The sequence below is a fragment of the Narcine bancroftii genome, chromosome 6 (genome assembly GCF_036971445.1).
Source record: "Narcine bancroftii isolate sNarBan1 chromosome 6, sNarBan1.hap1, whole genome shotgun sequence".
NCBI classification, from domain to species: domain Eukaryota; kingdom Metazoa; phylum Chordata; class Chondrichthyes; order Torpediniformes; family Narcinidae; genus Narcine; species Narcine bancroftii.
The window spans coordinates 254,400,834-254,621,664 of record NC_091474.1 but is presented as its reverse complement, the minus strand read 5'-3'; the positions used below and the strand labels follow the sequence as shown (position 1 = coordinate 254,621,664).

At 48.8% G+C, this 220,831-nt stretch overlaps 3 protein-coding genes across 4 annotated transcripts in view; all 3 read right to left on the bottom strand.

Moving 5' to 3' along the window:
- Positions 1–84,030: 84,030 nt before the first annotated feature.
- On the bottom strand, positions 84,031–185,808 carry btbd9 (BTB (POZ) domain containing 9). 2 transcript variants are annotated; one of them, XM_069888025.1, is made up of 11 exons: positions 185,682–185,808; positions 177,862–178,073; positions 165,087–165,450; positions 161,398–161,662; positions 159,735–159,954; positions 151,700–151,819; positions 116,249–116,358; positions 111,547–111,736; positions 109,193–109,300; positions 106,116–106,194; positions 84,031–85,792 (listed from the first exon to the last, which is right to left on the bottom strand). In XM_069888025.1, exons 2-11 carry the CDS (start codon positions 178,044–178,046, stop codon positions 85,634–85,636), a joined length of 1,800 nt encoding a protein of 599 aa, XP_069744126.1. In that variant the 5' UTR covers positions 178,047–178,073; positions 185,682–185,808; the 3' UTR covers positions 84,031–85,633. The 2 variants fall into 2 exon arrangements, with proteins under 2 accessions (XP_069744126.1, XP_069744127.1); XM_069888026.1 differs by lacking the exon at positions 185,682–185,808 and adding an exon at positions 183,756–183,879.
- Positions 185,809–210,708: 24,900 nt separating this feature from the next.
- LOC138737272 (cap-specific mRNA (nucleoside-2'-O-)-methyltransferase 1-like) lies at positions 210,709–217,134 on the bottom strand. Its single transcript, XM_069888023.1, has 5 exons — positions 217,067–217,134; positions 215,362–215,409; positions 213,513–213,625; positions 213,015–213,123; positions 210,709–211,992 (listed from the first exon to the last, which is right to left on the bottom strand). Exons 1-5 carry the CDS (start codon positions 217,126–217,128, stop codon positions 211,857–211,859), a joined length of 468 nt encoding a protein of 155 aa, XP_069744124.1. The 5' UTR covers positions 217,129–217,134; the 3' UTR covers positions 210,709–211,856.
- A 22-nt stretch (positions 217,135–217,156) lies between these two features.
- The window catches only part of LOC138737397 (cap-specific mRNA (nucleoside-2'-O-)-methyltransferase 1-like), a 71,371-nt gene continuing 67,696 nt past the window's right edge, over positions 217,157–220,831 (bottom strand). Inside the window, exon 19 of the mRNA XM_069888145.1 lies at positions 217,157–217,222. Within this exon, the coding sequence (XP_069744246.1) occupies positions 217,157–217,222 (66 nt within the window). The remainder of the gene's footprint in view (positions 217,223–220,831) is intronic.

The window sequence follows — 220,831 nt, the reverse complement described above, 5'->3', positions numbered from 1 at the left end:
TAGACACCCTCTTGCCACAGGCCAGTTTCTGGAATCTCCTCCACCCACAGCCCAGCCCCTCGAGCCCCCTCCTCCCACAGTCCAGTCCCTAGACTTCCCTCCACACGCAGCCCGACCCCAGACCCCCCCTCCTCCCACAACTAAGACAATCCCCCTCCCCGGACCCCCCTCTTCCCATGGCCCAGCCTCTGGCTCCCCAGTTCTCCCACAGCCCAGCCCCAGGATCCCCTTCCTCTCATGGACCAGCCCTCATTTCCACCTCTCTCTTTCCCCATTTCCCTATTCCCTTATTTATCTGTCCCCCACCATTTCTCTACCCTTCTCTCTCCCCTCCCTATAACTCTCTCCCCCTCCCCAACTCTCTCTCCCTCTGTGTAAAAAAACATCCCCCTGACATCTCCCCTAAACCTTCCTTTGTACACACATCCTCTGGCGTTTGCTGATCCTATCCTGGGAAACAGGCGCTGGCCGTCCACCCTATCTATGCCTCTCAGAATCCTGTCGACCTTGATCAAATCTCCTCTCATCCTTCTACACTCCAGAGAGAAAAGTCCCAGCTCTGCTCTCCTGGCCTCCTAAAACTTGTTTCCCAATCCAGGCAACATCCTGGGAAATCCCCTCTGTCCCCTCTCCACAGCTTCCACATCCTTCCTGTAATGAGGTGACCAGAACTGAACACAATCCTCAAAGTGGGATCTCACCAGAGATTTGAGGAGTCGTAACATGACCTCTCAATCCCTGAACTCAACCCCCGACTAATGAAGGGGAACACACCACACACCTTCTTCCCCACCTCATCAACCTTGGGGACTCTGCACTGGGACCCCCAGATCCCTCTGTTCCTCCACACTGGAAAGAATCCTACCATTAACCACATTCTCTCCTTTCAAGACCAACCTTCCAATGCATCCCTTCATAGAAGAGGAATTCCATGCATCACGATTTTCTGAACATGGGGGACCTTGTCAAACACCTCACTAAAACCGACCCTCACCAAATCCACCCGCACCAATTTCCTGTTACCTCGTCAAAAAACCCATTCAGGCTTGTGAGGCTCAACCTTCCCTTCACAAAGCCCTGCTGACTATCCCTGAGTAGACTGGACTTCTCCAAATGCTCATAGACCCTGTCCTTAAGAATCCTCCCCATTAGTTTCCACCCCGCTGACGTCAGACTCACCCGTCTAGAATTCCCAGGATTCTCCCTATTACCTTTTATAAACAAGGCGACTACATTTGCCGTTTTCCAATCCTCCGGCATCTTCCCTGTGGCCAAGGAGGATTCATAGATCATAGGTACTGCCCAGCTATCTCTTCCCTCCCTACCCACAGCAGCCTGGGGTACATCACATCCGGCCCCAGGGACTTATCAATCTTGATGTGTTTAAGTAGATCCTACACTTCCTCTTCCTTAATCTCCACATTGTCCAGGACACAGGCCCGTTCAATTCCAACCTCACCCTGATCAAGGTCCTTTTCCCTTGTGAATACAGACGTAAAGTTTTCATTTAGACCCTCCCCAACCTCCTCTGCCTCCAGGCACATGTTCCCTCCTTATCCTTTAGTGTCCCCACCTCCATTCTCATCATCCTTCTGTTCTTCACATACACATAGAACACCCTGGGGTTCTCCTTAATCCTACACGTCAAGGCCTTCTCCTTCCCCCTTCCAACTCTCCCAAGTCCTTCCTTAAGCTCCTTCCTGGCTACCATGTACTTCTCGTGAGCCCTTCCCGTTTCCTGCTTCCTTTATCTAATGTTTGTTTCCTTCGTCCTCTTGACCAGTTGCCTGACCTGTTTCATCAGCCACGGTTCCCTTTTCCCACCATCTTTTCCCTGTCCCAGTGGACAAACCTATCTTGAACCCAGCACAAGTGGTCCCAAAACGTCCTCCACGTTTCATCTGGGCTTTTACCCTTAAACATCTGTTTCCAATTTATTCTCACTAGTTCCTGCCTCATCCCTTCATAATTAGCTCTTCCCCAGTTAAACACTTCCCCAGTTTGGCTGTTTTTAATCCTTTTCCATGGCTCTGTTGAAGCTCAGGGAGTTGGGATCACTCTCACCAAAATGCTCCCCCACCAAGGGGTCCACCCCGACCAGGTTCATTCCCCAGAACCAGTTCCAGACACAAGCTCCCTCCACACCGTCCCATCACACACTCCCGGGGTCAGACACAGAGTGAAGCTCCCTCCGCACGTCCCATCACACACTCCCGGGGTCAGACACAGAGTGAAGCTCCCTCCGCACCATCCCATCACACACTCCCGGGTCAAACACAGAGTGAAGCTCCCTTTGCACGTCCCATCACACACTCCCGGGTCAGACATAGAGTGAAGCTCCCTCCGCATGTCCCATCACGCACTCCTGGGGTCAGACAGAGTGAAGCTCCCTCCATACCGTCCCATCACACACTCCTGGGGTCAAGCACAGGAATGGTATCTTGGACTCTCTCTGCCTTTCACACATACAGCAATGATTTCAGTGTGAAGTTGATCAGTACTTTGCAAGGTGACACAATATTGTTGACTGTGAGGAGAATAGTTTCAGTTACAGAAGATATTGATTAGTTGGTGCGATGGGTCATGGCTGGGAAACACAATCCTGCTCAGTGGAGGTGAGGAGGACATCTCCAGTAAATGGTGGCACCCCTGGGATCACTGCAGGAGGTTGGGTGGAGGAGAATGCATGTGGGACTCTCAATGATGAAGAAAAGTGGTCACATATCCAAATCTTCCTCCCCACACCAGGGAAAGTTGGTACTGATCACCCCTGCAGCCCCCCCCCCTTCCCTCACTATCTCCTTCCCTCCAGCCCCCATCCTACTGCCACACTGTCCACTCCCGCTTCCCTCCCTCTCTCTCACTCTCCTCCCACTCCCTCCCTCTCTCCCTCCCTCCCCCTTCCTCCTCCCTCTCTCTCTCCCTCTCCCTCCCTCCTCTCTCTCTCTCCTCCCACTCCCTCTCCCCCTCCCTCCATCCCTCTCTCTTTCCCTCTCCCTCCCTCTCTATCTTTCTCCCTAATCCCTCCCTCCCTCCCTCCCTCTATCTCTCTTCCCGCTCCTCTCTCCCTCCCTCTCTCTCACTCTCTCCCCCTCACTCCCTCCCTCCCTTTTCAGTCACCCTCTCTCTCTCTCCCACCTCTCTCTCCCTTTCTCTCTCCCTCCTTCTCTCTCTCTCTTTCTCTCTCTCTCTTTCTCTCTCTCTCTCTCTCTCTCTCTCTCTGTCTCGCTCTCTCTCTCTATCTCTCTCCCTCCCCTCCCTCTCTCTACCTCTCCCATCCGCAGCTCAGCATGTGAACAGGATAGGACTTTGTTCATGTTCTTGCCCACCTCTAACCCAGTCTGCCCACTGTCTAACCTGGTCTCACCTGGTCCAACCTAGGTCTAACCCAGTCTGCCAACTGTCTAACCTGGTCTCACCTGGTCCAACCCTGGTCTAACCCACTCTGCCCACTGTCTAACCTGGTCTCACCTGGTCCAACCCAGGTGTAACCCACTCTGCCCACTGTCTAACCTGCTCTCACCTGGTCCAACTTGGTCCAACCCAGTCTGCCCAGGGGCATGAGGGGTGGGAAGGGCAGAAGGGATGGGAGAGGTAGGGGGCAGGAGGCATGGGAGAGGTATGAGTGGTGATCAGGCCCCAGGTCCCTAACAGAGACCATGTCTTCATGCTGATCAGGGTGCCCATTGTCGGGGTCGGTGTGGAGTAGATGGACCCTTTCAACCAGTGGGTTGGTCTTGTGACCCCTCACATGGTTCTGGGATGTCCACCGGGCTGGCAGCATTGGCCCTGTTGCTGAATTCCCGGGGAAGGAAAATGTGGGTCCACGTGGTGAGCCATGGAAGTGCTCTGATGGTGTGCGGCACTTCCAGAAGGACTCGTTGCCAGTGGGAGACAGGAAGACCTCGAGACCACAGGGCGAGGAGGGTGGGCTTCCCAACCGTAGCATCCTCTGTTCCCAACTGCCCATTCCATCGGGGGTTGTTGCTGGAGGTCCTGTTCATGGTGAAGCCCCTGGCCAGCAGGTACTGGAGCAGCTTGTCATTCATAAAGGTGGGAGGATCCCTCGTCACAGTGGACAGACCTGGGGAAGACAGAGTGAAGATTGGACAGGGCCTTGATGACGGTGGCTGCTGCTGTGTCTGTGCAGGGGATGATGAATGGAAAAAGGGAGGACTCACCAATGACGTTGAGGGCCGAGGAGGGGAGGGGTCCTTTGAATCAATGCTCAGGTGATCAAAGCGGCAGGTGGCCTCGGTGTAGGTGGAAGAGCAGTTTACACTCCGCGCAAACCTGGCACATTTTGGTTATCAACGTGATCTCCTCGATGGAGAACAGCAGGTTGTGGGCTTGGACAAGGTGGAAGAACCTAATGATTCACCTTGTGTCTGACCACAGGAGTGTGTGATGGGACAGTGCGGAGGGAACTTCACTCTTTTTCTTATGCCAAGAGTGTGGAGGGAGCTTCACTCTGTGTCTGACCCTGGGGGGGTGTGATGGGATGTTGTGGAGGGAGCTTCACTCTGTGCCTGACCTCAGGAGTGTGTGATGGGAAGGTTTGAATCGAGCTGCGTGCGTGAAGGGGCAAAAATGAAAAAATCAGAAAGTTTAATATATGGCTGGAGTGGATTGATGCAGGGTGCAAGGTTTTGGGTTCATGGATCATTGAGATCTCTTCTGGGGTAGACATGACCTCTACAGGAAGGATGGGTTGCACCTAAATCCAAAGGGGGCAAATAAACTTGCAACAAGGTTTAATAATGCTGTTGGATATGTTGTAAACAGAAATGACAGGGAGAGGGGAACCAGACTGATCGGGAAATGGATAGGAAGGAGAAAATAGGGGTAGTTCCAATAGTTGGTGAAATCTCAATACGGAGGGAGCAAAGAGGGATAGGAGAGATTCAGAGAGGGTGTCAGGTAGCAAATTGGAGAGAGCAGGGTGGTCGAGTTTCAAGATATTTAATATGAATGCATGTTGAATATAGCAGGGTGGTATAGTTTCAAGGTATTTTATATAAATATAAGTTGGAGAGAGCAGTGTGGTACAGTTTCAAGTTATTGTATATGATTGCACGTTGGACAGAGCAGGGGGTAGAGTTTCAAGGTATTTTATATAAATATAAGTTGGAGAGAGCAGTGTGGTACAGTTTCAAGTTATTGTATATGATTGCACGTTGGACAGAGCAGGGGGGTAGAGTTTCAAGGACTTTTATATCAATGCAGGTTGGAGAGAGCAGGATGATACAGTTTCAAGTTATTGTATATCAATGCAATTGGAGAGAGCAGGGTTGTACAAGTTCAAGATTTTGTATACGAATGCATGTTGGAGAGAGCAGGGTGGTAGAGTTTCAATGTATTGTATATTAATGCACATTTTAGAGAGCAGGGTGCTGAATCTAACCCGGCCTTGTTGGTTTGAGTGCATTTGGATAACCATGTTGAGGAACTTGGGGGGGCATCCGAGGCGCTCTAGTATTTGCCAAAGCCCTTTCCTGCTCACGGTGTCAAAGGCTTTGGTGAGGTCAACAAAGGTGATGTAGAGTCCTTTGTTTTGTTCTCTGCACTTTTCTTGGAGCTGTCTGAGGGCAAAGACCATGTCAATAGTTCCTCTGTTTGCGCGAAAGCCGCACTGTGATTCTGGGAGAACATTCTCGGCGACACGAGGTATTAGTCTATTAAGGAGAATCCTAGTGAAGATTTTGCCTGCAATGGAGAGCAGCGTGATTCCCCTGTAGTTTGAGCAGTCTGATTTCTCGCCTTTGTTTTTGTACAGGGTGATGATGATGGCATCACGAAGGTCCTGAGGCAGCTTTCCTTGGTCCCAGAAGAGCATGAAAAACTCATGCAGTTTGGTATGCAGAGCTTTGCCGCCAGCCTTCCAGACCTCTGGGGGGAATCAATCCATACTGCAATGAGCTCTCTGAACCCTTCTCCATTGACAACAGCATGAAGCAAGGCTGCGTCCTCGCACCAACTATCTTCTTCAGCATGATACTGAAACAAGCCAATAAAGATCTCAACAATGAAGACGCTGTTTACATCCGGTACCGCACGGATGGCAGTCTCTTCAATCTGAGGGGCCTGCAAGCTCACACCAAGACACAAGAGCAACTTGTCTGTGAACTACTCTTTGCAGACGATGCCGCTTTAGTTGCCCATTCAGAGCCAGCTCTCAAGCGCATGACGTCCTGTTTTGCGGAAACTGCCAAAATGTTTGGCCTGGAAGTCAGCCTGAAGAAAACTGAGGTCCTCCATCAGCCAGCTCCCCACCATGACTACCAGCCCCCCCACATCTCCATCGGGTACACAGAACTCAAAACGGTCAACCAGTTTACCTATCTCGGCTGCACCATTTCATCAGATGCAAGGATCGACAATGAGATAGACAACAGACTCGCCAAGGCAAATAGCGCCTTTGGAAGACTATACAAAAGAGTCTGGAAAAACAACCAACTGAAAAACTTCACAAAGATAAGCGTATACAGAGCCGTTGTCATACCCACACTCCTGTTCGGCTCCGAATCATGGGTCCTCTACTGGCATCACCTACGGCTCCTAGAACGCTTCCATCAGCGCTGTCTCCTCAACATTCATTGGAATGACTTCATCACCAACATCGAAGTACTCGAGCTGGCAGAGTCTACAAGTATCAAGTCCATGCTGCTGAAGACCCAACTGCGCTGGGTGGGTCACGTCTCCAGAATGGAGGACCATCGCCTTCCCAAGATCGTGTTCTATGGTGAGCTCTCCACTGGCAACCGAGGCAGAGGTGGACCAAAGAAGAGGTACAAGGACTGCCTAAAGAAATCTCTTGGTGCCTGCCACATTGACCACCGCCAGTGGGCTGATCTCGCCTCAAACCGTGCATCTTGGCGCCTCACAGTTCGGCGGGCAGCAACCTCCTTTGAAGAAGACCGCAGAGCCCACCTCACTGACAAAAGGCAAAGGAGGAAAAACCCAACACCCAACCCCAACCAACCAATATTCCCTTGCAACCACTGCAACCGTGTCTGCCTGCATCGGACTTGTCAGTCACCAACGAGCCTGCAGCAGACGTGGACATTACCCCTCCATAAATCTTCGTCTGCAAAGCCAAGCCAAAGAAAGAGAGCAGGGTGGTACAGGTTCAAGGTAATGTATATGAATGCACGTTGGAAAGTGCAGGGTGGTAGAGTTTCAAGGCATTGAATATGAATGCATGTTGGAGAGAGCAGGATGGTAGAGTTTAAAGGTATTGTATATGAATGCACATTGGAGAGAGATGGGTGGTACATGTTCAAGGTTTTGTATATGAATGCATGTTGGAGAGAGCAGTGTTGTACGTGTCCAAGGTATTGAATATGAATGCACGTTGGAGATAGCAGGATGGTAGAGTTTCAAGGTATTGAATATGTATGCACGTTGGAGAGAGCAGCGTGGTACAGGTTCAAGGTATTGTATATGAATGCACATTGGAGAGAGCAGGTTGGTACAGGTTCAAGGTATTGTATATGAATCCACCTTGGAGAGAGCAGGGGAGTAACATAACAAACATAACAATTTACAGCACGGAAACAGGCCATTAGGCCCTTCTAGTCCGCACCAAACCAAACACCCCTCTCTAGTCCCACCTCCCTGCACAATGCCCATAACCCTCCATCTTCTTCTCATCCATATACCTGTCCAACCTTTTCTTAAATAATACAATTGACTCCGCCGCCACTATTTCTCCCAGAAGCTCATTCCACACGGCTACCACTCTCTGAGTAAAGAAGTTCCCCCTCATGTTACCTCTAAACCTCTGCCCCTTAATTCTTAACTCATGTCCTCTTGTTTTAATCTTTCCTCCTCTTAACGGAAATAGTCTATCCACATCCACTCTGTCTATCCCTTTCATAATCTTAAATACTTCTATCAAATCCCCTCTCAACCTTCTACGCTCCAAAGAATAAAGACCTAATCTGTCCAATCTCTCCCTATACTCTAGATGCTTAAACCCAGATAACATTCTGGTAAACCTTCTCTGCACTCTCTACACTCTGTTTATATCCTTCCTATAATTAGGCGACCAGAACTGCACACAGAACTCCAAATTAGGCCGCACCAACGTCTTATACAATCTCAACATCACCTCCCAACTCTTATATTCCATGCAATGATTGATAAAGGCCAGCATACTAAAAGCCTTCTTCACCACCCTATTCACGTGAGTTTCTACCTTCAGGGAACGATGTACCGTTACTCCTAAATCTTTCTGCTCTTCTGTATTTCTCAATGCTCTCCCATTTACCACATATGTCCTGTTCTGATTCTTCTTACCAAAATGAAGCACCTCACACTTATCAGCATTAAATTCCATCTGCCATTTTTCAGCCCACTTTTCTAAGCAGCCCAAATCCCTCTGCAATCCTTGAAAACCTTCTTCATTATCCACTATTCCACCTATCTTAGTATCGTCTGCATATTCACTAATCCAATTCCCCACCCCATCTTCTAGATCATTAATGTATATAACGAACAACAATGGGCCCAATACAGATCCTTGAGGCACACCACTGGTCACCGGCCTCCAACCTGACAGCTTCATTGTATTGTATATAAATGCACGTTGGATAGAGCAGGGTGGTACAGGTTCAAGGTATTGTACATGAATGCACGTTGGAGAGAGCAGGGTGGTAGAGTTTCAAACTTTTCTATATGAATGCTCATTGGAGAGAGCAGGTTGGTAGATTTTGAATGTACTGTATATGAATGAACGTTGGATAGAGCAGGGTCGTAGAGTTTCAAGGTATTGTACATGAATGCACGTTGGAGAGAGCAGGGTGGTGCAGTTTCAAGCTTTTCTATATGAATGCTCATTGGAGAGAGCAGGGTGGTGGATTTTCAATGTTTTTTAGATGAATGCACGGAGAATATGTAATAAAATAGATGAACCTGAAGCGCAAATTGACATCGGTGGTTATGATGTTATTGGAGTAACTGTTCCAGGATATAGTCCTACCAAAAATACAGTAATTTAGGTAGAGGAGGTGGAGTGGCTCTGTTGGTGAAGAATGAAATTCAAACGATGGAAAGGAAAGACATTGAATCAGGTGATGTCATGTCTGTTTAGATAGAGTTGAGAAATTGCAAAGCCATAAGAACCATAATGGGGGTAAAATCCAGACCCTCGAACAGTGGCTCAGATGTTGGAATCTTTATAAATAAAGAATTAAAAATGGCATGTCAGAGTGGTAGTGATTCATCCTTATGGGTGACTTCAACTTGCAAGTGGACTGGGAAAATCAATTAGGGCAGGCAAAACTAGAGAATGAGTTTATAGAATGTCTCCGAGATCCATTCCTGGAGCAGCTTCTGATGGAACCTACCAGGAGGGAAGTTGTTTCTGGACAAGATCCTGTGCAACGACGTGGAGTTAATAAGGGACTTTGAGGTAGGAGAACCATTGGGTAATAGTGACCATAATATGCTTACTTTTAATCTGCAAATGGAAAGGGAGAAGAGAAGGAAGTCAGAAACATTAGTTCTACAGCTAAATAAAGATGACTATACAGCTATGAGGGAGGAGCTATCCAAAATTAAATGGAAGGACATTCTCGCTGGGAGGACAACTGGGCAAAAATGGCTGGTATTTCTAGACATTTTTCACAGGATTCAGAATAGATTCATTCCAAAGAGGAGGAAAGTCTCTTCAAAGAGCAAATGGTTGACAAAGGAGATCAAGTACAGTATCAGGTCTAAAAGAAAGAAATATAAGATGGCAATGCAGAGTGGGAGGTTAGAGGATTGGGAGGCCTTTAAAACCCAACAGAGAGAAACTAAGAAAGTCATTCAGGAGGGGAAAATGAAGTACGAGGGCAAATTGGCAAGTAATATAAAATGGGATAGCAAAAGCTTCTTCAGATATGTTAAAAGGAAGAAATTGGTTCGGGCTCTTGAAAACGGAGAAAGGTGAAATGATCAATGGGGACATGGAGATGGCTGAGGAATTTAACAATTACTTTGCATCTGTTTTCACTAAGGAGGATTTAGGTTATGATCAGATAAGGGGTAGGGGTCAAGCAGTATCTAGGGACTTGGTGAAATTACCAAGGAAACAGAGAATTTGATGGATATTCAGATCCAGAAGGAACATAGGAACATAGGAAATAGGAACAGGAGTAGGCCAAAAATGGCCCATCGAGTCTGCTCCGCCATTCAATACGATCATGGCTGATCTAATTTATGACCTAACTCCACCTACCTGCCTTCTCCCCATATCCCCTAATTCCTCTATCATGTAAAAATTTATCTAACCAAATTTTAAATATGTTTAATGAGGCAGCCTCAACCACTTCCCTGGTTAGAGAATTCCAAACATTCACTACTCTCTGGGAAAAACGATTTTTCCTCATCTCTGTCCTAAATCTACTCCCCCAAATCTTGAGACTGTGTCCTCTCATTTTAGTTTCCCCGGCCAGCTCAAAAAACCTTCCTACATCTATCCTATCCATACCCTTCATAATCCTATATGTTTCTATAAGATCTCCTCTCATTCTTCTGAACTCAAGCGAATACAATCCTAGAGGATTTAATCTTTCATCATAAGTCAACCCCTTCATCTCAGGGATCAACCTAGTAAACCTAGAAGCAGGTGGTTGTGGGTAAATTGCTAGAACTGAGGCCTGATAAGTCCCCTGGGCCTGATGGGCTGCATCCCAGGGAGCTTAGAGAGGTTCCTCTGGAAATTGTGGAGGCACTTGATCAACATTTTCCAAATTTCGTTAGATTCCGGGGAAGAGCCTGCAGACTGGAGAGTGGCTGATGTTAAGAAGGGAGGGAGAGAGAATACGGGAAATTCTAGACCGGCCAGCCTGTCGTCGGAGGTGGGGAAGATATTGGAATCCATTATTAGAGGAGAAATAGCAGAACATTTAGGAAGGGAATAGTCTCGGTGCTGGTCAGGATGGGCTCCTGAAAGGGAAATCTAGCTTGACTAATCTCCTGGAATATTTCAAGGACGTAACAAGGAGGGTGGACTCGGGAGAGCCAGTGGATGTGGTGTACTTGGACTTCCAGAAAGCCTGCGATAAAGTCCCACACAGGAGGCTAGTTTGCAAAATCAAGGAGCATGGTATCGGGGGGTAGGGGTCTGTCATGGATAGATAATTGGTTGAGAAAAAGGAAAAAAGGGTTGGGATAAACGGGTCATTTTCTGGATGGCAGGATGTGACGAGTGGGGTCCCACAGGAGTTGGTGTTGGGCCCTCAGTTGTTTATCAGTTGTTTATCATTTATGTAAATGATTTGGATGAGGGGATAAATAGCTACATATGCCAATTTGCAGATGACACTAAACTGGGTGGTAGTGTAAAGAGCAAGGAGGATGTCAGGAAATTGCATGGGGACTTGAATAGTTTAGGGGAGTGGGCAGAAAGATGGCAGATGAAGTTTAATGTGAGTAAATGCGAGGTTGTCCGTTTTGGAGGCAGAAACAACAGAGCAGAGTATTATTTAAATGGAGTTAAGCTCGGGAATGGGGTAATGTAAATGGATCTGGGCGTACTTGTTCACCAGTCATTGAAAACTAGCGTCCAGGTTCAGCATGTGGTGAAGAAGGCGAATGGTATGTTGGCTTTCATAAAGAGAGAATTGGAGTATAGGAGTGGATAAGCCCTCCTGCAGGTGTATAGGGCCCTGGTAAGACCTCACCTGGAGTATTACATCCATTTCTGGTCCACATATTTAAGAAAGGATATACTTGCTATAGAGGGAGTGCAGCGCAGGTTTACAAGGTTAGTTCCTGGGATGACAGGATCGTCATTTGCGGATAGGTTAGAAAGACTTGGATTATGTGCGATGGAGTTTAGAAGAATGAGGCGAGACATGATTGAGGTATTTAGGATTATCAAAGGGCTTGACAGGGTAAAATCAGAGCACATGTTCCCAATGGTGGGAGAGACTAGGACTAGAAGGCATAGTTTAAGAATACAGGGAAGGGCATTTAACATAGAAATGAGGAGAAATTATTTTACCCAGAGAGTTGTGGGTCTGTGGAATATATTGCCACAGAGGGTAGTGAGGACAGATTCATTGGATGGATTTAAGAGAGAGTTGGATAAGGCTCTTGTGGGCAGGGGAGTTAAGGGTTATGGGGATAAGGCTGGGATTGGTTATTGAAAGGGAAAGATCAGCCATGATCCGATAAATGGTGGTGCTGGCTCGATGGGCCAATTGGCCTACTCCAGCACCTATTGTCTATCATCTATTGAGCTTCACTCTGTGTCTGATCTCTGGAGTGTGTGATGGGACAGTGTGGAGGGAGCTTCACTCTGTGTCTGACCCCGGGAGTATGTGATGGGATGGGGCAGAGGAGCTTCACTCTGTGTCTGACCCCGGGAGTGTGTGATGGGACCGTGTGGAGGAGCTTCACTCTGTGTCTGACCCCGGAAGTGTGTGATGGGATGGTGCGGAGGAGCTTCACTCTGTGTCTGACCCCAGGACTGTGTGATGGGACGGTGCGGTGGGAGCCTGTTATGGGAGAGTGGGGAATGTGCTGCTCTCTGACCCCAATGTCCGTAAATCCCCTCCCCAGTACATTTTTGACACGTTTCCTGCGTTTCCCTCCTGATTTGAAACTCAGTTCCCTGTAAATTCTGAGATAACCCTTTTCCCTTCTTGAAGAAACGGAGATCGATCCCCCTCCAATTGTCTGGGACTCTGCCACTGGTCAGCCTCTGACGTGTGTACCCATACACCAAGTGGCTGAGTTCTGGAACATTCCACAGGGCCCTACCATGCTGTCCTGTCCTCACCCCACAGGTGTGACATCTCGTCCTCGTCCAAGTCAGATTCCAGCTGACATTTGTTGTGCCAGTTTCCCTGTTGGGTTCGACCTTGTCAGATCACCTTCCGATCTGCACTACTGGTCCCAGGCTTCAGTCTTCAAGCCAGCCCTCAGTCCAGCCCCACGCCTACACTCCAGGCCATACTCTGGCCTACTCCAGGAGCCAGGTGTCAGATGGCCCCTTACCTGAGTCTCTGTCCCAGGCCTCCAAAACCCCAGGCCTAGTTGTGAGGCTTCTATCCCCTTGTGGTGCACTGTTAGACAGAACCAGACACCCACACGGAAAAGACTGAACAACAGGCTTTAATCTACAAAGACTTCCACAGAGCCAGGCTGACTGCAGCAACTCTGAGTGAGGCCTCAGGAAGCCAGCGCAGGCTTATAATCCCAGAGGGTGATGGTGTACCACCACACCTCTTGAAGCAGGCTTTGAGTGACCAGGCAGACCGTGAGGGCAGGGTGACCTTGCTGGGCAGGCAGTGGAGTTGGGGAAGCATCTGTCCTGCACCCTGACATTGCAGCCCATCGACCTGATGCATTATTGATGGGGTGGGATGGAGCCGCTGCAATTGCCAGTGATCAGGTTGCAGCAAGATCAGGATGGGTTGGAACTGCAGCTCCAGGAGAGCCTCATCCCCAGGCTTGGATGTGAGCTGGAACCTCAGAACCATCGATTCACGTTGCACACAGTTATCGACACAATTCTCACGGGGACAGGGCAGCTGCAAGTGTAATGGAGAGGGCAGTCAGAGAAAATTCTGCTGCAATCGGATCGCTCAAATTGTGTGGATAAATTCTCCCCAAGAACACAGTGAAATTGCAAACTCAGCTCGGGCACCCAGTCCTGTCTCAGAACCCAGAGCCCAGCGTTGGGGAGGGGGAGAAGGGGCAGGAGGGGAGGGAGTGGGAGGGGAGAGGGAGGGAGTGGGAGAGCGGGCAGGTAGGGAGGGGAGATGGAGAGAGAGTGGGGGAGTGGGAAGGGAGAGTGAAAGGAAGGGGAGAGTGGGGGAGTGGGAGAGCGGAGGGGAGAGGGAGGGAGAGTGGGGGAGTGAGAAGGGAGGGGGAAAGGGAGGGGAGAGTGGGAGAGCGGACAGGTAGGGAGGGGAGATGGAGGGAGAGTGGGGGAGTGGGAAGGGAGAGGGAAAGGGAGGGGAGAGTGGGGGAGTGGGAAGTGGGAGAGCAGACAGGTAGGGAGGGGAGAGGGGAGTGGGAACGGAGAGGGAAAGGGAGGGGAGAGTGGGGGAATGGGAGAGCGGAGGGGAGAGGGAGGGAGAGTGGGGGAATGGGATGGGAGAGAGAAAGGGAGGGGAGAGTGGGGGAGAGGGAGGGAGAGTGGGGGAGTGGGATGGGAGAGGGAAAGGGAGGGGAGAGTGGGGGAGTGGGAGAGCGGAGGGGAAGAATAGATTGGGGGAATGGAGAGGGGAGGAGAGCATTGGGGAAACGAAATGGAACGTGGAGGTGTGGAGTGGAGCAGAGGAAAGAGGAAAGGAGGTGGGGACAGAGGGAGTCAGGGAGGAGAGATCGGGCAGTGGAGGATGTATTGGATGGAGGGGGTGGAGACCAGACATGGGGTCTGGTGGTGGAGCAAACGGAGGCATGGTCCACGCAAACACAGATCAGGACACGGGGGAAAACAGTCCATCCAAACACTGAGGACTCGGGGGAACACGGTCCACACAATCACAGAACAGGACTCAGGGAACATGGTCCATGCAAACTTGGAACAGGACACGTGGAACACAGTCAATGCAAATATGGAGCAGGACATGGGGAACACGGTCCATTCAAACATGGATCAGGACATGGGGGAACTTGATCCATGCAAACATGGAGCAGGGCACGGGGAAAACAGTCCATGCAAACACGGAGCAGGACACAGGACCCATGGTCTGTGCGAACACAGACCAGGACACTGGAGAACACGGACCGTGCAAACACAAAGCAGGACAAGGGCACCATGGTCCATTCATATTTGTAGCAGTAAACTGGCAGCATGGTCCATTCAAACAAGGAGCAGGACATGGGGAATATGGACGGTGCAAACACGGAGAATGACATGGGGAACACGGTCAATGCAAACACGGAGCAAGACAGGGTACATGGTCCATACAATCAAGGAACAGGACACAGGCGAACACAGTCCATGCAATCACAGAGAAGGATATGGGGGGCACGATCTGTGCAAACTTGGGGGAAGCCGGTCCACACAAATATGGAGCAGGACACAGGGAACACGGTCCATGGAAACTCGGAGCAGGACATGGGAGAACACAGGAGAACATGGTTCATGTAATCATGGAGAAGAAAATGGAGGAACATGCTCCATGCAAACATGTAGCAGGACCTGGAGGAACATGGTCCATGCAAACACAGAGCAGGACACGGGGGACCACAGTCCATGCAAACACGGATCAGGACACAGGGACCACAGTCTGTGCAAACACAGAGCAGGACATGAGGGAACACGGTTCATGCAAACAGAGATCAGGACACAAGGCACACAGTCCATGCAAACACAGAGCAGGACATGAGGGAACATGGTCCACACAAACACAGATCAGGACATGGGGGAACTTGATCCATGCTAACATGGAGCAGGACATGGGAACCACGGTCTGTGTAAACACAGAGCAGGACATGGGGGAGCATGGTCCATACAAACACAGATCAGGACATGGGGGAACTTGATCCATGCTAACATGGAGCAGGACATGGGAACCACGGTCTGTGTAAACACAGAGCAGGACATGGGGGAGCATGGTCCATACAAACACAGATCAGGACATGGGGGAACTTGATCCATGCTAACATGGAGCAGGACATGGGAACCACGGTCTGTGCAAACACAGAGCAGGACATGGGGGAGCATGGACTGTGCAAACACGGAGCAGGACACGGGCATCATAGTCCATAGGAACACGGAGCAGTACACTGGCACCATGGTCCATTCAAACATGGAGCAGGACATGGGCACCACGGTCCATGCAATCACAGAGTAGGACATGGGGATCATGGACTGTGCAAACACGGAGCAGCACACAGGGGAACACAGTCCATGCAAACATAGAGCAGGACACAGGGAACATGGTCCATGAAAACACGAAGCAAGACATGGAGGAACGCAGTCCATGCAAACACGGAGCAGTAAAATGTGAAATATAAAGTGTTCACAATCACTACTCTGGAGACAAAGTCTTGGAGAACAGGTTCAGCTTTATTTCGAGTCGGGTGTCCCTGGTCTGGAGACACACCGGAGGTTCAGAATCATCACTCTTTTGTACAGTCCCATGCTCAACATCACCCCACCTTCATTTACCTTCTTCCCATCAGAATCCCAATACATTACAACATTCTCCTCCCTTCCATCAATCCAGGTATCACCCAGTTCCTCCCTCTTCATACATCGCATGTTATATTAATTAGTTCATTCCCTCCTCAGGGGCGTCTAAGTTAATATTCATGTCTCTTTTAACTATAGACTATCTAAGGTCACCGTACCAGCCTGAACCAGATCCTTGCATCCTTGGGGCTCCTGATAAGAAGAGGCCTACTAGCTAGTATTGTCTGTTTTCAAGCTCTCATCTACATTCTTTGCATTCCATCCCTTTTAGATGGTGCAAGTTTAGTGCGACTTTAATCATCTTTCACCTAAAAGGTGATTTAGGAAAGCTGGAGGTATGGGCTGAGAAATGGCTGATGGAATTTAATACAGATAAGTGTGAGGTGTTACATTTTGGAAAGGCAAATCTAAATAGGTCATATACATTGAATGGTAGACAATTTAGGAGTGCAGAACAACAAAGGGATTTAGGAGTTATGGTAAATAGTAGCCTCAAGGCTGATACTCAGGTAGATGGTGTGGTGAAGAAGGCATTTGGAATGTTGGCCTTCATAAATCGGAGTATTGAATTCAAGAGTTGGGAGGTTATGATGAAATTGTACAGGCATTGGTGAGGCCAAATTTGGAGTGCTGTGTACAGTTTTGGTCACCAAATTATAGGAAAGATATAAACAAAATAGAGAGAGTGCAGAGAAGGTTCACGAGAATGTTGACAGGATTTCGAGGTTTGAGTTCCAGGGAAAGGTTGAGCAGACTGGGGCTTTTTTCTCTGGAGCGTAGAAGATTGAGAGGGGACTTGATCGAGGTGTTTAAGATTTTAAAAGGGACAGACAGAGTAAACGAGGATAGGCTTTTTCAATTAAGAAAGGGGGAGATTCAAACTTCTTTGGCTTGGCTTCGCGGACGAAGATTTAAGGAGGGGGTAAAAATCCACGTCAGCTGCAGGCTCGTTTGTGGCTGACAAGTCCGATGCGGGACAGGCAGACACGGTTGCAGCGGCTGCAGGGGAAAATTGGTTGGTTGGGGTTGGGTGTTGGGTTTTTCCTCCTTTGCCTTTAGTCAGTGAGGTGGGCTCTGCGGTCTTCTTCAAAGGAGGTTGCTGCCCGCCAAACTGTGAGGCGCCAAGATGCACGGTTTGAGGCGATATCAGCCCACTGGCGGTGGTCAATGTGGCAGGCACCAAGAGATTTCTTTAGGCAGTCCTTGTACCTTTTCTTTGGTGCACCTCTGTCACGGTGGCCAGTGGAGAGCTCGCCATATAACACGATCTTGGGAAGGCGATGGTCCTCCATTCTGGAGACGTGACCCATCCAGCGCAGCTGGATCTTCAGCAGCGTGGACTCGATGCTGGACTCGATTCAAACTAGAGGACATGGTTTAAGATTGAAGGGGGAAAATTATAAGGGGAACATGAGGGGAAATTTCTTTACGCAGAGGGTGGTGGGGATGTGGAATGAGCTTCCGGCAGACGTGGTCGAGGCGGGATCATTGGTTACATTTAAGGAAAGATTGGATAGTTACATGGATAGGAGGGGACTAGAGGGGTACGGACCGGGTGCTGGTCAGTGGGACTAGGAGGGTGGGGATTTGCTACGGCATAGACTAGTAGGGCCGAACTGGCCTGTTCTGTGCTATAAGTGGTTATATATGGTTATATATTTCACAATTCCTCCCTTTTCTCTTTTCCATGTATTTTTGATTAAACTGCATTATTGTTTCCTCAAATTGTTGTAACATGAGTTGAATTTGTTGTTGTTCATCTGCCATGGGATTTTTTAATACCATCTGCTTCGCTCCAGTAGCTGAGTAGATTAATCTGGTAATAACACATCGTAGGATGGCCAATCCAATAAATAAACCCACTATAATCATTAAACCATAAATAGCAAGGTGCATTAACCATGGCCCCCAACCTCCAAAATTTCAAACTCCCCATACCCAATAATCTGTTTGATTTTGTTTCTTAGCATAATTAGTACATAGAGAGATAAAAGAATTCTTAGGTTCAACTCGCAAAACTATGATATGTAGAAGTACAAATTGAGATAGAAAGCGTAAAAATTTCATTATTGTAGTTTTCTTTTCTGTCCCTTCTTTCCCTCTGTGGTTGGTGGTGGTCCCTTTATTCTTGAAGTGTGTGTCCACCCCTTTTCCTTTGTTCGGACCACTGTTTCTGTGGTCAAAGTACCAGATATGGTCCGTTCCACCGGGGCTGAAGCTTGTCTTCTTTCCACAATTTGATCAGGACCCAGTCACCAACATTCACAGAGTGGACAGAGAAATCCAGAGGAGGGCTCTGTGCCAGCAGACCCTTAGCTTTTAAATCTGCAAGAGAACGAGAGACTGCCAGTAAATAGTTCCTTAAAAACACATCATAACTTTCAACTGTAGGCATTCCTCTACCCGCCCCAAATATGGGAGTCCAAATAACATCTCGTAAGGGGATATTGTCGTGGGGCTGTCCGAATTCTGAGAAGAGCTATCGGTGAGTTCCCCTTCTGATGTCCTGGTACATGTACTATGGCAATTCTTTCTGGTTTGATTAATGCTTCTAAAGTCTTTTCAATTAGTTGCTCATGAGCTAATTCTTTTCCTCTTGCTGTTATCATCCCCTGTTCTTTCCAAATTTTCCCAAATGTGTGTACCACTCCAAACGCATATTTCGAATCTGTATATATGGTACCTTCCTGCCCTTCCAACAGTTCCAGGGCTCTCATTAGGGCATTCAACTCGCAGGCCTGAGCGGACCAGCTGCCGGACAGACGCCCAGTTTCCACTTCGGTTCCAGTAACTCCATCAACGGTAGCATATCCACTGTATCTCTTTCCATCTATACAGCTTGACGATCCATCTATGAACCACATTGTCCGTCTGAGAGGGGCTCCTCTTCTAAGTCATCTCGACTTTTCGTTTGCAGCTTGACCACCTCGCTACAGCCATGCCCTGAGTCCTCTGGTTCTTTATCTTCTCCTGACGTGTACAGCAACTGTGAAGGGTTCAGACTTTTATCTGTACAAATAGTTAAGTTATCTTTTTCCATTAAGATTGCCTCAAACTTTAAAATTCTCGAGTCTGTCAACCATCTGTGAGACTTCTGAGTTAAAATGATTCTGACAGTGTGGGGAGCGAATACAACCAGACTCCCTCCAAAGGTAAATTTTCGGCTTTCTTCCACTAATACTGCCGTGGCTGCTACTGCTTCAATGCCTTCTGGCCACCTCATGATACCGGGTCCAACATTTTTGAGAGGAATGCCACAGGTTGCCTCTGGCCTCCTCTTTTCTGAGCTAGCCCTCCCAATATCAGGCAAAGCCAGGACCGGATCATTAATCAAGTCTTTCTTCAAGTGATTAAATTCCTGCTGATCCTTTAGGTTTCACTCCACGTTTTCTTTTTCACTTCCCAGTTTTTCATCTAAGAATCAGACTTTCTGTGTATATTTATCGATCCACAGTCGGCAATACCTGATTAATCCAAGGAACTTCCTTATCTCCTTCTGATTTTCAGGTATAGGCAGACCGGTGATACCAGCAATTCGTTCAGGTCCGATTCTCTTTTTCCCTTGACTAATCAAGTGCCCCAAATACCTTACTTCCTGTTCAACAAATTGCAGTTTGTTCTTAGAAACTCTTAACCGTTTTTCTCCCAAGAAGTTTAGCAACTCAGTGGTGGATTTACGAACTTCATTTTCCTTTGTTCCAGAAATCAACAGGTCGTCTACATACTGTATTAACTGTGTTCCTGTCGTGCTTGGGGTCTCTTCTAATACTTGCTCTAAAACTTGTCCAAATAGATTGGGGATTCTGTAAACCCTTGGGGGAGGACTGTCCATCGATGCTGCTGTTTTCTTCCCGAGTGAGGGTCCTCCCACTCGATTGCAAACAAGTCCCGACTATTCTCATCCAAGGGACAACTCCAAAAAGCATCTTTCAAATCTACAACACTAAACCACTCATATAACCATATAACCCTTTACGGAGCAGAAACAGGCCATGTCGGTGTTCCGTGGAAATTTGATTCAATATGTTTATAGGGGTTTGGGACGACTGGATGTCGTGTCTGAAAAATCTTATTTAATTCTCGTAGATCCTGGACCAAGCGGAAAGTCCCATCCATTTTCTGTACAGGGAGGACAGGGGTGTTATAGGGGACATGCGACTTTCTAGCCATCAAACTTTCTCACAGCAAATTTTCAATAACCGGCTGAAGGCCTCTTCATCCTTCTACCGAAATAGGATACTGTTTCACCCGTACTGGCTGGAACCCCTCCTTTAGGGTTATTTTGAGTGGGGTTATTTGCAGTCCTCCCCTGTTTTCCTCTCCGGCCCAGACACAGTCCTCAGTGTCCTGGATATCCTCTTCCCTCAACAGGTACAATTTCACCATTATACATCCTTCCACTGGAGCGGTACCGACTCGTAGTCTAATTTGCAGATCTCGTCCCACCAGATTCATCCCAGCTTGAGGAACCAGAATCAGGTCTTCAATTGCCTCCCTGTCTTGATACTTCACACAGACCCCCTTGATCAGAGGGGTCTTCATGACTCTCCCCCCTACTCCCGATATTTGAATATTTTCTTTCCCCACTGTCATGTCTCGTGGGGGCTGTATCACACTGGATCTCTCTGCTCCTACCATAAATATTACTTCTTCTTGGGGTCCTAATTTTAAATTTACCAGGGGTTCCTGTTGGTATCTATTTGACCCCAGAGAGGGGAACCCCCCTCATACCCATATTCTTCATTTTCCATCAGAGGATAGGATCGAGTCTTTCTCCTCCATTTTGGGCAGTCTCTTCTCAAGTGCCCTTCTTCATCACAACAGTGTAACATGTCACGGGTCCCATCCTCCAGACTCCCCGTTTTTCTTGTCCTCTACTACCTCCTCTTGTCGCACCTCCCCCCCTTCTTGGGGCTGTCTGTCTCTCACGTTCCCACTTTCTTTCCACAACTTGTTCCATTGCTTGGATCCATCATTCTCGCCTTTCCTTTCTATTTCTCATCGTCCCTTCGGACAGACACTTTCTGAGCTTCCTTCAATAATTGATCCAAAGATTTCTCATTCCAATCCTCCATTTTCTCTAGCTTCTTTTTCATATCTGGCCAGGATTTTGTAACAAAGTTTGCTCGAAGGAGTTGCTGCCCTGCCTCCGAGTCTGGATTCACACCAGAATACTGCTGCATGTTTTTCCGTAACCTCTGCAGGAAGAACTGCGGCTGCTTCCTCCTTTAATTGACGGTTTTCAAAGGCTCGTTCGAAATGTTGGCTTTTTGGCCCCGATTCTCGAATTCCTTTAATTATTAGATCTCTTAAATCCTGCATGTTCCTCCTTCCCTCCTCCTGCTGCTTGTCTCAGCCTGGCTGAACAATTGGAAATTTAGCTTCTGCGGCAGCCCCCTGGTGGTCTCCAGGGTGATGCTCTCTCTCCCAAATCCTCATTCCTGCCTGCCGGACCATTTGTCTTTCTTCTGCAGTGAATAAAGTTCCTAATATTGATTGCATTTCACCCCAGGTATAAATGTTAGGTCCCAGGAATTGATCGAACTGTTCATCCAAGCCTAGAGGGTCTTACAAGAGACTTTTCATCTCCTTTTTAAAATTTCTCACTTCCGTACTGTTAAGAGGAATGTTGACGAATCCCAACACCCCTTCTCCTATCGGAACCTCCCTCAAGGGGAACATTTGCCAATCAGCTCGAGCTTTCTGTTCCTTTCTCTCCAACGGAAAGGATTTTATATCATCCTGTAATATCTCTACCTCACCCATTTTCTTTTTCTCGGGTTTTCCCGGCCTGTCCATGCCCCTCTGTTTTGCCTCCTCCGGCTCCGGGGCATTGGCTTCTACCCTTCCAATGGGCTCCCTCACCAGTTGGTGATCCCTGGGAGGAATATCACCAGGATCCTGGTGATCCTCCCTTCCCCTCTGAGTGTCATACGGCGGGAGCAGATGCTTCAAAGGATCCCAGGGAGGTACGTCTTCCTCCTCATTTCTCACAGTGACCTTAAACAATTTGGTCACTCGGATCCAACACACTGCATAATCTGACTCCTTCAGGTCTGGAAGGCTTCCTTCATTTACGAATAAATTTAATTTCTGACATATTCAATCTTCTTCTGACCCCAGTCGGGGTCACCAAACCAAAGACCCCAGAATCGGAGTCTGAGGCCATTTGTAATAACAAAACTTTATTATAGTTTCCTTAATCTTTCCCTGGGTCCTTCCCCGACCCCAGTTTCCTAATATCCGTCCCAATGGACTATTGGGTGGAATGTCAATCCCAGGACCCCCTCTCTGGAGTCCCTTCTTCTCTCGGGTTCTCTTATAACCCATATCCCTGTCAGATCACTCACTCCTGACAGAATCCCGGTCGCCCGAGTAGTACTTAATAGTCAATTTTTCTTACCTGGGTCTCGTGCACGAGAGTTGTCCCGACCGAACCACTCCTCCTACTGGAGTCCCTTCTTCTGTTCCACTCCCTCTACTGGAGCTTCCCTAGGTCCTGTTCTCTAGAGTCTCTTGTCCGGATATCACTTGTTCAAACCGCTGACGGCAAGCAAAGTAATCGGAGACCACTAAATCAATGGGGTGCACCTTCTCATCCTTCGATAGCCACTTGCCAAGCAGTGGGAGTTGAGGATCCCGGACGAGCGCCCAAGCTTGTGAAATATAAAGTGTTCACAATCACTATTCTGGAGACAAAGTCTTGGAGAACAGGTTCAGCTTTATTTCGAGTCGGGTGTCCCTGGTCTGGAGACACACCGGAGGTTCAGAATCATCACTCTTTTGTACAGTCCTGCGCTCAACATCACCCCACCTTCATTTACCTTCTTCCAATCAAAATTCCAATACATTACAACATTCTCCTCCCTTCCATCAGTACAGGTATCACCCAGTTCCTCCCTCTTCATACATCGCATGTTATATTAATTAGTTCATTCCCTCCTTAGGGGCGTCTAAATTAATATTCATGTTTCTTTTAACTATAGACTACCTCAGGTCACCGTATCAGCCTGAACCAGATCCTTGCATCCTTGGCGCTCTTGATAAGAAGAGGCCTACTAGCTAGTATTGTCTGTTTTCAAGCTCTCATCTACATTCTTTGCATTCCATCCCTTTTCACAGAATGGTGCAAGTTTAATCATCTTCAACCATATTTCACATAAAACACAGGGTAACAGGGTCCATTCAACCATGGAGCAGGACACGGAGGAACACGGTCTGTGCAAACATGGAGTAGGGCACGGAGGAACACGGTTCATGCAAACACAGAGCAGGACATGAGGAGCACGGACCGTGCAAACATGGGCACCCTGGTCCATAGGAACATGGAGCAGTACACTGGCACCATGGTCCATTCAAACATAGAGCAGGACACGGGCACCACGGTCCATGCAATCACGGAGCAGGACATAGGGGAACACGGTCCATTCAACCATGGAGCAGGACATGGAGAAACACGGTGCATGTAAACATGGAGCAGGACATGGGGAACATGGTCCATGGAAACGGAAAAGGACATGGGGGAAACACGGTCCGTGCAAACACAGAACAGGACACAGGGGAACACAGTCCATGCAAACACGGAGCAGGACATGGGGAGCACAGACCATGCAAACACAGAGCAGGACACGGGCACTATGGTCCATGCATTCAAGGAGCAGGACATGGGGAACATGGACTGTGCAAACACAGAGCATGACATGGGGAACACGGTCCGTGCAAACACGGAGCAGCACATGGGGACCACAGTCCATGTAAATACAGAGCAGGACACAGGCAACATGGTCCATGCAAACACAGGTCAGGACATGGGGACCTCAGTCCATTAAAACACGGAGCAGGACACGGGTAACATGGTCCATGCAAACATGGAGCAGGACATGGGGGAACACAGTCTATTCAAACATGGAGCAGGACATGGGGACTAGGGTCCATGGAAACACAGAGCAAGACATGGGGGAACACGGTCCGTGTAATTACGGAGGACATGGGGAACATGGTCCATTGAAACATGGAACAGGACAAGGGGAACACGATCTGTGTAATCACAGAGAAGGACACGGGGGACACAGTCCTGCAAACACAGAGCAGGACATGAAGAACACAGACCATGAAATCACGGAGCAGGATATGGGGAACACGCACTGTGAAAACACGGAGCAGGACCGGGGAAACATGGTCCATAGGAACACAGAGCAGTACACTGGCAACATGGCCAATTCAAACATGGAGCAGGACACAGGCACCACGGTCCATGCAATCACAGAGCAGGACATGTGGAACACGGTCTGTGCAAACACGGAGCAGGACATGGAGGAACATGGTCCATGAAAAAACAGAGCAGGACATGGAGACCATGGTCCATGAAATCACGGAGCAGGATATGGGGAACAAGCACTGGGAAAGCATGGAGCAGGACACAGAGAACATGGTCCATGGAAACACAGAACAGGACATGGGGAGCATGGTCCAGGCAAACATGGAACAGGATACAGGGACCATAGTCAATGCAAATATGGAGAAGCACATGGGGAACATGGTCCATGCAAACACAAATCAGGACATGAGGAAACTTGATCAATGCTGACATGGAGCAGGACATGCGGAACACGGTCCACGCAAACATGCAACAGGACATGGGGAGAACACAGCCCATGCAATCATGGAGCAGGACACAGGGACCACGGTCCATGCAAACATGGTGCAGGACACGAGGGACACAGTCGATGCAAACACGGGTCAAGACACCGGGAGCATGGTCCATGTAAACATGGAACAGGACACGGTGAACAAAATCCATGGAAACACAGAACAGGACATGGAGGAAACACCGTCCATGCAATAAAGCAAGAAACAGGAGAACATGGTCCATTCAAACATGGATCAGGACATGGGGACCACGATCCATGTAAACATGGAGCAGGACACAGGGAACATGGTTCATGCAAACATGGAGCAAGACACAGAGGAACACAGTCTATTCAAACATGGAGCAGGACACAGGGACCACGGTCCATGGAAACACAGAGCAAGACACGGGGAATGTGATCCGTGTAATTACAGAGAAGGACATGGGGGACATGGTCCATGCAAACACAGAGCAGGACATGAAGAACATGATCCATGAAATCACGGAACAGGATATGGGGAACACACACTGGAAAAACACGGAACAGGACACGGAGAACACGGTCTATGAAAGCACAGAACAGGACATGGGCAACACAGGCCATACAAAAATGGAGTAGGACATGGGGAGCATGGTCCAGGCAAACACGGTGCAGGACACAGAGAGTACAGTCAATGCAAACATGGAGAAGGACATGAGGAACATGGTCCATGCAAACACGGAGCAGGACACGAGAACCACAGTCTGGGCGAACACAGAACAAGACCCAGGGAGCATGGACTGTGCAAACACAGAGCAGGACACAGGCACAACGGTCCATAGGAACATGGAGCAGTACACTGGCACCACAGTCCAATCAATCATGGAGCAGGACATGGGGAACATGGACTGTGCAAAGACGGAGCATGACATGAGGACCAAGGTCCATGTAAACATGGATCAGGACACGAGGGAACTTGATCCATTCTAACATGGAGCAGGACATGGGGAATACGGTCCATGCAAACATGAAGCAGGACACGGGAACCACAGTCTGGGTGAACACAGAACAGGACCCAGGGAGCATGAACTGTGCAAACACGAAGCAGGACACAGGCACAACAGTCCATACAATCATGGAGCAGGACATGGGGAACATGGACTATGCAAAGACGGAGCACAACATGAGCAATTAGGTCCATGCAAACACAGAGCAGCATACCAGGAGCATGGTCCAGGCAAACATGGAGAAGGACACGGGGGGAGTCACGTGATGGAGTAGTGGCCGGACAGTGAACTCCAGCCCTCTCCAGAAAAGTCGGGAAAAACAAAGGAAAACACAAAGGCACAGAAATAAAAGTGAAAAAAAAGTGAGTATAAAGGTGGAAAGAAGATGGCGACAAAAAAAAGAAAAATCGAAATCAACGGTAAGAAGAGAGGAAGAGAAGACAACGGAGGAAGAAGGTGAAGGCCTTACCTGTTCGAAGAGGCCCGCGGTGGAGAGAGAAACCCGCTCCCTCAGGTCGGTAGATAATGGACTACAAAAATGGCTCGCTGAGCCGAGAAAAAGTGCGCAACCGCGCATGAAAAAAAACACACCGACAGGAGGGGGGACCAGCTGGGGAGTCGATCTCCACAGCCGGCAATGACAGCTGCAGAACACCTGCAGCAAGAGGAGAACACAGAAGACAATGAAAACAAGAAAGAAGAGAAGAAAAGGGCAACAAAGAAACAACAGATGGCCAACCCAGAGGAAGAAGAAGAGGAAGAGGAAGAATACAGCGAAATGGAAGAAGAAGGGAAAGGCAAGACAATGGATATACTTTCTCTTATTAAAGAATACATGGAGTCATTTAAAGAATGGCAAGCGCAAGAATTTAGTGATTTAAGAAGAAGAATAAACAACACAGAAGAGAAAATGAATAAAATAGATATGACCTTAACAGAAATGGGAAAGAAAATGGACAAGATGGAAGAGCGGGCAGTAGCAGCAGAAATGGAGGTAGAAGACTTAAAAAAGAAATTGGAGGAATCTAATAAAAAAACTAAAGAGACACAAGAACTACTAGCTCAAAAAATAGATATAATGGAAAATTATAACAGAAGAAATAACATAAAGATAGTGGGCCTTAAGGAAGATGAAGAAGGCAAGAATATGAGGGAGTTTATAAAAGATTGGATCCCTAAGACCCTAGGATGTCCAGAACTACAGCAAGAAATGGAAATAGAAAGGGCACATAGAGTATTGGCCTCTAAACCACAACCACAACAAAAACCAAGATCTATTGTAGTAAAATTCCTAAGATATACTACAAGAGAAAAGGTACTGGAGAAGACAATGGAAAAAGTAAGAGAGGGCAACAAGCCACTGGAGTATAAAGGGCAAGAAATCTTCATTTATCCAGATATAAGTTTTGAACTCCTGAAGAAGAGAAAAGAGTTCAATACAGCAAAGGCGATTTTATGGAAGAAAGGGTGTAAATTTATACTAAAGCATCCAGCGGTATTGAAAATATTTATTCCAGGACAACAAAACAGACTATTCTCGGACCCAGAAGAAGCACGAAAATTTGCAGAACAATTACAAAAATAGACTGAGGGAGGAAGACGGGTAATGAGAGTTAAAATGATCACGATTGATATGTATGTGGGTAAAGAGGTATAAGAGTGAATAGATAAAATGTACATATGTGAAGGTGTCTGTACTTAGAGGAAAATATAGATAGTATAGACAAGAATGAATAAGGGAAGGAAATGGAATAGAGAGAATAAGGAGGGAGTTAAAAGAGTGACCTTTGTTACATACGAAAAGTGAAATCTTTTCTGGGGGGGCTGGCTGGGGAGAAATAGCGGTCACTGCAAAATCAGTTGACGCTTGCGAGTGAATTCGCAAACCCAAATGGAGAGGGGAGATGTGGTTGTCCGACAAGGGATAAAGGACAACTCAGGAGGGGAAGGGGAGATTGGGGATAAAGAAGATATAAATAGAAGAATAAGGAAAATGTTGGATGTTGTAGGAATGTTGTCTAATAAAGAGTTGAAAATAAGAAAACAGAAATGGAAAAGGAGGAAAGGTAATGATGGAAAAACGGAAGGAGAAGATAAACAAAGTATAAAATGGCTACGCTGAACTATATGACTTTAAATATTAATGGAATACATAACCAAATTAAAAGGAAGAAACTACTAAATTTACTGAAAAAGGAAAAAATTGATATAGCATTTGTCCAAGAAACACACTTAACTGAATTGGAGCACAAGAAATTAAAGAGAGATTGGGTAGGACACGTAACAGCAGCGTCGTATAATTCAAAAGCAAGAGGAGTGGCTATATTAATTAGTAAAAATGTGCCATTTAAAATAGAAGAGGAAATAATAGATCCAGCAGGGAGATATGTAATGATAAAATGTCAGATATATTCGGAGTTTTGGAATCTACTTAATGTATATTCACCTAACGAAGAAGATCAAAAGTTTATGCAAGATATCTTTTTGAAGGTAGCTAATACGCAAGGGAACATACTAATAGGAGGGGATTTCAACCTGAATTTGGATCCAAATATGGATAAAACGGGGAAAAAAATTAACAGGAAGAACAAAGTAACCAAATTTATAATTAAATCAATGCAAGAAATGAAACTTTTGGATATATGGAGGAAACAAAACCCAAAAGAAAAGGAATACTCATACTACTCGGCTAGACATAAAACATACTCAAGAATAGACCTATTTTTGTTATCAGCTAGTATGCAGGATAGAGTAAGAAAAACAGAATATAAAGCGAGAATGCTATCGGACCATTCACCCTTAATATTGACAGTAAAGCTAGAGGACATCCCTCCAAGAATGTATAGATGGAGATTAAACCCCATGCTACTTAAAAGACAGGATTTTAGAGAATTTATTGAAAAACAATTAAAAATGTATTTTGAAGTAAATACGGAATCAGTGGAAGATAAGTTTATACTATGGGATGCAATGAAAGCATTCATTAGAGGGCAAATAATAAGCTATGTAACCAAGATGAAGAAGGACTATAATCAGGAAACAGAGCAGTTGGAAAGGGAAATAGTAAACATAGAAAAAAAATTAGCAATGAAGGAAGATACAACTAAAAGAAGAGAATTGGCGGATAAAAAAATAAAATATGAAACATTACAAACATATAAGGTAGAGAAGAATATAATGAAGACACAACAGAAATATTATGAACTAGGGGAAAAAATGCACAAAATCCTAGCATGGCAGCTTAAGACAGAGCAAACTAAGAAAATGGTATTGGCAACAAGGAAAAAAGACAAACAAATTACATATAATCCAAAAGAAATTAAGGAAAACTTTAGAGAATTCTATGAACAATTATACCGAACTGAAAACGAAGGGAAAGAAGGGAAAATAGATGAATTTTTGACTAAAATTGAACTACCAAAACTACAAATAGAGGAACAAAATAAATTAACAGAACCATTTGGAATAGTAGAAATACAAGAGATAATAAAAAAATTACCAAATAATAAGACACTAGGAGAGGATGGATTTCCAATAGAATTCTACAAAACATTTAAAGACTTATTAATACCGCCCCTCCTGGATGTAATCAACCAGATTGATGAAACACAAAGCTTACCAGATTCATGTTTCTTTTTTTTTTTGGCTTGGCTTCGCGGACGAAGATTTATGGAGGGGGTAAAAAGTCCACGTCAGCTGCAGGCTCGTTTGTGGCTGACCAGTCCGATGCGGGACAGGCAGACACGATTGCAGCGGTTGCAAGGGAAAATTGGTTGGTTGGGGTTGGGTGTTGGGTTTTTCCTCCTTTGCCTTTTGTCAGTGAGGTGGGCTCTGCGGTCTTCTTCAAAGGAGGCTGCTGCCCGCCAAACCGTGAGGCGCCAAGATGCACGGTTTGAGGTGTTATCAGCCCACTGGCGGTGGTCAATGTGGCAGGCACCAAGAGATTTCTTTAGGCAGTCCTTGTACCTTTTCTTTGGTGCACCTCTGTCACGGTGGCCAGTGGAGAGCTCGCCATATAATACGATCTTGGGAAGGCGATGGTCCTCCATTCTGGAGACGTGACCCATCCAGCGCAGCTGGATCTTCAGCAGCGTGGACTCGATGCTGTCGACCTCTGCCATCTCGAGTACCTCGACGTTAGGGGTGTGAGCGCTCCAATGGATGTTGAGGATGGAGCGGAGACAACGCTGGTGGAAGCGTTCTAGGAGCCGTAGGTGGTGCCGGTAGAGGACCCATGATTCGGAGCCGAACAGGAGTGTGGGTATGACAACGGCTCTGTATACGCTTATCTTTGTGAGGTTTTTCAGTTGGTTGTTTTTCCAGACTCTTTTGTGTAGTCTTCCAAAGGCGCTATTTGCCTTGGCGAGTCTGTTGTCTATCTCATTGTCGATCCTTGCATCTGATGAAATGGTGCAGCCGAGATAGGTAAACTGGTTGACCGTTTTGAGTTTTGTGTGCCCGATGGAGATGTGGGGGGGCTGGTAGTCATGGTGGGGAGCTGGCTGATGGAGGACCTCAGTTTTCTTCAGGCTGACTTCCAGGCCAAACATTTTGGCAGTTTCCGCAAAGCAGGACGTCAAGCGCTGAAGAGCTGGCTCTGAATGGGCAACTAAAGCGGCATCATCTGCAAAGAGTAGTTCACGGACAAGTTTCTCTTGTGTCTTGGTGTGAGCTTGCAGGCGCCTCAGATTGAAGAGACTGCCATCCGTGCGGTACCGGATGTAAACAGCGTCTTCATTGTTGGGGTCTTTCATGGCTTGGTTCAGCATCATGCTGTAGAAGATTGAAAAGAGGGTTGGTGCGAGAACACAGCCTTGCTTCACGCCATTGTTAATGGAGAAGGGTTCAGAGAGCTCATTGCTGTATCTGACCCGACCTTGTTGGTTTTCGTGCAGTTGGATAATCATGTTGAGGAACTTTGGGGTTAGGGTTAGCTTTGTTGGGACCAAGGTAAACTGCCTCAGGATCTTCGTGATGCCACCATCATCACCCTGTACAAAAACAAAGGCGAGAAATCAGACTGCTCAAACTACAGGGGAATCACGTTGCTCTCCATTGCAGGCAAAATCTTCGCTAGGATTCTACTAAATAGAATAATACCTAGTGTCGCTGAGAATATTCTCCCAGAATCACAGTGCGGCTTTCGCGCTAACAGAGGAACCACTGACATGGTCTTTGCCCTCAGACAGCTCCAAGAAAAGTGTAGAGAACAAAACAAAGGACTCTACATCACCTTTGTTGACCTCACCAAAGCCTTCGACACCGTGAGCAGGAAAGGGCTTTGGCAAATACTAGAGCGATTCATGTAAAACAGCAATAATTACAGTAATACTAAAACAAGGGAAAGATCCACTCACACCAGCGTCATATAGACCAATATCTTTGCTAAACACAGACTATAAGATAATAGCTAAACTATTAGCAAACAGATTAACAGAACAGGTACCGAAAATGGTAAATTTAGACCAAACTGGATTTATCAAAAAAAGACGCACAACAGACAATATTTGTAAATTTATTAACTTAATTCATGCAGTAGAAGGAAATAAAGCACCTACAGTAGCAGTTGCTTTAGATGCAGAGAAGGCCTTCGACAGAGTAGAATGGAATTATTTGTTCAAAGTATTGCAAAAATTCAGTTTACCGGAGAAGTATATTAATTGGATTAAAGCATTATATAAGGGACCGTTAGCGAAAGTGACAGTAAATGGACATGTATCAAAGCAATTTAACTTAAGCAGGTCAACGCGGCAGGGATGCCCACTATCACCTTTATTGTTTGCGCTAGCTATAGAACCACTAGCAGAATTGATAAGAATAGATAATAATATAAAAGGAATAAAAATAAAAGACAGGGAATATAAAATCAGTCTATTTGCGGATGATGTTATAGTGTACTTAACAGAACCAGATCTATCAATAAAAGAATTACATAAGAAATTGAAGGAATATGGAGAAGTGTCGGGATACAAGATAAACGTAAATAAAAGTGAAGCAATGCCTATGAAAAATGCGGATTTCTCAAAATTTAAGAAGGAATCTCCATTCAGATGGCAAAGTTAGGCAATAAGATACCTAGGTGTACAAATAAACAAAAATCTAGGCCAATTATATAAACTCAATTATAATCCACTAATGAAAATATTACAGGACGATTTAGAGCATTGGAAAGATCTACCACTAACACTGATAGGAAGGATAAACTGTATTAAAATGAACATTTTTCCAAGGATATTATACTTATTTCAGGCATTGCCAATACAACTGACAGAAAAATTCTTCAAAGAGTTAAAGAAAATAATAAGGAAATTTTTATGGAGAGGGGGGAAACCGAGGATAGCACTAGATAAATTAACAGAATGGTATAAACAAGGAGGCTTACAATTGCCAAACCTTAAAAATTATTATAGAGCCGCACAATTAAGATATCTATCAGATTTTTATCAAACAAGGGAAAAACCAGACTGGACGAGATTAGAATTAGATAAAATAGGGGAAAAGATACCTGAACACATATTATATAAATGGGACGAAAAATTGGTACAACATAGAACTTCTCCAGTATTACATCATCTCCTCAATATTTGGAAGAAGATCCATGTAGAAAGAAATAAAACAAATTATCAATTACCAAAACTAATATTGACGCAAAATAAGCTACTCCCTTTTACAATAAACAACCTTTCCTTTAGAGAATGGGAAAAAAAAGGGATTAAAAGAATAGAAAATTGTTTTTCAGGAAGTAGATTCTTATCCTTTGAACAAATGAGAGATAAGTACAATATAACTGGAGATACAGCGCTGGCATATTACCAACTGAGATCCTACTTGAAGGATAAATTAGGAAGCAATTTGAGTTTACCAGAGGGAAGTAACCTTGAATATGTGATTACAGATACAATGTTAATCAAAAGATTTATAACAAATATGTATATTAAACTGCAAGAAAAGGAGAAGGAGGAAACAAATGGTAAAACTAAACAAAAATGGGAACAAGATTTAAATATAAAGATAAAAAAGGAAACATGGGAGAAATTATGTTCTGGAACGATGAGAAATACAATAAATACGAGGCTACGTATGATACAATATAATTGGTTACACAGACTATACATTACTCCGCAAAAGTTAAATAAATGGGACCCAACAGTATCTGATAGATATTTTCGATGTAAAAAAGAAATGGGAACAACAATTCATGCAATCTGGACATGTGAGAGAGTAGAAAAATTTTGGGATGATCTCAATCAGATATTAAATAAAATAACAGAAAACAATATACCAAAGAATCCAGAGATCTTTCTCCTAAGTAACATAAAAAACAAAGAATTTGGAATTGATTTGGATGATGCACAAAAAAGATTTGTTAAGATAGCCCTAGCCGTAGCAAAAAAATGTATTATGTCAACCTGGAAATTGGAAGATAATTTGAAAATACAACAATGGTATATAGAAATGAATAAATGTATTCCATTAGAAAAAATAACATATAGTTTAAGAAATAATATTGAAATATTCGAACAAGTATGGGAGCCTTACATTAAATACAATAGCGAAAACCTACCGGGGACAAACATTACCTAAGTTGATGGAAGGAGAAGGAAAGAAAAGAATGGACTCTGTAGAATTTCTGGTGTATTTTTGTTGAATGACAACATTGTCTGACTGAATTAATGCAACCTAGATTGTATACCTAAAATGGATGAGAGGGGTGGGGTGGGGGGGTGGCTTGGGAGGAGGGGGGGGTGAAAAAGTCACTGTAAATGTGTGAAAAAGAAAAAGTGTATACCATGGCCAATGTGATTTATGGTGTGAAAAAAAAATTTAAAAAAAAAGAGAGAGAGAAGGACACGGGGGAACATAGTCCATGCAAATATGGAATAGAACACGGAGAGCAAGGTCTGTGTGAACACAGAGTAGGACACAGGACCACAGTCCATGCAATCACAGAGCAGGACATGGGGAACATGGACTGTGCAAACACGGAGCAGCACATGGGGGAACACAGTCCATGCAAACATGGAACAACACAGGAGGGGGCATGGTCCAGGCAAACATGGAGCAGGTCACGGGGAACACTGTCCATGAAAACACAGAGCAGGGCATGGGGGAACACAGTCTATTCAAACATGGAGCAGGACACGGTGACCAGGGTCTATGGAAACATGAAGCAAGACACGGGGAAACACAATCCATGTAATCACAGAGAAGGACATGGGTGAACATGGTCCATGTAATCAGGGAGAAGGACAAGGGGGAAACATGGTCCATGCAAACACAGAACAGGACACGGGGGAACACGCTCCATGCAAACATGGATCAGGACACCAGGAGCATGGTCCAGGCAAACATAGAGCAGGACATGGGCACCACAGTCCATGCAATCACAGAGCAGGACATGGGGAACACAGTCCATTCAACCATGGAGCAAGACACGGAGGAACACGGTCCATGCAAACACAGATCAGGACACAGGGACCACAGTCCATGTAATTACAGAAAAGGACATGGGGGAAACACGGTCCATGCAAACATGGAACATGACATGGTGGAACATGCTCCATGAAATCACGGAACAGATCATGGGAACACGGTCCATTAAAACATGGAACAGGCACAGAGGGACTCAGTCCATGCAAACATGCAGCAGGACATGGCAGAACACGGTCCACGCAAACATGTAACAGGACATGGAGGAACACAGTCCATGCAATCACAGAGCAGGACATGGGAACACAGTCCATTCAACCATGGAGCAGGACATGGAGGAAGATGGTCTGTGCAAACACAGAGCAGGACACGAGGGAACACTGTCCATGCAAACCCGGGTCAGGTCACAGGGAACACGGACTGCACAAACATGGAGCAGGACATGGAAGAACACGGTCCATGCAAACATGGAGCAGGATACAGGGGAACACAGTCCATGCAATCACAGAACTGGACATGGGGAACACAGTCCATGCAAACACGAAGCACGAAAGGGAGAACATGGTCCATCCAAGCATAAGACACGGAGAACATGGTCCATGCAAACACGCAGCAGGAAATGGCGGAACACAGTCCACGCAAACATGGAGCAGGATTCAGGGGAACACGGTCCATGAAATCATGGAACTGGACACAGAAAACACAGTCCATGAAAACCCAGGTCAGGACAAGGGGAACACGGACTGTGCAAACACGGAAGAACATGGTCCATGCAAACATGGAGCAGGACACAAGGGAACATGGTCCATGCAATCATGGAACTGGACATGGAGAACACGGTCCATGCAAACATGTAGCAGGACACGGCAGAACATGGTCCACGCAAACATGGAGGAGGACACAGAGAGAACACAGTCCATGCAATCATGGAGCAGGAAACAGGGACCCCAGTCCATGCAAACACAGTGCAGGACATGAGGGACATAGTCCATGCAAACATGGAGCAGGAATGGGGAACCATGGACCATGCAAACACGGAGTAAAATACGTGGGAACATGATCCTTTCAACCATGGAGCAGGACATGAGGGAATACAGTCCATGCAAACACAGAGCAGGACACGAGGGAACACAGTCCATGCAAACCTGGGTCAGGACACGGGGAACACAGACTGTGCAAACATGGAGCAGGACATGGAAGAACACAGTCCATGCAAACACGGAGCAGGACACAGGGGACCACAGTCCATGCAATCATGGAGCAGGTCACGAGGACCACATTTCATGCAAATATGGATCAGGACATGGGGACCACGATCCATGCAAACACAGAGTAGGACATGGGGAACATGGTCCATGCAAATATGGAGCAGGACATGGGGAACATGGTCCATGCAAACATGGAGAAAAAGATGGGAGACATGGTCCGTGCAAACACGGAGCAGGACACGGGGGAACACAGTCCATGCAAACACAGAGAAGGACACGGGAACAGTCATATACTGATTAGGGACAGTCAACGTGGCTTTGACAATGTCCCACATGCGAGGTTAGTCAGGAAGGTTCAGACGCTGGGAATTCATGGTGAAGTAGTGAACGGGATTTGACAATGGCTGGACAGGAGAAGCCAGAGAGTAGTGGTGGATGATGCTTCTCAGACTGGAGGCCTGTGACTAGTGGTCCCTCAGGGATCGGTGCTGGGACCATTGTTGTTTGTTGTCTATATCAATGATCTGGATGATAATGTGGTAAATTGGATCAGCAAGTTTGCAGACGACACTAAGATTGGAGGCGTTGTGGACAGTGAGGAAGGTTTTCAAAGCTTCAGAGGGATCTGGACCAGCTTGGAAAATGGGCTGAAAAATGGCAGATGGAGTTTAATGCAGACAAGTGTGAGGTGTTGTAGTTTGGAAGGACAAACCAAGAAAGAACATACACGGTAAATGGTCGGGCCCTGAGGAGTGGGGTAGAACAGAGGGATCTGGGAATACAGATACAGAATTCCCAGAAAGTGGCGTCACAGGTGGACAGGATTGTAAAGAGAACTTTTAGCACATTGGCCTTCATAAATCAAAGTACCGATTACTGGAGCTGGGATGTTATATTAAGCTGTATAAGACATTGGTGAGGCCAAATTTGGAGAATTGTGTGTAATTTTGGTCACCAAATTACATGAAAGATCTCAATAAGATAGAAAGATTGACTAGGATGTTGCCCGGACTTAAGGGACTGAGTTACAGGGAAAGGTTCAACAGGTAAGGACTTTATTCCCTGGAACGTAGAAGAATGAGGGGAGATTTGATCGAGGAATTTTAAATGATGAGGGGGACGGACAGAGTAAATGTAGGTCGGCTTTTTCCACTGAGGGTAGGTGAGATACAAACCAGAAGACATGGGTTAAGGGTGAAAGGGAAAAAATTTAAGGTGAACATGAGGAGAAACTTCTTCACACAGAGAGGAGTGGGGATGTCGAACGAGCTTCCAGCTGAAGTGGTGAATGTGGGCTCAATTTTAACATTTAAGATGAATTTGGACAGGTCGATGGATGGGAGGGGTATGGACTGGGGGCAAGGCAGTGGGACAAGAGAGAAAAATGGTTCAGCACAGAATAGAAGAGTCAAAGGGGCCTGGTTTTGTGCTGTAATGTGTTTTAACAAAATGCTCCCCCACCGAGGGTTCCACCCCCGACCAGGTTCATTCCCCAAACCCAGATCAAGTCTGGTGTCTTCTCTCGTCAGCCAGTCGACACACGGTGTCAGGAATCCTTCTTGGACACTCCTGTCAAATTCAGCCCCATCCATCCCTCTTGCAGTCAGGAGGCGCCAGTCAATATGAGGGAAGCTGAAATCACCCGTAACTACAACCCTGTATTTCCCGCCATTCACAATCTGCCTGAATATCTGCTCCTCGGGGTTCCGAGGGCTACTTGGTGGCCTATAGATGACTCCCAGCACAGTGAGAGCACCCTTCCTATTTCTGATGTCCACCCACCCTGACTCAGTGGAACCTCCCTCTGCAGCCCCCTCCCTTTCTACAGCCATGATACTGTCCCTGACCAATGATGCGACTCGCTAACCACCCCCCGACCCTCCACCTCCCATCCTATTCCTTTTAAAACCACTAAACCCCAGTACCTGCATCAGCCGATCCTGCCCTTCCTCCAGCCAAGTTTCAGTAATGGCCACAATGTCGTGTTTCTACATACTGATCCAAACTTGAAGTTCATCCCCTTTATTTCTAATTCCCCCCCCCCCCAGTGTTGAAATGGACATATTCCAGCCCCTCTAAATGGCTCCCTTTATGTTCTGTCCCCTGCCCATCTTTCCTCACTAACTCAGAGCACACAGCATCGTGCTTCTGTCCTTCTACCCTAATCTCCCCTTCACATTCTGATTCCCACCCCTCACCAAACTAGTTTAAACACCCCCACAACCCTCGCCGAGTTGAAGCCATCAAGCAAAAAAGTGGAGGTCTGTGTGAGTGTGTTCAGGGTGTGTGTCTGCGAATGTTTGGTGTGTGTGTGAGTGTGTGTTCATGGTGCGTGTGTGTTCATGGTGCATGTGTGTTTGGTGTGTGTTTTCAGGGTGTGTCTATGTGTTGAGGGAGTGGTGGGGATGTGGAATGAGCTTCCGGAAGACGTGGTCGAGGCGGGATCATTGGTTACATTTAAGGAAAGACTGGATCGTTACATGGATAGGAGGGGACTGGAGGGGTATGGACCGGGTGCTGGTCAGTGGGACTAGGAGGGTGGGGATTTGTTACGGCATGGACTAGTAGGGCCGAACTGGCCCGTTCTGTGCTGTAAGTGGTTATATGGTTATATGCGTGTGTGTTCAGGGTGTGTGTGTGTGCTTGGTGTGTCTGTGTGTGTTTGGTGTGTATGTTCAGGCTGTGTGTGTGTTGAAGGAGTGAATGTATGTGTTTGGTGTGTGTTCAAGGTGTGTGTGTGTGTGTGTGTGTGTGTGTGTGCTTGGTGTGTGTGTGTTTAGGTTGTGTGCGTATGTTCAAGATGAGTGTGTATGGTCAGGGTTTTGTGTGCGCAGGGTGTGTGTGTGTTTGGTGTGTGTATGTATGTGTGTTTGGAGTGTGTGTTCAGGGAGTGTGTGTGTGTGAGTGCGTGTTCAGTGTGATTGTGTGTTCAGGGTGTGTGTGTGTGTTCAGGGTGTGTGTTTGTTTGGTGTGTGTTTTCAGGGTGTGTGTGTGCTTGGTGTGTGCGTGTGTGTTTGGTGTATGTGTTCAGGGCGTGTGTGTGTTCAGGGCGTGTGTGTGTATTTGATGTGTGTTTTCAGGGTGTGTGTGTGTTCAGGGTGTGTGTGTATGTTTGGTGTGTGTTTTCAGGGTGTGTGTGTTTGGTGTATGTGTTCAGGGCGTGTGTGTGTTCAGGGTGTGTGTGTGTGTTTGGTGAGTGTTTTCAGGGTGTGTATGTGCTTGGTGTGTGTGTGTGTGTTTGGTGTATGTGTTCAGGGCATGTGTGTGTTCAGGGTGTGTGTGTGTTCAGGGTGTGTGTGTGTGTTCAGGGTGTGTATGTGTTTACGGTGTGTGTTCAGGGTATGTGTGTGTGAGTATTTGGGGTGTGTGTATGTTCAGGGTTTTTTGTGCGCAGGATGTGTGTGTGTTTGGTGTGTGTATGTATGTGTGTTTGGAGTGTGTGTTCAGGGTGTGTGTGTGTGTGTGTGTGTGTTCAGGGTGTGTATGTGTTTACGGTGTGTGTTCAGGGTATGTGTGTGTGAGTATTTGGGGTGTGTGTATGTTCAGGGTTTTTTGTGCGCAGGATGTGTGTGTGTTTGGTGTGTGTATGTATGTGTGTTTGGAGTGTGTGTTCAGGGTGTGTGTGTGTTTGGTATGTCTGTTCAGGGACTGTGTGTATTCAAGGTGTACGTGCGTGCGTGTGTGTGTGTGTTTAGTGTGTGTGTTCAGTGTGTGTATTCAGTGTGTGTGTGTATTTGGGGTGTGTGTGTGTTCAGGGTGTATGTGTGTGTTCAAGGTGTTTGTGTTCAGGATATGTGTGTGTATTTGGGGTGTGTGTGTGTGCTCAGGGTTTTGTGTGTGCAAGGTGTGTGTGTGTTTATGTCTGTGTGAGTGTGTGTGTTCAAGGTGTGTGTTTTCAGGTTGTGTGTATCTGTGCTTGGTGTGTCTGTGTGTGTTTGGTGTGTGTGTGTTTGGTGTGTGTATGTGTGATTGCTGTGTGTGTTCAGGATGTGTGTGTGTGTATGTGTGTGTGTTTAGTTTGTGCATCAGGGTGTGTGTGTGTTTAATGTGTTTATGTGTTTAGTTTGTACATTCAGGGTGTGTGTGTGTGTGTGTGTGTGTGTGTGTGTGTGTGTGTGTGTGTGTGTGTGTGTGTGTGTGTGTGTGTACATACACCTTGGATTCCATGTGCCTACTGGGGGGTCTGTCTGTGTAACATTCAGTCTGTGTGGACTAACGTAGATGTTTGCAAGTCCGTGATGGATGGGACTAATCTGCTGGTGCCATGGTAACGTGCGATTGTATGAAGACGGTCTGGATGAGGAGCAGAGAGTAGTCAGAGACCAGCTGATATACTCACTCTGCTCAATTAGGGTGTTGTTTATCTCTGAATTCATTCTCCACCCCCCCCCCCCCACCTCTCTTCCTCCTCTGGGAAAGGAATCATGTGGGGGAGAGGTGAGGACTGGTAAAGGTGAAAATCACAGCTGAGAGTTGTGTCCAGGCTACCCAGCGATGACATGACAGAGACACAGGTAATAAACCATGTGAGGATGGAACAACCATTATCATGGGGACTTTAATCTGCACATGGACTGAGTGGATCAGGTTGGTTGAGACAACTCAAGGAGGTCTTCTCCAAATGTGGACTTGCTGGCCCTCTGGAACAGCCCATTACTGAGCCAGCCAGGAGACGTGCTGTCTTGGGGCTTGGTCCTGGGCAATGAGACCGGTAAAACACGTCATCTCGAATCCTCCTAGAAACAGCAATTACAGTTCTGTCTAAAACCAGCACATTCTGCCTCAACAACGAAACTCCGGGGGGATGAGGGAGGGGTTGGCCAGGCTCAACTGGGAGCCCAGGATATGTATTTCAAGAAAAAGCAAGGGACAGGTAGGATGGGGACAGCCAGTCTCGGAGAAGGAATGGAGGGTGAATGAGGAGAAAGCATTAGCACTAAATATAAAACTGGACAGGAGAAGGTTTTATAATTCGAGAAAGTGGGAAAGGGTGGTCCCTTGGAAAATGAGAAGGGGGACTGATGTTGGGGAATGAGTACACATGGAACATACCAAGGACAGATGTTATGGATGTGATGGGAGGGGAGGACCTGGACGTCACTACAGATGCCAGACTGAGCAAATTGTTGGCCTAAAGATAGATACGTCCCCTGCTCCAGATGGAAGGTACCGATAGAAATGGCCAAAGTGACAAAAATTTACTAAAATTCTCTGGACTCTGGGCAGGTCCCGTGGACTGGAAGACGGTGAATGTATCACCTCTATTCAAAACAGGATGTGGGGAGGGGCAGGGAATTGTCGTCCAGTTAGTTCAGCATCTGGAGTTGGGGAAATATTTGACACTATGACTAAAGAAGAAATATCGAGGTGTCTGGAGAGAATTAGATACATCAAGCAGACGCCGCAAGGATTCAGCGAAGACAGGTCCTGTTTGACAAATTTACTGCAGATAAAGAGCGCAGTCGATACGGGAGTTGGGGGGACAGATGGACATTGTTACCTGGGTCTTCAGAAAGTGTTCGACAAGGAGCAGCAGGGAAGACTCAAGCAGAACATAAGGATGCCTAGAGTTGGTGGGGCGGGGGGGGTTTGATGAGTATTGTCCCTGGAGTGTTACCTCTGAACCATTGTCCCTGAAGTTTTGCCACTGGACATGTGTCCATGGAGTGTTGCCCAGGCTTTTTCCCTTGGAGTGTTGACCCTGGAGTGTATCCCCTGGAGTTTTGCCCCAGAAGTGTTTCCCCTGTAGTGTTGACCCTGTAGTGTTACCCATGGAGTGTTTTCCCTTGTGTGCTGATCTGGAGTGTTGTCCCTGGAGTTTTATCCCTGGAGGGCTTCCCCTGGAGTGTTTTATATGGAGTTTTATCCCTGGAGTGTTGCCCACGGAATGTTGCCCCTGTAGTGTTGTCCCTGGAGTTTTGCCTTTGGAGTGTTTCCCCTGTAGTTTTGAACCTGGTGTTTCCACTGTAGTTTTGAACCTGGTGTTTCCATTGGAGTGTTACCCTGGAAGGTTGCCCCTGGAGGTTTTTCCCCTGGAGTGTTTCCCCTGGAGATGTGTCCATGCAGTATTGCCCCGGAGCTTTTTCCCTGGAGTGTTGCCCCTAAAGAGTTTCCCCTGTAGTGTTGTACCTGTAGTGTTAGCTCTGGAGTATGTAACCTGGAGTGTTGCCCCTAGAGTGTTGCCCACTGGAGTGTTACCCCTGGAGTGTTGTCCCTGGAGTATTTCCCCTCAGATGTTGCCCCTTGAGTATTCTTCATGGAGTATTGCCCCGGAGTGTTTTCCATCTAGTTTTTTCCCTGGAGTGTTGTCCATGTAGTGATGTCCCTGGAGTATTGTCCCTGGAGGTTTGCCCCTGGAGTGTTGCCCCTGGAGTGTTGCCTACAGAGTGTTGTCCTGGAGTGTTGCCCCTGGAGTGTTGCCCCTGGAGTGTTGCCTACAGAATGTTGTCCTGGAGTGTTGCCCCTGGAGTGTTGCCTACAGAGTGTTTTCCCTGCAGTTTTGCCTCTGGAGTGTTGTCCATTGATTGTTGCCTCTGGAGTGTTTCTCCCAGTGTGTTGACCTTTGATTTTTGTCCCTTGAGTGTTTCCCCCGGAGTGTTGTCCCTTGTGTGTTGTTGCTGGATTGTTGCCCCTGGAGTGTTTCCCCTGGAGTGTTGTCCCTCGAGTGTTGTCCCTCGAGTGTTGTCCCTCGAGTGTTGTCACTCGAGTGTTGTCCCTCGAGTGTTGTCCCTGAAGCATTGTCCATGGAGTGTTTCTCCTGGAGAGTTGTTCCTGGAGTGTTGTCCATCAATTGTTGCCCCTGGCGTGTTTCCCTGGAGTTTTGTCCATGGAGTGCCGTTTCTTTGTGTCCACATGTTGTCCAGCCGTGTGTTTCTTGCACAAAACCCGGGTTTTTTTTGCTCTGACGCTCGGTGTTGTTCCGTGACAGGAAAACCCAAGCGTTTGACCTGACGTTTCATGACTAAATTCTACAGCAGGTTGGATTCTGATCTGCCCCAAAAGTTAGAGGCGGGACAGTCAGGAGCTGGAAGGGAAAAGATATAGCCAATATCCCAGCAGTACACGAATCTCGGAGGGTGGGTGAACTGAGGAGGTTCCATGGAAAGATGAGAGAAAGGTGACAACACCAGGTGATCAGACAACTTCTGCTGGGGTGGGAACAGGTATTCCCGCTGCTGGAATGGGGGCTGGAGTGGGGTCTGGAATGGTGGCTGGGGTGGGGGCTGGGGAGGGGTATGGAGTGAAGGCTGGGGTGGGATTGGGGGCTGGGGTGGGATTGGGGGCTGGAGTGGTGCTGGGGTGTGGGTTTGGGTAGGGGTTGGGGGCTGGAGTGGTGCTGGGGTGGGGGTTGGGGTGGGAACTGGAATGGTGGCTGGGGTGGGGGCTGGGGAGGGTCTGGAGTGAGGACTGGAGAGGTGGCTAGAGAGGGGACTGGAGTGGGGGTGGGATGGTGGCTGGAGGCTGTGTCGGTGGGGGCTGGAGTGGGGACTGGGGAGGAGTCTGGGGAGGGGGCTGGAGTGGGGAGGGGGCTGGAGTGGGGATGGGGGATGGAGAATGGACTGGGGTGGGGGCTGGAGTGGAGACTGGGGTGGGGGCTGGAGTGGAGACTGGGGTGTGGGCTCAAGTGGGGACTAGGGAGGGGTGGGCGGAAGGGGCTGGAGTGGCGGCTGGCTGCTGGATCGAGCAGCTCCAGACCTGGCCCTGACGTCTGATTCTCCGTCCACCAACAGGCTGATCTTGGTGAGTGAGCTCACCTCATTACCCTGGACTTTGGCAATTGGAAAGGTCAGCAGTCAGTTGGGAGGAAATACCGACGTCTCTGATGTGGTGTTTCAGCATCTCCCAGGACAGTGAATTAAAGTTTGCTGTCAATTACCGGCTGGTGAGATGTGTCCACCGTCTGGATAATGGGATGTGTGAGCGTTACCCAGGGTTGGAGTGACATCCCCAGATTTTCACACAGGCTGATCCCTGGATGGCAGTTGATTACAAATTCATGAGGCTCCATCTCCGGCTGGCCTGAAGGCACAAACAATTCAAGGACCCAATTTGGAGTGATCCTTGGGTATCAGTGAAGGCAGCGAGTCAGGATCCAATAACAAACTAATGAGGGCTGCAGCAAGGCTTTGAATAATCCCCCTGGGCCTAATCTTCCTGAAAGCACGGATTCCTCTGCAGAATTAATCACAGCTCAGGAAACACTTTGAGATGAGTCTAAATCAGTGTTTCCCAGGTCAAGGGGATGTAAAGATGTTGTAACCTGGACACAAGGCTTCATCACACGGATCAGCACCGGAACGGACCCTGCCCTTCCTCTAACACACGATCAACACAGGAAGTGACCCTACCCATCCTCACACACACACACACACACACACACACACACACACACACACACACACACACACACACACACGGATCAACATGGGAATGGATTCTGCACCAGGTTATATTCCTGCACAGCCCCAACAGGCACCCTCATCTCAAACCTCATCCCTTGACCTCAAACCTCATCCCCTCACCTCAAATCACATCCCCTCCCCACAAACCTCATCTCCCTCAGCTGAAACCTCTTCCCCCTCCCCTCAAACCTCATCCCCCTCACCTTAAACATCATCTCCCACCTCAAACCTCAGTCCCCTCACCTCAAACCTCATCCCCTCCCCTCAAACATCATCCCCTCCCCTGAAACCACATCCCCACCTCAAACCACATCCCCTTCCCCGCAAACAAGATCCCCCTCACCTCAAATCTCATCCCCCACCTCAAGCCTAATCCCCCTGACCACAAACCTCATCCACCCCACTTCAAACGTCATCCCCTCAACTTAAATCTCATCCCTTACTTCAAACCCCTCCCCTCATACCTCATCCCCACCTCAAACTCATCCCTTCAACTCAAACCTCATTCACACCTCAAACTCATCCCCCTCAACTCAGACCTCATGCCCCTACCCTCAAACCTCCTCCACTCCCCTCAAACAGCATCACCTTCACCTCAAACCACATCCCCTCCCCTCAACCCTCATCCCCACCCCTCAAACCTCATCTCTTCCCCTCAAAGCTCATTACCCACCTCAAACCTCATTCCCCACTCCTCAAACTTCATCCCCTCCACACAAACATCATCCCCCTCACCCTACCCTCAGCCCCTCCCCTCAAACCTCATCCCCACCACTCAAACCTGACCCCTATCTCAAACCTAATTCCCCTCCCCACAAATTTCATCACTTACCTCAAACTCCTCCCGTCATACTTCATTCCCCTCATCTCAAACCACATCCCCTCCCCTCAAACCTCAGCCCTCTCCCATCAAACCTCATCCTCCTCACCACAAATCTCATCCCCACCACTCAAACCTCATCTCCTCCCCTCAAAGCTCATTACCCACCTCAAAGCTCATTCGCCTCAACTCAAACCATCTCCCTCCACTCAAACATCAACCCCCTCACCCTACCCTCAGCCCCCTCCCCTCAAACCTCATCCCCACCACTCAAACCTGACCCCCATCTCAAACCTCACCCCCTCATCTCAAACCTCATCCTCCTTCCATTAAATATCATCCCCCTCCCCTCAAACCTCATCACCCTCACCTCAAACCACATCCCCTCCCCACAATCCTTATCCCCACCCCTCAAACCTCATCTCCTCCCCTCAAAGCTCATTCACCTCAACTCAAACTTCATCCCCCTCCACTCAAACATCACCCCCCTCACCCTACCCTAAGCCTGCTCCCCTCAAATCTCATCCCCACCACTCAAATCTGATCACAATCTCAAACCTCATCCCCCTCTCCTCAAACCTGATCCCCAAACTCAAACCTCATTCCCACGTCATACTCATCCCCCTCAACTCAGACCTCATGCCTCTACCCTCAAACCTCATACCCCTCCCCTCAAACCTCATCCTCCTCCCATTAAATATCATCCCCTCCCCTCAAACCTCACCCTCCTCACAAATCTCAACCCCACCACTCAAACCTGATCCCCCTCAAACCTCATCCCCCTCCCCACAAACCTCATCCTCCTCCCATTAAATATCATCCCCTCCCCTCAAACCTCATCAGCCTCACCTCAAACCACCCCTCCCTTCAACCCTCATCCCCACTCCTCAAACCTCATCTCTTCCCCTCAAAGCTCATTACCCACCTCAAACCTCATTCCCCTCTCCTCAAACGTCATCCCCTGCACTCAAACATCATCCCCCTCACCCTACCCTCAGTCCCTCCCCTCAAACTTCATCCCCCACTACTCAAACCTGACCCCCATCTCAAACCTCATACCCCTCCCCTCAAACCTAAATCCACTCACCACAAATCGCATCACTTACCTCAAACCCCTCCCCTCATACCTCATCGCCCTCCCCTCAAATCTCATCTCCTCCCCTCAAACCATCCCCCCCTCAAACCTCAACACCCTCAACTAAAAAGTCATCACCTCACTTAAAGACACATCCCCTAACCTCAAACCTCATCACCCACTTCACTCATCCCCCTCAACTCAAACCTCAACCCCTCACCTCAATCCTCATCCTACTCCCCTCAAACATCCCCCTCCCCTCAGACCTCATCCCCCCTCCCTTCAAACCTCATCCCCTCACTTCAAACCTCATCCCCCTCTAACCTAATCTCTCTCACCTCAAGCCTCATCCCATTCACAAAACCCTCACCCCCCTCAACTTAAACCACATTCCCCACCACAAACCTCATCCCCTCTCCTCAAACATCATCCCCCACCCTACCCTCATCCCCCTCATCTAAAAATTCATCCCCACCTCAAACAAAATCCCCCTCACCTCAAACCTCATACACAACTCAAACCTCATCGCCACACCTCTAACCTCATCTCCCTCACCTCAAATCTCAACCCCTCCCCTCAATTCTCATCACCCTCCCCTCAAACCTCATCCTCCTCCCCTCAAACCTAACTCCCCTCACCTCAAACCTCATCACCTCCCCTCAAAAGTCATTGCCTCACTTAAAGTCACATCCCCTCCCCTTAAACCTCATCCCCACCCCTCCAATCAAACCTCATCACCCTCACCTCAAACCACATCCCCTCCCCTCAAACCTCAGCCCTCTCCCATCAAACCTCATCCTCCTCACCACAAACCTCATACCCCTCCCCTCAAACCTCATCCCCCTCCCCACAAATCTCATCCTCACCACTCAAACTTGATCCCCCTCAAACCTCATCCACCTCCCCACAAACCTCCTCCTCTTCCCATTAAATATCATCCCCTCCCCTCAAACCTCATCAGCCTCACCTCAAACCACATCCCCTCCCCTCAACCCCACCCCTCAAACCTCATCTCTTCCCCTCAAAGATCATTACCCACCTCAAAGATCATTACCCACCTCAAAGCTCATTCGCCTCAACTCAAACTTCATCCCCTCCACTCAAACATCACCCCTCACCCTACCCTCAGCCCCCTCCCCTCAAACCTCATCCCCACCACTCAAACCTGATCCCAATCTCAAACCTCATCCCTCTCCCCTCAAACCTGATCCCCCTAACCTCAAACCTCATCCCCTTCCCTTCAAACCTGATCCCCCTAACCTCAAACCTCATCCCCACCTTAAACTCATCCCCCTCAAAGACCTCATGCCCCTACCCTCAAACCTCCTCCCCTCTCCTCAAACCTCATCCTCCTCCCATTAAATATCATTTCCCTCCTCTCAAACCTCATCTGCCTCCCTGACAATCTCATCCATCACTTCAACTCCTCCACTAAAACCTCATCACCCTCACCTCAAATCTCACCCCCCACCTCAAACTAATCCCCCGCACCCCAAACTTCACTCCCCAGCTCAAACCTCATCCCCTCCCCTTAAATCTCCTCCCATCCCCTCAAATCTCCTCCTCATCCCATCAAATCTCACCCCTCAGCTCAAACATTCCCCTCATGTCAAACCTCATCCCCCACCCCTCAAATCTTACCCCCAACCTCATCCCACTCCCATCAAACCTCATCCCACTCTCCTCAAACCTCATCCCACTCCCCTCAAAGATAACACCCATTTAAAACCTCATTCCCTCCCATCAAACCTGATCCCCCTTATGACAAACCTCATCCCCACACCTCAAACCACATTCCCCTCAAATCAAACCTATCTCTCTCCCCTCAAACCTCATCACACTCCCCTCAAACATAAACCCCATTTAAAACCTCATCCCCTCCCATCGAACCTGATCCCCCTTATCACAAACCTTATCCCCACACCTCAAACCTCATTCCCCTCAAATCAAACTTCATCCCCCCTCCCCTCAAACCTCATCCCTCACTTCAAACCCTCCCCTCAAACATCCTCCACTCCCCTCAAACCTCCTCTTCCTCCATCAAACCTTATACCCCTCCCCTCAAACCTCATTCCTCACATAAAACCCCTCACCTCAAACCTCATCCCCTCACCTCAAATCCCAACCCCCACCTGAAACATCCCCTTCAACTCAAACCTCAACACCCTCACCTCAAACCTCATTCCCACCCATCAAACCTCATCTTCCCCCACTCCCCCAAAATCTCTTCCTCTTCCCATCAAACCTCACCCCCTCCAATCAAACCTCATCACCCTCATCTCAAACCACATCCCCTCCTCTCAATCCTCACCCCCCACCCCCCAAACCTCATCCCCTCCCCTCAAAGCTCATTACCCACCTCAAATCTTATTCCCCTCACCTCAAACCTCATCCCCCTCCCCTCAGACCTCATCCCCCTCACCTCAAGCCTCGTCTCCTCACAACAAACCTCACCACTCTCAATTTAAACTACATTCCCCACCACAAACCTCATCCCCTCTCCTCAAAGATCAACCCACTCACCTCAAACTTCATCTCCTCCACTCAAACATCATCCCCCTCACCCTACCCTCATCCCCTCACCTAAAAACTCATCCACCTCAAACAAAATCCCCCTCACCTCAAACCTCATTGCCACACCTCTAACCTCATCTCCCTCACCTCAAATCTCAACCCCTCCCCTCAAATCTCATCTCTTCCCCTCAAACCATCTCCCCTCAAACCTCAACACCCTCAACTAAAAAGTCATCACCTCACTTAAAGACACATCCCCTAACCTCAAACCTTATCACCCACTTCACTCATCCCCCTCAACTCAAGCCTCAACCCCTCACCTCAATCCTCATCCTACTCCCCTCAAACATCCCCCTCCCCTCAGACCTCATCCCCTCACTTCAAACCTCATCCCCCTCTAACCTAATCTCTCTCACCTCAAGCCTCATCCCATTCACAAAACCCTCACCCCCCTCAACTTAAACCACATTCCCCACCACAAACCTCATCCCCTCTCCTCAAACATCATCCCCCACCCTACCCTCATCCCCTCATCTAAAAACTCATCCCCACCTCAAACAAAATCCCCCTCACCTCAAACCTCATTCACAACTCAAACCTCATCGCCACACCTCTAACTTCATCTCCCTCACCTCAAATCTCAACCCCTCCCCTCAATTCTCATCACCCTCCCCTCAAACCTCATCCTCCTCCCCTCAAACCTAACTTCCCTCACCTCAAACCTCATCACCTCCCCTCAAAAGTCATCGCCTCACTTAAAGTCACATCCCCTCCCCTTAAACCTCATCCCCACCCCTCAAACCTGATCCTCATCTCAAACCTGATCCCCTAACCTCAAACCTCATCACCCTCTTCAAAACCAACCCCCTCAACTTAAACCACATTCCCCACCACAAACCTCATCCCCTCTCCTCAAAGCTCATTCCCCTCTCCTCAAACTTCATCCCCCTCCACTCAAACATCATCTCCCTCACCCTACCCTCAGCCCCTCCCCTCAAACCTCATCCCCATCACTCAAACATGTTCCCCATCTCAAACTTCATACCCTTCCCCTCAAACCTAATCCCCCTCCCCACAAATCTCATCACTTACCTCAAACCGATCCCCTCATTCCTCATCCCCCTCATCTGAAACTCATCCCCCTCAACTCAGATGTCATGCCCCTACCCTCAAACCTCCTCCCCTCCCCTCAAACGTCATCCTCCTCCCATTAAATATCATCCCCCTCCCCTCAAACCTCATCACCCTCACCTCAGACCACATCCCCTCACCTCAAACCACATCCCCTCCCCTCAAACATCATCCCCACCCCTCAAATGCATCTCCTTCACCTTAAACCACATCCACTCCCCTCACGCCTCATCCCCTTCCCCTCAAATCTCATCCCCTCTCCTCAAACCTCATCCCCCTCACAACAAACATCATCCCCACCTCAAACATCATACCCCTCACCTCATGCCTCATCCCTCCACCTTAAACCACACTCCCCACCACTAAACTCATCCCCCTCTCCTCAAACCTCATCCCCTCAACTCAAAGCTCATCACCCTCACCTCAAACCCCATTACCTCCACTCAAACCTCTGCTGTCAAATCTCACCCCACCACAAACCTCATCTCCCTCACCTCAAATCTCAACCCATCCCCTCAAATCTCATCCCTTTTACCTCAAACCATATACCCCTCCCCTCAAACCTCATCCCCTCTCCTCAAACCTCAATCCCCTCCACTCAAACCTCATCCCCTCACCTCAAACGTCATCCTCCTCCCATTAAATATCATCCCCCTCCCCTCAAACCTCATCACCCTCACCTCAGACCACATCCCCTCACCTCAAACCACATCCCCTCCCCTCAAACATCATCCCCACCCCTCAAATGCATCTCCTTCACCTTAAACCACATCCACTCCCCTCACGCCTCATCCCCTTCCCCTCAAATCTCATCCCCTCTCCTCAAACCTCATCCCCCTCACAACAAACATCATCCCCACCTCAAACATCATACCCCTCACCTCATGCCTCATCCCTCCACCTTAAACCACACTCCCCACCACTAAACTCATCCCCCTCTCCTCAAACCTCATCCCCTCAACTCAAAGCTCATCACCCTCACCTCAAACCCCATTACCTCCACTCAAACCTCTGCTGTCAAATCTCACCCCACCACAAACCTCATCTCCCTCACCTCAAATCTCAACCCATCCCCTCAAATCTCATCCCTTTTACCTCAAACCATATACCCCTCCCCTCAAACCTCATCCCCTCTCCTCAAACCTCAATCCCCTCCACTCAAACCTCATCCCCTCACCTCAAATCCCAACCCCCACTGAAACTCATCCCCTTCACCTCAAACCTCATCCACCTCACCACAAACCTCAACCCCCTAACCTTAAACCTCATCCCCATCTCAAACCTCAGCCCCATCCACCTCCCCTCAAACTACACCCCTCCACTCAAACCTCATCCCCTTCCCCTCAATCCATACCTTCAGCTCAAACCGCATCCCCTCACCTCAAACCTCACCACTCCCCAAACCTAATCCTCCTCCCATCAAACCTCATCCCCATCTCATACCTCACCCTCAGCCTCCTCCCCTCAAACCTCATCCTCCTCCTCCCCTCAAAGCTCATCACCTTTGATGACCTTCATATGTTGGCCTTCATATCAAGAGGGTTTGAGTCTAGGAACAAGGATACCTTACTGCAGCTGTACAGGGCCTTGGTGAGACCCCACCTGGAGTATTGTGTGCAGTTTTGGTCACCTTATCTAAGGAAGGATGTTCTTGCAATGGAGGGAGTGCAGAGGCGATTCACCAGGCTGATACCTGGAATGGCAGGAATGACTTAGGAGGAAAGATTGCGCAAATTGGGATTGTACTCACTGGAGTTTAGAAGATTGAGAGGGGATCTCATAGAGACATATAAAATTCTGGCAGGACTGGACAGAATGGATGCAGATGGGATGTTTCCAAGGTTGGGAAAATCCAGAACCCGGGGCCATGGTTTGAGGATAATAGGCAAACCATTTAGGACCGAGATGAGGAGGAATTTCTTGACCCAGAGGGTGGTGAATCTGTGGAATTCATTGCCACAGAGGGCAGTAGAGGCAGGTTCATTAAATATATTTAAGAGGGAATTAGATCTATTTCTTCAGTATAAGGGTATTAAAGGTTACGGAGAGAAGGCGGGGACGGGGTACTGAACTTTAAGATCAGCCATGATCTCGTTGAATGGCGGAGCAGGCTCGAAGGGTCGAATGACCTACTCCTGCTCTTATCTTCTATGTTTCTAACCTGTCTACACCAACCCAGCGCCTCTACACCAATCCAGCCTTTCTCCACAAACTAGCCTCTCTACACCAACCCATCCTGTCTACTCCAACCCAGCCAATCTACATCAATACAGCTCTGTCCCTGTCTACTCCAACCCGGCCCCTCTACTCTAACCCGGCCCCTCTCCTCCAACCCAGCCAATCTACACCAACCCAGCCTCTCTACACCAACCCAGCGTCTCTACTCCAACCCAGCCCCATCTACTCCAACCCTGCCCATCTACACCAACCCAGCCTGTCTACATGAATTCAGCATCTCAACACCAACCCAATGTCTCTACATCTACCCAGCCTGTCTACCCCAACCCAGCCCTGTCTACTCCAACCCATCCTGTCTACTCCAACCCAGCCCATCTACACCAATCCAGCCACGTCCCCATCTACTCCAACCCAGCCTCTTTATGCCAACCTGGCCTCTCTACGTCAACCCGGCCCCTCTACTCTAACCCGGCCCCTCTACTCTAACCCAGCCCCTTTACTCCAACCCAGCCCCGTGTACACTAACCCAGCCCCTCTATACCAACCCAGCCCCTCTATACCAACTCACCCCCTCTACACCAACCCAGCCTCTCTGTGCCAACCCAGCCCCTCTATGCCAACCCAGCCCGATCAACTCCAACCCAGCCCTGTCTACTCCAACCCAGCCCCATCTACTCCAAGCCTGCCTGTCTACACCAACCCAGCCTGTCTACATGAATCCAGCATCTCTGCACCAACCCAATGTCTCTACACCAACCCAGCCACTCTACACGAACCCAGCCTGTCTACACGAACCCATCCTGTCTACTCCAACCCAGCCCCTCTACTCTATCTACCCGGCCCCTCTACTCTAACCCAGCCCCTCTAATCCAACCCAGCCCCTCTACTCTAACCCAGCCCCTCGACTCCAACCCGGCCTCTCTACACCAACCCAGCCCCTCTACGCCAACTTAGCCCCTCTACTCTAACGAAGCCCCTCTATGCCAACCCAGCCCTGTCTACACCAACCCAGCCCCTCTACTCTATCTACCCACCCCCTCTCCTCCAACCCAGCCCCTCTATGCCAACTCACCCCCTCTACACCAACCCAGCATCTCTGCGCCAACCCAGCCCCTCTATGCCAACCTAGCCCCTCTATTCCAACCCAGCCCTTCTATGCCAACTCAGCCCTGTCTACACCAACCCGGCCCCTCTATTCCATATACCCAGCCCCTCTAATCTAACCCGGCCCCTCTATGCCAACCCAGCCTCTCTGCGCCAACCCAGCCCCTCTATGCCAACCTAACCCTTCTACTCCAACCCAGCCCCGTCTACTCCAACCCAGCCCTGTCTACTCCAACCCAGACCCGTCTACTCCAACCCAGCCCTGTCTACTCCAACCCAGCCCCATCTACTCCAAGCCTGCCCATCTACACCAACCCAGCCTGTCTACATCAATACAGCATCTCTGCACCAACCCAGCCTGTCTACACGGACCCAGCCTGTCTACACGAACCCAGCCTGCCTACTCCAACCCAGCCACTCTACTCTATCTACCCGGCCCCTCTACTCTAACCCAGCCCCTCAACTCCAACCCAGCCTCTCTGCGCAAACCCAGCCCCTCTATGCCAACCTAACCCCTCTACTCCAACCCAGCCCCTCTATGCCAACCTAGCCCCTTTACTCCAACCCAGCCCCGTCTACTCCAACCCAGCCCCGTCTACTCCAACCCAGACCCGTCTACTCCAACCCAGCCCTGTCTACTCCAACCCAGCCCCATCTACTCCAAGCCTGCCCATCTACACCAACCCAGCCTGTCTACATCAATACAGCATCTCTGCACCAACCCAGCCTGTCTACACGAACCCTGCCTGTCTACACGAACCCAGCCTGCCTACTCCAACCCAGCCACTCTACTCTATCTACCCAGCCCCTCTACTCTAACCCAGCCCCTCAACTCCAACCCAGCCTCTCTGCGCCAACCCAGCCCCTCTATGCCAACCTAACCCCTCTACTCCAACCCAGCCCCTCTATGCCAACCTAGCCCCTTTACTCCAACCCAGCCCCGTCTACTCCAACCCAGCCCCGTCTACTCCAACCCAGCCCCGTCTACTCCAACCCAGCCCTGTCTACTCCAACCCAGCCCCATCTACTCCAAGCCTGCCCATCTACACCAACCCAGCCTGTCTACATCAATACAGCATCTCTGCACCAACCCAGCCTGTCTACACGAACCCAGCCTGCCTACTCCAACCCAGCCACTCTACTCTATCTACCCGGCCCCTCTACTCTAACCCAGCCCCTCAACTCCAACCCAGCCTCTCTGCGCCAACCCAGCCCCTCTATGCCAACCTAACCCCTCTACTCCAACCCAGCCCCTCTATGCCAACCTAGCCCCTTTACTCCAACCCAGCCCCGTCTACTCCAACCCAGCCCCGTCTACTCCAACCCAGACCCGTCTACTCCAACCCAGCCCTGTCTACTCCAACCCAGCCCCATCTACTCCAAGCCTGCCCATCTACACCAACCCAGCCTGTCTACATCAATACAGCATCTCTGCACCAACCCAGCCTGTCTACACGAACCCTGCCTGTCTACACGAACCCAGCCTGCCTACTCCAACCCAGCCACTCTACTATCTACCCAGCCCCTCTACTCTAACCCAGCCCCTCAACTCCAACCCAGCCTCTCTACACCAACCCAGCGTCTCTACTCCAACCCAGCCCCATCTACTCCAACCCTGCCCATCTACACCAACCCAGCCTGTCTACATGAATTCAGCATCTCAACACCAACCCAATGTCTCTACATCTACCCAGCCTGTCTACCCCAACCCAGCCCTGTCTACTCCAACCCATCCTGTCTACTCCAACCCAGCCCATCTACACCAATCCAGCCACATCCCCATCTACTCCAACCCAGCCCCTCTATGCCAACCTGGCCTCTCTACATCAACCCGGCCCCTCTACTCTAACCCGGCCCCTCTACTCCAACCCAGCCCCGTGTACACTAACCCAGCCCCTCTATACCAACCCAGCCCCTCTATACCAACTCACCCCCTCTACACCAACCCAGCCTCTCTGCACCAACCCAGCCCCTCTATGCCAACCCAGCTCGATCAACTCCAACCCAGCCCTGTCTACTCCAACCCAGCCCCATCTACTCCAAGCCTGCCTGTCTACACCAACTCAGCCTGTCTACATGAATCCAGCATCTCTGCACCAACCCAACGTCTCTACACCAACCCAGCCAGTCTACACGAATCCAGCCTGTCTACACGAACCCATCCTGTCTACTCCAACCCAGCCCCTCTACTCTATCTACCCGGCCCCTCTACTCTAACCCAGCCCCTCTACTCCAACCCAGCCCCTCTACTCTAACCCAGCCCCTCGACTCCAACCCGGCCTCTCTACACCAACCCAGCCCCTCTACTCTATCTGCCCACCCCCTCTCCTCTAACCCAGCCCCTCTACTCCAACCCAGCCCCTCTATGCCAACTCACCCCCTCTACACCAACCCAGCCTCTCTGCGCCAACCCAGCCCCTCTATGCCAACCTAGCCCCTCTACTCCAACCCAGCCCTTCTATGCCAACCCAGCCCTGTCTACACCAACCCGGCCCCTCTATTCCATCTACCCAGCCCCTCTAATCTAACCCAGCCCCTCTACTCCAACCCAGCCCCATCTAAACCAACCCAGCCCCTCTACCAACCTGGCCCCTCTATGCCAACCCAGCCTCTCTGCGCCAACCCAGCCCCTCTATGCCAACCTAACCCCTTTACTCCAACCCAGCCCCGTCTACTCCAACCCAGCCCCGTCTACTCCAACCCAGCCCCGTCTACTCCAACCCAGCCCTGTCTACTCCAACCCAGCCCATCTACTCCAAGCCTGCTCATCTACACCAACCCAGCCTGTCTACATCAATACAGCATCTCTGCACCAACCCAGCCTGTCTACACGAACCCAGCCTGCCTACTCCAACCCAGCCACTCTACTCTATCTACCCGGCCCCTCTACTCTAACCCAGCCCCTCAACTCCAACCCAGCCTCTCTGCGCCAACCCAGCCCCTCTATGCCAACCTAACCCCTTTACTCCAACCCAGCCCCGTCTACTCCAACCCAGCCCCGTCTACTCCAACCCAGCCCCGTCTACTCCAACCCAGCCCTGTCTACTCCAACCCAGCCCCATCTACCCCAAGCCTGCCCATCTACACCAACCCAGCCTGTCTACATCAATACAGCATCTCTGCACCAACCCAGCCTGTCTACACGAACCCAGCCTGTCTACACCAACCCAGCCTGCCTACTCCAACCCAGCCACTCTACTCTATCTACCCGGCCCCTCTACTCTAACCCAGCCCCTCAACTCCAACCCGGCCTCTCTACGCCAACCCACCAACTCTATGCCAACCTAGCCCCTCTACTCTAACCAAACCCTTCTATGCCAACCCAGCCCTGTCTACACCAACCCAGCCCCTCTACTCTAACCAAGCCCCTCTACTCCAGCCCAACTGTGATGAATCACATATCTACAGTCCTAATTATTGGATGTGCCTCGGTCAGGTCCCCCTCAACCTCTGTGTTCCAGGGAGAAATGTTCCAGTCTTTCCTGACAACTTGCCAGCCAGACCTTGTAACTTCCTGTCAAAGTATGGAGAGTTTAAACCAATAGGCCATTCAGCCCATCAAGTCTACCCTAACATTCAATCATGAGCTGATCCATTTCCCCACTCAGCCCCACGGCCCAGTCGTCTCTCCAGAACCTTTGATGCCCTGGCTAATCGTGAACCTGTCAATCTCTGCCTTAAATACCCCCAGTGACCCGGCCTCCACATCCACCTGTGGCAATAAATCCCACAGATTCACCAGCCTCTGGCTGAAGAAATTCCTCTGTATCTCTGTTCTAAGCAGACAACCATCAATCCTGAAGTTGTGCCCTCCTATCCCAGACTCTCCCACCGTGGGGAACAACCTTCCTCCATCTACTCTGTCCACACCTTCAACATTCAAAATGTTTCCCGCCCATTCCCCTAAACCCCAATGAGTCCAGACCAAGAGCTGTCGAACGTCCCTCATGTGATCACCTTTTCAATCCCGGAATCATCCTCGTGAACCTCCACTGAATCTTCTTTTTTTTTAAATTTTTTATTTTTCACACCATAAATCACGTTAGCCATGATATACACTTTTTCTTTTTCACACATATACAGTGACTTTTTCTCTCCCCCCCCTCCCTCCTCCCAAGCCACCCCCCCCCCTCATCCATTTTAGGTTTACAATCTAGGTTGCATTAAGCCAGTCAGACAATGTTGTCATTCAACAAAAATACACCAGAAATTCTACTGAGTCCATTCTTTTCTTTTCTTCTCCTTCCATCAACTTAGGTAATGTTTGTTCCCAGTAGGTTTTCGCTATTGTATTTAATGTAAGGCTCCCATACTTGTTCGAATATTTCAATATTATTTCTTAAACTATATGTTATTTTTTCTAATGGAATACATTTATTCATTTCTATATACCATTGTTGTATTCTCAAATTATCTTCCAATTTCCAGGTTGACATAATACATTTTTTTGCTACGGCTAGGGCTATCTTAACAAATCTTTTTTGTGCATCTTCCAAGTCAATTCCAAATTCTTTATTTTTTATGTTACTTAGGAGAAAGATCTCTGGATTCTTTGGTGTATTGTTTTCTGTTATTTTATTTAATATCTGATTGAGATCATCCCAAAATTTTTCTACTCTCTCACATGTCCAGATTGCATGAATTGTTGTTCCCCTTTCTTTTTTACATCGAAAACATCTATCAAATACTGTTGGGTCCCATTTATTTAATTTTTGCGGTGTAATGTATAGTCTGTGTAACCAATTATATTGTATCATACGCAGCCTCATATTTATTGTACTTCTCATCGTTCCAGAACATAATTTCTCCCATGCTTCCTTTTTTATCTTTATATTTAAATCTTGTTCCCATTTTTGTTTAGTTTTACCATTTGTTTCCTCATTCTCCTTTTCTTGCAGTTTAATATACATATTTGTTATAAATCTTTTGATTAACATTGTATCTGTAATCACATATTCAAGGTTACTTCCCTCTGGTAAACTCAAATTGCTTCCTAATTTATCTTTCAAGTAGGATCTCAGTTGGTAATATGCCAGCGCTCTATCTCCAGTTATTTTGTACTTATCTCTCATTTGTTCAAAGGATAAGAATCTACTTCCTGAAAAACAATTTTCTATTCTTTTAATCCCTTTTTTTTCCCATTTTCTAAAGGAAAGGTTGTCTATTGTAAAAGGGAGTAGCTTATTTTGCGTGAATATTAGTTTTGGTAATTGATAATTTGTTTTATTTCTTTCTACATGAATCTTCTTCCATATATTGAGGAGATGGTGTAATACTGGAGAAGTTCTATGTTGTACCAATTTTTCGTCCCATTTATATAATATGTGTTCAGGTATCTTTTCCCCTATTTTATCTAATTCTAATCTCGTCCAGTCTGGTTTTTCCCTTGTTTGATAAAAATCTGATAGGTACCTTAATTGTGCGGCTCTATAATAATTTTTGAAGTTTGGCAATTGTAAGCCTCCTTGTTTATACCATTCTGTTAATTTATCTAGTGCTATCCTCAGTTTCCCCCCTCTCCATAAAAATTTCCTTATTATTTTCTTTAACTCTTTGAAGAATTTTTCTGTCAGTTGTATTGGCAATGCCTGAAATAAGTAAAGTATCCTTGGAAAAATGTTCATTTTAATACAGTTTATCCTTCCTATCAGTGTTAGTGGTAGCTCTTTCCAATGCTCTAAATCGTCCTGTAATTTTTTCATTAGTGGTTTGTAATTGAGTTTATATAATTGGCCTAGATTTTTGTTTATTTGCACACCTAGGTATCTTATTGCCTGCATTTGCCATCTGAATGGGGATTCCTTCTTAAATTTTGAGAAATCCGCGTTATTCATAGGCATTGCTTCACTTTTATTTACGTTTATCTTGTATCCCAACACTTCTCCATATTCCTTCAATTTCTTATATAGTTCTTTTATTGATAGTTCTGGTTCTGTTAAGTACACTATCACATCATCCGCAAATAGACTGATTTTATATTCCCTGTCTTTTATTTTTATTCCTTTTATATTATTATCTATTCTTATCGATTCTGCTAGTGGTTCTATAGCTAGTGCAAACAATAATGGTGATAGTGGGCATCCCTGCCGCGTTGACCTGCTTAAGTTAAATTGCTTTGATACATGTCCATTTACTGTCACTTTCGCTAACGGTCCCTTATATAATGCTTTAATCCAATTAATATACTTCTCCGGTAAACTGAATTTTTGCAATACTTTGAACAAATAATTCCATTCTACTCTGTCGAAGGCCTTCTCTGCGTCTAAAGCAACTGCTACTGTAGGTGCTTTATTTCCTTCTACTGCATAAATTAAGTTAATAAATTTACAAATATTGTCTGTTGTGTGTCTTTTTTTGATAAATCCAGTTTGGTCTAAATTTACCATTTTCGGTACCTGTTCTGTTAATCTGTTTGCTAATATTTTAGCTATTATCTTATAATCTGTGTTTAGCAAAGATATTGGTCTATATGACGCTGGTGAGAGTGGATCTTTCCCTTGTTTTAGTATCACTGTAATTATTGCTGTTTTACATGAATCTGGTAAGTTTTGTGTCTCATCAATCTGGTTGATTACATCCAGGAGGGGCGGTATTAATAGGTCTTTAAATGTTTTGTAGAATTCTATTGGGAGTCCATCCTCTCCTGGTGTCTTATTATTTGGTAATTTTTTTATTATCTCTTGTATTTCTACTGTTCCAAATGGTTCTGTTAATTTATTTTGTTCCTCTATTTGTAGTTTTGGTAGTTCAATTTTAGTCAAAAATTCATCTATTTTCCCTTCTTTCCCTTCGTTTTCAGTTCGGTATAATTGTTCATAGAATTCTCTGAAGTTTTCCTTAATTTCTTTTGGATTATATGTAATTTGTTTGTCTTTTTTCCTTGTTGCCAATACCATTTTCTTCGTTTGCTCTGTCTTAAGCTGCCATGCTAAGATTTTGTGTGTTTTTTCACCTAGTTCATAATATTTCTGTTTTGTCTTCATTATATTCTTCTCTGTTAGAGATAGAGAATTTAGGTTAAAATGGCTTAAGTTAAAATGTGATGATTAATCATAAAAAGGGAAGCCAGAACGGACAGGGAGCTTACTAGAAGCCAAGGACAAAAAGTTCAGCTGGATATGTTTTTTTTAAACATATCTTTTCATGGTCATAGTGAGAGACATGCAGGAGACAAAAGATTGATAAGAAGGGTGAGAAACAGAATTTAGTGTATGTAGAGTTCGCAGCGTACGTAACGAACGTGATAATTAAAAATGCAGTTGTACTTAGAATGCTTTTGCAATACAAACCAATTAAAACAGTATTAATAAGAAGGGGAAGGGCAAACAACAAGGGTATAAAAATCAATGCACTGTATGTATCGGGGCTTAACTGGCGAGAAGCCAGTTGAGTCCAACTCTGCAGACTTGTAAATAAAGCTTGTCGTGTCATCAGTTTTAAAGAGACTCATGTGTGAGAAGTTTTATTTCTGACAAATGGGGGCTCGTCCGGGATCTACACTCCAGCCGTGAGGGGAGGCGAGAAGAGGGACATCGGAGGTGGTGCACCCCGCTGAGTTCAGCGGCTCCTAGTCCCTTGCTCGTCGCTTCGGGCGGCTTGAGCGAGTGGTATCCGGACAAGGTGACACGACAAGACGGAGAGGAGAAGGGTGACGGTTCAATCCCCGAGAAGACACCGGTAAGTGACGACTTACGATTGTGGTGTGGGGATTGGGTAACAGGTGTAACGGGATACACCTGTTTGGATAAAAAAAACCTAACGTAATAGATCAGGTATAGAGCTTTTGTCGTGGCGTGAGGACCCTGTCGTGGGACTCTAGGATAGACCCCAGGGAAACCTCGGCGGTAACCGAAGGAGGGACAGCACCTCCGACGAAGTGCCGAGAAGAGAGGGGTCGACCCCAGGGAAACCTCAGCAGTAACCGAAGGAGGGACAGTACCTCCGACGAGGCGTCTGAGAAGAAGGGAGTAGGGTCCAGAACGAGAGGGTCCTCAGCAACGATAAACGGATCTAGGTGGGAAAATGGGAGGATCAAAATCTAAGGGCTCGTCTGAAAATTCAGGACAATTCCTGGGAGTTCCCCTTGACAGCCCTTTGGGGAGAATGTTTGAAAATTGGGATAGTAAAAGATATCGAGACAAAAACAAGAAAAAGATGGTTCAATATTGTCTCCTTTGGTCGAAACAACCTATTAAAGGTTCCTCGGTCTGGTGGCCGAAATTTGGATCTGATGAGGATTGGGTTAGACAAGCATTTAACATATATGTAAATTCGAGACCAAAGGTGAATCAAGAAGAGTCGGCGTATGCATTTTGTTGGGTTCCCTGGCCAGGATCCTTAACAAAATGTTTTAAATTGAGGGTAGCGGGAGAAAAGAAATGGGAACCTCTGGACAACCTTCCCCCTCCTTATATTCCCCCGGTGCCTACTGCGCCCGAGGAAAGCTCATTACCGGAGGGGAAAGGTGATGAATCTGATTGCCCCGAAAGGGGCCGGGAAAAAAAGGATGAATTAAGGGAGTCGGACCCTAAACTTCCACCGGTAAACCGACCCTGGACAAGATCCCAGACTGGTCCAGGACCATCAAAGTTTTCAGTAAGCCTAAATCCCCTGAGGGAAGTTCCTATGGGAGGACCGGGAGGGGGAACGGGATATGTGAATGTTCCCCTAACTAGTACAGAGGTGCGGGGATTTAAGAAAGAAATGAAAAAGTTATTGGAAGATCCTATAGGACTGGCCGAACAGCTCGACCAATTCCTGGGACCAAACACATACGTGAGAAGAGATGCAGGCAATAATGGGAACATTATTCTCACCCCAGGAGAGGCAGATGATTCGACGGGCTGCCCTCCTCATGTGGGAATATGAACAACCTGGGGACCCCAGACCCCATGAACAAAAATATCCCTTAAATGAACCCAGGTGGGACAAACGAACACCCGAGGGATTGGCAAGTATGAGACAATATAGAGAGTGGACAATTAAAGGGATACGGGAGGCTGTGCCAAAGGGTCACAATTTCACCAAGGCATTTGGGAACCACCAGGGTAAAGACGAGTCCCCTACTGATTTCTTGGAGAGGGTGAGAAAGAATGTCCAACAGTATGCGGGCGTGGACCCTAGTACACCAATGGTTGAACAGCTTATTCGAATTGAATTTGTTTCTAAATCATGGCAGGACATTAGAAAGAAACTAGAAAAGGAGGAGGACTGGAGCGAAAAACCCCTAAGCGACCTGTTAAAAAAGGCGCAAAAAGTATAAGTGCAGAGAGAAGAAGAAGATCAAAAGAGGGCGACAAAGGTTATGGTACAGACTATCCGACAGATGAATGCCGAATCCAGAGGGGAAAGAAAACAAAACCTTCCTCTAAACAATCCAAGATATCCAAGAGAGGGAAGACCCCGGAGGTTCGTTAAGTGCTATTACTGCAATGAGGAAGAACACTTTAAGAGGGAATGCCCCCGATACAAGAGGGAATTGCGTGCCCTCGAACTTATGGAAGAAGATTAGGGGGGTCAGGGGTTCCAAATGTTGGGGACCAAGTATAAGAGGGAACCCCTGGTAAAACTAAAAATTGGTCCCAAGGGAGAAGAGGTGGTGTTTATGGTGGACACAGGAGCGGAACGAAGTAGTGTAATAACTGTGCCAATCGGGACTGAACCTGTAAAAAGTAATTTAAAAATTTCTGGGATAGAAGGGGCTCCCAGAATGGTATCAATAATTCCCCAAGTAACAGTGAAACTGGAAGAAAGAGAAGGGGTACAAGACCTCTTGTTGTTACCGTCGGCTGGATTTAACCTCCTAGGAAGGGACTTACAGGCTCTCCTAGGTTTGGGTGCTCTCCCTGTGGACGGAGAAGTGCCAGTCCACCTCTGTGCTCTAAAGGAAGAGGATGAACGGCAGATTGACGAGAGAGTCTGGTATAAGGAGGGAAATCGAGGAGGTCTGGACATCCCACCTTTACATGTCACATTAATACCAGGTCATCAGCCGGTAAGGAAACGTCAGTATCCTATTTCTTTGGAAGGGAGAAAAGGGCTACAGCTGGTAATTGAGACTCTAATATGAGACGGACTATTAGAAGAATGCATGTCACCTTATAACACCCCTATACTCCCAGTGAAAAAGTCAGATGGATCCTATCGCCTAGTTCAGGATCTAAGAAGTTTGAATGCTATTGTTCAGACCCGCCACCCAGTGGTGCCTAATCCCTATACTATTATGAGTCGGATTCCCCCAGACCATGAGTGGTTTAGTGTTATCGACTTGAAGGATGCCTTCTGGACGTGTCCATTAGAAGAGGAAAGTAGAGATATGTTCGCGTTTGAATGGGAAAATCCATGGACAGGTAGACGGAGACAGATTCGGTGGACTGTATTGCCCCAAGGGTTCACTGAATCTTCGAACCTGTTTGGACAAATGCTAGAACAAATCCTGGCGGACTATCCACAATCTGATGATTCCCAACTAATGCAGTATGTAGACGATTTACTATTATCAGGACCCAAGGAACAAGAAATGAGGGGAGATACAATTAGACTCTTGAATTATCTGGGGAAAAAGGGTCTACAGGTGTCCAGGAACAAGTTACAGTTCGTTGAGAGAACTGTGGTATATCTGGGACACCAGATAAGTAAAGGACAGAAACGGATTACCCCTGAACGGATTGCGGGAATCACTAGAATGCCATTACCCCGTAATAAGAAGGAAATAAGACAATTCCTGGGACTCTTAGGTTACTGTAGGTTATGGATAGAGGACTACTCAGCGTTGGTGAAGTTTATGTATGAAAAACTGACAAATGAAAATGAATATCCATTGAAATGGACCCAGGAGGAGGAGGGATGGTTTGAGGACTTGAAGCATCGCCTGACACGAGCCCCGGTACTCACTCTGCCCTCTTTAAAACAGCCCTTCCAGCTATTTGTCACTCATAACCAAGGAACAGCTGTGGGAGTTTTAACACAGGAAAAAGGCGGTTAGCGACACCCAGTGGCTTTCCTTTCCAAAATGATGGACCCAGTGTCTCGCGGATGGCCGACATGTATCCAGGGAGTAGCGGCTGCTGCTCTGTTGGTAGAGGAAGCACGTAAACTTACTTTTGGAGGAAAGATGACTGTGTACACCTCCCATTCTGTGAGTGTTTTATTAACAAACTGCCCATCGATGGCTGACTGATTCTCGCATATTAAAGTATGAAACCATTTTAATGGTCGGAGAAGATCTACAGTTTGCAAAGATTAATAGCTGCAACCCAGCTCAGTTTTTATACGGCAGTGAAACAGAGAGAGAGGTGGAGCACGACTGTGTCGAGTTGACGGATCTTCAGACCAAGACCCGAGAAGATCTTTGCGATACTCCTCTGGGAGAAGGATATGAATTCTACATTGACGGCTCCGCCAGATGTGTTGACGGAATGAGAAGAAATGGGTATGCTATAATAGAAGGAAATACTTGGAAAGTAGTAGAATCCACGAGACTACCCGGAAGCTGGTCAGCACAATCCTGTGAACTATATGCCTTGCAGAGAGCCCTCAGAATACTGGCAGAGAAAACTGGAACGATTTACACTGATTCCAAATACGCATACGGGGTAGTGCATACCTTTGGTAAGATCTGGAAGGAGCGTGGTCTAATTACATCGAGGAATGGAATTGGCACACGAACAGATGATTACTCTGACTTTAGAAGCCCTGACATTACCCCAGGAAATAGCAGTGGTCTACATACCAGGCCATCAGAGGGGAGATACCCCGACAGCAATTGGAAACAGACTGGCTGATGAAGAAGCCAAAAGGGCAGCCATGCAACAAGAAGTCCGTTTGCTGACCTTAATCCCAATAAGACAAGGCATAAAGAAGGCTCCCATTTTCACTGCTAAGGAAGAAAAGGACATGGCTCAGCTGGGCGCAAGCCAGCTGCCTGATGGAACATGGAAGACACCAGATGGAAGAATGGTTCTAAATAAAGAAATAACTCGCAATATTTTAAAACACCTGCATCATCAGAGCCACTGGGGCACCCAAGCCTTATGTGACACAGTGCTTCGAGAATATGTGTGTAAGGGAATCTACACCTTGGCCCAACAGGAGGTGCAGAACTGTCACCTATGCACAAAAATTAATAAGAAGATAATAAGGACAGGGACCATGGGAGGTCAACCACTAGCCATACGCCCTTTTCAAAGTATCCAGATCGACTTCACAGAGTTACCTCAGGTCCAAAGATGGAAGTATCTGTTGGTGGTAATAGATCATTTTACCCGATGGGTGGAAGCCTTCCCAACAGTAAATGCTACAGCCTCTACAGTAGCTCGCCTCCTCCTAGAGCAGATAATCCCCAGATATGGTATAATGGATTCTATAGACTCAGACAGGGGTCCACATTTTTGTTCAAAAATCCAGCAATTGATTTGTAATGCATTACAGGTCTCTTGGAAATTGCATACCCCTTGGCATCCACAAAGCTCAGGGAGGGTTGAACGTATGAATGGAACCCTAAAAATGCAATTGACAAAATTAATGGTGGAAACTAAAATGCCTTGGATAAAGTGTCTGCCCCTGGCTTTATTGAGAATTCGTACTGCCCCACGAAAAGATGTAGGGTTGTCCCCTTATGAAATGATGTTTGGACTTCCCTTCTGGAGTACAGTTGAGGGGTGTCCCACCTTGGGGGAAGGGGATATATTTGTTAGGAACTATTTACAGGCACTGTCACGCTCTCTTACAGATTTACGAAAGAGAGGACTATTGGCACAAACACCGCCTCTAGACTTTTCTTTACACAAAGTGGAACCAGGAGACTGGATTCTCATCAAGACCAGGAAAAACTGAAAAACTCCAGCCCCAGTGGGAAGGTCCATACCAAGTTCTCTTAACTACAGAGGCTGCAGCACGAACAAGAGAGAAGGGGTGGACGCACGCATCCAGATTTAAGGGACCTGTAGAGGCGCCTCAGGACCCTGATACGAACTCAGATTGGACTTGTGTTCCTGGAGAAAAACCTCTTACCTTGCGATTTCGCAGAAAGACTTGATTCACAATGTTATTGTTATGTTCTTTGATTTTTCTTAGTTTGCCTATGTCTTTATCAGGTGTGAAATGTAAGAAATGCAGAGACACAGTGGTCCTGTTTCAGGACCGCATTTGGGGAAGAAAGGAGGGTAATTTTATTTCCCATACCTCAGTTCCTGAGAAATGCTGGGCAGAAAATACCACCCAACATCTATATACCCCTTGTGTGGAAAAAGAAGGAAATAATATGGGTCATTATATACAGATTCCTAATACCACTCCTTTCCCTCTTAACGGTTGGAAGGGTGACTCAGGCCCACCATGCCCTGATGGACTCTGGTTTTGCATACACCAGCGTACTGTTCCAATAAGAAATTCCACTCCACAGTCAAAAGTGCCTGCCCCTTTAAGACAGCCGGACTTAGTTCGAGTCCATCCAAATAACCATGAAAGTTTCGGTCACGCAGTTGGGGGAGATAACCTTTTTGTTGATCTTGCAACTAGAATTGCAGGAACTTTTAATGTAACCAATTGTTGGGTCTGCGGGGGTCCACGGATGTCAGAGCAATGGCCTTGGTGGGGGGAGTCCCTCAATTCATTGACCATGATTTCCCGAATTTGGACAACTAACCGAACAAGATCAAGAGAAACTTGGTCTCTCTCTAACGTCCCCTCTGGTTTTTATTGTCTCTCACGAACCAGCAAATACCCAGTAGGAAAAGGTCCCTGCAAGGCTGTATGGATTCGCATTTCGCCTGGTAATTTCATTTGGTTTCCTAAACCGCTGACTTGGTTCTTATCCACTATTTTTAAAACTAATTGCCTACCCCTGTCTAATAGCAGTATTCAGCTTTGGAATTGTACCAGTTCCACCATCACAGGACCATACCAATCAAACCCCACTCTTAAAAGAGTTTGGGAACGGGGATATGGAGTATCCCCAAATGGATTATTCTGGGTATGTGGTAATACTTGTTTTGCCCTGTATTATTCCCTGTCTACGCAGCCTGGTGATTTCCATGGTCCAACAGGCTATGCAACCAGGGGAACTGGGAGATCCCGTTAGAATTTTACTTCAGCACGAAATTAATTTATCATGAGACGTTTCTCTGCCCTGAGTTAAAATCCCCATTTATATATATATATATAATACACACATTTTAAAGAGAGAAAGGGGTGGATTGTTAGAGATAGAGAATTTAGGTTAAAATGGCTTAAGTTAAAATGTGATGATTAATCATAAAAAGGGAAGCCAGAACGGACAGGGAGCTTACTAGCAGCCAAGGACAAAAAGTTCAGCTGGATATGTTTTTTTTTAAACATATCTTTTCATGGTCATAGTGAGAGACATGCAGGAGACAAAAGATTGATAAGAAGGGTGAGAAACAGAATTTAGTGTATGTAGAGTTCGCAGCGTACGTAACGAACGTGATAATTAAAAATGCAGTTGTACTTAGAATGCTTTTGCAATACTAACCAATTAAAACAGTATTAATAAGAAGGGGAAGGGCAAACAACAAGGGTATAAAAATCAATGCACTGTATGTATCGGGGCTTAACTGGTGAGAAGCCAGTTGAGTCCAACTCTGCAGACTTGTAAATAAAGCTTGTCGTGTCATCAGTTTTAAAGAGACTCGTGTGTGAGAAGTTTTATTTCTGACATTCTCCACCTTATATGTTTGTAATGTTTCATATTTTATTTTTTTATCCGCCAATTCTCTTCTTTTGGTTGTATCTTCCTTTATTGCTAATTTTTTTTCTATGTTTATTATTTCCTTTTCCAACTGCTCTGTTTCCTGATTATAGTCCTTCTTCATCTTGGTTACATAACTTATTATTTGCCCTCTAATGAATGCTTTTAATTGCGTCCCATAGTATAAACTTATCTTCCACTGATTCCGTATTTACTTCAAAATACATTTTTAATTGTTTTTCAATAAATTCTCTAAAATCCTGTCTTTTAAGTAGCATGGGGTTTAATCTCCATCTATACATTCTTGGAGGGATGTCCTCTAGCTTTACTGTCAATATTAAGGGTGAATGGTCCGATAGTATTCTCGCTTTATATTCTGCTTTTCTTACTCTATCCTGCATACTAGCTGATAACAAAAATAAGTCTATTCTTGAGTATGTTTTATGTCTAGCCGAGTAGTATGAGTATTCCTTTTCTTTTGGGTTTTGTTTCCTCCATATATCCAAAAGTTTCATTTCTTGCATTGATTTAATTATAAATTTGGTTACTTTGTTCTTCCTGTTAATTTTTTTCCCCGTTTTATCCATATTTGGATCCAAATTCTGATTGAAATCCCCTCCTATTAGTATGTTCCCTTGTGTATTAGCTACCTTCAAAAAGATATCTTGCATAAACTTTTGATCTTCTTCGTTAGGTGAATATATATTAAGTAGATTCCAAAGCTTCGAATATATCTGACATTTTATCATAACATATCTCCCTGCTGGATCTATTATTTCCTCTTCTATTTTAAATGGCACATTTTTGCTAATTAATATAGCCACTCCTCTTGCTTTTGAATTATACGATGCTGCTGTTACATGTCCTACCCAATCTCTCTTTAATTTCTTGTGCTCCAATTCAGTTAAGTGTGTTTCTTGGACAAATGCTACATCAATTTTTTCCTTTTTCAGTAAATTTAGTAGTTTCTTCCTTTTAATTTGGTTATGTATTCCATTAATATTTATAGTCATATAGTTCAGCGTAGCCATTTTATATTTTGTTTATCTTCTCTTTCCGTTTTTCCATCATTACCTTTCCTCCTTTTCCATTTCTGTTTTCTTATTTTCAACTCTTTACAAGACAACATTCCTACAACATCCAACATTTTCCTTATTCTCCTATTTCTATCTTCTTTATCCCCAATCTCCCCTTCCCCTCCTGAGTTGTCCTTTATCCCTTGTCGGACAACCACATCTCCCCTCTCCATTTGGATTTGCGAATCCACTCGCGTCAACTGATTTTGCAGTGACCGCTCTTTTCCCCCACCCAGCCCCCCCCAGAAAAGATTTCACTTTTCATATGTCACAAAGGTCACACTTTTAATTTCCTCCTTATTCTCTCTATTCCATTACCTTCCCTTATTAATTCTTGTCTATACTATCTATTACAGATACTTTCACGTATGCACATTGTCTCTATTCACTCTTATACCTCTTTACCCGCATACATATCAATCGTGGTCATTTTTACCCTCATTACCCGTCTTCATCCCTCAGTCTATTTTTGTCTTTACCCACATACATATCAATCGTGATCATTTTTACTCTCATTACCCGTCTTCATCCCTCAGTCTATTTTTGTAATTGTTCTGCAAATTTTCGTGCTCTTCTGGATCCGAGAATAGTCTGTTTTGTTGTCCTGGAATAAATATTTTCAATACCGCAGGATGCTTCAGTATAAATTTATACCCTTTCTTCCATAAAATCGCCTTTGCTGTATTGAACTCTTTTCTCTTCTTTAGGAGTTCAAAACTTATATCTGGATAAATGAAGATATCCAGTGGTTTGTTGCCCTCTCTTACTTTTTCCATTGTCTTCTCCAGTACCTTTTCTCTTGTAGTATATCTTAGGAATTTTACTACAATAGATCTTGGTTTTTGTTGTGGTTGTGGTTTAGGGGCCAATGCTCTATGTGCCCTTTCTATTTCCATTTCTTGCTGTAGTTCTGGACATCCTAGGGCCTTAGGGATCCAATCTTTTATAAACTCTCTCATATTCTTGCCTTCTTCATCTTCCTTAAGGCCCACTATCTTTATGTTATTTCTTCTGTTATGGTTTTCCATTGTATCTATTTTTTGAGCTAGTAGTTCTTGTGTCTCTTTAGTTTTTTTATTAGATTCCTCCAATTTCTTTTTTAAGTCTTCTACCTCCATTTCTGCTGCTACTGCCCGCTCTTCCATCTTGTCCATTTTTTCCCCCATTTCTGTTAATGTCATATCTATTTTATTCACTTTCTCTTCTGTGTTGTTTATTCTTCTTCTTAAATCATTGAATTCCTGTGTTTGCCATTCTTTAAATGACTCCATGTATCCTCTAACAAGAGCAAGTATATCCTTTACCTTGCCTTTCTTTTCTTCTTCTATTTCACCATACTCTTCCTCTTCTTCTTCCTCTGGGTTGGCCATCTGTTGTTTCTTTGATGCCCTTTCCTCCTCTTCTTTCTTGTTTCCATTGTCTTCTGTGTTCTCTTCTTGCTGCAGGTGTTCTGCAGCTGTCGTTGCCGGCTGTGGAGATCGACTCCCCAGCTGGTCCCCCCTCCCGTCGGTGTGTTTCTTTTCATGCGCATCGCGCATGCGCGGTTGCGCACTTTTACTCGGCTCTGTGAGCCATTGTTGTAGTTCTTTTTCTACCGACCTGAGGTAGCGGGCTCCTCTCTCCACAGCGGGCCTCTTCGGACAGGTAAGGCCTTCACCTTTTTCCTCCGTTGTCTTCTCTTCCTCTCTTCTTTCCGTTGATTTTGATCTTTCTACTTTTGTCTCCATCTTCTTTCCACCTTTATACTCACTTTTCTTTAACTTTTATTTCTGTGCCTTTGTATTTTCTCGTTTTTCCCGACTTTTCTGGAGAGGGCTGGAGTTCTCCGTCCGGCCACTACTCCATCACGTGACTCCTCTCACTGAATCTTCTTCAACGACAGCACATCCTTTGTTAAATGAGGAGCCCCAAACTGCTCACAATATCCAGATGGGGTCTCCCCAGGGCCTCATAAACCCCCAACATCACATCCCTGCTCTTATACTCGATTCCTCTAGAAGTGAAGGCCAGCATCGCATTTGCCTTCTTCACCACCGACTCCCCTTGCAGGTTTCCCTTCAGGTTGGGTGGTGGCAGCAAGGACGTCTCTGCCTTTTCTGGGTTATTTCTGGAAATTAAATTCAGGGTCAGACAGACTGACCCAATGCAGGGCCGACCTTGAGTCCATGTTCCTCCCCTGAAGGCAGAGGTGCTCCCGAGGGGTCTCGGGAACTGGAGGCTTCCTGAATGAGCCAAGGTTCAGCTCGAGTTGCCAATGGATGAAATAGGAGTCTGTGTGGCTGCGGGAGAACTGGAGGCAAAGCCACGGACACTAAGCAACTCTGAAGGGATGGTCGCTTGTTTCTCTTTCTCTTGCGCTGTTTGGCTGCCCCTTGACAGGCAGGTTAAAGTAGCCCTAGATTTCACGTTCATCATTGGGTGACATGTGAGGGAACATTCAACCTTGTTACTGACCCCACTTCTACAGAACAGGCTCCTCTGACAGCTCATTCCAGACACGGCCCACCCAGTAAGGGAAAGGTCACCCCTCTCACCTTCAATTTCCATCCTCCTCCTTGAATCATCCACCCTGGGGAAAGGTCCGCGAGGAATCAATTGATCCACGCCCCGGATCATGAGATAAAGCTCTTCATAATTGCTCCTCAACCATCTCCACTCCAGGGAATAAAGGACCCGACTAATCTCTCACCCCCTCCAGGCCTGACCACATCCTGGACAATCTACTCTCCACCCCTCCCAATTCACTGATGTCCATCCTGTATTTGGGGGTAGAACTGCACACAGAGCTCCATGTGCACCAGTGGTGTCCACAGGATCTGGTTCCGCCAGTGACCCATGGTGTCCATAGGACCCAATACTACCGGTGACCAGTGATTTCCACAGGGCTCGGTGCTGCTGGTGACCAGTGTAGATCCACAGGGCTCAGTGCTGCTGGTGACCAGACGTGTCCACAGGGCTCGGTGCTGGGACAGACAGTGACCAGTGGGGTGCCCACAGGACGTGGTGCTGCTGTTTACCAGTGGGGTGTTCACAGGGCTTGGTGCTGCTGTTCACCAGTGGGGTGTCCAGAGGGCTTGGTGCTGCTGTTCACCAGTGGGGATCCAGAGGGCTCGGTGCTGCCATTGACCAGTGGGTTTTCCACAGGGCTTGATGCTGCTGTTGACCAGTGGGGTGTCCTTAGAGCTCAGTGCTGCTGTTGACCACAGGGAATCCACAGGGCTTGGTTCTGCTGTTGACCAGTGGGGATCCACAGGACTTGGTTCTGCTGTTGACCAGTGGGGATCCACAGGACTTGGTTCTGCTGTTGACCAGTGGGGATCCACAGGACTTGGTTCTGCTGTTGACCAGTGGGGATCCACAGGACTTGGTTCTGCTGTTGACCAGTGGGGATCCACAGGACTTGGTTCTGCTGTTGACCAGTGGGGATCCACAGGACTTGGTTCTGCTGTTGACCAGTGGGGACCCACAGGGCTTAGTGCTGCTGTTGACCAGTGGGGATGCACAGGACTTGGTTCTGCTGTTGACCAGTGGGGACCCACAGGGCTTGTTTCTGCAGTTGACCAGTGGGGATCCACAGGGCTTGGTTCTGCTGTTGACCAGTGGGGTGTCCACAGGGCTTGGTTCTGCTGTTGACCAGTGGGGTGTCCACAGGGCTTGGTTCTGCTGTTGACCAGTGGGGTGTCCACAGGACTTGGTTCTGCTGTTGACCAGTGGGGATCCACAGGGCTTGTTTCTGCAGTTGACCAGTGGGGATCCACAGGACTTGGTGCTGCTGTTGACCAGTGGGGTGTCCAGAGGGCTTGGTGCTGCTGTTCACCAGTGGGGATCCAGAGGGCTCAGTGCTGCCATTGACCAGTGGGTTTTCCACAGGGCTTGATGCTGCTGTTGACCAGTGGGGTGTCCTTAAAGCTCAGTGCTGCTGTTGACCACAGGGAATCCACAGGGCTTGGTTCTGCTGTTGACCAGTGGGGATCCACAGGACTTGGTTCTGCTGTTGACCAGTGGGGATCCACAGGACTTGGTTCTGCAGTTGACCAGTGGGGATCCACAGGGCTTGGTTCTGCTGTTGACCAGTGGGGTGTCCACAGGGCTTGGTGCTGCTGTTGACCAGTGGGGAGCCACAGGGCTTGGTTCTGCTGTTGACCAGTGGGGATCCACAGGACTTGGTTCTGCTGTTGACCAGTGGGGATCCACAGGACTTGGTTCTGCTGTTGACCAGTGGGGATCCACAGGACTTGGTTCTGCTGTTGACCAGTGGGGATCCACAGGACTTGGTGCTGCTGTTGACCAGTGGGGACCCACAGGGCTTGTTTCTGCAGTTGACCAGTGGGGATCCACAGGGCTTGTTTCTGCCGTTGACCAGTGGGGATCCACAGGGCTTGGTGATGCTGTTGACCAGTGGGGATCCACAGGGCTTGGTGCTGCCGTTGACCACTGGGGATCCACAGGGCTTGCTGCTGCTGTTGACCAGTGGGGTGTCCACAGGGCCTGGTGCTGCTGTTGACCAGTGGGGTGTCCACAGGGCTTGGTGCTGCCATTGACCACTGGGGATCCACAGGGCTTGGTTCTGCTGTTGACCAGTGGGGATCCACAGGGCTTGTTTCTGCCATTGACCAGTGAGGTGTCCACAGGGCTTGTTGTAGCCCTTGATCAGTGGGGTGTCCACAGGGCTTTTTTCTGCAGTTGACCAGTGGGGATCCACAGGGCTTGGTGCTGCCATTGACCAGTGGGGTGTCCACAGGGCTTGTTTCTGCCGTTGACTAGTGGGGTGTCCACAGGGCTTGGTGCTGCCGTTGATCAGTGGGGTGTCCACAGGGCTTGGTGCTGCTGTTGACCAGTGGGGATCCACAGGACTTGGTGCTGCTGTTGACCAGTGGGGATCCACAGGACTTGGTGCTGCTGTTGACCAGTGGGGTGTCCACAGGGCTTGTTTCTGCTGTTGACCAGTGGGGTGTCCACAGGGCTTGGTGCTGCTGTTGACCAGTGGGGATCCACAGGACTTGGTGCTGCTGTTGACCAGTGGGGATCCACAGGACTTGGTGCTGCTGTTGACCAGTGGGGTGTCCACAGGGCTTGTTTCTGCTGTTGACCAGTGGGTTTTCCACAGGGCTTTGTGCTGCTGTTGACCAGTGGGGATCCACAGGGCTTGGTGCTGCTGTTGACCAGTGGGGTGTCCACAGGGCTTGTTTCTGCTGTTGACCAGTGGGGATCCACAGGGCTTGTTTCTGCAGTTGACCAGTGGGGATCCACAGGGCTTGTTTCTGCCATTGACCAGTGGGGTGTCCACAGGGCTTGGTGCTGCCCTTGATCAGTGGGGTGTCCACAGGGCTTGTTTCTGCAGTTGACCAGTGGGGATCCACAGGGCTTGGTGCTGCCATTGACCAGTGGGGTGTCCACAGGGCTTGTTTCTGCCGTTGACCAGTGGGGTGTCCACAGGGCTTGGTGCTGCCGTTGATCAGTGGGGTGTCCACAGGGCTTGTTTCTGCTGTTGACCAGTGGGGATCCACAGGGCTTGTTTCTGCTGTTGACCAGTGGGGATCCACAGGGCTTGGTGCTGCCGTTGACCAGTGAGGTGTCCACAGGGCTTGTTTCTGCTGTTGACCAGTGGGGTGTCCACAGGGCTTGGTGCTGCTGTTGACCAGTGTGGATCCGCAGGGCTTAGTTCTGCTGTTGACCAGTGGAGATCCACAGAGCTTGGTTCTGCTGTTGACCAGTGGGGCGGGGAGTCACGCGATGGAGTAGTGGCCGGTCAGGGAATTCCAGCCCTCTCCGGAAAAGTTGAAAATAAAACACACAAAACACAAAGGTACAAGAATAAAAGTTAAACTAAAGTAAAAGTAAAGGTGAGAAGAAAATGGCAGCGAAGAGAGAAAAGTCGAAAGCAACAGGAAGAAGAGAAGAAGAAAGAACGTTGGAAGAAGGTGAAGGCCTTACCTGTCCGAGGGGGCCCACCATGGAGAGAGAATCCCGCTCCCTAAGGTCGGTGGAAGTCCCGAGCTCGGGACTACAAAAGTGGCTCACGGAGCCGAGTACAAGTGTGCAACCGCGCATGAAAAAAGACACACTGACGGGAGGAGGGAACAGCTGAAGAGTCGATCTCCACAGCTGAGAGTGACAGCTGCAACACAGCAACAGGAAGAGAACACAGAAAACAACGAAAACAAGAAAGAAGAGAGCAAAAAGAAAACAAGGAAACAACAGATGGCCAACCCAGAGGAAGAAGAAGAAGAAGAACATAGAGAAATGGAAGGGAAAGGCAGGACAATGGATATATTTTTTTTTAAAGAATATATGGAATCAGTGAAAGAATGGCAATTACAAGAATTTAATGAAATAAAAAGAAGAATTAAGAGTGCAGAAGAAAAAATGAATAAAATAGAGATGGTCATATCAGAGATAGGAAAAAGAGTGGAAAATATGTAAGAACGAGAAATAATTGTAGAAATGGAAGTAGAGGACTTAAAAGAGAAATTAGAAGAATCTAATAAAAAAGTTAAAGAGACACAAGAGCTGTTAGCTCAGAAGATAGATATAATAGAAAACTATAATAGAAGAAATAATATAAAGATAGTGGGCCTTAAGGAAGATGAAGAAGGCAAGAATATGAGAGAATTTATAAAAGATTGGATCCCAGGGTCCTGGGAAGACCAGAATTACAGGAAAAAATGGAAATAGAAAGGGCACATAGAACACTAGCCCCGAAACCACAACCACAACAAAAACCAAGATCCATTTTAGTAAAATTCTTAAGATATACAACAAGAGAAAATATATTGGAGAAAGCAATGAAGAAAGTAAGAGACGACAAAAAGCCACTAGAATATAAAGGTCAAAAAAAATTTTTCTATCCAGACATAAGTTTTGAACTTCTGAAGAAGAGGAAGGAGTTTAATACAGCAAAAACGATCCTATGAAAAAAAGGATATAAATTTATGTTAAAGTACCCAGCGGTACTTAAAATAGTTATTCTAGGGCAACAAAACAGACTATTCTCGGATCCAGAGGAAGCACGAAAATTTGCAGAACAACTACAAAACAGGCAGAGAGATGAAGACAGGTAACGAGAACAAAAATGACCACAAACTATATGTATGTGTGTATATGGGTATGTGTGTGTGTGTATGTATATATGTGTGTACATGAGTGTATCCGTGTTTAGAGGAAAATATATAGAGTATAGATAAGAATTAATAAGGGAATGAAAGGGAACAGAGGAAATAAGGAGGGAATTAAAAGAGTGACCTTTGTTGTATATGAAAATTGAAAACTTTTCCGGGGGGGGGGGCTGGGTGGGGAGGAGTTACGGTCACTGCAAAATCAGTTGACGCTTGCGAGTGAATTCGCAAATCAAAATGGAGAGGGGAGATGTGGTTGCCCGACAAGGGATAAAGGGCAACTCAGGAGGGGGAGGGGAGAATGGGGTTAAAGAAGTTTTAAATAGGAGAATAAGGAAAATGTTTGATGTTTTAGAAATGTTGTCTTATAAAGTGTTCAAAACAAGAAAGCAGAAATGGATAAGAAGGAAAGGTGATGATGAGGAAACGGAAAGGGAAGATAAACAAAGTATGAAATGGCTACGTTGAACTATATGACTTTAAATATTAACGGAATACATAACCAAATCAAAAGGAAGAAACTGCTAAATTTACTGAAAAAAGAAAAAATTGATATAGCATTCGTGCAAGAAACACATTTAACTGAAATGGAGCATAAGAAATTAAAGAGAGATTGGGTAGGACATGTAACAGCAGCGTCATATAATTCAAAAGCTAGAGGAGTAGCTATATTAATTAGTAAAAATATGCCAATTAAAATAGAAGAGGAAATAATAGATCCAGCAGGGAGATATGTAATGATAAAATGTCAGATATATTCAGAGTTTTGGAATCAAGTCAATGTATATTCACCTAACGAAGATCAAAAGTTTATGCAAGATATTTTTTTGAAGATAACAGACATGCAAGGAAACATATTAATCGGAGGGGATTTCAACCTTAATTTGGATTCAAATATGGATAAAACTGGGAAAAAATTAACAGAAAGAACAAAGTAACCAAATTTATAATTAAATCGATGCAAGAAATGCAACATTTGGATATATGGAGGAAACAACACCCAAAGGAAAAGGAATATTCATATTATTCGGGTAGACATAAAACATACTCAAGGATAGACCTATTCCTGTTATCAGCTCGTATGCAAGATAGAGTAAGAAAAACAGAATATAAAGCTAGAATATTATCGGACCATTCACCCTTGATATTGACAATAGAGTTAGAGGACATCCCTCCAAGAATATATAGATGGAGATTAAACTCCATGCTACTTAAAAGACAGGATTTTAGAGAATTCATTGAAAGACAAATTAAAATGTACTTTGAAATAAATACGGAATCAGTGAAAGATAAGTTTATACTATGGGACGCAATGAAAGCGTTCATTAGAGGGCAAATAATAAGTTATGTAACCAAGATGAAGAAGGACTACAATCAGGAAACAGAGCAGTTGGAAAGGGAAATAGTAAACATAGAAAAAAAATTAGCAATGAAGGAAGATACAACTAAAAGAAGAGAATTGGCAGATAAAAAATAAAACATGAAAAACTACAAACATATAAGGTGGAGAAGAACATAATGAAGACAAAACAGAAATATTATGAACTAGGGGAAAAAATGCACAAAATTCTAGCATGGCAGCTTAAGACAGAACAAGCTAAGAAAATGGTATTGGCATCAAGGAAAAAAGACAAACAAATTACATATAATCCAACGGAGATTAATGAAAACTTTAGAGAATTCTAGGAACAATTATACCAAACTGAAAACGAAGGGAAAGAAGACAAAATAGATGAATTTTTAACTAAAATTGAACTACCAAAATTACAAATAGAGGAACAAAATAAATTAACAGAACCATTTGAAATAGTAGAAATACAAGAGATAATAAAAAAACTACCAAATAATAAAACACCAGGAGAGGATGGATTCCCAATAGAATTCTATAAAACATTTAAAGATTTATTAATTTCTCCCCTCCTGGAAGTAATCAACCAGATTGATAAAACACAAAGCTTACCAGATTCATGCAAAACAGCAATAATTACAGTAATACTAAAGCAAGGGAAAGATCCACTCTCACCAGCGTCATATAGACCAATATCTTTACTTCACACAGATTGTAAGATAATAGGTAAACTATTAGCAAACAGATTTGCAGAGTATGTACCGAAAATGGTAAATCTAGACCAAAGTGGATTTATTAAAAAAAGATGAACAACAGACAATATCTGTAAATTTATTAACTTAATTCATGCAGTAGAAGGGAGTAAAGCGCCAACAGTAGCAGTTGCTTTAGACGCAGAGAAGGCCTTTGACAGATAAGAATGGAATTATTTATTCAAAGTATTGCAAAAATTCAGTTTACCAGAGAAGTATATTAATTGGATTAAAGCATTATATAAGGGGCCATTGGCGAAAGTGACAGTAAATGGATTTCTAACAAAGCAATTTAATTTAAGCAGATCAACAAGGCAGGGATGCCCACTATCGCCCTTATTGTTCGCGTTAGCTATAGAACCACTAGCAGAAATGATAAGAACAGAAAATAAAGTAAAAGGGATAAAAATAAAAGACAAGGAATATAAAATAAGTTTATTTGCAGATGACGTTATAGTATACTTAACAGAACCAGAATTATCAATAAAAGAATTATATAAGAAATTGAAGGAATATGGAGAAGTGTCGGGTTATAAGATTAACGCAAATAAAAGTGAAGCAATGCCAATGAAGAATGCAGATTTCTCAAAATTTAAGAAGGAATCACCATTCAGATGGCAAATGCAAGCAATAAGATACCTAGGTATACAAATAAATAAAAATCTCGGCCATCTATATAAATTCAATAATTATCCACTATTGAAAAAATTACAGGACGATTTAGAGCTTTGGAAAGATTTACAACTAACACTAATAGGAAGGATAAACTGTATTAAAATGAACATTTTCCCAAGGATATTATACCTATTTCAGGCATTGCCAATACACTTGACAGAGAAATTCTTCAAGGAGTTAAAGAAAATAATAAGGAAATTTTTATGGAAAGGGGGGAAACCGAGCATAGCACGAGATAAATTAACAGAATGGTATAAACAAGGAGGCTTACAACTGCCAAACTTTAAAAATTATTATAGAGCCGCACAATTAAGATACCTATCAGATTTTTATCAAACAAGGGAAAAGCCAGATTGGACTAGATTAGAACTAGATAAAATAGGGGAGAAGATACCCGAACATATATTATATAAATGGGATGAAAAATTGGTACAACGTAAGAGTTCTACAGTATTACATCATCTGCTCAATATTTGGAAGAAGATTCATGTAGAAAGGAATAAAACAAATTACCAATTATCAAAACTAATACTGACGCAAAATCAGTTAATCCCTTTTACAATAGATAACCTTTCCTTTAGAGAATGGGAGAAAAAAGGGATCAAAAGAATAGAAAATTGTTTTTCAGGAAATAAATTTGAACAAATGAAGGATAAATATAATATAACTCAAGATACAGTGTTGGCATATTACCAACTGAAATCCTACTTGAAGGACAAATTGGGAAACAGTCTGAGGTTACCAGAGGGAAGTAACTTTGAATATGTGATTACAGATACAATGATAATCAAAAGATTTATAACAAACATGTATATTAAAATGCAAGAAAAGGAGAATGAGGAAACAAATGGTAAAACTAAACAAAAATGGGAACAAGATCTAAACATAAAGATAAAGAAGGAAATATGGGAGAAGTTATGCTCAGGAACTATGAGAAATACAATAAACACAAGGTTACGTATGATACAATATAACTGGGTACACAGGCCATACATTACACCTCAAAAGTTAAATAAATGGGACCCAACAGTGTCTGACAGATGTTTTCGTTGTAAAAAAGAAATGGGAACAACAATTCATGCAATCTGGACGTGTGAGAAAGTAGAAAAATTTTGGGAAGATCTAAACCAGATATTAAATAAAATTACAGAAAACAATATACCAAAAAACCCAGAGATCTTCCTCCTAGGTAACATAAAAAACAAAGAATTTGGACTTGATTTGGATGGTGCACAAAAAAGATTTGTTAGGATAGCTCTAGCCGTAGCAAAAAAATGTATTATGTCAACCTGGAAATTAAGATAATTTGAAAATACAACAATGGTATATAGAAATGAATAAATGTATTCCATTATAAAAAATAACATATAATTTAAGAAATAATATTGAAATATTTGAACAAATATGGGAGCCATACATGAAACACAATAGAGAAAACCTACCGGGGACATCTACCACCTAAAATAACGAAAGGAGAAGGGAATGAAAAGAATTGACTCAGTGGAATTTCTTGTTTATTTTTATTGAATGATAACATTGTTTGATGGGTTTAATGTATCTTAGATTCTGTACTTTAAATGAATAGGGGGGGAGGTACGGAGGGTGGAATGGGAGGAGGGAGGGGGGAGAAAATGACACTGTATATATTTGAAAAGGAAAATGTATGTATCATAGTCAATGTGGTTTATGGTGTGAAAAATAAAAAAATTTAAGAAAAAAGACCAGTGGGGATCCACAGGGCTTGGTTCTGCTGTTAACCAGTGGGTTGTCCAGAGGGCTTGGTGCTGCCATTGACCAGTGGAGGGTCCACAGGGCTTGGTGCTGCTGTTGACCACTGGGAATCCACAGGGCTTGGTCCTGCTATTGACCAGTGGGGATCCACAGGGCTTGGTGCTGCTGTTCACCAGTGGGGTCTCCACGGGGCCTGGTGCTGCTGTTGACCAGTGGGGATCCACAGGGCTTGGTTCTGCCATTGACCAGTTGGGTGTCCACAGGTTTTTGTTGCTGCTGTTGACCAGTGGGGTGTCCACAGAGCTTGGTGCTGCTGGTGACCAGTGGGGATCCTCAGGGCTCTGTGCTGCCATTGACCAGTGGGGATCCACAGGGCTTGGTTCTGCTGTTGACCAGTTGGGGTCCACAGGGCTTGGTGCTGCTGTTTTACCAGTGGGGTGTCCACAAGGCTTGGTGCTGCTGGTGACCTGTGGGGATCCACAGGACTTGGTGCTGCCAGTGATCAGTGGTGTCCACAGGGCCTACTGCTGCTCACCGTTGGACAGTCCCTCTCCCCTCACCTCTATCATTCCCTTTATCCCACTGACACATCTGGTTTTAGATTCTGCAGGGCAAATTCTACCACATTATGATCACTGCCTCCCAAGGGTTCCCCGATCTTCAGCCCCCTCAACTCTCGTTCATTACCCAACACTCCATCCGGAATTGCCATCTCTCTGGTCAGCTCAGCCACAGGTTGTTCTGAGAAGCCATCCTAAAGGCATCTGATCAATTCCTTCCCTTGGGATCCAGCATCAACCTGGTTTTCCCAACCACCCTGCATATTGAAATCCCCCGCGAGGATGTAACCTTGCCCTGACCAGGGAGGGTGTTATCTATCGCCCACCAAATAACAACAGTTTAGTGGCACAGGAAATAAATAGAGATAAGTGAGGCATGTAATAATGATACAGCAGTCGTCATGGGGGATTGGGAAAATCGAGATGGCCGTGCGAGTCTGGAAGAGGACTTCATAGAATGCATCCGCAATAGCTTTCTTGAGCAGCATGTTAAGGAACCCACAAGAGAAAATGCTCTCCTGGATCTAGTGTTGTGCAATGAGATAGGTAGAGTAAACGATGTAATAGTCAAGAGCATCTGGGAAATAGCGATCATCGTAGGATTGAATTTCTCATTCAGATGGAAGGGGAAATAGTTAGATCTAAAACGAATATATTATGCTTCAACAGGGGTGACTCCCATAGGATGAGGGAGGAATTGGGCAGAGTGGACTGGGAGCACAGGCTCATTGATGAAACAGTTGAGGAACAGTGGAAGATTTTCAAAGAAATATTTTGTAATGCTCAACAAAAATAGATTCCGGTCACGAAAAAGGGCAGCAAGGGAGGGAAAAATCAACCGTGGTTAACAAAGGAAATAAAGGAGAGTATAAAATTGAAGGTGCAGGTGTACAAAGCTGCAAAGAGCAGTGGGAAACTGGAAGATTGGGAAAACTTTAAGAGACAACAAGGGGTTACAAAGCGGGTAATAAGAAATGGGAAAAAGGATTATGAAAGTAAATTGGCACAAAATATAAAAACTGAAAGCAAAAAATTTTATAAATATATAAAACGGAAAAGGGTGGCCAGAGTTAACATAGGACCCTTGGAGGATGAGAAAAGAAAACTGGAAGCAAAAAATGAGGAAATGGCCGAGGCATTAAACAAATATTTTGTGTCAGTCTTCACGATGGAAGACACGTCCAGCATGCCCAAATGCGGAGTCAAGGATGTGAATGTTGGGGAGGGCCTTGATAAAATAGTTGTTACAAAGGAAGTAGTGATGGAGAAACTAATGGGACTAAAGCCAGACAAATCACCTGGTCCTGATGATATGCATCCAAGGGTTCTGAAGGAAATGGCTGAAGTTATAGTTGTTGCATTGGTGGTCAGAGACCAAAATTCCTTGGATTCTGGGCAGGTCCCGGCAGACTGGAAGACAGCAAATGTCACGTCACTTTTTAAGAAGGGATGTAGGCTGAAGACTGGAAATTATCAGCCAATTAGCTTGACGTCTGTAGTTGGAAAAATGCTTGAAGCCGTCATTAAAGATGAAATAGTGAAACTTTTGGATCTTAAGGGTTCAATCAGGCAGACGCAGCATGGTTTTAGAAAGGGAAGGACAAACTTGTTAGGATTCTTTGAGGATATAATGGGTGCGGTGGATAGAGGGGAACAGGTTGATGTTGTATATTTGGATTTCCAGGAGCCGCACAAGAGACTTATCAGTAAGTTACAGGAAAGTGGAGTCCAGTGAAGTCTATTGGCCTGGATTGAAAATTGGTTGTCTGACAGGAGGCAGAGAGTCGGGATAAATGGGAGTTTTTCAGGTTGGCAGAGAGTGGTGTGGGGTGCCACAGGGGTCGGTGTTAGGCCCACAACTGTTCATCATTTACATTGATAACTTGGAGGAAGGGACAAAATGTGGTGTAGCCAAGTTTGCGGATGACACCAAATTGAGTGGAAGAGGAAATTGTAATGAGGATGTGGAGAGTCTGCACATAGTTAAGCTGGATGAGTGGGCAAAGGTCTGGCAGATGGAGTACAATGTTAGTAAGTGTGAGGTTATCCACTTTGGCAAGAAAAATAAAAGAGCTGAATATTATTTAAAGGGTGAAAAACTACAGCATGCTGTTGTGCAGAGGGACTTGGGAGGGCTTGTGCATGAATCGCAAAAAGTTAGGTTGCAGGTGCAGCAGGTTATTAAGAAGGCAAATGCAATGTTGGCCTTCATCGCGAGAGGAATTGAATTCAGGAGTAGGGAGGTCATGTTGCAACTGTACAAGGTACTGGTGAGACCGCACCTGGAGTACTGAGTCCAGTTCTGGTCTCCATATTTGAGGAAGGATATACTGGCTTTGGAGACGGTCCAGAGGAGGTTTACTAGGTTGATCCCTGGGATGAAGGGGTTGACTTATGATGAAAGATTAAATCGTCTAGGATTGTATTTGCTCGAGTTCAGAAGAATGAGAGGAGATCTTATAGAAACATATAGGATTATGAAGGGTATGGATAGGATAGATGTAGGAAGGTTTTTTGAGCTGGCCGGGGAAACTAAAAAGAGAGGACACAGTCTCAAGATTCGGGGAATTAGATTTAGGATAGAGATGAGGAAAAATAGTTTTTCCCAGAGAGTAGTGAATGTTTGGAATTCTCTAACCAGGGAAGTGGTTGAGGCTGCCTCATTAAACATATTTAAAATTCGGTTAGATAAATTTTTACATGATAGAGGAATTAGGGGATATGGGGAGAAGGCAGGTAGGTGGAGTTAAGTCATAAATTAGATCAGCCATGATCGTATTAAATGGCGGAGCAGGCTCAATGGGCCATTTTTGGCCTCCTCCTGTTCCTACTTCCTATATTCCTATGTTCCTTTCTGCATTCCTTCTCTATCCCCCTCTGGAGTTTGCACGCCCCATCCTGACCAATGGTTGGAGGCCTGTATATAAATCAAGGGTCTATTTCCCCTTGACGTTTCTTAACTCGACTCACAGGGATTCTACATCTTCTGGTCCAATGTCTCCTCTCTCCCAGGATTGAGTTCCATTTGTAACCAGCAGAACCATCCAGTCCCTCTGCCTCCTGATACACTTGTGTTTCCATGGACATTTAGTTCCCCGCTGCAGTCTTTCAGCCTCGACTCCATGATGGCCACTACGTCATACCTGCCAAATTCCAGACCCACCACAAGGTCACCTCCCTTATTCCCTACACTGCGAGCATTTAAATACAAGGTCTGCAGCTCTGTGTTCACTCCCTTCTCGTGTTTTGTCTCCATAGTAACGTGCCTGCACTTATCTGCTGCTCCATCAATCCCTTCCTACTTTCAACAAGTGAAATACTGGTAGGGGACTCGGAAAGTGAACCACTGGTCGGGGTCAACACGAGTTTTGACGTTAGAAAGCCTGGGAAATACAGGTAGCTGCGAACGCCTGCTTTTAGAAAGACACCACACACACATACTTCACATGGAAAGACTTTCATGGCTTGTTATATAACATAAATAATCAACAGGGCTCTCATGCAAACTCTCCAGAAAATAAGTCCAGGGTAACACAAACTGAAGGATGTAGGTTCTGGCGAAGGAATTTTCACCCTACCACGAAGGAGAAAAAGGAGACATACCCAGCAGACTGGGGCACATGGGGAAGGGAGGTTGGTCATGGGGATCTCCATGGGGTTCGTGGGGAAACGAAGATGGTCATGGGGAAGTCCATGGGGTTCATGGGGGAGGATGGTGTTGGGGACGTCTATAGCAGGTTGGGGAACGTGGGGAAGGGAGGGTGGTCAAGGAGACACCCCCAGCAGGGTGAGGCACATGGAGAAGGGAGGATGGTCAGGGAGACGTCCCCAGCAGGGAAGGGCATGTGGAGAAGGGAGGGTGGTCAGGGAGACGTCCCCAGCAGGGTGGGGCACATGAGGAAGGGAGGGTGGTCAGGGAGACGTCCCCAGCAGGGTGAGGCACATGGGGAAGGGAGGGTGGTCAGGGAGACGTCTCCAGCAGGGTGGGGCACGTGGGGAAGGGAGGGTGGTCAGTGAGACGTACCCAGCAGGTTGGGGCATGTGGGGAAAGGAGGGTGGTTAGGGAGATGTTCCCAGCAGGGTGGGGCATGTGGGGAAAGGAGGGTGGTTAGGGAGACGTTCCCAGCAGGGTGGGCTTGTGGGAAGGGAGGATGGTCAGGGAGACGTCCCCAGCAGGTTGGGGCATGTGGGGAAGGGAGGATGGTCAGGGAGACAACCACAGCAGGGTGGGGCACATGGGGAAGGGAGGGTGCTCAGGGTCCCCAGCAGAGTGGGGCACGTGGGGAAGGGAGGGTGGTCAGGAAGATGTCCCCAGCTGGGAAGGGCATGTGGGGAAGGGAGGATGGTCAGGGAGAGGTCTGCAGCAGGGTGGGGCACGTGGGGAAGGGAGGGTGGTCATGGAGATGTCCCCAGCAGGGTGGGGCATGTGGTGAAGGGAGGGTAGTCAGGGAGATGTCCCCAGCAGGGAAGGGCATGTGGGAAAGGGAGGATGGTCAGGGAGAGGTCCCCAGCAGGGTGGGGCACGTGGTGAAGGGAGGGTGGTCAGGGAGACATCCCCAGCAGGGAAGGGCATGTGGGGAAGGGAGGGTTGTCAGGGAGACATCCTCAGCAGGGTGGGGCTCCTGGGGAAAGAAGGATGGTCAGGGAGATGTCCCCAGCAGGGTGCAGCTCCTGGGGGATAGTTTGTTTCCAGTGGGTGAGACAAGGGGCAGTGTTGGAATGGCTGGAGACAGGTGGGCCTCCAGCCCATCTATTGCAGCAGCTCCCGCCTGCTCCTTGTCAAGGTACCACTGCACTTCCTCCTCACAAGACCGTGCTCAAATCACTCAAGCCCAGAACAGACGGCTGGCTGAGCAGAACCCCAGGCTCAGGCCAGCTCTTGGGGATGCAGTGATGAGGTTCTGCACCAGCTAGCCTGACCACACGGAGAGAGGGAGTGGCACAGAGTTCAGTCTCTCAGGGTTCAGCTGGTTTGATGAAAGGATTCCCCTGGAAGGCTCCCATAACGGCAACGATTGGCATCAGCAGGGATGTTCTGCCAGGTTCATCGTCTGCACTCCGGCCTGGCCACCAAGAGCGTGCCCTGAGACCGCAGCCCCGGTGAGGCCCTGCTGCCTGCTTCAGCCCTGCCTCCGGGCCAAGCCTCACAAGGCTGCTGCACCTGGTTCTGGGCCGGACACTCAAAGTGCACGCAGTGAAATACCTGCAACAGAAGGAGCAGGAGTTAGATTTCAGGTTTCTTCTCAGAGAAGATACACATCACACACAACCCCAGGCCCTTTTACATGGGGCCATGCACTACCTCTACTCATTGGTCACCAATCATTGGGTACAACAACTAGTCATTGGGTACAACCATTACCATTGGTCATTACCAATACACATTGGTCACTATTCATTTGCACAACCACTACTCAGTGACACAACCACTACTCATTGGTCACCACCACTACTCATTGGGTACAACCACTACTCATGGGTCACAAACACTACTCATGGGTCACAACCACTACTCATTGAGCTCAACCACTACTCATTGGTCACAACCACTACTCATTGGGCACAACCACTACTCATGGGTCACAACCACTACTCATTGGGCACAACCACTACTCATTGGTCACAACCACTACTCATTGGTCACAACCACTACTCATTGGGCACAACCACTACTCATTGGGCACAACCACTACTCATTGGTCACAACCACTACTCATTGGTCACAACCACTACTCATTGGGCACAACCACTACTCATTGGGCACAAACACTACTCATTGGTCACAACCACTACTCATTGGGCACAACCACTACTCATTGGGCACAACCACTACTCATTGGGCACAACCACTACTCATTGGGCACAACCACTACTCATTGGTCACAACCACTACTCATTGGTTACAACCACTACTCATTGGTCACAACCACTACTCATTGGGCACAACCACTACTCATTGGTCACAACCACTACTCATTGGTCACAACCACTACTCATTGGGCACAACCACTACTCATTGGGCACAACCACTACTCATTGGGCACAAACACTACTCATTGGTCACAACCACTACTCATTGGGCACAAACACTACTCATTGGTCACAACCACTACTCATTGGGCACAACCACTACTCATTGGTCACAACCACTGCTCATTGGTCACAACCACTACTCATTGGGCACAACCACTACTCATTGGGCACAACCACAACTCATTGGTCACAACCACTACTCATGGGTCACAAACACTACTCATGGGTCACAACCACTACTCATTGGGCACAACCACTACTCATGGGGCACAACCACTACTCATGGGGCACAACCACTACTCATTGGGCACAACCACTACTCATTGGTCACAACCACTACTCATTGGTCACAACCACTACTCATTGGGCACAACCACTACTCATTGGTCACAACCACTACTCATTGGGCACAACCACTACTCATGGGTCACAACCACTACTCATGGGTCACAAACACTACTCATTGGTCACAACCACTACTCATTGGGCACGAACACTACTCATTGGTCACAACCACTACTCATTGGTCACAACCACTACTCATTGGGCCAAACCACTACTCATTGGTCACAACCACTACTCATTGGTCACAACCACTACTCATTGGGCACAACCACTACTCATTGGTCACAACCACTACTCATTGGTCATAACCACTACTCATGGGTAAAAACACTACTCATTGGTCACAACCACTACTCATTGGGCACAACCACTACTCATTGGGCACAACCACAACTCATTGGTCACAACCACTACTCATTGGTCACAACCACTACTCATTGGTCACAACCACTACTCATTGGGCACAACCACTACTCATTGGTCACAACCACTACTCATTGGTCACAACCACTACTCATTGGTCACAACCACTACTCATTGGGCACAACCACTACTCATTGGTCACAACCACTACTCATTGGTCACAACCACTACTCATTGGGCAAAACCACTACTCATTGATCACAACAACTACTCATTTGTCACAACCACTACACATTGGGCACAACCACGACTCATTGGTCACAACCACTACTCATTGGGCACAACCACTACTCATTGGGCACAACCACTACTCATTGGGCACAACCACAACTCATTGGGCACAACCACTACTCATTGGGCACAACCACTACTCATTGGGCACAACCACTACTCATTGGGCACAACCACTACTCATTGGTCACAACCACTACTCATTGGGCACAACCACTACTCATTGGTCACAACCACTACTCATGGGTAACAACCACTACTCATGGGTAACAACACTACTCCTGGGTCACAACCACTACTCATTGGTCACAACCACTACTCATTGGTCACAACCACTACTCATTGGGCACAACCACTACTCATTGGGCAAAACCACTACTCATTGGTCACAACCACTACTCATTGGGCACAACCACTACTCATTGGGAACAACCACTACTCATTGGTCACAACCACTACTCATTGGGAACAACCACTACTCATTGGTCACAAGCACTACTCAATGGGCTCAACCACTACTCATTGGTCACAACCGCTACTCATTGGTCACAACCACTACTCATTGGGCACAACCACTACTCATTGGTCACAACCACTACTCATTGGGCACAACCACTACTCATTGGTCACAACCACTACTCATTGGGCACAACCACTACTCATTGGTGACAACCACTACTCATTGGGCACAACCACTACTCATTGGTCACAACCACTACTCATTGGTCACAACCACTACTCATTGGGCACAACCACTACTCATGGGTCACAACCACTACTCATGGGTCACAACCACTACTCATGTGTCACAACCACTACTCATGGGTCACAACCACTACTCATTGGTCACAACCACTACTCATTGGTCACAACCACTACTCATTGGGCACAACCACTAGTCATTGGTCACAACCACTACTCATTGGTCACAACCACTACTCATTGGGCACAACCACTACTCATTGGTCACAACCACTACTCATTGGGCACAACCACTCTTCATTGGGCACAACCACTACTCATGGGTCACAACCACTACTCATTGGTCACAACCACTACTCATTGGTCACAACCACTACTCAATGGGCACAACCACTACTCATGGGTCACAAACACTACTCATTGGTCACAACCACTACTCATTGAGCACAACCACTACTCATTGGGCACAACCACTACTCATTGGTCACAACCACTACTCATTGGTCACAACCACTACTCATGGGTCACAAACACTACTCATTGGTCACAACCACTACTCATTGAGCACAACCACTACTCATTGGGCACAACCACTACTCATTGGTCACAACCACTACTCATTGGTCACAACCACTACTCATTGGGCACAACCACTACTCATGGGTCACAACCACTACTCATTGGGAACAACCACTACTCATTGGTCACAACCACTACTCATTGGGCACAACCAATACTCATTGGTCACAACCACTACTCATTGGTCACAACCACTACTCATTGGGCACAACCACTACTCATTGGGCACAACCACTACTCATTGGGCACAAACACTACTCATTGGTCACAACCACTACTCATTGGGCACAACCACTACTCAATGGTCACAACCACTACTCATTGGGCACAACCACTACTCATTGGTCACAACCACTACTCATTGGTCACAACCACTACTCATTGGGCACAACCACTACTCATTGGTCACAACCACTACTCATGGGTCACAAACACTACTCATTAGTCACAACCACTACTCATTGGGCACAACCACTACTCATGGGTAACAACCACTACTCATTGGGCACAACCACTACTCATTGGGCACAACCACTACTCATTGTCACAACCACTACTCATTGGTCACAACCACTACTCATTGGTCACAACCACTACTCATTGGGCACAACCACTACTCATTGGTCACAACCACTACTCATTGGGCACAACCACTACTCATGTGTCACAACCACTACTCATGGGTCACAAACACTACTCATTGGTCACAACCACTACTCATTGGTCACAACCACTTCTCATTGGGCACAACCACTACTCATTGGGCACAACCACTACTCATTGATCACAACCACTACTCATTGGTCACAACCACTACTCAGTGGGCACAACCACTACTCATTGGTCACAACCACTACTCATTGGTCACAACCACTACTCATTGGGCACAAACACTACTCATTGGTCACAACCACTACTCATTGGGCACAAACACTACTCATTGGTCACAACCACTACTCATTGGGCACAACCACTACTCATTGGTCACAACCACTGCTCATTGGTCACAACCACTACTCATTGGGCACAACCACTACTCATTGGGCACAACCACAACTCATTGGTCACAACCACTACTCATGGGTCACAAACACTACTCATGGGTCACAACCACTACTCATTGGGCACAACCACTACTCATGGGGCACAACCACTACTCATGGGGCACAACCACTACTCATTGGGCACAACCACTACTCATTGGTCACAACCACTACTCATTGGTCACAACCACTACTCATTGGGCACAACCACTACTCATTGGTCACAACCACTACTCATTGGGCACAACCACTACTCATGGGTCACAATCACTACTCATGGGTCACAAACACTACTCATTGGTCACAACCACTACTCATTGGGCACGAACACTACTCATTGGTCACAACCACTACTCATTGGTCACAACCACTACTCATTGGGCCAAACCACTACTCATTGGTCACAACCACTACTCATTGGTCACAACCACTACTCATTGGGCACAACCACTACTCATTGGTCACAACCACTACTCATTGGTCATAACCACTACTCATGGGTAAAAACACTACTCATTGGTCACAACCACTACTCATTGGGCACAACCACTACTCATTGGGCACAACCACAACTCATTGGTCACAACCACTACTCATTGGTCACAACCACTACTCATTGGTCACAACCACTACTCATTGGGCACAACCACTACTCATTGGTCACAACCACTACTCATTGGTCACAACCACTACTCATTGGTCACAACCACTACTCATTGGGCACAACCACTACTCATTGGTCACAACCACTACTCATTGGTCACAACCACTACTCATTGGGCAAAACCACTACTCATTGATCACAACAACTACTCATTTGTCACAACCACTACACATTGGGCACAACCACGACTCATTGGTCACAACCACTACTCATTGGGCACAACCACTACTCATTGGGCACAACCACTACTCATTGGGCACAACCACAACTCATTGGGCACAACCACTACTCATTGGGCACAACCACTACTCATTGGGCACAACCACTACTCATTGGGCACAACCACTACTCATTGGTCACAACCACTACTCATTGGGCACAACCACTACTCATTGGTCACAACCACTACTCATGGGTAACAACCACTACTCATGGGTAACAACACTACTCCTGGGTCACAACCACTACTCATTGGTCACAACCACTACTCATTGGGCACAACCACTACTCATTGGTCACAACCACTACTCATTGGTCACAACCACTACTCATTGGGCACAACCACTACTCATTGGGCAAAACCACTACTCATTGGTCACAACCACTACTCATTGGGCACAACCACTACTCATTGGGAACAACCACTACTCATTGGTCACAACCACTACTCATTGGGAACAACCACTACTCATTGGTCACAAGCACTACTCATTGGGCTCAACCACTACTCATTGGTCACAACCGCTACTCATTGGTCACAACCACTACTCATTGGGCACAACCACTACTCATTGGTCACAACCACTACTCATTGGGCACAACCACTACTCATTGGTCACAACCACTACTCATTGGGCACAACCACTACTCATTGGTGACAACCACTACTCATTGGGCACAACCACTACTCATTGGTCACAACCACTACTCATTGGTCACAACCACTACTCATTGGGCACAACCACTACTCATGGGTCACAACCACTACTCATGGGTCACAACCACTACTCATGTGTCACAACCACTACTCATGGGTCACAACCACTACTCATTGGTCACAACCACTACTCATTGGTCACAACCACTACTCATTGGGCACAACCACTAGTCATTGGTCACAACCACTACTCATTGGTCACAACCACTACTCATTGGGCACAACCACTACTCATTGGTCACAACCACTACTCATTGGGCACAACCACTCTTCATTGGGCACAACCACTACTCATGGGTCACAACCACTACTCATTGGTCACAACCACTACTCATTGGTCACAACCACTACTCAATGGGCACAACCACTATTCATGGGTCACAAACACTACTCATTGGTCACAACCACTACTCATTGAGCACAACCACTACTCATTGGGCACAACCACTACTCATTGGTCACAACCACTACTCATTGGTCACAACCACTACTCATGGGTCACAAACACTACTCATTGGTCACAACCACTACTCATTGAGCACAACCACTACTCATTGGGCACAACCACTACTCATTGGTCACAACCACTACTCATTGGTCACAACCACTACTCATTGGGCACAACCACTACTCATGGGTCACAACCACTACTCATTGGGAACAACCACTACTCATTGGTCACAACCACTACTCATTGGGCACAACCAATACTCATTGGTCACAACCACTACTCATTGGTCACAACCACTACTCATTGGGCACAACCACTACTCATTGGGCACAACCACTACTCATTGGGCACAACCACTACTCATTGGGCACAAACACTACTCATTGGTCACAACCACTACTCATTGGGCACAACCACTACTCAATGGTCACAACCACTACTCATTGGGCACAACCACTACTCATTGGTCACAACCACTACTCATTGGTCACAACCACTACTCATTGGGCACAACCACTACTCATTGGTCACAACCACTACTCATGGGTCACAAACACTACTCATTAGTCACAACCACTACTCATTGGGCACAACCACTACTCATGGGTAACAACCACTACTCATTGGGCACAACCACTACTCATTGGGCACAACCACTACTCATTGTCACAACCACTACTCATTGGTCACAACCACTACTCATTGGTCACAACCACTACTCATTGGGCACAACCACTACTCATTGGTCACAACCACTACTCATTGGGCACAACCACTACTCATGTGTCACAACCACTACTCATGGGTCACAAACACTACTCATTGGTCACAACCACTACTCATTGGTCACAACCACTACTCATTGGGCACAACCACTACTCATTGGGCACAACCACTACTCATTGATCACAACCACTACTCATTGGTCACAACCACTACTCAGTGGGCACAACCACTACTCATTGGTCACAACCACTACTCATTGGTCACAACCACTACTCATTGGGCACAACCACAACTCATTGGTCACAACCACTTCTCATTGGTCACAACCACTACTCATAGGTCACAACCACTACTCATTGGTCACAACCACTACTCATTGGTCACAACCACTACACATTGGTCACAACCACTACTCATTGGGCACAACCACTACTCATTGGTCACAACCACTACTCATTGGTCACAACCACTACTCATGGGTAACAACAATACTCATGGGTCACAACCACTACTCATTGGGCACAACCACAACTCATTGGTCACAACCACTTCTCATTGGTCACAACCACTACTCATTGGTCACAACCACTACTCATTGGTCACAACCACTACTCATTGGTCACAACCACTACTCATTGGTCACAACCACTACTCATTGGGCAAAACCACTACTCATTGGTCACAACCACTACTCATTTGTCACAACCACTACTCATTGGTCACAACCACTACTCATTGGTCACAACCACTACTCATTGGGCACAACCACTACTCATTGGGCACAATCAATACTCATTGGTCACAACCACTACTCATTGGGCACAACCACTACTCATTGGTCACAACCACTACTCATTGGGCACAACCACTACTCATTGGTCACAACCACTACTCATGGGTAACAACCACTACTCATGGGTAACAATACTACTCATTGGTCACAACCACTACTCATTGGTCACAACCACTACTCATTGGTCACAACCACTACTCATTGGTCACAACCACTACTCATTGGGCACAACCACTACTCATTGGGCACAAACACTACTCATTGGTCACAACCACTACTCATTGGGCACAACCACTACTCATTGGGCACAACCACTACTCATTGGTCACAACCTCTACTCATTGGGCACAACCACTACTCATTGGTCACAACCACTACTCATTGGGCACAACCACTACTCATTGGTCACAACCACTACTCATTGGGCACAACCACTACTCATTGGTCACAACCACTACTCATTGGGCACAACCACTACTCATTGGGCACAAACACTACTCATTGGTCACAACCACTACTCATTGGTCACAACCACTACTCATTGGTCACAACAACGACTCATTGGTCACAACCACGACTCATTGGTCACAACCACGACTCATGGGGCACAACCACTTGTCATTGGTCACAACCACTACTCATTGGTCACAACCACTACTCATTGGTCACAATCACTACTCATTGGGAACAACCACTACTCATTGGTCACAACCACTACTCATTGGTCACAAACACTACATTGGGCACAACCACTACTCATTGGGCACAACCACTACTCATGGGTCACAACCACTACTCATTGGTCACAACCACTACTCATTGGTCACAACCACTACTCATTGGGCACAACCACTACTCATGGGTCACAAACACTACTCATTGGTCACAACCACTACTCATTGAGCACAAACACTACTCATTGGGCACAACCACTACTCATTGGTCACAACCACTACTCATTGGGCACAACCACTACTAATTGGGCACAACCACTACTCATGGGTCACAACCACTACTCATTGGGCACAACCACTACTCATTGGTCACAACCACTACACATTGGGCACAACCACTACTCATTGGTCACAACCACTACTCATTGGTCACAACCACTACTCATTGGGCACAACCACTACTCATTGGGCACAACCACTATTGATTGGGCACAACCACTACTCATTGGGCACAAACACTACTCATTGGTCACAACCACTTCTCATTGGGCACAACCACTACTCATTGGTCACAACCACTACTCATTGGGCACAACCACTACTCATTAGGCACAACCACTACTCATTGGGCACAACCACTACTCATTGGTCACAACAGCTACTCATTGGTCACAACCGCTACTCATTTGTCACAACCACTACTCATTGGTCACAACCGCTACTCATTGGGCACAACCACTACTCATGGGTAACAACCACTACACATTGGGCACAACCACTACTCATTGGGCACAACCACTACTCATGGGTAAAAACCACTACTCATTGGGCACAACCACTACTCATTGGGCACAACCACTACTCATTGGTCACAACCACTACTCATTGGTCACAACCACTACTCATTGGTCACAACCACTACTCATTGGGCACAACCACTACTCATTGGTCACAACCACTACTCATTGGGCACAACCACTACTCATGGGTCACAACCACTACTCATTGGGCAAAACCACTACTCATTTGTCACAACCACTACTCATTTGTCACAACCACTACTCATTGGGCACAACCACTACTCATTGGGCACAACCACTACTCATTGGTCACAACCACTACTCATTGGGCACAACCACTACTCATTGGTCACAACCACTACTCATTGGTCACAACCACTACTCATGGGTCACAAACACTACTCATTAGTCACAACCACTACTCATTGGGCACAACCACTACTCATGGGTAACAACCACTACTCATTGGGCACAACCACTACTCATTGGGCACAACCACTACTCATTGGTCACAACCACTACTCATTGGTCACAACCACTACTCATTGGTCACAACCACTACTCATTGGGCACAACCACTACTCATTGGTCACAACCACTACTCATTGGGCACAACCACTACTCATGTGTCACAACCACTACTCATGGGTCACAAACACTACTCATTGGTCACAACCACTACTCATTGGTCACAACCACTACTCATTGGGCACAACCACTACTCATTGGGCACAAACACTACTCATTGGTCACAACCACTACTCAGTGGGCACAACCACTACTCATTGGTCACAACCACTACTCATTGGTCACAACCACTACTCATTGGGCACAACCACAACTCATTGGTCACAACCACTTCTCATTGGTCACAACCACTACTCATAGGTCACAACCACTACTCATTGGTCACAACCACTACTCATTGGTCACAACCACTACACATTGGTCACAACCACTACTCATTGGGCACAACCACTACTCATTGGTCACAACCACTACTCATTGGTCACAACCACTACTCATGGGTAACAACAATACTCATGGGTCACAACCACTACTCATTGGGCACAACCACAACTCATTGGTCACAACCACTTCTCATTGGTCACAACCACTACTCATTGGTCACAACCACTACTCATTGGTCACAACCACTACTCATTAGTCACAACCACTACTCATTGGGCAAAACCACTACTCATTGGTCACAACCACTACTCATTTGTCACAACCATTACTCATTGGTCACAACCACTACTCATTGGTCACAACCACTACTCATTGGGCACAACCACTACTCATTGGGCACAATCAATACTCATTGGTCACAACCACTACTCATTGGGCACAACCACTACTCATTGGTCACAACCACTACTCATTGGGCACAACCACTACTCATTGGTCACAACCACTACTCATGGGTAACAACCACTACTCATGGGTAACAATACTACTCATTGGTCACAACCACTACTCATTGGTCACAACCACTACTCATTGGTCACAACCACTACTCATTGGTCACAAACACTACTCATTGGGCACAACCACTACTCATTGGGCACAAACACTACTCATTGGTCACAACCACTACTCATTGGGCACAACCACTACTCATTGGGCACAACCACAACTCATTGGTCACAACCACTACTCATTGGGAACAACCACTACTCATTGGTCACAACCACTACTCATTGGGCTCAACCACTACTCATTGGTCACAACCACTACTCATTGGTCACAACCTCTACTCATTGGGCACAACCACTACTCATTGGTCACAACCACTACTCATTGGGCACAACCACTACTCATTGGTCACAACCACTACTCATTGGGCACAACCACTACTCATTGGTCACAACCACTACTCATTGGGCACAACCACTACTCATTGGGCAAAACACTACTCATTGGTCACAACCACTACTCATTGGTCACAACCACTACTCATTGGTCACAACAACGACTCATTGGTCACAACCACGACTCATTGGTCACAACCACGACTCATGGGGCACAACCACTTGTCATTGGTCACAACCACTACTCATTGGTCACAACCACTACTCATTGGTCACAATCACTACTCATTGGGAACAACCACTACTCATTGGTCACAAACACTACATTGGACACAACCACTACTCATTGGGCACAACCACTACTCATGGGTCACAACCACTACTCATTGGTCACAACCACTACTCATTGGTCACAACCACTACTCATTGGGCACAACCACTACTCATGGGTCACAAACACTACTCATTGGTCACAACCACTACTCATTGAGCACAAACACTACTCATTGGGCACAACCACTACTCATTGGTCACAACCACTACTCATTGGGCACAACCACTACTCATTGGGCACAACCACTACTCATGGGTCACAACCACTACTCATGGGTCACAACCACTACTCATTGGGCACAACCACTACTCATTGGTCACAACCACTACTCATTGGGCACAACCACTACTCATTGGGCACAACCACTATTGATTGGGCACAACCACTACTCATTGGGCACAAACACTACTCATTGGTCACAACCACTTCTCATTGGGCACAACCACTACTCATTGGTCACAACCACTACTCATCGGGCACAACCACTACTCATTGGGCACAACCACTACTCATTGGGCACAACCACTACTCATTGGTCACAACAGCTACTCATTGGTCACAACCGCTACTCATTTGTCACAACCACTACTCATTGGTCACAACCGCTACTCATTGGGCACAACCACTACTCATGGGTAACAACCACTACACATTGGGCACAACCACTACTCATGGGTAAAAACCACTACTCATTGGGCACAACCACTACTCATTGGGCACAACCACTACTCATTGGTCACAACCACTACTCATTGGTCACAACCACTACTCATTGGTCACAACCACTACTCATTGGGCACAACCACTACTCATTGGTCACAACCACTACTCATTGGGCACAACCACTACTCATGGGTCACAACCACTACTCATTGGGCAAAACCACTACTCATTTGTCACAACCACTACTCATTTGTCACAACCACTACTCATTGGGCACAACCACTACTCATTGGGCACAACCACTACTCATTGGTCACAACCACTACTCATTGGGCACAACCACTACTCATTGGTCACAACCACTACTCATTGGTCACAACCACTACTCATGGGTCACAAACACTACTCATTGGTCACAACCACTACTCATTGAGCACAACCACTACTCATTGGGCACAACCACTACTCATTGGTCACAACCACTACTCATTGGTCACAACCACTACTCATTGGGCACAACTACTACTCATGGGTCACAACCACTACTCATTGGGAACAACCACTACTCATTGGGAACAACCACTACTCATTGGGCACAACCAAAACTCATTGGTCACAACCACTACTCATTGGTCACAACCACTACTCATTGGGCACAACCACTACTCATTGGGCACAACCACTACTCATTGGGCACAAACACGACTCATTGGTCACAACCACTACTCATTGGGCACAACCACTACTCAATGGTCACAACCACTACTCATTGGGCACAACCACTACTCATTGGGCACAACCACTACTCATTGGTCACAACCACTACTCATTGGGCACAACCACTACTCATTGGTCACAACCACTACTCATGGGTCACAAACACTACTCATTAGTCACAACCACTACTCATTGGGCACAACCACTACTCATGGGTAACAACCACTACTCATTGGGCACAACCACTACTCATTGGGCACAACCACTACTCATTGGGCACAACCACTACTCATTGGTCACAACCACTACTCATTGGTCACAACCACTACTCATTGGGCACAACCACTACTCATTGGGCACAACCACTACTCATTGGGCACAACCACTACTCATGTGTCACAACCACTACTCATGGGTCACAAACACTACTCATTGGTCACAACCACTACTCATTGGTCACAACCACTACTCATTGGGCACAACCACTACTCATTGGGCACAAACACTACTCATTGATCACAACCACTACTCATTGGTCACAACCACTACTCAGTGGGCACAACCACTACTCAGTGGGCACAACCACTACTCATTGGTCACAACCACTACTCATTGGGCACAACCACAACTCATTGGGCACAACCACTTCTCATTGGTCACAACCACTACTCATAGGTCACAACCACTACTCATTGGTCACAACCACTACTCATTGGTCACAACCACTACTCATTGGTCACAACCACTACTCATTGGGCACAACCACTACTCATTGGTCACAACCACTACTCATTGGTCACAATCACTACTCATGGGTAACAACAACACTCATGGGTCACAACCACTACTCATTGGGCAAACCACAACTCATTGGTCACAACCACTTCTCATTGGTCACAACCACTACTCATTGGTCACAACCACTACTCATTGGTCACAACCACTACTCATTGGTCACAACCACTACTCATTGGTCACAACCACTACTCATTGGGCAAAACCACTACTCATTGGTCACAACCACTACTCATTTGTCACAACCACTACTCATTGGTCACAACCACTACTCATTGGTCACAACCACTACTCATTGGGCACAACCACTACTCATTGGGCACAATCACTACTCATTGGTCACAACCACTACTCATTGGGCACAACCACTACTCATTGGTCACAACCACTACTCATTGGGCACAACCACTACTCATTGGTCACAACCACTACTCATGGGTAACAACCACTACTCATGGGTAACAATACTACTCATTGGTCACAACCACTACTCATTGGTCACAACCACTACTCATTGGTCACAACCACTACTCATTGGGCACAACCGCTACTCATTGGGCACAACCACTACTCATTGGTCACAACCACTACTCATTGGGCACAACCACTACTCATTGGGCACAACCACTACTCATTGGGAACAACCACTACTCATTGGGAACAACCACTACTCATTGGTCACAACCACTACTCATTGGGCTCAACCACCACTCATTAGTTACAACCACTACTCATTGGTCTCAACCACTACTCATTGGTCACAACCACTACTCATTGGTCACAACCACTACTCATGTGTAACAAACACTACTCATTGGTCACAACCACTACTCATTGGTCACAACCACTACTCATTGGGCACAACCACTACTCATTGGGCACAAACACTACTCATTGGTCACAACCACTACTCATTGGTCATAACCACTTCTCATTGGGCACAACCACTACTCATTGGTCACAACCACTACACATTGGGCACAACCACTACTCATTGGTCACAACCACTACTCATTGGGCACAACCACTACCCATTGGGCACAACCACTACTCATTGGTCACAACCACTACTCATGGGTCACAAACACTACTCATTGGTCACGACCACTACTCATTGAGCACAACCACTACTCATTGGGCACAACCACTACTCATTGGTCACAACCACTACTCATTGGTCACAACCACTACTCATTGGGCACAACCACTACTCATGGGTCACAACCACTACTCATTGGGCACAACCACTACTCATTGGTCAAAACCACTACTCATTGGGCACAACCACTACTCATTGGGCACAACCACTACTCATTGGTCACAACCACTACTCATTGGTCACAACCACTACTCATTGGGCACAACCACTACTCATTGGGCACAACCACTACTCATTGGGCACAACCACTACTCATTGGTCACAAACACTACTCATTGGTCACAACCACTACTCATTGGGCACAACCGCTACTCATTGGTCACAACCGCTACTCATTGGGCACAACCGCTACTCATTGGTCACAACCGCTACTCATTGGTCACAACCGCTACTCATTGGTCACAACCGCTACTCATTGGTCACAACCGCTACTCATTGGGCACAACCGCTACTCATTGGTCACAACCGCTACTCATTGGTCACAACCACTACTCATTGGTCACAACCACTACTCATTGGTCACAACCACTACTCATTGGTCACAACCACTACTCATTGGTCACAACCACTACTCATTGGTCACAACCACTACTCATTGGGCACAACCACTACTCATTGGTCACAACCACTACTCATTGGTCACAACCACTACTCATTGGGCACAAACACTACTCATTGGTCACAACCACTACTCATTGGGCAAAACCACTACTCATTGATCACAACCACTACTCATTGGGCACAACCACTACTCATTGGGCACAACCGCTACTCATTGGTCACAACCGCTACTCATTGGTCACAACCGCTACTCATTGGTCACAACCACTACTCATTGGTCACAACCACTACTCATGGGCACAACCACTACTCATGGGTAACAACCACTACTCATTGGGCACAACCACTACTCGTTGGGCACAACCACTACTCATGGGTAACAACCACTACTCATTGGGCACAACCACTACTCATTGGGCACAACCACTACTCATTGGTCACAACCACTACTCATTGGTCACAACCACTACTCATTGGGCACAACCACTACTCATGGGTCACAACCACTACTCATGGGTTACAACCACTACTCATGGGTCACAACCACTACTCATTGGTCACAACCGCTACTCATTGGGCACAACCGCTACTCATTGGTCACAACCGCTACTCATTGGTCATAACCACTACTCATTGGTCACAACCACTACTCATTGGTCACAACCACTACTCATTGGTCACAACCACTACTCATTGGTCACAACCACTACTCATTGGTCACAACCACTACTCATTGGGCACAACCACTACTCATTGGTCACAACCACTACTCATTGGGCACAAACACTACTCATTGGTCACAACCACTACTCATTGGGTAAAACCACTACTCATTGATCACAACCACTACTCATTGGGCACAACCACTACTCATTGGGCACAACCGCTACTCATTGGTCACAACCGCTACTCATTGGTCACAACCGCTACTCATTGGTCACAACCACTACTCATTGGTCACAACCACTACTCATGGGCACAACCACTACTCATGGGTAACAACCACTACTCATTGGGCACAACCACTACTCATTGGGCACAACCACTACTCATTGGGCACAACCACTACTCATTGGTCACAACCACTACTCATTGGTCACAACCACTACTCATTGGGCACAACCACTACTCATGGGTCACAACCACTACTCATGGGTCACAACCACTACTCATGGGTCACAACCACTACTCATTGGGCACAACCACTACTCATTGGGCACAAACACTACTCATTGGTCACAACCACTACTCATTGGTCACAACCACTACTCATTGGGCACAACCACTACTCATTGGTCACAACCACTACTCATTGGTCACAACCACTGCTCATTGGGCACAACCACTACTCATTGGTCACAACCACTACTCATTGGGCACAACCACTACTCATTGGTCACAACCACTACTCATTGGTCACAACCACTGCTCATTGGGCACAACCACTACTCATTGGTCACAACCACTACTCATTGGGCATTGGTCGCCCAATTGGTCGCACAAAAATCAGTACTCAATGTCCACAAATGAAGAAATGTGAACAAACCTACTGTTTAATACAGAGAATTTATAAAGTGAACAAGACAGATTCCTTAAATGAGGCACTGATTGAGGTTGTTATTGAGGACTCTGATGGGGGAGGGGGAGCAGCTGTTCCTGAACATGGGGGGTGTGAGTCTTGTGGCACCGATATCTCTTTCCTGATGGCAGCAATAAGAACAGAGCATGTGCTGTGTGGTATGGATCCTTGACAATCGCTGCTACTCTCCCTCGGCAGCGTTCGCCGTAGATGTTGACGATGGCGGGGAGGGTTTTGCCTGTGATATCTTGGGCTATGTCCACTACCTTTTGCAGGACTCTATGCTCATGGGTATTGGTGCCCCCATACCAGACCATGATGCAGCCGGTCAGCACAGGCAAAGGAAACACCCCCCCCCCACCACCTCTCCCACCCAGGGAAAATTAGGCACGTCATCAGTTCCTGAGACAAGGGACTGTGGACTGGTTTGCAGATCCATGAAAGGGGGGACACAGGTCGATAAGGAGAGGAAGAAGGGGCTTTTCATGCTGGGAGATGGGGTAGGTGGGCAGACTCTGCATCTGGTGGGGTCGTGGACATGTTTCACTGACTGGCAAAGAACCCAGAGTGGGAAGATGTAGGACATCGATGGATCTGACTTCCAGAGGAGGTAGGGTGGGGGTGATGGGTCGGGGTGAGAGAGTGGGGGTTATGGATGAGGGAGGGGGTGGGGCTGAGCCTTGGGTGGGGTTGAAGGTGAGGGTGAAGGTATGGGGTGGGAATGGGGGTGATGGGTGAGTGAGGCAGTGAGGGTGAGGGTGGGAGTGGGGGTGATCAATGAGGGTGGAGTTGGGGGAGTGCAGGTGAAGGTGAGGCTGGGGTGGGTTTGATGAGGGTGAAGGTATGGGGTGGGAAAGATGTGGGGGTGAGAGTGGGGGTGATGGGTGAGGCTGTGGGTGAGGCTGTGGGTGAGGGTGAGGATGAGGAAGGGGATCTGTTCTGGGACCCCCTGCTCTTTGTGAGGTTTATAATGACCTGGGTGAAGAGGTGGATGGATGAGTCAGGAAGTTTGGGGATGACATGAAGGTTGGAGGAGTTGTGGATGGAGCTGAAGGTTGTCAAACGTTACAAGAGGATTTCGACAGGATGCAGAGTTGGGCAGAAAAGTGGAAGATGGAGATCAATCCGGATCAGTGTGAGGTGATGCATTTTGGACGGACAAACCAGGAGGATGAGGACAGGGTTAATGGTCAGTTACTGAAGGGTGTGGATGAACAGAGAGACCTTGGGGTCCAAATCCAAACATCCCTCAAGGTCACCGTACAGGTTGATAGGATAGTTAAGATGGTCTATAGGACGCTGGGCTTCATTAATAGGGGGATTGAGTTCAGGAATAGAAAGGACATGGTACAACTCTACAAATCTCTGGTGAGTCCACACTTAGAAAATTGTGTTCACCTCATTACAGGAAGGATGTGGAAGCTGTGGAGAGGGGGAAGAGGGGATTTCCCAGGATGTTGCCTGAAATGGGAAACAGGTATTATGAGGCCAGGTGAGCAGAGCTGGGACTTTTCTCTCTAGAGTGTAGAAGGATGAGAGGAGACTTGATGGAGGTCATCAAGGTTCTGAGAGGCATAGACAGGGTAGACAGCCAGCACCTGTTTCCCAGAGCAGGATCAGCAAACACAGGAGGATGCGTGTACAAAGTGAAGGGAGGGAGGTTTAGGGGAGACGTCAGGGGGATGTTCTTTGCATAGAGAGATGTGGGGGCCTGGAATATGTCACCGGGATGGAGTAGAGGTTGTAACATTGGAGGCATTTAAGAGACTCTTAAGACAGGGACTTGGATGGAAGGAGAATCGAGGGTTCCGGGGCTGGGAGGGGTTAGTATTTTTTTAAGGTATATATAGGTCGGCGCAAGATTGAGGGCCGAAGGTCATGTGCTGTAGGGTTCATGTGAGTGGAAGGGGGTTTCAGGGAGATCTGATGGTGTTCACACAGAGTGGTTGCTTCCTGGAACTCACTGCCATGAAGAAGGATCGAGGAGGAAAACGCTGATGGACACAGACCTTGTGTAGACAAAGGGATTAGTGGGGAATGGGCAAAAGGGCAGGCATGGATGTGGTGGGCCGAAGGGCCCGGTTCTGTGATGCACAACCATGACTCTCTCTTCAACTCCACTTCTTTGATTGCACACCTCGTTCCCCAATACTGCCGTGGACCTTCCATTCACGGTACCTGACCTATCCGCATCAGTCCTGTCAAACTGTGCTGACATGTATGTAACCTGGCAAATAGACCAGTCCAGCCTGCGTGTCCAAACCAAAATGAACTGTTGCTGGCATCTGCCTCATCTCCCCACATCTTCACATGTGTGTATAGAAGCCTCCTGCACACATCATTTCCACCAATACCACCCCTGGTTGCCCGTTCCAGACACCTTCCAACCACCTGCCCCGCACATCTCCCTTAAACGTTTCACCACGCATATATGTCCTCTCGTTTACGACGCTTTCACCGCCTGGAACTCCTTTATCAGGGCTTCCCTTCAGCCTCTGATGCTCCAGAGAAAACAACCCCAGTTTATTCAATGTCTCCCCATAATCAATATAACACAAGGTTGGGGAGTCACGGACAAGAGGGCACAAGTTCAGGATTGAAGGCCTCATTTAGAACAGGGATGCAGAGCGATTTCTTTACCCAGCGATCGGTGAACATCTGGAGTTTTCTGCCACGGGCGGCTGTAGAAGCCAGGTAGTTGGGTGTATTTAAGGCAGAGACTGACAGAGATCTGAACAGTCAGGGTATCAGAGGTTATGGGGAGAAGGCAGGGAGTGGGGCTGGGTGGGGGAATGCACCAGCTCATGATGGAATGGTAGAGGTGAGTGGACAGATTGAATGGCCTACTTCTGCTCCTATATCTTCGAGTCTGTGTGGGTTTGCTCCGACCCTTGAGAAACTATGGGATTCGTCGGGGAATTGGTGCACATGAGGGCCATGGGCTAGTGTCCCTGTGCTATACATGTGAATGGCCACTCCAATCCTGGCCACTCCAATCCAGGCCACTCCAATCCAGGGCACCCAATCCAAATCCAGGCCACCCAATCCAAATCCAGGCCACCCAATCCAAATCCAGGCCTCCCCAATCCAGGTCACTCCAATCCAGGCCACCCAATCCAAATCCAGGCCACCCAATCCAAATCCAGGCCACCCAATCCAAATCCAGGCCACCCAATCCAAATCCAGGCCACCCAATCCAAATCCAGGCCACCCAAATCCAGGCCACACCAATCCAGGCCACATCAATCCAGGCCACCCCAATCCAGGGCATTCCAATCCAGGCCACATGCTGGTGAGTTTCTGCACCTCCTCCAGTCCAATCACATCTATCCAATGGTGTGGCCGCCACAACCATAACCCCCCCCCACCCCCAAAAAGGGGAAGAATCACATCGAGCATCAGCTCGAGCAGACAGTCGGGCACGAGTAACTGCAGGGATGTTGGTGGAAGTCAGGCACGGTGTAAGCAGATCCCACACACCGCTGGCACCAGTAACCCCGCACCTCATTGGCTGTGTTGTGTGTGCCCACAATCCTGATGAAGACTATCGGCTGCTGTGCGATGAGAATCGTCTGCCAGGACCTGTGTGAAGACAGGGTGACACTGTTTCAAGGCAAGGCTCTCACTGTGGCATTTTTCAAGCCTGCAGTTACATAAAAACAAGCCCTTTTGTCCAAGTCTTGATCAACCGAGCCACATTTGCCCGCATTCGCCAGGATCCCTCTTAACCTTCCCCGCTGGTCTAAGGGACTCTCAGATGTTAAAATTGCCCCCGTTCTACCCCTTCCTGCACCAGCTCATTCCACTGTGTGGACAAGGTGCCCCTCAGTTCCACTTCAAATGTTTCCCCTCTCACCTTAAATCGTTAAACGGCAGCCCAGTTGGCGTAGTGGTTCGCATAACACTGTTACAGTGCCAGCGATTGGGACCGGGTCCTGAATCCCATAAAGAGTTGGTACGTTCTCCTCATGTCTGTGTGGGTTTCCCCTGGGGACTCACATTTCCTCCCACCGTTCAAAACGTTCTGGGGCTGTAGGTTAATTGGGCCTGTGGTGCGTCCAAATGTCTAGTATAAATCCATGCTGTCCTTAAACCCATACAACACTACAGCACAGAAACAGGCCCTTCGGCCCTTCTAGTCTGTGCCAAACCATATTTTTGTTGCCTTGCCCCGTAATCTTCATTAACCTACCCGCAGCCCACTGCCCCACCAGTCTCGGTGTCATCCCCAAACTCACGAACCATCCTAACCACAATGTCATACCGAGGACAAGCAGCACTGATCCCTGCAACATACCACTGGTCACAGGCCTCCAATCTGAGGGACAACCCCACAATCCCATCCTCTGTCAACCACCACCAACCCAACACATTCAATGTTCCAGCACTGTTCTGGCCCTTCAGCCCACAATGTTGTGCTAACATTTGTAAACCTACTTCACAACAATCCAATTTTTCCCCACCTCCCTACCTTGTAACCTTCTATATTTTCCTTCCATCCACGTCCATGTCTAAGGGTCTCTTAAATGTCCCCAATGTTCCAGCCTCCACCACCACCCCTGGCGAGGCATTCCAGGCCCCCACATCTCTCTGTGTAAAGAACTTACCCCCAATGTCTCCCCTAAACTTCCCTCCCTTCACTTTGTACACACGTCCTCTGGTGTTTGCTGATCCTACCCTGGGAAACAGGCACTGGCTGACCACCCTATCTCTGCCTCTCAGAACCTTGTTGACCTCCATCAAGTCTCCTCTCATCCTTCTATGCTCCAGAGAGAAAAGTCCCAGCTCTGCTAACCTGGCCTCATAAGACTTGTTTCCCAATCCTGAGAAATCCCCTCTGCCCCCTCTCCACAGCTTCCACATCCTTCCTGTAATGAGGTGACCAAAACTGAACACAATCCTCTAAGTGGGGTCTCACCAGAGATTTCAAGAGTTGTACCATGACCACTCTACTCCTGAACTCAATCCTCCATTAATGAATCCCAACATCCCATAGACCTTCTTAACTACCCTATCATCCTGTGCGGTGACCTTGAGGGAGCTGTATATTTTGACCCCAAGTCTTCTCTGTTCCTCCAAACTGTTAAGAATCCAGCTATTAACCCTGTCCTCAGCCTTCAAATTAGATTTTCCAAATGCATCACCTCACACTGATCCGGATTGAATTCCATCTGCCACTTTTCTGCCCAACTCTGCATCCTGTCGAAATCCTCTTATAACCTTCGACAACCTTCAGCTCCATCCACAACTCCTCCAGCCTTCATGTCATCCCCAAACTTCCTGACTCATCCGTCCACCTCTTCACCCAGGTCATTATAAACATCACAAAGAGCAGGGGGTCCCAGAACAGATCCAGCCTTATCCTACAGAATTAGCCCTTCCCCAAATAAACACTTCCCCATTTTGTCTACTCCATGCTCGTCCACAAGAGAAGTAGGCCATTCAGCCCATCTAGTCTGATCCACCATTCCATCATGAGCTGGTCCATTCTCCCACCCAGCTCCATTCCCTGGCCTTCTCCCCATAACCTCTGACACCCTGACTATTCAGATCCCCGTCAATCTCTGTCTTAAATACACTGAATGTCCCAGCTTCTGCAGCCACCCCTTGGGAACAAACGCCAGACGTTCTCCACTCGCTGGGTAAAGAAATTCCTCCACATCTGTTCTAAATGAGCCCTTCAATCCTGAAGTTGTGCCCTCTTGTCCTGGACTCCCCGTCCATGGAAAACACCTTTCCCACATCTACTCTGCCCAGGTCTTTCAAAACTCAAAATGCTTCTATGGTGCCACCCCCCGCCCCTCCATTCTTCTGAACTCCAAGGATTCCAGTCCAAGACTCATCAGTCTCCATGTCCTAATTTAATCCCTTCATTCCAGAAATCATTCATGTGAATCTTCTCTGAAGCCCCTCCAATGTCAGCTGATCCTTTCTTAAATAAGGAGCTCAAAACTGTCCCCCGTCCTCCAAGTGAGGCTTCACCAGTGCCTTCTAAAGCCTCCACACCCCATCCCTGCCCCTGCCCCTCAAGATAATGATGTCAACATCGCATTCACCTTCTTCACCACTGACCCAACCTGGAGGTTCACCTTTAGGGTTCCCTGCACAAGGATCCCAGTCCCTTTCCTCCTCCGAATTTGGAATGATCTCTCCACCCACAGAATAGCCGGCCCGTTTATTCCTTCATCCCAAGTGCGTGACCGTTCATTTTCCAACACTGTGATTCCTTTCCCACTTCTCTGCCCGTCCTCCGAATCTGTCCGTCTCTCTGCGACCTCTGTTTCCTCTTCACCCCCTGCCCCTCCACCCACCTCCGTACCACCAGCAGTTATGTCTAGGACTGGACAGGAGTGAAAGGCCAAACCTGAATCACCTCATACACGTTTCAGTGCTGTTCTGCCCAGATACAACCGAACCCCATGACAAGTTCCCGCTGTTTTGTTTTGCATTTCATTTCATTCCAGACCAGGTGTGACCCACCCCTCACCGTGGTGTAGAACCATCTGTTTCTGAACTGTTACCAAACCACAGACAAACAAAAATTCATCACAAGTTGCAAAGAATGGCAAGATGCACATACTTGCAAGTGACCTTAGTGTGATCGGCCACCGTCCGCCAGTGCTGCTGGTCGTTGGAGACTTCGACGTAGAAGCTGTAACTGCGGTCATCACAGTCCCAGAGCAGCAACCTGGAGGAGAGAGACCCACGGTACAGGAGCTGGGGCAGGCGGCCGAGTGTCGGGAAGGAGGCATGCAGGCGGCTGAGTGTCGGGAAGGAGGCATGCAGGCGGCCGAGTGTCGGGAAGGAGGCATGCAGGCGGCCGAGTGTCGGGAAGGAGGCATGCAGGCGGCCGAGTGTCGGGAAGGAGGCATGCAGGCGGCCGAGTGTCGGGAAGGAGGCATGCAGGCGGCCGAGTGTCGGGAAGGAGGCATGCAGGCGGCCGAGTGTCGGGAAGGAGGCATGCAGGCGGCCGAGTGTCGGGAAGGAGGCATGCAGGCGGCTGAGTGTCGGGAAGGAGGCATGCAGGCGGCTGAGTGTCGGGAAGGAGGCATGCAGGCGGCCGAGTGTCGGGAAGGAGGCATGCAGGCGGCCGAGTGTCGGGAAGGAGGCATGCAGCAGCACAGCCCAAGGCCAGACAAAAGCATGGAACAGCCCTTTGGCCCACCATGATGTGCTGACTGAGATAAACAAGCTCCACAAAAATCTAACCCTTCCCGCCTCAATCCCTTAACCATCTATTGTTCTTTGAGCCTTCATCACCGCCCCTTGGGCAATGGGTTCGATCCACTGTGTAAAAACCTTCCCACTATCACCGCCACCCAACAATGCGTTCGATCCACCGTGTAAAAACGTCCCCATCATCACCGCCACCTGGCAATGCATTCGATTCGCCATGTAAAAATGTCCTCGTTATCACTGCCCCCCGGCAATGCGTTCAATCCACCGTGTAAAAACAACCCTGTTATCTCCACCCCCTGGCAATGCGTTCTATCCACCGTGTAAAAACATCCCCGTTAACAACACACCCTGGCAATCTCGATCCACTGTGTAAAAAGGTCCCCGTTATCACCACCCCCCCCCAGACAATGCGTTCAGTCCACCATGTAAAAACGTCCCCGTTAACAACACACCCCGGCAATGCGTTCAATCCACCATGTAAAAACATCCCCATCATCAACCCCTAGCAATGCGTTTGATTAACCGTGTAAAAACGTCCCCGTTAACAACACACCCCGGCAATGCATTCGATCCACTATGTAAAAACAACCGTGTTATCTCCACCCCCTGGCAATGCGTTCTATCCACCGCGTAAAAACGTCCCTGTTAACAACACACCCGACAATGCGTTCGATCCACCGTGTAAAAACGACTCCGTTATCTCCACCCCCCGGCAATGCGATTAAGCCACCGTGTAAAAATGTCCCAATCATCACAGCCCCACGGCAATGTGTTCCCATGTAAAAACGTCCCTGTTAACAACACACCCCGGCAATGCGTTCGATACACCGTGTAAAAACGACCCTGTTATCTCCACCCCCCCCGGGCAATGCGTTCGATCCACCGTGTAAAAACGTCCCTGTTAACAACACACCCCAGCAATGCATTCGATCCACCGTGTAAAAATGACCCATCATCACCGCCACCCGGCAATACATTCAATTCGCCATGTAAAAATGTCCTCGTTATCACTGCTCCCTGGGAATGCGTTCAATCCACCGTGTAAAAACATCCCCATATCCACCCCCCGGCAATGCGTTCGATCCACCGTGTAAAAACGTTCCCGTCATCTCCCCTAAACTTTCCCCTCTCCTTAAACACCCCTGGAATTTGTTAACATCACCCTCACTCCTGCATGTACACACATACACACACACGTATGCACACACACATGTATACACATGCACACACACTTATGTACACACATGCGCACACACATGCATGTACACTCATACACACACGTGCACACACACAAGTACACACACTCACACATGTCCACATATACACGCTCATGCACATACACACATATGAACACACACACATGTACACACATGCACATGCACAACCATATATGGATATACACGGACAGACATACATACACATACATGCACACATAGATATCCACACACATACACTTGAACATACATACATGCTTGCACACAGACATGGACATGCAAATATGTGCATGCACACGAGCAACACACACACCCTCATGCACAGATTCACACAAACACAAGCACACACATGAACACGCATGAAAATACACACAGTCACACATGCATGTATTCACACACACAGCACACACACTTACACAGCAGACACACACATATATATGCAAACATGTGCAATCACATGCAGACACACATGTAAGCATATATGTACCTTTTCCGTCATACACACACACACACACACAGGACTGTGGAGCGGCACCATTACCTCATGGAACTGATGACGAAGGGCTGTGCAAGCTGGATCACAATGGCTCCACTTCCCAGCTGATGACAAGTGTATCCAGAATCCCAGTCATAGTTCTTGGTGTCCCCATTCAGGAGAGCATTCCGACTGCGACTGACCCCTTCTATCACCGTGGCACTAGCACCGACTGTCGCCACGTTTTCTGTGGGAACTAACACATCACGCGCGTTACAAGCGGAGTGAGTGTAGATGGCAGACATCAGTGTTGGAGAAGCCCAAGGCTCAGATTATCTGGAACATGCCACATATTGGACATCACAGCTGGGCGGGCCAGGACTTCCCTCCGTTGAGCTGCAGACCGGAAAGTACCTGGGCTCCAGGGCAAAGTGGGAGAAAGGTGACAGTAACTAGACCACAGATCAATACAGCGCAGGGACAGGACTTGTGGCCCGCAAACCAAACCTCTGCTCACTGCATCTGGCAGACAGTCCTTGGTCTCCTCCATATTCAGGGTCTGTCCAAACACTAACTATCTTTCTTTCTTTGGCTTGGCTTCACGGATGAAGATTTATGGAGGGGTAATGTCCACGTCAGCTGCAGGCTCGTTGGTGACTGACAAGTCTGATGCGGGACAGGCAGGCACGGTTGCAGCGGTTGCGAGGGAAAATTGGTGGGTTGGGGTTGGGTGTTGGGTTTTTCCTACTTCCAGTAAAACCCTGTAATTCATGCAACTGGCAAAAAAAATCAAGGAAAACAAATTCTAAAAATTAAAATAAAATGTAATAAAATAATAAGTAAAAATAGGAAGTTTAAAATTGTAAACGTTCTCTGAAGTAACACATCAATGTTTGGTGAAGATGGGAGCAAACATCCAGCGAATGGAGGCCTTGGTCGGGCTTTGCTCCGAGCAGCTGTTTGAATAAAGTTGTGTTGCTCGGGATGAAGAGCTGGTTGATGCCGCTCGCCGTTGGGGTGACTCTCTTAAAGTGTCTCTTGATCCCTGCTTAGTAAAAGTCGCCCCGGTCAGAGGCTTTATCTGTAAATTTGGTTGGGGGGGGGGGGGGGGGGAGGAATTATCTAGAATGTCATTGTTCATCTTTCATTGGCTCCATGGAGGAGGAGGAACCTGCAGATGCAGCAACAGTTAAATGTCTTTAAGGAAAGGGACTGAAAATGCTTTAAGATTTATATATTGAAAGGTGGTGCCCTAAGAGATTAGGGATAGCCAACATGGCCTTGTATGTGGTAGGTCATGTTTTGTGAGGAGTTCACCAGGAAATTTGATGAAGAAAAGGCCATGGATGTTGTCCACATGGGCTTTAGTGAGGCCTTGGACAAGGTCCCCCATGGGAGGTTAGTCAGGAAGGGTCAGACACTGGGGATTCACGGTGAAGTAGTGACTGGATTCGACAATGGCTGGACAGGAGAAGCCAGAGAGTAGTGGTGGATGATGCTTCTCAATCTGGAGGCCTGTGACTAGTGGGGCCTCAGGAATCGGTGCTGGGACCCTTGTTGTTTGTTGTCTATATCAATGATCTGGATGATAATGTGGTAAATTGGATCAGAAGTTCGCAGATGACACTAAGATTGGAGGCGTTGTGGACAGTGAGGAAGATTTTCAAACCTTGCAGAGGATCTGGACCAACTACAAAAATGGACTGAAAAATGGCCGATGGAGTTTAATGCAGACAAGTGTTGCATTTTGGAAGGACAAACCAAGAAAGGATGTACATGGAAAATGGTCGGGCACTGAGGAGTGGGGTCGGACAATGAGGAGTGGGATAGAACAGAGGGATCTAGGAATACAGATACAGAATTCCCTGAAAGTGGCATCACAGGTGGACAGGGTTGTAAAGAGAGTTTTTGGCACATTGGCCTTCATAAATCAAAGTATTGAGTACAGGAGCTGGGATGGTGAGGTTGTATAAAACATTGATGACACCAATTTGGAGAATTGTGATGAGTTCTGGTCACCGAACGACAGGAAAGATCTCAATAGTCTAAGGTTTAGGAAACAAAAATCAGGCAGGGATGAAGAATTAGAAGGAGCCAGGAAGGTCCTTAAGAAGAAATTTAAGGCAGCTAGAAGGGGGCATGGAAAGACGATGCTTTTGTCATGTACATGCAGAACAAGAGCGAGGGCAGGGCCACTTGGGGATAAAGGAGGGATGTTCCTGGAGCCAGAGGAGCGGGGGGAGATCTTTGATGAATATTTTGCTTCAGTATCACTCAGGTGAGAGACCTTGGTGATTGTGAGGTCAGCATAGAACAAGCTAATATTGAGGTTAACAAACAGGCAGAGTTTAGATAGATACGTCCCCGGGACCAGACGGGGTTTACCTCAAGCTCCCCTGGGAAGCGACAGAAGAAATAGCTGGGGCAGTCGTGATGATCCTTGTGACCTCCCTGGCCACAGGAGTGGCACCAGAGGATTGGAGAATGGCCATTGTGTCCCCGTATTCACGAAGGGTAAGAGGTCAAATCTTGGGAATTCTAGATGGGTGAGTCTGACGTCAGTGGGGTGGAAACTAATGGGGAGGATTCTTAAGGACAGGGTCTATGAGCATTTGGAGTCCAGTCTACTCAGGGATAGTCAGCAGGGCTTTGTGAAGGGAAGGTCGAACCTCACAAGCCTGAATGGGTTTTTTGAGGAGGTGACAGGAAATTGATGAGGGTGGATTTGGTGAGGGTCGGTTTGACAAGGTCTCCTTGGTCAGAAAGTCATGAGGCTTGGGATTCATGGAACCTTGGCCATGTGGATTTGGAATTGGCTTGCCTGCAGAAAGCAGAGAGTATTGGTAGAAGGAACATATTCTGCCTGGAGGTCGGTGACTCATGGAGTTCCACAGGGATTCGTTGTAGGGCGCCTGCTCTTTGTAAATGACCTGGATAAAATGGTGGAGAAGCGGGTCAGTAAGTTGACAGATGATGCATGTGGGAGGTGTTGTGGATCGCACAGAAGGTTGTCAGGAGGGCAAACGAAGGTAAGTACATGTTAAAGGCAGGGTTTTTTTTTTTACCATGCAGAGGACAGAGGGATCTTGGAGTGCAGGATTGCTCAAGGTTTCTGCCCTAGTTTATAGAGTGGGGTGGGGGAGATTTACGAGCATGCCGCCGGGACACAGGGGCCTGCACTACAGGGAGAGGTTGAGCTGGGGCTTTGTTCCGTGGAGCGCAGAAGGACGAGGGGCATCAGAAAATCACGAGGGGAACAGGTCGGGTGGACATGGAGAGTCCTTTCCCAGACCAGGGGAATCGGTCACCAGAGGACATGGGTTCAAGGTGAGGGGGGAGGTTGATGGGGGGTAGATTTAGCAGGAATCTGAGGGGAAATTATTTTTTACACAGAGGGTGGTAGGTATGTGGAAGGAGCTGCCAGGGGAGGGGGATGAGGCAGGGATAATTGAAATGTTTGGGGCATTGAAGAGACTTCGAGACACATACATGGATGGAAGAAAAATAGAGGTTTATAGGGTAGGGAGGGTTTAGTATTATTTTTAAGGAATATATGGGTTGGCTCAACATCGATGGCTGAAGGGCCTGGACTGAGGGGTAATGTTCTATGTTTTACGTTTAAGAAAAAATTGGACAAATAAATGGATAGGATACGTTTAGAGGGATGGGGCAGGTGGGATGAGTGTGGGTGGGACATTGGATGGATCTGTGGACAGGATGGGTTTAGAGGGATGGGGCAGGTGGGACCAGTGGACAGGTAGGGGCCAGCCTCAACACACAAGGCAAGCTCACATTTAGATCACATAGGATCTGAAGGGAGGCAGGGATTGACACGGTTGGGGACAGCTTCAACAAACAGGCAAGGTCAAATCCGGCTCTCATCCAGATCACTTTGGATCTGAAGGGGAACAGGGTTGGGCACAGTAGGGCCAGCCTCAAAACATAAGGCAAACTCACATCTGGATCACATCGGCTCTGAAGGTGGGCAGGGTTGGACAGAGTAGGAAAGCTCACAACTGGATCACATCAGATCTGAAGTGCGGGAGGAATGGACGTGGTAGGGGCCAGCCTCAACACACAAGGCAAGCTCACATCTGGATCACATAGGCCACAGCAGTAGCTGTCCTCAACACAGAGGGCGTTCACATCTGGATCACATCAGCTCTGAAGTGGGGCAGGGATGGATATGGTGGGGGCCAGCCTCAACACACAAGGCAAGCTCACATCTGGATCACATCGGCTCTGAAGGGAGGCAGGGATGGATACGGTAGGGGCCAACCTCAACACACAAGGCAAGCTCACATCTGCATCACATCAGATCTGAAGGGGGGCATAGGTGGACATGGTATGGTCCAGCCTCAACACAGAAGGGAATCTCTCATCTGGATCACATCGGATCTGAAGGGAGGCAGTGATTGACACAGCAGGGTCCAGCTTCAACACACAAGGGAATCTCACATCTGGATCACATCGGATCTGAAGGAAGGCATAGGTGGACACGGTATGGTCCAGCCTCAACATACAAGGCAAGCTCACAACTGGATCACATCTGATCTGAAGGGGGGCAATGATGGACACAGCAGGGTCCAGCTTCAACATACAAGGCAAGCTCACAACTGGATCACATCGGATCTGAAGGGGGGCAGTGATGGACACGGTGGGGGACAGCCTCAACACACAAGGGAATCTCACAACTGGATCACATCGGATCTGAAGGGGCTGAACAGTTTGTGGTAACCGACGGAAGTAAAAGTGAGTGCCATCTTACCCAGCATCCCTGACTCCAGCAGGAAAGTCTTGCTGCTGTACATGCACTCGAAAGAGACCAAGTGGAAAACCTTGTTCACGGTGTTGTGTGTCCCAACGATGCGAATGTATCTGCAAAGACATCAGCGGAGGATCAGTTTCTGTCAGGCAGTGGACTAACATCATAAAACAGCTTCGTGTTTTATTCCCTGAAGCAGAGATGATGGGTGATTTGATAGAGGCATACAAAATGGGATAGGTATGGTGGGGTTGTGTTCAGGCACTCCCATCCTAAACGAAAAAATAGTTTCGAAAAAATGGGGTCTTTGTGGGGACTAACACAGGGCTGTCGGGTCAGAGTGAGGCAGTGGGATCAGTGTGGGGACCGACACGAGGCTGTGGGGACTGACACGGGGCTGTCGGGACAGAGTGGGGCAGTGGGATCAGTGTGGGGACCAACATGGGGCTGTCTGGAGACACTGAACATCATAGCCCAGCCAAAATTCAAAGTACGGTCCAGATTCTTGCATCGTAAGTTTGAAAAATCGTAAGTTGGGCACTACCTTTATAGATAAATGCAAACAGGCTCTTCTTCCAACGGTAGGTGAGTTATAAACCAGAGTGAAGGGTGAAAGGGGAAGATGAGGGGGACCTTCTTCACACAGAGAGGGGAGGGGGTTGGGAATGAGCTGCCAGCTGAAGTGGTAACATTTAAGAAGAATTTGGACAGGTCCATGGATGGGAGTGGCAGGGAGGGGTAAGGACTGGTTGTAGATCAATGGGACCAGGCAGTGAAATAATTTGGCACAGACTGGAAGGGCTGAAGGGTTGTTTCTGTGGATCTATAAGATGGGGGAGGATGACCAGGGCTGTATCTGAATTTCATAGAACCCTACAGCACAGGTCAGGCCTTTCAGCCCTCGATGTTGTGCCAACCCATTTATTCCTTTAAAAAAGTACTAAACGCTCCCTGTCCCGTAACCCTCTATTTTCCTTCCATCCATGTGTCTGAGTCTCTTAAATGCCCCCCAATGTTCCAGCCTCCACCACCATCCCTGGTGAGGCACTCCAGACCCCCACAACTCTCTGTGTAAAGGATTTACCCCTGACCTCTCCCTTAAACTTCCCTCCCTTCGCTTTGTACACACATCCCTTGGTGTTTGCTGATCCTGGCCTGGGAAACAGGCGCTGGCCTGTCTATGCCTCTCAAAATCTCGTCGACCTCGATCAAGTCTCCTCTCATCCTTCTACGCTCCAGAGAAAAAAGTCCCAGCTCTGTTAACCTGGCCTCATAAGAATCTTCTCTGCCCCCTCTCCACAGCTTCCACATCCTTCCTGCAATGAGGTGACCAGAACTGAACACAATCCTCGAAGTGGGGTTTCACCAGAGATTTGTAGTTTTTTTGCATCATTACAGGAAAAAATGAATAAAACATTAATCAAAGATCCATAGCCAAAAAAATACTTTTATATTTTTCTTCCCATCCCCTCTCCCACCCAAAAGAAAAGGAAAGAGAAACACCAACCATTTCATATATAATAATATTAGCATCGACAATCATCAATTGTTATTAAAATTACTAATTAAGAGGAATGGATAAGATAGAGGAGGTGGACAGAAAATTATCCAAAAAATCCAGAGATGGATTCCAAATCCTATAAAAAATTTTCAACTCAATTCCTTAAACTATCAGTATTATTTTCCAAAGGTTTACAATTTCTCATCTCATTCTACCATCTACTTAAGAACACTTCTCTCCGTGATATCACTGTACACTTCACAGTTGCTACTGCAAGACTTGAAAAATTTTCTTGGTATTTGTCCAATTTCAATTTTATATCCTTTTCATAAAATCTCAAAATCAAAATATTCTTGGATCCTTTATCTTCATAATTTGCCCTCATAATAAACTCAGTTCATTCCAAAACCTTCCCACTTTTTCACAAGACCACACTGAATGCAAAAAAGTCCCCATTTCTTTCACACATCGAAAACACTGATTGGAATAGTTAGGATTAAGTCCATTTAACTTATGTGGAGTAAAATACAATTGGTGAAAATTATATTGAACCATTTGACATTTACTGTATTCATAACACTTTCACGTCATAATTTGGACCAAATCTCCTCCTGAATTTATATATTTAAATCTTTCTCCCATTGGATATTAATCTTTTTTCTTTACAGTTTCTTGTCATTTTATATACATATTAGTAATACATTTCTTAAGAACAAATGTATCTTATTATATCTTCAAATTGACTTTGTTGAGGGAGTCTCCAACCTGCTCCCAGTCTCTTTTTCAAATACACTTTTAATTGATAATATCCAAAAATTGTATCATTATATATATTGTATTTATCTTTTAATTGATCAGTAGTTAAGAAAAGTTGCTCTTGTGTCTTGGTGTGAGCCTGCAGGCACCTCAGATTGAAGAGACTGCCATCCGTGCGGTACCGGGGCAGACGATGCCGCTTTAGTTGCCCATTCAGAGCCAGTTCTTCAGCGCTTGACGCCCTGTTTTGTGGAAACTACCAAAATGTTTGGCCTGGAAGTCAGCCTGAAGAAAACTGAGGTCCTCCATCAGCCAGCTCCCCACCATGACTACCAGCCCCCCCACATCTCCATCGGGCACACAAAACTCAAAACGGTCAACCAGTTTACCTATCTCGGCTGCACCATTTCATCGGATGCAAGGATCGACAACAAGATAGACAACACACTCGCCAAGGCAAATAGCGCCTTTGGAAGACTACACAAAAGAGTCTGGAAAAACAACCAACTGAAAAACCTCACAAAGATTAGTGTATACAGAGCCGTTGTCATACCCACACTCCTGTTCGGCTCTGAATCATGGATCCTCTACCGGCATCACCAACGGCTCCTAGAACGCTTCCACCAGCGTTGTCGACGCTCCATCCTCAACATTCATTGGAATGACTTCATCTCCAACATCGAAGTCCTCGAGATGGCAGAGGCCAACAGCATCGAATCCACGCTGCTGAAGATCCAACTGCGCTGGGTAGGTCGCGTCTCCAGAATGGAGGACCATCGCCTTCCCAAGATCGTGTTCTATGGCGACCTCTCCACTGGCCACCGTGACAGAGGTGCACCAAAGAAGAGGTACAAGGACTGCCTAAAGAAATCTCTTGGTGCCTGCCCCATTGACCACCGCCAGTGGGCTGATATCACCTCAAACCGTGCATCTTGGCGCCTCACAGTTCAGCGGGCAGCAACCTCCTTTTTTTTTAAATTTTTTATTTTTCATACCATAAATCACATTAGCCATGATATACACGTTTTCTTTTTCACACATATACAGTGACTTTTTCTCCCCCCCCTCCCTCCTCCCAAGCCACCCCCCCACCCCACGCTCTCATCCATTTTAGGTATACAATCTAGGTTGCATTAAGCTAGTCAGACAATGTTGTCATTCAACAAAAATACACCAGAAATTCTACTGAGTCCATTCTTTTCTTTCCTTCTCCTTCCATCAACTTAGGTAATGTTTGTCCCCGGTAGGTTTTCGCTATTGTATTTAATGTAAGGCTCCCATACTTGTTCGAATATTTCAATATTATTTCTTAAACTGTATGTTATTTTTTCTAATGGAATACATTTATTCATTTCTATATACCATTGTTGTATTTTCAGATTATCTTCCAATTTCCAGGTTGACATAATACATTTTTTTGCTACGGCTAGGGCTATCTTAACAAATCTTTTTTGTGCATCCTCCAGATCAATTCCAAATTCTTTGTTTTTTATGTTGCTTAGGAGAAAGATCTCTGGGTTCTTTGGTATATTGTTTTCTGTTATTTTATTTAATATCTGATTGAGATCATCCCAAAATTTTTCTACTCTCTCACATGTCCAGATTGCATGAATTGTTGTTCCCATTTCTTTTTTACATCGAAAACATCTATCAGATACTGTTGGCTCCCATTTATTTAACTTTTGCGGTGTAATGTATAGTCTGTGTAACCAATTATATTGTATCATACGCAGCCTCGTATTTATTGTATTTCTCATCGTTCCAGAACATAATTTCTCCCATGTTTCCTTTTTTATCTTTATATTTAAATCTTGTTCCCATTTTTGTTTAGTTTTACCATTTGTTTCCTCATTCTCCTTTTCTTGCAGTTTAATATACATATTTGTTATAAATCTTTTGATAAACATTGTATCTGTAATCACATATTCAAGGTTGCTTCCCTCTGGAAAACTCAAATTGCTTCCTAATTTATCTTTCAAGTAGGATCTCAGTTGGTAATATGCCAGCGCTGTATCTCCAGTTATATTGTACTTATCTCTCATTTGTTCAAAGGATAAGAATCTACTTCCTGAAAAACAATTTTCTATTCTTTTAATCCCTTTTTTTTCCCATTTTCTAAAGGAAAGGTTGTCTATTGTAAAAGGGAGTAGCTTATTTTGCGTCAATATTAGTTTTGGTAATTGATAATTTGTTTTATTTCTTTCTACATGAATCTTCTTCCAAATATTGAGGAGATGATGTAATACTGGAGAAGTTCTATGTTGTACCAATTTTTCGTCCCATTTATATAATATGTGTTCAGGTATCTTTTCCCCTATTTTATCTAATTCTAATCTCGTCCAGTCTGGTTTTTCCCTTGTTTGATAAAAATCTGATAGGTATCTTAATTGTGCGGCTCTATAATAATTTTTGAAGTTTGGCAATTGTAAGCTTCCTTGTTTATACCATTCTGTTAATTTATCTAGTGCTATCCTCGGTTTCCCCCCTCTCCATAAAAATTTCCTTATTATTTTCTTTAACTCTTTGAAGAATTTTTCTGTCAGTTGTATTGGCAATGCCTGAAATAAGTATAGTATCCTTGGAAAAATGTTCATTTTAATACAGTTTATCCTTCCTATCAGTGTTAGTGGTAGATCTTTCCAATGCTCTAAATCGTCCTGTAATTTTTTCATTAGTGGATTGTAATTGAGTTTATATAATTGGCCTAGATTTTTGTTTATTTGTACACCTAGGTATCTTATTGCCTGCATTTGCCATCTGAATGGAGATTCCTTCTTAAATTTTGAGAAATCCGCATTATTCATAGGCATAGCTTCACTTTTATTTACGTTTATCTTGTAACCCGACACTTCTCCATATTCCTTCAATTTCTTATGTAATTCTTTTATTGATAGATCTGGTTCTGTTAAGTACACTATAACATCATCCGCAAATAGACTGATTTTATATTCCCTGTCTTTTATTTTTATTCCTTTTATATTATTATCTATTCTTATCGATTCTGCTAGTGGTTCTATAGCTAGCGCAAACAATAAAGGTGATAGTGGGCATCCCTGCCGCGTTGACCTGCTTAAGTTAAATTGCTTTGATACATGTCCATTTACTGTCACTTTCGCTAACGGTCCCTTATATAATGCTTTAATCCAATTAATATACTTCTCCGGTAAACTGAATTTTTGCAATACTTTGAACAAATAATTCCATTCTACTCTGTCGAAGGCCTTCTCTGCATCTAAAGCAACTGCTACTGTAGGTGCTTTATTTCCTTCTACTGCATGAATTAAGTTAATAAATTTACAAATATTGTCTGTTGTGCTTCTTTTTTTGATAAATCCAGTTTGGTCTAAATACCATTTTCGGTACCTGTTCTGCTAATCTGTTTGCTAATAGTTTAGCTATTATCTTATAATCTGTGTTTAGCAAAGATATTGGTCTATATGACGCTGGTGAGAGTGGATCTTTCCCTTGTTTTAGTATTACTGTAATTATTGCTGTTTTACATGAATCTGGTAAGTTTTGTGTCTCATCAATCTGGTTGATTACTTCCAGGAGGGGCGGTATTAATAGGTCTTTAAATGTTTTGTAGAATTCTATTGGGAGTCCATCCTCTCCTGGTGTCTTATTATTTGGTAATTTTTTTATTATCTCTTGTATTTCTACTGTTCCAAATGGTTCTGTTAATTTATTTTGTTCCTCTATTTGTAGTTTTGGTAGTTCAATTTTAGTCAAAAATTCATCTATTTTCCCTTCTTTCCCTTCGTTTTCAGTTCGGTATAATTGTTCATAGAATTCTCTAAAGTTTTCCTTAATTTCTTTTGGATTATATGTAATTTGTTTGTCTTTTTTCCTTGTTGCCAATACCATTTTCTTAGTTTGCTCTGTCTTAAGCTGCCATGCTAGGATTTTGTGCGTTTTTTCACCTAGTTCATAATATTTCTGTTTTGTCTTCATTATATTCTTCTCTACCTTATATGTTTGTAATGTTTCATATTTTATTTTTTTATCCGCCAATTCTCTTCTTTTAGTTGTATCTTCCTTCATTGCTAATTTTTTTTCTATGTTTACTATTTCCCTTTCCAACTGCTCTGTTTCCTGATTATAGTCCTTCTTCATCTTGGTTACGTAACTTATTATTTGCCCTCTAATGAATGCTTTCATTGCGTCCCATAGTATAAACTTATCTTCCACTGATTCCGTATTTACTTCAAAATACATTTTTAATTGTTTTTCAATAAATTCTCTAAAATCCTGTCTTTTAAGTAGCATGGGGTTTAATCTCCATCTATACATTCTTGGAGGGATGTCCTCTAGCTTTACAGTCAATATTAAGGGTGAATGGTCCGATAGCATTCTCGCTTTATATTCTGTTTTTCTTACTCTATCCTGCATACTAGCTGATAACAAAAATAGGTCTATTCTTGAGTATGTTTTATGTCTAGCCGAGTAGTATGAGTATTCCTTTTCTTTTGGGTTTTGTTTCCTCCATATATCCAAAAGTTTCATTTCTTGCATTGATTTAATTATAAATTTGGTTACTTTGTTCTTCCTGTTAATTTTTTTCCCCGTTTTATCCATATTTGGATCCAAATTCAGGTTGAAATCCCCTCCTATTAGTATGTTCCCTTGCGTATTAGCTACCTTCAAAAAGATATCTTGCATAAACTTTTGATCTTCTTCGTTAGGTGAATATATATTAAGTAGATTCCAAAACTCCAAATATATCTGACATTTTATCATAACATATCTCCCTGCTGGATCTATTATTTCCTCTTCTATTTTAAATGGCACATTTTTGCTACTTAATATAGCCACTCCTCTTGCTTTTGAATTATACGATGCTGCTGTTACATGTCCTACCCAATCTCTCTTTAATTTCTTGTGCTCCAATTCAGTTAAGTGTGTTTCTTGGACAAATGCTATATCAATTTTTTCCTTTTTCAGTAAATTTATTAGTTTCTTCCTTTTACTTTGGTTATGTATTCCATTAATATTTAAAGTCATATAGTTCAGCGTAGCCATTTTATATTTTGTTTATCTTCTCTTTCCGTTTTTCCATCATTACCTTTCCTCCTTTTCCATTTCTGTTTTCTTATTTTCAACTCTTTACAAGACAACATTCCTACAACATCCAACATTTTCCTTATTCTCCTATTTCTATCTTCTTTATCCCCAATCTCCCCTTCTCCTCCTGAGTTGTCCTTTATCCCTTGTCGGACAACCACATCTCCCCTCTCCATTTGGATTTGCGAATCCACTCGCGTCAACTGATTTTGCAGTGACCGTTCTTTTCCCCCACCCAGCCCCCCCCCAGAAAAGATTTCACTTTTCATATGTCACAAAGGTCACTCTTTTAATTCCCTCCTTATTCTCTCTATTCCATTTCCTTCCCTTATTAATTCTTGTCTATACTATCTATATTTTCCTCTAAGTACAGATACATTCACGTATGCACATTGTCTCTATTCACTCTTATACCTCTTTACCCGCATACATATCAATCGTGATCATTTTTACTCTCATTACCCGTCTTCATCCCTCAGTCTATTTTTGTCTTTACCCACATACATATCAATCGTGATCATTTTTACTCTCATTACCTGTCTTCATCCCTCAGTCTATTTTTGTAATTGTTCTGCAAATTTTCGTGCTTCTTCTGGATCCGAGAATAGTCTGTTTTGTTGTCCTGGAATAAATATTTTCAATACCGCTGGATGCTTTAGTATAAATTTATACCCTTTCTTCCATAAAATCGCCTTTGCTGTATTGAACTCTTTTCTCTTCTTTAGGAGTTCAAAACTTATATCTGGATAAATGAAGATTTTTTGCCCTTTATACTCCAGTGGTTTGTTGCCCTCTCTTACTTTTTCCATTGTCTTCTCCAGTACCTTTTCTCTTGTAGTATATCTTAGGAATTTTACTACAGTAGATCTTGGTTTTTGTTGTGGTTGTGGTTTAGGGGCCAATGCTCTATGTGCCCTTTCTGTTTCCATTTCTTGCTGTAGTTCTGGACATCCTAGGATCCTAGGGATCCAGTCTTTTATAAACTCTCTCATATTCTTGCCTTCTTCATCTTCCTTAAGGCCCACTATCTTTATGTTATTTCTTCTGTTATGGTTTTCCATTGTATCTATTTTTTGAGCTAGTAGTTCTTGTGATTCTTTAGTTTTTTTATTAGATTCCTCCAATTTCTTTTTTAAGTCCTCTACCTCCATTTCTGCTGCTACTGCCCGCTCTTCCATCTTGTCCATTTTCTTTCCCATTTCTGTTAAGGTCATCTCCATTTTATTTATTTTCTCTTCTGTGTTGTTTATTCTTTTTCTTAAATCCTTAAATTCCTGTGTTTGCCATTCTTTAAATGACTCCATGTATCCTTTAATAAGAGAAAGTATATCCTTTACCTTGTCTTTCTCTTCTTCTTCTATTTCACTGTACTCTTCCTCTTCTTCTTCCTCTGGGTTGGCCATCTGTTGTTTCTTTGTTGCCCTTTTCTTCTCTTCTTTCTTGTTTCTATTGTCTTCTGTGGTCTCTTCTTGCTGCAGGTGTTCTGCAGCTGTCGTTGCCGGCTGTGGAGATCGACTCCCCAGCTGGTCCCCCCTCCCGTCGGTGTGTTTTTTTTCATTCGCATCGCACATGCGCGAGGAATCACGCATGCGCGGTTGCGCACTTTTACTCGGCTCAGCGAGCCATTTTTGTAGTCCATTATTTACCGACCTGAGGGAGCGGGTTTCTCTCTCCGCAGCGGGCCTCTTCGAACAGGTAAGGCCTTCACCTTCTTCCTCCGTTGTCTTCTCTTCCTCTCTTCTTACCGTTGCTTTCGATTTTTCTTTTTTTGTCGCCATCTTCTTTCCACCTTTATACTCACTTTTCTTTAACTTTTATTTCTGTGCCTTTGTGTTTTCCTTTGTTTTTCCCGACTTTTCTGGAGAGGGCTGGAGTTCACTGTCCGGCCACTACTCCATCATGTGACTCCTCCCGGCAGCAACCTCCTTTGAAGAAGACCGCAGAGCCCACCTCACTGACAAAAGACACAGGAGGAAAAACCCAACCCCAACCAACCAATTTTCCCCTGCAACCGCAGCAACCGTGTCTGCCTGTCCCGCATCGGACTCGTCAGCCACAAACAAGCCTGCAGCTGATGTGGACATTTACCCCCTCCATAAATCTTCGTCCGCGAAGCCAAGCCAAAGAAAGAAAGAAAGTTAAGAAAATAGATCCTAAGAAACAATCTTTTATTCTCTGTAAATCTTTACTACACTAATTATCAAATTAAGAATTACTTAAAATAAAAGGAAGAAGTGGATTTTGTTTTAACAACATTTTTGATAACTGATCATTTTTATTCCTGTGTAGCAGCTCCTACGGTCGATGCTACTAAATAAAGGCAAACACACACAAAGGTCGGCAACTCAAGACTGGTTTATTGCAGACATACACAGATCTTTTATTCCCTGCCTGTTAATGAGTTCATTAGTGAACAGCTGCTGGTCCACAGGACCACCAGGTTAAAGCTATAAGCCATTAGCGCCCCTGCCCCTTGAGGCAGGGGCTTCACCTGATCCACTCGCTGTACTTTGGCACTCAGCACTGCTAGCCTGCGATGTGTCAGGTAGTCTGTGAACTGACGGTGGTGGTTCGCAATACCGCGGTGTACGCCCACTTCATCTTTCTCAATATGAATTCTATTCCAGATGGTTAAAATATGTTTCAATATGGAAAAATCTTTAGTTCCTTTAAACGACTCACTATACAAAATTTACTCCGAAATAGTTTCACCGATTTTATTCATTTCTATTTGAATGCAAGCTGGTTTTTCATCCCATTGATAACAGGACAAAAACTTCAATTGAGCTGCTTCAAAATAATTCTTAAAATTTGGTCGTCTTAGTCCACCCTGATCAAATTTCCACATTAATTTTTCTAAACCAATTCTTGACATCTTACCTTTCCAAAGAAATTCACGTATTATTTTATTCAAGTTTTGAAAGAAAAAGTCTGGTACTTGAATGGGCAACGATCAAAACAAATATTGCATTCTTGGAAAAGAGATTTGTAAAGCTGCAACATGACCTCTCTACTCCTGAACTCAATCCCCCTATTAATGAACCCCATAGGCCTTCTTAACTATCCCATCACCCTGTGCGGTGGCTTTGAGGGATGTATGGATTTGGACCCCAAGGTTCCTCTGTTCATCCACACCCTTCAGTAACTGACCATTAACCCTGGACTCAGCCTCCTGGTTTGTCCGTCCAAAATGCATCACCTCACACTGATCCGGATTGAACTCCATCTGCCACTTTTCTGCCCAACTCTGCATCCTGTTGATATCCTCTTGTAACCTTCGACAACTTCCAGCTCCATCCACAACTCCTCCAACCTTCGTATCATCCGCAAACTTCCTGACCCATCCGTCCGCCTCTTCATCCAGGTCATTTATAAACATCACAAAGAGCAGGGGGTCCCAGAACAGGTCCCTGTGGCCCCTCCACTAGTCACTGACCTCCAGGCAGAATCCTTTCCTTCCACTACTACTCTCTGCTTTCTACAGACAGGCCAATTTTTTATCCACACAGCCAAGGTTCCCCTGATCCGGTGCCCTCATGCCTTTCTGGATGAGTCTCTCGTGGGGAACCTGGTTAAATGGCTCGTTAAGATCCACGTCGACCACATCTACCACCCGACCCTCATCAATTTCTTTTTTTACCTCTTCAAAAAACTCAATTAGACTCGTGAGGCTCGACCTTCCCTTCACAAACCCCTGGTGACTATCCCTGAGTAGACTGGACTTCTCCAAATGTTCATAGACCCTGTTCCTTTGTCATCTGCTTATCTCCCATTACAGTTTCTCCAGTGTCATTCTCTATCTGTCCTACATCTAGTCTTGCCTCTTGTTTATTCTTAATGGAGTTTTAAAAAGCCTTTCGTGCCCTTTCTGATATTATTTGTTGTGTTCATTTTCATCTTTTCCTTCCTAATGTCTTTCTTCCTTGCCCTTCTGTGAGTGTTTAACAGCTTCCCACCCTCCACCTTCCCACTAATGTCTTTCTTTCTTGTCTATCCTTTCTTTGGTTTTTATTTCAGCTTTGATTTTTTTCCCATTTAAGTATTTCTGTTTTGGAACATACCCGTCTTGCAGGTTCCTCATTTCCCGCAGAAACTCCAGCCACTGCTGATCTTCCCTGCACATGTGCCTTTCTGGTCCCTCACATCTCTGTCGTCCCCTTTATCCCACTCGTATACAGTTACATCTGGTTATACTTTCTGCCTCTCAGACTGCAGAGCAAATTCTACCACATAATCACTGCCTCCCAAGGGTTCCCTGACCTTCAGCTCCCTTTTTTGTTTTGCTTCCAAAGTTCCCCAAGTTAAGGCCTTAATCTTCCACTTGCTGTTTTGCCCCAATCGACTGCCGATCCTTCCCCACGATCTCACGGCAGAGGGTACCTCCTGCACACCATCCGCCCTGTTCACTGCCTGCTCATTCTCGTTGCCTGAGTCTTTTAAATGCCCCCATTGAACCAGCCTGTACCACCTCCCTGGCGAGGCATTCCATGCACCCACCACTCTATGTCAAAAGCCTACCTCTGACATCTCTCCTTAACTTTTCCCCACACACCTTCTACCTCTGATATATTGGCTATGGCCACCCTGGGAAAAGGTGCTGGCTGTTCATTCTACCCATGCCTCACATAATCTCATCCAAAGAGAAACTCCTAGCTCTGTCAACTTTCTCCAATTCAGGCACCTGCAGCCTCTCCAACAGCGGCAAATGGACCTGGAGCCCAAGGCCCCTCTGTTCCTCCACTCTGATGGAATCCTGCCATTCACCACAAACCCCTGCAAGTTCAACCTTCCAAAGTGCATCACTTCACCCTTGACAGTAAGTGCAGATTCGGGGTGTGGGCGGAGGGTGTGGGCGGAGGGTGTGGGCGGAGGGTGTGGGCGGAGGGTGTGGGCGGAGGGTGTGGGCGGAGGGTGTGGGCGAAGGGTGTGGGCGGAGGGTGTGGGCGGAGGGATGTGTGCGGAGGGATGTGTGAGTATCGTGGGTGTTTGCGTGCATGCTGGTACATGCACAGGTGGGTCTTTGTCGTGTATGAGTGTGTGTGTTTGCGTATTTATGCATGTGTGTGTATGCGTCAAGGGTGAGTGTGAAAAAAGAATCTCAGGGTTGTATATGATGTCATGTATGGACCCTGACAAATCTGAAATCTGAGTGTGCATGTGTGTGTACATACAAGTGTGTGTGTGTGTCGATAGATATATCTATCTATGTATATATACATATATATATGTGTGTGTGAGGTGTGTGTGTGGGGAGTATGTGTGTGGGGGGAGTGTGGGGGGAGTGTGGGGGGGTATGTGTGTGTGGGGGGAGTGTGGGGGGAGTGTGGGGGGGTATGTGTGTGTGGGGTATGTGTGGGGGGTGTGTGTGGGTATGTGTGTGGGGATGTGTGTGTGGGGGAGTGTGTGGGGGGATATGTGTGGGGGATGTGTGTGGGGGATGTGTGTGGGGGGTGTGGTTATGGGGGTGTGTGTGTGGGGGATGTGTGTGGGGAGGTGTGGTTATGGGGGTGTGTGTGGGGGATGTGTGTGTGGGGGAGTGTGTGTGGTTATGGAGGTGTGTGTTGGGGATGTGTGTGGGGGGGATGTGTGTGTGTGTGGGGTGTGTGTGTGAGGGTATGTGTGTTGGGGTATGTGTGTGGGGGATGTGTGTAGGGGGTATGTGTGAGTGGAGGGTTTGTGTGTGTGGGGGTATGTGTGTGTGGGGGGTATGTGTGTGTGGGGATATGTGTGTGTGGGGGTTATGTGTGTGTGTGGGTGTGGGTGTGTGGGGGTATGTGTGTGTGTGGGGGTTATGTGTGTGTGGGTGTGTGTGTGTGTGGGTATGTTTGTGTGGGGGATGTGTGTGGGGGGTGTGTGTGGGGAGGTGTGGTTATGGGGGTGTGTGTTGGGGATGTGTGAGGGGAGAGTGTGTGGGGGTGTGTGTGTGGGGGTGTGTGTGGGGGGGTGTGTGTGGGGGGGGTATGTGTGTGTGGGGGATGTGTGTGTGTGGGGGATGTGTGTGTGTGGGGTATGTGTGAGGGTGTGTGTGAAGGGTGTGTGTGTGGGGGATGTGTGTGGGGGATGTGTGAGGGGAGAGTGTGTGGGAGTGTGTGTGTGGGGGTGTGTGTGTGGGGGGTATGTGTGTGTGGGGGATGTGTGTGTGGGGTATGTGTGGGGGTGTGTGTGAAGGTGTGTGTGTGGGGGATGTGTGTGGGGGATGTGTGGGGGGTGTGTGTGGGGTGTGTGTGGGGGATGTATGTGGGGTATGTGTGTGGGGGGTGTGTGTGGGGGAGTGTGTGGGGGGGTGTATGGGGGGGTGTGTGGGGGATGTGTGTGGGGGTATATGTGTGTGGGGGATGTGTGTGGGGGTGTGTGTGGGGTATGTGTGTGGGAGGGTGTGTGTGGGGTGTGCGTGGGGGGTATGTGTGTGTGGGTGGGGGGTGATTTCTCGTACAGGTTGCTTGGGGTGTGGTCTGCAAGGCCCTGTGTAATTAGGTAGATTGTGGTATATTTCAGTGGAATGATATTGTGGCTTGCACTTGGCTTGAGTTTGGATGGTCTAGTTCTTTGAAGTGTGAGGATGATTTAATTCATTGTCATTGCAGTCTGTTACTCCCCAGACTCCATGTTCTTGCTCGATTAAAGAATCAGTGAAGGGAGATGGATGGTTTGTGGTGTGATGAGCTGCCTGCCTGGGAGCTGATGGTTAATGAGAGTGTGCGTGTGCTCACGGTAGATGTGGATGTCTGATTTCCATTTATTGAGGGAATGTATTGGTTTGGGGCAATCGATGAGCTCAGAAAGAGTCTTGAGCTCCTGTAATTAAATGCAGCCAAGTGTGGAAAACAAAAGCTCAGGTTCTGTGAATGTGGGAGTTGGGTGTGAACCTCACACCGCGGGAACCACTTTGCAAGGTGAGCAGGGACCTTGTTCAAAGCACATTAATAGCAAATGTGACAGGAGTAAGTCTCAGGAATGGCGAAGATGACCTTCCATGTTGCCAGACCCGGTTCAGGCAGCAGACCCTTTCACTTCCAAAATTAGCCGCAGAATCATGACTGAAAACCAGGAATTCTGCACATGGCGTCTGGGAAGATGAAGCTTGGCCAGCACAGGGAAAAGGCTTGGCAGGTGAGGCAGTATGCGTGAGGAGGGAAACGGAGTTAACGTCCCTTTCCAGAGACCACACACTGGAGACCTGGCTCAGTTTCTCTCTCCACAGCTGCTACCTGACCTGCTCGGAGCAGTCCAGCTGTCAGCCTTGCCTGAGCACCTCAGTTGCTGATGGGTGGCTCACACCCACCCCCAGTCCCTGGGGCAGTGCCCAGCTCCTGTCCCACTGACAGCCATATTAGCCTTGGATGTCGCAAACCTGTCCCCAGAACTGACCACATGAATGACACCACTTCAACCCTTCCCTCAAATCACTCAAACTGGTGATTAACCCATCCGATCATGCCCCCCTCACTTCCTGTCAACCCCTCCCCTGAACTGACCCTTCCCCCTCCCCTCCCGTCCATCAACCCTCCCCTCCTCTCCCCCCATTAAATAACCGGCACCTCCTGACTGATGGGGCATGGAGGGGCTGAAATCCAAGAAGGATTTCTGACACCGTGTGTGGACCAGCGAACGAGAGGAGAGGCCAGACTGGGTCTGGGTCTGGGGAATGAACTGGACTCTAAGTGAGGGAGAGAGCAGGAAGAATGTTCTGGATGTTGAGGGAGTCCAGAATAAGGGGATACGGGGAAGCCATCGAGGACTGAGAGGAGGAGAAAGTTCTTCACTCAGAGTGCTGTGAACTTGTGCAAAGTCCTGCCACAGAACGTCACTGAGGCCAGTTCACTGGATGCATTCAGAAGGGAGTTGGATGAGGGCCCATTGGCTGAAGGGGTCACGGGGCATGGAGAGAAAACAGGGAGAGGGGACAGAGGTCACCGAGGGGACAGAGGACACTGAGGGGACAGAGGTCACTGAGGGGACAGAGGTCACTGAGGGGACTGAGGCCATAGAACAGGGAGAGGGGACAGAGGTCACTGAGGGGACAGAGACCACAGAACATCACTGAGGCCGGTTCAATGGATGCATTCAGAAGGGAGTTGGATGGGGGCCCATTGGCTGAAGGGGTCACGGGGCATGGGGAGAAAACACGGAGAGGAGATCAGCCAGGCAGGAGAATAGCCAGAGGGGATAGAACCATAGAATATTGCAGCACAGAAACAGGCCCCTTTGGCCCTTCTTGTCTGTGCCAAAAGATTATTCTGCCTGGGCCCACTGACCTGCACCCGGTCCATACCCCTCCCATCTATGTCCCTGTCCAAATTCTTCTTAAATGTTAAAAATGAGCCCACATTCACCACCTCAGCTGGCACCTCGTTGAATCGTATATGGGATACGGAATCTTACAGAAGCGTATAAAATTATGAAAGGAATCGCTAAAAAATTTTCCACTGGCATGTGGGACAAGAACTAGGGGATAGCCTTGAGATTCAGGGTAGAAGGTTTAGGATGGAGATGAGGAGGAACTGCTTTTCCCAGAGGGTGGTGAATCTGTGGGATTTGTTGCCCATTGAAGCAGTGGAGGTGACCTCAGTAAATATATTTAAGACAAGGTTGGCTAGATTTTTACATGGTCGGGAATTAAGGGATATGGGGAAAGGCAGGTCGTTGGAGATGAGCAGTTATCAGATCAGCCAATGAATGGTGCAGCAGGCTCGACGGGCCGAATGGCCAACTGTTTCTAAGTCCCTCTTTGTTCTACAATGCTGTCGTGAACCCTACCATTGCCTGTGTAAATCCTGCCCTGGTCCAACCTCACCCTTGTTGGATTTAAATTCCACCTGCCATTCCTTGACCCACTTTTCCAGTGCAATCTGAAACCTATTATAATCTCAGACAACCTGCAACGATTCGATGGGAAATTAAATGGCACATTCCGTTCGGACCAGTCTCAACATTGTCTAATTAATCTCTCTCTTTCCACATGTTGAAAGGAAATGATTAATCACCAGAGCTCCCCAATAATTTCCCACCACGATTTTCCTACTCAAATTATCCAATCTTTCATTGTTCAACCCCACTGAATTTTTTACAGCGCTCAGGGCGAGAGAAATGATGGCAGGTGTCTCTGGCACGTCCTCTCTTGCTTCTCAGAACAGCTTGGGATACATTGATTCAGGCCAGGTCAGTTTCTTTTTGTCCCTTCAACTCTTCCTCCTCCCTCCACCCCCTCTCTCATTCTGACTCCTTCCTTCTTTTCCACTCCTCTCTCCTGCTCTTTCACATTCTTCCTCCCCCAGCCTGGCCCATTCCCTCCCTCGCTCCCTATCCCTCCCTGCCCTGTCCCTCTCTCCTTCCCCTCCCCTCACCCACCTGTCCCCCTCCCTCCACTCTCACCTGCCCTGCCTACTCTCCCTCACTTACCCTGATTCCCCTCTCCCACTTGCCCCTCCCTTCCTCTCCCCCTCACCTGCCCTGTCCCCACTCTATCCCTCTCCCCTCTTCCTCTCATCTGCCCTCCCCTCTCTCCCTCCATTTCACCCTCCAGTCTCCCTCTACACCCTCTACCCACTCCCCTCCTCCCACAGCCTCCTCCCTCCCATCTCCAATGCTCCCTCCCTCTTTCCCTCTCCTGCCCTGACCCTCTCCCCCTCCGTCCCTGTCCCCTCACTCCTGCCCTACCCCCCTTCCCCCTCATTCTGCCCTGTCCCTCTCCCCCTCCCTCTGTCCGCTTTCCCCTCACTCCTGCCCCATTCCCCTCACTCCTGCCCTATCCCCTCTCTCCCCTCATTCCTACCCTGTCCCTCCCCTCACTCCTGCCCTGTCCCTCTCCCCCTCCCTCCCTGTCCCCTCCCTTTCCCTGTCCCTCTCCCCTCACTCCTGTCCTGTCTCCCTCTGTCCCTCTCCCTTCATTCTTGACGTGTCCCTCTCCCCTTCCCTTCCCTCCCTGTCCCCTCACCCCTCACTCCTGCCATGTCCCTTTCCCCCTCCCTCCCTCTCCCTCCCTCCCTGTCCCCTCTCCCTTCACTCCTGCCCTGTCCCCTCTCCCCTCACTCCTGCCCTGTCCCTCTCCAATCCCTCCCTCCCTTCCTGACCCCTCTCCCCCTCACCCCTCACTCCTACCCCTCCCCTCCCCCTCTGTACTCAGGATTGCCTGGACAATATTCACATTTGTCACACCTACAAAATGTCTAATTTTTTCCTTTGATTTCACTAACAGTTCTCATGTTTTTCTGCCTGTGTTCACCTCACCTCTGCATATCGTTTAATGCTCCAGGTACCTGCATTATTGCCTTGGTAACTGAGCCATTAGCCATTAGTGTTCACCATGGAGAAGGTCACGAACACTGGCAGGAAAGCCAATGTGGAGACCACTCATGTATCAGGGCATCCTAAGATAAAGAAAGAGGTGGTGGGCATACGGGGTGTGAAGGCGGGGGGTGGGGGGATCCACGGTTTGAAGGAGGTGAGTGAAGGGAGGTAAACAAGAAAATCTGCAGGTGCTGAGGTTGAGAGCAACAGAAATGGTGGAGAAACTCAGCAGTTCCTTCCGCACAAGGCACTGATGTATCACACCAGAGTCCTGAGTGTGAAAATCAGGCAGCGGAGACGTGGGGAGAGGGCAGGAAAGATGGGTACAGGTGGGAGGTGATGGGGAGGGGGCCGAGGGCCAAGAAGGAAGGAGTGGGGAGCTGGAGGAATGGAGGAATAAGGAGACCAGGGGGAGGGGGTTAACGGAATTGGGAGGTCGATGTTGAGTAGGAGAGCTGGCAGATGCTGGGACCAAGTGTGGTACAGAAACGAGGAGGATAAATTCAGCAGGTCACACAGCATCCATGGGAAGTCAAGAGTGACCAGTATTTCGGGCCTGAGCCCGTCGTCAAGGCAATGAGCAAATGTTCAGCAGATGCCTGAATTAAATGACAGGGTGGGGGCAGGAGTGAGAAAGGGGCAGAACGAGGAGCATAGGCCGAGAGGTAAGAGGTGGACACAGGTGAGGGGGAGGTGAGAGGTGGACACAGGTGGGGGAGGTGAGAGGTGAACACAGGTGGGAGGAGGTGAGAGGTGGACACAGGTGGGAGGAGATGAGAGGTGGACACAGGTGGGAGGAGGTGAGAGGTGGACACAGGTGGGAGGAGGAGAGAGGTGGACACAGGTGAGGCAGAGGTGAGAGGCGGACACAGGTTGGAGGAGGTGAGAGGTGGACACAGGTGGGAGGAGGTGAGAGGTGGACACAGGTGGGAGGAGGTGAGTGGTGGACACAGGTGGGGGAGGTGAGTGGTGGACACAGGTGGGGGAGGTGAGAGGTGGACACAGGTGGGAGGAGGTGAGAGGTGGACACAGGTGGGAGGAGGTGAGAGGTGGACACAGGTGGGAGGAGGTGAGAGGTGGACACAGGTGGGAGGAGGAGAGAGGTGGACACAGGTGAGGCAGAGGTGAGAGGCGGACACAGGTTGGAGGAGGTGAGAGGTGGACACAGGTGGGAGGAGGTGAGAGGTGGACACAGGTGGGAGGAGGTGAGTGGTGGACACAGGTGGGGGAGGTGAGTGGTGGACACAGGTGGGGGAGGTGAGAGGTGGACACAGGTGGGAGGAGGTGAGAGGTGGACACAGGTGGGAGGAGGTGAGTGGTGGACATAGGTGGGGGAGGTGAGAGGTGGACACATGGGGAGAGGTGAGAGGTGGACACAGGTGGGGGAGGAGAGAAGTGGACACAGGTGGGAGGAGGAGAGGTGGACACAGGTGAGGCGGAGGTGAGAGGTGGACACAGGTTGGAGGAGATGAGAGGTGGACACAGGTGGGAGGAGGTGAGAGGTGGACAGGTGGGAGGAGGAGAGAGGTGGACAGGTGAGGGGGAGGTGAGAGGTGGACAGAGGTCAGAGGAGGTGGACACAGGTGGGAGGAGGTGAGAGGTGGACACGTGGGAGGAGGTGAGTGGTGGACACAGGTGGGGGAGGTGAGAGGTGGACACAGGTGGGGGAGGTGAGAGGTGGACACAGGTGGGGAGAGGTGAGAGGTGGACACAGGTGGGGGGAGGAGAGAGGTGGACACAGGTGTGGGGGAGGTGGACAGGGGGGAGGAGGTGAGAGGTGGACACAGGTGGGAGTGAAGTGGACCCAGGTGGGAGTGAGGTGGACCCAGGTGGGAGTGAGGTGGACCCAGATGGGAGTGAAGTGGACCCAGGTGGGAGTGAGGTGGACCCAGGTGGAAGTGAGGTGGACCCAGGTGGGAGTGAGGTGGACCCAGGTGCGAGTGAGGTGGACCCAGGTGGGAGTGAGGTGGACCCAAGTGGGAGTGAGGTGGACCCAGGTGGGGGCGGTGGGGGTGGTGGACACTGGTGGGGGGAGGTGGGCACAGGTGGGGGGAGGTGGACACAGGTGAGGGAGGTGAGAGGTGGACACAGGTAGGAGGAGGTGAGTGGTGGACACAGGTGGGGGAGGTGAGAGGTGGACACAGGTGTGGAGAGGTGAGAGGTGGACACAGGTGGGGGAGGAGAGAGGTGGACACAGGTGGGGGAGGTGAAAGGTGGACACAGGTGGGGGAGGTGGACACAGGTAGGGGAGGTGAACACAGGTGGGGGGAGGTGGACACAGGTGGGGGGGGTGGTGGACACAGGTGGGGGGGTGGAGACAGGTGGGGGGAGGTGGAGACAGGTAGGGGGAGGTGGAGACAGGTGGGGAGAGGTGGAGACAGGTGGGTGGGAGGTGGAGACAGGTGGGGGAGGTGGAGACAGGTGTGGGGAAGGTGGAGATAGGTGGGGGGGAGGTGGAGACAGGTTGGGGGTGGACACAGTTGGGGGAAGTGAGGTGGACACAGGTGGGGGGAGGTGGACTCAGGTGGGGCGGAGGTGGTCACAGGTGGAGGGGGGGAGGCGAGAGGTGGACGCAAGATGACATGCTGCCAGGAAGTGAATCTGGGGGAGTACGTGGACGTAGTTTGAGAGCAGCAGGGATTACGGAGGGAAGTCGTGGGAGACGGGAACATCTTCAGGGTAGGTACCCCTTGAAAAGACTGGTATTGATGCTGTCTGGTTGTAGAGTGCCCAACGGAATATTATGTGTTGATCCTCAATTTTGCCTTGGTTTGACAGTACACAAGGCCTTGCATAGACATTGGGGTGGGAATAGGGTGTGGAATTCCAATGGGTGGCCACTGGGAGATCCACACCATGCGGCAGAAGGAGCCAAGTTGCTCGACAAAGTGATCTCCCAGTCGGCATCCAGTCTCTCCAACGTGGAGGAGACCACAGTGGGAGCACAGGATGGAGTGGATGACCCCTACAGATTCACAAGTGAAATGTTGCTTCACTTGGATGGACTATGTGGGGCTTCAACTAGCGGTGAGGGAGGAGGGGTGGGCACTTCCTATGATGCAGGATAAGGGGGCGATTGGCGGGGAGGGAGGAGTGGAGGAGGAGTCACAGAGGGAGGGGAAGTTGTGTCTGGTGGTGGGATCGCATTGTAGGTGACAGAAATTGTGGAGTAGAGGTTGGATGTGGAGACCGGTGGAGAGAATGAGAAGCCTTGTTCTTGCATCTGTGGGTGACAGGTAGGAAGGGGCCAAAGCAGATTTCAGAACTAGAGAACATTACAGCATAGAAACAGGCCCTTCGGCCCATCTTGTCTGTGCTGAACGATTATTCTGCCTAGTCCCGCTGACCTGCATCCAGTCCATAGCCCTCCACACCCCTCCCATCCACATACCTGTCCAAATTCTTCTTAAATGTTAAAATTGAGTCTGCATTCACCAGTTTGCTGTATCTGATGCGGGATCTTATTTTTCCAGCTGGTCTACATCGCTCTGCAACCTTTGAAAGCCGTTCTTGTGCCCCCTACACCTCTGTTCTCCCACCAGATGGCATCAACATCGACCTCCTCAAACTGCTCCGCTCCCTGTTTATTCAACCTCTCACCCCCCTCCTCGCTTCCCCAATCTCTCTAGGCCCATCCTTCTGCATCCCCCACCCATCACCCTTTCGTCCATCTCCTCCCCACCCAGCCCCTCCCTTTCGTCCATCACCTCCCCACCCAGCCCACCCTTTCGTCCATCTCCTCCCCACCCAGCCCACCCTTTCGTCCATCTCCTCCCCACCCAGCCCACCCTTTCGTCCATCTCCTCCCCACCCAGCCCACCCTTTCGTCCATCACCTCCCCACCCAGCCCACCCTTTCGTCCATCTCCTCCCCACCCAGCCCACCCTTTCGTCCATCTCCTCCCCACCCAGCCCCCCCTTTCGTCCATCTCCTCCCCACCCAGCCCACCCTTTCGTCCATCTCCTCGCCACCCAGCCCAACCTTTCATTCAGGGGTTCTGCTCCTTTCTCTCTGCGCCTGATGCAGAGTTTCAGCCCAAAGCATTGACTGTCTAGTCCCTTCTACAGATGCTAGCTGACCTGCTGAGTTCTTCCAGCACATTGTAAGTTTCTCCAGTTTACATGACACAGGAGCAGAAATAGGCTATTCAGCCCATCCAGTCAGCCATGCCCTTCTAATCATCCACCCATTCAGCTCCACTCCCAGTAACCCAATACCCTGACTAATCAAATGCCTGCCAACAACCTCACTTTCACAGCCGCCGGTGGCAGTAAGTTCCACAGACTCACAACTCTCTGCATCCCGGTTTTAAATTGACCTGGTTTTATCCTTGAAATGATGCCTTCTTGTCTTTCCCTTTCATGGGAAACATCCTTGCCGCATTTCTTCTGTCCAGACCCTTCAGCATTTGAAATGCCCCCACAAGGTCCCCCTCATCCATCTAGACAGTCCAAGACCCAGCTACTATACCAACCCTTTCACTCCTGCTATCATTCCAGTCAATGTCTGAACCTTCTCTAACCCTCCACTGCATGTGCCAGGGTGCAGCGACGATGGATAAAGTTGTGCACAGGGATGAATTTAGAAAGTATTCCCTTTCGTTGCTCATTCCAGGAGCAGGGGGTGAATGAAATGGGGACCGGGTCACGAGGAGATATGGACTGTGGACGTGATGTGAAACTCATCGGCCTTTTCTACTGTCTCTGAAAGCATTTGGAGACAGAACTGGTATCATGATTCAGGGGGGTGTGGGAGTAACCCCCTGCTCTACTCACGCCATGTACAAATTCACCCATGTTTACCATAATGATCCTTGTATAAAAAGGGGAGATGGTGCAGCAAAACCAAGGAGCTGACTGTTGACGTTAGAAAGGGAAAGCCAGAGGGGTTCGATCCTGTGATCATCGGGGGGATCAGAGGTGGAGAGGGTGAGCAAATTTAAGTTCTAGAGAGTCACTCTCTCGGAGGATCTTTCCTGGACCCAACACACCAATGGCATCGTGAAGAAAGCTCGTCAGCGCCTCCACTTCCTCAGGAGTTTGCGGAGGTTTCGGACGACACCAGAAACCCTGGCAAATTCCTACAGACGTGCGGTGGAAAATGTGCTGACCGGTTGCATCACGGCCTGGTTCGGGGATATCAATACCCCTGAATGTAAAGCCCTGCAAAAGGGAGTGGACACAGCCCAGGACATCACAAGCAAAATCGGAAACATCTACAGGGAACGCTACTGTCGGAGAGCAGCAGCAATCGTCAAGGATCCACCCCACCCAGCACACGCTCTGTTCTCGCTGCTGCCATCAGGAAAGAGGCATCGGTGCCACAAGACTCACACCAGCAGGTTCAGAGGTTTGTGTTGGGGACTTTGGGTCCAGTGATCATAATACTATTAGTTTTAGGTTCATTATGGAGAAGGATCAGGCTGGGCCTAAAGTTGAGATTCTTGATTGAACAAGGCTAATTTTGAGGAGATGTGAAAGGATTTAGAGGGTGTGAATTTGGGAGAATGTATTTTCTGGGAAGGATGTAACAGATAAATGGAAGATATTCAAAGGAGAAGTTCTGAGAGTGCAGTTGGTCTGTCCCTGTGAGGATTAAAGGAAAGGTGAGAAACTGTAGGGAGCCTTGGTTTTCAAGGGATATTGGGAACTTGGTTCGGAGGAAGAGGGACGTGTAGAACAAGTATAAACTGCAAGGAAGGGATGAACTGCTTGAGAAATATAAGGGGAGTAAAAAAAATCGTAAGGAAATTAGAACAACTAAAAGGAGATATGAGGCTGCTTTGGCAGGAAAAGTAAAAATAAATCTACAGGTACATTAAAAGTCAAAGAATAGTGAGGGATAACATTGGACCCCTTGAGGATCAGAGGGGTCGGCTCCGTGAGGATCAGAAGAGAGGGTTCAGCTGAAATATGCCCGGTTTAACTTTGGCCAGCAGCCGAATCTTCAGAAAATGCTCTTGGTTTCAAATAAAACCTGGCAAAACCATTCTTCTTAGAACATGGGAGCCAAAGGAGGTGAAGAAGGGACAAGAGAGCTGGAAGGGGAAAAGAAAAGGCCTTGGCATGTAGGATTAAGGAGAACTTCAGGGGGTTTTGTGTGTATGTGAAGAACAGAAGGATAACGAGAATGAAGTGCCTGAAGGTGGAGGAGGTTAGGGAATACTTTGTAGTGTCTGGTAACAGCAGCGCTTCTTAAACGAGAGATGTCCCCTCAGCAGGAGAGTGAACCAGTAACTGGGATGTATTTTGAATTCTTCACGCTGTGCGGGGAGATGGCCCACGTCCTGTGAGGGTTGCGCGGGCCTTAAGGAGAGATGCCAGTGCATCTTGGCATCACTCCCCGTCCAACAGCACTCAACACAAAAAGTGGCGCAGACCCCAGGTAGTACATGTCGCAAACCGTGGGCTTCTCCTTGGAAGGAAAGGGGGGCCCCATGCCATCTTGTGTTGGATGGCTGGGGAGACGATTCAGCCCATCTAACCACGTGGTCGCTCGGCCCGCTACATCCCCCCCACCCCAGAATCGCTGCCACCCTTTAAGCAAGTTACCGTACTGTCTTTGGGCGGAAAGCCCGTGCCTGACCTGGGGATCTGGGGCAGGCTGGCCTGAGTCAGATGCGGTGTCTTGAGCCGATCAATGGTAAACCTATCCTCCTGCCCGCCAGTGTCCAAGGTGAAAACGACACTGTCATGCTACAACACCCTGAATGGGCCTTCGTAGGGGCATTATAGGGGTGTCCCTTGCTGTCCTCTCTGCACTAAAATGAACTTGGTGGACTGTTGGTTCGCCGGGACATGGCAGGATAGAGAGCCATGTTGGGACGATGGTGGAGGTTTCTGTCTACCCATCTGTTCCCTCAATCTAGAGCACTGGGTTGTGTGCTAGAGGGTTGAAGTGAATATCCCCTGGGATGGTAAGCCGGGAGCCGTACACCATCTCGGCGGACAACGCTGGTAGCTCATCTTTGGGTGCTGTGTGAATTCCTAACAACACTCATGAGAGTTCGTCCAATTCGGGCCTCGTAGTCGAGCTTTCAGGGCTGCTTTCAGGTCGCAGTGGAAATGTTCGACGAGGCCGTTTACCTAGGATGGTAGGCCATGGTGTGGTGTAACTGGCTGCTGTAAAACTTGGCCAGGATGTGAACTGGGTCCCTTGGTCTGAGTTGATGTGGGTCGGGACTCCAAAGCATGTGACCCAGGTGGACAAGAAAGCTCTGCCATAAATCTCTGTGACACACATGGGCAGGGGTATCACTTCTGGCCAATGGGTAAAGTGGTCACTGTGAATAAATACCGCATATCTTGGCTCACGGGAAGCAGGCCGACAATGTCCATGTGCACATGATCAAAACTACGCTGTGCCAGGTTAAAGCTGTGGAACGAGGCCTTGGTGTGTCTGTGCACTTTGGTGCATTGCCAGTCCAAACAAGTCCTAGCCCACAGTGTTACAAGTGGCCGTGCCACATGAACTGGTCAGACACCACCTTATGGAAGGATGTGACAGACTGTGTATTTGGTCGAACACCCACCATCACCAGGTCGTGGGTAGGATGGGTCTAGGAAGCCTGTGGACAAGTCGCGCAGTAAAGTCGGGCTCACTGGTGAAGGACAGAAATCGCTAACCTTCAGGCTGGTGATGGTAGTCTGATCAGCCTGAATGACCGCATCCTTGGCCAGTTGAGCAACATAGAGTCCTCATGAGGTAGCGGCGATGGCCGGTCTGGACAAGGCAACGGCCACCATGTTGGACTTGCCTGCGACGTGGCGAATGTCCGTTGGAGAGGTGTCATTGCTGTTTCACCAACCACGGGTCCAAAACCTTGCTGAGTGCATGGGTGAGTGGTTTATGGTCTGTGTAGGCGACAAAAACCCTTCGTTCTAACGTACTGGAAATGTTGTATTGTCAGGTACAGGGCCAACAGCTTGCTGTCGAAGGCGCTGTATTTAGGTTCTGGTGTCCGGAGATGTTTGCTGAAGAAAGCCAGGGGGCGCCACTGTTAATCAACCCACTACTCCAACACCGCGCTGTCCAAGGTGCCTGTTATAAGGGCTGGGGGGGATGAAGAGTCTGGATGGGCCAAAGATGTGGCCTCCGCTTTGGTTACCTGGAACGCTTCAACGGTGTCGCGTGTCACTGGAGTGCCTTGTCGCCAAGTTTGATGAGGTCGAATAGGGGTTACACGAGGGTGGCTAATCCTGGGAGGAAACAATGATAAAAGTTCACTATCCCTAGGAATTCTTCATGGTGCTCGGCCTGGGGAAACGTTGGATGGCTTCTACCTTATCCAGCAGCGGTGTGGTCCCCTCGTGGGTGATACGGTGTCCCAGGAAATCAACGTTTCCAGGCCAAACCGGCACCTAGCTGGGTTCACTGTGAGTCCAAAATCCTGCAACCTGTCAAAAAGGCAAGTCAGGTATGTCCTGTGTGAGCCAGTTTCGGGGCTGGCAATGAGAATGTCATCCAGGTCGACAAAGATGAAATCAGGGTCCCTGCCAATCACATCCATGAGGCACTGAAACATCTGGGCTGTGTTCTTTAATCCTAAAGGGATCCACAGAAATTTGAAAAGGGCATTTTCAGGACATTGTTAGGATGCACCGAATCTGATGCAAGGTGCAAAAAAGTCTGTCTGCTTTGACAAGGTCCATCTTGGAAAAAATCCAGCAGCCCTGGAGCCTCATGCAAAATACTGGGCCTGTAGGATGGGGTATGTATCTGGGATGATGGTGTCACCAATCGCGCGACTTCTTCTGGACCATGAGCAGCGGGATGCCCAGGGGATGTTTAAATGGTGGACGATATCCAACTCCTCCATGGCAGAAAACTTGGTCTTGGTTTGACGGAGTTTGTCCTGTGGGAGGTGGCGTGCCCGAGTGTACACTGGGGGTCCAGAGGTCTCGATGTGGTGCTCCACACCATGTGCTGGTTTAGCATCGTGGAAGCTGGGCGCCAACAGTGATGGGTACTTGGCCAGTAGGAGGACATATTCGTTACAATCCAGAGTGTGGATTCCTAATGGTAGAGTGAGGAGATACGACTGAGACGTGGTAGCGTTGACCAAACGGCATCTGGTCATGTCCACCAGGACCTTGTGTGCACGGAGGAAATCTGCTCCGTAGGGCTTGTCCCATGGACGCAATAGTACACTTCCAGTGGAAAACCATGTTCGCGGCGTAGATTGTGACCAGATCAGTGCCAAAACTCAGAATGGAGGAGCCATCGGCTGCCTGTAGAGGAGGCCCTTGGGATTGTGTTTTGAGTTTGAAATTCGTTGGCGGGATGAGGCTTATCTCTGCGCCCATGTCGACTAGGAAATCCCTCTTTGTTCACTGGTTCCTCAGCTAGAGTAGGCCTTTATGTGTGCCTACCCCCGAGGCCACTGTTGGTGGGCGGCCATTGCATTTCCCGCTGCCGCACTTTACTTGGGATTAGTGTTCGAGTATGGAGGGGCACACAGCCAGGTGTTATGGCCCCAACTGCAGTGGTAGAAACCACAAACGCTGTTTGTCTGAGTGCTCGTTACGTTGCAATTCGGTTGTGGCTACTACTGGTGGCCTGGCAGGGGCTGAACCGGAACCATCAATGGTGTAGATCGGTTGCACGTGTATGGAACTCTGTTGCGGGGTGTGGAAGAGTCTGTCTGCTTCTTTAGCTACCAGGTGTGGGGCACTGAAATTCATGTTGGATATTGCCGAGGAACATGCACTGGAACAGGGCCTTGAACAAGAAACAGCTAAGGCCACCACCTCACGCATGAGCTCAGAGGGGTCTCTATCGCCCAGGCCTTGCTTATTCAGGATGTGGATGGTGCGCTCATGTTGGCTGAGTTCCAGGGAATCGAGAAGGAAACGCCGGAATTGTTCACACTTGCGCTCCATGGGAGGATTTTTCAATAAGGAGCTTACTTTGGCTACGGTGACAGCGTCCAGGGTGCAGACAACGTGCCAGAACTTGATGTCCTCGGAAACAATGCCTCTGATCTGGAATGGTGACTTGGCCAATTGGAACCAGTTCCTGGGCTGGTTGCCCCAGAAGGGCAGCAAATCCACGCCCACAGCGTTGGTCGCAGCCAATGCGACTGTAGTGGTAGCAGCCTCCTGCATCTTGTCCCATTCGAGGTAGGTTCCAAAAAAAATGTTGGAACCGTCAGGCTCACCACTGTAGCGGCTGCTTACAGCAGCGCTTCCAAAATGAGGGACGAGGTGAACCAGTAACTGGACTTTATTTTCAATTCCTCGCACTGTGCGAGGGGCCACCCACTTCCTGTAAGGGGCGCGTGGGCCTTAGGAAGTGCCGTCAGCAGGGCAGCGTCACTTCCCGTCCAGTGGTGCACAACCAGGAAGCAGCGCCGTCCGCGGGCAACGTGTTGCTAACCAGAGGCAACGTGTTGCTAACCGCAGGCTTCTCCTTGGAAGGGAAGTGGGCCCGCGCTACCTTGTGTTAGACGACTGGGGCGGCGATTCAGCCCGTCTGACTGCACGCACTTGGCCCGCTACACCTTTACTTCAGTATTCGCAAGAGAAAAGGACCTTGATCAGGGTGAGGTTGGAATTGAACGGGCCTGTGTCCTGGACAATGTGGAGATTAAGGAAGAGGAAGTGTTGGATCTACTTAAACACATCAAGATTGATAAGTCCCCGGGGCCGGACGCGATGTACCCCAGGCTGCTGTGGGAAGGGAGGGAAGAGATGGCTGGGGCAGGAGTGATGATCGACAGGCTGTAAATCCCAGGATGGAGGGAGTGTGTATCTGGGATGGAGGGAGCATGTATCTGGGATGGAGGGAGCGTGTATCTGGGATGGAGGGAGTGTGTATCTGGGATGGAGGGAGCGTGTATCTGGGATGGAGGGAGCGTGTATCTGGGATGGAGGGAGCGTGTATCTGGGATGGAGGGAGCGTGTATCTGGGATGGAGGGAGCGTGTATCTGGGATGGAGGGAGCGTGTATCTGGGATGGAGGGAGTGTGTATCTGGGATGGAGGGAGCGTGTATCTGGGATGGAGGGAGTGTGTATCTGGGATGGAGGGAGCGTGTATCTGGGATGGAGGGAGTGTGTATCTGGGATGGAGGGAGCGTGTATCTGGGATGGAGGGAGTGTGTATCTGGGATGGAGGGAGCGTGTATCTGGGATGGAGGGAGCGTGTATCTGGGATGGAGGGAGTGTGTATCTGGGATGGAGGGAGCATGTATCTGGGATGGAGGGAGTGTGTATCTGGGATGGAGGGAGCGTGTATCTGGGATGGAGAGAGTGTGTATCTGGGATGGAGGGAGTGTGTATCTGGGATGGAGGGGTGTCAGGGTGTATATCTGGGATTGTGGTTTATGAACCTGAGATGGTGGGGGGGTGCGTGGGAAGGGTTGGGATGGTGGGCATTTCTATCCCTCGCTGAAGATTTGGGCTCTCACTGCAGTAACAGCTGAGAGAGGTTGGTCCGTGAGCTCTATGTCTAATGAGTTCTCTGGGGTGAGGAAGTGCTGTGGCAAATTGTGTCTGCATTCAGTTCACAAATGCTGCAGCCAGTCACAGACAATTAATTGAACCGCACGGCAGAAAAATCGAATAATAAAGCCTTGGAGCTAATTTAACAACATGCAGTGGGCAAAATCTAAATTTATTCCTGCAATTTCTGTGTCTCCTCACTGCAGCAGACTGGTGAACCGGGGCAGAGTCTCAGGGGAGAAGCAGGCAGCTTTAAATTCCAACTTTCGCCAATGCTTCTTTCAACCAGCGTTAAACAATGCTGAAGATTTCTGCTGCCAGAATTCCAAGGGGAATCATTTGCACACAATCCTTATCTAATGGTTGCTGATGTGAAATGAGTGTGGAAAGGCTGAACCATCTCCTGCTGCTGTACTAAATGTTCAGTGATTCATTCCCACTCAGATAAAGGACCGCACACCTCCCCACCGACCTGTCCTCAGCTGTGTCGGTACAAATCGGAAACAATGTCTCCTCCTCACTGATTATCCACACAGGCACACCCCAAGGATGCGTGTTTCGCCCACTGCTCTACTCATTCTACACCAGCCACAATTCCAATGCATCTATAAATCTGATGACACCACAGTTGTCGGCAGGATCACAAACGGCAATGAGGACGTGTACAGGAGGAGGATCGATCAGCTCGGTGAACGGTGGAACAACAACCTTGTGCCCAATGTCAGCAAAACCAAGGAGATGATTATGGACTTCAGGAGGAAGTCAGGGGAACACGATCCGGTCTTCTTCGAGGGACAAAAACTTCAAATTCCCAGGTGTCAATATCTCCAAGGATCTGTACTGGAACCTCCACTTGGATGCAATTACGAAGAAGGCCAGACATTGAGGAGATTCAGTATGTCACCGAAAACCCCCGTAAACTTCTACAGGTGGACCGTGGAGAGCATTCTGGCTGGTTGCATCACTGTCTGGTACGGAGACACCAACACTCAGGACAAGAATCAACTCCAGAGGGTTGTTCACTCGGTGACATCACTAGCACCAGATCTCACTCCATCGAGGACATCGACGAGGCAGTGTCTTAAAAAAGCAGCCTTTAACCTCAAAGACCCCAACCCCCCCAGGCCACACCCTCTTCACTCTGCTACCATCAGGAAAAGGTCCAGGAGCCTGAAGACGAGCACCCAGCGGCACACGGACAGCTTCCTCCCCTCCGCCCTCAGATTCTGGAATAATCAATGAACCATAGACACAACCTCACTTTGAATTTTCGTGCAATATTTTGATTTATTGTTGTAAGGTTTATACAAATACTTGCCCCTTGATGCTGCAGCAAAACAATGAATTTGGTGTCTCGCTCATGACAATAAATTCTGATGCTGACCCACCTCCCCCTGAAGCCCCCTGCCCACCCCTCCAGCTGCCTCTCACCACCCACCTCCCCCGAAGCACCCAGCCCACTCCTCCAGCTGCATCTCTCACCACCCACCTCACCCTGAAGCCCCCTGTCCACCCCTCCAGCTGCACCTCTCACCACCCACCTCCCCTGAAGCCCCTGCCCACCCCTCCAGCTGCACCTCTCACCACTCACCACCCCCTGAAGCCCCCTGCCCACCCCTCCAGCTGCACCTCTCACCACCCACCTCCCCCTGAAGCCCATGCCCACTCCGCCAGCTGCACCTCTCGTCACCCACCTCCCCCGAAGCCCCCTGCCCACCCCTCCAGCTGCACCTCTCCACTCACCACCCCCTGAAGCCCCCTGCCCACCCATCCAGCTGCACCTCTCACCACTTACCACCCCCTGTAGCCCCCTGCCCACCCCTCCAGCTGCCTCTCACCACCCCATGAAGCCCCCTGCCCACCCCTCCAGTTGCACCTCTCACCACCCACCTCCCCTAAGCCCGCTGCCCACCCCTCCTGCTCCACCTCTCACCACTCACCACCCCTGAAGCCCCCTGCCCACCCCTCCAGCTGCACCTCTCACCACCCACCTCCCCCTGAAGGCCCCTGCCCACTCCTTCAGCTGCACCTCTCACCACCCACCTCCCCCTGAAGCCCCATGCCCACCCCTCCAGCTGCACCTCTCACCGCCCACCTCCCCCTGAAGCCTCCTGCCCACCCCTCCAGCTGCACCTCTCACCATTTACCAACCCCTGAAGCCCCCTGCCCACCCCTCCAGCTGCACCTCTCACCACCCACCTCCCCCTGAAGCCCCCTGCCCACCCCTCCCACTGCACCTCTCACCACCCCCTGAAGCCCCCTGCCCACCCCTCCAGCTGCACCTCTCACCATTTACCTCCCCCTGAAGCCCCCTGCCCACTCCTCCAGCTGCACCTCTCACCCCTCACCTCCCCCTGAAGACCCTGGCCACCCTCCAGCTGCATCTCTCACCACTCACCACCCCCTGAAGCCCCCTGCCCACCCCTCCCACTGCACCTCTCACCACCCCTGAAGCCCCCTGCCCACCCCTCCAGCTGCACCTCTCACCATTTACCTCCCCCTGAAGCCCCCTGCCCACCCCTCCAGCTGCACCTCTCACCACCCCCTGAAGCCCCCTGCCCACTCCTCCAGCTGCACCTCTCACCACTCACCACCCCCTGAAGCCCCCTGCCCACCCCTCCAGCTGCACCTCTCACCACTCACCACCCCTGAAGCCCCCAGCCCACTCCTCCAGCTGCACCTCTCATCACTCACCACCCCCTGAGGCCCCCTGCCCACCCCTCCAGCTGCACCTCTCACCACTCACCACGCCCTGAAGCCCCCTGCCCACCCCTCCAGCTGCACCTCTCACCACTCACCACCCCCTGAAGCCCCCTGCCCACCCCTCCAGCTGCACCTCTCACCACTCACCACCCCCTGAAGCCCCCTGCCCACTCCTCCAGCTGCACCTCTCACCACTCACCACCCCCTGAAGCCCCCTGCCCACCCCTCCAGCTGCACCTCTCACCACTCACCACCCCTGAAGCCCCCTGCCCACTCCTCCAGCTGCACCTCTCACCACTCACCACCCCCTGAAGCCCCCTGCCCACCCCTCCAGCTGCACCTCTCACCACTCACCACCCCCTGAAGCCCCCTGCCCACTCCTCCAGCTGCACCTCTCACCACTCACCACCCCCTGAAGCCCCCTGCCCACCCCTCCAGCTGCACCTCTCACCACTCACCACCCCTGAAGCCCCCAGCCCACTCCTCCAGCTGCACCTCTCACCACTCACCACCCCCTGAGGCCCCCTGCCCACCCCTCCAGCTGCACCTCTCACCACTCACCACGCCCTGAAGCCCCCTGCCCACCCCTCCAGCTGCACCTCTCACCACTCACCACCCCCTGAAGCCCCCTGCCCACCCCTCCAGCTGCACCTCTCACCACTCACCACCCCCTGAAGCCCCCTGCCCACTCCTCCAGCTGCACCTCTCACCACTCACCACCCCCTGAAGCCCCCTGCCCACCCCTCCAGCTGCACCTCTCACCACTCACCACCCCTGAAGCCCCCTGCCCACTCCTCCAGCTGCACCTCTCACCACTCAGCTCAACAATAGATATTCAAAACAAAAACAACTGCACAAGTGTGAGTACAGACAGAGAACTACATCTGAAGCCACAATTAACATGGTTGGAAGTTCACCCTCTCTCTGCCACACACTGTTCATGTTTCCAAATTAAAATCCTGTTATCACTGCAAGACATGCGCACTCCCCTGGGGGGGCCACCATTCCCTGATCTCAGTCACCATCGCGTTGGACACCGCGTTCTCCAACACCGCACGGGCTCAGACGCAACCCTGAAAGAGTGGCTGCTCTCTCGCCACCTCGACCCCAACAGCAACCTGACATGGAGATCCACTGAACGCCCAGACCCCTTCCGAACCGGGTGGCCGTCGATCAGGAGTGTAGGGCTGAAGTGCAGCCAGACCGTGAGTAGCAGCCCCTCCAGATAGACGAAGAGGAGCTGCAACTTTCCAGCCCATGTGGGACACTTTCTTCTCTAGCCACAGAAGAGACAGGTAGCCAGGGTGTCAGTGAACCAATTCGGTGCAGCACCTGACCCCCCCAGGTCACCGACGTAAAGGGGGAGGACTCCTGCATACAAAGAGCTCCACTGGGAACTGCTCTCACTGCCAGGCATTAAAACAGATTCTACGTGTGTCTGGACAGTTGATGAGAGCGTGGAAAAGTGTCCACTTCGGCACGTCCCAGAACGGCACAGTATGAATCACACAAGGCAGCTCATGTTGTGCTGCATTGGCTCCAGCAAAACCCGTCAGGTTCTGGCTCCGACAAGCATCCCGGCTGATCGGGGTTCAGCACAGCCGGGACCACTCCACCCACCGGAACCCCCTGACACCCACTGCTGTAGCATGAGGAGCACTCTCTCTGGCAGACACCACGCCCCAGAGCCACATCAGCTCCCAGTAAAAGTTGGGCAGCTCTGCTATCGCGGCACAACTGGCGTTGGGTGGCCCCGGCATTGCGGCACGACTGACGTTGGGCGGCCCCGCCATTGCGGAACATTGTGTTCCCTTCCTTAGGCAGCACCTCCGATGAAGGAAGTAGGTGCCCAGCAGGTGCCATCGCAGAGGGTGTCTCGGCTGGGCCCTGAAGCGGAGCTTCCAGCTGGGTCCAGACACACACCACAGCCTGACCGCTCATCTCCATCAACAGACTCAGAACCACAGCAGAGACCCAGTACTTTCAGTGACACCAACTTCCTCTGAATTGTGACGATCAAAACCATGGTGGGACCTGGGTGACCAGCATCAGGGCCACAGATCCTTTTGTCCTCGAGCACCAATAGACAAATCAAGAGGTGACAATAGAATTCTGCAAGATTCTGAGAGGCATAGATAGGGTGAGCGGCCAGTGCCTGTTTCCCATGGCAGGATCAGCAAACACCATAGGACGTGTGTTCAAAGTGAAGGGAGGGAAGTTTAGGGGAGACACCTGGGGGAAGATCTTTTTTACACAGAAAGTTGTGGGGGCCTGGAATGCCTCACCAGGGGTGGTGGTGGAGGCTGGAACATTTAAAAGACTTTTAGACAACCAGGTGGATAAAAAGAAAGAATAAGGAAAAGCCTCCGTCCGTCCACACGATTGAAGCCTCTCATCATCTCCTACACTTCTACAAGCTCACCCCTCATCCAATGTTGCTCCAAGGAGAAAAGACCAAGTTCACTCATCCCCTCCTCACTAGACATGCTCTCCAACCCAGGCAGCATCCTCCTCCGCACCCTCAACAACATCCACATACTTCCTGTGGTGAGGGGACCAGAACTGAACACATTCCATGTGCGGTTTAACCTAGAAAACCTGAAACATTACCTCACGCCTCTTGAACTCTAACATAGAACACTACAGTGCAGTACAGGCCCTTCAGCCCTCGATGTTGTGCTGACCTATATATTCCTACCAAAAAAAACCCTCCCTACCCCATCACCCTCTATCTTCCTTCTATCCATGTCTAAGGGTCTCTCAAATGCCCCCATTGTCATCCACCACCATCCCCGGTGAGACATTCCAGGCCCCCACAACTCTCTGTGTTAAATAACTTCTCCTCCCCACCACCCCACCCCCCCCCCCCCCCCCGACGTCTCCCCTAAATCTCTCTCCCTTCACTTTGTACACACATCCCCTGGTGTTTGCTGATCCTGCCCCGGGAAACAGGCACTGGCCATCCACCCTATTTCTGCCAACCTCAATCAAGTCTCCTCTCATCCTTCTACGCTCCAGAGAGAAAAGTCCCAGCTCTGCTAACCTGGCCTCACAAGACCTGTTTCCCAATCCAGGCAACATCCTGGGAAATCCCCTCTGTCCCCTCTCCACAGCTTCCACATCCTTCCTGTAATGTGATCAGAACAGAACACAATTCTTTAAGTGGGGTCTCACCAGAGATTTGTGGAGCTGTAACATGATCTCTCTACTCCTGAACTCAAATCCCCTATTATCGAAGCCCAGCGTCCCATAGACCTTATTAACTACCCTATCACCCTGTGCAGTGACCTTGAGAGGACCCCAAGGTCTCTCTGTTCTTCCACACTGTTAAGAATCCCGCCATTCACCATGTACTCTGTCTTTAAGTTTGACCTTCCAATCCTTACAGGGACCTCAGGACCCAGTTGTACAGGGCGTAGATGAGACCACAGTCACGTGTCGGGTTCACACCTAACGTTCCGCAGCACCGATCATGGTGCGGACACCGGCTGCCACTTCCACTGGACCCCTCCTAGTTTCACTGACAGGCCTGCTGTGACAGGCGTTGATCACACCACCGCTGGAAGCCACTCCTCTCTCCTGGAACTGGTAATTCTGGCCCTGGCAGCCCAGCAATGGCTGGAAACATGCAAACACTGAGGACAAGATGGAATTACATGGCTCTGAGACCAGCCACACCACCACTCCCTCACCCACACACTCACCGACAGACTCGAGGAGTGAAGGACAGGTTCTGCCAGGAACGACACAAATACTTGGAATGGTCGATGATCCGAATCCAGTCGAGCTCATCCATGGACACTTCAACGTAGTAGGAATATGATCTAAGTCAGAGAAGGCAGGAGATTATCAGGACAGCAGGTAAAGCAGTGGCTTGCTCTGGTTACAGCCCCCAATGCCAACCCCGGTCTGCACAGATTCCCACATTTCTCTGAAATAAAGATTTGTAAGTGGGAAGGGATGTGTTTTAGAAGGTAAAATTTGAAGGCAGAGTACAATGACAGGATTCCAAACAGACCAGAGGAACAGGGAGAAACACGTTCGGCTGAAGACGCTGTGCTTGCAGTCAACACACCGAGATGTTGGAGGAACTCAGCCGAGCATTTCAGTGTCTGTGGGACAGAAAGATATATCGCCAACATCTCGGGCCTGAGCCCATCAACAAAATCATAAAAGGGCAGAACCAGGAGATATGAGAAATACTCAGAATTCCAACCATGGGCGAGGAATCCAGACCAACAAAAGGGGTGAATTGGATGTGATAAGGGACTAGATAGAATTTATCGTGTCTGTGCGAAAGAAGGCAAGAAATGGAAAGACGATGAGGGGAAGAAGAGGGTTGGTGGTGGGGGGGGTGGTGGTGTTTAACAAAAGCCAGAGAGGTCAATATTAATGACATCTGGTTAGAGGGTATGTGGACCTCAGTCCATAGTTCCCCAAGGCTGCCATGCAGGATACAGTGTGGTTGAGAAGGTGTACGGTACGCTGGCCAACATTACTCTCAGGATTGAGTTCAAGATTCGCAAGGTAATGTTGCAGGCTCTGTAAATATCTGGCAAGATCACACTTTACAGGGGGGATGTGGAAGTTAGACACACTTGGAATAGGGCGTTCCGTCCTGGTACCCTCATTACAGGGGGGATGTGAACGTTTCACACACTTGGAATAGTGCATTCAGTACTGGGCCACTCATTACAGGGGGGTGCAGACGTTTGACACAGTTGGAATAGTGCGTTCTGTCCTGGTCCCCTCGTTACAGGGGGAAGCGGAGATTTGACACACTTGAAATAGTGCGTTCTGCCCTGGTCCCCTGTTTACAGAGGGATTGTGGACGTTTGATACCCTTGGAATAATGCGTTCCGTCCTGGGCCCCTCGTTACAGGGGGGATGCTGTTGAGGGAGATGACCTGACAGAAGCTGGCCGCAGTGATCAGGTCGATGGCACTGAGCCTGGTACGGTGGTTCAAAAGGTAAGAAATGCAGTGGTCATTGGGGACTCCATTGTCAGAGGTACAGACAAGAGATTCTGTGAGCAAGATAGGTATTCCCGCATGGTGTGCTGCCTCCCCGGTGCAAGGGCACGGGATATCTCAAATCAGGTCCAGAGTATTCTGAAAGGAGAGGGTAAGCAGCCTGATGTCTTGGTACATGTGGGTACCAATGACATTGATAAAAAGAGGGAGGAGGTACTAAAAAAGGATTACAGTGAGCTAGGACAGAAGCTAAGAAACAAGACCGCCAGGGTGGTGATCTCTGGATTGCTACCTGTGCCAAGTGCAACTGAGGACAAAAATGAAAGGTTAAGACAAATTAATGTGTGGCTGAGGGGCTGGTGTAAAAGACAGGGTTTTGGCTTCTTGGACCATTGGGATTCTTTTGGGGAAGGCATGACCTTTACAAGAAGGATGGGTTACACCTAAACTCAAAAGGGGTCAATATATTGGCAGCTAGGTTTGGTGCAGCCGTCGGATGTGGTTTAAACTAATTTGGTAGGGGGGTGGGAACTTGTATGATAGGGCAAAGGACAGAAAAGATAAAACAGGAAAAATTAGGTTAGGCAGCGAAAGTAAAAAATCAGAAAGAGCAAGGAGGGTGAAAAAAGCAAATCTGAAGGCTTTATATGTAATGCAAGATGCATTCGGAACAAGGTAGATGAATTGGCTGTGGAAATTTAGATAGACAAATACGATTTGATTGAGATTACAGAAACATGGCTGCAAGGTGGGCAACCCTGGGAACTTAACATCCCGAGGTATACGATATTTAGGAGGGATTGGCAAGAAAGAAAAGGGGGTGGGGTAGTATTGATGGTGAGAGAAGGGACCGACACGATTGACAGGAAGGATATTAACTCAGAAGATGCGGAATCTACATGGATAGAACTGAGGAATAGCAAGGGGCGGAAAACGTTAGTGGGGGTGGTATATAGGCCTCCAAATAGTAGTGTAGAGGTGAGGGAAGGCATAAAAAGAGAAATTAGAGAAGCGTGCAATAAGGGAACAGCTGTCATCATGGAGACTTTAATTTGCATATAGATTGGACTAGTCAAATGGTAAAAATACAGAGGAGGAGGAATTCCTTGAATATTTACGGGACAGTTATCTAGACCAATATGTCGAGGAACCAACTCGGGAGCAGGCCATTTTAGACTGGGTATTATGCAATGATAAGGGGCTAATCAACAATCTTGTTGTACGAGGCCCTTTGGGTAGGAGCGATCACAATATGATCGAATTCTCACTCGACATGGAGAGTGATGAAATTAAAACCGAGACTAAGGTCCTGAATTTAAATAAAGGGAATTATGATGGTATGAGACGGGAGTTGAGTAAGATTGATTGGGTGGTGTTTATGGGGGAGTTGACTGTGGACAGACAATGGAAAGCATTCACAGATCTAATGGAGAAATTGCAAAAATCGTTTATACCGGTTTGGCATAAAAATAAACCAAAAAAGGTGACTCAACCGTGGATAACAAGGGAAATTAGAGACAGGATTAGGTCCAAAGAGAGAGCATATCAATTGGCCAAAAAATGTACCAAATCTGAAGACTGGGAACAGTTCAAGATGCACCAAAGGAGGACAAAGGGATTAATCAAGAGGACAAAAATAAATTACGAAAGTAAGCTTGTGGCAAACATAAAAACCAACTGCAAAAGCTTTTATAGATATGTCAAGAGGAAAAGATTGGTGAAATCCGGAGTCGGTCCTTTGCAGACGGAATCAGGGGAATATATAATGGGGAATAAGGAAATGGCAGACCAATTAAATTCTTACTTTAGTTCTGTTTTCACAAGAGAGGATACAAATAACCTCCCAAGGATGTTGGGAAACATAGAGACTAATGCAAGGGAGGAACTGAAAGAAATCAGCATCTCTAAGGACATGGTCTTGGGGAAATTGATGGGATTGAAGGCCGATAAATCCCAAGGGCCTGATAATCTACATCCTAGGGTACTCAAGGAAGTGGCCATTCAGATAGCAGATGCTTTAAGAATTATTTTCCAGAACTCGATAGACTCAGGATCAGTACCCATGGATTGGAGGGTAGCTAATGTTACCCCACTATTTAAAAAGGGGCGTAGAGAAAAAGTGGGGAATTATCGGCCGGTGAGCCTTACATCAGTAGTGGGCAAAATGATGGAATCCATTATTAAGGATGTAATAGCGGAGCATATGACTAGCAGAGAAGGGATCGGACAGAGTCAACATGGATTTACAAAAGGTAAATCGTGCTTGACAAATCTATTGGAATTCTTTGAGATGGTGACAGGTAAAATAGATGGGGGAGAGCCAGTGGATGTGGTGTACCTGGTCTTCCAAAAGGCCTTCGATAAGGTCCCGCATAAACGACTGGCTTCCAAAATCAAGGCTCATGGGATTGGGGGCAAAGTATTGATGTGGATTGAGAACTGGCTGGCAGATAGAAGACAGAGAGTTGGGATAAATGGCTCGTTTTCTGAGTGGCAGGCGGTGACCAGTGGGGTGCCACAGGGATCTGTACTGGGACCCCAGCTGTTCACAATTTACATTAATGATCTGGATGAGGGGAATGGATGTAATATCTCCAAATCTGCAGACGACACTAAGCTCGGAGGGGTTGTGTGCACGGAAGAGGGGGTCAGGAAAATCCAATGTGATTTGGATAAATGGGGGGCCTGGGCAGATACATGGCAAAAGCACGACAATGTGGATAAATGTGAGGTTCTCCACTTTGGTCATACAAACCGAAGGGCAGATAACTATTTGAATGGCAATAGATTGGGAGATGGGGAAGTGCAGAGAGACCTAGGGGTTCTTGTGCACCAGTCTCTGAAGGCGAGCATGCAGGTACAGCAGGCGGTTAAAAAGGCAAATGGTAGGTTGGCCTTCATATCAAGAGGATTTGGAATAGGAATAAGGATACCTTACTGCAGCTGTACAGGGCCTTGGTGAGACCCCACCTGGAGTATTGTGTGCAGTTTTGGTTGTCTTATCTGAGGAAGAATGTTCTTGCAATGGAGGGAGTGCAGAGGCGATTCACCAGGCTGATACCTGGAATGGCAGGAATGACTTATGAGGAAAGATTGCGCAAATTGGGATTGTCCTCGCTGGAGTTTAGAAGATTGAGAGGGGATCTCATAGAGGCCTAAAAAATTCTGGCAGGACTGGACAGAATGGATGCAGATGGGATGTTTCCAATTGTGGGGAAGTCCAGAACCCAGGGCCATGTTTTGAGGATAACAGGCAAACCATTTCGAACCGAGATGAGGAGGAATTTGTTTACCCAGAGGGTGGTGAATGTGTGGAATTCATTGCCACAGAGAGCAGTAGAGGCAGGTTCATTGAATATATTTAAGAGGGAATTAGATATATTTCTTCAGTATAAGGGAATTAGTGGTTACGGAGAGAAGGCGGGGACGGGGTACTGAAATTTAAGATCAGCCATGATCTCATTGAATGGCGGAGTAGGCTCGAAGGGCCGAATGACCTACTCCTGCTCCTATCTTCTATCTTTCTATGTTTAACACACTTGGAATAGTGCGTTCCATCCTGGTCCCCTCCTTACAGGGGGAGGCAGAAATTTGACACACTTGGAATAGTACGTACTGACCTGCTCTCCTCATTACAGGGGGGATGCGGACGTTTGACACACTTGGAATAGTGCGTTCAAATCTGGGCCCCTCGTTACGGGGTGGAAGGGAAGTTTGACACATTTGGAATAGTGTGTTCGGCCCTTGGCCCCTCATTATAGGCAGGATGCGGACGTTTGACACACTTGGAATAGTGCGTTCGGCCCTGCTCTCCTCATTACAGGAGGGATGCGGACGTTTGACACACTTGAAATAGTGTGTTCTGCTCAGGTCCCCTCGTTACGGGGTGGAAGGGAAATTTGACACATTTGTAATAGTGCGTTCCATCCTGGGCCCCTCGTTACGGGGTGGAAGGGAAGTTTGACACATTTGTAATAGTGCGTTCCATCCTGGGCCCCTCGTTACGGGGTGGAAGGGAAGTTTGACACATTTGTAATAGTGCGTTCCATCCTGGGCCCCTCGTTACGGGGTGGAAGGAAAGTTTGACACACTTGGAGTAGTGCGTTCAGCCCTGGTCCCCTCATTACAGGGGGGATGCGGACATTTGACACACTTGGAATAGTGTGTTCTGCCCTGGACCCCTCGTTACGGGGTGGAAGCAGAAGTTTGACACATTTGGAATAGTGCGTTCCATCCTGGGCCCCTCGTTACGAGGTGGAAGCGGAAGTCTGACACACTTGGAATAGTGCGTTCCATCCTGGGCCCCTCGTTACGGGGTGGAAGCAGAAGTTTGACACATTTGGAATAGTGCGTTCATCCTGGGCCCCTCGTTACGGGGTAGAAGCGGAAGTCTGACACACTTGGAATAGTGCGTTCCATCCTGGGCCCCTCGTTACGGGGTGGAAGGGAAGTTTGACACACTTGGAATAGTGCGTTCATCCTGGGCCCCTCGTTACGGGGTGGAAGGGAAGTTTGACACATTTGGAATAGTGCGTTCCATCCTGGGCCCCTCGTTACGGGGTGAAAGGGAAGTTTGACACATTTGGAATAGAGCGTTCCATCCTGGGCCCCTCGTTATGGGGTGGAAGGGAAGTTTGACACATTTGTAATAGTGCGTTCCATCCTGGGCCCCTCGTTACGGGGTGAAAGGGAAGTTTGACACATTTGGAATAGTGCGTTCCATCCTGGGCCCCTCGTTATGGGGTGGAAGGGAAGTTTGACACATTTGTAATAGTGTGTTCCATCCTGGGCCCCTCGTTACAGGGTGGAAGGGAAGTTTGACACACTTGGAATAGTGCGTTCCATCCTGGGCCCCTCGTTACGGGGTGGAAGGGAAGTTTGACACATTTGTAATAGTGCGTTCCATCCTGGGCCCCTCGTTACGGGGTGGAAGGGAAGTTTGACACACTTGGAGTAGTGCGTTCAGCCCTGGTCCCCTCATTACAGGGGGGATGCGGACATTTGACACACTTGGAATAGTGTGTTCTGCCCTGGACCCCTCGTTACGGGGTGGAAGCAGAAGTTTGACACACTTGGAATAGTGCGTTCATCCTGGGCCCCTCGTTACGGGGTGGAAGGGAAGTCTGACACACTTGGAATAGTGCATTCAGCCCTGGTCCCCTCATTACAGGGGGGATGTGGACATTTGAGAGAGGATGCAGCCAGCACTGGAGAATGTTTATTCTGAGACAAGGTTGACAGAGCTGGGGCGTTTCTCGTGGGAGCGATTAAGGATGATACTTGACTTTGTAAAGGTGTAGATGATTGTGAAGGACAGAGTTAGGGTGGGCAGCCAGCAACATTTGCTCCAGTCACAAACACCAGAGGACATGTGCCGGGAATGTGTTGCCGGGGTATTGGACGCTGGCACAATCGGGCCATTTAGAAAAGTTTGAGACAGGCAGAGGCATTGAAGAGAAGTGGAGAGTTGCAGGTGTGAGGGAGGGAAGGTTGAGGGTATTGAGGGGCGGGTCAATACAACATCATGGGCCGATGGTCCTGCCTGCTGCTGGAGTGCGATATGCCCCATAGTCTGACACGTACTGCGGCTCTGTGTCCACTTAGAACACAGCAGTGAAGTCAGGATACCATATGCCTCCTTCCTCAGACTTCTGGCATGTTCCAAGGCCAAGCCCCCAACCATTGTATTATCCTTGTAGTTTGGATAAACAGAGATACAATACTCCTATAGCAGGAATATATACAGACCACCCCTCTGGTCTGGCGATACGGACCACCCCTCTGGTCTGACGATACGGATCACCCCTCTGGTCTGACGATACGGACCATCCCTCTGGTGTGAAGATAAGGACCACCCCTCTGGTCTGACGATACGGACCACCGCTCTGGTCTGACGATACGGACCACCCCTCTGGTGTGAAGATACAGACCACCCCTCTGGTGTGAAGATATGGATCACCCCTCTGGTCTGATGATACGGACCACCCCTCTGGCCTGACAATATGGACCACCCCTCTGGTCTGACGATATGGACCACCCCTCTGGTGTGAAGATACGGACCACCTCTCTGGTGTGAAGATAGGGACCACCCCTCTGTTGTGACAAGATACGAACCACCCATCTGCTGTGACAAGATACGGACCACCCCTCTGCTGTGACAAAATACGGACCACCCCTCTGCTGTGAAGATAGAGACCCACCAATTACAGGCCCTGTCAGCCCCCATCCCGTACCACCCATTACAGCCCTGTCAGCTCCAAGCATGTGCCACCCATTACAGGCCCTGTCAGCCCCGATCCCATGCCACCTAATATGGGCCTTATTAGCCCCAATCCCGTGTCACCCATTAAAGGCTCTGTCAGCCCCAAGCCCGTGCCACCCACTGCAGGCCCTTTCAGCCCCGAGCCTGTGCCACCCACTACAGGCCCTGTCAGCCCCGATCCCGTGCCACCCATTACAGCCCTGTCAGCTCCAAGCCTGTGCCACCCATTACAGGCCCTGTCAGCCCCGATCCCGTGCCACCCATTACAGGCCCTATCAGCCCCGAGCCCATGGCACCCATTAACCTCAAACCCCCGGCACATTTTGAAGAGCAAGAAGAAACTTGGGCCCTGGGAAAATCCATGCAGACACAGGCAGAAAGTACAGACTCCTCGTAGTCAGCGCAGGAGTGAACCCCATCCCGATCTCTGGCGCTGTATGACAGCACCGTCGTGGGCATGAAGGTGTATCAATGAGGGGGTGGACATGCTGCTCCCACACTCACCTACTGTCTCTGTCCCACAGCAGCATACGGATGTGGTTCACAATCGACGCTTGGCCAAGCTTCACCTCGATGGCAGAGCGACAGTCCTCGTCAATCGGATGTCGGGAGAAGCCATGATCCAGATCATAGTTCTGGGAGTCTCCATCAAGCAGCGCAGCCTTTAGCTCTCCACCAATAACCTGCGCCCCGTGCTTCATCGAGGCAATATTCTCATCTGGTACTGGGGAGATCAAAGGCGAGGCTGGTCACTAAGAGTTCACTGGGGTCACAGCAAGGGCCGGGGGAGTGGGGGGGCTGGTCAGTAACAGTTCACTGGGGTCACAGCAAGGGCATGGTGGGGGGAAGATTGGTCAGTAACAGTTCACTGGGGTCACAGCAAGTGCTGGGGGATTGGGGGGTGTTAGGTCTGCTTTGTTCATGAATGAGTGAGACAAACACCAGACTGAGTCGAAATCAGGGTTCTTTGTTCTTTATTACCGGATTGTAACACTTGCGACTAACAATGTTAGTCGGAGAATGCATTCTGCCGTTATCAGCAAAATGGTGATTTTTTATACCCTTGGATACATGCTTAGAACATCATCATATCATTACTTGTCCAATGACTAAAACTGTTGCTATCCTTTCCCTGCTAGCTTCCTGCCTCTCAATCCATCAATGTCTCTCTTATCTTGTAAGTACAAGGATGCATTCACATCTTGTTACAGCCCTGTACAGGGTAACTCCTTACACATTCCCATCTCATGATGTTTTACCTTACAGGGGGTGGTCAGTAACAGTTCACTGGGTTCACGGCAAGGGCCGGGGGAGTGGGGGGACTGGTGACAGTTCACTGGGGTCACAGCAAGGGCCGGGGGAGTGAGGGGACTGGTGACAGTTCACTGGGGTCACAGCAAGGGCCAGGGGAGTGGGGGGACTGGTCAATAACAGTTCTGCATCCTATCCATGTGCCTCTGTTACCCCTTACACCCCTCCAGACAGTCCACAGCACTCCCATCCTTCATGTCATCTGCAAATTCACTAACCCACCCATCCTCTTCCTCCTCCAGGCCATTTATAAAAATAACAAAGAGGAGGGGTCCTAGAACAGATCCCTCCAGACCACCACTGGCCACCGACCAGTACAAACTGTGTACAACCCCCCTCTGCCTTCCGTAGCCAAGCCCATTCTGGATCCACAAAGCAAGCTCCCCCTTGGATTCCATGCCTCCTAACATTGTGAAAGAGCCATCCTCACAATCGCCAAAGTAATTTTCTCTTGTGAAAGTATTCATCCAGATGACCCCTGCTACCTCCTCCCACTCCATGCATATTTCCACTGCCAAACCCAATGGGTTCCTCCTCAAACTGTTCACCCCCATGCCCCCCGATGGGTCCTTTCCATACCCTCCCTGACCCCACCCCCATCCCTCTCCCACCTTTCCCCATCCCTTATCCCTGTCTCTCCAGTTCTACTTCTTCCCCTTCCCCCATCCCCCTGCCCACCCTTCCCCAGTCCCCCTTCCCACCCTTTCCCCTCTCCACCCTTTCCACCCAATTAATTCCCCCACAATTCCCCTTCCCTCCCCCATCTTCCCCCTCCCCTCCCCCATCGTCCCCCTGGCCCCCACCCCTTCCCCCTGGCCCCACATCGAGCACCATGCCCACACGAGGGGATACTCACTGAGGACACCACGGTAATTGAGTTCCATGTCGCGGCTCTCGGATCGGACTTTGATCGCATCGAGGATAGTGTCAGCAGACAACAGGCTTGAGGGCCTCACCACGTTCAGCAGCTCCGTTAAACTCATCAATGGCAGTCGCACCATCTTCATAATGTCCGCATGCATCTCCCCTGGGTTCTGTTTACACCAGTTCATCAGCGCCAGAAAAATCTCCTTCTCAGGGGCAGCGAAGGAATCACGGGACACAACTTTGAGCAGAACATTCTGTGCAGGCAGAGTTCAGATTTATTGTTAAGAGTACACACACGACATCACGTACAACCCTGAGATTCCTTTTCCTGCAGACCCAAGCAGAATTACCACTACTTGGGTGATGCAAAAAATACTTTACACCACATCCACATGTAAACAGGTAATAAACTGTAAACAGATAACGAATGTGAACAAACTGCAATACAGAGAGAAAAAAGATCAATAAAGTGCACAAGAGTCCTTAAATGGGTCCCTGGTTGAGTTTGTGGTTGAGGAGTCTGATGGTGGAGGGAGAGCAGCTGTTCCTGAACCTGGGGGTGTGAGTCTTGTGGCACCGATACCTCTTTCCTGAAGGCAAGAGCGAGGACAGAGTGACCGCTGGGTGGGGTGGATCATCGATGATCGCTGCTGCCCTCCAACGGCAATGTTCCCTGTAGATGTTCCCAATGGTAGGGAGGGTTTTGCCTGTGATGTCCTGGGCTGTGTCAACTACCTTTTGGAGGGTTTTACACTCAGGAGTATTGGTGCCCCGTACCAGACCATGATGTAACCGGTCAGCAGCACACTTTCACCCACATGTCTGCAGGAATTTGCCAGGGTTTCTGGGGTCGTCCCAAACCTCCGCAAACTCCTGAGGAAGTGGAGGCGCTGATGAGCTTTCTTCACGATGGTGTTGGGTCCATGAAGGACTCCCAAGAACTTAAATGTCCTCACCCTCTCCACCTTTGATCCCCCAATGATCAGGGAAGGGTAGACAATGGAGAGCTGTACCTACCATGGTTTGGCAGCTGACCAGAATATGATCCCTGATTTCCAACTCTCTGCTTCCTGCCGACCAGCTAATGCTCTCCCCACACTAGTACGTTTCCTGTTGTACCGTGGGCTCTCGCCCTGTTCAGCAGCCTCATGCTCATGTGCGGCACCTTGTCCAAGGCCATCTAAAAATCCAAACACACCATGTCCACTGCATCTCCCTGGTCCAGCCAGTTGGTCACTTCCTCAAAGAGTTCCAACAGGTTTGTCAGGCAGGATTTTCCCTTACAGAAACTACATTGGCTTTGGCCAATCCTGTCATGTGACTCCATGTTCTCCGTAACCTCATCCTTGACAATCAACTCCAACATCTTCCCCACCACTGCCGTCAGACTCACCGGCCGATCATTTCCTTTCTGCTGCCCCTTCCCTTCCTAAATATTGGGCTGGCATTTGTGATTTTCCAGTCCTCTGGGACCAGACCAGAATCTGCTGATTCCTGAACGATCATCCCCAAAGCCTCCACAATCTCTCCCGCTACCTCTTTCAGGACCTGAGGGTGTCATCCATCTGATCCGGGAGACACACCCACCTTTGGACAGTTCAGCTTTCTGAGCATCTTCTCCCTTGAAGTAGTAACTGCACTCACTTCCCTTCCCGGATACCCTTCGACATCCTGCAAACGGCTAATATCTTCCACAGTGAAGAGTAATGCAAAATACTCAGTTAGTTCCTCTGTCACCTCCTTGTCTCCCATTATTTCTCCATCGTCATTTTCTCGTGGTCCTCTACGTACTCTCACCTCTTTTTTATTCTTTCTACACAGTCATTGAAGAAGCCTTTTGTATCCTCATTGATATTATTTGTGGCCAACTTTCATCCTCTCCCTCCTTGAGCTCTTCCTTTCCTTCTGTAAGTTTTTTTAAACTTCCCAGTCCTTGATCTTCCCAGATATTTGCTTCCTTGCCTGCCCTCTCTTTGACTTCCCTCATCAGTTGTGACATTTTCCCATTCAAATATTGCCCCTTTTCTGTATTAATCCTGCACCTTCCCCATTTCTCCCCAAAACTCCACCTGTTGCTGCTCTGCCATCTTTCCTACTCATGCCCTCATCCAACCTATTTTGGCCAGTTCCTCCTCATGCCGCTGGAATTCCCATTATCCACTGAAACACGACACATCTGACTTTAGTTTCTCCGTGTTATATCTCAGATTGAACCCAGTTATATTGTGATCACTGCCCCCTGACGGTTCCTTTACTCCAAGCTTTCGAATCATTTCTGGGGCATTACATGGCACCCAGTCCCGTGTGGCCAATCCCCTCGGGCTCATCAACAAGTTGCTCTAAAAAGCCATCTCATCAGATCTCTACAAATTCTCTTTCTTGAGATCCAGGCCCAACCAGGATTTCCCCAGTCTCCCCCACGACGACTATAACATTGCCTTTCTAACATGCCTTTTCTCTCTACTGTTGTAATTTGTTGTCCACATCCCGCTACTGTTTGAAAATCTGGATACAGCGGCCATCACTCCACCCACAATGATTCTGTATCTCCTACGTCACCTCTTTCTAATGAGGTAATGTTCCTTACCCACAGAGCCACACCACCCCTCTGCTCACCTGCCCATCCTTTCGATGCCCTGTGTGTCCTCCGGCATTCAGCTCCCAGTGACTTCCATCCTTTTGCCACAACTCCGTGATGGCCGCAACATCAGACCTGCCAATCTGTAGCTGTACTGCAAGGCCACCCACTTTCTTCCTTCTGCTGCCTGCATTTACATATAACCCTTCAGCTCTGTATTTGTTACAGTGACCCCGTTGCATTGTAACGCATCCCCACTAGCTGCAATGTTGCCCTCTCTGCCTGTCCTTCCACACAAACACCCGATCAGCTGTTCCCATGTGCACCAACCACCTCTTCCTCTGTCTCTTGACATTGGATCCCCCCCCCCCCGCCACTCTGGTTTAACCCCCCCACTTCCCCCAACAGCATTAGCAAACTCCCTGCCAGGATAATAGGTTCCCATCGCGTTCAGGTGCAGCCCATCCCACTTGTACAGGTCACCACTAAAGGTTCCAGTGATCCAAAAACGTGAAACCCTGCCCCCTCTCTTCAGCCTCACATTAGTTTGCACCCCCTTCCTGTTCTGACCTTCCCTGGCTCGTGGCACCGGGAGTAATCCAGAGATGAGTGGCATGGAGGGCCTGTTCTACAGCCTCTTTCCTCACTCCCTAAACTTACTTTGCAGGACTTCAACCCAAATCCTGCCTCTGACATCGGGACCAATATGTACCCCAACCTCTGGCTGCTCACCCTCCCCACTCAGAGAGGCCCTGGACTGGAGCCTTCACAGCCCCTCCTCGTGGTCAGGCCCCCCCAGACCTGATAATATTCTCCTGAAAGGTTTCTGCACACCTCCCAGTTTGATGGCATTGTTTCTTGAGCAAAGAGAACAGAAATCTGCGCAAGGTACTTCAAATATGGCCTCACCAACATCTTGTATAATTGTAACATCCAACTCCTGTACTCAATGAAGGCCAATTGTAAAGCAACACACAGGCTTACATCAGAATTAGATGCCATTCAGCCCATCTTGTCCAGGATGGGATTATCTTCTGCAGACTGACTCAACTCCCCTCCCCCCACCCCCATGTTAAGAACATGAGTGCAAACCGTCTCACCTTCGAGAGGGCCAGGAAGCCTTCATTGCCAAGGACAGCCTTTGCATTTCTGTCTATGTATAAGCAGCAAGTGTTTTCAAGCTTGGTGAGAGAATAAAGGTTCGCCACATCATACACCATGCAGACGTTACTGATGCTTAGAATGGTGCACAGGTACTCAGATGCGGCAGTTTCCAGCTCTGGGAACCCATACTTATGAGCCAGGCTGAGGAAGTCCAGCAACACCTCCTCCTTCACGTTGCTCAGTGTGACCTGGCCAGTGTAGATGTACTTCAACAGCATCGTGAAGGCTTCGGCTGGTGTATCCGGCAATGGGATTTCCACTTGGGAATGTGACTCTCGCATCCCGCCATATAACAAGGCTCTGGTAAGAGGCAGAGAGGAGTGAAAATTCATGAATAGTTTGAACCTCTTGTAGCACTTTTCACCGAGCCAAGTGGACTTCTGAACCCATAGTCGGGTCAGACACAGGAACAGGAGTTGGTCACGTGCCCTTCCAGTCTGCTGTGCCCGCACGCTGATATCCAGGCTGTTCCTGTCCCTCACCCACATCCCTGCCTGATCCTCAAACCCCCGATCCCTCAGAGATCACCTGCACCAAAAATACACAGCTTGGGAAAAATATCCAAAGCATCGACGCTCTGTCAGATAAGGAATTTCCACTCTTGTCTTTTTCCAAAATCGCTGATCCCTGTTCCCCAAAATATCCTGGTTGCCACTCTCCACTTCCCTATCAACCCTGCTAAGACAGCACAATTGGCGTTGCAGTTAGCACAATGCTATTGTCACACCTGTGATCAGGACGAGGGTTTGAATCCCACGCTGTCTGGAAGAAGTTGGGTCATTCTCCCCGTGTCTGAGTGGATTTTCCCCAGGGGCTCCAGTTTCCTCCCACCTTTTGAAACATACCAGGGGTGTTGGTTAATTGGGTGCAATTGGGCAGCCTGGACTTGTGGGCTGGAAGAGCCTGTTACCGTGTCTAAATTATTAAAATTAGAATCTTCCTCTAATTTGTCCAAATGCTGGAAGGCCAACTTTCGGCGATGGAACATGTGACTTCTGAATTAACCCATTCAGCCTGCACTGCACTCAGACTGAGGCCAGTGTAGCCTCACCAAGTTATAGAGTGAAAATGAGGTCCATCCAAAGCCCCACCAATCCAAAACCTGGACACTACACTCTCACATGGAGGGAAAGAGAGGTGACATTAAATCATTGAATCTTACAACATGTAAACAGGCCCTTCAGCCCAACATGTCCGTGCTGATCAAGTTGGCATCCTGAGCTAGTCCCATTTGCCTGCAATTGGCCTTTGCCATCCATGTCCCCCCTCCTCCGGCAGCTCGTCCCACACACCCCTCACCCAGAGGGTGAGGAAGACACCCTGCAGGTTACTTTAAATCACTCTCCTCAAACCAACGCCCTCTAGTTTTAGGCTCCATTACCCTGGGGATAAAAGGCTCTGGTTATTCTCCTAATTTATACATTCAGACCTACAGCCCGGTAACAGGCCCTTCTGGCCCACAAGCCCGTGTCACCCCATTACACCCAATTAATCTACACCCCCAGTACATTTCGAACCGCGGGTGGAAACCAGAGGCCACGGGGAAAACCCCAAACAGACAAAGGGAGAACGTACAAACTCCTTACAGACAGCCCAGTCCCGATCGCTGGTGCTGTAACTGCTACGCTGACCGTGCCACCCAACGCAAAGAGCGAGTGCGAGTTAAAATGACATGTGAGAAAAGCATCGAGACGTGTGTAAATAATGAAGACATGGTCAGTGGAGCCATTTGGGGACAATGTGGCTGGAATACTGAATGAGCACTAATTCGGCCTTTCCTTCTCCAGAGGAGAGAAGATGATGGCAATACGGTTACGAGCCCAGAGAACCCATAAACCCAGCAGTAATAGATATTCATCAAGACAAATGGTTACTTAAACAAATGTTGCTTTTAATTATCTTTAAACATGAAAACAGAATCACACTTTAACTTAACATGATTGACTTAACTAACCCAATGTAATACTGTGCACAGAATTTAACATTTATAAAGTTCACCAGGCTTTGGTGCTTGAAAGGTAAAAAGTTACCGCTCAGGAAGGTTCTTGTCGGTTTTCAGAGAGAGACGTGTTGTTCCAGGACATCCACAACTGATGGACTTCCATCAGCCACTTCAGTGTCTTGCTGACGAAACTTGCCCCCTTCAGAGGCTCTCCAGATGATAACCTCTTTCTTTCAGGTCACCACAGAGTTCCTTTTTGTTTCGCTTATTCCAAGTGAAACATTAGACAGCCAGTCCTCTCCTCTGGCATGAACCACAAGGGCTTTGACCAGGCTGAATTAAGAACTCACAAGTCGAGAGTCACGTGATGGAGTAGTGGCCGGTCAGTAGGAGAATACCCATCCCACCTCAGAAAAGAAGGAAAAAAGTGAAGAAAAAGCAAATCCCCAGACATACAAATCACAACAAATAAAAAATAAAGGTGTGGAGGAAATGGCACCTAAGAAAGAAAAGCCAAAAACAACAGGAAGAAAAGAAGAAGGAAAGACGCCGGAAGAGAAAGGTGAAGGAGGCAGGAACCCGCCGTGGAAAGAGAAGCCCACTCCCTGAGGTCAGTGGTGACCCCGCAGGGTCACGACCCACTGAACACAGGACTGCAAAGATGGCTCACGGAGCCAAACAGAGGTGCGCAACTGCACATGACAAAGACAACACCAACGGTAGGGGGGACCAGCTGTGGAGTAGAACTCCACAGCACGAACAGCTGAGAAAGATCCGACAGCAGGGCTCCCAGCGGGAAGATATAGAAAATAACGGGAACGGGAGGGAGGAGAATGAAAAACGGAAACCAAAGACACAACAGATAACCAGACTAGAAGAAGAGGACCAACATCAAGACACCATAAAAAAAAATACCCAACAAACTGAGACAAACAGCCCAACAAGAAAATCAAAAGAGACACAGATACAAGGAAGAGAAGTAGAAGACACAAACCCCTAGAGCAGACACAGAAGGAGAAGGAGAACATCAAGCTCTACACAGAGAAATGGAAGATAAAGTGAATAGACAGTACATAGATTTTTTAAAAATTTCAAGAATATATGGAAGCATTAAAAGAATGGCTGACATGAGAATTTAGTGAAATAAAAAGAAGAATGAAAAGTACAGAAGAAAAAGTGAGTAGGTTAAAGCTGGTCATAACAGAAATAGGAAAAAGAGTAGACAAGGTGGAAGAACGAGATACAGCCGTAGAAATGGAAGTGAACAACTTAAAAAGGAAATTGGAAGAATCTGATAAAAAAAAGTTAACGAAACACAGGAGTTGTTAGCTCAGAAGATGGATATAATAGAAAACTATAATAGGAGAAACAATATAAAGATAGTGGGCCTTAAGGAAGATGAAGAAGGCAAAAATATGAAAATATTTATAAAAGAATGGATCCTCAGGGTCCTAGGAATGCCAGAATTACAGGAAGGAATGGAAATAGAAAGGGCACACAGAACATTAGCCCCTAAACCACAGCCACAACCAAAACCAAGATCCATTTTAGTAAAATTCCTGAGATACATGACAAGAGAAAATATATTGGAGAAAGCAATGAAAAAAATGAGAGAAGACTAAAAGCCGCTGGAATATAAAGGTCAAATTTTTTTTTCCCACCCAGACATAAGTTTTGAGCTCCTGAAGACGCAGCAAAATTGATCCTATGGAAGAAAGGCTATAAATTTATGTTAAGATATCCAGCGATGCTTAAAATAGTTATCCCAGGGCAGCAAAACAGACTGTTCTCGGATCCGGAGAAAGCACGAGAATTTGAAAAACGCCTGCAAAACAGACAGAGAGATGAAGAGATGTAACAAGAACAAGAATGACGACAAACTTCATATAAAGAAGAAAAATAATGTATAAGTAAGAACTAAGAAGGGGAAGAAAGGAAGGGGGGAATTAAGAGAGTGAGCTTTGTTATATGTGAAGATAAAAGTCTTTTCTGGAGAGGACTGGGTGGGAGAGACTAACAGTCACTGCGAAATCAGTTGACGCTTGCCAGCGGGTTCGCAATCCAAATGGAGAGGGGAGATGTGGTTGCCCGGCAAGGGACAAGGGGGAACTCAGACGGGGGGACAGTTGGGTTTAAGGGAATTTTAGATGTGGGAATAGTGGAAATATTTTATGTTTTAGAAGTGTTGTCTTACAGTATGTTCAAAAAAAGAAAACTGAGAAATGGATAAGGAGGAAAGGCGGTGATGAGGAAGCGGAAATGAGAGGTAAACAAAGTATGAAGTGGCCATGTTGAATTATATGACTATAAATATTAACGGAATGCATAACCAAATCAAAAGGAAGAGGCTGTTAAATTTACTGAAGAAAGAAAAAATTGATATAGCATTCGTGCAGGAAACACATCTAACTGAAGTGGAACACAAGAAATTAAAGAGAGATTGGGTAGGGCACGAAATGGCAGCATCATAATTCAAAAGCCAGAGGAGTAGCTATATTAATCAATAAAAATGTACCAATCAAAATAGAGGAGGAAATAATAGATCCAGCAGGGAGGTATGTAATGATAAAGTATCAAATATATTCAGAATTTTGGAATTTGCTCAATGTATATTCACCTAAAAAGAGGATCAAAAATTTATGCAAGATTTCTTTTTGAAGATTGCACATACGCAGGGGAATATACTGATAGAAGGGAACTTAATTTGGACTCAAAGATGGATAAAACTGGAAAAAAAACTAGCAGAAAGAACAAAGAAACCAAATTTATGGTTAAATCAATGCAGGAAATGCAACTTTTGGATATATGGAGGAGACAACACTCAAAGGAGAAGGAATACCAATATTATTCGGGTAGACTTAAAACATACTCAAGGATAGACCTGTTCCTGTTGTCAGCCCATATCCAAGGAAGAGTTAGGAAAACGGAATATAAAGTTAGATTGTTATCGGATCACTCACCCCTGTAATTAGCAATAGAGCTGGAGGACATCCCACCGAGAACGTATAGATGAAGGTTAAACTCCATGCTACTTAAAAGACTGGATTTTAGAGAATTCGTTGAGCGCCAAATTAAAATGTACTTTGAAATAAATATGGAATCAGTGAAAGATAAATTTATACTATGGGATGCAATGGAGGCATTTATCAGAGGCCAGATAATAAGTTATGTAACTAAGATGAAGAAGGACTACAATCGGGAAATAGAACAGCTGGAAAGGGAAATAGCAAGTACAGAAAAAGAATTAGCAAAAAGGGAAGGTACAACAAAAAGAAGAGAATTGGCGGACAAAAAAATAAAATACGAAACACTACAAACGTACAAGGTGGAGAAGAACATAATGAAGACAAAATAGAAGTATTATGAGCTAGGAGAAAAAACTCACAAAATACTAGCTTGGCAGCTTAAAACAGAACAAACTAAAAGAACGGTACTGGCATCAAGGAAAAAGGAGAAACAAATTACATATAACCCAATGGAGATCAATGAAAACTTCAAGGAATTCTATGAGCAATTATATCGAAATGAGAACGAAGGGAAAGAAGACAAAATAGATGAGTTTCTAGCTAAAATTTAACTCCTGAAATTGCAAGAAGAGGAGCAAAACAAATTAATAAAATCATTTGAAATAGAGGAAATACAGGATATAATAAAAAAAACTACTGAACAATAAAACACCGGGAGAGGACGGACTCCCAATAGAATTCTATAAAACATTTAAAGACTTATTAATTCCTCCTCTCCTGGAAGTAATGAACCAGATTGAAGAAACACAAAACATGCCAGATTCATGCAAAACAGCAATAATTACAGTAATACCAAGCCAGGGAAAGATCCACTAACACCAGCATCGTATAGACCAATATCTCTACTTAACACAGATTATAAGATAATAGCTAAACTATTAGCAACAGATTGGCCGACTGTGTACCAAAAATAGTAAAACTAGATCAAACTGGATTTATTAAGAAAAGACGAACAATGGACAATATCTGTAAGTTCATTAACTTAATCCATGCAGTACAAGAAAACAAGACGCCAACAGTGGTGGTTGCTTTAGACACAGAGAAAGCCTTTGACAGAGTAGAATGGAATTATTCATTCAAAATACTACAGAGGTTCAACCTACCAGAGAAATATATTAATTGGATTAAAGCATTATATAAGGGACCATCGGCGAAAGTGACAGTAAATGGATAGATATCAAACCGATTTAAATTAAGCAGGTCAACGAGGCAGGGATGTCCACTATCTCCCTCACTGTTCGCATTAGCTATAGAACCATTGGCAGAACTGATAAAAACAGAAAATAATATAAGAGGGATAAAAATAAAAGAGAAGGAATATAAAATCAGTCTATTTGGAGATGACGTCATAGTATACTTAACAGAACCAGAATTATCAATAAAAGAATTACATAAGAAATTGAAGGAATATGGAGAAGTATCACGGTACTAGATCAACGCAAATAAAACTGAAGCAATGTCAATGAATAATGTGGATTTCACAAAGTTTAAGAAAGAATCACCATTTAAATGGCAAACACAAGCAATCCGATACCTAGGTATTCAACTAGATAATAATCTAGGCCATCTATACAAATTAAATTATCAGCCATTAATGAAGAAATTACAAGATGACTTAGAACATTGGAAAGATTTACCACTAACACTGATAGGAAGGGTAAATTGCATTAAAATGAATATCTTCCCAAGGATACAATACCTATTTCAATCGTTACCAATTCACCTAACAGAGAAATTCTTCAAGGAGCTAAAAAAAATAATAAGGAAATTCTTATGGAAAGGGAGGAAACCGAGGATAGCGCTAGATAAATTAACAGAATGGTACCAACAAGGGGGCTTACAGCTACCAAATTTTAAGAATTATTATAGAGCAGCACAATTAAGATACCTATCAGATTTTTATCAAACAAGGGAAAAACCAGATTAGAGCGAGATAAAATAGGGGAGAAGGTACCAGATCATATACTATATAAATGGGATGAAAAATTGGTACAATGTAGGAGTTCTCCAGTATTACATCATCTGCTCAATATTTGGAAGAAGATTCATGTAGAAAGGAATAAAACAAATTACCAATTACCAAAATTAATATTGATGCAAAATCAACTAATCTCCTTCATAATAGATAACCTTTCCTTTAGAGAATGGGAGAGAAAAGGGATCAAAAGAATAGAAAATTCTTTTTAGGGAAATAAATTATTATCTTTTGAAAAAATGAAGTACAAATATAGTATTACCACGGTTCAATGTTTGCATACCACCAACTGAAAACCTATTTGAAGGACAAATTAGGAAGCAGGCTGAGGTTACCAGAAGGAAGCAATCTTGAATATGTGATTACAGACACAATGATAATTAAAAGATTTATAACAAACATGTACATCAAACTGCAAGAGAAAGAGAACGAGGAAATAAGCTGTAAGCCCTAACAAAAGTGGGAACAAGATCTAAACAAAGATAAAGAATGAAACATGGGAAAAGCTATGCTCCAGAACTATGAGAAATATAATAAACACAAGGTTACGCATGATACAATATAATTGGTTACACAGGCTATACACAATGCCCCAAAAGTTAAATAAATGGGACCTAACAGTATCAGACAGATGTTTTCGCTGTAAGGAGGAAATGGGAACAACAGTACATGCAATTTGAGAAAGTGGAAAAGTTTTGGGAAGATCTAAACCAGGTATTAAATAAAATCACAAAAAGCAACATCCCAAAAAATCCAGAGATCTTTCTTCTAAGTAATATAAGAAGTAAAGATCTTGGCCTCGATTTGGATGGTGCACAAAAAAAGATTTATTATAATAGCCTTAGCTGTAGCAAAAAAAAATGTATTATGTCAACCTGGAAATCAGAAGAGAGCCTGAGAATACAGTAATGGTACAAAGAAATGAAGAAATGTATTCCATTGGAAAAAATAACATATAATTTAAGAAATAACATCACAGTATTCGAACAAATTTGGGAACTGTACATGGAACACAACAGAGAAGTCCTACCGCAGACCTTCACCACCACAAACGACAGAATGAGAAGACGAAATTAACTGACCCAGTGTGTAAAAATAGATGACACAATTTTCTTGTTTATTTTCATTGTGTGATGACATTGTTTAATGGGTTTAATGTATCATATATGTTGAACGTTGAGTGGGTGGGGAGGGGGGTGGGAAGGAGGGAGGGAAGGGAGGGGGGAAAAAGTTGAGAAAAATGACACTGTGTATATTCAAGAGGGAAATGTTTATGTGTATTTTGGTCAATATGGTTCATAGTGTGAAAATTTTTTTAAAAACTCACAAGTCGTCTTCCAAATGGGGTTTTCCACAAGCTTTCCAGCTTGTCCTGTTCCAGGCCCAGCTGCTGTTGCCAACTGTAACACTGTAGAAGTAATCTCTCTCTCTCTCTCTCTCTCTCTCTCTCTGAGAGAAAGCCTGTTTGACTTTCTCTGCTTGCCAAACTACATGACCCTCCTAGAACAACTCCAGACAATCTGCGGCTCCGACAGCCTCTTCCATCTGTTGCCATTTTGTAAACAACAATCCATTAGTAAAGTCTCTCGGGCATTCTCCAAAGCTCTTGCAAAAGCTGTGGCCCCGACAGGTCTAGCATGGGGCAGAGCTCCAGTATTTTAAATAAGATCTGTTTTAAAGAGTTTGCATGTGACCTGCTCTAAAAAAACCTTTCCCTATTTATCTCCCAAAAACATATATATATACTCTGTCACAATACAGGTGGGAATTTATACAGGGGAGGGTTATGTGCAATGCACTGAGGTCTTGGACGGAGGTGGGGCTGGAGGATGCATGGGCTTCAATCCCTCTCTGGTGTGCACAATGCCTGAAGCCCTGCCAGTCAGCTTAACCCTGAGTGTGGAGCAGCTATCAGAATCTCCCACCAGGGCAATAATAGAAGGCACCTGGGGAAAAAAAAATCATCAAATCCATTGCAGCCTTTGATTGTTGAAGGCAGCGTGAGTGCTCACCAGGCTGAGAACATGAAGGTACAGCAGTTGGGAAGTCCTGGAGCTGCAAGGACGTTGGTGAGCCCGCAAGTGGAGTACTGTGCACAGTTCTGGACACCCAGCTACGGGAAGAATGTCATTGAGCTGACAAGATTTCCAAGGATCTTTCCAGATCTGGAGGGCTTTTGTTGTGGACTGGCTCTGCTGCGACATTTCTCCCTAGTATGCAGAAAACTGAGGAGGGCCCGATCTGACAGGGCTTTAAAAAATCATGAAGGCCGTAGATAAAGTGTGCAGCACAGTTAGCGTCGCGGCTGCAGCGCCAGCAAATCCAGCGCTGTTTGTAAGGAGTTTGTATGTTCTCCCTGTGCATGCATGGATTTTCCCCTGGGGATCCCGTTTCCTCCCACCGTTCAAAAGGTACCGAAAATTGTAGGTGAATTGGGTGTAAATGGGCAGCGCAGACTCGTAAGCTGAAGGGTCTGTTACCGTCCTTTACATTTAAAGACAGACAAGTTGACAGAAGAAATGGAAATAAATAAGTATGATCTGCCAGCCTTTGCAGAGTTAGTTGTATAGACATTGGTGAGGCCAGATTTGGAGGATTGTGTGCAGTTTTGATCACCAAACTACAGAAAGGATCTCAATAAGATAGAAAGAGGCAGAGATTGACTGGGATGTTGCCCGGACTTCAGGAACTGAGTTACAGGGAAAGGTTAAGAAGTAAAACAGGAAAGACTGCAGACACCATGGTTGAAGTATAAACACAGTGCTGGAGAAACTCAGCAGGTCAAACAGTGTCCATTATATAGCAAAGATAAAAATCCATAACCAAAGTTTAGAGCTTGAGCTCTTTATCAAGATGTGGAAAAATGTTGGTGGCATCCAAGCAAAAGACTAGGGGGTTGGTGTACTTGTAACAGCAGGAGGTGACAGATGAAGGGAGGGAGGTGTGAAGGGGACAGATAGACCAAAGTAGGTCGGCTTCTCCCACTGAGGGTGGGTGAGATACACCCAGAGGACATGGGTTAAGGGTGAAAGGGGAAAAGTTAAGGGGTATTCCTTCCTTTCAGCTGAAGTAGTGAATGTGAGCATTAATTTATCTCTTTTCTTTCTGGAGGTCAGTGACTAGAATAGGGGCCGCAGGGATCTGTTCTGGGACCCCTGCTCTTTGTGATGTTTATAAATGACCTGGGCAAAGAGGCAGAAGAATGGGTCAGGAAGTTTGCAGATGACACGAAGGTTGGAGGAGCTGTGGATGGTGTATAACGGTAGTTTTCAAACCTTTTCTTTCCACTCACATACCACCTTAAGTCACATGATACTCCATTTAGAATGAAATTCTTTAACTTTGTCCACCGTAAGGCAGAGAGAGTCGCCACTTTGTTCAGCGTCCCTCACAGAAATCCACAGGACCTGGTGATCCCAGGCCGTCTCCCCTCCAACTACTGGCCAGTCCTGTCCCTACTTAGCTTCCAAGATCAGGCGATCCCAGTCATATTCAGGCTACTAAGTAATCCCTCTGCCATCGGTGCTCTGTGATTAATAAGGGTTAGTTTAAGGTGGGATGTGGGTGGGAAGAAACAGTTTGAAACCCACTCTTTTAATCGTCCCTCATGGACTCGTTATGTGCACGGATTCAGAATCCACAGGAAATGGGCCAACGACAATTTTTCTCAAGCAAAATATTTCAGTCACAACTGGGTCTGGAGCAGTGATTCTCAACCTTCCCACTCACATCCCGCCATAACCAACGCCTCACTGATCACAGAGCCCCGATGGCACAGGGGTTACTTAAACTGGGATGGGGGTGGGAAGAAACAGTTTGGAAATCACTGGTGCAGATAGTTGCCATAGGTTACAAGAGGATATCGAAAGGATGCAGAGTTGGGCAGAAAAATGACAGATGGAGTTCAATCCGGATCAGTGTGAGGTGATGCATTTTGGATGAACAAACCAGGAGGCTGAGTCCAGGGTTAATGGTCATTACTGAAGGGTGTGGATGAACAGAGGGACCTTGAGGTCCAAATCCAAACATCCCTCAAGGTCACAGCACAGGGTGATGGGATAGTTAAGAAGGCCTATGGGATGCTGGGATTCATTAATAGGGGGGATTGAGTTCAGGAGTAGGGAGGTCATGTACAACTCTACAAATCTCTGGTGATTCCAGAATTGTGTTCAGTTCTGGTCACCTCATTGTAGAAGCTGTGGAGAGGGGGCAGAGGGGATTTCCCAAGATGTTGCCTGGATTGGGAAACAAGCATTATGAGGCCAGGTGAGCAGAGCTGGGACTTTTCTCTCAGGAGTGTAGAAGGACGAGAGGAGACTCGATCGAGGTCAACAGGATTCTGAGAAGCAATAGATAGGGTGGACGGCCAGCGCCTGTTTCCCAAGGCAGGATCAGCAAACACCAGAGGACATGTGTACAAAGTGAAGGGAGGGAGGTTTAGGGGAGACATTAGGGGGAAGGGTTTTTGTGATGGATCATGTTATCTTTTATTTTGTGTTTTAAAGGAGATAAATTGTGGTTTTTTTTAGTGTAGGCCACATACAAACAATTCACATCAAAGATCTCATTTAAAATGCCAGAGCTCTGCTCAAGCCAGACAGTCCAGGCTTCCGGTGCCTTTGTAAAGACAATGGAAACTGCTTTGCTGAAGGACTTCACAAGTAGATGTTAATTGGACATGCTGTGGAGTAATGGATTATTGTTTTGGAAAGCAAGAGATGAACAAACTCGGAAGATTAGGTCCAGTTCCGCAGTCAGACTGAGTGCAGTCGGCTGTTTCAAGAGGGACATATGGGTATGGTTTTGCAAGGAGAGAGAGTGCTGGTTTTCTGCAGTGGCTTTTGGAAGTTTGTTTGAAACCCCAATTTGAAGCCAGGTTGTGAGTTCTTAGTTCAGCCTGGTCAAAGCCCTTGTGGTCCATACAAGAGGAGATGGCTGGCTGTGTGGTGTTTCGCCTGAGATAAGGGAAACAGAAAAAAAGTTCTGGTGACCTGAAAGAAAGAGGTTATCATCTGGAGAACCCTGATGGGGCAAGTTTCTTCCGCAAGACACTGACATGGCTGATGGAAAGGAATCAGATTGTGTCCAACTAACAACAAATCTCTCTGAAAACCGACAAGAACCATTTACCTTTCAAAGCCTGGTGAAGATTTATAAATGTTAAATTCTGTGCACAGTATAAGAATCGCCTGCAACCAGTGAACTTGGAGGAGTGAAAAGAGAGATTGAACTGTGAACCAAAGAACTTTTCTGAACTTGCACACACATGCGCTTAGAATTAGAAAGGGGTTAAGTTAATAGTAATAAGTTAAAGTGCGATTCAATTTTCATGTTTAAAGAAAATTAAAAGCAACTTTTAAGTAAACATTTGCTTGGTGAGTATCTACTGCTGCTGGATTTTGGGGTCCTCTGGGCCTGTCACCACACAGAGAGTTGTGGGGGCCTGGAATGCCTCGCCAGGTGTGATAGTGGAGGGTGGAACATTGGGGGCATTTAAGAGACCCTTAGACATGGATGGAAGAAAAATGGAGGGTTACGGGGAAGGAGGGTTTTGTTTTATCTTATAAGGTATACAGAGGTTGGCACAACATTGAGGCGTCTCTCTGGTGGGCAATTGGAGAACATTGCAGCACAATGCAGACCCTTCGGCCCACAAAGCTATGCTGGCCGGGTAGGAGACTAGTTGCTGGTGGGGAATGAAAATCCAGGCATATTCTGAGTCTGCCAGCCAGGGCAGCTGAGGTAACACCGCCGGCTACACCAATCACCTGAAGTACTGGCAGCGAGCAGCCAGGATCACGCGATGAGCTGGAAAACGCCTCTTCTCCACCAGGAATGTCACATCGCTGTACTCCTCGCCCTGAATCAGGCCACCCAGGTGCTCTGACAGGATGTGCACGTGATCGATCTCGCCCACCGAGGTGTATGGCCGCAGCTGGTGGCTGTTGCTCATGGTGTCAGCGTCGGCCCACGGATGGGACTGCAGGGAAATCACAGGTCATGGCCGCTGGGACAGCCAGCTCCACAACGGGAGGCCTCTTCCCTCCCCAGCTCCTCCATCCACTGCACAGCCCAACGCATTGTTCCCGCTCCATGCACTCTTCCTGTCCCAATCCCACCACCTCGACTCTCTCACTGCCCAGCCTTCCACCCCTGCCTTCCACCCCTTTCCAAATTTAGTGAGGCCAAATTGGGAGTATTGTGTGCAGTTCTGGTCACCAAACTACTGGAAAGATATCAATAAGATAGAAAGTGCAGAGAAGATTGACTAGGATGTTGCCCGGACTTCAGGGACTCAGTTACAGGGAAAGATTAAACAGATTAGAACTTTATTCCCTGGAGTGTAGAAGAATGAGGGGAGATTTGATCGAGATATTTAAAATGTTGAGGGGGACAGACAGAATAAATGTAGGTCGGCTTTTTCCACTGAGGGTGGGTGAGATACAAACCAGAGGACATGGGTGAAGGGTGAAAGGGGGAAAAGTTTAGGGGGAATTTCTTCAGACAGAGAGGGGTGGGAGTGGGGAACGAGCTGCCAGCTGAAGTGGTGAATGTTGGCTCAAATTTAACATTTAAGAGGAATTTGGACAGGTACATGAATGGGAGGGGTATGGAGGGGTACGGACTGGGGACAGGGCAGTGGGACCAGGCAAAAACAAGGTTCTGCACAGACTAGAAGGGTCAAAGAGCCCGTTTCTGTACTAAAACTCTAACCCTAATGTGTGGTTCTCTCTCTCTCTCTCCATGAGCAATAGAAGCAGCAAAGGGTCATCTGGCCCCCAACTTCCACCCCGTCAGCCCCTCAATAAACCTCCCCTGCTCCACTCCTGTCGACTAGCATTCTCCCCCCACCCCACCATCCTCAAACAACCTCTACAGGGGACCATGGAGAGTAGACATCCTGGGTGCCTCACAGCAAGGGACGGGAGCTGCTCTACTCAGGATCGGAAGGTGGTGAATGTAGCTCAGAACATCGCGCAAACCTCCTCCCCTCCACGGACTCCGTCCACATCCCCCGCTGTCCAGGAAACGTGGCCAACACATTGAGGGACCCATTGCACTCGGGCATTGAAATGCCATCAGTAAGAGTTCAGAGAAGTGAATGGAATATTACTTGGCACCTCAATCTGGCCAGTGGGACACTGAGCACCTGTTACACCAGCCCAGCAGACAGTCCTACAGCAGTACGTCCATGTGAGTGACAGTCAGGAAGAGGCAGACTCTACTCTCCCTCGTCACGACAAGGACAAGGCTCAGGAGTGTGAAGCCGTGCACCAACAGGTTGAAAGAGTTTAATCCCTCTGCAGCCATTGGGTTCCTGAATGAAACCCTGCCTTAGTGCTAAATGATCTTCTGAAAACCACAAAGCACTACAGTATAGAAACAGGCCCTTCAGCCCTTCTAGTCTATACCAAACCATTATTCTGTCATCCCACTAACCTGCATTCAATCCATAACCCTCCATAGGGTGATATGGTTGGCATAGCAGTTAGCGCAAGGCTGTTATGGCCAGGACTGAGGTTCGAATCCCGCACTGTCTGTAAGGGGTTTGAACGTTCTCCCCGTGTGGGTTTCCCCAGGGGCTCTGGTTTCCTCTTGCCCTTCAAAATGTACTGGGGGTTGAAGGTCAATTGTGTGTGAAGGGGGGGCACGGACTCATGGACCAAAATGGGCTGTTACCATAGAAAAAAAAACATAGAAGACAGGAGCAGGAGTAGGTCATTCGACCCTTCGAGCCTGCTCCACCATTCAACGAGATCATGGCTGATCTTAAAGTTCAGTACCCCGTCCCCGCCTTCTCTCCGTAACCTTTAATACCCTTATACTGAAGAAATAGATCTAATTCCCTCTTAAATATATTTAATGAACCTGCCTCTACTGCCCTCTGTGGCAATGAATTTCACAGATTCACCACCCTCTGGGTAAACAAATTCCTCCTCATCTCGGTTCGAAATGGTTTGCCTGTTATCCTCAAAACATGGCCCTGGGTTCTGGACTTCCCCACAATTGGAAACATCCCATCTGCATCCATTCTGTCCAGTCCTGCCAGAATTTTATAGGCCTCTATGAGATCCCCTCTCAATCTTCTAAACTCCAGCGAGGACAATCCCAATTTGCGCAATCTTTCCTCCTAAGTCATTCCTGCCATTCCAGGTATCAGCCTGGTGAATCGCCTCTGCACTCCCTCCATTGCAAGAACATCCTTCCTTAGATAAGGTGACCAAAACTGCACACAATACTCCAGGTGGGGTCTCACCAAGGCCCTGTACAGCTGCAGTAAAGTATCCTTGTTCCAAGACTCAAACCCTCTTGATATGAAGGCCAACATACCATTTGCCTTTTTAACCGCCTGCTGTACCTGCATGCTTGCCTTCAGAGACTGGTGTACAAGTACCCCTAGGTCTCTCTGCACTTCCCCATCTCTTAATCTATTGCCATTCAAATAGTAATCTGCCCTCCGGTTTGTATTACCTAAGTGGATAACCTCACATTTATCCACATTGAAGTGCATTTGCCATGGATCTGCCCAGTCCCTCAATTTATCCAAATCACACTGGAGCTTCCTGACCCCCTCTTCCGTGCACACAACCCCTCCTAGCTTTGTGTCATCTGCAAATTTGGAGATATTCCATCCATTCCCCTCATCCAGATCATTAATGTAAATTGTGAACAGCTGGGGTCCCAGTACAGATCCCTGTGGCACCCCACTGGTCACCGCCTGCCACTCAGAAAACGAGCCATTTATCCCAACTCTCTGTCTTCTATCTGCCAGCCAGTTCTCAATCCACATCAATACTTTGCCCCCAATCCCATGAGCCTTGATTTTGGAAGCCAGTCGTTTTTGCGGGACCTTATCGAAGGCCTTTTGGAAGACCAGGTACACCACATCCATTGGCTCTCCCCCATCTATTTTACCTGTCACCATCTCAAAGAATTCCAATAGATTTGTCAAGCATGATTTACCTTTTGTAAATCCATGTTGACTCCATCCGATCCCTTCTCTGCTAGTCATATGCTCCGCTATTACATCCTTAATAATGGATTCCATCATTTTGCCCACTACTGATGTAAGGCTCACCGGCCGATAATTCCCCACTTTTTCTCTACGCCCCTTTTTAAATAGTGGGGTAACATTAGCTACCCTCCAATCCATGGGTACTGATCCTGAGTCTATCGAGTTCTGGAAAATAATTCTTAAAGCATCTGCTATCTGAATGGCCACTTCCTTGAGTACCCTAGGATGTAGATTATCAGGCCCTTGGGATTTATCGGCCTTCAATCCCATCAATTTCCCCAAGACCATGTCCTTAGAGATACTGATTTCTTTCAGTTCCTCCCTTGCATTAGTCTCTATGTTTCCCAACATCCTTGGGAGGTTATTTGTATCCTCTCTTGTAAAAACAGAACTAAAGTAAGGATTTAATTGGTCTGCCATTTCCTTATTCCCCATTATATATTCCCCTGATTCTGACTGCAAGGGACCTACTCTGGATTTCACCAATCTTTTCCTCTTGACATATTTATAAAAGCTTTTGCAGTCGGTTTTTATATTTGCTACAAGCTTACTTTCATAATTTATTTTTGCTCTCTTGTTTAATCCCTTTGTCCTCCTTTACTGCATCTTGAACTCTTCCCAGTCTTCAGATTTGGTACTTTTTTTTGGCCAATTGATATGCTCTCTCTTTGGACCTAATGCTGTCTCTAATTTCCCTTGTTATCCACGGTTGAGTCACCTTTTTTGGTTTATTTTTATGCCAAACCGGTATAAACCATTTCTGCAATTTCTCCATTAGATCTGTGAATGCTTTCCATTGTCTATCCACAGTCAACTCCCCCATAAACACCACCCAATCAATCTTACTCAACTCCCGTCTCATACCATCATAATTCCCTTTATTTAAATTCAGGACCTTAGTCTCGGTTTTAATTTCTTCACTCTCCATGTCGAGTGAGAATTTGATCATATTGTGATTGCTCCTACCCAAAGGGCCTCGTACAACAAGATTGTTGATTAGCCCCTTATCATTGCATAATACCCAATCTAAAATGGCCTGCTCCCGAGTTGGTTCCTCGACATATTGGTCTAGATAACCGTCCCGTAAACATTCAAGGAATTCCTCCTCCTCTGTATTTTTACCAATTTGACTAGTCCAATCTATATGCAAATTAAAGTCTCCCATGATGACAGCTGTTCCCTTATTGCACGCTTTTCTAATTTCTTTTTTAATGCCTTCCCTCACCTCTACACTACTCTTTGGAGGCCTATATACCACCCCCACTAACATTTTTCGCCCCTTGCTATTCCTCAGTTATACCCATATAGATTCCGCATCTTCCGAATTAATATCCTTCCTGTCAATCGTGTCGGTCCCTTCTCTCACCATCAATACTACCCCACCCCCTTTTCTTTCTTCCCGATCCCTCCTAAATATCGTATACCCCCGGGATGTTAAGTTCCCAGGCTTGCCCACCCTGCAGCCATGTTTCTGTAATCCCAATCAAATCATATTTGTTTATCTCAATTTCACACAGCTAATTCATCTACCGTGCTGCATCTCTAAATAAATACCCCTCCCATCCATGTGTCCAAATTCCTCTTAAATGTTAAAATTGAGCCCATATTCACCACTTCAGCTGGCAACTCATTCCACACCCCCACCCCTCTCTGTGTGAAGAAGTTCCCCCTAAACCTTTCCCCTTTCACCCTTAACCCACGTCCTCTGGTTTGTATCTCACCCACCCTCAGTGGGAAAAGCCGACCTACATTTACTCTGTCTGTCCCCCTCATCATTTTCAGTGTGATCCTATACTGGGTAAAGTGTGCTCTTTATATGTCTGTGTGAATGTTAGAGATCTGGTCACAGAAGATCCCTTCTCACTGAACAAGGTAATTTGGAACAAACAAACAAAGGTAATCACTCAGGAGCTTGCAAGGCAGTGATGAGGTTGGAGGAGCTGCAGGTGAAGCAGGCCTCATCTGGGAGGGCTGTTCAGAGCCCTGGATGGTGTTGAGGGAGGAGGTATTGCATCTCCTGCAGTTGCTATGGATCACAGAGAGCTGCGTAAAGAAGGGAGTCATGGAGGGACTGAACACCGCGGAGGGTAGGAAGGGGTGGTGGGCTCGGATTGCAGCTGGCAGAATGGTAGAGGCTGGTGGGGAGGGGATGAGCAATCCCAAGCCACTTCTGTTTGGAAGGGGTTTGGTGGGAGCGAGCTCTGTTGGACGGAACATGGGAATGGCCCGACTGACCACAGTAGAGGCAAGTGACATTCCTGGAAAAGGAGGACATTTAGTGCCCTGGATTAGAAGGGCTCATAGAGCAAGCTACAGGCCATTCAGCCCACACTGTTGTGCTGACCCAATAACCCACTCTAACAACTGCCTACAGTTTCTCTACTGCAGATCCTCCAGTTTTCTCAGCTCGTGTACCTGTCCAAGAATCTGTTAAATGATCCTATTGTCCCTGCCTCCACCCCTGTTACTGGCAGTGCTTTCCATGCACCCACCACTCTCTTACATCCCCCCTCCTCCTCCCCGGACTTACTCCCAAGCACCTTAAAACTATGCCCCCTCCTGTTGGATATTTCAGCCCTGGGGAAAAGCCTCTGATATCCACACGATCAATGTCTCTCATCATCTTGTCCATCTCCAACAGCTCACCCTTCATCCTCCATCGCTCCAAGGAGAAAAGTCCAAGTTCATTCATCCTCTCCTCACTGGACATGTTCTCCAACCCAGGCAGCATCTTTGTAAATCTCTTTCACACCCTTGACAGCATCCACATCCTTCCTGTGATGAGGGGACCAGAAATGAATGCGATAGACCTTGGGTCCTAAACAGGGTCTTGCATAGCTGCACCTTTACCTCAAGGCTCTGGAACTCGATCCCACGACTGATGAAGACAAATGCACCATACACTTTCTTAATTACACCATCAACCTATGCCGCAGCTTTGAGTGCCCTGTGGACATGGAGCCCAAGATCCTTGTGTTTGTCCACACTGCTCAGAGTCCTTCCATTAATATTGGAATCTGGCTTCAACTCTGACCGACTAAACTGAACCACCTTGCACTTTTGTGGGTTACACGCCATCTGCCACTTCTCAGCCCAACTCAATTAATGTCTCTCTGTAACCTCTGGCAACCCTCCACACTATGCACACCACACACTATCAAATCATCCACCAACTTTCTAATCCATCCAAGACCAAGTTCACTCATCCTATCGTCACAAGGCCTTCTCTCCAATCTTCCATTTCCTCATCCAGGTTATTTATAAAAATCACAAAGAGGAGGAGTCCCAGAACAGATCCCTGCCGACCACCACTGGTCACCGACCTCCATGCAGGATACAAACCATCACAACCACCCTCTGCCTTCCCTGGCCAAGCCCATTCTGGATCCACAAAGCAAGCCCCCCTTGGATTCAATACCTCCTAACTTTCTGAATGAGCCCTGTGTGGGGACACATGAGAGCAGATGCTGCCAGGGTAGAATTGTTGGGAGGCGGGGGGGGGGGGGGGGGGGGGGGAGTGGGGGTAGCATCCTGATTGGAGATAGGTTGGGAGTCAGTGGATTGGTCAGACATGTCAGTATCCAGCCAGTCAGCCTCCTGGGATGGAGGAGGCGACGCACCAGAATGCACAAAAGCAGGGGCACAGCAGGGTCACTCTGCCCCACATTGGGTGGGATACAGAGTACAAAAGTGGGGTTTGCATGGCTTAGCGTTGCTGAGACCACATTCAAGAGGACTTTGTTCAGTTCTAGTCACTCTGCAATAAGAAGAACATCAATCAATTGGAAGGATGCAGAAGAGATTCACTGTTCGGAAGGGCTGGGTGACAGGGAGAGGTGGGACAGGTCGGCTCTTTATTCCCTGAAGCCATGGACACTTATCAATGATTATAAAATCATGAGGAGAGTGGATAAAGTAGATGGCCACAGTCTGTTTCCCAGGATGAAAGATTCCAAAAGTGAGGTGCTGCTTTTTGGAAGGACAAACCAAGAAAGGACATACACTGATAAGGATTAGTACAGACAGTGGGATTGCATGGGCTGAAGGGCCTGTTATTGTTCGATGGGAATCCAATACCTCCAACCCCTGTGGCCAGGCAACTCCTGCTCCATCTGTCTCAACATCACTGTCCCCCCACAGCCCTGCCCATCTCCCCCCGACCTTCCCCTCCCTCTCCCACGCCCCTGCCATCCCTCCCTTTCCCTCTCCTCCTCTGCCCTTTTCCTCTCCCCTTCCCTCCCACCCCAGCCACCTCCCACCCTCCCCCGCCACCCTCCCCCACCACCTCCTTTCCCTCTCCTCCCTGCCTCGTCCCTCCATCCTCTCCCTCTCCCTCTCCCCTCCCTCCACCTTCTCCTCCCCCTCCCTCCGCCAACTGCCTCCACCTACCACCTCCCCTCCCTCCATTCCTTCCCTTCCCCCACCTACCCCCTCCCATTCGTCCCTCCACCTCCATCCCTTCCTTTCCTCAACCTTCTCCTCCTCCCCTCTAACCCCCTCCTCTCTCTCCCTTTCGCTCCCTCCATCTGCAATCTCTCTCTCTCTGCCTTCCTCCCTCCGTCCTCCACCTACCGCCTCTTCCCTCCGTTCATATTATTCTGTTCCCGGCTTCTCCTGGTCGCGACGATGACGTTTCCCAGGATCCCGCACTGCGCCTGCGCGGCGCCACCGTCTTAGGTTGATGACGTTCTTTCGGCCGCATCGCACCTCTCGGGCGACGCCTGCGCAGTTGGTTCTGGAGGCCATGGGTGGGCGGGTCAGTGGTGTGAGGGGACGGTGTCGAGTGCAGGGCCCGAACGTGGGCGGGGCCGATGACACGGAGGGCGGGGACGATGACACGGAGGGCGGGGACGATGACACGGAGGGCGGGGCCGATGACGCTGAGTAGGTACAGGAAAGGTGGTTGGAGAGGACAGTAAATCCCCTACAGCCAGGCAATGACAGACCAACGGGCAAGGTCGGACCCAACGGGCAACGACGGACCAACGGGTAAAAACGGACCAACGGGCAAGGTCGGACCCAACGGGCAAGGTCGGACCCAACGGGCAAGGACGGCCCCAACGGGCAACGACGGACCAAAGGGTAAAAACGGACCAACGGGCAAGGTCGGACCCAACGGGCAAGGTCGGACCCAACGGGCAAGGACGGCCCCAACGGGCAACGACGGACCAACGGGCAAGGTCGGACCCAACGGGCAAGGACGACACCAACGGGCAAGGACGGCCCCAACAGGCAACGATGGACCAACGGGTAACGACGGACCAACGGGCAAGGTCGGACCCAACGGGCAAGGACGGCCCCAACGGGCAAGGACGGCCCCAACGGGCAACGATGGACCAACGGGTAACGACGGACCAACGGGCAAGGTCGGACCCAACGGACAAGGTCGGACCCAACGGGCAAGGACGGCCCCAACGGGCAACGATGGACCAACGGGTAACGACGGACCAACGGGCAAGGTCGGACCCAACGGGCAAGGACGACCCCAACGGGCAAGGACGGCCCCAACAGGCAACGATGGACCAACGGGTAACGACGGACCAACGGGCAAGGTCGGACCCAACAGGCAAGGACGACCCCAACGGGCAAGGACGGCCCAAACAGGCAACGATAGACCAACGGGTAACGACGGACCAACGGGCAAGGTCGGACCCAACGGGCAAGGACGGCCCCAATGGGCAAGGACGGCCCCAACAGGCAACGATGGACCAACGGGTAACGACGGACCAACGGGCAAGGTCGGACCCAACGGGCAAGGTCGGACCCAACGGGCAAGGACGGCCCCAACAGGCAACGATGGACCAACGGGTAACGACGGACCAACGGGCAAGGTCGGACCCAACAGGCAAGGACGACCCCAACGGGCAAGGACGGCCCAAACAGGCAACGATAGACCAACGGGTAACGACGGACCAACGGGCAAGGTCGGACCCAACGGGCAAGGACGGCCCCAATGGGCAAGGACGGCCCCAACAGGCAACGATGGATCAACGGGTAACGACGGACCAACGGGCAAGGTCGGACCCAACGGGCAAGGTCGGACCCAACGGGCAAGGACGACCCCAACAGGCAACGATGGACCAACGGGTAACAACGGACCAACGGGCAAGGTCGGACCCAATGGGCAAGGACGGCCCCAACGGGCAAGGACGGCCCCAACGGGCAACGATGGACCAACAGGTAATGACGGAGCAACGGGCAAGGTCGGACCCAACGGGCAAGGACGGCCCCAACGGGCAACGACGGACCAACGGGTAACGACGGACCAACGGGCAAGGTCGGACCCAACGGGCAAGGACGACCCCAACGGGCAAGGACGGCCCCAATGGGCAACGATGGACCAACGGGTAACGACGCACCAACGGGCAAGGTCAGACCCAACGGGCAAGGACAGCCCCAACGGGCAAGGACGGCCCCAACGGGCAAGGACGGCCCCAACGGGCAAGGATGGCCCCAACGGGCAACGACGGACCAACGGGCAAGGTCGGACCCAACGGGCAAGGACGGCCCCAACGGGCAAGGACGGCCCCAACAGGCAACGATGGACCAACGGGTAACGACGGACCAACGGGCAAGGTCGGACCCAACGGGCAAGGACGGCCCCAACGGACAAGGACGGCCCCAACGGGCAAGGACGGCCCCAACGGGCAACGATGGACCAACGGGTAACGACGGACCAACGGGCAAGGTCGGACCCAACGGACAAGGTCGGACTCAACGGGCAAGGACGGCCCCAACGGGCAACGATGGACCAACGGGTAACGACGGACCAAAGGGTAACGACGGACCAACGGGCAACGTCGGACCCAACGGGCAAGGACGGCCCCAACGGGCAACGATGGACCAACAAGTAATGACGGAGCAACGGGCAAGGTCGGACCCAACGGTCAAGGTCGGACCCAACGGGCAAGGACGGCCCCAACGGGCAACGACGGACCAACAGGTAACGACGGACCAACGGGCAAGGTCGGACCCAACGGGCAAGGACGACCCCAACGGGCAAGGACGGCCCCAACAGGCAACGATGGACCAACGGATAACGACGGACCAACGGGCAAGGTCGGACCCAACGGGCAAGGACGGCCCCAACGGGCAAGGACGGCCCCAACGGGTAATGATGGACCAACGGGTAACGACGGACCAACGGGCAAGGTCGGACCCAACGGGCAAGGTCGGACCCAACGGGCAAGGACGGCCCCAACGGGCAACAATGGACCAGCGGGTAACGACGGACCAACGGGCAAGGTCGGACTCAACGGGCAAGGACGGCCCCAATGGGCAACGATGGACCAACGGGTAACGACGGACCAACGGGCAAGGTCGGACCCAACGGGCAAGGTCGGACCCAACGGGCAAGGACGGCCCCAACGGGCAACGATGGACCAACGGGTAACGACGGACCAACGGGCAAGGTCGGACTCAACGGGCAAGGACGGCCCCAACGGGCAACGATGGACCAACGGGTAACGACGGAACAACGGGCAAGGTCGGACCCAACGGACAAGGAAGGACCCAACGGGCAAGGACGGCCCCAACGGGCAACGATGGTCCAACGGGTAACGACGGACCAACGGGCAAGGTCGGACCCAACGGGCAAGGACGACCCCAACGGGCAAGGACGGCCCCAACGGGCAACGATGGACCAACGGGTAACGACGGACCAACGGGCAAGGTCGGACCCAACGGGCAAGGACGGCCCCAACGGGCAAGGACGGCCCCAACGGGCAAGGACGGCCCCAACGGGCAACGATGGACCAACTGGTAACGACGGACCAACGGGCAAGGTCGGACCCAATGGGCAAGGACGGCCCCAACAGGCAACGATGGACCAACGGGTAACGACGGACCAACGGGCAAGGTCGGACCCAACGGGCAAGGACGGCCCCAACGGGCAAGGACGGCCCCAACAGGCAACGATGGACCAACGGGTAACGATGACCAACGGGCAAGGTCGGACCCAACGGGCAAGGACGGCCCCAACGGGCAAGGACGGCCCCAACAGGCAACGATGGACCAACGGGTAACGACGGACCAACGGGCAAGGTTGGGCCCAACAGGCAACGACGGACCAACGGGTAATGACAGACCAACGGGCAAGGTCGGACCCAACGGACAAGGTCGGACCCAACGGGCAAGGACGGCCCCAACGGGCAACGATGGACCAACAGGTAATGACGGAGCAACGGGCAAGGTCGGACCCAACGGGCAAGGACGGCCCCAACGGGCAACGACGGACCAACGGGTAACGACGGACCAACGGGCAAGGTCGGACCCAACAGGCAAGGACGACCCCAACGGGCAAGGACGGCCCCAACGGGCAACGATGGACCAATGGGTAACGACAGACCAACGGGCAAGGTCAGACCCAACGGGCAAGGACAGCCCCAACGGGCAAGGACGGCCCCAACGGGCAAGGACGGCCCCAACGGGCAAGGATGGCCCCAACAGGCAACGACGGACCAACGGGCAAGGTCGGACCCAACGGGCAAGGACGGCCCCAACGGGCAAGGACGGCCCCAACAGGCAACGATGGACCAACGGGTAACGACGGACCAACGGGCAAGGTCGGACCCAACGGGCAAGGACGGCCCCAACGGACAAGGACGGCCCCAACGGGCAAGGACGGCCCCAACGGGCAACGATGGACCAACGGGTAACGACGGACCAACGGGCAAGGTCGGACCCAACGGACAAGGTCGGACCCAACGGGCAAGGACGGCCCCAACGGGCAACGATGGACCAACGGGTAACGACGGACCAACGGGTAACGACGGACCAACGGGCAACGTCGGACCCAACGGGCAAGGACGGCCCCAACGGGCAACGATGGACCAACAAGTAATGACGGAGCAACGGGCAAGGTCGGACCCAACGGTCAAGGTCGGACCCAACGGGCAAGGACGGCCCCAACGGGCAACGATGGACCAACGGGTAACGACGGACCAACGGGTAACGACGGACCAACGGGCAACGTCGGACCCAACGGGCAAGGACAGCCCCAACGGGCAACGATGGACCAACAAGTAATGACGGAGCAACGGGCAAGGTCGGACCCAACGGTCATGGTCGGACCCAACGGGCAAGGACGGCCCCAACGGGCAACGACGGACCAACGGGTAACGACGGACCAACGGGCAAGGTCGGACCCAACGGGCAAGGACGGCCCCAACGGACAAGGACGGCCCCAACGGGCAAGGACGGCCCCAACGGGCAACGATGGACCAACGGGTAACGACGGACCAACGGGCAAGGTCGGACCCAACGGACAAGGTCGGACCCAACGGGCAAGGACGGCCCCAACGGGCAACGATGGACCAACGGGTAACGACGGACCAACGGGTAACGACGGACCAACGGGCAACGTCGGACCCAACGGGCAAGGACGGCCCCAACGGGCAACGATGGACCAACAAGTAATGACGGAGCAACGGGCAAGGTCGGACCCAACGGTCAAGGTCGGACCCAACGGGCAAGGACGGCCCCAACGGGCAACGACGGACCAACGGGTAACGACGGACCAACGGGCATGGTCGGACCCAACGGGCAAGGACGACCCCAACGGGCAAGGACGGCCCCAACAGGCAACGATGGACCAACGGGTAACGACGGACCAACGGGCAAGGTTGGACCCAACGGGCAAGGACGGCCCCAACGGGCAAGGACGGCCCCAACGGGTAATGATGGACCAACGGGTAACGACGGACCAACGGGCAAGGTCGGACCCAACGGGCAAGGTCGGACCCAACGGGCAAGGACGGCCCCAACAGGCAACAATGGACCAACGGGTAACGACGGACCAACGGGCAAGGTCGGACTCAACGGGCAAGGACGGCCCCAATGGGCCACGATGGACCAACGGGTAACGACGGACCAACGGGCAAGGTCGGACCCAACGGGCAAGGTCGGACCCAACGGGCAAGGACGGCCCCAACGGGCAACAATGGACCAACGGGTAACGACGGACCAACGGGCAAGGTCGGACTCAACGGGCAAGGACGGCCCCATTGGGCAACGATGGACCAACGGGTAACGACGGACCAACGGGCAAGGTCGGACCCAACGGGCAAGGTCGGACCCAACGGGCAAGGACGGCCCCAACGGGCAACGATGGACCAACGGGTAACGACGGACCAACGGGCAAGGTCGGACTCAACGGGCAAGGACGGCCCCAACGGGCAACGATGGACCAACGGGTAACGACGGAACAACGGGCAAGGTCGGACCCAACGGACAAGGTCGGACCCAACGGGCAAGGACGGCCCCAACGGGCAACGACGGACCAACGGGTAACGACGGACCAACGGGCAAGGTCGGACCCAACGGGCAAGGACGACCCCAACGGGCAAGGATGGCCCCAACGGGCAACGATGGACCAACGGGTAACGACAGACCAACGGGCAAGGTCAGACCCAACGGGCAAGGACAGCCCCAACGGGCAAGGACGGCCCCAACGGGCAAGGACGGCCCCAACGGGCAAGGATGGCCCCAACAGGCAACGACGGACCAACGGGCAAGGTCGGACCCAACGGGCAAGGACGGCCCCAACGGGCAAGGACGGCCCCAACAGGCAACGATGGACCAACGGGTAACGACGGACCAACGGGCAAGGTCGGACCCAACGGGCAAGGACGGCCCCAACGGACAAGGACGGCCCCAACGGGCAAGGACGGCCCCAACGGGCAACGATGGACCAACGGGTAACGACGGACCAACGGGCAAGGTCGGACCCAACGGACAAGGTCGGACCCAACGGGCAAGGACGGCCCCAACGGGCAACGATGGACCAACGGGTAACGACGGACCAACGGGTAACGACGGACCAACGGGCAACGTCGGACCCAACGGGCAAGGACGGCCCCAACGGGCAACGATGGACCAACAAGTAATGACGGAGCAACGGGCAAGGTCGGACCCAACGGTCAAGGTCGGACCCAACGGGCAAGGACGGCCCCAACGTGCAACGATGGACCAACGGGTAACGACGGACCAACGGGTAACGACGGACCAACGGGCAACGTCGGACCCAACGGGCAAGGACGGCCCCAACGGGCAACGATGGACCAACAAGTAATGACGGAGCAACGGGCAAGGTCGGACCCAACGGTCATGGTCGGACCCAACGGGCAAGGACGGCCCCAACGGGCAACGACGGACCAACGGGTAACGACGGACCAACGGGCAAGGTCGGACCCAACGGGCAAGGACGGCCCCAACGGACAAGGACGGCCCCAACGGGCAAGGACGGCCCCAACGGGCAACGATGGACCAACGGGTAACGACGGACCAACGGGCAAGGTCGGACCCAACGGACAAGGTCGGACCCAACGGGCAAGGACGGCCCCAACGGGCAACGATGGACCAACGGGTAACGACGGACCAACGGGTAACGACGGACCAACGGGCAACGTCGGACCCAACGGGCTAGGACGGCCCCAACGGGCAACGATGGACCAACAAGTAATGACGGAGCAACGGGCAAGTTCGGACCCAACGGTCAAGGTCGGACCCAACGGGCAAGGACGGCCCCAACGGGCAACGACGGACCAACGGGTAACGACGGACCAACGGGCAAGGTCGGACCCAACGGGCAAGGACGACCCCAACGGGCAAGGACGGCCCCAACAGGCAACGATGGACCAACGGGTAACGACGGACCAACGGGCAAGGTTGGACCCAACGGGCAAGGACGGCCCCAACGGGCAAGGACGGCCCCAACGGGTAATGATGGACCAACGGGTAACGACGGACCAACGGGCAAGGTCGGACCCAACGGGCAAGGTCGGACCCAACGGGCAAGGACGGCCCCAACAGGCAACAATGGACCAACGGGTAACGACGGACCAACGGGCAAGGTCGGACTCAACGGGCAAGGACGGCCCCAATGGGCAACGATGGACCAACGGGTAACGACGGACCAACGGGCAAGGTCGGACCCAACGGGCAAGGTCGGACCCAACGGGCAAGGACGGCCCCAACGGGCAACAATGGACCAACGGGTAACGACGGACCAACGGGCAAGGTCGGACTCAACGGGCAAGGACGGCCCCATTGGGCAACGATGGACCAACGGGTAACGACGGACCAACGGGCAAGGTCGGACCCAACGGGCAAGGTCGGACCCAACGGGCAAGGACGGCCCCAACGGGCAACGATGGACCAACGGGTAACGACGGACCAACGGGCAAGGTCGGACTCAACGGGCAAGGACGGCCCCAACGGGCAACGATGGACCAACGGGTAACGACGGAACAACGGGCAAGGTCGGACCCAACGGACAAGGTCGGACCCAACGGGCAAGGACGGCCCCAACGGGCAACGATGGTCCAACGGGTAACGACGGACCAACGGGCAAGTTAGGACACAACGGGCAAGGACGACCCCAACGGGCAAGGACGGCCCCAACGGGCAACGATGGACCAACGGGTAACGACGGACCAACGGGCAAGGTCGGACCCAACGGGCAAGGACGGCCCCAACGGGCAAGGACGGCCCAAACGGGCAAGGACGGCCCCAACGGGCAACGATGGACCAACGGGTAACGACGGACCAACGGGCAAGGTCGGACCCAATGGGCAAGGACGGCCCCAACAGGCAACGATGGACCAACGGGTAACGACGGACCAACGGGCAAGGTCGGACCCAACGGGCAAGGACGGCCCCAACGGGCAAGGACGGCCCCAACAGGCAACGATGGACCAACGGGTAACGACGGACCAACGGGCAAGGTCGGACCCAACGGGCAAGGACGGCCCCAACGGGCAAGGACGGCCCCAACAGGCAACGATGGACCAACGGGTAACGACGGACCAACGGGCAAGGTTGGGCCCAACAGGCAACGACGGACCAACGGGTAATGACAGACCAACGGGCAAGGTCGGACCCAACGGACAAGGTCGGACCCAACGGGCAAGGACGGCCCCAACGGGCAACGATGGACCAACAGGTAATGACGGAGCAACGGGCAAGGTCGGACCCAACGGGCAAGGACGGCCCCAACGGGCAACGACGGACCAACGGGTAACGACGGACCAACGGGCAAGGTCGGACCCAACGGGCAAGGACGACTCCAACGGGCAAGGACGGCCCCAACGGGCAACGATGGACCAACGGGTAACGACGGACCAACGGGCAAGGTCAGACCCAACGGGCAAGGACAGCCCCAACGGGCAAGGACGGCCCCAACGGGCAAGGACGGCCCCAACGGGCAAGGATGGCCCCAACGGGCAACGACGGACCAACGGGCAATGTCGGACCCAACGGGCAAGGACGGCCCCAACGGGCAAGGACGGCCCCAACAGGCAACGATGGACCAACGGGTAACGACGGACCAACGGGCAAGGTCGGACCCAACGGGCAAGGACGGCCCCAACGGACAAGGACGGCCCCAACGGGCAAGGACGGCCCCAACGGGCAACGATGGACCAACGGGTAACGACGGACCAACGGGCAAGGTCGGACCCAACGGACAAGGTCGGACCCAACGGGCAAGGACGGCCCCAACGGGCAACGATGAACCAACGGGTAACGACGGACCAACGGGTAACGACGGACCAACGGGCAACGTCGGACCCAACGGGCAAGGACGGCCCCAACGGGCAACGATGGACCAACAAGTAATGACGGAGCAACGGGCAAGGTCGGACCCAACGGTCAAGGTCGGACCCAACGGGCAAGGACGGCCCCAACGGGCAACGACGGACCAACGGGTAACGACGGACCAACGGGCAAGGTCGGACCCAACGGGCAAGGACGACCCCAACGGGCAAGGACGGCCCCAAGAGGCAACGATGGACCAACGGGTAACGACAGACCAACGGGCAAGGTCGGACCCAACGGGCAAGGACGGCCCCAACGGGCAAGGACGGCCCCAACGGGTAATGATGGAACAACGGGTAACGATGGAACAACGGGCAAGGTCGGACCCAACGGGCAAGGTCGGACCCAACAGGCAAGGACGGCCCCAACGGGCAACAATGGACCAACGGGTAACGACGGACCAACGGGCAAGGTCGGACTCAACGGGCAAGGACGGCCCCAATGGGCAACGATGGACCAACGGGTAACGACGGACCAACGGGCAAGGTCGGACCCAACGGGCAAGGTCGGACCCAACGGGCAAGGACGGCCCCAACAGGCAACGATGGACCAACGGGTAACGACGGACCAACGGGCAAGGTCGGACTCAACGGGCAAGGACGGCCCCAACGGGCAACGATGGACCAACGGGTAACGACGGAACAACGGGCAAGGTCGGACCCAACGGACAAGGTCGGACCCAACGGGCAAGGACGGCCCCAACGGGCAACGATGGTCCAACGGGTAACGACGGACCAACGGGCAAGGTCGGACCCAACGGGCAAGGACGACCCCAACGGGCAAGGACGGCCCCAACGAGCAACGATGGACCAACGGGTAACGACGGACCAACGGGCAAGGTCGGACCCAACGGGCAAGGACGGCCCCAACGGGCAAGGACGGCCCCAACGGGCAAGGACGGCCCCAACGGGCAACGACGGACCAACGGGTAACGACGGACCAACGGGCAAGGTCGGACCCAATGGGCAAGGACGGCCCCAACAGGCAACGATGGACCAACGGGTAACGACGGACCAACGGGCAAGGTCGGACCCAACGGGCAAGGACGGCCCCAATGGGCAAGGACGGCCCCAACAGGCAACGATGGACCAACGGGTAACGACGGACCAACGGGCAAGGTCGGACCCAACGGGCAAGGACGGCCTCAACGGGCAAGGACGGCCCCAACAGGCAACGATGGACCAACGGGTAACGACGGACCAACGGGCAAGGTTGGGCCCAACAGGCAACGACGGACCAACGGGTAATGACAGACCAACGGGCAAGGTTGGACCCAACGGACAACGACAGCCCCAACAGGTAATGACGGACCAACGGGCAAGGATGTAGAATAACGGCTGTAGGTGGGTTCGTTGATGTAGATCAGTTGGAAGGGACTGGGTGAGTACGTGGGGTGTAGATGTGTGGTCAGCCTGAAGAAAACTGAGGTCCTCCATCAGACAGCTCCCCACCATGACTACCAGCCCCCACACATCTCCATCGGGCACACAAAACTCAAAACGGTCAACTAGTTTACCTATCTCGGCTGCACCATTTCATCAGATGCAAGGATCGACAATGAGATAGACAACAGACTCGCCAAGGCAAATAGCACCTTTGGAAGACTACACAAAAGAGTCTGGAAAAACAACCAACTGAAAAACCTCACAAAGATAAGTGTGTACAGAGCCGTTGTCATACCCACACTCCTGTTTGGCTCCGAATCATGGGTCCTCTACCGGCATCACCTACGGCACCTAGAACGCTTCCACCAGCATTGTCTCCGCTCCATCCTCAACATCCATTGGAGCGCTTTCATCCCTAACGTCGAAGTACTCGAGATGGCAGAGGCCGACAGCATCAAATCTACGCAGCTGAAGATCCAACTGCGCTGGGTAGGTAATATCTCCAGAATTGAGGACCATCGCCTTCCCAAGATCGTGTTTTATGGCGACCTCTCCACTGGCCACCGAGACAGAGGTGCACCAAAGAAGAGGTACAAGGACTGCCTAAAGAAATCTCTTGGTGCCTGCCACATTGACCACCGCCAGTGGGCTGATATCGCCTCAAACCGTGCATCTTGGCGCCTCACAGTTCGGCGGGCAGCAACCTCCTTTGAAGAAGACAGCAGAGCCCACCTCACTGACAAAAGACAAAGGAGGAAAAACCCAACACCCAATCCCAACCAACTAATTTTCCCCTGCAACCGCTGCAACTGTGCCTGCCTGTCCCGCATCGGACTTGTCAGTCACCAACGAGCCTGCAGCAGATGTGGACATACCCCTCCATAAATCTTCGTCAGTGAAGCCAAGCCAAAGATGTGGTTTGAGGTGAGAGGGTTGAGTTTTGAGGAGGGGAATGGGTTTTGAGTTGTGGGGATAAGGTTTGAGGTGAAGGGATGATGTTTGAAGTGAGTGGGATGATGTTTGAGGTGCGTGGGATGTGGTTTGATGTGAGGGAATGAGGTTTGAGGGAGTGGGATGAAGTTTGAAGGAGTGGGATGCAGTTTGAATGGAAGTGGATGAAGTTTTTGGGGAGGGAATGAGGTTTGAGGTGTGGAGGATGAGGTTTGAGTGGTGATGAGGTTTTAGGTGAGGGGTTCTGGGTTATTTGTTCTGGTTTATTTGTTCTGGTTTATTTGTTCTATTATTTGTTGCTGGTTTATTCGTCCTGGTTTATTTGTTCTGGTTTATTGGACTCGTTCATTGGACCGGTTTATTTGAACTACTTTATTAGACTGGTTCAATTGTACTGTTATATTTGACTGGTTTATTTGGACTAGTTTATTGAACTGGTTCATTGAACTGCTTTATTTGTACCAATTTATTGGACCGGTTTATTTGTGGCCGTTTATTGGACTGTCTTATTGAACTTGTTTATTTATTCTGGTTTATTGGACTGTTTCATTTGTTCTGGTTTATTTGCACTGGTTAATTTGGACTGGTTTATTTGGTCTTGTTTATTTGTACTGGTTTATTGAACTGATTCATTGGACTGGTTTATTTGGTCTGGTTTATTTGTACCAGTTCATTGGACAGGTTGATTTGTACTGGTTTATTGGTTCTACTGTAAAATATCAATCCAAACATTTTAAAACAAAACCTCATTGGTCACCAGAAGAGCCATTTTAACAGAATTGAAAGATGATTCTTCCCCCTCCCCATTCTTCTTTCTTTGGCTTGTCTTCGCAGACAAAGATTTATGGAGGGGTAAATGTCCACATCAGCTGCAGGCTCGTTTGTGGCTGACAACTCCGATGCGGGACAGGCAGACATGGTTGCAGCGGATGCAGGGGAAAATTGGTTGGTTGGGGTTGGGTTTTTCCTCCTTTGTCTTTTGTCAGTGAGGTGGGCTCTGCGGACTTCTTCAAAGGAGGTTGCTGCCCGCCGAACTGTGAGGCGCCAAGATGCACGGTTTGAGGGGATATCAGCCCACTGGAGGTGGTCAATGTGGCAGGCACCAAGAGATTTCTTTAGGCAGTCCTTGTACCTCTTCTTTGGTGCACCTCTGTCACGGTGGCCAGTGGAGAGGTCACCATAGAACACGATCTTGGGAAGGCGATGGTCCTCAATTCTGGAGATATGACCTACCCAGCGCAGTTGGATCTTCAGCAGTGTGGATTTGATGCTGTCAGCCTCTGCCATCTCGAGTACTTCGATGTTAGGGATGAAGTCGCTCCAATGAATGTTGAGGATGGAGCGGAGACAATGCTGGTGGAAGCGTTCTAGGAGCCGTAGGTGATGCCGGTAGAGGACCCATGATTCGGAGTCGAACAGGAGTGTGGGTATGACAACGGCTGTGTATACACTAATCTTTGTGAGGTTTTTCAGTTGGTTGTTTTTCCAGACTCTTTTGTGTAGTCTTCCAAAGGTGCTATTTGCCTTGGCGAGTCTGTTGTCTATCTTGTTGTCGATCCTTGCATCTGATGAAATGCTGCAGCCGAGATAGGTAAACTGGTTGACCGTTTTGAGTTTTGTGTGGCCGATGGAGATGTGGGGGGGTTGGTAGTCATGGTGGGGAGCTGGCTTTTTTTTAAAAATTTTTTTATTTTTCACACCATAAACCACATTGACCATGATACATACATTTTCCTTTTCAAATATATACAGTGTCATTTTCTACCCAACCTCCCTCCTCCCATCCCACCCTCCCTACCTCCCCCCTCCCATCCATTTAAAGTACAAAATCTAGGATACATTAAACCAGTCAAACAATGTTGTCATTCAATAAAAATAAACAAGAAATTCCACTGAGTCAATTCTTTTCATTTCCTTCTCCTTTCGTTAATTTAGGTAGTGAATGTCCCCGGTAGGTTTTCACTATTGTGCTTCATGTAAGGCTCCCATATTTGTTCAAATATTTCAATATTATTTCTTAAACTATATGTTATTTTTTCTAATGGAATACACCCATTCACCTCTACATACCATCGCTGTATTCTCAAATCATCCTCCAATTTCCAGGCTGACACAACACATTTTCCCGCTACAGCGAGAGCCATCCTAACAAATCTCCCTTGTGCATCATCCAAATCAATTCCAAATTCTTTGTTTTCTATGTTACTCAGGAGGAAGATCTCTGGATTCTTTGGTATATTCTTTTCTGTAATTTTATTTAATATTTGGTTTAGATCCTCCCAAAATCTTTCGACTTTCTCACATGTCCAGACCGCACGAACCGCCGCTCCCACTTCTTCTTTACATCGAAAACATCTATCAGACACTGTTGGGTCCCATCCATCCAACTTTTGAGGTGCAATGTATAGCCTGTGCATCCAGTTATACTGCATCACACGCAACCTCGCATTTACTGTACCCCTCATCGTTCCAGAACATAACTTCTCCCATGCCTCCTTTTCCATCTTTATATTTAAATCACGTTCCCATCTTTGTCTAGCCTCACCATTTCTTTCCTCATTCTCCTCCTCTTGCAGTTTAATATACATATTTGTTACAAATCCTCTGATTATCATTATATCTGTAACCACACATTCAAAGTTACTTCCCTCTGGTAAACCCAGACCGCCCAACTTGTCCCCCAAGCAGGATCCCAATTGGCAATACGCCAGCACTGCATCCCGAGCTATATTGTATTTATCTTTCATTTGTTCAAAGGATAACAATCCACCTCCTGAAAAACAATTTTCTACTCTTTTGATCCCTCCCCTCTCCCATTCTCCAAAGGAAAGGCCATCTACCATAAAAGGGAGTAAATTATTTTGCGTCAATATTAGTTTTGGTAATTGATAATTTGTTTTATTTCTTTCTACATGAATCTTCTTCCAAATATTTGAGTAGATGATGTAATACTGGAGAACTTCTATGTTGTACCAATTTTTCATCCCATTTATATAATATGTGTTCAGGTATCTTTTCCCCTATTTTATCTAATTCTAATCTAGTCCAATCTGGCTTTTCCCTTGTTTGATAAAAATCTGATAGGTATCTTAATTGTGCAGCTCTATAATAATTTTTTAAGTTTGGCAGTTGTAAGCCTCCTTGTTTATACCATTCTGTTAATTTATCTAGTGCTATCCTCCAGTTTCCCCCCTTTCCATAAAAATGTCCTTATTATTTTCTTTAACTCCTTGAAGAATTTCTCTGTCAAGTGTATTGGCAATGCCTGAAATAGGTTTAATATCCTTGAAAAAATGTTCATTTTAATACAGTTTATCCTTCCTATTAGTGTTAGTGGTAAATCTTTCCAATGCTCTAAATCGTCCTGTAATTTTTTCATTAGTGGATAATAATTGAGTTTATATAGTTGGCCGAGATTTTTATTTATTTGTATACCTAGGTATCTTATTGCTTGCATTTGCCATCTGAATGGTGATTCCTTCTTAAATTGTGAGAAATCCGCATTATTCATAGGCATTGCTTCACTTTTATTTACGTTAATCTTATAACCCGACACTTCTCCATATTCCTTCAATTTCTTATATAATTCTTTTAATGATAGTTCTGGTTCTGTTAAGTATACTATAACATCATCCGCAAATAAACTGATTTTATATTCCTTGTCTTTTATTTTTATCCCTTTTATATTATTTTCTGTTCTTATCAATTCTGCTAGTGGTTCTATAGCTAACGCGAACAATAAAGGTGATAGTGGGCATACCTGCCGTGTTGACCTGCTTAAGTTAAATTGCTTTGATATATATCCATTTACTGTCACTTTTGCCAATGGTCCCTTATATAATGCTTTAATCCAATTAATATACTTCTCTGGTAAACTAAATTTTTGCAATACTTTGAATAAATAATTCCATTCTACTCTGTCGAAGGCCTTCTCTGCGTCTAAAGACACTGCTACTGTTGGCGCTTTACTCCCTTCTACTGCATGAATTAAGTTAATAAATTTACAAATATTGTCTGTTGTGCGTCTTTTTTTAATAAATCCAGTTTGGTCGAGATTTACCATTTTCGGTACATACTCTGCTAATCTGTTTGCTAATAGTTTAGCTATGATCTTATAATCTGTGTTAAGTAGAGATATTGGTCTATATGACGCTGGTGCGAGTGGATCTTTCCCTTGCTTTAGTATTACTGTAATTATTGCTGTTTTACATGAATCTGGTAAGCTTTGTGTTTTATCAATCTGGTTGATTACTTCCAGGAGGGGAGGAATTAATAAATCTTTAAATGTTTTATAGAATTCTATTGGGAATCCATCCTCTCCTGGTGTTTTATTATTTGGTAATTTTTTTATTATCTCTTGTATTTCTACTATTCCAAATGGTTCTGTTAATTTATTTTGTTCCTCTATTTGTAGTTTTGGTAGTTCAATTTTAGTTAGAAATTCATCTATTTTCCCTTCTTTCCCTTCGTTTTCAGTTTGGTATAATTGTTCATAGAATTCTCTAAAGTTTTCCTTGATCTCTTTTGGATTATATGTGATTTGTTTGTCTTTTTTCCTTGATGCCAATACCATTTTCTTAGTTTGTTCTGTCTTAAGCTGCCATGCTAGAATTTTGTGCGTTTTTTCCCCTAGTTCATAATATTTCTGTTTTGTCTTCATTATGTTCTTCTCCACCTTATATGTTTGTAGTGTTTCATATTTTATTTTTTTATCTGCCAATTCTCTTCTTTTAGTTGTATCTTCCTTCATTGCTAATTCTTTTTCTATATTTACTATTTCCCTTTCCAACTGCTCTGTTTCCTGATTGTAGTCCTTCTTCATCTTGGTTACATAACTTATTATTTGCCCTCTAATGAATGCTTTCATTGCATCCCATAGTATAAACTTATCTTTCACTGATTCCATATTTATTTCAAAATACATTTTAATTTGTCTTTCAATGAATTCTCTAAAATCCTGCCTTTTGAGTAACATGGAGTTTAATCTCCATTGAAACATTCTTGGAGGGATGTCCTCTAACTTTATTGTCAATATTAAGGGTGAATGGTCCGATAATATTCTAGCTTTATATTCTGTTTTTCTTACTCTATCTTGCATACGAGCTGATAACAAAAATAGGTCTATTCTTGAGTATGTTTTATGTCTAGCCGAGTAGTATGAATATTCCTTTTCCTTTGGGTGTTGTTTCCTCCATATATCCAAAAGTTGCATTTCTTCCATCGATTTAATTATAAATTTGGTTACTTTGTTCTTTCTGTTAATTTTTTTCCCAGTTTTGTCCATATTTGAATCCAAATTCAGGTTGAAATCCCCTCCTATTAGTATGTTCCCTTGCGTATCTGCTACCTTCAAAAAAATATCTTGCATAAACTTTTGATCTTCTTCGTTAGGTGAATATACATTGAGTAGATTCCACAACTCCGAATATATTTGACATTTTATCATTACATATCTCCCTACTGGATCTATTATTTCCTCTTCTATTTTAATTGGCACATTTTTACTAATTAATATAGCTACTCCTCTTGATTTGAATTATACGACGCTGCTGTTACGTGTCCTACCCAATCTCTCTTTAATTTCTTGTGCTCCAATTCAGTTAAATGTGTTTCTTGCACAAATGCTATATCAATTTTTTCTTTTTTCAGTAAATTTAGCAGTTTCTTCCTTTTAATTTGGTTATGTATTCCGTTAATATTTAAAGTCATATAGTTCAGCGTAGCCATTTCATACTTTGTTTATCTTCCCTTTCCGTTTCTCCATCATTACCTTTCCTTCTTATCCATTTCTGCTTTCTTGTTTTGAACACTTTATAAGACAACATTTCTAAAACATCAAACATTTTCCCTATTCTCCTATTTAAAACTTCTTTAACCCCATTCTCCCCTCCCCCTCCTGAGTTGTCCTTTATCCCTTGTCGGACAATCACATCTCCCCTCTCCATTTGGATTTGTGAATTCACTCGCAAACGTCAGCTGATTTTGCAGTGACCGCAACTCCTCCCCACCCAGCCCCCCTCGGAAAAGATTTCAATTTTCATATGTAACAAAGGTCACTCTTTTAATTCCCTCCTTATTCCCTCTATTCCATTTCCCTCCCTTATTAATTCTTGTCTATACTCTATATATTTTCCTCTAAATATGGATACATTCATGTATCTTTGGCTTGGCTTCGCGGACGAAGATTTATGGAGGGGGTAAAAAGTCCACGTCAGCTGCAGGCTCGTTTGTGGCTCACAAGTCCGATGCGGGACAGGCAGACACGATTGCAGCGATTGCAAGGGAAAATTGGTTGGTTGGGGTTGGGTGTTGGGTTTTTCCTCCTTTGCCTTTTGTCAGTGAGGTGGGCTCTGCGGTCTTCTTCAAAGGAGGTTGCTGCCCGCCAAACTGTGAGGCGCCAAGATGCACGGTTTGAGGCGTTATCAGCCCACTGGCGGTGGTCAATGTGGCAGGCACCAAGAGATTTCTTTAGGCAGTCCTTGTACCTTTTCTTTGGTGCACCTCTGTCACGGTGGCCAGTGGAGAGCTCGCCATATAATACGATCTTGGGAAGGCGATGGTCCTCCATTCTGGAGACGTGACCCATCCAGCGCAGCTGGATCTTCAGCAGCGTGGACTCGATGCTGTCGACCTCTGCCATCTCGAGTACTTCGACATTAGGGGTGTAAGCGCTCCAATGGATGTTGAGGATGGAGCGGAGACAACGCTGGTGGAAGCGTTCTAGGAGCCGTAGGTGGTGCCGGTAGAGGACCCATGATTCGGAGCCGAACAGGAGTGTGGGTATGACAACGGCTCTGTATACGCTTATCTTTGTGAGGTTTTTCAGTTGGTTGTTTTTCCAGACTCTTTTGTGTAGTCTTCCAAAGGCGCTATTTGCCTTGGCGAGTCTGTTGTCTATCTCATTGTCGATCCTTGCATCTGATGAAATGGTGCAGCCGAGATAGGTAAACTGGTTGACCGTTTTGAGTTTTGTGTGCCCGATGGAGATGTGGGGGGGCTGGTAGTCATGGTGGGGAGCTGGCTGATGGAGGACCTCAGTTTTCTTCAGGCTGACTTCCAGGCCAAACATTTTGGCAGTTTCCGCAAAGCAGGACGTCAAGCGCTGAAGAGCTGGCTCTGAATGGGCAACTAAAGCGGCATCATCTGCAAAGAGTAGTTCACGGACAAGTTTCTCTTTTGTCTTGGTGTGAGCTTGCAGGCGCCTCAGATTGAAGAGACTGCCATCCGTGCGGTACCGGATGTAAACAGCGTCTTCATTGTTGGGGTCTTTCATGGCTTTGTTCAGCATCATGCTGAAGAAGATTGAAAAGAGGGTTGGTGCGAGAACACAGCCTTGCTTCATGCCATTGTTAATGGAGAAGGGTTCAGAGAGCTCATTGCTGTATCTGACCCGACCTTGTTGGTTTTCATGCAGTATACACCCTATATATATACACACATATACCCCTTTACACACATACACATAGTTCGTGGTCATTTTTAATTCCCTCCTTATTCCCTCTATTCCATTTCCCTCCCTTATTAATTCTTGTCTATATATATTTTTTTCTAAATACGGATACATTCATGTATGCACACTATATATATATATATATATATATACCCCTTTACACACATACACATAGTTCGTGGTCATTTTTACTCTCATTACATGTCTTCATCTCTCTGCTTGTTTTGTAGTTGTTCTGCAAATTTTCGTGCTTCCTCTGGATCCGAGAATAGTCTTGTTTTGTGGCCCTGGAATAATTATTTTAAGTACCGCTGGGTACCTTAACATAAATTTATATCCTTTTTTCCATAAGATCGTTTTCGCTGTATTGAACTCCTTCCTCTTCTTCAGGAGTTCAAAACTTATGTCTGGATAGAAAAAAAATTTTTGACCTTTATATTCCAGTGGCTTTTTGTCCTCTCTTACTTTCTTCATTGCTTTCTCCAATATATTTTCTCTTGTTGTATATCTTAAGAATTTTACTAAAATGGATCTTGGTTTTTGCTGCGGTTGTGGTTTCGGGGCTAAAGTTCTATGTGCCCTCTCTATTTCCATTTCTTCCTGTAATTCTGCTCTTCCCAGGACCCTGGGGATCCAATCTTTTATAAATTCTCTCATATTCTTGCCTTCTTCATCTTCCTTAAGGCCCACTATCTTTATATTATTTCTTCTATTATAATTTTCCATTATATCTATCTTCTGAGCTAACAGCTCCTGTGCCTCTTTAACTTTTTTATTAGATTCTTCTAATTTCTCTTTTAAGTCCTCTACTTCCATTTCTACGATTGTTTCTCGTTCTTCCATATTTTCCACTCTTTTTCCTATCTCTGATATGACCATTTCCATTTTATTCATTTTTTCTTCTGCATTCTTAATTCTTCTTTTTATCTCATTAAATTCTTGTAATTGCCATTCTTTCACTGATTCCATATATTCTTTAAAAAAAGATACATCCATTGTCCTGCCTTTCCCTTCTTCTTCCATTTCTCTATGTTCTTCTTCTTCTTCTTCCTCTGGGTTGACCATCTGTTGTTTCCTTGTTTTCTTTTTGCTCTCTTCTTTTTTGTTCTCGTTGTTTTCTATGTTCTGCTCCTGTTGCTGTGCTGCAGGTGTCTCTCTCAGCTGTGGAGATCGACTCCGCAGCTGTTCCCCCCTCCCGTCAGTGGGTTTTTTTTCATGCGCGGTTGCGCACTTTTACTCGGCTCTGCGAGCCATTTTTGTAGTCCCGAGCCCGGGACCTCCACTGACCTGCGGGAGCGGGCTTCTCTCTCCGCGGTGGGCCTCTTCGGACAGGTAAGGCCTTCACCTTCTTCTTCCGACGTTCTTTCATCTTCTCTTCTTCCCGTTGTTTTTGACTTTTCTCTCTTCGCTGCCATTTTATTCTCATCTTTATTTTTACTTTGTTTTAAATTTTAATCTTGTACCTTTGTGTTTTGTGCGTTTATTTTTAACTTTTCCGGAGAGGGCTGGAATTCCCTGACCGGCCACTACTCCATCACGTGACTCGGGGAACTGGCTTATGGGCGAAAGTTTCAATTTGATGAGACGTGGATCCATGTTCATTTATTGCAGTCATGATTGGAAGATTTGAGTCTGTATCCTCTCGACACTCTCTGGCTGATACCTGAGGTCGCTATTCAGTCCTTGTTTGAGGGAGGGCTTCGATTTGTCCAATGATTTGTTTTCTTTTGATCCTTTTTCTTTTATTCAGATTTATTTGTAAAACATGTGTTTAAATGTGGTTTATCGTGGATCATAATCAGGACCAAATTTACCCTTGGTTTAGAAAAAGGGATTGTTTAACTTAGTCCCATCTATTTTCCATCTCGAACTATATTAGGATATGAGAAAGGAACAAGCTGCTCATGACCATATTGATAGAATTTGATGTCTTGAAGAAACAATGATGGACGGGCTTTTGTTTAACATGTGTAATTTGTGACACGTATATGAAATGACCTGTCGCTCGTTAATTAGATGACGTTGGATGAAGGATTTGTATATTAAACTCAATAACAGTATTTTAAAAAAGATGGGATCCTGTTGGTGGGGACGACCTACCAGGGACATGTTGTCATGGTCACATCTCTAGCACAAGGACTGGACCCTCCGCTCAGAATGGAAGGAGGAAGAAGTGCAGTCGTGATGGGGATTCAATACGGGGACAAATAAGAGGCTCTGTGGGAGAGATTGAGAATCCTGGGTGGTCTGTTGCCTCCTTGGTACCAGGGTCCGAGATGTCTCGGATTGAGTTCTCGGTATTCTCCATTGGGAGGGTGAGCAGCCAGATCTCGTGGTCCATGTGGGGACCAGTGACGTGGGTAGAAAGAGTGAGGAGGTCCTGCAGGTGCAAAGTTTGAAAAACGTGACTAAAGAGATGGTGCAGGTGGGAGGGCTTCATGTTTCTGGATAATTGGGGTTTGTTCCAGGGAAGGTGGGACCTGTTCTGATGGGATAGTTTGCACCTGAACTGGAGGGGGACAAGCATCCTTGGGGGTAGGTTTCCTAGTGCTGCTCCAGGGTGGGGGTGGGGGTTTAAACTAGATGGGCAGGGAGAGGAGAACCAGAGTGTTAGAGCAGATAGGTCGAGGACAGTAAAGGGTCAGACAAGGATATTTCAATGAGAGGAGTATTGTCGGGAAGGTGCATGAGCTCAGGGCGAGGATTTGCTACGTGGGATTACGACATTATTGCAATTAGTGAGGCGGTTGCAGGAGGGGCAGGACTGGCAGCTCAATGTTCCAGGGGTCTGATGTTTCAGACGTGATCGGGGTGGGGGCAGGGAAAATATCACCGACACACGAGAGTTCTATTAAAGTCAGTTGGTTCAACTCACTTTAAAAACCCAGAGAAATGTGAATCTGTGGAATGCTCTGCCACAGAGGGTGGTAGAGGCAGATTCGCTGATTATGTTCAAAAGAGAGTTAGATAAGACTCTAGTGGGCAAAGGAGTTAAGGGTTATGGGGATAAGGCTGGAAAGGGGTAATGATAGTAGTGATCAGCCATGATCTGTAAAATGGCGGTGCTGGCTCGACGGGCCGAAGGGCCTACTCCAGCTCCTATTGTCTATTGTGCTTGGATAGGACAGCCCAGAGGGGTTGTCTGCAGAGGGTATATGGGTGGGGCGGAGGAATGGGAAAGGTGTGACCACACTAATAGGGGTCTGTCGAGATCTGTAGAGAGATAGCAGGTTGTGATAGTCGGGGATTTTAACTTTCACATATTGACTGGGACTCCCATCCTGTAAAAGGGCTGGACGACTTGGAGTTTGTCAAATGTGTTCAGGAAAATTTTCTAAATCAATATATGGAGGTCCCAACGGGAGAAGATGCAGAACTGGATTTCCCATTAGAGAACGGGACAGGACGGGTGACAGACATACTTGTAGGGGATTATTTTGGGTCCAGTGACCATAATGTCATTAGTTTCCAGTTAATGATGGAGAAGGATGGGTCTGGGCCTCGGGCTGAGATTCTCAATTGGAGAAAGGCCATTTTGTGGAAATGAGAAAGGATCTCGGAAGAGGGGATTGGGATACAGGTAATACTCGACACCACTGTAATGGGACCGAGATTGGTTGTAACTCAGGGCTGGTCATAAGTTGGATTGCCTCCACCACCCATGGCCGAGGTCATGCAACAGCCAACAAATGAATCTTTTACTGTGGGGGGCAGGGGGGGAACGGGAACCTCGGGCTGCGGGGGGAGTGGAGAGTGGGGGACGTCAGGACTGCCGAGGGGTACAGTACTTTTAGTAAAAAAAATTGTGGGATGTGCAGGTGGACCTAACTCACACGGGTGGAAGTCAAGAACCACCTGTAAGTCATTTTCTGGGAAGGATGTGCGAGGAAAGAGGAAGGACTTCAAAGTTCTTTTGAGAGTGCAGAGTTTGCAGATTCCAGTCAGGATTAAAGGGAAAGTTACCAGGCAGAGGGAACCCTGGTTTTCAGGGGATATTGGGGATCTGGTTAAGAGAGAGGTGTGTCACAGGTATAGGCAACAAGGAGCAAATGAGGAACTAGAAGATACAGAAAATGTCAGGAAACAGTCAAGAAGGAAATTAGGAAGGGTAATAAAAGACACGAGGATGCTCTGGCTGATAATGTGAAGGTAAACACGCAGGGGTCTGCAAGTCCGTTAACAGTAAAAGGATAGTAAGGGACAAAATTGGTCCCCTAGAGGATCAGAGTGGTCGTCTGTGCGGAGCCTCACGAGGTGGGGGAGATCTCAAACAGTGTTTTTGCCTCAGTATTTACTCAGGAAACTAGCAGAGTCTATAAGGAAGGGAAATGAGCAGAAGTGGCAGGAAACATATTGGATTAAAGAGGGGGAGGGGCTTGCTGCCTCACAGCAAATAAAGGTAGATAAATCCCCCAGGTTTGACATTATATTCCCTTGGACCTTGAGGGAGACAAGTGTCAAAATTGCAGGGGCCCTGGCAGAAATATTTTAAATGTCTTTCTTCATAGGGGAGGTGCCGTTGTTTAACAAAGGCTCCAAAATTAGTGGTGGATGATGCTTCTCAGACTGGAGACCTGTAACTAATGGTGGTGTCTCAGGGATCGGTCAGTGATGGGACCATTGTTGTTTGTTGTCTATATCAATGATCTGGATAATAATGTTGTAAATTGGATCAGCAAGTTTGCAGATGACACTAAGATTGGAGGCGTTGTGGACAGTGAGGAAGGTTTTCAAAGCTTGCAGAGGGATCTGGACCAACTGGAAAATGGGCTGAAAATGGCAGATGGAATTTAATGGAGACAAGTGTGAGGTGTTTTATTTTGGAAGGACAAACCAAGAAAGGACGTACATGGTAAATGTTCGGGCCCTGAGGAGTGGAGTAGAACAGAGGGATCTGGGAATACAGGTACAGAATTCCCTGAAAGTGGCATCACAGGAGGACGGGGTTGTAAAGAGAGCTTTTGGCACATTGGCCTTCATAAATCAAAGTATTGAGTATAGGAGCTGGGATGTTGTGGTGAAGTTGTCTAAGACATTGGTGAGGCCCAGTTTGGAGAATTGTTTTGGTCACTGAACTACAGGAAAGATCTCAATAAGATAGAAAGAGGCAGAGAAGATTGACTAGGATGTTGCCTGGACTTCAGGAACTGAGTTACAGGGAAAGGTTCAACGGGTTAGGGCTTTATTCCCTGGAGCGTAGAAGAATGAGGGGAGATTTGATCGAGGTTTATAAAATTATGAGGGGGACAAAGTAAATGTAGGTCGGCTTTACCACTTAGATTAGGAGAGATAGATCTGAGAGGACATGGGTTTAGGGTGAAAAGGGAAAGGTTTAGGGGCAACAAGAGGGGGAACATTCACACAGAGAGTGGTGGGAGTGTGGAACAAACTGCCAGCTGACATGGTAAATGTGGGTTCACTCTTAAATTTTAAGAATAAATTGGATAGATACATGGATGGGAGGGGTATGTAGGGCTATGGACTGGGTGCAGGGAAGTGCAAAAAAATGGTTCAGCACAAAGTAGAAGGGCCAAAGGGGCCTATTTCTGTGCGGTAATGTTCTATGGACCTGCACTTTGGGAATTATGTGTCTGTATTCCCAGATCCCTGTTCTAACACATTCCTCAGTGCCCGACCATTTACTGTGTTAATCCGTCACCAGCCTAATTTCCAGGGTTACTTTTGAAGCCATTTTTTGAACATTGGAACATCATGATCTACCCTCCAATACTCCGGCACCTCACCCCTGGATAAGGAGATTTTACATATCTCTGCCAGGGCCCCTGCACTTTCTGCACCAGCCTCCCTCAAGATCAAGTGACTCCACTCCACCATCTGGCCCTGCGATCTGGAAGCCCAATGGAAGAGCCTGGGCAGGGGGCAGTCAGAATCTAGGGGCCATCTGGGGTCAGGAGGGGTGTGAATTCAAAGGGCATGGGTCTGTCAGTGTTCAGCCGGGGTCAGAGCTCAAGGGGGGTCAAAGTTCAGGGAGTAGGTGTTGAGGGGTCCATCGGGATTCAGGAGGGGTGGGAGTTCAGGGGACAGGGTTCAGCAGGGGTAAGAGTTTGGGGGGTCAGAGTTCAGGGAACAGGGTTTGAGGGGTCCATCAGGGTTCAGGAGGGGTGGGCATTCAGAGGGCAGGGGTCTGTTGGGGTGCCAGAGGGGTCAGAGTTCAGGGAGCAGAGTTCAGGCACAGTCAGATCTCACAAAGACAAAATTACAGAAACTTAAATTTATTTTGTTCATAAAATTTTTGACAATTTACACTCACTGACAGGGAGGGGCTGGAGCACAGCCACCCCCACAGCCTGTGGGGATAGGGGGTAAATGGGGGAGTTGTCCATGCTCCTGACAGCAGCTTCACACAGGGCCCAGGGTCCTGAGCTAGAGGAGCAAGCAGCATATGTGGAGTCGTGGAGGTGGGGGGGGGTCGGTGGAGTGGGGGAGTGACGAGGTTGATGGAGGTGGGGAGGTTGGTTGAGGTGGGGGTTGGTGGAGGTGGGGTGGGAATGGGTTTCCAGTCAAGATGCCCCTTTCTTGCTGAGACCCTGCTTGCTCTGATCTCTCCACCTGTCATGCTGCTCCAGAATCCTCTCCCATCATCCTCCCCTCCGTCCCCCCATCCAACAACACCCATGACCCCAATCCAGACCCATCCCAGGTCTCTGGACCGGACCAGACCTAGGACCCTGAAGGGGGACTCTGGATTGAGCCAGGACCCAGACCCTCCCTGGCTCAGAGAGGACCCGGATCGGACTCTGGCTCAGGGAGGACCCGGACCGGACTCTGGCTCAGGGAGGACCTGGACCGGAATCTGGCTCAGAGAGGACCCGGACCGGACTCTGGCTCAGAGAGGACCCGGACTGGATTCTGGCTCAGGTTGTTGATTGGAGCCCAGACCAAATTTATGATGATATTGAGAACTGGGACTGGACTGGAGTCCAGGACCCAGAACAAATCTCTGGAACAGATCAGACCAGAGACACCCCTGACAGGATCAGACTCTGGATTTCTGGGCAACTGAAGCAGCCCAACCAAAACAATGGATTAGCCTCTGGATTAGACAGGACCTGGACGCACCAACTGAAACCCCGAACCGGATCACTCTGGATTGGATCAGACCTGAATTCCCAGACCACTGGACCAGCTTGATCTGGAATGGACCACATTCAAATCTCAGGAGCAGGCCTATGGATTGGACTGGGCCCAGGATGGACCAGACCTGAAATCCTGGACCAGATCAGACTTGGGACTGATCGAACCCAAGACCCAGATCAGATCCTGGATTGGACCAGAGCAGACATGTAAGCCCGGAGTGAATTACGGGTTGAACGTAACTCCCGAGCAGGGCAGGTGCTCCTCAACCTAGGGCTGGAAGTGCTCGTGGATAAAGGAGAGGATGTCGTCCTTGGAGAGTTTCTCAGGATCTTGTCGTGTCTGGCAGTCATGAACTCGAACGCCTTCCTCCCACACCCAGAACAGGCGCTGCTGGTGGCACACACTGGGGGAAGGGGGCAGGAATGGGTATGAAGGACAAAGAGTGATGGGGTGAGGGGTGGAGAAGGGGACAGGGTGAGGGAGAAGGGAAGAGCGAAAGGTGGGGAGATGGGGCAGGGGAGGGGTGACAAAGGGGAAAGAGGGGATGAAGAGGAAGGGGAGGGGAAGGGGAGAGGGGGGAAGACAAGGTAAGTACATACAAGGCACTCCCATTTCACCCTCACTGATGACCTGTGGTTCCCTCTCACCTCACCTCTTCCCCTCCCCACAATGTTGAGAGAATAGCCTGGAACTCCATGGGGATGTGGGAGAGGGAGGGTGTATCATAGGGAGAAGGGGTGACGGAGTCCCAGTGAGGGAGGAGGTCTGGGGGGGAGGCGTCCAGGGTGCTGGAGGGGCAAGGGCCCAGGAGAGGGGAGAGGCAAAGGTACGAGGGAGGGAGGGAGGGGTCACAGTGGGGGTGCAGGTAGGGGAGGGGACCAGGTGGGGAAAAGGGTGTGTAGGAGGCATAACGAGGGAAAGAGTCCCGGTGTGGGGGAAGGTGGTCAGTGGAGCAGGTGGGGGAGGGTCCCAGTGGGGGAGGGGGTCTCGGTGGGGCAGGGGAAGGGAGTTAGTTGGGAATGGGGTTGGGGTCTCAGAAGGGGTCCTGGGAGGAAGCTGGAAGGGTTCCAGTGGGAATCGCGGTGGGGGGGGGGGGGTGGAGGAGGGGGAGTGGGGTCCTGGTAGGAGAAGGGTCCCAGTGGGAGTGTGGGTAGGGGAGGGGGTCTTGGTGGGGGATGATGAGGGGGGTCCTGGTAGGAAGCAGGAAGGATTCCATGGGGGGGAGAAAAAAGTGTCCCGGTGGGCGAGGGGCCCAGTGGGGTGCTGGGGATGGGTCTCAAAGGGGGGGAGGGTTTAGAATGGTCCCGGTGGGTGGGGAGAGGGTGGGAAGGGTCTCAATGGGGGGGGGGGGAGAGAGGGGTTCCGGTGAGGGGGGAGAGAAGGGACCGGTGGGTGGGGAGAGGGGGTCCCAAGGTCAGCACTCACTGGAAGGGGGCGATGGAGTCCGGGGGCAGACAGTAGGTGGACGTCTGGCTGTGAGTGTTGTAGAAATATTTCCGTCCTGTGCTCTGGCTCTGCGCCATGATCCAGGGATCTGTGGGACAAGTAGCGTCAAACACAGAGAGGTCCCACCCACCCCCAACACACCCCCACCCCCACACAACCATCCATGTACACACCACTCCCCCTACACACCCACACACGACACGACCTCCCCCTGAACGCACTCTCCCCCTGAACGCACTCTCCCCCTGAACGCACTCTCCCCTACACACCCCCACCCCTACATACCCCTCCCCCAAACACATTCCCACTCTCTACACACCCCCACCCACCCCCATCCCCTACACACCCACACCCCCTACACAAATCGGGATCCCCACGACGTGGGGACCGAGCTCCCCGAGCACTGGATGTAACCCCTCCCCTGATCTTTGCTGCTGCCTCTGCCCCTCGCCACCTCCCGGGGTCGGGGACCCTCACCGTTGACAGTCTTCACCACATGCAAGCCGGTGGGGAGGAAGTGACGGTCGTCTCGGCCGGTGTAGGACAGGCGGGGAACACCTCCCGAACCCTTCGTCACCTTCATCTCCAACCTGCAGGCAACTGTGGGTCAGATCATGGAACACACACCCCAGATGGGGTCAGCCCCAAAACCCCTCCCCCACCCTCAACGGGAGATGTTTCCCACACACCAAGACCACCACTGGGGGACCGGTCCCCCACACACACTGACCCTCACTGGGGGGGGATGGGACCCACACACACACTGACCCTCACTGGGGGGGGATTGGACCCACACACACTGACCCACACACACTGACCCACACACACTGACCCACACACACTGACCCACACACACTGACCCACACACACTGACCCACACACACTGACCCACACACACTGACCCACACACACTGACCCACACTGGGGGGGGATGGGACCCACACACACTGACCCACACTGGGGGGGATGGGTCTCACACACTACCCATCACTAGGGGGACGGGTCCCACACACAGACCCTCACTGGGGGGACAGGTCCCACACACACTGACCCTCACTAGGGGGACGGGTCACCCACACACACTGACCCTCACTAGGGGGACGGGTCCCCCACACACACTGACCCTCACTAGGGGGACAGGTCCCACACACACTGATCACTCGGGGGATGGGTCCCCCACACACTCTGAACCTCACTAGGGGGACGGGTCCCCCACACACACTGACCCTCACTAGGGGGACGGGTCCCACACACATTGACCCTCACTAGGGGGACGGGTTCCACACACACACTGACTCTCACTAGGGGGACGGGTCCCACACACACTGATCTTCACTAGGGGGATGGGTCCCCCACACACACTGACCCTCACTAGGGGGACGGGTCCCACACACATTGACCCTCACTAGCGGGACGGGTCCCACACACACACTGACTCTCACTAGGGGGACGGGACCCACACACACTGACCCTCACTGGGGGGGACGGGTCCCACAAACACTGACCTTCACTGGGGGGGACGGGTCCCACACACACTGACCTTCACTGGGGGGACGGGTCCCACACACACTGACCCTCACTGGGGGGGACGGCTCCCCCACACACACTGACCCTCACTAGGGGGACGGGTCCCCCACACACACTGACCCTCACTAGGGGGACGGGTCCCCCACACACACTGACCCTCACTAGGGGGATGGGTCCCCCACACACACTGACCCTCACTAGGGGGACAGGTCCCACACACATTGACCCTTACTAGGGGGATGGGTCCCACACACACACTGACCCTCACTAGGGGGACGGGTCCCACACACACTGACCCTCACTGGGGGGACGGGTCCCCCACACACACTGACCCTCACTAGGGGATGGGTCCCACACACACTGACCCTCACTGGGGGGACGGCTCCCCCACACACACTGACCCTCACTAGGGGGACGGGTCCCCCACACACACTGACCCTCACTAGGGGGACGGGTCCCCCACACACACTGACCCTCACTAGGGGGACAGGTCCCACACACACTGATCACTAGGGGGATGGGTCCCCCACACACACTGACCCTCACTAGGGGGACGGCTCCCCCACACACACTGACCCTCACTAGGGGGACGGGTCCCACACACACTGACCCTCACTAGGGGGACGGGTCCCACACACACTGATCACTCGGTGGGGATGGGTCCCCCACACACACTGAACCTCACTAGGGGGATGGGTCCCCCACACACACTGACCCTCACTAGGGGGACAGTCCCACACACACTGACCCTCACTAGGGGGACGGGTCCCACACATACACTGATGGTTACGATCTCTACCTGACAAATATCCTGTCAATGTCTTCAAGTCTGTAGACCTCCTTGACCCTGTGAGGAAATGCTCGCAGTGAGTCTATGACAGGACTTTCAGCCCCACCCTCACCCCGATTCACCTCCCTGTGCTGCCACCCATTGCCATCTCTCCCTCAACCCCATCCTGCCATCCCCTCTCCCACCCCTCACTTCCTTTCCTCTTTTTTTTGTTTATCATCTGCTGAATACCAATTTTTAATAAAACCCGCCTGATCTACGTGAATCAAATCTGGTAAATATTGAGCTGGTCTTTTAGCCAGAGCCTTGGCAACAATTTTATAATCCATATTTAATAAAGAGATTGGTCTATATGATCCCACTCTACTGGGTCCCTCTAGAAAATAACCAGTCTCCGTCGTCTGCTTCTGTCTTCTCCTGGAGATTTCCCACCCAGGCATTGACCGTAAAGCATCCTTCACCTCTATTACAGTGAATCCTTAATATCCATATTCTTCAAAGACGGTAAAGCCAACATTATCTTCCAATACTTTGGAAGTGTACAATTCTTCATAACATAAACAAAACGCATCGTTAATTTCCTGAAGTTTGTAAGTAATGAGCAAGTCGTGTCTAATTGCATTTATTGCTCTTGAGGCCTGTTCAGATCTTAATTGCCACGCGAATACTTTATGGGCTCTTTCACCCAACTCCCAATAGCACTGTTTATTCTGCAATCACTTCTCAAATTTAAGTTTGTAATGAATTACACCACAATTTCAAATTAGCTCAACAAACTTTTTTTTAAACTTCTGTAGAATCCCACTGCAGATCTTTTTCCAAAATCTCCTTCTCTAATTTATTTGCCTCAGCCATGTTTTTTTAACTTTAGCTGCATCAATAATAATCATTCCTGCAAATAAGCTTTCAAAGCATCCCATAAAATAAATCTACATTTATTTTTAAAAACAACTGTATTTCATCCCTCATCATAAACTTAATAAAGTCAGAATTTCTCAACAACATGGAATTAATTCTCCATCTATACACACTCTCCACGATCTCGGAACCAGTACACCAATCAGACAAATTCCTATTCAGCTTTAAAAATTCGCCCTAGTAAAATAAATTGATTCTAGAATAAGAATCGTGTCGAGATGAGTAAAATGAAAAGCCTTTTCCTTATGGTTTAATTTCCTCCAAATCTCCATTACTGTCGCTAACTGTTTCGCCATTTTTGTTCTATCGATTTTGGAGATTTATCTAACAATGGACCTAAACAACAATTAAAATCACCACCAACCAAAATTTTATCATTTGCAGAAAAGAATCTACCATGAATTGTTCATCATCTACATTAGGTGCGTAAACATTCATTAAAGACCAAGATTCTGAAAAGATTTTGCAATTAACAATCAAGAGCCTGCCAACAGCTTCCAAAACTGAGTCCAATTTAAAAATTAACTTCTTAGAAATTAAAATAGCAACATCCCTTGCTTTGGAATTAAAAGACTTTCCTCCTCTTCAACCTTCTTTGCTCCCCTCTCACCTCAATCCTCATTCCTTGACCCAATCAATCCCTCTCTTCGTCCCACTATTTCCCTGCCCATCCATCCCTGTTCATCTCGCATTCCCACTCTCCCTCCCACTCCTTAACCTCCTCCTGTTACTGGAACAACCTCACCCACACACGCTGCCCACCTGTGATGAAATGAGCCCCCTTCCTGCCACTCACCGAATAGGATTCACGTCTGAGCGACTGGGCTTGGAAACAGCCCGAACAAACTTCTCAGCCATCAGGATTCTATAAAAGGACAGATGTGGTTCAGCGGACAGATCGTTGAGCAGTGTGGGGTGGAAGGGAGTATGCTGTGGAATTGGCCAGGTCTGTCTGGCCGGGGGGGGGGGAGGGGGGAAACGGGGCTGACGGTGTGGAGGTGGGGGGGGGGGGGGGGGGTGGGACAGTCGGGGGAGGGAAAGGACAGGACAATGGGGGGGAGGGAAAGGACAGGACAATGGGGGGGAGGGAAAGGACAGGACAATGGGGGGGAGAGACAGACGGGTAAACGAGGCAGAACAGATAATTAGACAGATGGAGGGGGGACGGGAAGGATGTGAGGTGTGGGAAATTCAGGAAGACAGGGACAGAGACAGATGGAAGGGAATGGGGATGGAAGGGAATGGGGATGGGCACAGGGACAGGCAGGGGACAGGGACGGCAATGGGCAGAGGGACGGCAATGGAGAGGAACAGAGATGACTTGTGGAAGGGAACAGGGATGGACAGGGGGTGAAGTAGGGGAGGACGGACGGACGGACGGACGGGGCGGGAGGACGGACGGGGCGGGAGGACGGACGGGGCGGGAGGACGGACGGGGCGGGAGGGAGGACGGACGGGGCGGGAGGGAGGACGGACGGGGCGGGAGGGAGGACGGACGGGGCGGGAGGACGGACGGACGGGGCGGGAGGACGGACGGACGGACGGGGCGGGAGGACGGACGGACGGACGGGGCGGGAGGACGGACGGACGGACGGGGCGGGAGGAGGACGGACGGACGGGGCGGGAGGGAGGACGGACGGGGCGGGAGGGAGGACGGACGGGGCGGGAGGGAGGACGGACGGGGCGGGAGGGAGGACGGACGGGGCGGGAGGGAGGACGGACGGGGCGGGAGGGAGGACGGACGGGGCGGGAGGGAGGACGGACGGGGCGGGAGGGAGGACGGACGGGGCGGGAGGAGGACGGACGGGGCGGGAGGGAGGACGGACGGGGCGGGAGGGAGGACGGACGGGGCGGGAGGGAGGACGGACGGGGCGGGAGGGAGGACGGACGGGGCGGGAGGGAGGACGGACGGGGCGGGAGGGAGGACGGACGGGGCGGGGAGGGAGGACGGACGGGGCGGGAGGGAGGACGGACGGGGCGGGAGGGAGGACGGACGGGGCGGGAGGGAGGACGGACGGGGCGGGAGGGAGGACGGACGGGGCGGGAGGGAGGACGGACGGGGCGGGAGGGAGGACGGACGGGGCGGGAGGGAGGACGGACGGGGCGGGAGGGAGGACGGACGGGGCGGGAGGGAGGACGGACGGGGCGGGAGGGAGGACGGACGGGGCGGGAGGGAGGACGGACGGGGCGGGAGGGAGGACGGACGGGGCGGGAGGGAGGACGGACGGGGCGGGAGGGAGGACGGACGGGGCGGGAGGGAGGACGGACGGGGCGGGAGGGAGGACGGACGGGGCGGGAGGGAGGACGGACGGGGCGGGAGGGAGGACGGACGGGGCGGGAGGGAGGACGGACGGGGCGGGAGGGAGGACGGACGGGGCGGGAGGGAGGACGGACGGGGCGGGAGGGAGGACGGACGGGGCGGGAGGGAGGACGGACGGGGCGGGAGGGAGGACGGACGGGGCGGGAGGGAGGACGGACGGGGCGGGAGGGAGGACGGACGGGGCGGGAGGGAGGACGGACGGGGCGGGAGGGAGGACGGACGGGGCGGGAGGGAGGACGGACGGGGCGGGAGGGAGGACGGACGGGGCGGGAGGGAGGACGGACGGGGCGGGAGGGAGGACGGACGGGGCGGGAGGGAGGACGGACGGGGCGGGAGGGAGGACGGACGGGGCGGGAGGGAGGACGGACGGGGCGGGAGGGAGGACGGACGGGGCGGGAGGGAGGACGGACGGGGCGGGAGGGAGGACGGACGGGGCGGGAGGGAGGACGGACGGGGCGGGAGGGAGGACGGACGGGGCGGGAGGGAGGACGGACGGGGCGGGAGGGAGGACGGACGGGGCGGGAGGGAGGACGGACGGGGCGGGGAGGGAGGACGGACGGGGCGGGAGGGAGGACGGACGGGGCGGGAGGGAGGACGGACGGCGGGGCGGGAGGGAGGAGGACGGACGGGGCGGGAGGGAGGACGGACGGGGCGGGAGGGAGGACGGACGGGGCGGGAGGGAGGACGGACGGGGCGGGAGGAGGACGGACGGGGCGGGAGGGAGGACGGACGGGGCGGGAGGGAGGACGGACGGACGGGGTGGGAGGGAGGACGGACGGACGGGGTGGGAGGGAGGACGGACGGACGGGGTGGGAGGGAGGACGGACGGACGGGGTGGGAGGGAGGACGGACGGACGGGGTGGGAGGGAGGACGGACGGACGGGGTGGGAGGGAGGACGGACGGACGGGGTGGGAGGGAGGACGGACGGACGGGGTGGGAGGGAGGACGGACGGGGTGGGAGGACGGACGGGGTGGGAGGACGGACGGGGTGGGAGGACGGACGGGGTGGGAGGACGGACGGACGGGGTGGGAGGACGGACGGACGGGGTGGGAGGACGGACGGGGTGGGAGGACGGACGGGGTGGGAGGACGGACGGGGTGGGAGGACGGACGGGGTGGGAGGACGGACGGACGGGGTGGGAGGACGGACGGACGGGGTGGGAGGACGGACGGACGGGGTGGGAGGACGGACGGACGGGGTGGGAGGACGGACGGACGGGGTGGGAGGACGGACGGACGGGGTGGGAGGACGGACGGACGGGGTGGGAGGACGGACGGACGGGGTGGGAGGACGGACGGACGGGGTGGGAGGACGGACGGACGGGGTGGGAGGACGGACGGACGGGGTGGGAGGACGGACGGACGGGGTGGGAGGACGGACGGACGGGGTGGGAGGACGGACGGACGGGGTGGGAGGACGGACGGACGGGGTGGGAGGACGGACGGACGGGGTGGGAGGACGGACGGGGTGGGAGGACGGACGGGGTGGGAGGACGGACGGGGTGGGAGGACGGACGGACGGGGTGGGGAGGACGGACGGACGGGGTGGGAGGACGGACGGACGGGGTGGGAGGACGGACGGACGGGGTGGGAGGACGGACGGACGGGGTGGGAGGACGGACGGACGGGGTGGGAGGACGGACGGACGGGGTGGGAGGACGGACGGACGGGGTGGGAGGACGGACGGACGGGGTGGGAGGACGGACGGACGGGGTGGGAGGACGGACGGACGGGGTGGGAGGACGGACGGACGGGGTGGGAGGACGGACGGACGGGGTGGGAGGACGGACGGACGGGGTGGGAGGACGGACGGACGGGGTGGGAGGACGGACGGACGGGGGTGAGGACGGACGGACGGGGTGGGAGGACGGACGGACGGGGTGGGAGGACGGACGGACGGGGTGGGAGGACGGACGGACGGGGTGGGAGGACGGACGGACGGGGTGGGAGGACGGACGGACGGGGTGGGAGGACGGACGGACGGGGTGGGAGGACGGACGGACGGGGTGGGAGGACGGACGGACGGGGTGGGAGGACGGACGGACGGGGTGGGAGGACGGACGGACGGGGTGGGAGGACGGACGGACGGGGTGGGAGGACGGACGGACGGGGTGGGAGGACGGACGGACGGGGTGGGAGGACGGACGGACGGGGTGGGAGGACGGACGGACGGGGTGGGAGGACGGACGGACGGGGTGGGAGGACGGACGGACGGGGTGGGAGGACGGACGGACGGGGTA

Coding starts and splice junctions, on each gene's coding strand:
- btbd9 (XM_069888025.1), bottom strand. CDS start 178,046: ATGAGCAACAGCCACCAGCTGCGGCCATACACCTCGGTGGGCGAGATC. Junction 165,451..177,861: donor GCTCGCTGCCAGTACTTCAG/GTGATTGGTGTA, acceptor GCCTCTTACCAG/AGCCTTGTTATATGGCGGGA. Junction 109,301..111,546: donor TTCGTCATCAGTTCCATGAG/GTAATGGTGCCG, acceptor TCTCTCCTCCAG/GTTGCTGCTCTGGGACTGTG.
- LOC138737272 (XM_069888023.1), bottom strand. CDS start 217,128: ATGGCTGAGAAGTTTGTTCGGGCTGTTTCCAAGCCCAGTCGCTCAGAC. Junction 213,124..213,512: donor TGTGGTGAAGACTGTCAACG/GTGAGGGTCCCC, acceptor CTTGTCCCACAG/ATCCCTGGATCATGGCGCAG. Junction 211,993..213,014: donor GACTCCATCGCCCCCTTCCA/GTGAGTGCTGAC, acceptor CCCTTCCCCCAG/TGTGTGCCACCAGCAGCGCC.